Source organism: Argopecten irradians, chromosome 6 (genome assembly GCF_041381155.1).
Source record: "Argopecten irradians isolate NY chromosome 6, Ai_NY, whole genome shotgun sequence".
NCBI classification, from domain to species: Eukaryota; Metazoa; Mollusca; class Bivalvia; order Pectinida; family Pectinidae; genus Argopecten; species Argopecten irradians.
In genome coordinates this window covers 19,275,676-19,544,209 of record NC_091139.1, presented here as the reverse complement: position 1 = coordinate 19,544,209, position 268,534 = coordinate 19,275,676, and the positions used below count along the sequence as shown (strand labels likewise).

At 34.6% G+C, this 268,534-nt stretch overlaps 12 protein-coding genes and 1 long non-coding RNA gene across 14 annotated transcripts; 9 read left to right on the top strand and 4 right to left on the bottom strand.

Moving 5' to 3' along the window:
* Positions 1-46,439: 46,439 nt before the first annotated feature.
* LOC138325249 (homeobox protein TGIF2-like) lies at positions 46,440-49,304 on the top strand. Its single transcript, XM_069270762.1, has 2 exons — positions 46,440-46,599; positions 47,255-49,304. Exons 1-2 carry the CDS (start codon positions 46,572-46,574, stop codon positions 48,076-48,078), a joined length of 852 nt encoding a protein of 283 aa, XP_069126863.1. The 5' UTR covers positions 46,440-46,571; the 3' UTR covers positions 48,079-49,304.
* A 2,921-nt stretch (positions 49,305-52,225) lies between these two features.
* Positions 52,226-65,226, top strand: LOC138325251 (GPI ethanolamine phosphate transferase 2-like). The gene is made up of 12 exons (XM_069270765.1): positions 52,226-52,909; positions 53,720-53,929; positions 56,493-56,678; positions 57,670-57,799; positions 58,760-58,966; positions 59,619-59,836; positions 60,506-60,772; positions 61,306-61,781; positions 61,959-62,144; positions 62,668-62,980; positions 64,082-64,269; positions 65,090-65,226. The coding sequence occupies exons 1-11, from the start codon at positions 52,565-52,567 to the stop codon at positions 64,253-64,255; spliced, it is 2,712 nt and encodes a 903-aa protein (XP_069126866.1). The 5' UTR covers positions 52,226-52,564; the 3' UTR covers positions 64,256-64,269; positions 65,090-65,226.
* Positions 65,227-66,016: 790 nt separating this feature from the next.
* On the bottom strand, positions 66,017-83,194 carry LOC138326388 (ATPase ASNA1 homolog). Its single transcript, XM_069272498.1, has 7 exons — positions 83,047-83,194; positions 82,585-82,732; positions 81,028-81,085; positions 78,766-78,856; positions 74,555-74,705; positions 69,970-70,197; positions 66,017-69,485 (listed from the first exon to the last, which is right to left on the bottom strand). The coding sequence occupies exons 1-7, from the start codon at positions 83,181-83,183 to the stop codon at positions 69,357-69,359; spliced, it is 942 nt and encodes a 313-aa protein (XP_069128599.1). The 5' UTR covers positions 83,184-83,194; the 3' UTR covers positions 66,017-69,356.
* LOC138325250 (very-long-chain enoyl-CoA reductase-like) lies at positions 83,190-92,852 on the top strand. The gene is made up of 12 exons (XM_069270763.1): positions 83,190-83,329; positions 85,033-85,083; positions 85,802-85,853; positions 86,348-86,392; positions 86,957-87,060; positions 87,363-87,472; positions 87,815-87,920; positions 89,126-89,198; positions 89,468-89,511; positions 89,913-89,970; positions 90,815-90,949; positions 91,460-92,852. The coding sequence occupies exons 1-12, from the start codon at positions 83,324-83,326 to the stop codon at positions 91,585-91,587; spliced, it is 912 nt and encodes a 303-aa protein (XP_069126864.1). The 5' UTR covers positions 83,190-83,323; the 3' UTR covers positions 91,588-92,852.
* A 3,200-nt stretch (positions 92,853-96,052) lies between these two features.
* Positions 96,053-104,251, top strand: LOC138325248 (very long chain fatty acid elongase 4-like). The gene is made up of 8 exons (XM_069270761.1): positions 96,053-96,394; positions 96,595-96,655; positions 98,249-98,436; positions 98,799-98,879; positions 99,223-99,279; positions 101,670-101,784; positions 102,114-102,241; positions 102,678-104,251. Exons 2-8 carry the CDS (start codon positions 96,601-96,603, stop codon positions 102,837-102,839), a joined length of 786 nt encoding a protein of 261 aa, XP_069126862.1. The 5' UTR covers positions 96,053-96,394; positions 96,595-96,600; the 3' UTR covers positions 102,840-104,251.
* Positions 104,252-107,547: 3,296 nt separating this feature from the next.
* On the top strand, positions 107,548-115,028 carry LOC138325246 (very long chain fatty acid elongase 4-like). Its single transcript, XM_069270760.1, has 8 exons — positions 107,548-107,691; positions 108,756-108,856; positions 109,124-109,311; positions 109,893-109,973; positions 110,801-110,857; positions 111,853-111,967; positions 112,755-112,882; positions 113,347-115,028. Exons 2-8 carry the CDS (start codon positions 108,793-108,795, stop codon positions 113,524-113,526), a joined length of 813 nt encoding a protein of 270 aa, XP_069126861.1. The 5' UTR covers positions 107,548-107,691; positions 108,756-108,792; the 3' UTR covers positions 113,527-115,028.
* Positions 115,029-117,457: 2,429 nt separating this feature from the next.
* Positions 117,458-119,200, top strand: LOC138326387 (uncharacterized). Its single transcript, XM_069272497.1, has one exon. It carries the CDS (start codon positions 117,458-117,460, stop codon positions 119,198-119,200), a length of 1,743 nt encoding a protein of 580 aa, XP_069128598.1.
* Positions 119,201-124,161: 4,961 nt separating this feature from the next.
* LOC138325243 (tetratricopeptide repeat protein 39B-like) lies at positions 124,162-164,380 on the top strand. Its single transcript, XM_069270758.1, has 18 exons — positions 124,162-124,263; positions 132,316-132,347; positions 149,908-150,012; positions 151,056-151,131; positions 151,310-151,442; positions 151,908-152,040; positions 152,329-152,422; positions 152,714-152,779; positions 153,075-153,186; positions 153,513-153,580; positions 153,862-153,921; positions 154,322-154,413; positions 154,931-155,089; positions 155,691-155,808; positions 156,003-156,114; positions 156,769-156,886; positions 157,037-157,153; positions 157,479-164,380. Exons 1-18 carry the CDS (start codon positions 124,213-124,215, stop codon positions 157,726-157,728), a joined length of 1,896 nt encoding a protein of 631 aa, XP_069126859.1. The 5' UTR covers positions 124,162-124,212; the 3' UTR covers positions 157,729-164,380.
* Positions 164,381-166,462: 2,082 nt separating this feature from the next.
* LOC138325244 (adenosine 3'-phospho 5'-phosphosulfate transporter 2-like) lies at positions 166,463-173,516 on the bottom strand. The gene is made up of 10 exons (XM_069270759.1): positions 173,379-173,516; positions 171,569-171,888; positions 171,068-171,189; positions 170,416-170,570; positions 169,936-170,043; positions 169,544-169,641; positions 168,707-168,799; positions 168,160-168,271; positions 167,736-167,805; positions 166,463-167,163 (listed from the first exon to the last, which is right to left on the bottom strand). The coding sequence occupies exons 2-10, from the start codon at positions 171,854-171,856 to the stop codon at positions 166,995-166,997; spliced, it is 1,215 nt and encodes a 404-aa protein (XP_069126860.1). The 5' UTR covers positions 171,857-171,888; positions 173,379-173,516; the 3' UTR covers positions 166,463-166,994.
* Positions 173,516-178,776, top strand: LOC138325245 (uncharacterized). The gene is made up of 3 exons (XR_011208751.1): positions 173,516-173,598; positions 178,162-178,235; positions 178,710-178,776. It is a non-coding gene; the product is annotated as an uncharacterized lncRNA (long non-coding RNA).
* Positions 178,777-179,340: 564 nt separating this feature from the next.
* On the top strand, positions 179,341-191,494 carry LOC138325241 (THO complex subunit 1-like). The gene is made up of 15 exons (XM_069270756.1): positions 179,341-179,384; positions 180,250-180,298; positions 180,608-180,703; positions 181,343-181,413; positions 181,991-182,049; positions 182,650-182,752; positions 183,036-183,167; positions 183,650-183,750; positions 184,460-184,577; positions 185,151-185,248; positions 185,708-185,839; positions 186,267-186,350; positions 189,357-189,601; positions 190,140-190,321; positions 190,625-191,494. Exons 2-15 carry the CDS (start codon positions 180,289-180,291, stop codon positions 190,721-190,723), a joined length of 1,530 nt encoding a protein of 509 aa, XP_069126857.1. The 5' UTR covers positions 179,341-179,384; positions 180,250-180,288; the 3' UTR covers positions 190,724-191,494.
* A 2,246-nt stretch (positions 191,495-193,740) lies between these two features.
* On the bottom strand, positions 193,741-204,957 carry LOC138325242 (myosin heavy chain, clone 203-like). Of its 2 annotated transcripts, XR_011208750.1 has the most exons (12): positions 204,781-204,957; positions 204,001-204,058; positions 203,227-203,525; positions 202,393-202,474; positions 201,847-202,045; positions 200,094-200,161; positions 199,698-199,774; positions 199,207-199,310; positions 198,126-198,229; positions 197,738-197,899; positions 196,078-197,269; positions 193,741-195,758 (listed from the first exon to the last, which is right to left on the bottom strand). XR_011208750.1 is itself a non-coding variant. In XM_069270757.1 (11 exons), the coding sequence occupies exons 1-11, from the start codon at positions 204,856-204,858 to the stop codon at positions 197,196-197,198; spliced, it is 1,305 nt and encodes a 434-aa protein (XP_069126858.1). In that variant the 5' UTR covers positions 204,859-204,957; the 3' UTR covers positions 193,741-197,195. The 2 variants fall into 2 exon arrangements, 1 of the variants encoding a protein (XP_069126858.1); XM_069270757.1 differs by having other exon boundaries at positions 193,741-197,269.
* A 5,022-nt stretch (positions 204,958-209,979) lies between these two features.
* LOC138326300 (prostaglandin E2 receptor EP4 subtype-like) lies at positions 209,980-214,177 on the bottom strand. The gene is made up of 3 exons (XM_069272418.1): positions 214,129-214,177; positions 212,213-213,122; positions 209,980-211,435 (listed from the first exon to the last, which is right to left on the bottom strand). Exons 2-3 carry the CDS (start codon positions 213,119-213,121, stop codon positions 211,187-211,189), a joined length of 1,158 nt encoding a protein of 385 aa, XP_069128519.1. The 5' UTR covers position 213,122; positions 214,129-214,177; the 3' UTR covers positions 209,980-211,186.
* Positions 214,178-268,534: the final 54,357 nt, after the last annotated feature.

Genomic DNA, 268,534 nt, shown 5'->3' with positions numbered 1-268,534 from the left:
TAACATGTACTATTGTAATTCAATAGTGACGAGCGTTAAAAAAGACAAAATAGTTATAACATGTACTATTGTAATTCACTAGTGACGAGTGTTAGAAAGACAAAATAGTTATAACATGTACTATTGTAATTCACTAGTGACAAGCGTTAAAAAAGACAAAATAGTTAAAACATGTACTATTGTAATTCAATACTGACGAGTACTAGAAAAACAAAATAGTTATTACATGTACTATTGTAATTTACTAGTGAACGAGTACTAGGAAGACAAAATAGCTATAACATGTACTATTGTAATTCTTTAGTGACGGGAGATGCAGTCTTACATGTACTTTAATTACATGAATCATGCTTGAACTCTAGCTAACATCCGTTCGAGACATCACAAATTCGATAGTCATCTGACATCGTAGAAATCAATTACCGAAAGTAAATGTCTTGCCGACAATTTTTTCGATAACAATTTAATCACTGCCTTGCTTCACTAATAAGTAAGAGAAAATATTTATCTTTTTAGTCATACAAGTCAGACATAGATTTTTCATTCACGCATGAATTGTTTTAAACATTCTATAATACAAACATATATAAATATCTTCATATTTTCTTTCCATGGCAAAGAGTTAAAATACTGAAAAAACTGAATCTGATTTGGGGAAAGGATAAATTTAGCTTTCTAGGAATAGAATTTTGTGTAGATTTAAATGAAATCCCCAAGATGAATTTTGATAAAAAGATTGTGAAACTAAAATCACTTTTAAATGTATGGAGCAAGAGAAATTTGACACCACTTGGTAGAATTAACATAATAAAATCTTTATTAATTTCACAGCTTAACTACCTGTTCATTACTTTGCCTAATCCTCCTGAGAAATTTATTAACAAATTAAACTCTCTATTATATGATTTCCTGTGGAATAACAAACCACATAAAATAAAAAAAGTGTTATTATTCAAAATTACAGAGAAGGTGGGTTAAAAATGATTGATGTACGTTCTTTTATTGATTCACTAAAATTAGGCTGGGTAAGAAGAATATTTCAGTCTTCTAGTAAATGGAACCTGCTTCTGAATACTACTATAGACTTCAATAAATTACAAAATTGTAGCAAAGAATTCATTTGTGTCTGTGCCTCCTCATGCGAAAATAAGTTTTGGAAAGATGTTTTTAAAGCCTGGGTCAGAATGAATAACTCTATGTTTCTGAGAAATGTTACACAGGATTCTATCTTAAAAACACCGCTATGGTATAACAATGATATTCAAGTTGGAAATAATTATGTCTTTTATCCAAATTGGTTTAAGGCAGCAATTTTTGCAGTCAACGACCTTGTTAAACACTGATGATATGACCTTTTATTCATTTGATGAATTTCTTCAAAATTTCAGGATTAATACAAATTTCCTCCAGTATCATGGTGTAGTTACTGCGGTGAAACGCTTTCTTCAAAAGTATAATTTTCAAATGAAAAGGCTAGCCCAACCTTTCTTGCCACATCTATTAGAAATATTTTTTATGAATAAAAAGGGGTCTAAAGATTTCTACAAATGCTTAATTTCACCACCTCCCACTCCAAATGGTATCAAGAAATGGAATGAATATTTTGATTTTGAATTTGATAATGAAAAATGGCCAAAAAATACTTAAAATACCCTTTTCTGTCACAAAAAGTTCCAAACTGCAATGGTTTCAGGTTAGAATTATACACCATATTTTAATAACGAATACTTTTCTTTACAAAACAAAGTTGTATCCTAGCCCATTATGTTCACTCTGTAATAAGGAAAGAGAAACTATTATTCACTGTATATGGGAATGTTGTGAAGTACAAAAGCTATTACAGCAATTTGAAAATCTGTGTGACATTTTATTTATTCCTGTTGTTTTAAATAAAGAATCATTTCTTTTTGGAATATTGTCTCCGGTTGCTAACATTGTTGATAACGAAATTATAATCTTTATCAAACACTATATATATAAAAGTAGATGTCTACATAAACCCTTAAGTCTTGACACCCTCATCAATATTATTAAAGATCATTTCAATACTGTGAAATTCACCACATATTATAAAAATGAAAACATAAAAAGGAAATTTGACAATAATTGGAGAAAATGGAAACATTTTATTGAAATGTAGCTATAAAAATTTAACATGCATGTGTGAAACCAAAACTTTAATTTTAATTCCTGACTTTGCCTTTTTAGAAAAAATGTTTTTTTTTGCTAGTTTTTTTTTCTTCTTCTTCATCTTATAGCAGTTGTGGGATCTCTCTCTCTCTTTTTCTCTTTCTTCCCTCTTTTTCTCACCCCCTCTCCAAATTTAAGTGTTTGATGTTTAGTTAATTATAAAAATGAGGATTTCTTTCTTTTGTGTATGAGCTAAGAATGTGTGAAGGTATACAAGGGTGTGTAAGTGTGTGTGCTTATGTTAGGGTGTGTATGTATGTATGTATGTATGTATGTATGTATGTATATGTATGTATGTATGTATGTATGTATGTCATATATGTATATATCTTCAACACTATATATGTACCTGTGCATGTACGCTTTGTAAGTATGCTTGTATATGTATCTATGTATGCATGTAAGTATGTATCTTTATAAGGAAATATGTAACTACTATACATATGATTTACAATATATGTGTGTATGTATAAATCTATGTAATAGATGTATGAATGTATCTATGTACTTTATATGATTGCAGTTAATATACATGTATAGTGTATATGGTATGTCGGAGTGAATGTGTATGATTGTATTATGTTATGTACTATAAAATGCCTTGAAAAAATAAAAAAAATTATAAAAAAAAAAAGAAGCGACGTTACAAACGGCGACGCCATTTTTTCCTTTATGGGCTGATAAAGTAAATTTTTAAGCCAATGAAAATGCTCGTAACAAACAAAAATGAATTATATATATATATATATATATATATATATGTATACTGTTGGTTAAAAATTTTCGTGCCAGGTCCCTGTGGTATATAGGCACATCGCAGTTGGTCTCAGTAACAAATTACCTGGCTTTACTCAACATTTTATGCAGTGAGAGCATGGTAATAATCTTCGAAATGTTTGTGATTACGAAAAAAATAATCTGAAAAGTTACTTATATTTAGCCTTTAATGTTGAATGTAGTCAGCTGACGTAAATATCCATCAAATTCTGGCTATGGTTGTCGTATGTTAAGTCCAAAATGAAAAGTCTGCATGTTGTCTATTGCATACCGTACATATGTAAATCGGGATATTTTGGTGATAAATGTATGTTTATGTAATGTGATTGAGTAATTTTTACGAGAGTACCTGTATGTTCACATACGTAATGGATAAGCATGTAGAAATATGCTCCTTATATATAATAACAAATAAATACGTAGCCGAAAAAAAAAAGAAAAAAAAAAGAGTTAAAATATTATTATGGAAAAACAACAAAATGCAAGTACATTTTAATACTTAGGACGTTTTGTTGTCTTAATTTATCCCATTGTTCTGTACATCAGATTTGTAAACGTTACTGATGTTTTATGTTTTATTTCGAAGATTTATCTTTGTAAAAGAAAATAATTTATTGACTTTGAACAAATATGCACAACGATGAATATGAATATTATATTCAGGACTGTAATTTACTTGTACTTATATCTTTTTATATATAGCAGGTATTGCAATTATCCTCTATTATATAAAATGCAAAATCTGGATAAAAACAAAAACAGAACAATAAAACCGCTACATAAAGAGTACTACTAAAATGTGTCGGCTTACATGTTTTAGAATTTTCATTAAGTTTATTATAGAAATAATTGTTTCAAATGATATTTGCTTGTACTCTTTATTTCCTTTATAAGTCTATTTCAAAGTTATTTTTTTTATAGCGCTGATGATTAGAATACTTACGGTCCTTCAAGGTGACAATTAGAGTTGTAATGCATGTCATTGAGAATGAAAAATATCAATCAGCTATCAGATTTCAGAAATCGTTTATGAGAAATTCCTTCTGATACTTCGTTATTAATTTTCAATATCGATTACATGATTTTTTTTAATGAGGCGGTCTAGCGGGATAGTGCTAAAATAACAGTATTACAAAATCTTAATCCATTTTTATCGCGTTTTAAAGATCAAAGCTATAATGCAAGATAATTTTCGAAGTATTCTGATACCAAATAAGAACCGACCCAGGTGTTCCATAGGAATGAGCTTTATCTGTGTGATTGAAGACGAACACCAGACAGAATCGAAATTTCAGAAGAAATTTTGGTAATGACAACATAATTACACGGAGGTAATTTGCAATAGAGTTTTCAGATTTCGCGATGCTTATATCAGGGAATAACGGCAGCACGGAGGTGACATGAGATCTTTTTCTACCTAAGACGAAAAATGTATCTTTCATGTAGTGCAAAAAATGTGTTTCTCTTTTACGTGCTCACGTAAACGTTATTACATGCTCATGTTATAAGTTTCACGTTAGCATTTGATATTTTTCGTCTTACATTGATAAAAATATTTTTTCATCCTGTCCTACATTAACAAATAAATTTTTCGTGTCACCGCTGTGCCACCATAGTGAGTACTATATTTATCTTGTATAATTTATCACTTGAAAGACGCTTGCTGTGTCGGGGGTATCTTTCTTTTGTCGCTAATGCCCTATTGATTAGTCTATATCTGTATTTATCGCACGGTGCTCCATGTTTCACAACTACCAGTTGCAAGGTACTACGTGCCGCAGGTCGGTAGATTTTCACCAGGTACTCCAGCTTCTCTCGAATATCAAATCCTTTAATTACCATGGCCACAACCTAAACTTCTTATATCTATTAGAGTGACACGAGTACAACATTTAGAAATTAGTGTGGAAATAAGTGGGGAATAAATCCTACATCATCTAAGGTCCTTTACATTGGGTAATAAGTTAAATGTAGGGTGAAATAATATCAACAGTGAAAAAAACCCATAAAAAGTAACCGAGTGAAAAAAAATGGTTTTAGATTTTGCTTTCCATCAATCACTGATATTTGAGTAATGTGGTATTTTTTCTACAAATTGATTTTAGACTCCGGCAATTTACAACTTTTAAATGTAAAAGTGAAATGGTTTTGGCAGCCATTCAACCATGGAAATGATTATTTATTTAGATGCTACGACTCGCCGAACAAGAACACTGTGTGAACATTGATCTTTACAAACAGCAATCAAGGATATTGACATACCTGTTCGGTCTGGGGTAGCAAGCGTTTTGATACCATAGTCAGATTCATATTTCATAAAAAAAAATATATTCTGAATTTTATATCGCCAGAAGTTTGTATGATTCGGTTGCCTTTTAGGAATTTGAAATTGAAAGTTGTTTACTAAATTTCATAAGGATATGATTTTAAACTTTTAGCCTTGACAATTTTGTTATGACTGATCATTAGAGATAGAGACAAGGTGACCGGCACGGAGAGATTCAAACTATTGATGCTGATGACGTCTGTACAAGATGCATTTTTGTTTTAAGTCTAAGGATGAAAAATGTCCTTAGTGAACCGAAACTAATGTTTTAAAATTTAAAAAGCACAGACATACTTCAAATTAGCTGCTTTAATGGATTATAAGAAGGCGTGACTTTCTTTTTTTATTCTTTGCGAACTTCGTGGAGGATTCGGTCACCTTGCCAAAAAGACTGTGACACAATACATGGACACATTTGGGATTATTTAGTCGGATGATATGGATGGGAGAGGAAACAGCTCTTGGACAAAACGTCGGGACAGCGGAAGTGATGACCGCGATACGATAGAAACATATTACCTGGACATTGACCCCAAAGAAATGTTCGAGAGTCGATATACACCATTTCCAGGAAAAAATAATTGGATTTTGGCAAGATCACCAGATGAGCCACCAGCGGATTATGACACAAAGGTACGTCGTTTTTTTTAATTCTGATCTATTTATAAATATACCCAATATTTTCTTTTTTGATTTTACAATCTAACCCGTTTATTAGTTTAGGTCCGAACTAATAATAACTTTGCATCTCAGCATCACTGTCTGAAAGATGACACGGGTGTAAAGTAGTGTCAAATTAATTTTTATGTGATAATTAATCTAAAGGTCTTGATATGATGAATTTCAATGACGTTTTAATGCTAGGTCTTTTGCTGTTTTTTGTTTGTTTATATATGAATACCTTACTGTACAAGCGAGGCTGAAATGTACATTGTATATGCATATTTCATACATATCAAATTCATACATATCAAATTAATGGTAAATACTTATCGTATCGAAGTTGATGAAAAAAAATCTTGAAAAAATATAACTTTATCCAACAAAGATTGTGACATTAACAGTCTATTATATTTTCAATAATTTTGCGTAAGCCCAATTTATGGTGTTTTTTTTTCTAATCAAATAAAGATATATTAAAAGTAAGTCGCTATTGGTAAATACAACGATGATTTACCAATAGAACCTTTCTTGTAGTATGTATTTGCTACCATATAAAACTGATATACAATGGTAAGCATAACCCCCAAAGAAAACGTCAATCTAAATGTTATTATTATCGCACATTTTGGAACATTTGGAAAATACTTGTAGATGGGTTCACAATTTTTTTTAATACAAATAATTTTAAGTTTCGTTTTCTAATCACAATTACATTTATGGTAAAATTCTAATATAAAAATGTTATATCGTTTGATTGATAGAGAAAATGGTATAAATAAAACGTTTTAGATAACTAAGAACACTTTAGATCAAGTCAAACTTGCAGTGTTTCGCATAGATATTCTATAAATAAAAAGTATACAAAAAATGCTTATTTTGGCGTAATCATTTAGTGAAAAATATATTTTGAATAGTTTAGCGTAGTGACAAATATGAAATATACTACGGTAATTGGTTAATTTAGCTCAAAATACCGGGTGCGAAAAGTATCATTACCAATTTACCATGTAGGTTTAAAAAATGTGTTTTTAATACCATTATAACATTAATAGTACTCGCCATCAACTGCTGACTGCGATCTTACTGTAAACCAACTTTCTTTTACGTGTTATTTACTTTCGCGAATTTCGCGATCCAAGGAAATTCGCGAAAGTTTATCACCGCGATTTAGCATCTTCATCCTTTATATTGATAGGAATTCCCATTCAATTTTTAAACCCACGAAATTTGTTATGTTTTGAAAAAAATATCGCCAAATTAAGTATCCAAAAGAAAGTTGATTTACAGTATATAAAAGGAAAAAAATGACAATAGTGATGCGTTTCTTCCCCACTTTTATTCTAGGACTCCAGGCAGTAGCCTGAACAAACTTTCATTTCGGCCCTAACCAACTTCGCTCTCTTACTGAATACCCTTGGCTAGCGAAGTTGGCCCCTTAACCCCTGTCCATAGTGTTTTTGTTCAAATTATTCTGACTTTATATCAAAGACAAATTGAAAGAACGAGGGACCATTTCAATTTATCAGCACTGTGTACTAACATTATTGTAACAAATATGATAATTTGAACTACAATGTACATGTATCATATGCTGGTCAGCAGTGAAATTCTTGTATCATATTATATCGATTTTCTACCATACAACTACTTCTTTTTACTGCAAATTAATTTCGCGTTGTCATGTCTAACGTTTTTTTTCCTGACGATTTAATTTCATGATCTAAAGCTACCTGGGTTTTCTTCACCCATGTTAGAAACAATTTCGTAGCTATTAATGTTCGGAAGTTCTCATTTCTGGCGAAATATTCGAAATTAAAAAATAAGTTGGTTTCCAGTAATCTGAACGATACAGCCTTATAGGAGAACCGAAGCCGACAGAATACTCACTTTAGTCGGTGAGAGAAAGCCCAGTTATAATCAGAGTCACAAAGGCGATAAACCAGTTACTAACTAGATGTAAATTGTATCTGTCCTAAACTACGGTTTCAGATCTATGGTTAACCTTTCTGGAAAGCTTATTCCGTAACGCCCCTCAATTTTAAAGATCCTACACCGCTGACGAATGGAATTTGTCCTTTATCAAAAAACAAGAGTAAAAGAATTAGTATTCTATACAAAATTGCATGTACTACTATTGAAAAGTCCATGACACTATGCCCTATATGGAATGAAGTACTGATTGTGCATCCACCGAAAGCAACATTTACACGAGTTAACACGAATTACAATAATTGTTGTTAAAATGACAAGTAACCGTTTATGCTCTGTCGGCGGTGGAGCATCTTTATAAAGACCGTTTTCAATTTTTAAACCCAAGTAAAACCGTATAACCCTAGTATTTTCTCGAGATTCCTCTGGACATTGCCAAATTTCTGTTCGAGAAAATATGATATGTAAAATAGTAAGGAATTACAATACATTAATACTTTTAAATGTATTTTATATTAGCGCGTAGCCTGAAAACTTAATTAAAACATTGATGTTACTATTTAACTTCATCGAGTTATGAAATAAATTTTATTAGCAAATTTTTGTGAGAATCCGGTACGCAAATTCATACAGTTAGCAAACAAAATTTCTTTCATACCACGATGAAGTTAAAAAATATTGATATCAATGCTTAGATAAATTTAAAATTGATATACATAACATATATTATGTTGATGGTAAATATATACAAGAACAAATTTCTTAAAGCTAGGTACATTAATAAGCTCTTTATACAAGTTACTAATACCATCGATAGCTTAGTTCGACAGTATCATAAAATTATAGGGGTTTAGCTGACTTTTGACTTACCTGCAAAGACTTAGCAGCATGCTAAAAACCTATGATCAAATTGGCAATGTTGCCGCTGTGGCTGAGTGGTTAACATGTCCTGACATGTTACCTCATGTCGAATCCCATTTAGGGTAGTTGCCAGGTACTGACCGATGGTCGGAGCTTTTTCTACGGCTCCGGTTTTCCTCCGTCATCAATCCTGTCACGTCTTCACATAACCCTGGCTGTTAATAAGACGTAAAACTATACAAAATAAACCAAAGAACAAATCGGAAAAGGTACAAAGAACATATTTAAGTCGCCATTTAAGTACGGTGACCTCTCTGACCTCCAGAATAGGAGTAAATAAATTGAAAAAAAAGCGAAAACAGTAAAGGAATAAGTAAACGATGTTCTATTGTTACGTAATCAATAATTAAATGCATAACGAAAAGGTCTAGAAAATGGACATAAAATATCTAGTATGGTATCCGAAATAGCATATTGGTATAAGAAATAAATTAAATTTTGGCAAGTACCACTTGACAGCCTTCGAGTGTATGATGATCTGTTACTATACCCACACTAGTCCGCTAAACCTGCCTTCATTAATAGGCTTTTTAAATGCCTAATAAATATTTAAAGCTTAGGCAGGTTTAGCGCACATACGAACACCAGCAATTTCTCTAATTGAAAAATAAAAAATATGAGAAAATCACAGGCGTACAGAGAAAATGCTAAAAATCAAAAGAAAATTGATTTTTGTTATTATGTCAATCCATCATGTCTATTTTTTTTTCTACAAAAAACATTTTGAACAAACGTGACCTAAGTCATTAGCAACTAATATATGACGTCAGTATTCCATTTTGTAAGCAAATATTTATCGAAGCGAATCGAAATGTATATCAAAATGTTTCCTAGGATTTTCTTAATATTTGATTAACGAATTTCGCCAATATTATATATTTTAATATTCTAGATTCACAGAGAGGGGCGCATTACCGTTTTTTAGCTATTACAGAGAATGTATGAATGAAGCTATTGAAATGCAGATGTTGCACACATGTATCAAAAACTACTGTTGGACAGTTTGTGTGTCACAATCAAATATTAAATGAAAATAATTTGACGATTGCATTTAATCACGTGATACTGTATTGACTAATCAGAAACAATAATACTATTTGTCTAAATATGATCACGTTTTCGTACTAATAAATGATGAGAAAATTTTTGATATTATGATTAATATCACTGGGACTTGGGTTTAGTGCTTTTACAGAAAGTTATAGCTTAGAGTGCTGTTATTTCGCTAGAGTTTTCAGCATTTTCCCGCAGGTTGTATCCAAATGACAGAGATTTTGTAAGCTCTAGCATTTTAGCCTAACATTACGTAGGGGGTCTATAAACTCATTTACTATACGTCTATCAGGTTAATGAACAAAATTACTACCCCAAGGGAAACAAGACAGACGCTTACTGTAAAATGAAAAAGTAATATTATCCCAATTAATTCCTTTGTTATTGTTCCTATACTTACAATTTGTTTCTGATTAATATTTCAGGTACCTAATGATGCAAAGTCACATGAAACCAGACTTTCTGCGGTGGGACTACTTTCTGGATTTGCCGACCGAACGTCTATGGCAGGCGTTACATACATCCATACCTCCGTTCTATGCACGGCCAAGCTGATCTGGACAGTGTTGCTTCTAGCTGCAGTTGGTGCGATGGTCTTCCATCTTGTGTTTCTGTGTGAACAGTACTACTCATGGCCAAAACAGACAAAGATAACAATAGAGTTCAGTAATCTTCCGCCACCAGCAATCAGCATCTGCAACACGAATCCCATAAAACAATCAGAGCTGAACCTGGCTTCCAAGCAACTCAGGGATTTGATAAAGAGTATAAGCCCCAAGAAATACAAGTCTAAAGTGGAAAAGATCATATTCGGGAGAATAAATGCAGCTGATGGATCTGCCAATGAAACTCAAGACGAAAATGATTCAAACAGAAACAGTACAAAAAATAGGGAAGCAAATAATGAAACAGAAGACACTTCCGGAAATAATACCATAAATAGCAGAGGAAGCACTACTGTAAGTACTAATGGTGATGGTGTTACTCATACTACAAGTAGTACTGTAACTAACACGGGTGGAAGTAATATTACTGACAGTTCAGGACACGGTATAACAGAAAGCACAACAACAAAGAGAAGACGTGATGGAGGAAGCGGTGGCGGCGGTGGTGGTAGAGGCGGTAATGGTGGTGGTGCTGGCGTTACTGAGAGTACTGAAAGTGTTACTACACCAACTAGTTACGTGAGTACCGTAAGTCATAGTCAGGGAGAAAGTATGGGTAGTAGAAATAGAACAAGGGATAGAAATAAAAATGGAAACAATGGAAGAGGGAGTAACGGTTCTAATGGAGATGATACCGGGAATAGAGGCAAAAATCCTAGAGATGATTCAGGGGATAGTTCTACAAAAAAGCACTACAGGTAATGATATGACCAAAAGTTCAGAAAAGAAAATAACCAAGAGTAGTGCAGTAGGTACTGAAGGAGATACCACCACAATAAACCTTATTAATATTACAAGTAGTTTTACTTCATTAGACCTTAATGGAAAAAGTGTTGTAGAAACGACAGTAGAAAGTAGCACTACAAGTAACTCTAAGTTTAGGGGAGGTAAAGGAGGAAGTGGTGGGAAAGGCAATGGTTCTAAAGGAAATGGTTGTGGGAACGGAGGTAAAGGATCAGAAAGTAAGGCCAATGGATGCAAACACTGTCCTAACGGTACTGTTGCTAGTGGTTCTGTGGATATCGAAAGTGGTACTACCACTGTTTATCCTTCGGTTTATAAAACCAATGCTTCTGCAAGTCATCATGTGGTAACCAAAAATGGCACCAAAGCTAGCAGTTCTGTCGGTACAAAAACGGGCTCATCCACAAGAAGTCATACAAGTTTTAAAAGTGGTATCACCACAAGAAGTTTTGTGAACACCAAACGAAGAGATTTAGCTAGTAGCACCGTTGGAGCTAGTGGTACAGACACTACCATAAGTAGTACAACTGTAAGTAATACTCGGGGTCGAGGGGGGAAAGGCGGTTATGGAGGAAAAGGTGATAGGTCTGCAGGAGATGGTTCTAGAGGGAATAGAAAAGGTGCCGGGAAAGGAGGAAATGATTCTGGAAATAGAGGCCAAGGTTCTGGGTGCTAGAAATCAAACAAATGACACTACTACAACTCCTTCAGATATCGAGAATGTTAGCGGCAGTCCAGGGATTGACTCTACTGTAAATTTTGTAGAGAGTACTGCGGTAGGTACCTTTGCAAGTAATTTAGTAGAAACTGAAACAGATACTACCACAATTAGTCCGGTGAATGAGATAGGAAATTATTTAATAAGTAGTGTAGACCCTGACATCAACACTGGCAGACTTGTAGAAAACGAACTTGGCACCACAGAGAGTAAATATGAGACTGCCATTACAACTACTGCAAGTAATACCGGAGATAGGGAAGGTAAAGGCGGTAATGGTGGAAGAAATGGTGATGGTTCTGGTGTTGGGGAAAAGGTTCCGAGTCAGAAGGTAAGGGTTCCGGAAAAGGAGGCGAATGTTCTGAAAATGTACGAAATGGATCAAAGAATAGAAGTGGTTGCCATAATGGTACCGCCACAAGTGATACCACATCAACAACTAGTCCCGAGGTTACTAAAATTGGCAGCAGTACTAAAAGTCAGATAACAACCAGTAGTGGTACCAAAACTGGTAGTCTTGTCGGTGTTTCAAATGGTCAAGTGGATACCAAAAGTGGAATCACAACTGATAGTCATATGGATATCGAAAGTGGAACCACCACTGATAGTCATATGGATACCAATATTAGAACCACAACTGACAGTCATGTGGATACCAAAAGTGGAACCACAACTGATAGTCATATGAATACCAATATTGAAACCACAACTGATAGTCATGTGGATACCAATAGTGGAACCACAACTGATAGTCATGTGGAAACCAATAATGGAACCATCACCAATAGCGATTTGAAAACCAGAAATAGTCAAGAGGTTACCACAAGTAGTACTTCCACAATCTTTGTTACGGATATTATGGAGACAATGAATGACACGGACACCAGCGTGACTACTACTGTAAGTAATACCGGAAATAGGGGAGGTAAAGGTGGTAATGGTAGGAGAGGTGATGGCTCTGGCGGCGGAGGGAAAGGGTCCGGGTCAGGAGGTACAGTTTCAGGCGATGGAGGTAAATGTTCCGGAGTTGTAAGAAAAGGATCAAGGAATGAAGGTAAAGGCAATGGTTGTAACTATAACTCTCCCAATGGTACTGCTACAATTGGTCCCGTGAATACGAAAACCACCACTGGCAGACTTGTGAGTAAGGACAGCGGTACCATTACAAGTATTTCAATCGATATCAGAAGTAGTATTACCACAAATATCCCTGACGGTGCTCCCGAAAATAGTATCACCACAAGTTTACCCGTGGAAACAGTGATTGGTACATCTATATTGTATAGTCCTGAGTATATCGAAAGTGGTAGCATAACAGGTAGTCCTGTTGGTATCGGGAGTGGTATCATCACAAGTCTAAGTACGGATAAAGAAAGTAGCACAATCAAAAATAGTCATATGGATACCGAGAGTGATACTTCCACAAGTAGTCATAATGGTTCTGAAAGTGGTACTTCCACAAGCAGCCCTAATGGTTCTGAAAGTGGTACTTCCACAAGTAGCCCTAATGGCTCTGAAAGTGGTACTTCCACAAGTAGCCCTAATGGCTCTGAAAGTGGTACTTCCACAAGTAGCCCTAATGGCTCTGAAAGTGGTACTTCCACAAGTAGCCCTAATGGCTCTGAAAGTGGTACTTCCACATGTAGCTCTAATGGTTCTGAAAGTGGTACTTCCACAAGTAGTCCTAATTGTTCTGAAAGTGGTACTTCCACAAGTAGTCCTGAAGGCTCTGAAAAAGGTACTTTAACAAGTAGACTTGAGGGTTCTAAAAGTAATACTCACACAGGTGGACCTATGAGTTCCGACACTAGAACCAAAACAACTAGTTATCAGGTAACCAAAAATGATATTTATACAAGTTTTGCAATGAGTATCGAGGAGAGAAAGGACGATTCGAAAATAAGAACTACTAAGGACATTTCAGTAACGACAGTGACGGTAGTTCAACAGGAACTACGGTAATGACTACTACTGCAAGTAATGTCGGGTCAGGAGGTAAGGGTTCCGAAAAAGGAGGTAAATGTTCTGGAGTTAGAAGAAAAGGATCAATGAATGGAGACAATGGTTGTAGTGATTCTCTCAATGGTACTACCACGGGAGGCCCTATGGATACTGAAAGTAGTACTTCCACAAGCAAATCTGTTCATACCAAAATTGACACTTTCTCAAGTAGTCCTGCGGACACAGAAATTGGTACTTCTACAAAAAGTCTTATGGGTACCAAAATTGGCTTTTCCACAAATAGTCTCATAGATACCAATATAGACACTACCCCAAATAGTCTTTTAGTTACGGAAAGTGGTTCCATCAAAATTAGTCCGACGAATACCGAAAGAAGTAGCACGTTAAGTAGTCCGGTTGGTATAGAAGTTAGTCGTAGTTTTGATGGGGAGACAACCGGGGAAACCATCATTACTAACAGTGACATTAGTACAGTTCATTCTTTAGAGAAAGGATTAAGTGCTACGGAAACTACAATAACGAGTTCGACTATAGATATGACCGAAGGTAGAAACGGAAATGGTGGTAAAGGCGGAAAAGGTAAAGGAAGTGATGGCAAAGGTTCCGGTGGAAAAGAGAAAAGGCGCTGGAGGTGGCGTTAAAAGTCAAGAGTATTATAATACTACTCATATTGGTTCCGAAACTGACATAACGACAAAAACTTCTTAGGGTATCCATACATTATTTGATATCGAGGATACCGAAAGAGATACAACTAAAAGTAGCAATGTTATTTCACGAATGGATACCACCTTAAATAGACATTAAAGTAACGGAAGTGACACCACAACAAGTAGATAAATGACACTACTATAAGCAGCCCTGTCAGAACCGGAAGTGATACCACTATAAGAAGCCCAATAAGCAGTCCTGTCAGCAGTACCGGAAGTGTCAGTACCGGAAGTGACACCACTATAAGTATCCCTGTCAGTACCGGAAGTGATACCACTACAAGTAGAACTGTCATGATACCACTATAAGTTGTCCTGTCAGTACCGGAAGTGATACCATAATAAAAAGAACTGTCAGTACCGGAAGTGATACCACTATAAATAGTCCTGTCAGTGCCGGAAGTGATACCACAATAAGAAGAACTGTCAGTTCCGAAAGAGATATTACTATAAGAAGAACTGTCAATACCGTAAGTGATACCACTATAAGTAGCCCTGTCAGTACCGGAAGTAATAGTACTACAAGTAGTCCTAGTACTACAAGTAGTCCTGTTAGTACCGGAAGTGATACCACTATAAATAACCCTGTTAGTACTGGACATCAAACTACCATAGGTAGCCATGTAAACACAGAAATTGATATCACAACAATTTACCAGTGAATATAAAAAGTGATACCACAACCTTCCCGATGGATAGCCATGGTAACACCACCAGAAAAAGTCCTGTGGACGTAACACGAAGTACAGACAGAACCATAACTTCAAGTAGCTCCTTAGTTAACGGAAGTGATAAAGTAACTACAACAGGAAGTATTGATAATACAGGAGGTAAGGGAAGGAAAGGTGGTAGTGGGAAATCTGATGGTTCTAGAGGAGGTGGCTCCAAGAGTGATGATATTAGTGGTAAAGAGGGAAAGCCTGGCAAAGGAGGAAATGGTTCTGGGGGTGGTGGAAAAGACTCCGGGAATGGGTCTAGAAATCAATTTCTTAGCACACCAACAATGCATTCTTTTGATAACGAGGACGACATTGGTGTTGCTCGAAGCACGGAAAGTGGTTTCACGGCCAAAAATTCCGTATTTACCGACATTAACATTTCACCTGGTAATGCTTGGAATGGTGAAACAGAAAGTGATACTACCATTAGTAGTTATTTTGGTTCCAACGATGCTACTATCACAACGAGTTCTTAAGGTATTTGGGGTTTTATTAGTCCTATGGGTAATGAAGAAACTACTACCACAGCAAATCAAGATATTACTTCAACAAGTCGTGTGTCTACTGAAGATATTACTACCACAACCAGCCCTGTTACTACTGAAGACATTTCTACCACAATTAGTCACGTGAGTACCACAGATATTACTACCACAACTAGTCCTGTGGCTACTGAAGACATTACTTCCGCAACTAGCCTGTGAGTACTGAAGATATGACACCACAACTAGCCCTGTGAGTACTGAAGATATGACTACCACAACTAGCCTGTGTACTGAAGAATACTAGCCTGTGAGTACTGAAGATATACTACCACAACTAGCCCTGTGAGTACTGAAGATATCACTACCACAATTAGCCCTGTGAGTACTGAAGATATCACTACCACAACTAGTCCTGTGAGTACTGAAGATATCACTACCACAACTAGTCCTGTGAGTACTGAAGATATTACTACCACAACTAGTCCTGTGAGTACTGAAGATATTACTACCACAACTAGTCCTGTGAGTACTGAAGATATCACTACCACAACTAGTCCTGTGAGTACTGAAGATATCACAACCACACTAGCCTGTAGAAATATCACTGTGATACTGAAGATATCACACACAACTAGTCTGAGTACTGAGATATCACAACCACAACTAGTCCTGTGGATACTGAAGATATTACTACCATAACTAGTCCTGTGGATACTGAAGACAATACTTCCACAACTAGTCCCGTGAGTACTGCAGATAACACTACCATAACTAGTCCTGTGGCTACTAAAGACATTACTTCCGCAACTAGTCCTGTGAGTACTGAAGATATTTATCCCACGACTAGTCCCGTGGGTACTGAAGATATTTCTACCACACTACTTCAATAACTATGTTTGTGAGTATTGAAGATATCTCTACCAAAACTAGGCCTGTGAGTATTGAAGATATTGATTTCACAACTAGCCCTGTGGCTACTGAAGATATTACTGCCACATATAATTTCCTGTTGGTACTGAAAATATCATTGCTACAGCTAGCCCTGTGGGTACTGAAGACATTTCTACCACAACTAGCCCTGTGGCTACTGAAGATATTACTGCCACATATATTCCTGTTGGTACTGAAAATATCATTGCTACAGCTAGCCCTGTGAGTACTGAAGATATTTCTACCACAACTAGCCCTGTGGGTACTGAAGATATTTTTACCAAAACTAGGCCTGTGAGTATTGAAGATATTGATTTCACAACTAGCCCTGTGGCTACTGAAGATATTACTGCCACATATAATTTCCTGTTGGTACTGAAAATATCATTGCTACAGCTAGCCCTGTGGGTACTGAAGATATTATTACAAGAACTAGTCATGTGAGTACTGAAGATATTTCTACCACAACTAATTATGTGGATACTCAGGATATTACTAGCACAACTAGTCTCGCGAGTACAGAATATTTTACTACCACAACTAGTTATGTTGGTATTGAACGTACCTCTACCACAAATAAACATATGGATATCGAAAGTTAAGTTACCACACTTAATCCTTTTGGCATTAGACGTTCTACTACCACAACTAGTCCAGCAGGTATTGAAGGTACCACAACCACATATAATCTTGAGGACACTGAAAGTGTTAGTTCCAAAAGAAGTACAATGAGAAGAGATGACGACGTTGTTTATACAAGTAGTCCAGCAGATCACAAAAGAGACATTACCACATATGTGAGCACTGGAAACGATATTTAAACAACAACGGTATCGAAAATAGCAGTACTGTAGGTACTGGATCTGGAACTAATGTGGAGAGTTCTACTACAAGTAATACGGGGGGAAGAGGTGGAAAGGGTTCCGGATCAGCTGGTAAAAGTTCCGGTGGTAGAGGGAAAGGATCAGGGGTTGGAGGGAAAGGAAATCACAAAAATGACACTAATGCAACTGTGAGTAGCGAGAGCGTTGGTGATAGTTCTCAGAGTACGGAGTGGACTGCTAGGGGTACTTAAGATACAGCAACGAATGTTGGAGGTAGTATAACTATAATTGATAGCTTAGATACTGTGTGGAAAACCAGTGGCACCGGAGATAGCGTTACAAGTGGTCAAGTAGATAGTACATCGAGAATAAGTGACACCGGAACTACCAGTAATAGCTTATATGATGTAATGGAAACTAGTGGTACCGGAAGTAGTATAACAACAAGTAGCGCTCTAGATAATGCATAAGGAAGTACTGCCACTGGTAGTAGTAGTACTTCGAGTAAAAGTTCAGATAATGCTTGGGGGAGTAGCATCACAACAAGTGGTTCCAGCACCAGAACTTTAGATGTTACTATAACAACTAGTGCTGGGGATAGAGAGGGAAATGGTGGTAGTGACGGGAGAAATGGTGGTTCTAAAGAGGATGGTACTGGTGGGAGAAGTCCGGGAGGAAAAGTTCCGGTGGTAAAGGCTCTGGAGATGGTTCTAGAAATCGCACCAGGAGTAGCAAAGAAGGATCCGAGAATCACAACACTGGAGAGGCCAATCGAAGTTCTGTAGGTAGAATTCAAGTGGTGGAATTTGGTTAGATGTTTTGGGTTTGGTAGGGGATGCTTCTAATTCTTTTTTTATGGTTGTGGCTTTTGTTTTATTCTGTTTGATCGAAAGCTATGTGCTTTCTTATTCAGCCTTTAAAGTCAATACATTGTTACTTTCACATCAAGGATGCAACTTAACATATAATGGTTTATGATTTTATAAATCTTGGTGTTAAATTCTGCTAATTTTAATTAGGACTCTATATCGAGATCTACAACAAATCCTCCAACAGCAAATAATATGCTTGATACTATGTGAAGTCATATAAATGTATATCCCATAAACTGTCATCACTTGTCGATGGTAGCATTGGTACTGCAGCTAACCATAAGTATTTCGATATCGAAATATAGCACCAATTATCAGAAAGATAGAAATGTATGCTGTTTATTTGGTCCTACCTCGTCCATCGAAGTCGTTGGAATAGTCATTCGAGATATCCTCATTTCTGGAGCTGTCTTTCATTTCACTAGAAATTCAGTGCAAAACCAAAATCCTCTGAAATCTGGATAACATGGTCGGATTTATTTCGATGATTTTTAACCGTCTGGAGTTCATGATTACGAGATAGTGAACAAGGTATTCGAGTTATACGAAATAGCCTTTATGTTTTACATAATTGTTCCTTTCAGTCTCGAAAGCGAAGGTTTGTAGAAGACCTGGTGACCCTTAACCTTACTAACAGGGACGATAACCCTATAGATGTGGAGAACGGTGATGATCCCCTATCTGCCGTGATGACCACGTTCAGACAACTCTATATGAAAGAATCCAGGTTTGTACATTTTATCTTTATACTGTGAACTTTGTCTTATTGGACCACCTCAATATACGGATCACCTGCTTCAGTGCTTTTATGGGTCAAAATAGCCCTTCAACACAATTTGACCTGTGTGTAAAGAACACTTGGGTATAAAGTTTCTTTGTCTCTTGAACTGTACACTCAAATGCAATAGATGCACGGAAGTAGCATTTTAAGCATAAGTCTTCATATAAACAAATTCAACATAAACCAGTCAGTTTTATTTTGAATAAGCAGCATTAGATATGCATATTTTTTTTTTTTTTTTATTTATTTTTTTTTTTTGAGGGGGCGGTATTTTAGTTGAATAGTGAAAAGCTGACAATGTTCATCTGTAACAACATGAAAAGTCAGAGTAATGTACACAAGGAAGAAAAAATAATTTTCTATGTGTTGCCCATTTGGACATAAGCTACGTATCAGAGGATATTCGCAAATATCTTTCTTTCTTATACTGATTGCAAACCATCTTTGTGTTGTGTTAATGACTTGATGTGAGATACACTGTGTATTCTTCCAGCGATACTCGTTACCGAATGGGCCATCTACTCAGGACAATGTTGGTTCAATGTTCTGTAAGCGGCAGAAAATGTAAACCCCGGTAAGAATTATTACAGAGTTATCGATAGAGGATTCAACTTGAAATGCAATTCATCTGAACTTTAAATCTTTCTTTATTAGTTGAACATCATTTTTCTTGTCCTTAACATCATTTTCGGTTTATTTATTGTTTTTGGCATCTCTTGGTATTTAAATAAAAAGGGACTGATGTAAATAAAATTTGCTTTAGGCAATTTAGAAAATACGTTTTGGACTCCAAGATTCGATAGTGAATACTCATGCTTTCTATAAAAATGAATGTTTGATCATCCTAGTCCTTTGCTTCAATTGATTGATAACAACGAGACCGGATAATTGTATGAACATAGGGTTAGGAAAGGATTCAATTTTTAGTTTCATTGACCAGTTTTTGCAGATATTGAGTTGGAATGATTTTAATCTTTATCTTGAAGGCACTTCACACATTTTGCCTCTGAAAACTATGGAAATTGTTTCACGCTACAACTTAATGAGTCTGTGATAGACGAGCCGGGAGTAGCTAGTGGTAAGTATATTCATGAACACTTTGGAAAGCTTTGTTTTTGCAAGGTCGTTTTAGAATCCTTGGTAGAGACTATGGAATGTTTCTTTTTTGACTTCGACGCTGTGGAATGATTTTGTGTTTAAATTGACGCCATTGATTTGTTTATGTTAACGCCATAGAGATGTTTGTTTGTTTGTTTGTTTTTCTTTAAATTATTTATTGTTTTTGTTCTTTGAGATGAATGATTTTGATTACTAACTTAGTATGCGATTTGGTTTGTATAATTTAAAATGCTCTGTTCACGTATTGACGCTCTGGAATATTGAATTTTTCGCTTGGTGAACCTTTAGATTTGTATGCAACCGGGACATTGATTGCTTTGGAATTATTTTTGATTTGTTTTTCGCTTTGTAACCCCTTTAGATTTGTATGTATTAAGGCTATGGAATGTTTTTGTTGCTTTGTAATGCTTTGGAATTTTTCGCACTTTTTATTTTAGTCATTGTGGTGACGATTTGGTGTCTTTATCATTATTTACATTTATATTCACATTTTAACTTCAGTCCCACAATGTAACCTTACCATGCGCAGTTGGCATATAAATTATGAACTTCAATCGCTTATTATGACATCATTATCATTGTAACGTTACAATAGTGTCGTGCTAGCGATCACGGAAAACGGCGTTCCATCCTTGACGATAACGAATTGTTATTTCATTATAGATGCAAGATCCCTTGTTAATTCATTTTATTTATATATAAGTATTGAACGTCTTTCAGTTGGCATTCATAGCAAATATGAATGCCAACTAGGCAGAGGCAAATCCAACATGAAGCTGTTAGCCTCTGTCCAGTTCATAATGGCTATGAATGCCAACTGAAAGACGTTTAATGCTTAGTGTATTGTCGGTTTACCATGGTTTACTCTGTTATATTGACTTTGTAATGCTTATCTTTATCATTGTGTATAGATCATGTCGCTACTAACAGGTGAACAGGCTAAGAGGTGAATCATCGGTCTATTCCGAAACATTGTGGCAATTAAGGATGATATTAAAATGCGTTTCTATTGACACTTATCATATCAGTTCCTTTCCTGGTCAATGTTAGTTTATTTAGATGTGGATGACTTATTTGTACCAGTTTACTTTTAATGTCAGCGCTAAGCTAAAGGACAATCACACCTCAACTGAAACGAAATCAATGAGATGTTATTTGTTTCGCTACGATGTCTCCAATAAAATATATCGGTTAAAATAGCCCGAGGGTAACGTTTGAATTTATCAGGTGAATGGACCTAACACATAATTGTACCCGATATCATTTTAAAACTATGGGGAAAAGGGATGGTAAATGTACCTTATGACGATAGTTTCAGTAAATATTGATCAACATTCTAGTTGGACCTCTGAAATAATGTATTAAAAAGAAATACATTATTGAATCCTATTTTGTTTATTGTACTCTAAAAACATGTGGTCTTAATCTTGATATAATTACAGTATAGTGGAAGGTAAGGATAAAAAAATGGCAAAAATTGTGACGATGACCATTCAAAATGAGCCTATCAAGGAAACGTATTGTATGGTTTGTTAGGTATGAGGCTGTCAAGGAAACGTTTTGTATGGTTTGTTAGGTACGAGTCTATCAAGGAAACGTTTTGTATGGTTTGTTAGGTATGAGCCTATCAAGGAAACGTTTTGTATGGCTTGTTAGGTATGAGCCTATCATGGAAACGTTTTGTATGGTTTGTTAGGTATGAGTCTATCAAGGAAACGTTTTGTATGGTTTGTTAGGTATGAGCCTATCAAGGAAACGTTTTGTATGGTTTGTTAGGTATGAGTCTATCAAGGAAACGTTTTGTATGGTTTGTTAGGTATGAGTCTATCAAGGAAACGTTTTGTATGGTTTGTTAGGTATGAGCCTATCAAGGAAACGTTTTGTATGGTTTGTTAGGTATGAGGCTATCAAGGAAACGTTTTGTATGGTTTGTTAGGTATGAGGCTATCAAGGAAACGTTTTGTATGGTTTGTTAGGTATGAGTCTATCAAGGAAACGTTTTGTATGGTTTGTTAGGTATGAGTCTATCAAGGAAACGTTTTGTATGGTTTGTTAGGTATGAGTCTATCAAGGAAACGTTTTGTATGGTTTGTTAGGTATGAGTCTATCAAGGAAACGTTTTGTATGGTTTGTTAGGTATGAGTCTATCAAGGAAACGTTTTGTATGGTTTGTTAGGTATGAGTCTATCAAGGAAACGTTTTGTATGGTTTGTTAGGTATGAGGCTATCAAGGAAACGTTTTGTATGGTTTGTTAGGTATGAGGCTATCAAGGAAACGTTTTGTATGGTTTGTTAGGTGTGAGTCTATCAAGGAAACGTTTTGTTTGTTTTGTTAGGTATGATGCTATCAAGGAAACGTTTTGTATGGTTTGTTAGGTATGAGGCTATCAAGGAAACGTTTTGTATGGTTTGTTAGGTATGAGCCTATCTAGGAAACGTTTTGTATGGTTTGTTAGGTATGAGGCTATCAAGGAAACGTTTTGTATGGTTTGTTAGGTATGAGGCTGTCAAGGAAACGTTTTGTATGGTTTGTTAGGTACGAGTCTATCAAGGAAACGTTTTGTATGGTTTGTTAGGTATGAGCCTATCAAGGAAACGTTTTGTATGGCTTGTTAGGTATGAGCCTATCATGGAAACGTTTTGTATGGTTTGTTAGGTATGAGTCTATCAAGGAAACGTTTTGTATGGTTTGATAGGTATGAGCCTATCAAGGAAAAGTTTTGTATGGTTTGTTAGGTATGAGTCTATCAAGGAAACGTTTTGTATGGTTTGTTAGGTATTAGTCTATCAAGGAAACGTTTTGTATGGTTTGTTAGGTATGAGTCTATCAAGGAAACGTTTTGTATGGTTTGTTAGGTATGAGTCTATCAAGGAAACGTTTTGTATGGTTTGTTAGGTATGAGGCTATCAAGGAAACGTTTTGTATGGTTTGTTAGGTATGAGTCTATCAAGGAAACGTTTTGTATGGTTTGTTAGGTATGAGTCTATCAAGGAAACGTTTTGTATGGTTTGTTAGGTATGAGTCTATCAAGGAAACGTTTTGTATGGTTTGTTAGGTATGAGTCTATCAAGGAAACGTTTTGTTTGTTTTGTTAGGTATGATGCTATCAAGGAAACGTTTTGTATGGTTTGTTAGGTATGAGGCTATCAAGGAAACGTTTTGTATGGTTTGTTAGGTATGAGCCTATCTAGGAAACGTTTTGTATGGTTTGTTAGGTATGAGGCTATCAAGGAAACGTTTTGTATGGTTTGTTAGGTATGAGCCTATCAAGGAAACGTTTTGTATAGTTTGTAAGGTATGAGCCTATCAAGGAAACGTTTTGTATGGTTTGTTAGGTATGAGCCTATTAAGGAAACGTTTTGTATGGTTTGTTAGGTATGAGGCTGTCAAGGAAACGTTTTGTATGGTTTGTTAGGTATGAGCCTATCAAGGAAACGTTTTGTATGGTTTGTTAGGTATGAGCCTATCAAGGAAACGTTTTGTATGGTTTGTTAGGTATGAGCCTATCAAGGAAACGTTTTGTATGGTTTGTTAGGTATGAGTCTATCAAGGAAACGTTTTGTATGGTTTGTTAGGTATGAGCCTATCAAGGAAACGTTTTGTATGGTTTGTTAGGTATGAGTCTATCAAGGAAACGTTTTGTATGGTTTGTTAGGTATGAGTCTATCAAGGAAACGTTTTGTATGGTTTGTTAGGTATGAGTCTATCAAGGAAACGTTTTGTATGGTTTGTTAGGTATGAGTCTATCAAGGAAACGTTTTGTATGGTTTGTTAGGTATGAGTCTATCAAGGAAACGTTTTGTATGGTTTGTTAGGTATGAGTCTATCAAGGAAACGTTTTGTATGGTTTGTTAGGTATGAGTCTATCAAGGAAACGTTTTGTATGGTTTGTTAGGTATGAGTCTATCAAGGAAACGTTTTGTATGGTTTGTTAGGTATGAGTCTATCAAGGAAACGTTTTGTATGGTTTGTTAGGTATGAGTCTATCAAGGAAACGTTTTGTATGGTTTGTTAGGTATGAGTCTATCAAGGAAACGTTTTGTATGGTTTTGTTAGGTATGAGGCTATCAAGGAAACGTTTTGTATGGTTTGTTAGGTATGAGTCTATCAAGGAAACGTTTTGTTTGTTTTGTTAGGTATGATGCTATCAAGGAAACGTTTTGTATGGTTTGTTAGGTATGAGGCTATCAAGGAAACGTTTTGTATGGTTTGTTAGGTATGAGTCTATCAAGGAAACGTTTTGTATGGTTTGTTAGGTATGAGCCTATCAAGGAAACGTTTTGTATGGTTTGTTAGGTATGAGTCTATCAAGGAAACGTTTTGTATGGTTTGTTAGGTATGAGCCTATCAAGGAAACGTTTTGTATGGTTTGTTAGGTATGAGCCTATCAAGGAAACGTTTTGTATGGTTTGTTAGGTATGAGGCTATCAAGGAAACGTTTTGTATGGTTTGTTAGGTATGAGCCTATCAAGGAAACGTTTTGTATGGTTTGTTAGGTATGAGCCTATCAAGGAAACGTTTTGTATGGTTTGTTAGGTATGAGTCTATCAAGGAAACGTTTTGTATGGTTTGTTAGGTATGAGTCTATCAAGGAAACGTTTTGTATGGTTTGTTAGGTATGAGTCTATCAAGGAAACGTTTTGTATGGTTTGTTAGGTATGAGTCTATCAAGGAAACGTTTTGTATGGTTTGTTAGGTATGAGGCTATCAAGGAAACGTTTTGTATGGTTTGTTAGGTATGAGTCTATCAAGGAAACGTTTTGTATGGTTTGTTAGGTATGAGTCTATCAAGGAAACGTTTTGTATGGTTTGTTAGGTATGAGGCTATCAAGGAAACGTTTTGTATGGTTTGTTAGGTATGAGGCTATCAAGGAAACGTTTTTGTATGGTTTGTTAGGTATGAGTCTATCAAGGAAACGTTTTGTATGGTTTGTTAGGTATGAGTCTATCAAGGAAACGTTTTGTATGGTTTGTTAGGTATGAGTCTATCAAGGAAACGTTTTGTATGTTTTGTTAGGTATGATGCTATCAAGGAAACGTTTTGTATGGTTTGTTAGGTATGAGCCTATCAAGGAAACGTTTTGTATGGTTTGTTAGGTATGAGTCTATCAAGGAAACGTTTTGTATGGTTTGTTAGGTATGAGTCTATCAAGGAAACGTTTTGTATGGTTTTGTTAGGTATGAGCCTATCAAGGAAACGTTTTGTATGGTTTGTTAGGTATGAGCCTATCAAGGAAACGTTTTGTATGGTTTGTTAGGTATGAGCCTATCAAGGAAACGTTTTGTATGGTTTGTTAGGTATGAGCCTATCAAGGAAACGTTTTGTATGGTTTGTTAGGTATGAGCCTATCAAGGAAACGTTTTGTATGGTTTGTTAGGTATGAGCCTATCAAGGAAACGTTTTGTATGGCTTGTTAGGTATGAGCCTATCAAGGAAACGTTTTGTATGGTTTGTTAGGTATGAGTCTATCAAGGAAACGTTTTGTATGGTTTGTTAGGTATGAGTCTAACAAGGAAACGTTTTGTATGGTTTGTGAGGTATGAGTCGATCAAGGAAACGTTTTGTATGGTTTGTTAGGTATGTGTCTATCAAGGAAACTTTTTGTATGGTTTGTTAGGTATGAGTCTATCAAGGAAACGTTTTGTATGGTTTGTTAGGTACGTGTCTATCAAGGAAATGTTTTGTATGGAAACGTTTTGTATGGTTTGTTAGGTATGAGCCTATCAAGAAAACGTTTTGTTTGGTTTGTTAGGTATCCAGGTGATCCTTTTCCTAGACACCCAGGAGTATATCCATGGAATCACGGACGGTTATGGCGCCCGAGTGGTGATACACGAGCCAGGCACGATCCCAAATCCATCACAGGAAGGCTTCTTTGTACCTGCCGCCTTCGAAACCAGCATCGGACTAAAAATGGTAAAAAAATTTGTTTTCTCCCTACAGTACTGTTGCAATTGTTCGAACTGTTTTCAATAATTCAAATATATTCGATTTGATCTAAAACTTGAAGATTAAACCTGATTTTTTTTTAATTTGAATGGTATATACAATAATGTACGAGCCTCCATTTCTCAATATTTAAAATTTTCGATGATGGCAATATCCATTGAAATTGCAAAAATATCATTCCAGCGAAAATAACCGGATCTTCGGTATCTGGATAAATGATAATACAATACCAATATGTTATTGTTCTAATTCTTTACAACTTGAATCGTCGGTTACCCACTTATCAACCTACAATATGTTGCGGTCTGATATAAACGGAGCGTATTGGGGTTCAGACACTCGGTTTCCGAGAGTGAACTTCTTACCGGCAGATGATTGATGGAAATTTAGCTTTTTTTTCAATCACTCCCACTTCTTAATTAAAACGTAATAAATATTAGAGTTCTTTTTCCCCTTTTCATTTTACGTGAAAACGTATTTGCCTGGTAGCCATTTTACCGATCTTTCATGTATTATTCACAGGGGAACTTGATCATTCACCCACTCACCAGTGATTCCAATGGGATTTTAAACACTCTATGATCATATGAAAAATCTATTACTTTGCTCGTTTGTTTACCAAACTTGTGTTTTGATCAATACCACATGGGATATTGATGTACTACTTCGACAATTTATCGATATCGACCATTCATACCAAATAATCATCTGATAAGAAAAAGATAAACAAAAAGCATTTAAACATTTATCACTTTCCTTACCTCCAATATGATGGTATCCATACGATACTGTCATTAAAGTAATGTTACTTCTCAAACGACGGGGTACTTACAGCCTCATTTGCACTGTTAAAACATTTACTAGACTAATAGAGTATTTACAAGGTTAATGAGTCCATACATTATATTAAAATCAACTTTTCTTGGCTTCATTTACTACGTATGTAAATACTATGCCTGAACATGCGACGGAGGTAACAAACAAAACATGAACAGGTGATTTTAATCAGATAGTACATGGAATAAATCAATAATTAAAAAACATCAAGGTCTTTTATAAATCATTGAAAGAATATACATTGCACATGTCCAGATTCATGATCAAATACTCTGTTAATATTCAACTTCCATATACACTCTTCCTGATCCTCCTCCTTTCCAACATCCTCTTCCTCCTCCTTCTACTCCTCCCGTGGTATTCCCATGCGCCTTCACTTGTGATTGCCCCAACCTCTTTCTGCTGTTGCGACTGCCCCAACCTCTTTCTGCAGTGTCGACTGCCCCAAACTCTTTCTGCTGTTGCGACTTCACCAAACTCTTTCTGCTGTTGCGATTGCCCCACCTCTTTCTGCAGTTGCGCCTCCCAACCTCTTTCTGCTGTTGTGACTGCCCCAAACTCTTTCTGCTGTTGCGATTGCCCCACCTCTTTCTGCAGTTGCGCCTCCCAACCTCTTTCTGTTGTTGTGACTGCCCCAAACTCTTTCTGCTGTTTCGACTGCCCCAAACTCTTTCTGCTGTTGCGCCTGCCCCAACCTCTTTCTGCTGTTGCGCCTGCCCCAACCTCTTTCTGCTGTTGCGGCTGCCCCAACCTCTTTCTGCAGTTGCGACTGCCCCAACCTCTTTCTGCTGTTGCGACTGCCCCAAACTCTTTCTGCTGTTGCGATTGTCCCAACCACTTTCTGCTATTGCGATTGCCCCAACCTCTTTCTGCTGTTGCGACTGCCCCAAACTCTTTCTGCTATTGCGACTGCCCCAAACTCTTTCTGCTGTTGCGACTGCCCCAACCTCTTTCTGCAGTTGCGACCGCCCCAACCTCTTTCTGCTGTTGTGACTGCCCCAAACTCTTTCTGCTGTTTCGACTGCCCAAAACTCTTTCTGCTGTTGCGACTTTTTCTGCTGATGCGACTGCCCCAACCTCTTTCTGCTATTGCGACCATAAAGCTGTTTCCTGCTGCTCTTTCTTCTCTACATCTCTATTTGTTGCTTATTCTGCTATTCTAATTCTTGTTGTTCTTCTTCCTCTCCTAATATTTTTTCCGTTGTGTTTCTTCTTTGATTGCAAAGACAGCGACATCATGTAAACTGTAAAGTAATAATAATAATGGTATTTTCACAACACACGGATGTCGAGGAAAATTAATAGACAATTGGTTTGAATTTGCACTAGCCTGTAATTATATTATAATAACTTAAGTAAAAATTCTAATAAGGAATTTGAAATTAAGTGCTCAGCTTTTATAGCACACGTTCCTAGTTGTGTCAATTTCTTTTTCCATGTAGATTTCCGTGTCCAGACTAGGGAAGCCGTTCGGGACTTGTATGGATCAGGACAATTTCCTCCGAGAGTACGGAGTCAAATACACATTCCAGGTACTGACTTTGGTATTACGTCACAGAGACTTGTTGTAATGATGCAGTTTTCATATTTTGGACAGGATTCGTTTGATAATTTTTTTTATTGTTAGGACGTGACATTTGTAGTAATAACATTTTAGACTTGGTTCTCATTGTACACATTGTATTTACATAATATGTGCAGTTTTGGCGCTCTTTTTGTAAAGCCTTGATTTTCTCGTTCTCGTTGCTAGGATTTGTGTCATTTTTTATGTTATTTTTTACAATTGGTATAATCATGGTATTTGTTTAGACATGTCTGTGGATGTGTAAGGCGACATACATCATTGATGCCTGTGACTGTATAGCACCACGGACATATAACAAGATAGAGAAGACGCGAATATTTTCTGGCGTCAAACAATGTACAAGTAACAAAGGTAATTGTCAAACCGACAAAGGGAAGTGTTTTACTGACAAAGCCAAGTGTCTTATCGACAAAGATAAGTATGTTACGGAAATTGTCTTTATCATTTGGGACAACCCGCTTACCAACAAAGATACGTCTCTTACCAACAAAGATACGTCTCTTACCAACAAAGATACGTCTCTTACCAACAAAGATGTTTACCACCAGCGGCAAATTGCTACGGAGCCCCTGATGACATGCCTCACACTTACGTTATTTCGTTTAATCGAAATTAGATTTTTGTTTTAACGAAATGTTATTTCGTTTTATCTTAATGTTATTTAGTTTTAAACGAAACATTATTAAAAGTTGCCGTTTTGATAACTCTTTTCCTATTTTTTTCGAAAGCCCAAGTGTTCAGATAACACCAGGGAGAACTAAAAGGGCTGTAGAAAGTCAACAAGCTCAAACGCACGGAATAATTAAAGGTGCCATTAAGGTTAAAGACCGTGTTTAAACTAGTACATTACTGTATGCCTATATATCACTTAGGTATTCTTGAACATAACTTAGTCGATATAAAGTGAGTGTCTATGCAATCGTCCTAACCTAAGATATCACTGTTGACTCGTAGATTGTTGCGTTGTTTGTAAATTTTGGCAAAATATGCAAAAATTTGTATATTTTTGTTGCAAGTCCACAGGGTTCAATACATGTATATATTACAAATAGCCATGCCATCATGTTTACTAGTGTTTATAGCATGTAGTAGGAGCGCTGGTTTGACCGGATTTGACTTTACATAGGCATGCACGTCAAGTCCTTTTTGACCTTGTTAGGAAAATTTGATATCATCCGGGCTGAATATCATCTGTGTAGGCTTTATAATGATTGCATAATGTTACACAAAGTACATTTATTTATATGTGTTATACAACCTCATTGATCAGTCCTCGAGGTTTGATATAAGCTGTCAGCCCTTTGGCCCTCTGATTTATATATTTGACCCTCAATCTCATACATGTATGATACTAACATTGTTATGTAATAATACCTTACTATTATTTCGTTTAAATGGAATAACATTTCGATAAAACGAAATAAATAAGTGTGATGCATGTCAGTCAGGGGGCTCCGTAAATGGCAATGTCATCCCGTGGTTGCTATAGGAAAAGGCTTAAGATGATCTAACATGGGTCTGTCAAGTGGACATGATATCTCGGCCTGAACGGGAGATTGTCGAGTGTTGAGACAGCCAATGTTTTACAGGATGGTTACGATACGCCTGCCATTCTGATAGACTAATGTTTGATTACTTTCTCCCATACTTTTCTCCCAATTTTTTTTATGAAAAATAATGAAACTTCGGCTTCGTCAATAGAACTTTACCATTTTGTTTTTATTATTCTGACAAAATCCATATTGAGAAAGAAACTTGGTCTAATTCAAATAGATTGAAGACATTTTTGTAGATTTCGGGATTCAAGTATATATTCTTTCCTGGGTAAGATAAACATTTACTGTCTTAAAGACTATTTTCATGGATTCATTATAACAGAGAAGAACTGTGCAAGTAAGTTAGCCGAGAAGTTCCGACTGAAAAACTTGAAGTGTGACTGTCCCCAAGCATGCAAGTAAGATTTGTTCATTTGGAGGAAATAGTTAATATTGAATATTGACAGAAACATAATATATAATATACATATACGTGTATATCAGTTACATGGAGGTCTCTGAAAATATCATTTTATTGTACATGTATAATGTATTCGCATTATGGTAAACGGTAATTTGAACTAGAGAAAGCAATTTAAGATGGGAATACTTGTTATTTATTTTAAATCTCTTTATCTCGGGATTTGCACTTTTTGAAAATACAACTAATAATAAATATATATTTGATATTTAGGGAGAACAAGTACACAAAGTTCATAAGCAGTCACCAGTATCCCACCGATGACTACGCAGTAAGTATAACGAAGGGACGTAACTCTGACAAAGTGGAACGAAGAGTATCTCCAGGGGTTACTATCACCGTCATCATATCCATAATAAGAACACATGGAAGTCGAGAAGGGGGGGGGGGGTGCTATATAAGAACGTTTTAGGAATTAATTATCTACAATTTACATGTATATTCTGCATATTTTGGTACCATACTTTGAGTATCAATTAAGCGATAAAAACTTATGACTGTCATCCTCGATATCCAGGGATTACGATCACTTACGATCCCTAAGCTATACCCGTAGACATATATCATGCAGTTCAGGAGAAAAAAAGACCAATCACAGGCCTGTAGAGATTCCTTTGAAGATTTTTGGAAGATTTACAGAGGACCAACTGTCGCGAAAAGAACCCTCAGTTTTGCTATGACAGTGGTGTATGGATCGTAAGTGATCGTAACCTCTGGAAATCGAGGGTGCATGACTGTGTTAATCAAATTATTCCAAAAGTGATCATCATTACATGTTTTAGATAAACAATTGCTCAATATATAAGAATTCGATATCAATCTTAAATAAAAATTTTTTGCAATTACAGTACATGTTATTACAAGGTGTATGTCAAAACCACAAAGAGCGTTGTGTCCAATTAAAGGAGCAATTAGATGACCCACGCTTATTAAGGTATTGTATTTTTATCTTACAGTAAAACATGGTACTCGGACAAAGCGTGACAATATTCTTAATATCTCAGACAATAAGAAATTATGGTGGCAACCAGGGCCCTATTTTAACGTATCCTCAACTTTAAGGAATTACCTAACTTAATATTCTCCACAGAAAAGCATTGCAAAGTTAGGAAATAAAATTTTAAGTTAAAGAGCTTTCTATCAATTACTTTTGTGGGGCTTTCTTATAGAGGATGTGCAGTTAAGATATTCCATACAGTTAAAGATGCTCCACCGCTGACAAATGGTATTTTTCACTATCAAAAACAGGAGCAGACGATTTAGTATTTTTCTTCAGTTACAAAAGTTACTTTCTTTACACTATTACCACCATTGAAAAGGTTGAGCTTCTAATTTTACTTAAAGTTAAAAATATGAAAAATAATTAATTGCATCCCGAAAAAATTCCGTGGCACTATATTCTATATGGAATGAAGTACTGATTGCACATGCACAACAGGCGAAATAAATTATTTTATATTATTTTTGTGTTAATTAGGCATATTTATACACGATTTAACACCAATTATTGTTCAAATGATGAATATCATTTATACTCTGTCGGCGGTGGAGCATCTTTAAAGAATGTTGAAGAAACATGGTCCTTTCCATGTAAAATTAAAGATGGAATTAAATTCCGGGGTAACTGAACTTTACGAAAAGTGTTAAATCACTTTAAATGATGAAAAAATTACAAAGTCCACGAATAAAGATAAATACGTGCAATATTTATTTTTATTTCTTCTGACAGTCTTAACTTCCTAAAACTTGCTATCTACTACGAAGACCTGAACTATGAGCACATCAACGAAATGCCGGAAATCGAGGTCAGCATAAGAAATATTGAATCATGAGTTTCCATCGGGCTAGTTATCATTTTACGAAGATTATACAAATAAACTCCCTTCAACTTTTTACATTTTCGAAGTAATGGCAGATAGTTCAGATGTAATAATTCAGGAATTCGTTTCTATCATATACTGATTATGATTATTTCTAAACAGTACTATTGTATAAATAGAAAATCTGTCATGAGTTTCCCTTCATATTAGATTTATAATACAATACAAGTTTAGCATTTTTCAATTTTTGCGAGACTTTGGCCAGAAGACTTTTTAAATAGAATAAATACCAAAACGTCATAGTGGTCTATACGGTGTGCTGCTACTATACAGTAAAACTCATTTATTCCGTTCGATATACGAGTAGATTTGTTAAAACGAATTGAAATAAATGTTGCCTTAATTTCGTTTTTAATTCTTTTTTTTTTCAAACAACGAATCTGGCAGAAATGACGAGCGAATAAACTTACTTTTATTAATTAGAAATATAATAATATGCACCAAGTATAGTATCAAGAATACAATCTTATGGGAAAATCCAAGCAGTCATGTAGTTGATTAGAGATTCATAACGTAGGTGTAGAATGACTAAGAACATGATTTCGTTATAAACAAAAATAACACAAATGATACACAAATGATTATACATTACTACTGAGAAAGTGTTGCTGTCGGAAATGATATTTATTTTGTTATATACAAAAATTCGTACTAACCGACTTTGTTATATCGTAACTTTACTGTATATATGCATAAACAGTATTAGTATTACGATTACCTAGTATTTAATTTAATCAATTATGTTTAAATTGACATATTAAAATTAAAATGTTGCTAACACACATTAATCACTCACAATTATAGTAGTATCATGTAGCATAATAAAAGTCGTAGAGTTGTATTTTATTCTAATTTAAATTTGGAAGACAAAACCTATTATTTCATGCGTTTTTCCGTTTTTCCAGGACGCCCAGTTTCTGTCGGATATTGGAGGGGCTATTGGACTTTGGATTGGGCTGTCTCTTCTCAGTCTATTTGAGGTTCTACAGCTTATAGTAGAACTGGCTAGTCTGTTTCTAATGAAATTGTCTGGGGCAGGACCACAGAAACATCAACTTACTCGGATATAGTGGGTGGGACTGGGGAAGGGGGGTAGGAATGGTCGTATCGGTTACATATACGTTCTTGTATGAATGGGATCGGATTTTGTCTCTGTGTACTGTATCAATAGTATAGTTGGTGGTGAAATGTACACGGGGCAGGGGATGGGGAGGGCTTGGTGGTGATGGGGAGGGCTTGGTGGTGAATGTAAAGGGGACAGGGGATGGAGAGGGATTGGTGGTGAAATGTAAAGGGGACAGGGGATGGGGAGGGATTGGTGGAATCTTGGTGGTCGCGGTGAAGTATTTATACAATACGCCACTCAGTGTTCCAATTTACATACTGCATAGTGTTGAGAGTGTGTATTTGTTTATGAATTCATACCCAATTAAATAAAAGATACCATCTGTAAACGTTCAGCTTGTATCTAAACTACTATCAATGATATATACACGTTTAGGCAAATGTGCATGCCGGTGAAACCGAATCCCATTTGGGTGGAATCAGGTTGACGACATGATGACAATTATGCATCATGTACTTTTGTTTTATTTCATTTGGTGAATTAAAAAACTTGAACTTGAAACTTGAGGTTAGAGGCTTGACAAAAATTCTAAATCCAGAAATTGTATGATACATTGTACATTACAAAGTATGATATTAAGTAATCTAATTTTTATCGAGTCTCTTAACTAGTTAAAGTTGGTACGATTATTTCTATGTTTTACATTTTTTGCACATCAAATACACGGATTATTACGAAAGCCGATTGGGGTCATATTTACGTTAGGGAATTTTTTTTAATTTCTCGTTATTACGAGAAAAAAATCGTTATTACGAGTTTTAAAAATCGTTATTACGAGAAAAAAAGTCGTTATTACGAGAGAAAAAAAAAGTCGTTATTACGAGTTTTAAAAATCGTTATTACGAGTTTTCAAAGTCGTTATTACGAGAAAAAAAGTCGTTATTACGAGAATAAAGTCGTTATTACGAGTTTTAAAAGTCGTTATTACGAGCAAAAAACTTTTGAGAAAGTACATCTAGACGGTCATCTTGTAATTTAAGGCCCGGTCCCACTGAGAAGCGGATTAATTACGGATGAATTTAGTTTACAAATTTTGGCCGATCGTTGTCATCCGCAACAAAATTGGCTAAAAATAACAAATTTTCAAGTATAAATTACGGATATATTAATAACATTCTGCGAATTTATTACGAACAAATGCGGATATTTCACGAAAAAAAACGAATACGATAACGGATACTCTCCCGTAAGGGGAACAATCGGTCAAATTATCCAACAATGCGGATACGTAACAAACAATTACGAATATATAACGCATATATTGAGGAAACAGATCGGAAGTATTGCGATAGCTACGATTATATTACGAATCTATTAATAATGCATTGCGCAGATGTAGCGGAAAGAACGGTTGTATTGCGCATGTAGGGCATCTGAATTACGGTGGTAAAAGAATCGCGCTCGGGCCTTTCGGTATCGCTTTTCACAACAATACGACTGCAACAAAGATAAGCAAGCTGCAACTTTCATCCTACATCCTCCAGATATAAAGAAGGTTCAGTCTGTTTCAAATTCAAATCAAAGCAGAAAACTTTTTCTTTTCTGCCTTTGAAACAATTTCATGACTTGAACAATTTGATTGATATGTTGTTGGATACCATTGTTATGCTGCATCGGTATTATTGCCGAGGACCAATTATTACACCCGACTTTTCCACGGAATGGAAATAATAGACAAATATGTCGATTTTTGCCATATTTATACAGTTGTTTTGGTTTACGCAACACGTTTGTTGTACATTCGCAAATTATTCTCAAATTAAATGCAAAACAGACGCAATACAAACGCTGAACTCAATATGCATTCGCTACAAATTTATTTTAATTCGTGATGTCAACGTGATAGGTACGCTATATATTCGTTTTACACACTGTCCCAGTTCGCTCTAAAGCCGCAAACCCCTGTCAGTTGCGGATATCAACGAATAACAGCGGATATACAGCGCATATAATAAGCATGCATTGAGTATATATTGCGAACGAATAGCGTATCTAATGCGAATGATTTCCGCAATCAAAATTTTGTGCAGCTCAAAAATCCTGGGAACGGAAAAGCACGCCATTGCGGATAATTACGAACGTGTGCGGATGTTGGGCGACAGATACAAGTACGATTTACGAATATTGCGTATGTTCAGCGAATATCAGCCAATTTTATGCGCAATGCATTCGCAAATCTTCCTATACGCCAGTGGGACCGGGCCTTTAAGTCAAATGGATTTACATCCATGGTCATTAACCGATCGCCAGGTGTAAAATAACCACCCATTGTGCTCGAAAACGCACGTGTTTCTATTCAATGTCGGCGCAAACAACGTAGCATACACAATACAAAATGCAAAATCACGTGCGGTTTGATTGACAGCTGGTGATCCGTCAAATGTGCCTGAGAAACCAGAGTACCCGAAGCAAACGACTAACTTATGACCAGTACCTCGTAACAAATCCACATGGGATTCGATCTACATTCCACCGTGTGCCAACAAAATGACCAACAATCTACACGTACAGAGTGCATGTATAGAAGTGCAAATGTAAAGGGAAATTCAATAAAAAAAAATAAGTTTCCTACAGCAAAACATAACAAAGCAGATTTCGCTATTAAGACATGGAAACCCCTATTGAATAACTTTTTTAAAAGCAATATGATTTTTGTTTACTTTTAGGAATTTTCTTTGCTTACCAAATGACTTAAATATAAAGAGAATCCAACTTTCCTTAATCAAACATAGTCAAACTTTGATGCATGTATAATTGATAACTGAAAGTGGATAAGTAAAACATTAAGGTTATTTAAAAAGACTGGAGTTTGTATATAATCATAATAGTCCATAGACAATGTACGTTTAATCTCGCGGCAGATCAGAGTATTAATTAGACTGCAATTAACTATTGGTGTTAAATGATTCTAATCACCGGAGAAACAAAACCCCTCCATATAACGGGAGTATGGCAAGCCAAGTTACTTTATATTCCAATTTCCGATATCGGGAATTCTAATTGCCGATATCAGAAATTAAATTTCCGATATCAGAAATTCTAATTTCCGATATCAGAAATTCTAATTTCCGATATCGGGAAATCAATTTCCGATATCGGGAATTCATATTAATTTTTGATATCGGAAATTTAATTCTATCGGAAATTCTAATTTCGATATCGGAAATTCTAATTCCCATATCGGAAATAAGAAAACAAATTCTGATATGGGTAATTAAATTTCCGATATCGGTATTTCAATTTCCGATATCGAGAATTCAATTTCCGATATCGGAAATGAAGTATAATCTGCAATGCAAATAATGAGTAGAGAGAATTTCCGATATCGGGAATTGAATTTCCGATATCGGAAATTGAATTTCCCATATCGGAAATTGTTTTCTAATTCCCGATATCGGAATCAGAATTTTCGATATCGGAATTAGAATTTCCGATATCAGAATTAGAATTTCCGATATCAAGAATTTTTGTTCTAATTCCGATATCAGAATTAGAATTTCCGATATCGAGAATTAGAATTTCCGATATCGAGAATTCTAATTCCGATATATCGGAAATGAATTTCTGATATCGGAAATTCAATTCCGATATCGGAATAAAAGAATAAAAAGTAACTTGGCTTGCCATACGGGAGACACCTATATACATGTACGTAACATGTTATTATAATATTCCGCGCCTTAATAATGATTATTTTCTCTTAATAACGACTTTTTATTCTCGTAATAACGGCCTTTAAAACTCATAATAATACGACTTTTTTCCTCGTAATTACGACTTTTTTTTTCTTGTAATAACGACTTTTAAAAACTAGTAACAACGACTTTTTTTCTCGTAATAACCGACTTTTTTTTTTTCTCGTAATTTTTCCGTAATAACGCCTTTTTTTCTCTTTTTATAACGACTATTTTTTTACTATTTTTCTCGTAATTACGACTTTTTTCTCGTAATAACAACTTAATAATCGTAATAACGAGAAATTAAAAAAAATCCCAGACGTAAATATGACCCCAATCGGCTTTCGAAGATTACAGTAAACCGCTATTTTGTGTTTTTATTATACAACGAATGTACATTCTGACAACGCGCAAGGATCTTGTATCACAATTATCGGAACTTATTGTGACTTATAAGCATTTCTCCAACATAGTATGTTATAATGAATCTACATTGCATAGGCCGACACCGACGGTTTGCTGAACCATATGTAAGCTAGGATTTTTCACATTTTTGTAGCTCGCTCTCACTCGTAAAAAATTTCCCATAAGAAGGGGAATAACTCGTGGAAGCCTCTGCAGCATTGATGCTCCCTATTGATTGCGGGAGAGGTATACCAAGGAACATAACTCGTATCAACTTATTCAAGTCAATTCGCTTTGTTACGGTTGATTCGTGACCCTCTTTTATTTTGACGACGACGACGACGACGATGATGTCAGCTTGTTACTGCGTCAGCTTGACGATATCGACCATTCTATAAGTCCAACAATAGGAACTAAAAACGTTGAGGAGTAGAAGTCATTTCCATTTTCAATACAGTACAAGGTGTCCAGGTGTTGCACGTGCTATTGTTCCCGATTTCCAATGCGACAGCTTTCGGAAACAACAGCAGTACCACATCACCACGTGTTGGTGCATCCGACGGTTACTCAGCCGACAGGTTGGGCTCGAAGATGAATTTAGGTCAGCAAGTAATTTGTAGAAGATGGGAATCAACTGAAAATATTTCAGCTATAATATAATTGAATCACCTACGCGAAACATACAGAGTGCATATTCACAGAAATTTATATTCACAGAAACACACATATGCTTCTGATATTTATATTACAAACTATCCACCTTTAAAAAAAAATCTGACATCAAAAATATAAACTTAAGAATCTATATTATATGCCAAATGCCGAAAGCCTGTAAATAATTCTAATGGCCACTGTGCATGCTTGTGCATTATAGAATTTTGCTATCCTTGTCTACAAACTTCAAATGTTACTGTTCGCTTTAGGAAACTGTATTTTTTTTTACATAAGCAGACGTCTCAGAAACACTATGTTTAATGTGTTTAGTGTCTTCTAATTAAATATGAATGATGATTGATATGTCTACTCGAGTTGTCGAACGTCGCCGTCGAGTTGTCGTGTTGTCGCCGTCGAGCTGTCGCGATCTCGCGTTGTCGACCTAAGTTGACAGGGCGAGATTGCGATATTAGTAAATGGCACTAACGGGCCACCATAAATTACAGTATATTTCAACTATCTATTCAAGTGTTCTTGGAGATATAGTTCAGGCATTGTAATTGCAAAATAATTTATTTCTACTTTCGGTTTGTACAGAGTTCGGTGTATTTATACTATAGTATTGTCCAGCATTCTTCAATGGCGTCAAAATCGTTTTGTCCAAACCGCGGGTGAGTTTACCAGGTGAATAGGTGCAATATAATAACAAATAGAGGCTCAAATAGGATACAATGTCGTCTTTAGAAGCCTTTACTTAGTACTAGTTTCTGGTTTTATATATATCTTGAGTTGTTAAGCCCATCTCTCTTCTCATTACACGCACGCGCAACATTACCTCTGCTTGATATTTTTCATTTGAAATTATTTTTATGAAATACATCTCTAACATTTAGGTCCATCCAAGCTTTCTTAAATTGACGAATTTAGTTTTATTCAAACTGAATTTCAATCCACACGGATCAGAAAAAAATGTTATTATATTTGTTAAAAGTATGTGAGAGAAAATCATAGGCACAGGGACCCGGGGATACTGAGATTTCCTAGTACATTGTATAACATGTTTAACAGCAGAATATATAACTTTGAATCCACAGGGATATGAGAATTAGTTACAGTTTATATAATTATGGACCCACAACAGTGCATAGACCATTTTTAGACGTTTTAGGAGTCTAGATCAAAAGACCCTAAAACGTCTAAAAATGTTCGATGGACAGTCTGTTGGGTCCGTATTTATATAAACTATAACAATTCTCAGATTCCTGTGGTTGAATCGTATATGTCCTCTATCCTCTCTAACAACACCCCCCCCCCCCCCTCTAAAAAAACAAAAAAAAAACCAAAAAACATATAAAACCATTCCATGCTACATACGATATACCTTACAATCCACCCCAAATACACACAACCATTCCATAGTACATTGTTTGCTAATTATTCCAAGTCCCTTGTGACTTATCTGAAATATAATGCGTATGTATTAAAGCTATATCGTTGCTCAAACTAGAATTTTAAAAATAAAACCCCATCTGTATGGTTTGTTTAGGGCTTGTTATGTAACATGACGCGTCGCTGTCAATGTTATATGTAAATATTTACACTGCGCAAAGATTGGACACATTTTTAAATGCGAAGTTTTATTAAAAATAGATATCCGCCTAGCTTTACCTGTGACTAGCTAGGTAAGCTTCATTTTAGTGGTTAAATAAATACTTTTGTCAAGATTGACAAAATCATAATCTAACTGATACCTTGAACATCTTTAAAATACTCGATAATGTAATAGTTAAAAATGAACCTTAACGATTTTATAATTTAAAAGCTATATGCATAGGGGATTTAACAATGCACTTTAAATACCGGTCTGTATACGCCATGTAAAGATTTGGAGCATGTTTAGACAAACATAATTTCCATAAATGATTCAAACCTATATGTCACAATACACTGGTATATGTGGTAAGGCCTACAATCCACTCAAGTTCTCCCAGCTCGACAGGTGTCGACTTTGATCAGCTGAGCGAAGCCCTTAGTGATAGCATATCTAACATCTGTTACATTCCCTGCGTTAAAACATGTTCAGGTAGCGAAACCAACTGTCTTAAACTACACTGTTCTCAGAACTTATACCTTACTCACAGCTGTCTATGACAGCGACAAGATATGATTGGGCAGAGTTTAGTCTTCACAGGGTCAAAGTTCGAGTAGCAACGAGTGGCATAGAATTCAGTGATGATGTAAATTTCACGGTGACATGTTCATGCATAGTTTCGTTATGTAGATACAAGACATTTCTATCTTTAGCTCGTGTCGCTTCACGAAGAGGTTTTGACTATCTATGTCCACATGGTAATGAGCTTATTGTGACTAAGTACACGTACAAATCCCTGATAAAATTCTGCTCAAAACTTTGGTGAAGAAAAAGGAGATAAGTCAACTTTCTTGTACATGTAATTATCTTATACACCATGTCTTCGCTTCTTTTACAACTCTTTAAAAACAATATTTTACGTGTTTTTGATGTATATGCGTTTTGTTGTCGTTGGTATTGTTTAAAAAGTATTTACATGTACTTTGAGATATGTACATTCACTACATTGTATTTACCCCTCCTGGATTAATTCAGTTATTAATTTCTAATTAATTTAGTCAACTGATAACATACGAAATCAAATTTCTATAGGCAGATGCTATTAAAATTTGAATATTTTGTTTTGAATCTCTCTATCGTGTGATGTTTATGTTTACGCGAAAAAAAATCATACATAATATACTATTTGTATCTATGCCTAACAAGGAGTGTACATGTATATGTTATAACAAAATAAGGCATCCTAGCCTACGGATTATATATCAATTTATACTGAAAGAAAAACACGCAGCTATACCTCATTGGCTAAACAAATGTCACTAAATTATGCCAAGTAGTCTCATTTGAAAAAAAACTTCTTCCGTGGAAAAACAGCGAAGAATCGTTTTTAGTTCTTGGTATGCATGCTTCGTTTTATAACCAATGTTGTCATTGTTATAGATAAAAGAGTAACAAAAGATTGCCACAATTCAGGAAAAGCAATAAGATAACCTATCCCATATCCCCAGATTGATTATGATATCATGAGATGGCCATCCTACACTATCTTTATCTTCCATCCGAAGTGTCACCAGATCACAGGGACCTGGGAATACCGGTAAGCTACTGATAGGCATATAGTATCTCCAGACGTTGTATTAAAGGGTCTAGATCAAAATTCAGTACAAATCGTACCCCATACGTAGGAATTTTAATCTGGACTAATACAAAATTGGCTGAAAATGACCAATACAGACACTTGGATATACAAATATATCCATTATAAAAGGTGTAGAAAGCCTGAGTACCCAGAGAAAAATTCGACAAGACGTGGGGCTTTGAGCTTCCTACCAGTGGTAGAAAGTAGGGACATCTCGGCCACATGCACGATCCTCAGTTGTTATGGGAACGAAATTGTGATAAACAAATTAAGTTTCCACTTTACTGTCCCTATAGAGGTCGCAGATCGATGAATTTATTGAATATCTTATGTGTATTCAACCAAAGTATAATACTATTCAATGTAAATATGAATTAATTTACACCATAATGATTTATCATAAATGCAATACAAAAAAATATGACAAAAATGGTTTCTGATAATTATCACGTGAAATATTAATCTCGTTTAACAAATGGCTGGTCTATTGTTTACTACACAACAGTGGTGTCAATTTTGTTTCTAGAATAGTCAGCATTACTTTTTGTAACGATCGATAGACATACATGTATTTATTTGAACCTTTTTTAATTTTCATATTCGTTTAATGGGTGCTTTTTAGATATTTCTTTAAAAAATCGTTCAATGAAACTATGTATAAACACACAATGATACCATAACGAGACTGAGCTACAACTCTTGGTCATTTGCAAAATCGTTTGAATTGCGATTTTCGTATTAAAGTCCTAGCTAAGATCACAAGATTGTATCACTTTAGATTTTCATTTTCCTGTTATTGCGGTTGCCATATTGATCTCGTATCAACACGGATTTACATCACTAAATTAATCAAGTTAAGACAGACCATTTACGCAATGATAATTTTTACACATGATTAATTATATATGTATGCCCCGAACAACTGTTGCGGGATTTTATTGAATTACAATAGACTTTGAAAAAAAAATATATTAAACAAAATGACATGATAAGATACACAGATGTGACATTCATTTAATCAAACAAAAGATTTAAAGCAAATTTATGGAAACTCACGTTCGATGTTAGTTTAGATGTACAAGTATAGCTTTTTCTCTAGACGTAAACTATGTTTACAAACATTGATTTGAACCCTGGACCAGAAAACGAACCGACAAAACGTCTGACTTCTTATCTGTCTGATATATAGATTATCTCATTATCACTGGTGGTTTCCCGGGGCAGTTTATCGATCTAGTCCAGTCTTCTTCATATCACTTATATACAGCGATATAAGATAACGTCAAAGTAACTTATGTACAGTGTTACGTAGCGTCAAACCTGTTCATCTTCAAAGCGTCGCTTACAAGTGTCAAACCTGTTCTACGATGACATGAACAGATAGTCGAACTGTTCATCATATTCAATATATAAAATGTCTTTACAAAGTTTCAAATTATGCAAAAATACGGTTTTAAAACTGAAACTTTCTCATTTTTAAAATGATACTTACAAAGTGTCGAACTTGTGTACAAACATAAAATGTACGTTTTAATGTGTAGACATTATTTACAAAGTGTCGAAGTTGTACAAATATATGTTTAAACTATCATTATTGTCGAACCAGTATACGTTGGGAAAAAAAAATAAAATTAATATGTAGACATCCTTTACAAAGTGTTTAACCTGATCAATATCTCCAAAGAAGTTTCGACAATAATCTTTAAAACGCATACAAAGTTTTAAACTTGCGGGCATCCTCGATATTCGAGGGATTACTCTCACTGTCGGATTACTATCACAGTCGTGAACATAACGAAAGTGATACTAACCCCTGGAAGGATGGCTTGTAGTTGTTTAATTTTTAAGTTGTCTTTTAAAAAGTGTAACGTATTGCTGTTCTTTTTTTCCCTTTCATTGTTTAAGTTATAATATGTTTTTACACTACTGCAGGCATCCATTCTTGTTATTTATGTCGCTGACAAACCTCTTGGAAACGTATTTCATCTTTTACCTTGCGGTTTTTTTCAGAGGTTAAAATTACTACAAAAGTCCTCAACTGCACATTAAGAAACTCGAAATTCAAATATCATAGACTCTTTGAATTATTTTAGGCCCATGCTAGATAAAAATATTAACTAGTATCGTTGATTTATAATTTATAATACTGGTTTTAATACGTTGTAATTTTGGTATGAAGGCAAAGCTCAGTCGTAACTTTATACAACACAGGAAAAATTACCAAAAATAGAATATGTTTGTTGAAAACAAAAACAGCTCAAATTCCTTTTCATTTCTCCTGTAATTTGTAGAAAAGTCCCCGCGTCATCAGTTTCTGAACAGAGGGTTAGAACTTAAAATTATAACATGTTTTGTAAACTTAGTGTGTTTTCATATAAAGACACCAAGGCAATGAACTTACCGCACACTTCATTTGTTATATATCATGTGTTATATTGAAAGTCTGTAAATATCTTTCTTTCTGAGACTCGGTTAGGCCCAAACACATGTGTAATTCAACATCATTACTGAATGAATCAAAGATAAATTTGACTTAAGAATTTTAATTTAATTAAAAAAATAGAGATAAAATAATTCTATATTTACGTTCTATTTAAAGTCACTTTAATTTGTGTGATGTTTTATCAAAACTTTTTTTAAATAACTAAACATACAATAAATAAAAGGGACGAATTCTAAATTCAGCATTTTTAAATAACTAAACATACAATAAATAAAAGGGACGAATTCTAAATTCAGCATTTTTAAATAACTAAACATACAATAAATAAATAAAAGGGACGAATTCTAAATTCAGCATTTGGGCAACATGAGCTCCGCAATAACTTTTTTCCATGTTTGTGTATATTGTTTTTCTTCACTTTTCTGTTTGTAAAATGTATTTCAACCGGATAAGCTTTTTATGAATGAACAGCTTTCATAATCCCCTCCAGCCTGTCTGTATTTTAATGTCAATGTAATAATGGATTTCAGTTAATGAAATTAATATTAAGCGCATTCTGAGTACTTTTTTACTATTGTATATGTAGGTTTAATGTAGTGTCCCTGTGTTAATATTGTATTATCAATTTCTGACATGATAAATATTCAATCCAATTACCGACAATTGAGCATATTTTTAATGAATATGTAAAACACCTAGCGTTGTGTTATCAACATTACTCAAGATCGTTTGAGTTTTCGGCGACACTTCGTCTACATTACTCGCTAATTAAAGCAAACAAACAGGATCACTCATTCTTTATACTGTAGAAGAAACCACCTTATTCTCACGACCAGACTTATTTGCTTTTTTTCTCCAGGATGTTTGAGCAATGGTTAAATAAATAGGAGCTGTGTATGTAGCACAAGATTAACCAACACTTACATAAGCACAACAACTTATGTCTGCATGACGTCATCAAAACAATTGTTCTTAGGGGTGGGGCCAAGGCGTGTGTGAGTTGTGGTGTGGATTCCAACACCCCGGGGTGTGACCTTACACGGGACCATTCCGAGATATTTCCGGATATTTTTGTATCCACTCATAATTCTTTTATTCGAGAGTTTATCCCTGCGGGTTACATTCACACAAAACATAACATGAACCAATTATACCAAATAATAAAATACAGGTAACATTTTCAAAAATATAACAGAATTATGCACGTGGGAAAAAATAAATACGTGTAAAATTCGGTATTTTTTCCTCAATTTTTATTACAAACGTATATAATGGTGCTTGTATTAAATTGCGTTTTAATTAACTACCATATATTATGGATCGAAGGAAACTTTCTTTATAGTTCCATCATTAGATAAAGTTTATCTGCAATGCATTAATATACAAATTCATGAATTTGACGAATAATTAGATAATAATTTGATGGGACATTAATGAGACTCAAGAGCACGACTGTACGGTAGCTGATTTATGCCATTTCGTCTTTTCGCCCCTGAAAAACGAAAATTAATTATTTCTGTGTCTCGTGTTTTCCGGGCGAAAAGATGAAAATTAAAACAAGAAAAGACGAGAATCAAGATATTTAATTTTCATTTTTCCAGGGTGAAAAGACGAAATGGCATTAATCAGCCAACGTCCAGCTGTTAATTAATTATAATTAAATCCTAAGTGAATTATGTCACGTACGGATGAGTTATGTTCCTGACACTTTACCTGTCTAGCAAAATCTTTGTTATTGTTTAAAAAATAATTCAGAAAAGTAAATAGTGATCATTGTGGTGTTTGATAAAATTAGTTACTGTGTGACATGGTTTTTCGGCAATGGGTTGCAAATAAAGACAACAATAGGCATCTATCGATTGGCCTATAGTATTTTGTTTAATCATTTTGTTGTTTACCTTATTTACCTCCCTTAGTCACGTGGTTTACAATAAAGCGGGAGAGCCATAACAAAGAGAACGAAACCTATACGAATTTAATAACTGCTCTACTTTAATTCGGGGAAGAAATAACCTTTTTATGGTTTAGATATTTCCACATCTGAAATGTCCAGGTTGACAGCTGTCAAAATCACAACCGTGTGTATTCCTGATGATAAACAAATTTCAAAAATGACATTTCGTGCCAAGCACTGCAAATTGGCTCCAAATATCACGCTCAGACTGTAACCAATCAAATGTACGCTTTCATTTAAACAGCCAACCAGAGTGCGCGTTACTTCTATGGTAATTGCACACGTGGTACAGCGATTGTCAAATGCTCACCACGAGGTTGGCAGTTTACACCGCGTGGTTGGAGGGAAGTGTCAAGAATTTATGTTGAGGTGTATTTGCAGATTTTCTCGTTAATTCTCTATAATATCAACGCTTTTATTGAAAAATGACTGACGCAGGAAAAGTCAAGCGAGGTAAGTTACTCTTTAATGCATTTTGTTGAGTAAAACATGTTAATTTATCGGAGTTGCTACAGCTGTCAAATGTTTGACGTATCCGACGTTACGGACCACGTGCTCTGCTAACAAAGACTAGTCACATTCATTTGTTATTTGTTGATAATTTGAATTTTTTTATGTAAATATTTTAATGTATCCGAGTAACTGTATCATTAATGCTTCTAAATATATAATTTTGACTGGATATCACTATACCAATGAGGTTCTAGCGACTTAACCATGCTTGCCATATTGAAATCCAGCGCGATGGCCGATCCGGATGTCGGTCTATTTATTTACCTAGCGAGGAGATTTCCCGCGTTAGGTCAAAACATGGCTTCTTGATTTAAGGCTTTCACTGTTTGGCATTGTTAATTACTTAACATGAATTGTTTATTGTGTTCAAAGTGGAATGTTACGACGTTTGTGCAACGTTTACGTGCTATATTATTAGTCATAGCTATATTTATAGTGGGTCGAATTTGAAATGTCATCACAACTAGACATTTACTCGCCATACTAGAATACAAAGAAACTTCTGTTTTACTACATGCTTCATTTTCTTTTTTTAGGGAATATGTTTTAATAAGGCTGTTGAATAGTTTACTAAATTTTGTTAATTTGTTTACAGGACGCGACTTCAAATTCTCCCGTCCATGGGAACACTGCTTTGGATCTGATCAGGATGAACATGATCTCCACGAGAAAAAGAAAGATCCTCTAAGATCTCAGATTGACGCCAGAAAACGAAGGGGAAATTTGCCGAAAGAAGCAGTGAGGATTCTGAAAACTTGGCTCCACGAGCATCGATATAATGCTTATCCTTCTGATCAGGAGAAAGTGTCTCTGTCAAGTGCTACCAACTTGACAGTTCTTCAAGTGTGCAATTGGTTCATTAACGCAAGGAGGCGGATTCTACCTGAAATGATAAAGAAAGATGGCCAAGATCCACTCCAATATACCATCACCAGAAAACATAAACAATCCCTGCTGGACCGGGTTACATTCACTACTGGAGACGATGCTAACATGGAGAGTAGTTATGATGGCAGTGATGACATCTACAGGTCCCGAATGCCTTTTCTCATAGACACTGACGGCTATATGTCTGATTGTGAAGCATCTTCATCAAGTGACTTTAATTCTGAGTCGGAGTCTGTGTCCGATACAAGTGATGGTATGTCAAATAGGTTCCACGAGCATAGCTACACTCAGCGATTTGACCGTGTCCCAGCCCAGGATCATTCAACCATTTCCAATCATGAACTTGTCCGTAAGGATTCATACCCATCCGATGACAACACCCCTCCACCATCGCCCCCAGAGTCAACCCACACCCCAGAATCCTTCAATGCTTTCCTCATGCTTGTAGATGTTGCAATGAGTCAACTGGAAAAGCAAAAGTGTGAGGAAAAAGTGCGTGAATCTCCAAAAAAGTCATTCATGTCCTTGTGAAATCAAACACACTCTTGGGAAGTACATACTTTAATCTGCGATTGAAAAACACACAAAATCATGGACAGATGAAATGACATTTTGAGACACAAATAGTACTCTGAAAGTTTCATTTGTTGCAGCTAAAGGGGATATAATATGCAACTATTTTAAATGGACATGTAATTATTTACCTTGTTGACAAAATTGACATGTAGTGATTTCATTGTTTCTAACTGCCTCAGGACTTCATTCTTATCTCGATATCTACTGGATTAAGAAATATACATGGACAGCCTAAAGATACAATGTACACTGAAATGACAGTTGTTACATAATTGTGGAAAAAAATATATACTCCAGAAAGCTTAGCCTTTAGGGAGTTGATAACAAGGTACAATATATTAATTGGTATTAATTCAGATGTCTCGCATAATTATGTGAGGCTTCAAAATTCAGGAGAAAAAATATAAGAATTATAATTACAAATAATCAGGGACAGAATTTCTGTCAGACATGTTTTCATTGTTCTAGATTTACTAGGCAGCTAATTTAAACGCAGCTAGTTACTGTCCTGTTTGCTAAGTGTGGCCTTCCTGATTGAGACAGTACAGGTAGGCTATCTACCTTTGGTATGTTGGCCACATGGTAAACACAGACCCAGTCGATGTTTACAACCCATTTCCCGCGTCAGGTTTACTTTGACAGGCATTGTGTCATCGGCCGGCTATACTCTGCACTGATTGGCTGAGCTAGCCATGCCATGTGTATCGCTGGCGTGCTGTGTATAGTTTATCTAGAAACTATTACTATGTACAGACATTGAAAGATAGCGATCTTAATCCGGACTTGTAACATTTATAAGTGTTTTAATATTGTATACTTAGCGTTATTGTTACAAAAATCATTTATTTTTCGTGTTATATATAATACTTAAATCTGAATATACATGCTGTTTGCTGTTATCCCAAGACACGTGGTCTTGTCTATCATTAAAATACACTGCCGTGTTTGTTTCATATAACTTCCAAGATTTGTACATTTTAGCCAGATTTTTTATATGCCTGGCTGTTGCCATATTTATGCTTGAAACAAACTGCCAATTTATTATGCTCAATGAAATTTATATATTGGTATAATTCTCAACTTGATTACTGTTTGAAATCACATTTGTACTATAGATTGTATATTTTGAAACTGTTTGTATCAACAAAATGTGAAAAGAATAAAAATGAAATTCTTTATAATTGTTTTCTTTTCTCATAAGCAAGGATTTATAAGTGAAACTTATAAATCCTTGTTACAACAGAGACGAAGGTAGATTAAAACATTTAATTTATTCAGAAACATTTCATATATAGACTTCTTCAGTAGTTTTATATATTTGTGGTAGTGTTGCGAAGTCCTTGGCCATGATTATAACATGTTACGTTTTAACATTTTACATGCAGCGAAAATTAAATGAAAAGCTGTTAGGTCATTGTAAATAAACCGAACATGCGTCGGATATTACAAGTAAACCCTACCAGATCTAGACCTCGTGCTTATCTCTGAAGTTAGGTACATATATAAAACGGCCGGCAGATACGGCAATGATGTGGCCATTGACTTTGTTTACAGCCATGCGGTAAGGCTAAATGGGAGTTCAAGGCTAGTATACCGCTGATCACTCGAGCGTTCACGCAGATGTGTCGGAGCATTTGATTGGACGATTGTTGGCGGTAAAATAAGCGTCCAGGTAAACCAGCTAGACAATGTCGTTGTGGCCATTGATTATATACCTGTATCGAGTATCGATCTAGACAGCGCGCTGTGCTTTGTGATAGGTACAGTGCATTGCTAACAGCAAAGGTGTTCATATACTTTTCTATACAGCGCCTCTGGATTAATTCGCTGTTTGCCGACATAAAAGCCATGTTAAATCCAGCAGTGCTGAGCTATTTATAACAAGGCGGACGCGTTGTAAATTAAATCTAAGCACTAGGATTTGCCCAGAGACCTATTTAAAAATATAACTTTAATGATTGTCAGACATTATATAAAAACAAAGAGGCAAAAATAAACCGTTTGAAGGAAAATACAAAACGGCGATTATCTATCTTTATATATTATATTCATGCGAGGCTTACATCGTTGACTTGAATTCTTTGTTGTTTTTTTGTTTTAAATCATTTAATCTAAAATTGCTATCTAATAAATTATAATATCATAAACATACATGTTTCAGGAAAAAAATGTTTAAAGATATACCATAACCTATATATAGACAGAAAATCAAAATAACTATAAAACTGTCAGCTGGCCAGTGCACGTGCATGATTCGGGGTATCAGTGTCTGAAGCGGGTCTGTAATAATAATGGTTAGAGAAATAAAATTCGTTTTAGCTAATAGATTCAATCACGAAACCAAGAAGATATGCATTTTTAGGACATCATCAAATTACCTTCCGTCCGTTCATGAACAATGTTTATTACCGCTGTATCTGATCTCTTGAAGTACAAAACTGGGACCAGTCCCTCCAGTCCTGAATCCTATTTGCGCATATCATCTTTTTTTTGACCGACCAGACATGTATACAACAAGATGGCAAATACGCAAGAATAGTTTGACTTTATTTCATGACACTTTTGAGACAAGGTTGATTCAAAGAATCTACAATGTTTACAGCTGTTGATTCAAAGAATCTACAATGTTTACAGCTGTACATGTACATATGATAAAAGATCGTCACAACATATGTATTTAGTACATGTACATAAAGCATCGTTACAGACTTTATATCAAATCACATTGATCTTATAAAAGAAAAAAAAAAGTTTCCATCTAAAAGTGGTACAATCATAAATTTCATAATGCTTACAAATATGATAGCCTTAGATAAAATACAATCAAGTGCCCAATATACACGTATACCGATGTGAATAAAGATGAAATCGACATATTATATGCGAACATATAAGTTAAAACATTTAGTTAGGATGCTGCCATTTTTCGTAAAGGATTTCTAAATGGAACTCTGGAATTATTCTCTTTGGCCTCGGTTGTGTATAAACATCTTAATAATAAACCTGATTGCAATAACAATAATAACCAGTAATATAAGGCCATGATATTGTGTTTAAACTTAATATATATGCAAGAATAATCTGTTAGGAAAAACATACCCATAAACGGGGTCCCTCTAGATGATCTGCTGTCAATAAAGACAATGATGATTCTCCAATCTCTGTATGTATATGTGTCTGGTTTTGGTAAGAACTACAAACGTATTTCTATTTTCGGGAGAGAAAAAAACAACAAGAAGTTGTTAATATAAGTACGTTTTTATAGTTCTACAGACACTTAATCAATACAAATACATGTATCTGAATTAAATGGATAATTGTTAGTCCGAAGGTAATATATACCAATGACCAAGGACATTTACAGACTAAAAAATAATCCGACATTTTAAATAGAGATATCAGTATATGAAATAGAGATATCTGTGTTTGAATTAGAGATATCTGTATTTAAAATGAAGACATCTCTATATAAACAAAATTAAAGATATTTTTATTTAAAATAGAGATATCTTTAATTCAAATAGAGATATATATAATTGGACAATAATTAAAGATATATCTATTTAAAATAAAGATATCTCAAATGCGATGAAAGATATCTGTAATTCAAATAGAGATATCTGAATTTGAAATAGAGATATCTGTAATTAAAAAGAAGATATTTCTATTTTCAGTAGAAATTGAGATATCTGTATTTAAATATGACATATCTTTATTCAAATAGATATATCTTTATTTAAATTACAGATATCTTTAATTAAATAGAGATGTCTTCATTTTAAATAGAGATATCTTTAATTTAATAGAGATATCTTCATTTCAATAAGTAAAAACCCAAACGGCTTGCCATAGACAGCATGTGTTTGCAATAATATATTATAGAATTTTACCAAGACATACAGTATGTATTATAAAATCATGTGTAAGGGCGTCCAAGCAACCGGAGCTACCGAGGGGAGATAAATAATATGTGTAATGCCCGATGTCGTTCAGGTTGGGCGTCCAAGCTGGTTGACGAAATATTATCAGAACCTGATGAAATATATTATGTTGGAGGTCAATATCTGAAAATATCATGCGAATCCGTCAATATATGAAAGTATTGGTATGAGAATTTGTAAATCGCATAAATATACCACGAAAAAGAAATGTAAAAGCGAAAGTAAAAATTTCTAACATTGCACGTGGTCTTTTTCTTGATGGGACGTCCTCAACGTGCACGTGGTGGCGAGAAATAAAAACATGATTATCTCCCTTCCCGGAAGTTTACATTAGGAAAAATGTGGAAAGTTTGACATGTGTTGGAAGGAGGGAGCGGATAGGCCTATTGGGCGCTGAAACTTACCCCTCTACATGTGACTGACCATTCGAATAGTAGGCCTATATCATGTTTAGAGCATCTGCATATGATTGACCATAGTGCTTTTATTTATCAATTTAGATGGAGTCCCCTTATATTACATACAAATTCGTCTGCATTTTATTTGTTTACGCGGTATTTTTGAGAAGCTTTTTCCCAATACGAAATGGCTTACCGGGATTTTCTAGCCAATCCGATTTCTCACCAGAAATGTTTTCCAAAAATATTAATTCAGACATCAGGTCGCCTTTTAATCCTTATGTATTCGAGAAAATGGTATTTGTATTAATTGATGCTTTGAGGGCTGATTTTGTATTTGGCAAACAAACAACTATGACCAATTTACAAGATTTATGGGCGAAAGGGAAAGTGATCAGATACATTGCCCGAGTTCACCCTCCCACTGTCACCCTGCCAAGGATTAAGGTAGGTCCATACATAAACAAACACGTATTATTTTATGAAAGATCATGCATCAAGATATCTTGAACCTGTTTGACTTCCACAGTCTTTTATATAGGTGAAAGGAAGCCATACATTCATATTTCCCTCTACACCAGTACACAGCTAACTCACAATCTATGGTTAAAAGATATTAGCTCTACAAATGTTTGTCGTCAGAAATGACTTTTGCCATAGATGTTTATATTAGCACGCTTGTAAATATACCGTATTTGACACAATATTTTTATAAATGCCCTGAGCGCTTAAAAAATAAAGCAAATAAGGAGGCGCTTAATAGAAACGAATTTGGACTAGCCTTTCATAAAATTATTCTACAAAGTAAGCCATAAATCAATTTGCAAGTAAGGAACTAACACTGTTTTCACATTTGTAGCTTTCATTTAATTTGAAGTAAATTGGAGGGGCACTTACAGGGATGGGGGTGCACATGCTTATTGTGTCGATTACAGTAAGTCATAAGGCCCCAATACTAGACTGACTTACCAGTGTGCTTTAAACGCCTACATCTTTGCTGCTTATTATAGGCTTACATCATGCATGTGAACCATGTCAATGAATTCAAATTTGTACAACTCAAAGACCCTGTTTTATCTATGAAGTGTTTTTCAAATAGATTTAGGAAATTAAATGATCCCATTTAATTTATAATCTATTAATAAATCAAACAAACTTTGGATCATTATATTAACTATTGAACTAAAGTCTATCTTGCAATGTTAAAATAATTTGATGTATACAATTTACTGTAGGTGTTTATTTTTCCCTTTTTAGGCTTTGACAACAGGAAGTATTCCCGGGTTTGTGGATGTAGTACTGAACTTTGGCTCCACAGAACTACACGAGGACAACATCATTGAACAGATGATAAAAGCGAAGAAAAGTGTGAAGTTTTACGGTGATGACACCTGGATTAGATTATTTCCTCGTCATTTTGAAGATTCTGATGGTACCACTTCATTCATTGTTACTGACTATACTGAGGTAGGATGTCAGACATAAGTTAATGTTTTTGTCAAAACTAATCTAAAAGAAATTTACATTTATAATAAACCTACTTTTTTCTTGGTGCCTGAGATTCCTTCAAGTAATGTTTACTGTATTTGATTAAATATTCCACAGTGGCTCATAAAATATTTATTAATACTGGTATGAGATATTTTTGAATTACATAAGGGTTAAAGTAGTGACCAATAAATGGTTTATGACATTTTCCTCCACTGGCCATCAACACATGAAGACTCACCTCAATGGGTGACAGGTTGAATGCCTTTGGTTTGGGGTTTTGTTTTAGGTCCTTACTAATTAGAAACAACCAGGAATATTTCAGGACCTAGATTTAGATTTTGGAGGAAAGCTTAAGAAGTTCTCTAAGGAAAACCATCAACCCACAGTCAATTCCTGGTTACTGCATCTGCCAAGTGTGGGTTTCAAACTTACACCAAAAAGTGGCGGGCAAATTACCATGGTATGCCTATGTGTCAGAGTCAACCCAGTGATTCTTCGTCAGCTTTTCACCACCACTAAATCATAGCATGTGACGTCCATAGCCACAAAATTAATCTAACTCTTTTGTTTTAACTAATCGGAGGGGTCATAATAATTCAGCATACAGTGGAACTTGGTTAATACGAATTCGAAGGGACCGAGATAAAACTTTGAGTTATCCGAGTGTTCGAATTAAGCCAGTTCTCATGTCTACTGACTATCTCTTTACATGGTATTTATAGACTAGTTCCATGTCGTAAAACGATGTGAAAAAGAGAGATGTCAAAATTGTCAATTGTAGTTGGAAAATTAAAAGAAGAAAAACCCAGATAGATATTTTGAAATACCGTTCTACGGCAGATTTATGAAAAAGAAATCGGCATTTTTGGCGATCTTGTTGTCCAAAAAATCTCATTTCGAGTTATAAAAACGTTTTTATGTATGATTATTGTCATTCGGACACAAAATTTACTTCGTATTATCCAAGTTCTTTGATTTTTAGGTCACCTGACCATAGGTCACCGTGACCTATTGCGATAGCCTTTTGTCCGTTGTGCGTCGTCCATCGTGAGTCGTCCGTTAACTTTTTGTTGTGAACACGATAACTTGAGTAAATGTGAACCGAAATTGATGAAACTTTGTATGTAGCTTAATATTAAAAAGATCTCGGACGAGTTCGAGTTTCAGGGTTGCTGGGTCAAGTTCAAGGTCACTGCTACTATTTTTAGAAAATCCCTATCAGCACTCTTGCGGCTTCATTCTTGGGTGATTTTGATCACACTTCACACATAGACAAAGGATCATAATATCTCGGACAAGTTTGAGTGTGAAGATTGCCAGACTAAGGTCATGGTCACTGTTACTATTTTTAGATAATTTCTTTGTCAGCACTCTAGCGGCTTCATTCCTTGAGTAATTTTGATCAAACTGCACACAAATACAAAGGACTGAAAAAGTTTGAGTTTCAAGGTTGCAGGGTCAAGATCAAGGTCACCGTTAATATTTTTAGAAAATCCTTTTCAGTGCTCTAGCGGCTTCATTCCTTGAGTGACTTTGATCAAACTTCACACAAATTTAAAGGACCATAATATTTTCGACATGATACAGTTTCAGGATTGCCTGGTCAAGGTCAAGGTCACTGTTACTATTTTTAGGTCACCTGACCATACGTCATAGTGACCTACTGAAATAGCCTATTGTCCATCGTGCATTAACTTTACTTTGTGAACATAATGACTTGAGTAAATGTTAACCGAGGTTGATGAAACTTTGTATGTAGCCTTATATCAACAAGATTTCGTATGAGTTCAAAAATGGGAATTATTCGACAGTAATGTACAAGTTATTGCCCTTTGTTCTAATTTTATCATTGTGCTTGTGAACAAGATAACTTTGGTAAATGTGAACTGATTTTGATGAAACTCTGTATGTAGCCTTATATCAACAAGATCTAGGATGAGTTTGAAAAAGGGAATTTTCGACGGTAACTATATTATAGAGTTCATGTCCTTTGTAATAATGCTATTATTGGACCTTGTGTTCTAAAGATATTGTGGTGCTTTATCAGAATTGTGAATTTTATAACCCTTGGCCTCTTTGTTTGCCCCTGGGGAGGAGGCCAAGTTTGCTATAGTTTATATTAAATACTTCTTGGGTATATCTTGTTTATTTTCTACTGGAAATTGTTCAAACTTTTGATTCACATTATAACCACAAGAGGACATTTTGCTATTATGTCATTTTGACCCTGTCTCATCCCCAAAGGCTGAGGGGTGGAGCCCAGTGGGGTCCAAATGGCTTAAATTTTCAGGTGACCGTTAAGGCCCATGGGCGTCTTGTTTTCAAATGTGAATTATCCGAGTTCTTTAAACAGATATAAAGAGGGAATTCTGCCTGGACCATCAAAGTACTTCGTATTAAGCCGGGTTGTCGAATTATCCGAGTTTGTATCAACCAAGTTCCACTGTATATGTACCAATCACGATTTATTAACTTTCCTTAATATAAACCTTTTCTAGTTATGTTTTGACTGCAGATTGATGATCGATTTACTTTTTAGGTGGATGACAACGTCACTCGTCATGTGTCTCCGACGCTCACATCTGGTCAGTTTGATATTCTAATACTTCATTATCTTGGACTTGACCACATTGGTCATCTGGCTGGTCCTTCAAGCCCACTGATTCCGCCCAAACTTCAGGAGATGGACTCTATCATAAAGGATATTTACCACCATGTAGAGCAGGTTAATATGATAGTTAAAGTAATCTCTAAAATCTAACTAAGATTAACGTCAGAATTGTCTCCTCTTGAATCGTGAAAGTTAAAGCCACACTATACGTATCTATTAACAAAAATTCAAGTTAAATTCGACTTTGATATTGTTAGTATTTGTAGATGTAGTTGAAATTAAGATATATGAAAGAATATTTATAATGTTTTTTTAATAACTTTGGTACAGCAGTTGTTGAAAGTTGATACATGTACAGCAGTTGTTGAAAGTTGATACATGTAAACATGCCTTCATTTTAAACTAGTCGTCATAGAAGTTACGATTATTGCCGAACGGAAGTCAGAAAGTTCATGACCCGTTTTCGGAAGAGTTTGGACAGACGTTACGTAGTTACGGTACTCACATGACGTTCTTGGCAACGACGTTACAATTTTGGCTAACTTCGGCTTGTTTGACTAAGTGGGACCCACCTAGCGATGTTTAACATTTATTTTATTTTTATCAAAATATTCCAAATCATAATCGCTCATCTTGACTTCGATTTAGTCCTGTCTCTGCATGATTTACAAAAGGATTTTTTCAACATTTTTCGAAATCATGAAAAAATAAGAAAGATACGGATATTGGGCCTTTAATAAAACTATTGATTATCAGTTTTTTGTTTTTGGTAAAAATGTCACATTTTAATCTTGAAAGAAAAAAAAATATCACAAATGTATGGATATAAAAACGGCATAAATGTATGGATACAAGGACGAGTGTTAATAGATTATATTTATATGGTCTAGGGGAGATGATTTAACTATGGAGATGTATATAGGTTATTCCCCTTTACTTAAAAATCAGGTAGACATGGAACTGAACAGAGGTATTTGTGTCATCATTGAAGATAAAATGAGTTTCCCATTTTCTTCATACCTCTCAACTGCAGCATTACACCTCTGTTTTTAGCTATTGAGCCCAATATATAATCATGTTGATGTGATGTACCTATGTTTGCCAGGACACAAACACCCTTATAGTTGTCTGTGGGGACCACGGAATGAGTGACCAGGGAGGACACGGAGGAGCCACGCCCAGTGAGACCAGGGTCCCCCTTCTCTTTATCAGTCCTAAGTTTAACAGACACACAGGTAAGATATTGTTGATCTAGTGACACCAACACAGGTAAGGTATCACAATATTGTTAATCGTATCACAGGTAAGCATTATTAGTAGAATTTATTTAGGAAATTGATATTTTCTCATTGTTTTAATGTTCATTATTATGCTGAAAGTTTTGCTCTTATGAGCAGGTATCTTTAGTTATTTTTGGGTTGGTCATTCATGTATATATAAAGGCCCACTGCCTTTCCGAAACAGTTTTTGATTTTTAAAATGGGAATGTAAAAAGAGATTAATAATTTTGTCAAGTGGCAAAAGTTATTAACTTAACGTTAATACTACACTTATTATTAATTTCTAAACAATTTAATCAAAATCAATAAAATGTTAATTTTCATAACGCGGCCCGTCTTATGTTTTCCCCCCGTCGTCCTAAATACCGCGCGGTAGTTGACTATCACTGCGGCAGACGGTAAAACAGCGAGAATGACTCTCCATTGTTATCATGTATTACGCAGGAAATCTTGCATATGTTTGGTGTTGTAACCTCATCTTAGGCCATCGGTATATATTTTCTGAGGTAATTGATGTTTTTAAGAAATTTTTATATTTTGCTCCGGAAAGGTAGTGGGCCTTTAAACATACATTCATGTAATTGACTATTTTTGGCTAGGTACATGTAATTATATAGGTAAATTAATTTTCTTGTGCAAACTTTTGATGTAATAGTCAATATCTTTTTACAAAAGTATGGGTAGTTACCTAATTACTCCAAAATAACTCTCTTTTATTTCAGAGTTATCTACCCTTGAGAGGATAGTTACTGTTTGTTGCATCACTTTAAATGCAAACGTTACATTGTAATCTCAGAAAAATGATCAGAAAATCACCTATTTCCTAGAGCAAATACATGCAAAAGCAAAAATGATCAGAAAAACTTACAGGCTCAGATTTATATATTTAGTTACATAACTGACAGTTTGTTTCAGATGAGGAAATTATGGAAGTTGATCAGGTGGATGTGGCTCCTACACTCTCTGTAGTGTTTGGTTTACCTATTCCTAAGAACAACCTTGGTGTGGTCATTTACAATGCTTTGGAGGGACTATCAACAGAGGAAAAGCTGCTCGCCTTGTGGAAGAATGCATTACAGGTTTCACGCGTATTGGAATACAATCTTGGGGATTGGGAATTAGGTTTGTGTAACTGTTATATAATTAATTTTTATTTGTTTTCATACTATATCCGACTTTCTGATTGGCAGATCCTTTTTCTTCATATACCATGAAGAAAAAATCTGAGAATGGCGCGAAAACCCAACGTTATCATGATGTCACAATAGAGACGTCGACGTTGCGTATTGATTTATGAAAAATAATTCATTGGAAAATCAATGGAATCGTATGTTTAAACGTATTTTATATTATCAAATAGTGTGAGAAATCAATTTTAAGCATTGATGTAACTATTTTTTAACTTCATCGGGTTATGAAATAAATTTTGTTTGCAAACTGTGAATTTGCGTACATCAATGCTTAAATGATGTAAAAATAAATAGAGGATAGGATTGTTATAGTGTGTAACTTTGTTACTCAAGAACCAGCTCAGCTAATATGATAAGTACATATTTATTGGACTAAAAACTATCTTAATGTAAACACAATGATTTTTCGTAGATAGTGATAGGCAGTTAGTATTGGAATCAGCGCTGCAAAGTATTCAATTTTAACTCTGAAATGAAAAAAAATCTTTCAGTAAACAATTGTACTAGATCTCTACATGCTAAAAAGTAAAATGGTCTATGAGATTTAAGAAAATTATTTATAACATCTTTTTAACATAATGAAGATGAAGGCTATTTGGAGTTCCAAAGACTGGCAATGGTTCACCGTAATTGGTTGATGTCTGAGTCGGATGGGGTGCCTCGCTCTGATTGGCTGAAAGAGGGTGACAAGATCGGAATACGCTACACTCAAGCAATCAGGACCATGACGGAAAACATCTCATCCTCCTTAACACAATATGATATTTACAGCCTCACTGTTTCCGTGGCAACCCTTTGGCTGGTATGGTACACACATGATACCTTTATATCTTAAATATTTTAAACTACTGTGAACTGCTTTGTTTTTGAGAGATACAAATTTTGTGAATTTTGTAAATTATGTAATTTCGAGAGATAGCTAGAAAAAAATTCAAATACTTCACAAATAATTGTATATAACACATATATATATGAATGTACGATTATCTGTAAGAGTCCATTATAGTGAATATATGTATTCAGGACCTTGGCTTTGAATAGAGCATTATTGTTATAAACCAAACCAAAATGTATTCACAAATATGTTGAGAATGACAGAGATATGAAATATGGTTATATAACCATATAGGTTTTGTAATAGTTTTAAAAGTTAGCCTTCCATAGTAACTTCATCTATGAAGAATTTCTATAAACTATCGCTACGAAAATTGTGGTCTGGAGTGAACACTACAAGATTGATTTTAATAACCAAAATCTGGTAACTGTGACCTATTTTTATTAAAGACTGAGTAAAATGAGTAAACAATTATTGTCATTATCAGGTCACTCTGACCTATATTTGTGAAAAAATGTCATTGAACAGCAAAAGGCTGACAACTATTATCATTTTTTGTAATGGTCATATCTTTAGTTGTAGATCAATAATTAACTGATCAGGTCCTGTATGCCTCTTGTTATTTACACCTTACAGATATTGTTGACACTGTTGTTGAAGCTCTACCCATCTACAGCTGTTCAAGGTCAAGGTCAATCACAATCCATGATTCTGTACATCCCTTTTACCTTGACGATATTGTTTGGACATGTGATGGTCTGCACTTCCTCTCCCACTGGTCAGCTGTGTCGGACTGACCCATCTGGACTTTTATTACAGGCATTTCTCCTATTGGTTGTGTGTGGATCAGCAACAGAGCTAGTCATTGTGGTCAGCCATTTCTCATCCCTTAGAATGAGGAAGGTACTGTGGCCTTTTTTTCTTTCCAACAGATATTGGATCAAAAATGGAAAAGTTCAAAAGCAAAAATGTGCAGTGAAATGTGAAAATAGTATTTTCATGTCCCTAAAGGAGAATTGTAGAAAGAAGTTTGAAGTATTCTTATCTTTACATATTATTACAGTTATATTCATAAAGGTAGGTATCGATTGTCACATTATTCGATTTTGAAGGGAAATAAGTTTTTCTCTCAAGACCTACCTGTAACAGCAGATGACTCAGCAATATGAAATACAGAATAGAAAATTTTAAGTTGGAAAGATATCATAATCATTTCACTTCAAACCAATTGTCTAAATATGAATAAGAAAACAAGTAATCAAGTATTGTTAGACAGTGATGCAAACCTGTGAATAAGAAGGTTTTGAGTTGCATGGAATGGGCAACCAGATACCTGGTATCAAAATTAAAAGCGAATTTTGTTTTACTGGATTGATAGGAATTACATCATTTTCCAAAATGTTTATTTTAAATAATTTTGAACTGTTATGTTTCAGATTTGGTTTGTTGGTTCACTGAGTGTATCATCACTGTCCTGTCCCCTGGGTGTCAGTCTGACCCTGGGGACAATCTGCCACACCTTGAGTCTTCTGTCCAGCAGTTTTGTGGAGGAAGAACATCAGACATGGTATTTTTACACTATTACAGTACATCTGGGTCTGATAGTAATGGTAATTCAAAAATATGTGTCAGGTATTTATACCAAAACTAGGTGTCATTCAAAATTTGAACAGTACGGAGCATATGACCAACACGATGGCAGATACAATGTTACTGATGAAGATATGAAGCAGACGGTTAGAGAGATAGAACAAGAAAGTGAAGATCGGCCTAGTGAGAAGGAGACTGGTTTCCCTTGGCACCCGGTGATGGCAGCCATGTTGATTCTTGTTCTGTGTAGGGTTCTGAGGACATGGAATCAGACGGGAAACAAATGGCTAGATCAACCAGATGTCGGGGACTGGCTTGTCATGTATGTATGAATATCCTCAAGTTTTACTACATTTTGTGACCTTCAGGTATAATATCTCTATCCTTCATATCCAAATATGAAAGAGCCTTATACTATTACATCTACTTCTAAAGAAATTGACCGAGATAATAGACCCATTGGACCTTTAATTTTATAATATCTTCCTTCGTTTTCCAGACCCGAGAACAAGTTCCTGCTGTCTGTGACAATGGGTGTTGGCCTCATTGTTGTAGCTATGGTGAAGTGGGCAGGGCAGTCCTGTGTACAGAGAGGTGTGTTTGTCACGGGACTGATCTGTATTTATTGGTACAGAGTTACTACATCAGCTGTCAATGATCCCCTCCAGCTCCTCCGTGTAGAAAAGTAAGTCAGATTCTGGCGACTACGTCCTCTACCAACAGAACTATTTGGAGCTGAACTAAATTTTGAAAAATACATACAATTCAATTACCTATCTGCCTAACTTCTAGGTTAACTTAAGAAAATAGATAAAATATCTATATCTTGGCTTAAGTACACTTTATAGCTGGTTATTTTTGTAGGGTAATTTCCATAGTAAATTTTTATGATCAGGTAAAGCTGATCTGCAAAAAATTAATTAAGAAATAGATGATTTATATCTACCTTTATAGCCAAAGCACAACATTTTAAGTCTGCTAAAATTGAATTTTCTTGTCCAAATCGTAAAAACATTTTGACCTGCAAAAATAACTGGTTATTCAGTATCTACCTTGTTTCTAAGTTTGGTACATGATGATAACAATATAACATGTAGAAGATATCTCTCTCAACTATTCTTCTTCCTTGCATGAATGGTTTTACCCGTGTCTCTCCACATTCCGAATTTTATATTACATCACAAAAAGCTAATGTTGTATTCTTTCAGTGGGACGAGTGTAGCTCAGCTGGTGTTTCTGCTAGTAGGGGGTTGTATGATATACCCCCTTATGGTACATACCCACCGACGTTTACAAGGAGATAAAACCCCGGACGTGGCCAGTCTTTACTGCGGATCCCTCCAATATGGCTGTATTCTACTGTCTCTGTTGCTCAGTAAACCACATAATGTGGCCATGTTTGTAATGGTTGTTGTACAAGAACATTTAGTTGATCATGTTTTACTTCAACATGTCTCCCTGTCGACACCATCCATTACGCTTTACTACCTCTGGATGGGCATGGCTGCATTCTTCTACCAGGTAATTACAAACATACTTTTAGTTTTTAGACTCCGTTTAAACAGTGATTTTTGTATGCTTATACAGGTATATCACTTCTTAGGTGTAGTAGAATATAACTTAGTTGCTAAATAGTGTCTAATACGGTTTGCATCTGTCCTAACCTTAGATATTACTGTTGACTCGTAAATTGTTGTGTTGTTTGTAAATTTTGGCAAATCATCACTCCAACAATATGCAATAAACACTAGTACCGGCGGTAAACATAATGGCAAGGTTATTTAGTGACAGAAATATATACTGAACTCTGTGGACTTGCAGAACTGAAATGTACATTTTTCGGTATATTTTGCCAAAATTTACAAGCAACACAACAATCTACAAGTTAACAGTAATATGTAAGGTTAGGACGGATGCATAGACACTTTTTATCAAGTAAGTTATTTTCAAGTACACCTAAGAAGTGATATATAGTCATACAAAATTTCTCTAGTTTAAACAGGGTCTTGCACCTTAATACTTTCAATATAAAGCAACTGATTTTGTATTGGAAATATTTCAATCCATGACATATTGAAGTATTTTAAAATTGATGTCCTCTCATAAAATAAGGAGGAAGAGATGGGCAATTTAGTCTGTTAAATCATTGTCGTGTTTTGTTTGATACAGTCATCATCATCATCATACACATTATATTCAAAGTTTGTTGAGATAGTGATAAAGGGAGATAACTGATGTTTATGAAATTTTCAATTTAACTTTTATTTAGAGATGGTCCATTGAACATCTTGAGTTCTTTGCAACCAGCATTAGAACTTAAACTAATATCTATATAAATACTGATGAAGGGAGATAACCTGATATAAAAGGTATCTGTATACATGTAATAATATAATGTATACAAGTGTATTTCTGTATGAAGTTAATCTCTGTTGTCTAGAACATATTGTGTCAAACAAATGTTTGATTCTTCTATAAGGTATGAAGGTCATTTTGAGGTCTCAGTAAATATTTGTTATTGTCATCGATATGACAGAATAAATTATACTGTTTTGATATTGAAGGTTCATCTCTTGTGTGTTATATTTATTAGTAATAAACGTCTGATTTGATGTTTTCCAGGGTAATTCTAACAGTATATCCACAGTAGATGTTTCGGCCGGCTACACCGGACTAACTGACTACCAGCCTGTCTTAGTCGGCTGTCTGATCGCCTTGTCCACATACAGCGGTCCCGTTATTCTGGCTGGTCAGCCTAGTCAAACAGCAGGTCACTTCACTGGAGATCAGACATGAATACTTCTACACCACCAGGTAATGATCAGCAAAGAAAACATCCTCGATATTTCCAGGGGTTACTTTCACTATCATTTAATATATCATTGTTGGACGTTGAAAGTAATACCCCTTGATTTATTACGGAGTAACATGAAGCTGCGATGGGGAAGTTTGGAAAGTCACGCAGTATCTAAAAGTCATTGAAAAAAATTTCTTAATCGGCAACATTGGAGTGTTAGGTGTTCATAGGGGAATTAAATGTCAGAGATGGCATGTAGCAATATAAGAAACAGAAGCCACACTCGAACATGCTTTATCTGTTTGGGACTCGTTTGTATTCAACACATAATACAGTAACTACCAAAGTTATTTTCGCTTCAAAACTTCTGGCAAGACTACTTCCTTTTTGGTGCAACATTAAATCTCATGCTTGATTGCTTGACATACAAATAAGTATTTTCCTGGTCAAGCTAGGCAACAGACCACTTTATTGTTCGCTGTATCATTGAAAATGATCTGAAGATATTATATCTAACATAGGATTAATTTCAATTTCGTAGTCTTTATATTTCATTGGGCGAAACCTACCTTTAAGACTTGATGGCCCTTTTTAACTCTTTCACACCTAAAAATGCATTTAGAACCCTCTAAATCAAAGACTAGACCAGTCCATTACGAAATTTCAGGGGTTAATAAGTTAATAACAAGTTTGTGGGGGCTGAAATATTCAACCTAACTTGATTTTAATAACTCATGGTCCAATTGAATTTAAGTTAACAAAGTTTGGCTATTTACACCAACGAAAACATCTGATCATATTAAGTTTAAGTTGATGAACTTGATTTTATTTTAGATTAAAGAGTTCAATCCTCGAGATGTGTAGCACTCTGTGTTGGACGCGAGCCCTCCCTCTAGCCATGTACTCGGCTCTAGTAACCCTACAGAGACACCATCTGTTTGTGTGGACAGTATTCTCACCTAAACTTTTATACGAAGGAGCTCTCACTGTTCTCCTAGCACTGTTTTCTATACTTTGTTTAATGTTAGTAAAATTTAAACTTTAATCTTTATATGTTGTTTTTTTGTTATTTTGAATGCATTCATTAAAAGAAATATCCATCCATATGACATATGAAATTATCATTGATTTTGCTGGAAGCTGGAGTAATTTTTGTGAATATCAGCTTACCACAAAAGCAATAAACGTTAACTTTCTACACAATAAATGTTTCATATTATACAGCTTACATTATGAATTGTGATAAAAGTAGAAGCAAGGAAATAGAAAAGTTTTGACAAAGGACCCAAGTGCATTGCTAAGCACACTAGCCACAAACTATATACATGTACTTTATTGTGAAATGTTTGTAAATTCAAATTATGGAATTTTGAACTACTTTCTGGAAACTAAAGAAATGAGTATTGATGACAAAATATTTTATTAGTATAAATTGGGGAAATTGATACCAGTAATTACATAATTACATTTTCTATTGAACAAGTAAGTAACTGGAAGGGTGTCTAGGGTGCACATTTATGTACATAATTTGTATATAAATCATTGTCAGAGAATAATGGTGTAGTGGACGAAGCCCAAACTGTACAGATTACAGGTCTGCAGAATTCAGTCATTCAGAATTAAGTTCATATTTATTTTTCTTGGCAACAAGTTTTCAGGTCCATTTTGTAAGTATGAACCGGCCATACAACTCTTCAATGTCTCCAATCATATCCAACTTAAATCATTTGAAAATTTGTAAAATAAATTAATTGAAAGAAAACATGCTTTATAAATCATTAGATGACTTTATTTGCGCCAATATTTACAGTGTACAGATAAAAGTACATACTTAATAAACCAACTTGATAATTAAATACAAGAAATTTACAAACTGACTTTATTTCTATAAATTAACAAATATTGTAATAACAAATGATTTTTCGTTATAAAACCACAGGCAATTTCTTTATTATTTTTCAAATGTATGCAGAACTAAGGGAAGTAACTTTGAATTGACAGTAATATTCCTAGTGTCACACAAGTTGAACTGTAACACCAAATATAAGTAACTTAAACTAATAGTTTGAAAAAACACTACAATGCATCGGTTGTAATCAAAGCAATTCCTATTGATAGTGTCTTAAAACTAGTTGTTGTAATTTAATAAAGCTTAAGTGTTTTTCGACAGTCCTGTCAAAAACATCAAGCTATGGTCAGTGCCTGTTATTTATCCCACACACAACATAAGCAACCTAAAACTGATAGGCTAGTTGTGCTATATCAGCCACCTTAACCCCTATGCCACTACAGGCTCTAGATCTAGTCTGATGTATATTATAATAATTCAATTTTGCTTGTTACGAGCATTTTCATTGGCTTTAAAATTTACTTTATCAGCCCATAAAGGAAAAAATGGCGTCGCTGTTTGTAATGTTGCTTCTGAGATGACAGCGTAATGATTTCATAGACAAAAGAGTTCTAAAATGAATTTTGAATATTGAAGAGATTATCTTTGGTAAATTGAATTATAAACCTTTATTTAGAGTACACTCAAGATTTTTGTGTTATATAATTTGTATCTCCATAACATAAAAACTATATTCAAGTTAATCCTTAAACACTCCTACAGAAAACACTCCTTGACTGTTGACTAGTATAGTTGATAAATTTTTACAATTTACTGTTTGGAACTTGCGGGGGTTTATTTTTGTGGATTATCTTTGAAGCATTCGAAAGTGTTATTCATAAGATAGTGTGCAATATGTAAAACAATGATTTTGATTCCTTTTACATTTTGCAAGGTATATGTAAATTTAACGAATATGATGGATCCATGAAATTATAACCCCGCAAATATTAACAAGATGAAATGATTAGTCTGAAACAATGTCAGCAATATTGAAGGACTTTGTTTGAACACATATTAGAAGGCTAAGCTAAGGTCCATGATATGAAATGCCCAAGGAAAACACTATTACCACAAAGACGCCCCATTGGCCTGAACCACTAAATAAGCTATTCTTTTCCAAAATGATTTCATTTCCTTTACCTAGAGCTGGTTCATAATAATGATAATTCATTGACATTTTATAAGCGAGGATTTTAATTACCTAGGGAAAACCTATGATGACTTATCTCTTAACCGAACTAGGTGAATTCTTTGGAGTACGTGCAAATCTGGAGGAAAAAATTGCTTGTTGAAAGTCAGAAAACACTGTTACAATGACAATGTTATGTTAGAGAACCTAACATCAACAACACACACTTATCAAATGCATCTTGATCATTAAACAAATGTAATGATGAACAAAAATAGTGACTAAATACTGTAAACAGACAACGTCAGAATTAAGACCACCTCGCTATTAAGACCACTTTTACTCACACCACTGGGTGGTCTTAATAGAGAGGTTTTACTGTACTTATTTTAGCTAATTCATGTATAGAGCTAAATTTTGAATATTTTGTATTTCTGGTATTGAACCATTGATTTGCCTTAATTTATATCTGTGCAAATAAATCATAATTTACAGTTTTTCACATTTGCACTAAAATTTCAGTGTGCTAAAATAAGTCCGATTACAGTATCATTCAGTTTAATAGCTATGCCGATCATTTTGTGGGTTGATTTTTTTTATATTTTAGAATTTCTTATATCAGATTATTTAATACATCAGATTTAACCATGACCGTTACATGTAGTTATTTTTCTTCATAGATTAGATGTTTGTAATCTCAATAATATCTCCTGAAAATGTGAAAATTTCAGCCCCATGAAAATGGCCAACTATACAGTATCTTAGGGACCATATCCATCACAATAACTACCATATCATGTCCCTTTTAATTCTGGGTCAGTGTACAATAATTATGAGATACATATGTATGACACTTAAAATTAAATTAACATTGTTTATGTGCTATAAAAATTTATTCGTTGCTGGCAGTAAGATTAACAGGTGAATTACTATTGAAGCCTAAACAATTGATCAATTGTGTTTAAAATGACATTATGCCTTGTACTTCAAAACATGGATCAGTATATTGGTGTACATATATCAATATTTTGTTTATATTCTGTACAAATGATCAGATCACTGTTTTAGTGGGGTATATTGGGGGATTTAGTTAATGCATTTTCATTTATTTTATTGTACTCTCCAAAGAAAAATAGAAACATTATTATAGATTAGATACAAAAAATTTACATTACATGTATAAATGAGAGCATTCTAAATCTATGAATAACATTGCCTTTTCTGAATAACAGTCAAATTTGAGAAAAGAAAATTAATTTTATTACATGTATACACTGTTTGAACACAATTTCACAATGCCCAATGAATGAGTGGCTTATCTGCATGATATTAGTCTAATCGGAAGTCATAGTTTAATGCAGGCTTGTATCCAAATGATAAATTCAAACATTCTGTTGATTTTGTTATTTTGTTTTCCATTTGTTTTTTGGTGCAGATTGCTTTAGTCTAATAAATCAAAATTGTCTTGCTGTTTTGGATTTTAAAATTAAGATATTAGAATATGTTAATTAGGCACAAAAGGTTATGAAAAGATCATATTGGATATTGTGTATTGGATATTATATGGTCAGGTTTGATTTCCTTAAACCTATCCCTCCCTCGTTTTTTTTCCTCTCAACAATAAAAAGGTAATTTTCTACAATAAATTACACATCCCAGCAGGATATTGGCACTCACCTTAATTAAATCTATTTCATTATATGTATTTCCCGATGTGATATAGTGTAGCCCCACGTGAACATGTGTTCAGCTTAGCATTCAGCGCTTTATTTGATGCAGAAATAAATATTTCCTGGAGTTTTAGTTTGATATATACACCCAAGTGTTTTAAAAGATATATAAGGGTGGATGCTGGGTTTAATATTTCTTAATAATATGAATACATCTATATGCTGTGGGTGAGTCCAAAAATAAAGAATGACAAAGCCAGGAATTTTAGAAATTTTCCCTTCTGTAATTAATTTTCAGTAAAATAAGGATTATTTTAAATTCAGATGGAGAGACTCTTAACAATAGATGACAGACGAAGGTCGATTTACCGTACAAGTAATAAAAAAGGTTTGGACCAGACAAAATGTGGCTATGATTTTTCTACATCAAACGGTTCTAAGAGGTTCTTAGAAAAGTCTGTGATCTTTGTTGCACCTCTAACTTCCTCTTCCAGTAATGGTAGCTTTGTCACATTGAAGTCTTCATACAGATCAGCAATCTGAAACAGATGGAATTTTATAAACTCCTTGCTACAATATTATGTATTGTGTCAGAAAACACATTTCTGTAATATCATAACTCATTATATATTAGTAAATTGATATTAATCTAAGGCATCTACAACTCATTTACCCTATAATTTCATAATGAACTGCCCCAGCCATTGAACTGGAAGAGTTCAAATGCATGTACAGGGATGCATGATTTTATTTTGTTGAGCTTAAATCTTTGAAATACAAATTCCACAACTGTCTGCAAGATATATTGTACAACATTGTTCTGAATTCCAGTAGAGCTAGTGACAGGTAATAACTGGCTGATAGCCAGCCAATGTTAAGCCACGCCCCAAAGATTCAAGGGTAAGCCAATACAATTGGTAATATTGATACAAGTCGAGAACAAACGGGAATGGGGTGGGGGGAGGTGTTATTGGCTTATCTTGTTTGAAAACAATAATTGAATTTTATCACCAATATACATACCTGGTCTAAATACTTGGCCTGTATTTTGTGGCGTGCTCTACACATTTTGCATGGTTCCTGTCCCTTCTTCAGGAATAACAGTTGATTGACCACAACATTGTGAGTATCGATTCCGTACCGGGTCAACTCTTGTACCAGTCTTTCTGTTTCATATAGCGACAGAAATTCTGCTATACACACGCACACAAACGTTGTTTCATCCTGAAAGGGAAAGTAAATGATAGAGAATTATTTATGTGAAAAGTTTTGACTCTATCTAATACCTGCTCTTACTCTTTTTTCCCTGGCCTCACATTGTAATATATAGCCCCAGTATTTATGTATATTTTCAGGCTAGGCTTCACAGATCATAGTCTTTTTATTGTTAAAATTGTCTAGAGGGATATATAGAAGTCAACATGTGTGGAGATAGTTATTAGATTTTAAATCAATCAGTGCTTTTAATCATTGTCCGTATCTTTTTAACAGTTATTGTCATTTAAAGACCTTGCAAGTATTGGTTTGTAGAAAAGTTAAGATTCCTAGATTAAATAAAATAAATCACTAGTCTTAAATCAGTACATATAATAGACAACTCAACAAACCTGGAGAGATATACATGTAGTCGTAGAATACATAACACTAACAAAATTGTTACCAGTAGTCTAATGAGACAATTTGGTTGCCTTCAATTCAAGTGATTAATCCCTAGAAATGGATTACATGTGACCAATTAATTAATTACAAAAATTACTAATCATTTCAGTGCTAAATATATACAATGTAGTACTACAGTAAAACATGGTTATTACGAACCTCTGTGGACCAACAAAATCACTTTGTTATAAGCATAGTTTATTATACACCTGGCTATTACAAATATCTTATAGGAACAAACCATGATTGGGGAATGAAATTCACTATGTTATACCGGGTAACCACAAATTGGTTGTAAACGTGTTTGTTGTAAACATGTTTTACTGCATATTCCAAAATATAAAATAATTTGTTAATTTCCCATGAGAAAACCTATCTATAAGGATTTTCTGAAGTTTATGGCTATGATAGGGAAAAGGCAATTCACTGGTAAATCATTGAATATTTTAATATCTAAAGTTACCTCACATTATTTCATATTGTACAGATACCAAGATCTGATGTTTGGTATGTTTATTTACAGAACTACAACTGGAATGTTTTGTTTGGTCATATATACTGAAATTCAGCTCGGCTAGAATATCTGTCGGTAAATACCTGACTATAATTAGGGAGAAGGAAAAAAGACTGTGAAAGCCTGCATAATGATGAAATTTAGGAAAAAATTCTGCAGCTGAATTGCAAGATCACACATATTGGATATTGATGACCAGAAAGCGAAAAACTTTAAACATGTTATGATAACAAAGTCAGAGATTAATATGGAAAAGTAATTTCATCAACACACTACCTATGACACGCCAATGACCATGCACTAATGAAGCTGAACATGTAAAGAAGTGCTCACAGAGTTCATGACTTTATATACCTGTTTTTCAAAAACTCAACAACTGGAGATTACTACAAAATGGCAACTGCTGAAACTCTAAGTACCTTTCCGTGCCAAGGGTGTTACAACTTGTGTTCAGCACAAGCAGAAGCAACTGATTTTTTTCTGTGAAAAATGCCTGGAACCAATATGTGAGAAATGTCTCGCTTCTCTCCACAAAAGCCATCAAATTTGTGAGCTTAGTGAAATAACTGCTCAGAAGAAACAAGACATCAAAAACTTTATAGACAGAACAGAACAAAACGAACTAGTGAAAATTTGGAATTATATTATCTCTGCTGAAACACTTCTCGAAGATAATGATGCAACATTTGAGAAAGTGTCACATCAGCTGAAGATGCAAACAGACAAATTTAAACAGGAGCTTGACAATAGTTTAGTGCAGACACTTTCTCTATTTCGGAAAATGAAAGAGCTAGGACAATATACAACTAATCATACACTACAAACTGGATTTGGAGATATATGACAAACAACACAAAGAACAAATACAGGAATGTAAGGCAGCACTTCAACATGCTTCTCACATACAGATTTATGATTTATCTATTGAGATCTGTTCTCCTATTGGTCTCCCTGTTAAACCTGTCTTGGGTAATGCCATCTTTACTCCAAATAAAATTTCATTTGGTCATCTGGAACTGGCCATGGGAAATATTACAACTTCAGGTCAAGGTCAAGCATCAAGTGACCAAGAACAGGCATTCTCAAATGGTCAAAGGCAATACTCTACACAACAAGGGCCAGGAAATAAAAATGTGAAAGCAATGCCAAAGATTGTATTGCCTGCGATCAAAGTTTTTCGAATCCTCCACACAGCAGGGATTAGGAGAGAAAGGAATGAAAGCAACAAAGAACATACTATTGCCCAAAACAAAAGTTTTGGTAAAGAGGAAATTTCATGGATATGCATACTGCATATGTCCCAACTCTGACGGGACTGCTTGGACCAGTACTTTAAGTGACATAGTACATTTCCTGGACAGAACGGGCAGGGTGCTAAAGAAGGTCTTACACAGAACAAAGATTATACACATTAGTCTGTCACATGCAACAAAAAGTCTGGCTGTGTGTCAATGACAATGGCATCTTATCATTGGAATCAGGATAACTTAGATACAGATTTAGAGCCTGGAAGGAACCCAGGTGTATATGTGCTACTGATAGTTGTCATGTTATCGTGGGGATGGACAAATACATCGAAATATATACTTCAGAAGGTCAAACAGAAAGATTTTATCATAAACCATTTGGGGAAACCAGTGTACCACACAATATTGCAGAATGTCCTGTCACACACAATCTTGCAGTAATTGTTAGCAGATCTACTGCGAACAAGCCCCTTGCTGTAAAGCACATTGCTGTAACAGATTCTGACTTAAATAAGCGGTTTAAATATAAAGGTGCCGTTCCGAGTGAGAAAACACCATGAAGAATGGGGGAACAATTTGATCCCACAGATGTAGCATTTGACAGTGATGGGAACCTGATCATAGTAAATGACATATTTAAGGAGATGATATTGCTCAGTGGAGTTGGGGACTTTCTCAGAATCATACACACCGACAGCTACAAGATAAATGCTGTGGGTTTAGAAAGAGACCAAAGCATCTGGGTATTGATTGAAGGTGGGCTTGTAATTAAAGTACTACAGTACAGCAAGACGTGATGGCTGTGATAACATTACTACAGTATAGCAGATTGTGATATCTGACATAAAACTACTAGGGTACAGTCAGCAGGGTGTGATAGCTGTGATAAAACTTCTACAGTACAGCAGAGCGTGATAGCTGTGATAAAACTCCTACAGTACAGCAGAGCGTATAAAACTCACGTACAGATGTGAAATTCTACAGTACAGCAGAGCGTGATAGCTGTGATAAAAATTCTACAGTACAGCAGAGGTGATAGCTGTGATAAAATTTCTACAGTACAGCAGAGCTGATAGCTGTGATAAAATTTCTACAGTACAGCAGGTGCGATGATAGCTGTGATAAAATTTCTACAGTACAGCAGAGTGTGATAGCTGTGATAAAATTTCTACAGTACAGCAGAGCGTGATAGCTGTGATAAAATTTCTACAGTACAGCAGAGCATGATAGCTGTGATAAAATTTCTACAGTACAGCAGAGCGTGATAGCTGTGATAAAATTTCTACAGTACAGCAGGGTGTGATAGCTGTGATAAAACTTCTACAGTACAGCAGGGTGTGATAGCTGTGATAAAACCATTACAGTACAGCAGAGTGTGATAGCTGTGATAAAACCATTACAGTACAGCAGAGTGTGACAGTACAGCAGGGTGTGATAGCTGTGATAAAACTTCTACAGTACAGCAGGGTGTGATAGCTGTGATAAAACCATTACAGTACAGCAGAGTGTGAAACAGTACAGCAGGGTGTGATAGCTGTGATAAAACTACAGTACAGCAGAGTGTGATAGCTGTGATAAAACTACATTACAGTACAGCAGAGTGTGACAGTACAGCAGGGTGTGATAGCTGTGATAAAACTTACAGTACTACAGTACAGCAGGGTGTGATAGCTGTGATAAAACTACAGTACAGCAGAGTGTGTGCTGTGACAAATTGTAAAATAATTCAGTTATTAAAGTACTTACCGCGTTCGGAAACCAATGTATCCCTTCAGTGAATACAGGTTTGTTGATTAACTACTTACTGCGGTATTTTAAACTTCTATAGAGGCGTTGACATGTCTGAATGGTGGTTAACATGCATCCTGGAAGTTTTGTTGTCATGGTGTCATGTCCTGTTTTGTGTTGACATGCGTATTTACATAATCCTTAAAGTTGTTAATTCCAATCATACAATGACATCTGTAGGCAATCAAGGGTTTTTGAGACAATTACATGATAAGTTTATCATGAAATATAATTTTATCGTTTTAAAATCCAATAGATGGAGGAGGATTTTCTAACAATTTTAATCATACACACAAAAACGTCATTTTATTTTCTTTAACAGTGTATACAAAATCACATTTATTTTCTGATAGAAATACTGAAACCTTCTAATTTTAAGTGTTTTAGGTTGTACACTCACCTGAGATATAAATGGTCCCACTTGATTTTTGAGTCGGAGGATCTTGCCGAGTCCTTTCTCTATGACGGAGGGAAATGATAGGAGACGGAGTGTGTGGCCAGTTGGGGCTGTGTCAAATACTACACATGAAAAGTTCATTCCATTTACAAGTCTGAAAATAATGTACAATGATTAGCTGAGTTTGTGTTTTACAAAATAGCTATATACCTTAAAGCAAGTCAGTTCTACATGCTGTAAATTTCCTGATTTTTACTAAAAACAAGGAAATCAAGTTTACAAAAATAAAAAATTTCACTAACTGACAATTAGAATCTTTACTCATAACTTACTACTTTGCTGACCATATTTCCATGACCAAAGCCATATGAAATAGAAATGAGTAAATATCATCCCCGAGAATATTACGAGGTACATTGTACTGTACACTAACTCATTTTTGCGTGTATTTCATGGTTAGAACTTGCGAAGATTAATCGCTGTGAAAAGATTCAATGGGAATAATTCATATACCACATGATACCCGATAACGCTATTTTTACTATTGATGATGGAATGACGTCAAAAGATGATATCCTGCGCTAACGTCTTTTCAGCGTGAAGATTACAAATAGTTACGGTCCATGACCACTGGATATACTAGTCCCGCACAAACGTTATCGGGTATTGCATAATATGTGAATTAGTCCCATTACAAATACAGTATAGCATTTTTCCTATGAAAAATATAATAACATTGCTGTAAAATTTTGTTTGGCATGGAAATGCAAAGTAGCTGCAAGAAATAAGTTAGTTTCCAGTAATTTAAGGATGGGAAGAAAATTTGTAGTAGTTGAGGAAGGCCAGAGTTCCCATTAAGAATTTCACTGAAGTGGATTTGTCACCTGCACTGCAGTTTAAACATCACAATAATTAGTTATTTACAGTTGAAAATATTGTTAAAGATGCTCAATAGCTGACAAATGTTTTTTTTTTCACTATAAAAACTAGGAGAAGACGATATAGTATTTTTCTTCAGTTTCAACAGTTAGTTACTTTACACCATTACCACCACTGAAAAGTTTGAGTTTCTAATTTTAATTTTGTTTAAAATATAAGAATTAATTGCATCCCAAAAAAAAATTGTGGCACTTTATCCTATATGGAATAAAGTACTGATTGTGCATGCACCAAAGGCAAAATAAATTATTTCATATAATTTTTTGTGTTAATTAGACATATATATATATGCATAATTAAACACCAATTATTGTTCAAATGATGAATATCATTTATGCTCTGTCAGCGTGGAGCATTTTTAATAACTAAGTGAAGTTATGAAGTAAATCTTGCAAATAATGACAGATTTTGACCAGTATCAAACCCATATATTGATTTAATGTAATATACATAATTTGATTGAAATCGCATAATAAACACAAAAGTTATTGAGCAGTAACCAAGAAATTAGTTGATAATTTAAAAGTCCTGTAAATCTTGCAAATATCGACGGATTTTGACCAGTATCAAACCCATACGAGATCTCATTGAAATGAAACAATAAATAAAAATTTGGTTGATATCAAGCAATATACAACATTTGGTTAAAATCGGACAATATATATTAAAATTATCGCATGGAAACCAAGAAATTGTCTGTTTTAACGATTTTAAAGTCCTGTAACTCTTGTAAATATTACCAGATTTTGACCAGCATCAAACCAATCTGAGATCTCATTGATATGAAGCAATAAATCAATTTTGGTTGAAATCGAACAATAAACACTAATGTTATTGAGTGGAAACCATCAATTTATCTGTATCGACAATTTTAAAGTCCTGTTACTCTCGCAAATATTGACGGATTTTGACCAGTATCAAACCCATACGAGATCTCATTAATATAAAGAAAATAACAAATCTAGTTGAAATCAGACAATAAATACTAAAGTGTTTGAGCGAAAAACCATGGATTTATCTGTTTTGATGATTTCAAAGACCCTTAACTCTTGCAAATATTGACGGATTTTAACCAAAATCAAACTCATATGAGATCTCATTGATATAAAGCAATGTACCAAGTTTGGTTGAAATCGGACAATAGATCCTTTAAGTTTTCCAGACACCAACGCTGACGAAACCAACATAGTGATATCTATGTGTCGCACTTATGTTGCAGGCGACACAAAAATTAACTCCTGATTAACAGCTACTGTTTAAACATCAATCTAATACATGTGACCTCAAAGTGGACAGTAAATGGGGTTGTTGTCAGACGGCTTAGTCACTTCTCTAACTTCATACTTAAGCGCAATTATCAAAGGGCGATTCATTTATTTACAAATTATAGCTACCATATAGGGGAGTATTTTTGTGGGAAGGATACTTTCGGGATTTCCTTTGTAATATGATGGACCATCTTAATCACTCAGCTAATACAATCCCCAGAATTCAAGAAGTCGTATAAATCCGCAGTCCCCAGAAATCAAGAAGTCGTATAAATCCGCAGTCCCCAGAAATCAAGAAGTCATATAAATCTGCAGTCCCAAGAAATCAAGAAGTCGTATAAATCCGCAGTCCCCAGAAATCAAGAAGTCGTATAAATCCGCAGTCCCCAGAAATCAAGAAGTCGTATAAATCCGCAGTCCCCAGAAATCAAGAAGTCTATAAATCCGCAGTAATCAGAGAAGTCCCATATAAAAATCGCAGTCCCCAGAAATCAAGAAGTCGTATAAATCCGCAGTCCCCAGAAATCAAGAAGTCATATAAATCCGCAGTCCCAAGAAATCAAGAAGTCATATAAATCTGCAGTCCTCAGAAATCAAGAAGTCATATAAATCCGCAGTCCCCAGAAATCAAGAAGTCGTATAAATCCGCAGTCCCCAGAAATCAAGAAATCATATAAATCTTATGAATGTGAGTAGTATGCTTAACTGTAACCTTTTGATGTCTTAGAATAAAACTATCACTACCATATAAAACTAGAACACTGATCACAAGTCATGATCAGAAAAGATCCAGCTCAGCGTGCCTTAGGATTAGAAAATGACTGATGACAATATAGTACAAGAGATCCCAGAGGAATCTTAGCGGCCACCAAAGAATGATCTAGGGCTGACAATGGAAAAGGGATCTTTTTCCTGCTTTTTAAATTTTAGATAGCGAAATCCAAGTTGGCCATCTTGTTGATGGATGAGTCTAAAATGCTATATGCACAACTAGGGTCTTAGAGGAACCTTTATTACCTCTGAAATTTGAGAAAGATCCCTTCGGTACTTTCTGAGAAGTAGAGGTAACAATTTTCAACTACAAAAATCCAAGATGGTTGCCTGTCGTTCATCTTGGATCGGTCCCAAAATGCAATATGCACAATATGGACACTAGGGATACCTACATATGAAATTTGAGACAGATCCCTTGGTTACTTTGTGAGAGATAACGGTAACAATTTTCAACTGTCAAAATCTAAGATGGCTACCTGTCAGCCATCCTGTTGATCGATCGGTCCCAAAATATGATATGCACAACTAAGGCTCTACCGGAACCTATATATGGAATTTGAGACAGATTCCTTCAGTACATTTTGAGATATAGCAGTAAAAATATTTAACTACCAAAATCCAAGATGGCGACTTGTTGGCCCAACTTGTTGACTGATCGTTCCGTTAGTTCCCAAAATGCAATATACCCGGTACACAACTAGCTATAGGGCCCTATGAGAACCTTCATCTGAAATTTGAGACAGATTCTTTCAGTCCTTTCTGAGAAATAGCAGTAACAATCTTTAACTATCAAAATCCAAGATGGCGGCCTGGTGGCCATCTTGTTGACGAATTGGTCCCAAAATGCATTATGCACAATTAAGACCCTAGGCAAACCTACCTATGAAATATGAGATGAATAACTTCATTACCTATGAGAAATACCGGTAACAAACTTCTACTATCAAAATTCATGATGGCTGCCAGTCGGTCATCTTGTTGACCAATTAGTCCCAAATTGCAATATGCGGAAGTAGGATCCTAAGGGAACTTACATATGAAATTTGAGACAGATCCTTTTAGTACTTTTTGAAAAATAGAGGTAGCAAGAAAACCGGACAGGTGGACGGACGGAAGCCCTAATTACTATAGGGCACCAACATCTTGATGCGGGGCCCTAATTAGTGAAAGACAAATGTGCAATGTGCATTCTAATAGAGAAACATATTGGTTTTAATAATGTCCAGTTCTTACTTCATGACTTCAGCAAAACTCATAGCTTCGTCAATGCCAGGAAATGCACTCAGGAGTTCCCCAACCATGGCTTTACCCATGTTCATAGCATCTGAAATAGGGGTACAAAAGGTTATGTTTATTTCATTTCAGAATTTATAGCTGCAAAAAGTCAACAAATTAAAATGAAACGTAGCAGATCCTATAATACATCGTTTAATTAATACAGATTAAAATTTAAAAAAAATTTAGTTACTAGATTTCATCAAACCTACTGTTAATTTGGTAAAACATATTTAAAATCAGAATCACTTTAATTTCCTGTCCACTACATAATACAATGTAGCATAAAAAAGGGAATTGATGTTGACGAGTACAGATTACAAACGTTTCAATATTCCAATGCTAAACAATTAAGTGAATATTTAAAATTTGGAAAAGTTCCAGTAGATATAAAGCAGGAGGAATTCTTCCATGATGATCGAAACCTCAAATCCCAGTGTTTGTTTGTTTGATTTATTAACGTCCTATTAACAGCTATGGTCATGTAAGGACAGCCTCCCATATGTATGCGGTGTGTTGCGTGTATTTTGTGCGAGGTGTGTATTTTGAGAGACTGCGGTATATTTATGTTGTGTCTTCTTGTATAGTGGAGCTGTTGTCCTTTTTATAGTGCTATAACACTGAAGCATGCCGCCGAAGACACCAAGCAACACACCCCACGCAGTCACATTATACTGACAACGGGCGAAACAGTCGTCCCACTCCCGGTATGCTGAATGCTAAGCAGGAGCAGAAACTACCAATTTTATAGACTTTGGTGCGTCTCGGCCAGGGAACAGAACCCAGAGCCTACCTCACAGGGTCGAACGCTCAACTCAAGGCCAAAAGTGAGGCAGTGCCAAGGGAGGTATTAGGAAAGATAAAGTCAGTTAGGAAGAAGGGAAAAGATAAGATCATAAATTTAGTCGCCTTTTACGATCATGCAATAGGGGCAGCAGGTACAATTCTATAGCCCTACCTGCAGGGCATAAATCCCAATGTACCATATAGAATCTTTATATATAGTATTTACCAGATAAGCATCCATAACCCAAAAGATGTCCCTCCCTGCTAACTTCATTCTTATGAAATTTGTCCAAAATATCACAAAGCATGTTCCTGCTATAATGAGGTTATATATATGTACAGGTATGAAGGTATGAAAGATGCATGCCAACAATTATCAGTATTTGAAATATCTTCATACATTAAAATGTATTTAATGTTTTGTTTTACATTATTTTGCATTTGTTCAGACTACTGGTTCAGACTTTATGTTAATATACATAAACTGGTTTATGGTATATAAGAGCCCAATAAAACTCTTTCATTTGAAACAATCAGTCCCTTAGGAATAACTCTGAAATCAATACAATGATAAAACATCTCATTTTTCAGCACCATTTATTGGAAAAATTGCGGTAATCAATGAAATCTGTGTCTGAGATACAATCAAATGTTAACGATTTATAAACAAGAAAATACTAATTATTATGTTACCTTAATTATAAAGAATAAGATATTTTATCTCCCCATTTCCATTATTTATATCTTGCCATTGATTTTTACATGATCAAAGGGAGAGAAATCAGAAAATCTTTAAAATCTGTATAAGGCCAGAAAAATCACATTGTTTGTTTTCTACATATTTTGTTGTATTTTCTTAAATTAGTTTTGATTATTTCATTATAACTCATTCATTTCAGAGAAGTATTTTAAAGGGATATTTAAAAACAACAATTAATTCTCAAAATAAATAACTTGCCAAAGTTAACTCCCTTTTTCTGGCATGCAACAAGAATGTATAGATTTGCTTGGCCTTGAGCCAGTTATTTAGATCCTGGTAGATATATATGTTCTAACACAACAAAGGAAAACTGAGCCTTTTAAGATTTGTTTTTATGATAATGAGCATTAATTAATCATAAGCATGACACAGCTGCACATGAAAAGGGCAATCTCGGGAAATACTACTCGCTATTTGTCGTGATCTGTGAACAGTTATATATATATAGTACAACATTTTCTACAGAACAATGATAATATGTGTATGTCATTGAATACATATTATTTCGAACATATGTTCAGTCCAATTTGAATGACAACTTTTGAGTATTCAATGCACAACAACTGTTAAATACAACTCGAAACCTGAGCTGATATAATATATCACATTAAATTAATATTGGTTTGAATTTATAATATTATCTATTTTGAATTTATGTACTACAAAACACAAACCTTGCTGTTCAAAATATTCTTCTGGAAGTTCAGAGAAGCCCAAATTTGGATCTATTTCCTGTAAAATGTAAATCACAAGTTAGCTAATTAAGCTACATTATTACATTACTACATGTATATGTAAAGAAAACTATATGGGGCAAGGAAGTAATGCCAACCGTGTGGACAAAATAAAATTGTCAAATTATCGAGGCGATCCGACCCTTTATCAAGACATACAAAACCAACACGATTACATAATAGGATACGAACAGTAATGCGGGACAAAGTAGACAACATAATAGGATACGAACAGTAATGCGGGACAAAGTATTTTTTATTTTCAGACAATGCACAGAGACAACTATCAATGGATATACAGCAACATGTTTATCATAAACATGCTTACAGCAAATTCATAGATATAGCGTAATTCTTTTCATATCCTGTCAAAGGTTATGTAAGATGTACATGTATGTAGGTAATTTACATACCCATTTTCTGATGTTAGATCTAAGAGTATAGACACTTATTTCTATTTTCCTTTATACTATTTGTATATCAATTATATTGTCACATAGGTATATTTGAATATAGAAAGTTTAAACTAAACATTTTCACATAAAAATTTAATTTAATTGATATATCAAATATTTATTTGCACTTGCTATAGGCCTAACCAGGTATATACATGTAGCTCATAACGGGTATGATTAAGGTTTTATTGATTTTATTGACAATCATCTGCCTTAATTACACTGTAATAAAGTTAATCTTTTGGGGGTCAATTACAACCACTTTCTCTAAGAGGGTTTCATCAGCGTGCCCTCTTTTATCATGTACATATAATTTGCCTTTCTCTATTATTACTTGTCATCCATTCAGAGGTTTTTAAAAGGGGTAGGAATTTAAAGTCAAAGCACATGTATTCAACAATACAATTATGAGCAATATGTAAGGCAGCACTTTCTTTATGATTCTCCAATGATAAAATCTGGTCACTTCCCTGAAGGTACACATTTATGATTTTGGTTGAAACAAATTATTTACATTATAATAAACACTTCAAACAGTGAATTTTCCTGAAGTGTTACATGTAAATGTATAAACCTGATAGATGATGATTCATTTTTTTGCTGTTTTGAAGTACATGTATATATGTCTGGTTGTTTGACATTGTTTTGCCCTGGGCTACATATGTGGTAATGTTATGTACACATTTGGTAATACACCTATACAGTCCATCACTTCCTCCTGTGTTACTAATATCACTTATTGAGGAAGTTAACATTATTTTTCCATCATTATTGAAACTATTCAATAATTTGAAAATAAGATTTAAAAAGTAACATGATTAGATATTTGCCATTCTAACTTTTTCTTATTGTTTTCATTCAATAAGAAGATAATTATAAGCAAACAAACATTTAACTAATATTGCTTTCCTTTAGCATTAGGGTCTTTACATTTGCAATAAGGTGTTTCCCTATGATACATGGGTCGCTACTTTTAACAGAAATCAAACCTTTTATCACTATATCACAGTACATGCATATTTCACTAAACATATTTACATACCATAGCGTATAGGTTTGGAAAATTGTTGACGAGTGTTGGCACCTTTGAGAATTTCTGGTTGAAAGCATCAGAAATATTGTGAGCTGGATCTGTTGATATGATCAGTACTGTTTCGCGTACCTTGGCAAGTTGTACAGATAAAGAACAGCTGAAAAATAAAGAGAAAATGAACATTTACACGTTCTTTTTTATTTTTTTTTTATTTTACAGTTTTAATTTACCACAAATTATCATTACATTTTAACTCACAGAGTAACATGTAAGCTAAAACCCTACACGTTTCTTATTTAATTCGTTTATAAAAAGTCAGCCCTGTTGTGTCATAAACGTTTTTCTCAACGGTGTTTATAGATCTAGTAGATCTTGGTTGCAAATATTGATTCATCATGATGATCACTGAACAGCTGCCAGTGGCTTCTGCTATGACATCCACTGTCAATCCATATATTTTCACAAACTAACCTTGTTGTCGTCTTTCCAACACCTCCTTTTCCCCCAACAAAAATCCACTTTAAACTTGTCTGGTCCACGATATTTTTCAGTGATGGTTCCATTTCTTCCATTTCAACATCCACGGGTTCTGCTGAGGAGGCCGCCATTATGAAATGAATTTCGGAACTCCTTGGAAGTTTACCACTATCAACTATCAACTAAAACAGAGTTACCTCCCTTCTCTGTTTTGGAAACTGACGCCGGGCAGGTGCTTGTTTTGGCTTGTAGTCCAGAGAAGACCAAAATTATGGAGGTAACTAAACATATCTAAATTTCAATGTGTAGTAATTTTAAAATAATTTTTATGCAAATGTCATAGATGAATTGAAAAACTGATGAAATACATGCATTTACTCACGACAGCCGACCTTAGGTCTGAGACTGCGCTGGGGTCGAGGGCAAAGTTTCATAAGCTCAATGGTCAAAACCTAACGTACAATTTGCTGAAGGCGTTGGCTAAAAAAACAGTTGGTAAAAGTGAATCTTTAAAATTGACGACTGATAAAATAAGTAAATCTTTTACTATTATTTGTTCTGTTTTTTTTTTTATGTATATCGTAATGTGAATCTTGTATTCTAACAGTAGCTTAGCCTACTAGTAAGCCAACTCCTAATCTACAGAAACATTAACTATTTGACAAATGAAATACATCATATCATGGTATTTTTTCATTTTGCCCCATACAAACCCATAATAAAATATCGAAAATAATCAGACGATTAACAAGGTAAATATACATGTAAATGGATTTTTATATTTAATTATCCAACATTAATTTGACATTTTCTCAATCTGTAGATATTCTGATAAGTAGATATACCTAAAGCTTGGCCTAATTAATTTTAATCCACTGCATGAAAATTTAAGAATTTAGAATGAAGATATATAGACATGATAGTCAGAGCTAGACTAAGGGTTTAATTGTTTGCATAAGTCATAGAGAAATTGATGGTTTAATGGGAAAATAAAATAAAGAATGAAAAAACCTACATTTACAAATATATTGAACCATGATTAAGTTAGTAAATAAAAGGACTAATGTTAGGTCGTAAATCTCAAAAGCAGAGAGATTATAACAAATCAAGTACAATCTATAAAGTTATAATTATATCATCCTCCGATAATCTACGGGTTACTATTACTAAGGTTATATCCGCTCCTCAACTGCAGCTGTCTCTTAAAAAACTTGAGCAGCTCAAGAGAAGAAAAAAAGACTAATCACAGGCCTGCAGAGACTTCTTTGAAAATTACAGAGACAGAGAGCAACATCCAACTTCAAAGCAACACAGTCAACCATAGTAAAAAGATCAAGTTCCCTGTGTCTTCTGTTGTCTCTATAGTTATATTTTGAGATAGTCCAAAGTAGATATAATGTCAGTGATAGTAATCCCTTGAGTATCGAGGATTTATATAAGTATAAGTGTATACTGATATTTAGATTATTATCAAGTACATGCTTACAAGTTGGAGTTAAATAGTCTTTTGCCTAGCTGTATGATTTGAGTTAACAAGGTTCAGTTGTAGCAAAAAATTATCTTATTCAGTATAAATATTTATGGCTGCAGTTTATATATATAAGACATAATCTTATTTGAACATTTCATATTACATATGTATATATACATAAGTCTCTGCCAGGAATCAATATCTTAGAATTGAGGCTTTTACACTTTTGTATTTCAATAACCATGTTATTTTCAACCCTGAAACTTTCTCATTTAGGGTTTGGGTTTTATTACTTTAACGCCCTATGAAAAGCTAGGGTTATGTAATAATGTGCCAGGTTTATTAGTGGAGGAAAACTGGAGTCCCTGGAGCAAAACCACCAACCAGTGATCAGTACCTGGCAACTGTCACACACAGAATTCAAACTCGGCCACCACAGCCCCTCTCATTTAGGGTTGTAAATATTTTTAATAGCACAGATAATGAAATGTGTTTATTTTTTCTTTTAGGTAACAATACTTCATCCAAAGTCTGGAAAAACCCTGGCCACACTAACAAATGTGAGTATATTTATTATTTCATTTTACAGTTGAAAAAAGGAGCTTCTTACCTCTTTTGGAAAAAGTAGATAGGAATGTGTGTTACCATGTTTTGGTACAAGATATTAGATTTGTCATTAGATTTGTACTCTGTTGTAAGAGTATTTTCTGGCTGTAAATTAGTTTCTATCAGACGTAGGCCTACAAAAGGTCCTTGATAATTATAAGAATATGTAGATTTGTCATAGGAGCGGAACATGCACAACCAGATCAGGTTTGAAACCTCACCTTCGTAAACCACATTGTGAAATCATCAGACCACTGCCTGGTGCAGGCTCAGATTATGTGGGTAACAAACGATGCAGGGACCTCTCAGCTGGATGCTATATAGTTCTTCTTGATTCAAATCTGAAACTAATATTAGTGGATGCTTCAATATACTGTAGATAACTTAATCATAGGACATTTACATTTTATCAAAAATCTTCTTTTTTCTACAATTTGTGTTAAAGTTATATGTGACGTAACTCTTATTTGTACATGTAAAATTAAAACTTTTGCATTGAAAGCACTGTAATTTTCAAAAAGTTGGTAATTTTTGGTGCTGAATAACTTATTAAAAGCTCATCTTGATTCGTGAGTATGAAAAATATGGCACATAAAATCTTTTTTCTACAATAACTTTAAGAGCCCTCATTTGTAATAATGGAGACTCACTGATTTTTGTATTATGTTGTAGATCTCCACAGGGTCCAGTATTGCAGATGTAAAAAGGGAATATCAGAAGAAATGTGAGTTAGGTTTTAATCATACCAATGTTACCTAAAATGGCATATAGTACTGTAAACATACTTATAGTGGTACAAACAAATTTTAATCTTAAACATATCATATTGTAGTGTAGTAAAAGCCCTAAAATAACTTAGATTACCGCTAAAAATGTATGTTTACCATATACAATACATACTGTTTTTTGCCATTCCTCTATGGAAATCTAATATAAAAAAAAACCCAGTGCTTAAAAGATGTTCAACTTTGTATCACGAAACTGGTGTACATTATAAGTACTTGTGCCTTATACGTGTAACCAGAGTACCATCATCATATGTATACAACTTTCAGAGTTAGAATTACTTTCAATTTAATGGATTGCAATTTTATTGAGGGCTTCTTTTTCTTGGAACCACATTGTATCACATTCATATTGGTACTTGTAGAATTACTGTATCATCTTTACTATTTTTGTCGGCTGTTGTGTAAGATCATGTTGACTTTTCTTTTGCAGTTCCTAAGTATTACCCCACACGACAGGCATTTAAAAGTGATCCTAGTAAGTCTACTCTTCAAAATTTTCCACAACAATAACAAGTACACTAATACCTGTTGACATTAAATTCTTAGTGACAAAACACTTACTACATCAAATCAACAACTAATTAATGAGATTATGAGTTTAGCTATTAAGTAAGAATGAGTAGAAATGAAAGACAACATTTGGGGTATTTTGAGAAAAGAATTAATTTTTCATGAAATGTTTACTTTCAGAACTAAAGAACTATAAGCTCTACACAATTTGTAATTATCAAATTAACAATGTCTTGGATAACAGTTAGACTAATAATTGTACAAAGATTAAAAAAATAATTGGAAAATAAAACAACTACTTATTCCCCCATTCCTCAATGTTCTTAAGCCTAAACCAGCCTTTTGTAGCCACCGGTGTATGAAGACCATCTGTTTCAAATGGCCATTAAAATACTTTATGACCTGTGTATAAAGACCACTTGTCGATAGAGACCACTGTCCCCTGGGTGGTCTTTATATACAGGTTTGACTGTATATACTTTAATGACTTTGAAGACTCTCCAAGTTTAGTATAACTATAATGTTACAGAGGGAAAGACACTTAAAGATGAAGTTACATTGGAAAATGTAGAATTCACAAAGCAAAGGACCCTGTACTTCAAGGATCTCGGACCTCAGGTTGGATGGACCACAGTGAGTACAACATTCCAAACTATGTGATATCTTACAAGCATTTTCATTGGCTACACAGTTATAGTCTTGTAACATTGTTTTTAATTGGCTAATAATTACAGTACACTGTACAAAGATTTAGAAATGAATGAAATATCATACTGTTGTATATTTCTATCATAAGACTGCTTTCTCAGCCATAGGAAAAAATAACTAAAGCTGTCTGTAAAATGTTTACACTTTGTCAATCTAATTAGTAGTTTACTACTATGTTACCTGAAGGGAACGAAATGACTGATGCCAACATTTTGTATGTTCTATAGGTGTTTCTCACAGAATACTCTGGCCCTCTCATAGCCTACCTTATCTTCTACGCCCGCCCAGCCATCATATACGGAGCAGCGGCCTCTGAACCCAGGTCATGGGTTGTCAAGTAAGTAGGGTATAACTTAATAAGGTATAATCTGAATTCACCTTTGATTTATATGGCACCAAACTTACAGCTTAATAAAAATGATAATGACAGTCATCAGCAAGGAAACCTTATTATCATAAAAACACTGGAAAGGGCTTAAATTGGTGTAGCCTGATGCCCAATTCATTTGATTTATATAAAATAAATAAAATCTTGTTGAAATTGAATCTTTAATCACTAATAATTACCATCAGTAACAAAACTACGTGTATTATTATCGTCACATTTCATAATTGTTATGAATAAATCAGATATGTCTGGACAACTGAATCTAATGTTTCTTTATCATTTATCTTTCAGCCTAGCTGCAGCCTGTTTCTCCTTTCACTATGTAAAACGACTTCTTGAGACCGTATTTGTTCATCGGTTTTCAAACGCCACTATGCCTATCATGAATATTTTCAAGGTAAAATTAAACTTACTATTAAAGTACTCTGCGTAATCAGTGCTCATTAAAATACTTAAAAGTGATAGGGGTTTCAGAAAATGAATACTACCAGTTTTAAGTAAGGTCAGTACACTGTCACTGATATAAGACAGATTATTATGGTCTTAAGGATTAAGCTGATGAAAATACATAGAGAATATACAGTTAGTATCTTACAATATGGCATAACCTCTTCATCTCGGCTTTCCTAAGTCTCTCACCAAAATAAACCTTGTATTGTAAGATACTAACCGTGTTTTCTGTTTATCCTGCAACCATTATGACATTTAAAAAAAAGGCAAATTGCCACTTATTTACATGGTTTCATTTGAAATAAGAAGTTTCTTTAATGGGCAGGAAAAGATTAATTCACTAAACTGAATGAGAGTGTACCCTTTTTACTACCATGGGAAATATATAAGCGTATTTACAAACAGTAACAGTAATTCTATTCAGTGATTAATATCACTGAAACAATATGAAAATACTCAAAAACAATAATTACTCTTCAAAGATTTACTTTACAATACATACCTTTGCCATGAGCCAAGAAAAAGACAACTCCGCCATACAAGATTTACGATATCATAAAAATGATGTCATTGCCGTGAATGTGACGTCACTTTTTAGCGGGATTGAATGAGGTTTCATTCACCTAAAGTTTAAAGTTCTAGGTCAAGTTAGAAAAAGTTCCATCAGATGTGGAACAAAGTCCTGTAATTGTTTTGACAAATAAAGCATTTTGCATTGACAGATAAAGCACAAGTTTATCTGACTGTAGTTATCCATCAGTATGTGGGGCAGTTGCAGGATAAAGAACCTTATTATCAGTATGGTTGATAAGAGGATGAAAAAAACATATTATTAGGGGTCACATTCTGGTGACCTTTGGAAATAACCAATCAAAATGTTTTCACTCGAATCTTCACAGTGAATTTCAGGGGACCAAATACTTTGAAAAAGCTCTCGGGGATATTTTTGTGTATATAGTCATTTCACCCAAAGATCTGTATTTTAATCAGATTGCTTAAGAATATAAATTTGAACTGAAAATGAGGTCAAGTTAAAAGAAACTGTCCATTTCAGGTCAGATGTTTTGAAATGTTACTGAATTCACATGTAGATATTTTGCCTATGTGAACTGTGTGATATTTGTTTAGTATGTATCAATTCTGGTTTTACAGAACAGCACCTATTACTGGGGATTTGCAGCCATGATCAGCTACTTCATCAATCATCCACTGTATAGCCTACCAAGTAAGTCATCAGTACCACAATTATGTCATTTCATTCATTAAAATAATTTTAAAAGCATTCAGGAGACTTTCCATTCAATTGATTTAGAAAATGAAATAAAAAGAAAAAATAGGAGGCTTTTCAAGAGTGTTTTTTTTGCCATTATTGTTCTGACTATGAAAAATATATTCTGCGGATTACAATGGATATCACTACATTTATGTTATGTGTTATATGATGAGATTATCCCAATGTTGATTCACCTCCCCTACAAACACTTTGTATTCCAGCTTATGGTACTACTCAGGTGTATGCTGGACTGGCTGGGTTTGTTGTAAGTATGTTAGGGAATCTGTCAAACATTATTATCAATATTTAAACTTGTATTCATTAAGAAAATCATTCACACACTAGATTGATTTGTCTCTTCAGTTTGTCAGAAACATAATTAGATTTGGCAGGGTAATACATAGATCCCAGCCTCTAGATCAGTAAAATGACAGGAGTTATATCCCTTTAGAGCAAATACATTCCATGTGATCGAAATAAAATGCTACTATTAATGAAACAAAATATGTACCTGACAGGTAAGGTATAGGATACCCTTGATCAGCTTTAATTTAAACACACTTGCTAATTTCTGAATGCAAATTTTATTTTATTTTTTATATTCATTTCAAAGTGTTCAAAAGTCAAACTTTTCTATATTTTGATTGTGTATTGATTTGTTTACAGTTTGGTGAGCTTGGAAACTTCTCTATACATATTGCATTCAGAAACCTCAGACCACCAGGTAAGTGAAAAACATTATAATCTACCAAAGTTTAGATAAAACATGTACCGAATATGGATTTAGTTCAGATGTACCTTAAACATCATTAAAACCAAAATAATCATTTACAGATGTGCTATATTTTTTAGATGGAAAAAACCAGAGTACACAGAGTGCTTAAATAAGAAACACCGAACTGCAATCTAATTAAAATTAGACTGGCTATTCCGCTCCACTATGATGCTCTACAATACCCTCCAATACAATATCTAATAACTCCCCGTTTGGGGTCACCTCAGCAACCCCTATGGTTAGCCAATCAGAGTGTCGCCTACAATCGGTGTGGTTGAATCTCTCAGAATTGTAAATGGCTATGAGTATGTCCCGAGATGTTCCGATTCTAGGCCAGGGGTCATACTGAGGTGACCCCGAACCGGGAGCTCTTAGATCTAGTATTGAAATGTATTGTAGTAGAGCGGAATTACAAGTCTAATTTTATTTAGATTGCACTGAACTGCAACCACTATCTGGCATTTGCCATGACTGGACATCAACTTGCATTATTCAGATGGACAGAGAGTGAACAAAATAGAAGACACTTGTAAATTGATATACTTACTGGTTTATCATTTCTATGTCTCTGCTTTTGCTGTGTGGTTGATGGACTATAAAGCAAAATGAAAATCTATAATTAAGAGTTGATCAAGGGATTTTCTGGGAGAGGGCGTATAAAAAGTAGCCTTAGTCTGTTACCCAACCCTATTGTAATCAACAGAACTGATTCAAAGGGAAAAAAACAACAGATTTTGAATTTACTCTTGACATTTATATTACAACCAGTAAATAATTTTCTCGGTTGTTATAGGAACCAAAGAGAGGCGAATTCCCCGGCCGACCTCTGACCCCTTCACATCAATGTTTAACTTTGTGTCCTGTCCAAACTACACCTATGAAGTGATGTCATGGATCAGTTTCAGTGTGATGACCCAGTGTTTGCCTGGTAAGTATACTGAGGTGTTTATAATTAATTAAGATTGATTTTGGTTGGTAGAAGATCGATTTAACAATACACTCTCCTATTTGTGTCCTCTGTAAAGGCTCTTCAAACCAGATAAAATAATCATATTATGATCTTTCTGCTTCTTGTTTCTGACGTAGTCACCACAATATACATACTGGCACCTCTCCTTTTGTAAAAGAAAGATCGAATGATCAAAGAAAAGTAAGAACAGAAATGACCCATTATCAGCAGGGTTTGTGTTTACATTATCCCCATATCCTTTTCAAGTATAGAAAATCATAAGGTCCCCATTTTTTTCTGAAAACCCATTCCAATTACAATACTAGGGGGAATCCATTTTATCTGAGAAGGAACACCCAGTACAAACCCTGATCAGTAGTTAAGATTTCCTATCCTACACATTGTGTACGATTTACAATGATGTAATGATTCTGTATTTACCTGATGGTTTCATACCTCTTGTTTATGATGTATTTTTTTACGTTCCAGCCTTGTTGTTCACCACATGTGGTTTTTATCAGATGGCTGTCTGGGCGTTGGGTAAACACAGGAATTACAAGAAAGAGTTTAAAGACTACCCGAGGAACAGGAAGAGCATCGTACCATTCCTTCTCTAAACAATGAAGATGTTTATTGCTCAGACAATTACAAGTTTCCATACTGTATAACATGTAATGTTTGTTGTGTTTAGATATTGATATGCATTTTGTCAATTTCATGGTTACTAAGGAATGCTACAACAACTTTTGTTGTATGTGATATTGTTATTATTGTTTCTAGGGATAACCATCTACATATATATTGCATGAAATTATTTTGATGTTGCTAAATATTTACAAACACACAAACATTTCATGTTATACATGAAATACTTTAAATCCATGTCATTTCTATTTCTTGTTCTATATCTCTGTTGTCTTCATCACTGAAACAATGTCATTGTTAAATTCTTGATGTGTTATTTCATATCATCATGTGAAGATATTGAATGAACTTTGTTGAAGTCTTTTTATCATTATTACCATATGATTTCAATGAACATGCTCTGTGTTAAATTAATTATATTGTCTCAATGCCATTTTCACTCCTTCTGAAATCAGTATTTATATTCTGTTTTGCATATTACAGAGTTATCTGCCCTTACGGGTAGGTGTTGATTGTGATGTCATGTGTTTGTGAGCGTAACATGATACTTTTAGCAGAAAACAAAATAATGATGTAACAATCGATACCTACCCTCAAGGGAGCAAACTCTGTAATATGCAAAGTCGGAATACAAATGGGTGAAGACAAACTTTAAGCAATACTGTTCTATTGTAAAGAAATGTACAGGGTATGACAGTTTGTGAGGCATATCCATGCTGCTTATCACCGGTATTCAATGTATGACAGTTTTGGCAAACATAAGGGATTTATTAATAGCACTTCATACATGTATGTGTTTTGAGTCATTGAATTTTGAAGATGTTAATGTTTCTTATGGATGGTTCATAATACATTTAGGTAAAGAAAGACTTGGGTCAAGTCAGATTTTTTAAAATTTGAAAATAATTTTAAAAAGATGCATTTCTTTGTAATTTTATAAAAACAAAAAAACAATACATTTTTAGTGATTTTTAATTTCATTGATTTTTATTTGTTTGCACGAAGAAAGAAAAAAAGATAGATTATTTACCTTTATTTTTATCTTATTTTCTGTACATTTACATGTATTAAGAAACGTGTAACATGCATGAACATTTTGTTTAACTAGAATGTGAGTTCTTGTTTTGTATACTATGAACATTTTAAGGCAAATCAGTTTTATGTATCACTATTTGTATTAATTTAATTCTATTTACAACAGTAATAAACATGTTTATGCAGAAAAAATGAGGTTGATAAGTTATTCATTTAATAGCTTCAGTGTTTAAAAATTGGATAGTATTATCTTAATCCCCATTCTTCATTAGAAACAATATACAAAACATTGACTGCTAAAAAACAAAACCCATTCCAACTGTCTATTACAGTAAATGATTCATAATATAAATTCTAGCAAAAGAGCTTTTGAAATCGGTTAAATCATTGACAAGGCCATTTAACATATTAAAAATTATATAAGGAAAAGTTACATGTACTACAACTGGGAGAAAGATAATATATTGGATATTATAGAAAAGATCATCAAACATGCCACCATAAAGAAAGGTCATTCTAATATATGACCTTACAGGAAAGGTCATTGTGACATGACCTTACAGGAAAGGTCATTGTAATTCATGAAAAGGTCATTGTAACATGACCTTACAGGAAAGGTCATTCTAATAGGGAAAGGTCATTGTAACATGTGACCTTTTACATGAAGGGTCATTGTAATGTGTTACCTTACAGAAAAGGTCATCATAACATGTGACCTTACAGGAAAGGTCATTGTAGTGTGATTTTACAGGAAAATTCAATGTAATGTATTACCTTATAGGAAAAGTTAATTGAAATGCGTGACTTTACAAGGAAGGTAATTGCAACGTATGGTGATACAGGAAAGGTTATTGTAATTTTGTGGTGATACCAGAAAGGTCATTGTAATGTGAGGTGATACAAGAAAGGTCATTGTAACGTGAGGTGATACAAGAAAGGTCATTGTAACGTGTGGTGATACAGGAAAGGTCATTGTAACGTGAGGTGATACAAGAAAGGTCATTGTAACGTGTGGTGATACAGGAAAGGTCATTGTAACGTGTGGTGATACAAGAAAGGTCATTGTAACGTGAGGTGTACAAGAAAGGTCATTGTAACGTGTGGTGATACAGGAAAGGTCATTGTAACGTGGGTGATACAGGAAAGGTCATTGTAACGTGATATACAGAAAGGTCATTGTAACGTGTGATACAGGAAAGGTCATTGTAACGTGGGTGATACAGAAAGGTCATTGTAACGTGAGGTGATACAGAAAGGTCATTGTAACGTGAGGTGATACAGAAAGGTCATTGTAACGTGTGGTGATACAGAAAGGTCATTGTAACGTGGGTGATACAGAAAGGTCATTGTAACGTGTGGTGATACAGGAAAGGTCATTGTAACGTGAGGTGATACAAGAAAGGTCATTGTAACGTGTGGTGATACAGGAAAGGTCATTGTAACGTGTGGTGATACAGGAAAGGTCATTGTAACGTGAAATGATACAAGCAAAAGGTCATTGTAACGTGTAGTGATACAGGAAAGGTCATTGTAACGAGTGGTGATACAAGAAAGGTCATTGTAACGTGAGGTGATACAAGAAAGGTCATTGTAACGTGAGGTGATACAGGAAAGGTCATTGTAACGTGTGGTGATACAGGAAAGGTCATTGTAACGTGAGGTGATACAAGAAAGGTCATTGTAACGTGAGGTGATACAGGAAAGGTCATTGTAATGTGTGGTGATACAGGAAAGGTCATTGTAACGTGTGGTGATACAGGAAAGGTCATTGTAACGTGTTCTGATGTAGTTAAGGTCATCGTAATGTGTATTAATACAGGAAAGGTCATTGTAACGTGAGGTGATACAGAAAAGGTCATTGTAACGTGAGGTGATACAGGAAAGGTCATTGTAACGTGTGGTGATACAGGAAAGGTCATTGTAACGTGTGGTGATACAGGAAAGGTCATTGTAACGTGAGGTGATACAAGAAAGGTCATTGTAACGTGAGGTGATACAAGAAAGGTCATTGTAACGTGAGGTGATACAGGAAAGGTCATTGTAACGTGAGGTGATACAGGAAAGGTCATTGTAACGTGTGGTGATACAGGAAAGGTCATTGTAACGTGAGGTGATACAAGAAAGGTCATTGTAACGTGAGGTGATACAGGAAAGGTCATTGTAACGTGAGGTGATACAGGAAAGGTCATTGTAACGTGAGGTGATACAGGAAAGGTCATTGTAACATGTGGTGATACAGGAAAGGTAATTGTAACGTGAGGTGATACAAGAAATGTCATTGTAACGTGAGGTGATACAAGAAAGGTCATTGTAATGTGTGGTGATACAGGATAGGTCATTGTAACGTGAGGTGATACAGGAAAGGTCATTGTAACGTGAGGTGATACAGGAAAGGTCATTGTAACGTGAGGTGATACAGGAAAGGTCATTGTAACGTGAGGTGATACAGGAAAGGTCATTGTAACGTGAGGTGATACAGGAAAGGTCATTGTAACGTGAGGTGATACAGGAAAGGTCATTGTAATGTGTGGTGATACAGGAAAGGTCATTGTAACGTGTGGTGATACAGAAAAGGTCATTGTAATGTGTGGTGATACAGGAAAGGTCATTGTAACGTGAGGTGATACAGGAAAGGTCATTGTAATGTGTAGTGATACAGGAAAGGTCATTGTAACGTTAGGTGATACAGGAAAGGTCATTGTAATGTGTGGTGATACAGGAAAGGTCATTGTAATGTGTGACCTTACAGAAAAGGTCATTGTAACGTTTGGTGATACAGGAAATGTCATTGTCGTGTGATAATACAGGAAAGGTCATTGTAACGAATGGTGATCCAGGAAAGGTCATTATAACATGTGGTGATACCAGAAAGGTCATTGTAATGTGAGGTGATACATGAAAGGTCATTGTAATGTGTGGAGATAGGTACTGGAAATTGTGTGATTATAAAAGAAAGTTATAGAAAAAAACTGGTTTAATAAAACATAAAAAATAAAATACAATTATTGCCTTAGCTCAGGACATTGACCGTTCTACCGCTCCTTACAGTATTTGTTTTGTTAGAATTTCTTACAAATCTCTCATATGTATTTGATACCAGTGGAGTTCAATTTGTTGTTTGTGGCGTAACCTTTGTGTAAATGTTATTTTATAGAGCCATGGAATTCTCCAACAAATTACGGGTATTCACCATATGTGTATCCGTCGTATGTTGACGGGCGGTTCTTTGGGAACCAATGTTTGGTTAAAGGTCTGTGTTAAAGGCCATGACAGCAAACCTGTAATTTCTATAGAATCTTGTATAGACACATATGTGTAGTTAAATAGTGCTAATCGGGTCGGTGGAAATGTGTACATTACAAAGCGGGTACACGTGTACCTGCTATGGTGTTATACAACAAATAAAGCCTACACATGTGTGTCTTTTGTATCGACTGGCGTGTTTAGAAATGCCATGTTTTAAAGTCCTACTTATATATGCATGATAATGCGTTCTAGTTATTTCCTATGTCCAGTTTACGTTAAAAACCATTGTATATCGGGTAATTACACACAATTGCTATTCGTGACCAGTAGACACAGTTGATATAGACACTATCGGATTAGTGGTGTACATCGGTCGTAAGTCAGGGTGACCCTTCAGCACGTGGAGACGGCCACGACGTAATCAACGGTTGCAGCTATATAAGGCAGTGATAGTGACGTCACTGGTGTGTGAAAGCTGCAGGAACACAATACAGACAGGTAAGGCAGGTGTGGTATTAGCATCAATTGTTATAATGTACTTCAATGGCTAACGGATAAATTATATAGACAATGTTAGTGTGCTAGTTTAGGGTGTTGAGGGGGAGGGGGACTTAAAGGTTTTGTGAGGAGCTTCTAGACCATGAATTTGTTACCGGCGTCGCCGACACTTCAAAAAGATGTTATTTTTATGTTTTAAGGACACCATGGATATTTTACACAGATTCAATGAGGGGTACAACTGGATGTTATCGAAAGGAGGTAAGTAAATAATTAACTTCTTAATCAATCCATACACTGCTAATGTTACAATGTCACACGCGATAGTTATAGATCTCCAACTTTTAACACCTAGACCCACAGAAGATATATGTTTACTAGTGCTGTAATTATATTATTGGTACCTCACGGTAATATCAGGTTGATATAAATGACAGTTCAAACAAAATAATCCTATATTTATAGCTAAAATGCACGACCGGGATTAGAACCAGGGACCCTCCGAACAGTAGCCGGAGTTCTCTATCAAATAAACTGGTCGCCAACGATCATCCCCATCCATTACCATTGCATAAATTTCTTGTGAACTTTGCAAATTATATCCATTGTCGTTTGTGCCAAACTTTCCAAAAATGACATTATATCAGGCAGATCGACTTCGCTAGTCAAGAGTATTCAGTACACGTGACTAGCTATAAGTTGCAGGCAAAATACACAGCATCAAAACTATTGATTATCTCATGGAAGAATAAATAATTCATTAACGTTGGTAATTATTGTCGATTACCCTTCATAGACACTGTTAATTATAGATGGCTACAGCTCATTGATGCTGGCTATAGGATTGGGGCAATCGCAACATCTTGGAAAACTGTGTACAGTGTAAAGGATTTATTTTGAGTTTGTGTTTGTATCAAACCATGAACCTATAGCTAATCCAGAATTGTTTATATTTAATTATTCACTCATCTGTATTGTACTGTAATATGCATCCTCGATACCCCAGGGGTTCCGATCACTTACGATCTCTACACCCCTGGACTATCTCATAGTGAAATTGAAGGCAGCTCAGCTGAAAATGTTTGACCAATCACTGGCTAGCAAACATTTCCTTTGAAGATTACAGAGAGAGCGACGCCTAACATCAAAGCCACACAGTCAACCACAGTGTACCGTTATACGGCTCTTTTGATGTACATCAAAGGACTAAATTACCTGTTAGATAGTCCAGGGGTGTAGAGATCGTAAGTGATCGGAACCCCTGGGGTATCGAGGATGTGTAATATGATAATTTCACTCATCTGTATTGTTAAAGTACTGTAATATTGTAATTTCTGTTACTATGTATCATTTTTACATTATAAATATGACATATTGTAATACACTTGTGTGTCTGAGGGGATCGATAAACCTTGAGCATTAAGAAATTTCCGACAATCTTCGAAAATATAACTTGGAATTTCTCTGAAATGTTGCGATTGAGGAAGGGTTAATGAATCACATTTTAATGTGTAATGTGTTGAACTGACTTGTACGTCAATATGGTTCACAAACAGAAACTTTGATGTGATCTTACCCACATTATCGTTTTATTCCGCCGTTTTGACAACAAAAAATAACTGTACTGGTCCACCGTTTTATTCTTCAAGAAAAGCACAGTGTACCGTTGTACGATTCTATGGTGTAGATGATATACATCAAAGGACTAAAATACCTGTTCCGTTGACTCCAGTTTTACTATGAGATAGTCTAGGGGTGGATATATCGCCAGTAATAGTAACCCCTGGAGTGTCATGTTTAAATAGTGCAGCCTATACTTAAATTATGATCACTCATCTCTATATTTATTTCCAGACCCCCGGGTCCAGTCCTGGCCCCTGATGGAGACCCCGGTGCCTTTACTCACTCTCCTTGTACTCTACCTGGTGATGGTGTACCAAGGCCCCCGGGCAATGGCCCCACACAAGCCCCTCCCTCTAACGTCCGTCCTAGTCGCATACAACCTGGCACTGGTCTGTCTGTCTGCCTACATGTTCTACGAGGTAAGATGGCTTGAGGAAGATAAGTGATGTTTTGACTTTGTTTTGTTCTATTACCAAGGATCGAAATTGAAGACTATATTAACGTTCCTGCAGATGCATCGGTTGTTATCTTATGAAAGTATATACAACTTAATGTATTACAATGCTTGTACATGGGTACCAGGGAACTCTACCGCCCAGTTTTATCAACATTCTTTAACCTCAAGAAATTACTTAACTTAGGGTGCTGCATAGGAAAACTTTACAGAATTTAAGGAAAACTCCGAACCTCTTCTTTACTTCTATAACAATTTCCTATGGAGAATTTTAAGTTGAGGATATTTCTTCGGGAACTAATCATTTTCAAATTAATCCATTTTCAGTTTCTTGTGACCAGTATACTTTCCGGGTACAGTTTTAAGTGTCAGCCAGTCGACTACTCTAACGACCCTCTAGCTATACGGGTAAGGAACCTATATAAAAAAACATTATGTGTTTAAAATCTATGCTGTTAAATGATAAAAATGATGGAAATGCTTCTCTACTCAAATTTGGAATGAAACATGAGGTACATATATACTTTATACATCTATCTTGTTTTTTAGTGTTTATTTTGTATATATTTGGTCACGGTTTTGATGAATTTGCCGAGTAGAGAGTGTTTTGTAATGTTTAATTAAGATTAATTGAGGATTTGTCCTGTATACTGATGACAATGTTACTCTACCTTAAATTGATTTGATAAAGTACAAAGATATATTTTCATTGGTTAATAAGCCGCTTTTATTTGTGCGTTTCTTTTTACAGATGGCAAATGTCTGCTGGTGGTATTTCTTCTCCAAAATAATAGAATTTTTAGATACAGTAAGTACAAAGCATGGATATCATAAAAATAACTGCATACTTCAACCATATTCCTGTTTCTGATCGGTATGCCTTTGGTTTGTAATAGACATATGGTATTATTGACTCAAATCAAGAAATAGATTTTGATAATTTGTAAGGAGTAAGTTTATATCAGCACAACAAATTATGCAGTTGTTATAACTGATTTATTACCATTTAATAATAATAATAATAATAATAGACTTTATTTAGAGTCGATAACACTTTGAGTCAGAGACTCGTCTTCCAAGTGGTCGACATGAAAATATACAATATTTACAACATGGAATATATCATAGACAATACATATTACAGCGTTGCATGTATTATTATAATGGATATCACAGTCAGATTATCACAGAAAATAGTAAAAATTAAAAAGGCACTCATAAAGCTCAAGGTGCATAAATATATGGAAAAATAAAAACACATCTTAATGAATTAGTGTCTAATATACATATATGCCAATATGACAAAAGAATAAAAATTGACAGAATATATGCTATTATAGCATGTATTAAAATTGATTTTGTTTGATTAATTAACGATAGTTTATTAAGACGATAAAAGAACAAAAAGTGCTGGGTTTACTAAAAATAGGAATTAAGAGGCAAATGAAACAGTGATTATTGGGATACATGTAGGAAGTGTTTTTTACATTCGTATTTGAATTTGGAGAGTTTTGTATTTTTAGAAACACTCTCTGGTAGATCATTCCATAGTGATGGTCCACTATACTTAAATGAGCTCTTAAATTTTTCTGTTTTAAATCTAGGTAATAAGTATTTCCCTGAAGTGGCTGATCTAGTCTTCTTTTCATGAATATTGGATACTAAATTGTTACAATCTAAATAATTAGGACATAATTTGTTAATAACTTTAAACATAAGAATACACTCATTATATTTTACTCTTTTGCTAAAAGGTAGCCATTTTAATTTACAAAGAAGTTCCTCACCTGATACGGTATAATCTTCGTCTAAAATAATACGAAGTATTCTCTTTTGCATTCGTTCAAGTTTGCTTATGTACAGCTGGCTACAATGGCCCCAAACATTTGAACAATAATCAAGGTAAGGTAAAATGAAACAATTAAAAAACGTAATTCTAGAAGAAATTGGGGAAAATTTCTGTGTACGACATAATTGATGAATTTTAAAATTGACCTTTTTTTTATAACATCTTGGGCATGTTTATCCCAAGTAAGGGTATCATCAATGCAAACACCAAGTAATTTTTCATGTTTGACATTTTCTAACTTAATGTTGTTGTCAGATACATCACATAATATATTAATCTCATTTGAAACCCTTTGTTTTTTCTGTTTACTTCCTATTAAGATAACTTTAGTTTTTTCAGTGTTAATGACCATTTTGTTAGTTTCACACCAACTTTTAACATTTACGAAGTCCGATTGTAGACAAGACTCAATAACACCAGTTTTCTTGTCTGCTACTTGCATGGATGTGTCATCAGCATACATAAAAACTTCACATTGTTTACAATGGAGAGGCATATCGTTTACATAAAATAAAAACATCAGGGGGCCAATAATCGAACCCTGTGGTACGCCAGTTAAAATTTCACATGGGTCGCTAAGCGATGATTCAAAACATACAGGCTGAAAACGATTGGACAGGTACGATGTAAAAAAAACTTGGTAGTACTGTCTGAACAACCGTGTATTTTCAATTTCTTTAGTAATATACTGTGGTTAACAAGTTCGAAAGCCTTTCTAAAATCAATATACATAACACCAATGAGGTTTCCTTTATCAATTTCCTCCTACCATCTATTAGTTAATGCTGTAAGAGCAGTTTGACATGAATGTTTACTCCTAAATCCAGACTGGTTTTCAATAATAAGGTTGAATTTTGTTAAAAAATCATAGAAGGTAGAGTGATGGGTAAATTTCCCCTCAAGGAATGAATCCCCCTTTTGCTTAAAATTCCCCTGAAGATTTAAAAATTCCCCATTTGAAGCTAAAAAATGACCGTTTTTGTAACACAATTTCCTCTGTGACGTATTTTAATTAATTTTTATAGACTTTTGTTTGCAAATTTCTTTGCATATTTATCATACAGCTACTGCATATTTTATGATAAACTCAATTTTCTCTTTATGGAGCTTAAAATCTTGCTTTATTAAATGAAAAAATAAAATTAGTTGTTTTACAGTTTTTTTCGTCAAAATGAATATAATTTTGGACCAAAATAAGAAGATTCAAATTCCCCTATATTACGCCAAACTTTTCCCCTATTTTGAAAAAGGGTAGTTTCCCCCAAAACCTTGTTTGATGGGCGTCAAGGATGGAGGATTTTTGATGGTTGATGTCGAAATAATACAGTAATTTTTTTATTCTGTTTCAGGCATTTTTTATTCTAAGAAAGAAGAACAATCAAGTAACGTTTCTGCATGTGTACCATCACTGTACAATGCCTATCAATTGGTGGCTAGGGGTCAAGTATGTGGCTGGAGGTCAAGGTTAGTATCGAAATGTCAAGGTTGGCTAATGTTTTTAGAAATCTTTTTGAAATGAAGTTACAAAACATTTTGTTTGCTTTGTTGAAAATTAGAAAATACATATTCTTAAGCTTTGTCTGCTTTTGTTATAAATAGCCATGCAAACTATTCACAAGTCGTTACCAATAGAAACCAATGTCTATATTTTAAACAAACTGGCATTACTTTTCTACCTCAAAATATTTCAGAGTCACGGTTCATTCACCAGAATGTTGAATGTTGAATGAAAATGGTGATGAGTTCCGGTTGTAATACTTTGGACAATCCCAAATCTTCCTTTTTCTTTCCAGTTTTTGTCATGACAATCCTAAATTGTTTCGTCCATATCGTGATGTATAGCTATTATGGGTTATCTGCCCTTGGTCCACACATGAAGAAATATTTATGGTGGAAACGTTACCTCACAGTACTTCAGCTGGTATGTTTAACTTTTATGAACTTTGATTTGCACTCATGAATGACATTATTTATTACAATGAGTTAGGCTCATTTTATTTTTTTTCAAGGGGGACATATAAAATTAAATTATTACAAATAAATATAAGGAAATCCGTTAATAAGACTATTAAAATGAATAGATTAATAATAGACTCTGTCGTTGAGTGACATTATTAGTTGTTTTGATTAAAATGAAACGTTTATAATATGTTATTGGTATATTTGTGAAAAACACATTTTATTATATTTCATGGTCAGTGTACCGACAACCTCGATAGACTTCTGCATACATTAACTCTAAATCTATACCGCCAAAGGATTAAAGAATTTATATAGGATTTGCATGGTATTAAATCCTTTTGACTATAACATCTGCAAATGAAATTATTATTATTGACGTTTTGTTTATTTTTCAGAGCCAGTTTTTTGCTGTAATTGTCCATACCGGTTACAATATGACAACCAACTGTAGTTTCCCAACCGGGTTTAACTATGCAGTCTTTATATACGCTATAACGCTAGTGTTGTTATTCTCTAACTTCTTCAAAAACACCTACAGCAAGTCAAAAGAGGATTAATAAATTACTCAAACGTAAAGACCTATAATTAAACCAATCAAATCCGACCCCCAAGGCCCAGTTTCATGACCATTCCTTACTTTAAGGAATCCCTTAACTTAATCAATTAAATTTCCCCATAGACAAGCATTACAAAACTTAAGGATAGAGTCTTCCTTAAAATCTTTAATGTTTTCCTATAAAAAAATTAAAGGCAAGGGATTCCTTAAATTCAAATAATGATCATGAAATTGGGTCCAGATATGTGAGATATGTTAGAAAACATATACCTTCAATCAGTGTTTCAATGTTACAACGTAGCCGATCACAACGTTAATCAACACATATGTAACTTCGTGGTCGGAAATAGTGGAACTTGAACAAGTTTTATATTAAATGTATTCAGACATGTAATACCTGTCTATTATGGATGAGGTTGATGAGTTTGTCCTTTATAGACAGATGTCCTTTTAGAGAGGTATCCTTTACAGAAGACTTGACTGGAACATGCGAACGGTGATCAGTGATGCAGCTTTCTTCTCAGAAAATGTTGATGTAATTACCTAGTGATAGACCGGTTCCCATGTTTTTTGTGTGATTGAATTGAAGCTTTATATATTATGAGTTATATTACGTGGTATTTTTTTTTTAATTTTCATTACATTTTATTTTTTACAGATTTACAACAAGTAAGACTTGTGATAACAAACTTAATTTAAGATTTCTATGAATAGTATCCATAAACACCAATTTTATGTCGGTTGCAATTTCATTACATCGAAGTATTAAAGCAGCATGTGAAAGAATATGTATATTTAGACTATTGTTATTACATATATACATTATCGATAAAAATAATTGAGCATACATAGTTGAGTTACTGGGTTTTATAAGGGTGCAGCCTTTCATGTCCGAATGCACGAAGTGCGAATTACTTCTAAGGTAACACATACAAATGTACATGAAAATATAAGAAGAAAATTCATGCTACTTCCACCTTCCAATGTAATCTGTTGACCAAAACGGAAATAAAATTTCTTTCTTTTCAAATGGGTGTTTGGGACGAGGATAGAGTGTGAATATGAACAAACAATAAACAGAAAATTCTGCTCTGTTATTTCCATAAATAGCACTATTTAACATTGCATAACTAATGGTTAGTGAAACATCTCTGGCTGCGCCCTTTAAGGTCTTGCCTTCAGTCATGTTCACTTTATAACTTGTTTTAAACATTTTATAGTAACTTTGCCATATACATTATATATCAAAAGTTTGATGAGATTTACTGATTGTGATAATTACAATACCTTTATTCACAAACCATGACAATCGTATTCAATCTATTGTACTTGTATTTATGTTTTATATGGTTGTCAAATGCCGCAGTATTAAGACTTGTAGTCGATGAAAATAAAGTATATGTAATAAAAGAATACTTTGCGCTTTCTCTTTTAATGTAAATAGTTCTTTTAGTAGAATAATGCAATGACTGCCTTTTTACGCAATATTTACCTACATTTCATGAGGTGAAAAGGAATAATTCAATAAACTTTAATTTATTATATAGAATAAATAAAAAATAATAATCGCACTTAAGCATGCTCTCCTATTCTCGGAAAAGTTTTAGATTTGTTGTTATTTACTTAGTGTAAACCAACTGACTATGATGGCGATTTGATTTTTCGACCCCTGGAAAAATTTCTACGATTTAGAATGGCTGAGATGAGTTTTACGATGCATTTTGATAATTTACGAGCGCCGAAGGCGCGAGATTTTGATGATTTGGGGGTCCGGGGGTCTCCCCCGGAGAAAAAAATACGATTTAGAATGGCTGAGATGAGTTTTAAGATGTATTTTAATAATTTTAAAGCGTTCTTACCATGGTAATTTTTAGATTTAGAGTAACTTGCATTTAGAAATGATAATTATGATAATTGTGTCGTCATATCATTGTCACAAGTGCAACCCTGCTCGATCTGAACATACCGGCTTCACACCATCGGCACATTGTTTTGTAACTCAAAATTGTCTTGCTAAGACATATAAACCAAGTAATCTTTTAAGAGACATTTTTAGCTCACCTGGTCCGTAGGACCGAGGTGAGCTTATGGGATACCGCAGCGTCCGGCGTCCGTCGTCCGTCGTCCGTCAACAATCGACTTCTTCTCCATAACCGCTGGTCGGATTTTAACAAAATTTGACTGGTAGCATCCTTATGGGCTACTAACTGAAAATTGTACAAATGATGGGGCTGATCCCCCGGGGGCCTGAGGGGCGGGGCCAAAAGGGGTCAATTTGGCTATTTCCATATAAACGACTTCTTCTCTGAAACCAAGCATGGGATAGCACCCATAATGCAATGGTAGCATCCTTATAGGGTGGGGATTCAAAATTGTACAAATGATGGGGCTGACCCCCTTTGGGCCTGAGGGGCGGGGTCAAAAGGGGTCAATTTGGCTATTTCCATATAAACGACTTCGTCTCTGAAACTAAGCATGGAATAGCACTCATAATGCAATGGTAGTATCGTTATAGGGTGGGGATTCAAAATTGTACAAATGATGGGACTGACCCCGGGGGGCCTGAGGGGCGGAGTCAAAAGGGGTCAATTTGGCCATTTCCATATAAACGACTTCTTCTCTGAAAACAAGCATAGGATAGCACCCATAATGCAATGGTACCATCCTTATAGGGTGGGGAGTCAAAATTGTGCAAATGATGGGGCTGACCCCCCCCCCCCCCCCCGGGGGCCTGAGGGGCGGGGTCAAAAGGGGCCAATTTGGCTATTTCCATATAAACGACTTCTTCTCTGAAACTAAGCATGGTATAGCACCCATAATGCAATAGTACTATCCTTATAGGGTGGGGATTCAAAATTGTGCAAATGATAGGGCTGACCCCCCCCCCCCCCCGGGGGGCTTGAGGGGCGGGGTCAAAAGGGGTCAATTTGGCTTTTTCCATATAAATGACTTCTTCTCTGCAACTAAGCGTGGTATAGCACCCATAATGCAATGGTAGCATCCTTATAGGGTGGGGATTCCAAATTGTGCAAATGATGGGGCTGACCCCCCGGGGGCCTGAGGGGCGGGGTCAAAAGGGGCCAATTTGGCTATTTCCATATAAACGACTTCTTCTCTGAAACTAAGCATGGTATAGCACCCATAGTACAATGGTAGCATCCTTATAGTGTGGGGATTCAAAATTGTGCAAATGATAGGGCTGACCCCCCGGGGGCCTGAGGGGCGGGGTCAAAAGGGGTCAATTTGGCTATTTCCATATAAATGACTTCTTCTCTGCAACTAAGCATGGTATAGCACCCATGATACAATGGTAGCATCCTTATAGGGTGGGGATTCCAAATTGTGCAAATGATAGGGCTGACCCCCGGGGGCCTGAGGGGCGGGGTCAAAAGTGGTCAATTTCCATATAAATGACTTTTTCTCTGCAACTTAACATGGGATTACGCTCATAATGCAATGGTTACATCCTTATAGGGTTTGGATTCAAAATTTTGCAAATGATGGGGCTGACCCCCCGGGGGCCTGAAGGGTGGGGTCAAAAGGGGTTAATTTAGCTATTTCCATATAAACGACTTCTTCTCTGCAACTAAGAATGGAAGGCACTTATAATGCAATGGTAGCATCCTTATAGGGTTGGGATTTGAAATTGTACAAATGATAGGGCTGACCCCCGGGGCCTTAGACGGCAATAGATGCGAGGTCAAAAAGGTCAATTAGGCTACTACTTTCATATAAATTACTTTGTCTCTGAACCTATGTATTGGATAGCATATTTGTATGGTATCAATAGCATCATTGTATGGTTGTGATTCAAAATTAAACTTTGGGAGTCAATTTTGCTTATTTTTCTAATTGTCAGAGTCTTGTGATAATTACTAACAAAAAACCAGGTGAGCGATACAGGCCCTCTGGGCCTCTTGTTTGAAATACAAATGTAGTATGTAGAATCCCATAATGGACATTTTTAGTGTAGTTCATGTGTATTGAATTTCTACTATTAAAGATTTGAGCATTATGTGCTTGAACGTTTTAGGAAATGCGCCGCGCAGCGGAATTTTTTTAGAATGAAGTACGAAAAATGGGCAGGAGGACCCTTTTTTCTTTCAAATATGCATTTTTAGAACATTTCAGTCGACGAAAATGGGGGAGGGGGAGACATGTTTGCCCCCCCCCGTCCTGGGGGCCCACCCGCTTCCTACGCCCCTGAGAGACACAACAAGAATATACCGCAGCTTCCCAAAACAAGCCCCCGCACTACATACATCTACACACCACATAATGGGAGATCGTCCGTAAACGACCCGCTTTTAACATAACGTTGATTTTAGCAAACAATCAAAGAAAGGTTACACCGTACATAACACTGTCGGTAAGAGGCTACTTATCCTCAAGGGTTACTATCACTTACAATGACGATTATAGTAACCCCTGGAGTATCGATGTCAAGATGGGTATATCCTTACTTAATATTCATGAATGGCAAGCCAATTTAACATTTATTGGAGGAGCGAGGTATATCCCGTATTTAATCGAATGAAATAAGATATCTGATATAATTATATAAGATATCTTATATATACAGGATATTTCATATCTATATAAATTACACCTCGCTGCGAGGCTCTTATCAAAATAGGCCTGGCTACGCGGTGTTGTCAAACAATGTCTCGGACTTTGAACTTCAGGAGTTACTTCCCTTCGACCGACAACAACGACCTCGCTAGAGTAGCCTGCAGTCAAACAGACGAACTTTTGGTTGTCTTGCTAAAGTTTGTAACGCATCGATCAGCATTATCATCTGGTTTCGGACTGCTAATATCAGATTGAATGTCATCTATGTTTCTGTGATTCAGGTAGGTGAACAGGGTTTTTTATGACGGTTAAATGGTCAGGAAAATACCTGAACAGGTGCAAGGGGGTGTGACATACTAAATATCAACGTGGTAGAAGTTACACGTTTTCCGGATTTGTTCATAGTGGTGAGAAATAAATGGTATGAAGGAAAGGTAATTGAATTTCAAACTAAAATTACGTATTTGTGGTCGAAATATTTGATTTTAACCCAACATGTATTTCATCTGTATCTTTTGACAAATTGTATCAGATCTACTAAAATTAATTACCATTTATAAATCATAGTATCTTCAATTCTTTCAATTTAACATCAATTCATGCACATTCTGTGTATCTATATTTCAATTTAAATTTTATAATGAAATAAAATCAAAATTAACCTTTCTCATGTCTTTAATACTTCTCACTAGAACAATTTCTATTTTAAAATTGTAAAAAGTTCGGGGTATATTACAAAATGTAAAAAAAAAACTTTGATATTATTATGTTGACGCCAGCTTCAAGAAAGTCGAGCCGTATTTTCTACGAAAATTTGCCTTGCAGAGAAAATATTTTGAAATGATATAGGCGAATATACGTGGTACAACTAGGAAACTCAACGGTAATTAATTAATTATCAACACAACGGCTTTGCTCCTAGTGACGTTATACACGGTTCGCGCCATTATTAAACGGATAATTCATTTGAGAGAGTGAATTATATTATATGCACCACAGTGTATAAAAGACAAAAAAAATCTACAAATCATATAACTGCATCACATTGCATACAACGAATTAAAATTAATTAATTTGTGTAATTCATCAGAACTGCATTGCAATTTTGAAATTCTTTATACCAAAATTGTGCATTGTATAATACAATGTCCTGTTTCTCAAAACAAAATGAATGAAATTTACGTTTTGTGCGAAATAAAATAAAATCGCTAATACGTATACACTGCTCTGTACTGTATAAATCTTCATTTCAGGTTGAAACTACTAATACAATGTTATATATATATGTAAAAATATTATCAGGTTGGAATTACTAATACAAGTTATATAAAAAATTTCATTTCAGGTTGAAATAATTCTTTTTATTTGATTTGAGAGACAAGATGGCAGAAGAAACAATCATGGAGCAAGTCCAGGACTTTTACAACGCGTCAATGGCAAGGGGAGGTAATTCACTAATAATGCAGGAGATTTACGAAAGATATTGAAGGTCATATATTGATTAAAGGAAAACATATTGAATTGTCCAATAATGTAATTACCCGAAAATGCAGAGTTCTTTACGAGATTTTATAAGGTTCTCTAAGAATGATTATAACATTGTCATTGCTTTCAAAAGATGAAAATAAATTACAAAACTTTCGTATAACATTAACCTATCGCAATGATCAACACTTGTCTTTACCTGTATTTTCTGTTTTACCTGTTTTACAGACAAGAGAGTGGAGAACTGGTTGCTGATGGCAAATCCAGCCATTATTTCCATCATATTCTTTTCTTATCTCGTTGTTGTCCTCACTGGTCCTGCCGTGATGAAAAACAAAGAACCCGTCCCCCTCAAATGGGTCCTACTTCCGTACAACTTTTTCTGTGTGTGTCTAGCATCTTACATGTTTTATGAGGTAACTAAATCTAGAAAAAAAATGAAATAAATAAAATGCAAAAAAAAAAAAAAAAAAAATGAAATAAATAAAAAAAAAAAAAAAAAAAAAATGAAATAAATAAAATGCAAAAAGATGTTGTTTGCATATCACCCTTAGATGGGATTATAACCTAGTCTAAACGGTGTTGTTAAAGGCATGCAAAAAAACCCGATGATGAAAAAAAAAAACCCAAATAACCAACCTTAATAATTACATAAGACCGACGTTGGGACTATCTCAGTTATTAACTTGGAATCATCTGTGACCCATCTAAAAATACAAAAAATACATATAATTGAATATGTTGATGGAGCCTCAGTCCAGTGTATATGGTTCATTAACCACTGTCACGACATTCAAGGTCTGGTCACGGTCTTGGTTCCTTTGGTCACGGTCTTGGTTCCTTATCTGTTGTCACATCCATAATGATGGTCTGGATACAGTTTTGTTCCTTGCATAATTGCGTGAAATGCTTGGACTTGGTTTAAACGAACATTTGTCCAAACGGGAAATATAACTTTAATTTTCTGTGATAAATATTATGTCTCCTTCTATTGCAGTTTCTTGTTACCTCACTCTTGTCTAACTACAGCTATCTGTGCCAGCCTGTGGACTACAGTAACAGCCCTCTTGCCTTACGGGTAAGTATGTCATGAATAAAGTCAGACGATATTTTGATCATCTCTGGGTGTATAGTGTAATAGGTTTATACCTCCGCCTATCGCTAGGTCTGTCGACTTGATAAAATGAAGCCCCGAATACTATTGCCTTTCTTTAGTGCCAAAACCGAACATGTTCTCAAGTGGCCTTGACTGTTGATGAGACGTCCAAAACAACGTTACAACGGTTATTGAATTTCCCACTTGAGATTCCAGTGCCAAACAACAAAAACTTCATCAACATCACTAGTCAGGCGAAGGTTTATCTTAATTTGACTGTGATATTTAGACTGTAAGTTATAATAAACTCAAACTAACAGAGGCGTTGTATATGTAGAGCAAGCTATCTTCCACTTTCGTTTGAGGCTCGGTAATTTGTCTGTCCGAGTAAATTTACATTACCATCACACTTGCCGACCGACTTTTTCGGGGTGTGTTTCTATGGGGTCGTGCTACAAAACAAGCATATCATAATTGCTTGGACCACATTTACTCGGTCATCAGTCCCATAAATCGCTTTGAAGGTCTTGTAGAAAAGAATATAAGCATCGATATAAAACAAAACATAACCACATTCATGCAACAAAATCTTTAATTACATATTGTAGGCAAATTTATTTCAAAATGGCGATTACCATCAAAATATCGTGTCAGCTAGCAAAGGGAAAATAAGGAAATACTGATAATAATTTGTAAAGTATCTATTTTTAGATTTGAAATAAAGAAAGCGACAAAAACATATGCCATTGAAAAGATCGTTTTATCTTCATGAGGACATGTATTACAATACCTATTGGTTTTTTTTTCAGATGGCTAATGTGTGTTGGTGGTTTTTCTTCTCCAAAGTAATCGAACTTTTAGACACTGTAAGTATTACCAACCCACGTTGTATGTAATTTTCGTTGTCTTTCAATTCATTACTCCTGTCTTGTTTCTAATCTCAGTCAGCCAGTCACCACTTATTTCATGTTCCTTTTTAGTCAGAGACCACCGACGATGAAGACAATACGAAGGGCACTGTAATTTGGTTTCTTTAAATTCTGTACAATGTAACAAATATACTAATAATGTACATCTGTATTTCAAAGCGTTGGTAGCAAACATTTTTACGTTTTCAGCAATATCACATGTCTTTATTTTAGACAAAATCACGAAACTTTTAGGTTTTATTTGATTAAAGAGGTTTTATTTTGCTTCTAACCGCCAAGCATATGTTATTTCGAAACCAATCACTGTCGTATTTCAAAGTTAAAATTGAATAGATTTAAACATATTTTATTACATTAATCAATAGCTATAGGATCTAGAACAAGTAATCACAACATTATCAAAGCCCTGTCCCAAAACAAGTACAATATACAATACATTATATATAGCAAAGAAAAGTAAATGTCAATAAAAAATATTCTAATTGTGGCAGCATTGTTCTCCGAGTTAAACTACCAATATTTGCAATTTTTTTAGTACGGATATTAAAATCTATTGCTGGTCTTAATGAAAAAATGAATATTTTCTGAAAATTACAATATTAAAATCTATAGGCAGATTTTCATCACCAAAAAGAGGTAAATTAATATCAATGTTTAAATCTAAATCACTGAGACTGTCAAAAACTAAACGCCTCTCAAGATAAAAACGAGTGCAGTCAAAGAAAAAAATGGAATGCATTTTCACAAGGGTTGCCACGTAAACATTCGGGGGATTTTACAAGATTAACCCGAAATAAATGATATCTCAGCGATCTATTTTGGTGGATCAGCTTTATATATATAATATTCGTCGAATAACATTTTCCTTCATCATTTGAGCTATTGTTTTCATGTTTAGTCTTTAATGTAACTAATGTCACGGATAATTGCAGGTGTTTTTCATCATGAGAAAGAAGTTTGATCAAGTCTCATTCTTGCATGTGTATCACCATTGCACAATGATAATAAATTGGTGGATGGGGGTCAAGTACATCGCTGGGGGTCAAGGTGAGTTGAGGGTCAAGATGAGCTGGGGTCAAGGTAATTTTGAGGACAGGTAAAAAAAGTCAATAAAACAAACAGAAAGCTGTTTGATATTATTTATGTTAGGCAATAATAGGACAATTGAATGTTTAAAGTCTAGGGAAATTTCAAAAATGCTTTTATCGAGAGCAAAGTGGGTCAAGATAATTTTATAATGAAAAGAAACAATTTCGTTGATATCACCACTATATTTTTAAATGCTTTAAAGACCCACAAGCTTTCCGAAACGGCTTTTAATTTTTTAAATGGGAATGTAAAACGAGATTGATAATTTTATAGAGTGGCAAAAGTTATTTATTTATACATTTATTATCATCTCCTAAACAATTTAATAAAAATAAATAAAATGATAATTTTCATGGCACGTTAGTTGATTATCACTGCGCCAGACGGCAAAACAGCAAAAATGAATTTTCTATATAAACATAGATTGCGCAGGAAAACTTGCATTTTTTTGGTGTTGTAACCTTATCTTAAGCTGTCGATATACAATTTCTTTTAACAGTTTTTAAGAAACCTTTATTTTTTGCTTCGGAAAAGTAGTGAGCTTTTAAAACACCATAAAGAAGAAGAAACATAGATTAAATTCCGACTATCGTGTTTACCATAATGTGGCCAATCGATCGCCATCAAAAATGATCAGAACACTTCCGACTATGAAAATTGATGTTCTTGCTCATACAACAATTAGATACTCTTCAAACTGTTATTAAATCTTTTTAAACGTCAATCAATTTTCTTTTCTGAACAGCATTTTTCATCGGGATGTTGAACTCGTTCGTACACATCATCATGTACTCCTACTACTTCCTGTCCGGTATTGGACCACACATGCAGAAGTACCTCTGGTGGAAACGCTACCTCACACGGCTACAGTTGGTGGGTAATCTAAGAATCTATAGATTTAGTGATGGATGACTGTACTATGTTGGAACTTAAAGACGTCCTTGCAATATTTCCATTCTAAATGCCCAAATATTTTTTAAACTTTTGCAACATTGTTCTCCATAGGATATGACCACAAAAGTAATGGACTTTCCTCCATACATATATGTAATGCTTTCCTATGAGGAATTTCGCTAAGTTAATTAAGGAACTTTGATTGATTTCAAGATTGTATATGATTCCAAAAATGCGAAACATTCTGAGGTGCAGTAACTAATAAAAGTAAGCATACAATACAACATAATTTTATTCTCCATTCTTATTGTAAAATCATGTTTATATAGGGTTAAATATAGCCATTTTTTGAAGGTATTCAGATATCAAGAACAGATAAACTATGTACTATACAATATGATATAATCTAGATTTGCTCAGATAAGATCATTTGTATGTTATAGACCCAATTCGTCGCCTTCGTCATACATACGGGATACAACCTGGTAATTGATTGTGACTTTCCTCAGGGATTCAACATCGCCGTTTTCTTCTACTCCATCTCTCTCATCGTTCTGTTTGGTAACTTCTACTACCGCGCCTACCTCCTTAAACAAAGGGAACAAAAGAAGAAATTATATTGATTACTGTGTGTACTAAGCTCCCAAAAGTCAAAACAGTCATAAAATACATTGTCAATGAATGGAAATTCAGAGAAACTGCTTCTCACACAAATGTTCATGCTTGGTGACTATTTGCTAAGTAATGAATATTGATGAAAATGTTCAACAAATAATGAATATGTATGATATGTTTTATCGAAAGAATGAAAATTTATTGCAGTGATATGGACCAAATTATGAAAATAAATTGAAACTAATCCACACTCATTTAAATAGTTTGCAAAGTAAAAAAAATAGTGAAAGAATGAGAATTGTTTAATCAGCCAAAGAATCCTGATCCATTTAAATTCCTTGTCCTATTCTGAAAATTGTGCCATACAGATTTTAACGGAAGAATGAGGCTGATAACCAAAGAATTAACACCCGATAAAATGATTTGTAAATTGTCACGTATTGCATTTTCATGTTGAGAGTAATTGAACAAAGAATGCGAAAATACAAGCTTAAGAATGACAGTCTATTAAAATTTGCCCGTTGAAGAATGGACAACTGGAAAACTATGTGTGAGATAATTTTTGTGTGCTAGTCAGGGAAGCAAGAACTACTAGATGACCAAAGGTATTTTGTTATAATGTATGGTCTGTGAATATTGTTTTACAAAGATGGGCTCGTACTCAAAACATTTGTTTGAGAATCAGGAGAGCAATAGAAGATTTGATGAATCCAGCTGTATGCTATGAGCGTTGAGTTTTGGTCATTAACGAAATTGATTGCCCAAAAGTGCAGCTTTAATGAAGATGTGAGAGTCAAATAAATTTACTGTCGATATCAACAGATATGAATATGGAATTTCGATATCCAAAAGAAGTTGAGTAGAACGGATGTATCTTGCAAAAAAGAAGTATTTCTGGTAATAGCCAATGTTTTGCCAGAAGAACAAGGAAACATATCTCATATAATTGTAGAGCTCATCATTCTTTTACAAGTTTATCATCAATGTATATTTAGTTATGCATATAACAGCTAGCTGTTTATTGTTTTATTTTGTGTTCGTTTGGTATGTCTTGATAAAGGGACAGATCGCCTCGAAAATTTGACTTTTTTGTCCACACGGTTTGAATTATTTCCTTGTCCAATATTTACCATTTGAAGGAACTCGAATCCAACAGACTTACGTTTGATTGGATCCCGTGTCATCTAGAAAATCCTCTTGATATTACTTCTTTGACCCTTATTATACATCTAGTTATAGTCCATCACTATGTCCATCACTATTACATTGTATACATACAGTACATTCTCTTATTAATTAACAATTAAAAATCGAAACTAATATTAATTTGCCATTAATTGTTATGCTTTCCATTTTCATTAGTTTTCCCTGGATTATATTTTGATTTATTTTTTTTCATTCTGATATTCACATTTGTGGTATTTTTAAAGGATATATATGTTGTCTTTTTAAGTTTTAATCGAATACATGAACGAATCAGATACTGTATGAAAATAAATATTACAATGTCGTTGAAAAGTTTGTTTTTTTATAATGTTTCAGTTAAAGAATATCATAAGAAAGATACATACATTTTGTATCCTAAAAAGAGGTATTTTAGGCCCACTACCTTTCCGGAGCAAAATTTAAAGGTTTCTTAAAAACATTATTAACAAAAGAAAATACATATCGATGGCTTAAGATGAGGTAGCAACACCAAACATATGCAAGATTACCTGTCTAATATACGATAACAATGGAGATTCATTTCGCTGTTTTGCCGTCTGGCGCAGTGATAGTCAACTACCGCGCGGCATTTAGGACGACGGCGGGAAAGATAAAACGACCCGCGTTATGAAAATTAACATTTTATTTATTCTAATTAAACAGTTCTGAATGTGATGATAAGTGTGCTAGTAAACGTATGGTTAATAACCTTTGCGACTCTACAAAATTATTGATATCGTTTTACATTCCTATTTTAAAAATTAAAAGCCGTTTCGGAAAGGTAGTGGCCCTTTAACATTCAGCGTTGATTTAAACTAATAATATTCATGAATTTTACATCTTAATTAAAGGCACGTTCCTAAACCGAAACGGCTTTTAAATATTTAAATGGGAATGTAAAATGTGAGATTGATAATTTTGTAGACTCGCAAAAGTTTACCGTTAATGCTACACTTATCACCACCTTCTGGACATTTTATTTTAAAAAACTATATGTTAGTTTTCAGGACGCCGTCGTTCTCACTACCGCTCGTTATTTGTGACTAGCACTGACGGCAAAAAGTGAAATGAATCTTCATTGTTAACATAGATTACGCAGGGAACATTGCATCTTGGGCAATTGATATAAATTTCTTATGTTATTTTTGTTTTTTAAGAAACTTTTTGTGTTTGTTTCGAAAACGTAGTGGGTCTTTTATACCTTTATCTGTTGTGATGATTTGATAACAAGGGTCACCTTGAATCAGGAAGTCTTTTTTAAATGACATTCTTTTAACGAGAAACTGTCAAATTGCATGGAAAGCCGTTCAAGATCCGCGTTGTTTCTTTTTTCAATACCAGTCTAAAAAGAAAAGAAAAAAAAGAACTCGCTAAAACTAAAGAAACCTACACTGTAGAACATTATGGGAGCAGCTTAGTCAATATTCCTAATCTATAAAGAATTAAGGAGCTAATCTATATAAATGAACCTGGGCTATGGAAACATGAATATCATTATTTTCTTGAACTTAGTTTATGCAACCAATATCCATCAAGAGAACAAATTAGTAGAAGTGTACAACGGCATCCTTGAAATTATAGAGGTTATTATCACTGTCGTGGATATAACGACAGTGTTAGTAACCCCTGCAGTATAAAGGATGATACTACGGCCTCATGCGAATGACTGTGATCCACAGTACTCAATCTATGAAATTAAGGATATTTCCACAAACGATTTCTCTTCTCTACACACGCACTAACATCTCTTTATCTACTATTACATGATGAAATATACTCGACGTCAACAAGAAAAAGAAATGTTCAGTAGACCATAGACTGCACAATAACAAAGCATCCAGTGACTGAATTAGCACATTTTGATATATGGTGTATTGTGAATTGTGCTGTAGCGTGTATCACATATGGTCGACGGGTTCATATGATAGATAAACAAAGAGTTGACAGGGCAAGTATATTGTATCATCTTATCAAAACTGTCGAATAATATTTTTTGTTTTAATTTTGGATGACATGAAAATAGTCTACTACTTGTGCACGCCATGACACAATCGCCCACATCAAAATCGGGCTATTTTCCATTGTTAATGCAAAGTGCATCCGGATGTTACAACGTCTGACTTGTTACGCATATATACAATAGCTGGTACGGGTAACATTCGCGAGCACACGCAATGCTCCAGTGAGTTCGGGTGTAAAGTATACATGGATGGCAAAACGATATCCAGGAAGTATAAATCTCCACAATGTTAAAGTTAAAAATAGCCACTTGTCTGTTGGGGTAACTTAATATTGTTGTTCGTCAAGCCATGTGTATGACAACTAAAGGTGTTTACCACCTGGCTGGGTAATATTACCACGACAGCAGCCATGTTTCAGATGGAGGTTTATTATAATATAATTTTAGTAATGATCGTGTTTTAAACTACAGATTTAATGAAGTCAAGGATCTTGCGTGGATATTTAATAACGGTTTTACCAAAGCTGAGTCCTTATTCCGAATATATGACTGATCGTATTGTGTAAAGTCAGCCGGGAAGTATCATAAATATAAACTTTCAAAGGGACATTGATGCAAAGAGGAAGTTGCGCATTTCAAAAAGGGTTAAACATATGGGACACACGGTGTACATGCTTTCTTTGGATTCATTAGAATTAATGGAAAGATATCGATAGGACAGAAGTGGAATCGAAAAATAATTTTCGATTTTTTTTTATCTTTCTTCAATCGCCATGGCAGAGAAAGCTTCTTACACCCATTTTGAACGTCTCGAGTTTCCAAAGAAAGAGCAGACGACATGCAGACACCACCGGGAGAGACAACTCGAATTTTACTGCAGAAAATGTGACGACCTTTGCTGTGATGAATGTTTATCGACATATCATGAGTCTCACTCAGTGCGCAATCTCAGTGATATAATACCTGAGAAGAAAAGAGGTATTCAAAGCCTCATTGAAAGAATAGAGAAAACGGACCTGGTGTTAATTCATGACTACATTTCCTCAACTGAGACGCAGCTATTGGACAATGCAACTTATTTTGATAAACTCGCCACTGAGTTGGAAAGCCAGACGAGAAAATTAAAAGAAGAGTTAGATCTGCTCTCAGCGCAGACACTCTCCGTGTATAGCCAAATGAAGGAAGACAACACAAGACGCTTGCAACTCTACAAACAGGATCTTGAAATCTATGAGGAACAACTAAAACAGCAACTTCGAGATAGTGAGAGTTTGCTTCACAGTGGAACGCCCCTGGAGATTTATTATAAGGGATGCAAATCTCACTACGATGAAGTCTTCCCGTTTAAGCCGACTCTTCGTACTGCCAGTTTCAAAGCCAATGGTAATTACATGTTCTATCTGCAACAGGCTCTCGGTAACGTGACCACGGAACAAAAGAATACTTCAAATGAGCCGAAACAGGCTTCGAGTGAAGCAAACACGTTTGAGGACAAAAGCGTTGCCGAAAAGGACACCGAATCAGAATCGCCATATGGCTACGCGTCTCGCGTAAGGAATGAATCGGAAGGGCTCACTTTTGAGGACAGAAGTGTTGACGAACAGGACACCGTATCAAATTCGGCATATGACTACGCGCTTCGTGTAAGGCGTGAATCTGAAGGGTCCGACTCAAATGTGGATCTACCACAACCAGTTGTGTCGTCACAGATCCACGTGCTGAAGGCTTTCCAGTCTCCCCGTATGATATCTTCGATTTGTCATACCTCCGACTGCAAGGTGTGGACCAGCTATTTCAACAGTAGGTCCGTAGCTCTGATGGACAAAGATGGCCATATGGCAGGAGTCATGAGACACAATGTCAACATTAAAGACATCAGTGTAGCGCCTTCAAACGACGCCCTTTGGACATGCCATACTCAAGACAGAAAAGTCATGGAGCTGGTGTCAGATAAACTGGAGAAGAGATTCGAGACCAAGAAAGAGCCAACGTGTTTGTGTGTTACTGCTAGTAACCATGTGATCGTGGGGATGGTAAAAAATGTCACCAAGTTCACAAAAAAAGGTAAAGTGGTGCTTACCGCATTGGTACCTGGTACCAAAAAGCCATTGGTATATACACCACTGAGGATTTGTGAGTGTCCTGTTACTCATAACATCGCAGTGATCGACGAAGACTTCAAAGAACATGGCGGGATAGGAAAACGAAACATCGTTGTCATGGACACTGAATTCCGGGGGCTGTATCGTTATAGGGGGGAGACACCGGGTCTTTATGTACATGGTGCAGAGCCAGAAACACATACATTTGTTTGCTACGGCATTGTGTATGACAGTCAAGGAAATCTAATCGTTAGCGATCACAACAACAAGAGAATTGTTCTCGTCAACAGTCGTGGCGAATTTGTCAAGATCCTGCACAAAGACCGTCACCTCGCGTGGGCTGTTGGTGTAAGTAAAGAAGGCGTTGTTTTCGGTGTGTTCAACCGTGACAGAGTTAGGTTAATCAAATACTAGAAAACTTCGATATGTCAATCTGTATTCGTTTATGTCGGTTGTGTCGAGTCGTTCAAAAGGAATGGACATTCATACCGATATCATGTTAGACTTATTGTGCGATTCAAGTGGAAATTTATCCTTTCAAACGTTGGCATGTTTACTTTAGTGCAGTATCCGTCAAGCAGTGTATAGACAAATGTTATATAAACATTTATATGCGTAAAGGTATGGACTATTTTGTTATGGTCGTTCCAGTTAAACAGAGGAAATGTTAATAACTTAATTAGTGACCTTGTAAATGTTATATGAGAATAAATCTAAGTGAACTCGGTAATAGTGTTTTAGCTTTTCTATCAGGCTACGAGATTGCGGTTATGTGACGTCTGTCGTCTAACCCCTCCATAACACTACAGCAGAAGATGTCTAAATTGGATTCTGGACAATGACATTCATTATAGCAAAGGTCAAATGTCGATAACCGGTAGACGTTATCAAATATGGTCAAACTGGACTTTCTTTAAGCATTGAACGTCTTTCAGTTTGCATTCATAGCCAATATGAATGCCAACTGGACGGAGGCAAATTCAATGAAGCGCGCTATATATTGTGAATGTTCGGCCATGTCGCATTGTCACAGTGGCAGCCCACCAATGTGACAACACGACATAGGCGAAATCAATCACTATAGGAAGTAATTCATCCAAATCTATATCTAAAAAGTAATTTGTCTTTTGACAATTTTCATGAAAATCAGCTGTAGACGCTGTTGGCACTTGACTTTTTACAACAGTGTTGTGCGCAGTAGTCTCTCCCTCTACAGATTTGTTTGGTTTTGTCTGTTTTCAGAAATAGAAGTTAACCCTACCCCCATTTGAAACTCTAGAATTATACATGTAAGATGTAGTAGAGAACCAAATTTTAGTGACGTTTTAAATATTAAAAAAAAAACAGACTGGTGGCCAGTCTGGGTCTGAGTAATTGTTCCTCAGGTCTGTGGCGCCAGGTCAAAGATTTTACTGAACCAATGAAAAAGTTCTAAAATAGATCAAAACCAAAGAACACAAAAATAGTCTCAAATGTTGTAACAACATTTTGTTATATTCATTGTTTTGAGAAGAATCCAATCAATATCATTTGCTGATTTCATTATTTTTGTTGAAACAGGTAAACACTTTTTGTCGTTTTCACTTGAAGTAGTTTAATAGTTTCCAAATCTCTATTCGCTCACAAAATACTAAGTTCAGAGACACATATTGACTATATATATAATAGTATTTTACACACAGCTCTTTTTAAACTCTAGGCGTTATTTCCGGAAGATCTTAGGCTATTTCTTTGAAGACAAATGGTACAAACGGACTGTATTTTCCTCTGGTTTGGTATCCTAGCTCCATCATAGTTTGCTGCAATATCATAGCTTTTAAGACTTTTCAATGGATATTGCGTTCGACCGAAACATGCAGTAAGTCGGGTACGTTAGACTCGTTTTCATTTGAAGTTTGATCTATCTCACTCACAAGTCTTAGAGCGGCAATACTGTCGCCCAGTATCTATCTCACTCACAAGTCTTAGAGCGGCAATACTGTCGCCCAGTATCTATCTCACTCACAAGTCTTAGAGCGGCAATACTGTCGCCCAGTATCTATCTCACTCACAAGTCTTAGAGCGGCAATACTGTCGCCCAGTATCTATCTCACTCACAAGTCTTAGAGCGGCAATACTGTCGCCCAGTATCTATCTCACTCACAAGTCTTAGAGCGGCAATACTGTCGCCCAGTATCTATCTCACTCACAAGTCTTAGAGCGGCAATACTGTCGCCCAGTATCTATCTCACTCACAAGTCTTAGAGCGGCAAATACTGTCGCCCACACACTTTAACCTTCGCACCATGCATGTAAAGACTATAGACTGCAATGGCGTGCTGAAAAAAACCCAGTTTAATTAAAGATGCTCCACCGCTGACAAATGGTATTTTTTCACTATAAAAAACAGGAGCAGACGATTTAGTATTTTTATTCAGTTACAAAAGTTACTTACTTTACACCATTACCACCATTGAAAAGTTTGAGCTTCTAATTTTACTTCAAGCTAAAAATATGAAAAATAATTAATTGCATCCCGAAAAAATTCCGTGACACTATATCTTATATGGAATGAAGTACTGATTGCGCATGCACCAAAGGCGAAATAAATTATTTTGAATTATTTTTTGTGTTAATTAGGCATATATATATACACGATTAAACACCAATTATTGTTCAAATGATTAACATCATTTATGCTCTGTCGGCGGTGGAGTACTTTAGGTTTGGTATATAATTAAATAAAAAGCTAAAACTGTAGGAATTAAGGCCTACCAGCGGTAATTCGTTATGATTGTGTCAGAGATACTCACAGCAGAAGGATTGGCTATTCCAATATTGGAAACTCCGATAGTTTTAGACTCGACTGAGGTACCCATGTCAGAAGACTGTTTTAAGATTAAATGGTAAATTGATGGCTTTCAGCCTTTTCCGCTAATGTGCATGTTTTCTCCATATAGAAGCGATTGATTTTATCTGTCTTCGTTAAACTTGCTCTATGTTCCTGAAGGTATATAACAGAATCGCTTTTTTTATTATTGAAATATCTGTTATTCTTATAGCATTAAATTGTCTTTTTTTATGAAATTTGTAGTCTATATATTTTAAGCATTGATGTCACTATTTTTTAATTTTATCGGGTTATGAACAAAAAATTGTTTGCAAACTGTGTGAATCCGCGTAGCGGATTCTCACAAAAGTTTGCAAACAATTTTTTTTTCATACCCCGATAAAATTAAAAAAGGCAGTGGCGTAGGAAGATGAAACGTAATGGGGGGGGGGGCAATGGTCCTCAATATTTCGTAACACCCCCCCCCCCCCCCCCCCCCCCCTCGCGCGCTCCGCACCCACAGGAGTTATACTTTTTCATGTATAATTACATATAATCCTTGTACACATCTAATAGACAGTGGCTGCGCTACCTGGAAATAATGAATACACAAATTAGCGTGCGAGTTTGGGGGGTCTGGGGTATCCCCTGGAAAAACATTACGATTTAGAATGACTGAGATGAGTTTTACCATGTATTTTGATGCTTTTTCGAGCGCCGAATGCGCGAGATTTTGGAATTTTGGGGGTCCGGGGTCTCCCCCGGGAATTTTTTTGACAATTTAGAACGGCTGAGATGAGTTTTACGTTGCATTTTGTTGAATTTGCGTGCGCCGTAGGCGCGAGATTTTGGTGGGTTTTTTTGTGGGGTACGGGGGTCTCCCCCTGAGAAAAAATATTACGATTTTGTATTTTGACGATTTTAAAGCATTCTTAACACGGCAATTTTTCGATTTAAAGTTACCTTTCGGTTTTTGTGGGGTACGGGGGTCTCCCCCTGAGAGAAAAAAAATACGAATTTGTATTTTGATGATTTTAAAGCATTCTTAACACGGCAATTTTTCGATTTAAAGTTACCTGCATTTAGAAATGATTATTGTAAATGTCGTCATATCATTATGCAACCCAGCTCGATCTGAACATACCGGATCCACACCATCGGCACATTGTTGTGTAACTCAAAATAATAATGATTTGATTGTCTTGCCAAGATATATAAAGAAATTCATCTTTTATTATTTTTTGAAATAGTATAATCCCTTAATGGACGTTTTGAGTCTAGTTCGAGTGTATTGAATTTTCATTATTAAAGGTTTGAACATTACGCGCTTGAACATTTTAGGAATAGCGCCGCGCAGTGGAAAATTTTCAAAAATGAAGTATAAAAATGTGCAGGAGGACCCTTTTTTTCTTTCAAATGTGCAATTTTAGAAAATTTCACTCAGCGAAAATGGGGGGGGGGGGGGGGGGGGGGGGGGGGGGGGCAAAAAGACATGTTTGCCCCCCCCCATTCTGCGGAACGGGGGGGGGGGGGGGGGGGGCAATTGCCCCCTGCCCCCCCCCCCCGCTTCCTACGCCCCTGAAAGGTTTTTGCAACATTTTGTGATCCCGAGGGTAGAAGGGTTTTGCAACATTTTGTGATCCCGAGGGAAGAATATCCCTATCCTTCATATCCACTTATGAAAGAGTATTTTACTTTCATACCTCGACGTTTATTGCAGTTTTTCAACTATAAATCTCGCCATTTTGAAATAAATTCGAAGAAATCCACGGCTGAAAGCCAATTTTTCATACAAAAAAAATATGTGATATTTTCAACAACAATTCCGTTGTTTGCATCTTTTATTGTAAAACCAGTTAATTTTGTGAAAAAAATGTTAAAATTTTTCCGAGGAAATAGAAATTTTGTTGATGCCGTGACGTCACGAGGCTTTATTGCATGAGTAGCCATGCAAATTCATCCTCAGGAGGCATGAGTGTATTGCCCTAGACCACTAGGACCAGCCAGTATTACACCCGTAGGTATGAAAGAAATATATAAAAATAACCATGCTTTCTGGTATTATCATTATCAGTGTAAAATGACAGTAGAACACGTGCGGCGATTCTGTTGTAAAGACAATCGATCAGGGGGAGGTAACTCGATATAAAAATTCGGAAATCAGTTTATGAAACATAAAATATGTTGCTAAAGACACTAAAGCATTGTTAAAACATTTGACTGATTTTGGCAATTATACATTTTCGCCGGGCAACATAAACTACAATTGCTCTATTATCATTGTACCATCATAACCTCAACATATAAAAATATATTCCTTATATGCTGCAGTAGTGTATATTTTTGGGGATATAAGTAATTATGTTCAGAAGTGGAACACACTTACCCTCTGAAATGAAATGAACATTTTTTTCGCATATTCTATCAAAATTTACAAGATACACAACAGTTTTGCGAGTCAACAGTAGACATCTAATATGCAGATGTGCATATGTCTACAGTACATATAGCCACAACAGGCCTAGTTTGATCCGGTCCATTCCGGGATGTGAGGCTACTCACGATCGGTTGAGAATCCGGATGCTAGTGCTAGCCCCTCACAACCGGGAAAAGCAATATGGCGTCGAATGTTGTTGGTTCGGGGACATCGGTTGAAGAAGACGACGAGGTAATATAAGCTTTATGAACTTTTGTTAATTGTTGGTTTAGTGTCAGTCTTTTCCCATTATATCATGCAGATGACTACAGATAATTTGTAGACCTACTTAAATGTAGACTTTCTTGGAAAACATGAAAGCGAGAGGAAGTGAGTGTGTTGTTGACATTTTGCCAGTTGACCAGGTGACAGCTTGTTGTTTGGAAGTCTATTGACTTTTGTGTTTATTTATACTGTATTGGCTCTTTTATATCTTGTTGACATGTTTTGCATGATAAACTCTGTTGCGACCTCTTTTACATTATTGGAATATCAAAATGATGATTATGAATGTTCAGATGCTCCTACAACTGTACTGTATTTCCTTTTCTCCAAGTCCCAGTCACACCAAAATAAATTCAGTCATGCCAAATAAAATTGACGTCTCGACCATCTATAACCCTCTTCATCCTCCCGAATGATTAGGGTAACTTCTTTCCCCTTTATACATTGATATTAATACAATCCCCTTCAGCTCATCCTCGATACTCAAGGGGTTATTATCACTGAAGTTATATCCACCCCTGGGGCTATCTCATAGTAAAACTGGAGGCAGTTCATCCAGACCAATCACAGGTCTGTACAGATTTCCTTTGAAGATTACCGAGAAAGTGACACCCAACTTCAAAGCGACACATGGTCAACCATAGTGTACCTTATACATTTCCTTTGATATCAAAGATTAAAATACCTGTTTCTTCCAGTGCCTTCAATTTTACTATGAAATAATCGAAGAATGAATATAATGTCACCACCCCACCAATCAAATTACACACATCCTCCTCACCCCACCACCCTACCAATCAAATTACTCATATCCTCCTCACCCCAACTCCTCACCAATCAAATTACACACATCCTCCTCACGACACAACCCACCAATCAAATTACACACTTCTTTCTCACTCCAACACCCGACCAATCAAATTACACACATCCTCCTCACCCCACCACCCAACCAATTAAATTACACACATCTTCCTTACTCCACCATCCCACCAAACAAAATTACACACATCCTCCTCACCCCACTAATCAAATTACACACATCCTCCTCACTCCACCACCCCACCAATCAAATTACACACATCTTCCTCACCCCACCATCCCACCAATCAAATTACACACATCTTCCTCACTCCACCACCCCACAATCAAATTACACACATCTTCCTCACTCCACCACCCCACCAATAAAATTACACACATCCTCCTCACTCCACCACCCCACCAATCAAATTACACACATCCTCCTCACTCCACCACCCCAACACCCCACCAATCAAATTACACACATCTTCCTCACTCCACCACCCCACCAATCAAATTACACACATCCTCCTCACTCCACCACCCCACCAATCAAATTACACACATCCTCCTCACTCCACCACCCGACCAATCAAATCACACACATCCTCCTCACTCCACCACTCCATCACCCCAACACCCCACCAATCAAATTACACACATCCTCCTCACCCCACTAATCAAATTACACACATCCTCCTCACTCCACCACCCCACCAATCAAAATTACACATATCCTCCTCACTCCACCACCCCACCAATCAAATTACACACATCCTCCTCACCCCACTAATCAAATTACACACATCCTCCTCACTCCACCACCCCAACAATCAAATTACACACATCCTCCTCACCCCACCACCCCACCAATCAAATTACACACATCCTCCTCACCCCACCACCCCACCAATCAAATTACACACATCCTCCTCACCCCACCAATCAAATTAAACACATCCTCCTCATCCCACAACCCCACCAATCAAATTACAAACATCCTCCTCCTCACTCCACCACCCGACCAATCAAATCACACACATCCTCCTCACTCCACCACTCCATCACCCCAACACCCCACCAATCAAATTACACACATCCTCCTCACCCCACCAATCAAATTACACACATCCTCCTCACCTCACCACCCCACCAATCAAATTACATACATCCTCCTCATCCCACCACCCCACCAATCAAATTATACACATCCTCCTCACCCCACAACCCCACCAATCAAATTACACACATCCTCCTCACCCCACCACCCCATTAATCAAATTACATACATTCTCCTCACCCCATCAATCAAATTACACACATTATCTTTACCCCACCACCCCACCAATTAAATTACACACATCCTCCTCACCCCACCACCTCACCAATCAAATTACACACATCCACCTCACCCTACCACCCCACCAATTAAATTACACACATCCTCCTCACTCTACAACCCATCAATCAAATTACACACATCCTCCTCACCCCACAACCCCACCAATCAAATTACACACATCCTCCTCACCCCACCACCCCACCAATCAAATTACACACATCCTCCTCACCCCACCACCCCACCAATCAAATTACACACATCCTCCTCACCCCACCACCCCACCAATCAAATTACACACATCCTCCTCACCCCACCACCCCACCAATCAAATTACACACATCCACCTCATCCCACCACCCCACCAATCAAATTACACACATCCTCCTCACCCCACCACCCCATTAATCAAATTACACACATCCTCCTCACCCCACCACCCCATCAATCAAATTACACACATCCTCCTCATCCCACAACCTACCAATCAAATTACACACATCATCTTCCTCACCACACCACCCCACCAATCAAATTACACACATCCTCCTCACCCCACCACCCCACCAATCAAATTGCAAACATCCTCCTCACCCCCACCAATCAAATTACAACACATCCTCCTCACCCCACCACCCCACCAATCAAATTACACACATCCTCCTCACCCCACCACCCCACCAATCAAATTACACACATCCTCCTCACCCCACCAATCAAAATACACACATCCTCCTCACTCCACAACCCACCAATCAAATTACACACATCTTCTTCACCCAACCACCCCACCAATCAAATTACACACACATCTTCCTCACCCCACCACCCACCATCAAATTACACACATCTTCACAATCAAATTACACACATCCTCCACACCCCACCATCCCACCAATCAAATTACACACATCCACCTCACCCCACCAACCCCACCAATTAAATTACAACACATCCTCCTCACTCTACAACCCACCAATCAAATTACACACATCCTCCCATCCGACAACCTACCAATTAAATTACACACATCCTCCTCACCCCACCACCCCATTAATCAAATTACACACATCCTCCTCACCCCACTATCCCACCAATCAAATTACACACATCCTCCTCACCTCACCATCCCACCAATCAAATTACACACATCCTCCTCACCTCACCACTCCACCAATCAAATTACACACATCCTCCTCATCCCCAACCCCACCAATTAAATTACACACTTCCTCCTCATCCCACAACCTACCAATCAAATTACACACATCTTCCTCACCACACCACCCCACCAATCAAATTACAAACATCCTCCTCACCCCCACCAATCAAATTACACACATCCTCCTCACCCCACCCCCCACCAATCAAATTACACACATCCTCCTCAACCCAACCACCCCACCAATCAAATTACACACATCCTCCTCACCCCACCACCCCACCAATCAAATTACACACATCCTCCTCACTCCACAACCCACCCCAAATCAAATTACACACATCCTCCTCACCCCACCACCCACCAATCAAATTACACACATCTTCCTCACCCACACCACCCCACCAATCAAATTACACACATCACATCCAAATTACACACATCACCCATCCACCCCAACCACAAATTACACACATCCTCCACACCCCACCACCCCACCAATCAAATAACACACATCCTTCACCCCACAATCACACACAATCATATTACACACCCTCCACCAACCCCACCAATCAAATTACACACATCCTCCTCACCCCACCAACCCACCAATCAAATTACACACATCCCTCATCTCACCCACCAACCCCACCAATCAAATTACACACATCTCCTCACCCAAATCCCACATACTCATCCACCAATCAAATTACACACATCCTCCTCACCTCCACCACCCCCAATCAATTAAATTACACACACATCCTCCTCACTCCACAACCCACCAATCAAATTACACACATCCTCCTCACCCCACCAACCCTCCAAATCAAATTACACACATCCCTCCTCCACAACCCACCAATCAAATTACACACAACATTCTCCTCACCCCACCAATAAAAAATTAACACACATCACTCCTCACCCCACCACCCACCAATCAAATTACACACATCACTCAATTCACCCCACCCCCAACACCCAATCAAATTACACACATCCTCCTCACCCCCACCAACCCACACCAATCAACATTACACACATCCTCCACAACCCACCACCACCCCACCAATCAAATTACACACATCCTCCTCACTCCACCACCAATCAAATCCATCACTCCCACATCAAATAATTACACACATCCTCCTCACTCCAAACCCCACCAATCAAATTACACACATCTCCTCACTCCACCAACCCCACCAATCAAATTACACACATCCTCAATCCTCACCCCACCACCCCACCAATCAAATTACACACATCCTCCTCAATTCCCCAACCCACAATCAAAATAACACACATCCTCCTCACTCACAACCCCGCCAATCAAATTACCCACATCCTCCTCAATCAAATTTGTAAAATACACATCCTCCTCACCCTCCACCCCACCAATCAATTACACACAAATCCTCCTCCTCACCCCACCACCCCACCAATCAAATTACACACATCCTCCTCACCCCACCACCCCACCAATCAAATTACACACATCCTCCTCACTCCACAACCCACCAATCAAATTACACACATCTTCCTCACCCCACCACCCCACCAATCAAATTACACACATCCTCCTCACACCACCACCCCACCATCAAATACACACATCCTCCTCACTCCACCACCCCACCAATCAAATTACTCACATCATCCTCACCCCACCACCCCACCAATCAAATTACACACATCTTCCTCACTCCACCACCCCACCAATCAAATTACACACATCCTCCTCACCCCACAACCCCACCAATCAAATTACACACATCCTCCTCACTCCACCAACCCACCAATCAAATTACACACATCCTCCTCACTCCACAACCCACCAATCAAATTACACACATCCTCACCCAACCACCCCACCAATCAAATTACACACATCCTCCTCACCACACCCAATCAAATTACACACATCCTCCTCACCCACAACCCCCACCAATCAAATTACACACATCCTCCTCACCCCCACCCCACCAATCAAATTACACACATCCTCCTCACCCCACCAATCCAATTAAAATTACACACACATCCTCCTCACCCACCACCCCACCAATCAAATTACACACATCCTCCTCACCCACACCAATCAATACACACCCACCCACCACCATCAAATTTACACACATCCTCCTCACCCCACCACCCCACCAATCAAATTACACACATCCTCCTCACCCCACCAAATCAAATACCAAAACACACATCCTCCTCACCCACCACCCCACCAATAAATTTACACACATCCTCCTCACCCATCACCCCACCAATCAAATTACACACATTCTCTTCACCCCACAATCAAATTACAACATCCTCCTCACCCCACCAATCAAATTACAAACATCCTCCTCACCCCACCACCCCACCAATTGAATTACACACGTCCTCCTCACCCCAACACCCAACCAATCAAATTTCACACATCCTTCCTCACCCCACCAATCAAATCACACACATTCTCTTCACCCCACCAATCAAATTACACACATCTTCCTCACTCCACCACCCCACCAATCAAATTACACACATCCTCCTCACCCCACCATCAAATTACAAACATCCTCCTCACCCACCACCCCACCAATCAAATTACACACATTCACTCCTCACCCCAACACCCAACCAATCAAATTACACACATCCTCCTCACTCACCCCACCACCCCCTTCACACCAATCAAATTACACACGTCCTCCTCACCCCCAACACCCAACCAATCAAATTACACACGTTACCCCACACCCATCCACACATCCTCACCCCACCACCCCACCAATCAAATTACACACATCTCTTCACCCCACCCACCCCATCAATCAAATTACACACAATCCTCCTCACCCACCAATCAAATTACACACATCCTCCTCACTCCAACTCCCCCCCCCCCTAATCAAATTACTATAATCTTCCTCTTGTTCATTTCCTTCAACTATAGAAGACAACCATAGTGCATTCTGACTTTATTTTTAGTTATTATTATTAATGAAATACATTCATACTCACAGTCACACACACACACACAAAGCACATTGCATAGAGGAGAGGCCGTCCTTTTATGACCTGTTAAATACTATAGTACCGGTATGTTTAATCCAACCGACCAGTGACAATGCACTAACCTTCCTTCTTTTGTTTGATTTTAATGATAATTAAGTAACATTTTCCATTTGCAGTGCAATGTTCTTAGTTTCTCTAGAAACATGCTACATTGAATATGTCTGTATCCCATTGCGTTCATACCACCTTTAACGCAATCAAAACACTGTTCAATCTCTATATAATTGCAATGTTAATCAAATGAAATATGTATGTTAGACAATGCAACCAGTATATTTCTTCAAAATTAATAGTATCCGTATCGTTAAAATACCGGTATCGTTTCATTGATATCAGTATGGTATTGTACCGTTCTTAACAGTATTCAACTCTGCATGAGGCTGTATAATGCATGCAGACTCGGGCGACATGAGTATATTGCACTAGACCAGCCAGTATTACACCTGAGGGAAAAACCCATTAGTCACAATGTATACATTTCCTCCTCTCAGATTCTATTTTTTGTCTCTTCTTAAAGGGACAATTCAGTCTAAGAGAACATTTAAATTTGTACATATATCGGAAAAACCAGTTCTTATGGAAATTAAATCATCATTCGGTTTTACTGTGATATGCCTGAAAAGCCCATGGCTGTGACATGTGTGTAGATGTTCAAACTCGCTTGCTGTCCGCCATTACACATTGTGGTCGAACTTCTTGTATGCTGAACCCTGTCCCTTGCTCGTAGAGTAATGCAACTTTTGTCTGGAACTGCTCAAATCGCTCAAACAGTAGTGTGTTTACCTTATTAGGTGACTTGTCTTGCCTAAAAATCATTTTATCACCTTCTCAGTGGTTATGTAGTTTATTTGTTTAACGTGCGTGACTTTGGCTCGGGTATGGGTACAGCGTCCATATTGTACCTGCTTAATTGTATTGATCAACGATTTGATATTTCAACGATATTAATTAAAATACTTAACAATGACGTGGAATTTGTCAATATTTTATGTTATATGTTTCATAAGAAATGTAAAACAATACATTTATGCTATATTTTGCTTCTTGGTTGTGTAAAAGAATTAGCCAGAGCGAATTGTCCCTTTAAGTTCTAATTGTACCTCTGTCTCCCCTACTCCAAACCCTCTCTACCAACATGTAAATATTCAAGTGTTAATGTAATTAGTTGTCAGTATCATCAAAGGATTCAGTCTTATACAGCTGCTACATATTTCACTTAAACATCTTTCAATCATAAGTGTTTTTGTCTCTTAGACCCCCCCAAAAAAATGTCGGTTTAGGGTTACATTGGCAAAAAAATTAGGGTCGGTAAGTCGGGAGTTTTTTTTTTTTTTTTTTTATAGTGTCTTTCACTCTAAAATAATGGTCGGAACTGGAATCTGAGATCATATCATGACTTTAATTTTTTTTTTTGTAGTGGGAAAAAAAATTAGGGTCGGTCAAGTAACCCTAAAGAGACATATTTTTTTTTTGGCCTTATATGGAAATACCTGTTATAGTATTCTTTCTAAAAGACAAAAAAAAGAATGAAATACTGGTAACGGTAACTACTATAAATACTCAAGTTATTCTAAATCCAGTGTATGAGTTCCCATCTGTAGTTAGTTTATAATTGATATACTTTCTCTTTGTCTAGGAATTTGAAGATGCTCTTGAGGTGGTGCAAAGGTAAGTACACTTGTGTCAGTTTTGCTTCTAAAAGCATGCTGTGTTTCTGAGTGAAGTATTCAAAAGACAAGATCGTCTCCTGGAAAGTGTTAGGAAAGATAAAAAAGTGAAATGAGAAACAAATTGCTTAAAACACTTTAGTGATAGGAGCTTTTTGTACGACACAGTAAAACACGGTTATAACAAACCTCTGGGGACCAATGAAATCACTTCATTATAAGCATAGTTCTGTATACACATATTACAGATAATAGGAACCTTGATGGGGAATGAAAATTGCTACGTTATAACCATAAATTCATTATTACAATATATAAGTGTGTTGTAGATTTAGTTTTCAGTTAGTTTATAAAAAAATAGCATAATACTCTGGTCTTCAATTAAAGCCACACTATACATAACTATCAACAAAAATTTGAGTTAAATTTGACTTCAGTATTATTAGTATTTGTAGATGTAGTTAAAATTAAGATATATTAAAGAATATTTATAATGTTTTTTAATAACTTTGGTACAGCAGTTGTTGAAAGTCGATACATATATATAACATGTCTTCCTTTTAAACTGGTTGCCATAGAAGTTACAAGTACTGCCGAACGGAAGTCGGAAAGTTCATGACCCGTTTTCGGAAGAGTTCGGACAGATGTTATGTAGTTACGGTAGTCACATGACCTTCATTGGCAACAGCGTTACAATGTCGACTACCGTATATTCTGGAGTATCTGCCGCGACTTTTTTCCCTGAAAATCAGGAGTGCGGCTTATACACCAGCGCGGCTTAATTGTGGACGAAAACCAAAATCTGACAATGTTTTTGCATTATTACGTTGTGATTTACATGTGAAAATCATAAGTTTTAATTGCCAGTTTTGTATAATTATACATCGAAAGTGTTTAGACGATATCGATATAATATGTGATGAAAATATCATAAAGATGAAAATAACAAGAGGCCCAGAGGGCCTGTATCGCTCACCTGGTTTTTTGTTAGTAATTATCACAAGACTCTGACAATTAGAAAAATAAGCAAAATTGACTCCCAAAGTTTAATTTTAAATCACAACCATGCAATGATGCTATTGATACCATACAAATATGCTATTCAATACATAGGTTCAGAGACAAAGTAATTTATATGAAAATAGTAGCCTAATTGACCTTTTTGACCTCGCATCTATTGCCGTTTAAGGCCCCGGGGGTCAGCCCTATCATTTGTACAATTTCAAATCCCAACCCTATTAGGATGCTACCATTGCATTATAAGTGCTCTTCCATTCTTAGTTGCAGACAAGAAGTCGTTTATATGGAAATAGCCAAATTGACCCCTTTTGACCCCACCCATCAGGCCCCCGGGGGGTCAGCCCCATCATTTGCAAAATTTTTGAATCCAAACCCTATAAGGATGTAACCATTGCATTATGAGCGCAATCCCATGTTAAGTTGCAGAGAAAAAGTCATTTATATGGAAATTGACCACTTTTGACCCCGCCCCTCAGGCCCCCAGGGGTCAGCCCTATCATTTGCTCAATTTGGAATCCCCAGCCTACAAGAATGCTACCATTGCATTATGGGTGCTATACCATGCTTAGTTGCAGAGAAGAAGTCATTTATATGGAAATAGCCAAAATGACCCCTTTTGACCCCGCCCCTCAGGCCCCCGGGGGGTCAGCCCTATCATTTGCACAATTTTGAATCCCCACACTATAAGGATGCTACTATTGCATTATGGGTGCTATACCATGCTTAGTTTCAGAGAAGTCGTTTATATGGAAATAGCCAAATTGACCCCTTTTGACCCCGCCCCTCAGGGCCCCCGGGGGGTCAGCCCCATCATTTCCACAATTTGGAATCCCCAGCCTACAAGAATGCTACCATTGCATTATGGGTGCTGCTATACCATGCTTAGTTGCAGAGAAGAAGTCATTTATATGGAAATAGCCAAAATGACCCCTTTTGACCCCGCCCCTCAGGCCCCCGGGGGGTCAGCCCTATCATTTGCAAAATTTTGAATCCCCACACTATAAGGATGCTACCATTGCATTATGGGTGCTATACCATGCTTAGTTTCAGAGAAGAAGTCGTTTATATGGAAATAGCCAAATTGACCCCTTTTGACCCCGCCCCTCAGGGCCCCCGGGGGGTCAGCCCCATCATTTCCACAATTTTGGAATCCCCACCCTATAAGGATGCTACCATTGCATTATGGGTGCTATACCATGCTTAGTTTTAGAGGAGAAGTCATTTATATGAAAATAGCCAAATTAACCCCTTTTGACCCCGCCCCTCAGGCCCCGGGGGGTCAGCCCTATCATTTGCACAATTTTGAATCCCCATCTTTTAAGGATGCTACCATTGCATTATGGGTGCTATACCATGCTTAGTTTCAGAGAAGAAGTCGTTTATATGGAAATAGCCCAATTGGCCCCTTTTGACCCCGCCCCTCAGGCCCCTGGGGGGTCAGCCCCATTATTTGTACAATTTGGAATCCCCACCCTATTAGGATGCTACCATTGCATAATGGGTGCTATACCACGCTTAGTTTTAGAGGAGAAGTCATTTATATGAAAATAGCCAAATTAACCCCTTTTGACCCCGCCCCTCAGGCCCCGGGGGGTCAGCCCTATCATTTGCACAATTTTGAATCCCCACCCTTTAAGGATGCTACCATTGCATTATGGGTGCTATACCATGCTTAGTTTCAGAGAAGAAGTCGTTTATATGGAAATAGCCCAATTGGCCCCTTTTGACCCCGCCCCTCAGGCCCCCGGGGGGTCAGCCCCATTATTTGTACAATTTGGAATCCCCACCCTATAAGGATGCTACCATTGCATTATGGGTGCTATCCCATGCTTGGTTTCAGAGAAGAAGTTGTTTATATGGAAATAGCCAAATTGACCCCTTTTGACCCCGCCCCTCAGGCCCCCCGGGGGTCAGCCCCATCATTTGTACAATTTTGAATCCCCACCCTATAACGATACTACAATTGCATTATGAGTGCTATCTCATGCTTAGAGTCAGAGAAGAAGTCGTTTATATGGAAATAGCCAAATTGACCCCATTTGACCCCGCCCCTCAGGCCCCCGGGGGATCAGCCCCATCATTTGTACAATTTTGAATCCCCACCCTATAAGGATGCTACCATTGCATTATGGGTGCTATCCCATACTTGGGTTCAGAGAAGAAGTCGTTTATATGGAAATAGCCAAATTGACCCCTTTTGGCCCCGCATCTCAGGCCCCCGGGGGGTCAGCCCCATCATTTGTACAATTTTTCAGTTAGTAGCCCATAAGGATGCTACCAGTCAAATTTTGTTGAAATCCGACCAGCGGTTATGGAGAAGAAGTCGATTGTTGACGGACGCCGGACGACGGACAACGGACGCCGGACGCTGCGGTATCCCATAAGCTCACCTCGGTCCTTTGGACCAGGTGAGCTAATAACCTAGCAGATACATGTTCAATCGTAAAAATTCTTTAATTCATGGAAAATCTGCCGACTGAAGCGTGGTTGTTTACAGTCACAACACAATGGCGGACTGATTTCACTATCGATTTGCTGCAGGTTTGTTACCAAGAAAATAATAACTAAAAAGTAAAAAAAAATCAAATATCAAACGATAAGTTAAATATATTATTTAAATATTATGTATGTGCAAGAAATGTCTGCAGTTAGCAAGAAAACGATCTTCTGAATGACTGCTAACTTGCACACGTGTTACACACGGTCAACATGTGTATTTCTCGGAATCCTGTCGCTGTGATTTCAATGAAATAATCAGCAATCAAGTTTATTTGCGTGTTTTATATGTTATATAGAACATTATAGCGATGTTATAAGCATCAAACAGTCTATAGAACATCATTTAATCGATCTCTACAGCGGCAAACACCACAAGGTCATAATCCGGAAGTTTACAAAATAAGGCTTCGGTGAATTGCATCATGCGATATCTAGTTAACAAATAGGCCTAGTGGAAGAACACTCTAAACGAAGTCAACTCTTTACACAAAGATGTATTTAATACACAAACTATATCAAAAAAGAAATATAATCCATTCCTATGCATACTGAAGAAAGTATAAAGCTTCGGTGAATTGCATCATGGGATGGCAAGTTGACAGAGAACACTCTAAACGAAGTCAATTTTAGGTTAATGATGCAAGTCTTGATAATACAGTTATCCTTTACACATCAATAGAATTAATACGCGAAATAATATTTACAATACAAGTTTACAGACAGTTTTCATGATTCTAATCGATCGATAAGCATTACCGTACTTCATTAGAGATCAATTGTATACACAGATGGTTACATAGGTGCATGGGCCTAACTGTTCGGTGAGGCTTATATAACGCTGCGTCTTATACGTGTACAAAACCTGAAAAATCATAAAAAAAAGGCCTCTGCGGCTTATACACAGGTGTGGCTTATTGTCCGAAAAATACGGTAACTTCGGCTTGTTTGACTAAGTGGGACCCACCTAGCGATGTTTAATATTAATTTGATTTTTATCAAAATATTCCGAAACATTATCGCTCATCTTGACTTTGAATTTGTCCTGTATCTGCATGATTTACAACAGGATTTTTTTTCAACATTCATCTAAGCCATGAAAAAAAAAGGAGAAAGATACGGATATTGGGCCTTTAACTATAAGGACGCACATGTTGGAACAGTTATCTGACAATATTTACAGTTTCCACTGACATGGACTCAATGACCATGCTTTCTAGTATTATCATTATCAGTGTATAATGTTGGCACAACACGCGCTGCGATTCTATTGTTATGTAAATACCGGGTAGTTGATGGCATAGCAACGTTGGAGCATGACCCCACTTTTGGCGGGAACATATGAATGATTCGATTCGAATCAGCTGTTCAATCAAATTTGTTGACGAGGACGGAAGAGAAAAAAAAATGTATATTTTAATAAAAAAATATGAAACTGCCGCGGGAATTAATAATATTCATATACTTGAAAAACTGTAAATATAAGGAATAGATGTTTATTTTGTTGAGGTTATGAGGGTATAATGATAATGGAGCCCGTGTAAATTTTATGTAACCGGCTTAATAAAAGGATTAGTTACACAAACCTGCAGTTTGAACTATCCACTTGCAACATCTGATCAGTAAGCTTGTCTGTATCATAAATAGAAGGGCTTTATCATGATTGATGACTTTTTGTCAATACAATGTACTGGCTCTATATATTCATGTATGTCATTTATCGTGAGCTGTTTCCTAAAATTTCATCCAAAACCATGAATCAACTGAAGAAAATTTGCAATTGTTAGGCTGAAATCTGATGTAAACAGCTTGTATACTATATATATATATAGTTACCACATGCATTTTCATGATTTTTGTCCAATATGTGTACATATAGTGGTTTAATATGATTACTATGAATTCATGAGATTATTCCAATGAAACTTACTAAGTTTTACAGCTACCACGAAAATAGAAGTAACCAGTACTAGTACTAGTAGAGATGTAATTACAAAGGTTTACCTTTCAAATACCATATTAACTGTAATTACCGCCCAGGGCGCTTAAAGATGCTTCTTAGTTCATGTAACAATGCTGATGTTAGAGGCATCACATAAAACATTGTTAAATCCATGGGATGGGAGCATTTATACAACCTCAATTCCTTCTCCAGAAAATGGGAATGGTGCTTATATGGGGAGGGGTGATAATTATGGCGAATACGGTATGTAGTTTAAATCATGCCTTTTCAAATTTTGCATTAGTATATAAATATTGTTTGTCATTTTGGCTCTAGTACTATCAAAGACATGCTTCTTGTCTTTATCATGCTTTAGCAGAATGTTTATAGTCATCAAAGACAAGAGGCTAGGGTAATTCTCTAGTAGATACATTGTAGGGGCATCATGGATGGTTATAATGTTTAATATATCAATGAAGAACATTCTGCTTTGAAACCTTACTTAGTCTTAGCCATTGAGTGAATTATTACCATATTGATGTTATACATACTTTGTGTGGATTGGAAAACAATCACAAGACAATGTAAATAAGGCTTGTCTGTTGATCCTTGGGGAAATACAAGTGGGAGTGAGAAATTAGAATGTCATTAAACAACTACACTCTGCTTTACTTCCCTCAATAGTCAAGATAGCTTGTACAGTAAAACACAATTTAACGAACATGCTTACAACAAATTCATGATTATAACATAGTATTTTCCAGTCCCCTTCAATGTCCATAAAGATGATTGTAATATGTTTATAACAAACTATGTTTTTAACAAAGTAATTTCGTAGGTCCCTAGATGTTCATTTTTAGCCCACCATCATCAGATGGTGGGCTATTCAAATCACCTTTCGTCTGTGGTCCGTCCGTCCGTCTGTCCGTTAACAAGCTTGTTACTGATATTTCTCAGAAAGTGCTAAAGGGATCTTTCTCAAATTTCATATGTAGGTTCCCCTAGGAACCGAGTTGTGCATATTGCATTTTGGGACCAATCGGTCAACAAGATGGCCACCAGGCAGCCATTTTGGATTTTGATAATTAAAGTTTGTTACCACTATTTCTCCGAAAGTGCTGAAGGTATCTTTCTCAAATTTTATATGCAGGTTCCCCTAAGTTATGCATATTGCATTTTGGGACCGATCAGTGAACAAGATGGCCCACATCTTGGATTTTGGTAGTTGAAGTTTGTTACTGCTATTTCTCAGAAAGTACGGAAGGGACCTGTCTCAAATTTTATTTGTATGTTACCAGAGGGCCCTAGCTGTGCATATTGCATTTTGGGACTGATCGGTGAACTAGATGGCCAACAGGCCACCATCTTGGATTTTGATAATTGAAGTTTGTTACCCCTTTTTTTCAGGAAGTACTGAAGCGATCTGTCTCTTATTTTATATGTAGAATGTTTGAAAAAAATTGAAAAGCAGAGAAAAGATCCTTCTTTCCATTGTCACATGTAGATCATTCTTTGGTGGGCCAAAGATCCCTTTGGAATCTCTTGTTACTGTATTGGACTGGTTTCCCATGTGTAGTATTCCTACCAGATTAGTTAAAAAAATTATTGACCTTGATTTTCATTCAAGGTCACAAAGCCAAGGTCAAGTGATAAAATGCTAAAATTCCTAAAACAATTGTATGATTTTTAGCTCATCTGGCCAGAAGGCCCGGTGAGCTTATGTCATGGCGCGGCATCCGGCGTCCGTCCGTCCGTCCGTCCGTCCGTCCGTCCGTCCCTCAACATTTGCTTTAAACTGCTACTAGTCATAGAGTTCTGCCTGGATTGTGACCAAATTTGGCCACAAACATCCTTTGGGGAAGGGAAACAGAGCTCGTAGAAAGTTTGGCTTCGACCCCCTGGGGCAGGAGGGGCGGACCCCAATAGTGGAATTTGAGGTAAATCCTATAAATCACTACTTATCCTAGAGTTCAGCATGGATTGTGACCAAATTTGGCCACAAACATCCTTGGGTGGAGGGGAACAGAACTTGTATAAATTTTGGCTCTGACCCCTCGGGGGCAGGAGGGGTGGGGCCCAATAGGGAAATTAGAGGTAAATATTCAAATTTCTTCAGATAAGAAACAATGAACCTGTATTCAGAACATTACTTGGCATTATAAACCAGGTGAGCGATACAGGCCCTCTGGGCCTCTTGTTCTAAATCAAAAGACAGAGGCATCTGATATTTTGTTTTGCCTTTACCTTGGCCATGGGTATCTGGAGAAGACTCAAAACAGTCTTGATTTGTATTGAAAGAAATTAAATGAAGGAAAAAGATCATGTAAAAGATTTACGGGGTTCTTTAAAACAAATCATGAAAAGCTGGAAAAATGAGAAAGTAGACAAACAGAAATGTTTATACTCCTCTACAAAGGGGAGTCCATTATATATTACTAATGAAAATAACGTTTTAGGACTTACAAATAGTTGTATCTGTGGATTGTTTTTTTATTAAAAAGAAAAAAAAAGGGTTTAGGGAAAAGACATAAGACCGACCACGTGTTATGGACTGAGAGATAACAGAAAACCATAGCTAACATACTAAACAGAGGAATGAATTGAACATAGCCCATACAGAGCACTTGACAATCAATAACGATGGGATGTAGCTTTAGATAGAGCTGCGGGGCACTATCTGATCGGCTACATTCACATTTTCTGATCCACTGCATTTGGGTAGGGAGATGTCTGCCTCTTGTATGATAATTATGATTGAGAACATTCAGTGAGGATTAACGTTCTTCCCTGATTTTATTCCATGGATTATTCATCTCTGCTCAATTTTTCTGTGTTATTCTTGGAGTTCTGTGTAAACATGGAGTTGACAGTGTAACCCTGACACCATGGCCACTTCTCAGTCCCACACAGGTCCCAGGTAACGATTTATATTCTATCAACTTCTATAGAGGCAGGCTCTAACACTATGTTTTTATGGATTTGTTAAAGTTTCATTGTAATGTGTGATTAAAGAGCCAAATGTAGAGGACACATTTGAAGTGAAAGATTGATAGCACAAATGCCAAATATAAGGTCATTAGATATATTAGAGGCATGCCATGAAGAAAATTAATATATATTCCCATAAAGAGATCTAGAAGGATAGCTAATTTAGAGGTAAAATGTGTGATAGAGAAGGTTGGATAAAGGTCAGAGGTGAAATACCAGATGATGAAATGAAGGATAAGAAGTTTAAAAACAAATGTCAAATGTCAAGGTCATTTATATGATTGCTGTGTACTTGTTTGTTAGCTTGTTTTTTAATGTGCTATAAATATGTAGCCATGGTCTTTTAGGGATTTGCCCAGTTTTATGGGTGTAGAGTAGAAATTGAAGAGAAAAATCATCTACCTACAGTCAGTAACTGGCAACTGTCCTGTGTAGGATTCAAACTCACGACCCATAGATGAAGGACTTGTAGTGATATGTCGAGACATCTTTACCAATCGACCACCACAACTACCCAAAAGTACTTGGAGAATAGCCATCTATACTTCCTACTGTCAACACCTACAACTGTCCCATGTGGGATTCTTACTCACGACCCATAGATGAAGGACTTGTGGTAATATGTCGAGACATCTTTACCACTCGGCCACCACGACCCCAAAAGTACTTAGAGAATAGCCATCTATACTTCCTACTGTCAACACCTACAACTGTCCCTGTGTGGGATTCTAACTCACGACCCATAGATAAAGGACTTGTGGTAATATGTCGAGACATCTTTACCACTCGGCCACCACGACCCCAAAAGTACTTAGAGAATAGCCATCTATACTTCCTACTGTCAACACCTACAACTGTCCTGTGTGGGATTCAAACACAGAAAGTGGAAGGTGGTATGGTGGAAGTCTCGTGGTAATTTACCAGTATATACCTGTATATACAGGTATGTGGGAACACCTTAACAACCTGGCCACTGCTGCTGTACAAATGTTTGACTTATTGGCTGTTTAAAAAACTGTCAGAGTGATGGTCAATAGTTTGGTTCGGTCAGAGTGATGGTCAATAGTTTGGTTTGGTCAGAGTGATGGTCAATTGTTCGGTGTGGTCAGAGTGATGGTCAATGGTTTGGTTTGGTCATCAGAGTGATGGTCAATGGTTTGGTTTGGTCAGAGTGATGGTCAATAATTCCTTAGGTTGGTTTGATCAGAGTGATGTGTCAATGGTTGGTTTGGTCAGAGTGATGGTCAATGGTTTGGTTTGGGATGTCAGAGTGATGGTCAATGGTTTGTTTGGTCAGAGTGATGGTCAATGGTTTGTTTTGGTCAGAGTGATGGTCAATAGTTTGGTTCGGTCAGAGTGATGGTCAATGGTTTGGGTTCGGTCAGAGTGATGGTCAATGGTTTGGTCAGAGTGATGGTCAATGAGCTTGGTTTGGTCAGAGTGATGGTCAATAGTTTGGTCAGAGTGATGGTCAGTTAGCTTGGTTTGGTCAGAGTGATGGTCAATAGTTTGGTTTGGTTAGAGTGATGGTCAATGGTTTGGTCAGAGTGATGGTCAATGGTATGGTCAGAGTGATGGTCAATGGTTTGGTCAGAGTGATAGTAGTGGTTATTTGCCAAGTTTGGATAGATGATTCTCTATACCAATGAAATTATTGAGTGTATAATGTGTATATTTTTCATATTTTGATAAAACACATATAATTTGTAAATATATCAGTTCTCAGAAGTCCTAGTTGAGCATAACATTTGATAGATTGCCTAATGTCTAGATGTGAAGATTTCTAATTCTGTTTGGAATATCAAAGGTTAACTTGCCTAATCATGTAACATTGATTTCTCCAGCTACTGATGATTGATGTTATTCATGAGAGTTAAAGTCATGTATTCATACACAGTACACCTTAATGATTTGATTGTCCATATGCCAATGTCAATCAAAATATTGGTTTCTAAACATACAATTGAGTTTGTCAATCAAAATACCAGTACTAGTTTCTACATACAGTTGAGTTTTGGCTTCGTGACTGCACACATTTCATCAAAATAGATAGATAATAGAGAAAAATGTATGCTTTTATTGTTTTGTCCATGCATACCAATTAAAGTTTAAAGTCATTAGCAATATAGAAATAAGATATTCAAAAGATAGACCATTCAAATAATAAGTAACAAGTTTATGTACAATTTCTTGACGAGATGTTATAGTGTAGCAGGATTGGGCTGGTTCAATCATCAGTGACCAAGTAGCTGATGTCAATAGAGCATCTGGCTAGTGTTCAGAGGTCTTGGGTTCGAACCGGGGCTGACTGAATTATTTTCTGCTTTCGTTAGTCTGTTACAGTAGATTAGCAGTGACTTGCTGAAGTTGGTGTTGGTAATTATAAGATGGCTTTATGGGCAAGTGACGTATATAAGATCTAAGATGTAAGGGCATTTCAACTGGAAAGGTGAACATCAACTCCTTATTACTGCTGTTCACTACAGAACACTCCAGTATCTGGAGAATACTTAATATATCATTGTCCTGATAACATGCTGGTATAATTTATCAAAAAATGTCAAAGGATGTAATTTAGTGTCACCTGTGACATTTCTTCACAGAAAGCCTTAAAAGTAAGCAAAAATTAATGTACTTTTGTAGTAGTTAATGTGTCATTGACATTATTCTATGAGAGACATCTCCCGAGTTCCTGGTATTATAAGCTAGCTGGTTATTTTGATTTGTACATGCATGCACTAGTGTTGGGAATCAGTTGAAATTTCATGGTCGATCATTAGTTTTGTTTAACCAATCAATGATCGATTAAAATCACTTACGATAGCGAGGCCTCTCTGTGCTGTCATGTTTTCATGTCGCTTATTTTCTTCACAAATCATGCTCATCTGAACGTTTACATTACTAAGTAGTGCTTATGCACTCTTCAATTCATTTAGACGCTTGAAAATTGAAATGATATGATTTTACAAGTTAGCTGTGATTTTTTGCATGTTTTACTGAACAGCTGACTTTATACTTTGGTTTGTCAGGAAAATTTCGATGAAACTTGATTACCATTTCTCACTCGAATAATTGATCTAACACCTCAAATCAACGATACTCGACAAACTTGATAACAGATTTCTTACTCGATTAATTGATCAAACACCTCAAACCAACGATACTCACAAACTTGATTACAGGTTTCTTACTCGATTAATTGATCAAACACCTCAAACCAACGTTACTCGACAAACTTGATTACAGGTTTCTTACTTGATTAATTGATCAAACACCTTAAACCAACGATACTAGACAAACTTGATTAATCGGAACACCACTAGCATGTATACTATCAAAAGGTGAGGACAATCACAACAGATTCAGAGTGTGGTTGGATTTTAGGTATTAAGTATTTTCCATCGACTGATTTCGCCTGTTTCTTGAATGAAACACAAATCATTTTTAAACTTGATATCTGTATTTCTAGCTGTTTCTAATTTCGACAAGACAGCACTATTATGCCCTTTGAACTGCAATAATTTTACTGGATGTTGGTTGGTGGTTTTACTTCGGGGACTTCAGTTTTTCAATTTCTACCACTAAACCTAAGTAAACCCACAATAAACTTAGTTGTTGGGGGATATGGAACACCAACTAAACCAAGCAGAGCAAATAGAGTTAATACCCTGGAATATACCTAGAAAAAATTGCCATACAAATGCTGATCTCTAAAGTGTATTTAATGGTATCCAGAATAATCCTGATAAGTTCGTCAAATTAGTGGTCTATTTAATTATGTTTTGGTCAACCTTAAGTTGTTTTCCTTCAGCATTAATGTATACAATAGGGTATTTCTTTGGCTTAATCATTTGCTTTTAACACCTATGTACTATGCCCTATTAACCTGAATGGACTCTTCTATCCTTTGATATAGAGCTGTCCACTTAGGTCTGTAGGGTGAATAAGATTACAGTAACTCTGCTCCAAGTCAGCCAGCCAGCATTTCCTGTCAGCATTGATTAGATTTCTGTCCCAAGTGTTGTTGATCACAAAATGGATTTTCTGTATTTCTGTTCATATAGGCAAGCCCGTTTATGGCTCAGTCAAACCATCCATAGAGTTGTGGATAAAAATGAGATGAAATAATTTTTTGTTTTGGTTTTACATTACAATATTGCGTTTTCCACCGAGATCAATCAAAGTTTAGATTCAGAAACTCTTAAATTAGATTTCTGTCTGCAGGCTTCTCTCACACTATTCTATTAAAGGAAATGCATTTGTTGGAAGTCTTCTTGGGTGATTTTTATGGTTTCTTACATTATTCATCTATTTTTAGCAAGGTTGCTCAGCTTAGTAGATAAGCGTTAAATCTACATGTTACTCACATAGAGCTGTTTGCATGGTATTGAGAAATAGTTGTGCAAAATATAAAATATTTGAGAATTTTATTGTCAAAGTTCAGTTTTAAAAATTGAATTTGTTTTTATGAATATAACAATCAGGAATAGCATCCTTTTCTAATTTAGCATTATAGAGTACATTCATAGCACCCAATTAGGGACAAGGCAAAAGTGGTCTTTATCGCCAATTGGTCTATATATGCAGGGTCAAATTGTGTTGTAAATGGTCATCTGGGGCCCTAATATATTGGTCTAATTAAGCAGGTGGTCTTTTAAAAGAGGTGGTTGCTAAGACAAGTTTCACTGCACTTTTATTGAACTTCAATTTTCTAAGGCCAAAACACCTAGAGAGAAATTGTTCATTATACGCTTGGTATATATTTGGCCAGCAGCACAATGTAAAAATAAGCTTGACATGCTTTCAAGGTCACTGGTGTCAAAATCTTTAACAAGGGATGACCGAAATGATTATTAAAGAAGAACCCATTTCTGGAGTTTGTAATATTAGCCTTTTATGATGTTGACCCGAAGTCTTTGAATTGTACCTCTGAGAAATTTACAACAAACCGACAGAATATTCTCAAGAAAGCATTATTGGAGAAGCTAGCTTTGATGTATTTGCCAGACATATGCTAAAGAGCTATATGTCAAGCTTTGGTCTGGCTACCGGATATCACATCAATAAGACAATGTCTCCCAAGGGACATAACTCTCCACACAAATGTTATTTTTATTACTTTTGGCAGTTGGATAGAATTGATCCAAAACCCAGAGAATATAGGACAAGAGAAGGTTGGTTTGCATTGTCAATGTGTAATAGGGGATGAATCATGTGTAGAGTTTTTTTCCTAGATGTTTATATACTGGTATATCAACATTGGAAAATGATCTGTCATACACAATATGTATAATATACATACACATAGGTTTGTCTAATATAGATGACAGTCAGTTTAAAAAATCATATTTAAAAAAATATTATATGTCATATTTTATACACACCTTTCAATCAAATTAAACTTTTTAAACATCTCTGTGTTTTTGTACGCATAGAATTGGTAAAAGGAGCAGGTTGGTGTTGTTTGTACATGGTGTTAAATTGGTCTTTGTCAGTCAGCTGATGGAGCATGCTTCTTTGGCTCTGTCACGATTGGTAGAGCGGTAGTTTTTCACACTGGCGACCTGGGTTCAATTTCTTGTTGGCGCACTTGAGAGGAATCATGGAATCATGTATATTTTTCCCTGTTCTTCTACAAACTTATAATTCTTTGATTGATCCAATGAAAATGTGTTTATGCTGTAGGTTGTAAAGTTTACAGAGAACTCACAATGCTATTTTGTTCAAGTATTCTGAAATCGAACTCACAAAGAATTAAAACATTATTTATAATATAATAGATAAAAGAAATCAGTATTTACCTGGCGAATAATATACATGTAACATATTATTAAGAGAAAATCTAATTGTGTCTATACCTCCTTTTAGATAATGTTCTATTAAGTAATAATTCAGGTCCTGTTCTGAATAGAGAAACAGACATTAACCCAGGTCACTATATACTAAGCATACCAAACACAGAGCAGTTACAGCCCACACGCCCAAACTTCTATATTTGGATAAGATAATTACTTTCTATTCACATCACTGTGTACACTCAGAAGGAAAAAAGAAGAGTTAGCATGAAACTTTTATACTTGGGATTTGGAAATTGTCCAAAAACTTGTTGTAGTAGAGAAAAAAGCCCTTAAATAAGTAATACTTGGAATGTACATTTTTGGAAGTCCATGCAAAGATCTACCAGAGGTACTGTAGTCAATAGGATTTTTAGGTCATCTGACCCCTATAGTCGTCATGTTTCAACCGTCGTCGTGCGCCGTCCACCGTTCGCTGTGCGTTAACTTTTCACATTTTGAACTTCTTCTCAAGTTCTACCAGTGCGATTTAGCTGAAACTTACATGAAATGATCCTGACATGGTCCCGACAAAGTGTTGTTATTTTTCGGGTCGATCCGAAATCCAAGATGGCCGCCACAGCCGCCATCTTGAAAACACATTTTGAACTTCTTCTCAAGTTCTACTGGTGCGATTTGGCTGAAACTTTCATGAAATGATCCTGACATGGTCCCAACAAAGTGTTGTTATTTTTCGGGTCGATCCGAAGTCCAAGATGGCCGCCACAGCCGCCATCTTGAAAACACATTTTGAACTTCTTCTCAAGTTCTACCGTAGGGATTTGGCTGAAACTTGCATGAAATGATCCTAACATGGTCCCGACAAAGTATTGTTACATTTCTGGTTGATCCCAAATCGAAGATGACTACCATGACACTGTATGTAATTAATTTCCTATATGTTAAGGCCCTTGGGCCTCTTGTTTGAAATAAAATTTGTTGAGAGAAATTAAAAATGATCCTGACATGATCCTGACAAAGTGACACCATATATAATTAATTTTACTATTGTCAAGGTAGGCAGATGACCGTTAAGGCCCTTTGGGCCTCTTGTTAATAGATAAGAAGTGATTAGTTGAGATGTAACCTGATTTTCTATATTATATTAATTGATCTTGAGTGACTTCATTCTCAGTAATCTGATCACTCTTTCATCTTAATGATGGGAGTTTGACTCCATTCATTGTAATGTAAGAAATCATGGGCTCCCACCTTTTGTATATGTGTGACAGTATATTAAAGAAAACTCCATAGCCAAATAATACTACAATAATACAGAAGCCACACAGGCATTAAAAGTTAAGACCCTTCAAACACTAACAATGGCTTTAGCAGTTAGCTTGCAATTGGTTATTCTGCATATACAATATTACAGAGTTATCTGCCCTTGCGCGCAGGTATTGATTGTGAGGTCATACACGTATGTTGGAGAGTGTAACTTCATACTTTTTTGACAAAATGAAATAATTTTGCTTACAAAGCAATGATGTCCCATTCAATACTAGTCCGCAAGGGAGATAACTCTGTAATGTGCAAAGACAGAATAGGGGTTTCGGTTTTAATAATTTAACGTCCTATTAACAGCCAGGATCATGTAAAGATGTGCCAGGTTTGTTGGTGGAAGAAAGCTGGAGTACTTGGAGAAAAACCATTAAGCATTGGTCAGTACCTGGCAACTGCCCCACATGGGATTTGAACTCATGACCCAGAGGTGGAGGGCTTATGATGATATGTGGAGACATCTTTACCAATCCGCCACCACGACCCCTGACAGAATAGCTGTAAGGGTACCTGGTCAATTTTGAACAATTGCCCTGTCCAATGCTGTTACATATGTATTTATATCAATACTGATCACACTGACAACATAAAATTTACCCATATGATACCTGTTTTGCCTGGATATTCAATTTGCCTTCTAGGAGATTTCTTTTGAATAGATATACCACTTTTCCGGTAAAGAACACCCTCTTTTCCATGATTCTCCGGATCCTATTTTCCTGTATACTTCTATTCCTGGATTCTCCTTTTTCCTTTTTTGCAAGCTCGTTTATATACTGATGTTAATTTTTTTTTACCAATCACAGAAACATTGGAGTGAGTGAAAATGTTTCTTGTTGCTATATGGCTTAATTTCCCAGCCGTTGCTTTCTGTGTTAATGAGAGATTTTCTGTTGAATTAATTATGTCGTTAACTGATATTGTATGGCTTCAGGAAGCAGTCTATAACGATACCAGTTACAAATGTCTAGGCATAGTGTATAATTGGAAAAGTGATCTTTATATATCTGTACTGTATCAGGAACACTGGCGATTAGGAAAAAAATATGTTTTCAATATTGAAAAGCTGTGTTAGTTTTGATACATTGGTTAAAGTTAATGACCAGGATCGATATTGACGTACATTTTGTGATTTGTTACAATGAAATATCATAAAAGTTTACAATAATATTGTTTATCATTATATTCTGCACACTAGGAAAATATCAATTCTAGGATATAATGCTTTTAATGGACACAATTAATCAGAAGTTAGATCATGTGATTGGATAACTTGATGATTAAAGGGTTACAAAGAGATATGAAAATAAATTGGACTGCAGCAGAGAACTGAAACGCTTGCATGACCAACTTGAATTTAACTTCAAGTGTGACACATCAATCGATAAAATCAATGTTGGTTGTCAAAGTGGTTTTGCATTCTATGAGATCCTTGAGTGGTATTAGGAAAATGAAAATGAAATCAAATTTTTGTAGGTTTATGTACATGTAATTAATTTACTACATGAATAAATAATTATATAAATATTATATATAGCATTATTAATTGTTTTTTAAATCTACAAATGGCCAAATATCAGATATAGATACAATATTCGCCATAATTAACACTTCAACATAACAAAGATTATTAGGAAACCAAAAACCTCAAATGTCAGTGAGTTATATTTGAACTTTTTCTGTACTGATGGCACATTCGTCTGTCATAGTAAACATGCATATGCCTTCTTTCTTTTGAGGAACACTATTACGCCATGGTTCACTTCTGAAAGTTCATATACCGTAATATGTGATACATTGCCAATGTTGTAAGCATCATACAGTTATAAAACATTGTTGAATATATGGAATGAGGGGAGGAGGGGCATTTATATTACTACAACTCCTCGAGCAGATGGAAAGGGTGCTTAATTATAGGAGGTGGGGCACTTGCTATGGCAAATATGGTATCAATTTCTATTTACTCATGAGAGAATCATTTGTGACTTTGTATTTTGCAGGCCAACCCCACAGGACCTGGCATCTTGTGTGGAACAAGCAAACCTTGCACTTACTTTGTTTTTCAACAACAAGTTTACTGAAGCCAGGGAACTACTTCAGCCATGGTAAGTTAAGGGAGACAACTCATTCACATGGTATATATCTTCTACAATATAAAGTGTCCGGGGGGGGGGGGGGGCTCCTTTTATGATAGTAGATTTATGTTGTTCATATTAGTGGAGTTTTCTCTTGCTCTTGTGGTTCCGTTTAGTTGAGTGAAAGTATGTGTAAAAATTAAAAAAGCTCACTAACTTACAATCATAACTTTGCAACTTGCCCCTCTTTGAATTCAGACTTACATCCCAGATGTGGAAAGCTATTTGTATAATGTTCTGGTAAATCTGAAAGATAATTTCTACATTTGGTAGAATCAGATGCATTTACTCTAGATTAAAGAATCTTAGGTTCTTACAATAATGAATTTTATGACAATTAGTTCTCAGGATTTCCTTCGAAGTGGGGGTCAGTTTTACTACAGTCATGTATATTTGATGTGGCGAAAACATATTTATATGTGTTATGTTGATTTCCTATAGGAATGATGAAAGGGGTCAAACTATGTTTCAGCTATGAGGAGGAAGATAGCAGTTAAACATTATTGACGACGTATTCCTAACTGACCCTTGAGACTAGAGGATCTCTCAGATAACTGCCTGATACTGATACTTATTATTACAATGCATGATGGAATTGGTCCTTATATTTACTGATGATATCCAGGGGCCATAAAGAGTCAACACTCAATATATCATTGTTAGGCCTTTGGGCCTCAAGTTTTATAGTTAACTAGTTCCATTGAATTACCTTCTGTTTAGTTTAGTAGGTTACATGGGGAGGTAACTCTTTATGTATTGGTATATCAGGGGAAGTAACTCATTGGTTTTTGGTATAACTGTTTCTAGTCTGTTGTGGTAGTGAAGGGAATAACGTCTGTGAGTGTATGCCAAGGGAAGTAACTCCTTGGGTTTGCTTTGTTATTCAGGGAGCTGGGCTTTAAAACTAATTGCTTCTCTTATAAAGGGCTTAAAGGAACCCTGTTTTGGGGGATTCAGGAGAGGTATGAACTCTAGACTTTACCTCTTCAATATAATTGGCTGTTGTTTTACAGTGTCGACTGGAGTATGTACCATTCCCTTGGCTATGGTACCATCATGTATCTACAAGCTATCATGACCTTTGACATGGTAAGTTTAAATAGGTGTGGAAACATTTTGATTGGTGTGCTGAACACATTCTTACATGCCTACTAAATCATTATAATCATTTATAAGATACATATATATATACATAACATAAATTGGTTAAAATTTATCCAGTTTTTGTGCCCAGTGTATATGTGTTTTTTTGTGTTCTTCCACTCAGAATGACATTGAGGTCGCCATTCAGACTATCAAATCATCGTTGGTGGTGTGCAATAAGTATCGACGGAAAGTGTCCATGTTGGAGGCAATCACACGCAGCTCTAGTCGTAATAACTACAATGATCTCTCAGAAGGCAAGTAATGACACCGATGTAAAGACTCCTCAGAAGGAATGAATGGCTAAAAAAGTCAACCATGTACATGTAGTTAAACACAGATCAATAAGATTATAAAATGTGAATATATTAATGAATTAAGTCACACAGTATGTTTGCTGTATAAACAGTGTTTATCAGCTTAATCAGTTTTATATTATATCATTAGAGTGGCCACCAGATCCTATTTTTTTTTATAAGACTTTCTCAGCAGAGTTATAATACTAGATTATCTCCCCCTAGTTTGAAACAAGAATCAGACATGTAGAAGAGACAATAATATTAAGGCCAAATTTTAGTGATGCTTTAAATATTCAAGAGACTGGTGGCCATTCTCTGATATTACATTTATTATAACTTTGATAACGTCCCCGGAAAGCTGGACATGAACAGTACAATGCTTTATGATATACTTGTATGTAACTGACCACAATTTTTTTCCAGTTGAGATCCATGCAGAACTTTGCTATGCAGAATGTCTGATGATCAGGGCACTCCTAACATTTGTACAGGACGAAAATCTCATCAGCTTTGTGAAAGGTGGACTCAAAATTAGAGAATGTTACAAGGTCTACAAGTAAGTTATCTCCCCTGATTCAACTCTCGATATGTTATTTAGATGGTTTGAAAAAACATGTAGATTCAAGTTAAAAAAAACCCAAACGTGTCTTCAATTATGCTTACCAGTATAGTCTCAAAATTAGTAGTTTTGATAATAATTTTGATTTTATGCACGGTATTTGGACAAGTGTAGCAACTCAACTGTTTTAAATGTGTAACTAAGCATTAATTTTCACATACCATGTACTTTCTGGCTAAACTTTAACCATATCGTATTCCAAATCTTTAAATTTCCATCTTTCAGAGAATGCAACAAAATGCTCAAACACAGAACATTCAAAGAGGAGAAAATACACTTTGAAAGTGGAGTGAGAATGGGTGTTGGTGGTTTTAATTTGGTAAGTGTTTTAGGAGCACTTCATAATGATTCCAAAACATCTGACATAGAAATAAAAATCTATATCCATCAAAATAATCTATAATTACATTAGTTAATAAAATCAAATTTATAATCAAACATTTATATACTGTAACAATAAATAGAGGATAGTTCTTCAAAGTTAAAATCTCACAGATGTCAAATGTAGACAAAATGGTAATCCTTAAAACTTTGTGATCACTTGATTGATAGAAAGAGACTAGATCTTGTTGGCATGATGACAAAATCTTATTTTCATTTTACTTTTCAGATGATCTCTTTGCTTCCGGGAAAAGTACTAAAACTACTAGAATTTGTAGGGTTCTCTGGCAATAAGGTAAATAATAAAGTAATGGGCCATGTTTTCCATGAAATTGTATCTAAATGAAAACAGTCAAATGACCTGGATCTAAATAATGAAAACATAAATGCTGATTTTTATGAATCGACCAATCAATTTTGCATCTTCAACCCGTACTGATCCAAATGTCTTTTATCCCTGAATATTTGTTATAACCATATTTTGTTGTAAAAAGTACATTTAAGTATTGAAAGGCATGTTTCATTGATTGTAGAATAATGAACGGTATAGGCTGTGGAATTCTTTTATGTTATGATATTTAACATTTCAGAAAGTAGGATTACGGGAACTACAAAAGGGGACAGAGGTGTTGTCAAGTCTACGAGGGCCGCTATGTTCTGTAGTGCTTATAGCCTACCATACTGTAGTCTGTTTTGTATTAGGTCAGTATCTTCTGTATTAGGTCATTATCTTTTTTATTAGGTCTGTATATTTTGTATTATGTCAGTATCTTTTGTATGAGGTATGTATATTTTGTATTAAGTCTGTATTCTCAAATCTACCCTGGTTTTCAGTTGTGCAAATATAGTTAAACCTGCCTTAGTGACCACCTCTGTATAAAGACCATCTGTTTAATAATTGCATTTTTATAAGGTCGCAAATTCAACCTGCCTATAAAGACTAATTTCCCTCTATTCATTGTTCTCAAAATAAAAAATAAAAAAAAAACCACAAAAAATAATTTCAAAAACTATTGATTTTGTTTCAGGATTAGCTGATGGAGATGTTAGTCTTGCAGATGATCTTTTACAAAATTGTTTAAAACGATTTCCAAAAGTGAGTTTCTATTGCAATTCTGAAAGTAAATGTAGGTCTATATATCGGTATGTTAAAAAATTGACCTAAATATTTGACTGAAAAATAAAATGCAGACACAATCTAATTATTATAGGCTTGTGGTTGTAAAACAAAATTAAAAACATTACAAAAAAAAACAAAAAAAAATGTAGAAAATCTATGTATATCCAAATTTTTGTATGAAGAGTGTTTCTAATACTCTGACCTGAGTACTTTGTTTACATTTTCTTTTGTTGTCATTATATCGTTATCTTTTTCAGGGTGCTTTGTTTTTGTTTTTTGCTGGGCGTATAGCTGAAGTTAGAGGAAATATTGATAGTGTAAGTGTGCCAAATTGTGTTATTATCGTACTGATTTATAAAGATATCACTACAGTGTTAAAATATATCAGATGACTAATGATACCATCACTGATTAAAAGTACATTGGACCCTTGATCATCTGAACATATGCGTCCCCAGCCAAAGCTGTCCAGATTAGGTATGAATTTCGCTGACTGCTGAATTTTGTTTACATATTAGACCATGATCAAATCTGTTCCCTGTTCCTGAGATTTCAGTATCAGCGTCTGGATCCATGACATATATTTCTCTGAATAGATAATTTTAGTAATAATTCAAATATTTTAAGTTTAACTCTATTTCCAAGTACATTTATTTGATCAATTTCAGTTCTCTTCATAATTTTCAATCCATGATTTCATTCCTTGTCTTCACATAGGCAATAAGTAAATTTGAGGAGTCTATAGAATGCCAGCAGGAATGGAGACAGTTCCACCATCTGTGTTTCTGGGAACTCATGTGGTGTTACTGGTAGGTACAGTTTGGATGTTTAGATCTAATTACATGTATACAAGGACAATTTTGTTTTGATCATTCTATGCTATGATTCGATTTCAAAAACTTTTGGGGAAAAATTGATGCCACCATGTTGTAAATGATATTGTTTCTTTTGGACCAAGTGTCAAAATACATGTTCAGTTAAACTGTCTGTAGATGAACAGCCTTGATAATGGCTTGAAGTACCTAATTTGGCCCGGTGTTTTAAAATTTGAACAAAAAAGGGTACTTTTAAGGAATACCAATTTCAAGTATAAATGATGATATTGGTTTCATTTACTTTGTTACTGTGATATTACATTGTGATATTACATAAGGTCTCTTTTTTATTTTGAATTTATTTGCAAATTTATTATTATATGAGTATCATTCCCCAATGGCCAATACTTAAATGAGATCATTGTTTTGCCTGCTATATATGTTTGTTAAATATTTTGAATGAATGTTTCCTGTGAAAAGTATGGTCATTGATATAGTGTTTGATTTTCAGTTTCAAATCCGATTGGTTGATGGCCATGAAATATGCGGAGAAGTTATGCAAGGAGAGTCGTTGGAGCAAGGCTACATATACATACCTGAAGGCTTGCTTCCTATTGATGTGTGAGGATCGCTCTCAGGAGACACAGGATCATCTCAACTATTTGTTTGGGTAGGAAACTTACACCAATCAGACAGTCAATTAAGGAATTTATCTCAAAGAAAGAGTTTTACTAATCAATATTATAGCTATGAGTTTATCTTATATAACAAGATATTTAAAGGGAGGTACTGAAACTAAAACAGAAAATTAAAGATTGTTTTTCACATAATTCACTGTTTTGTCACTGGTTTTAATTGGCCATGAGGGTATGACAGATTGGGCGCTAACGTTTTAAACCGAAAGTTGTGTCAAAATAATTTCATGACATCATGAATTCATTTGGCATATCTGTAGCATTCATTTTCGATATCATCAATTTTGACATGCTGTCGACATTTGACGTGTCACTGTAAGAATGCTTCTTTTTATTTGGAGACATTGTCTCATACTTTTCTTTTGTATGTTGAGATAAATAACCTTTCCCTATCAAGATGGTATCACAACAAAATTTCAACCTGCGGGGAATAAAGAAATATCGAACCGTAACCCTCTGCAAGCCATTGGTTGTATTTTCATGTATTATATATATACCTCTTGGGTGTGATATCATTCCACAACCTCAAGGTAGGGAAACATAATTTATTAATCTAATATGCCAAAATATTTACAGGGAGGTGCCAAAACTTAAACAAAGGATTGCAGGCAAGTCCATTCCATTGGAAAAATTTGCTGTTCACAAAGCCAAACGATTCCAAGAGGAAGGGAACCAGCTTCTTCTCCCAGCCCTGGTAAGGTTTCCTCATTGTCTTGAATTTCACTGATGTTCTATTAGAATTTGCATATTTCAGTGAAAATGCTAATAAAGCAAAAATACCCACCTGCAAAATTTACCCACTGTACAGATACTCACTATTCTATAATTTCCAATAAATTTAAATGATATTAAGACAAAGATAGAAATGAATTGCTAAGTTTCTTTTAGGAAATGGTGTACCTGTTGAATGGTTTCAACATCCTCAGTAAAAATGATCCCCTGTTGGAGCCGTTCCTGTTGATCACAGAGAGGACAATCAATGAGATTGTGGAGACCAAAGGTAAATATTCAGTATACTAAATTAAGATTTATCTCTGAGTCTATCGTTTCTTACATCTGGCCCCAAGATCATGAAACTTTCTTAGACTAATAAGTTTTTGCTTACCAATAAAAAAAATGTTACATTTTTAACATCATCTGTGATTGGCTAAGTCTAAACTTAAGATTGTGTCCTGTTGTCAAAAAGTTAATTGCCATCATGGTAACCAGTCCTCCGATCACGTCAAGTTTTCTCTTTAGAAAAAATGTCTGAACATCGCGTATCTGCTTGTTGATATGTATAACAATTAAGTAGTACTCTACCAGGCCGTTAGGTGTCATGACGATATATCTATACATTGATGTTCATTATTATTGGTTTGCTTTGGTGACCAAATGTGTATGTACACAAATTTATGTGGATTAACTTTTAGATTATTCATAACAATACCGCTAATTATTTAATAAACATATTTGAAAAGAATGGTTACAAAAGTTGGAGTTAGCTATATTTTTACAGATATAGTTTTTCCTAAGTTGTTGTCCAAAGTTTGATACTGTTACAAATTGTACATTAATTTTAGTTTTCTACCTTAATTTCCCATTGATCATGACATTCTAACTGATTGTGATTCCTTAATGCCATCTTAATGTAGACTTATGATTTGACCACCAGCTTCCCGGCCCTGTTTCATGGATGACTACTGTCTCGCACTACTGTTGAAGGGTGTGTGTCTCAAACACAGATCTCAGAACTTCCAGGCACGACAATGCTTTACAGAAATTGTTGAAAAGTAAGTGTATCCATGGTGACGTTAAGGTGGTTTAGCTAGGGGAAAAGACCATAATTTGCCTTTTGATTTTTTGACTCTATATATAAAATAAATTGATCTTTTGACATTACTTTTTGTTTCACCTGTGTTCAACTTTGACCTCTGTGACAGTGAGAAGAACATTAAGAAAGACACGTTTCTGGTGCCCTATGCAGTAGTTGAGCTGGCCATCCTGAATCTATCAGAGGAGAATTGGAATGAAGTCAAAGTTCTTCTGGAGAAGGCAAAGTATGTGTGATTCTGTTAGATTTTGTATACATATAGTGCTACTGAAAGAATACCAATGTATACTTGACCTTGACAGGTATCTGGCATTACGTTAGGAAAATTTTCCTTAAATGATAATCTTTACACTCCTGGGATTGGTTGCCTATTTTGTAAATGACAATGACAAGTGTTTTATTCACCTAAACATACAAACAGTAGTGTAGAGTGTGTGAGTAGTGCTTTCGCTTTGCTTAAATCATTGTAACAATAAAACTTGGCATGTCTTGAGTAACCCTGGCTATGGGACACAACCATTTAAATCCTAACAAACTTGTTTGTTTTGCAGGAACAAGTACAAAGGCTATTTGTTAGAGTCAAGACTACATTTCCGTGTTCACGCCGTCCGACTGTCCATGTCCAATCTGACAAACAGTAACAATAGTAATGATGCAGGTGACATTGATGAACTCGAGTCTCCCCTTGGTTCACCACAACCAGGGGCGACAGGCAAGGGAGGTAATCACAACAGCTGGACTTCTGGACAAGATAGTCTAGATTCTGGACTGACAGAAGAAAACCATACGACTCACTTTTAATGTACAGGAAGTATTTAGTGTATAATGACAGGTAGATATATGTAGTAGAATGAAATTATGAACAGATTATTAAAAATTCAATTTTCAAATATATTGTTGACAAAAAAATGTTAAATGTCAATGAGATTGGACTTCGGGCTCCAAGATCATGGAACAGTCTTAAGTCTAAAACAGTCTGAAGTTCAGACTTAGCCAATCACAGATCACGTTACAAAAAGTCATTTTGATTAGCTAAACAAAAACTTCAATCTAAGACTATTTTATGATCATTGGTCCATACTCAGGTTTAGCCTATCTTAGAGTCCTCTCTTTAGATTATTTGAATTAATGAATTAATGATATTTCTTTCTAATCTTAGATAATATTTAATATACAGATGGAATACAAATTTAAAATGGCTGCCAAATTGGCAGAATATGTTTTATTATGTTTTTGTTGATTTTTTTTATATTGAATATCAGATATGAAATGTGTAATTTACTAACAGAGAACACATCTGTGATTTCAAATCATTCCTATTTATTAGTTAAGGACACTGTCATTCTTTTGATTTATATCAATTTAAAATATGGAGAATGTACATGTTAAGAAAACTTTTTAAAAATTTTACAAGCTTTGTGAGCAAAAAACTTGGAAAAAGAAAGCTTTGATTCAGAATGTTGTATGTATTTGCTGCAAAGTCAACCTTGTAAGATTTGTACTATGTAAAAGGATGAATTCTAGCTTAATTAGTAAGATATTGATATGAATATAGACATCCAGAAAAACAAAAATATCATAGTAATATTTAATGTAAGTTATGTTTTGTTTACTTCACAAGAACCCTGTAAAAAGCGATGTGTCGCACATTGTATATAGAAAAGGAATGGTACAACATTTTTGTGATAATCAATTGAAGTATGTTGATTTTCATGTTACTTTATGCGTGAAATGTTTACATAAAGTGTTGACTATTAGATATCACGTTTATCTGCAATATGAGGCTGTTGAAGCAGTTATTTTTGAGGGGACGGAATTGGTCATGATCAGGAAAATAAATTGGACTTGGGAAATAACCAGACATGGATATTGATCTGGAATATAAGGATATTTTCTTATACTAGATATATATGTTCTTCTTTTCACTCTTCTTATTGGAAAATGCATTGATACATGGAAGATGATATTTATTATAAATCATTATTATGAATGTCAATTGACTCGCCAACTTCAGTCAGTACTGTGTACATTTGGGTATAATTTCTCAATATACATTCCTCTACTCATTTTTTACCATCATGAAGTAAAAATTCTGATAGTAGGTTTCATTAATAATAAAAATAGATTACGTTACTTCAAAATAGAATATGTGGTAAACAGTAAAACCCAATTCAAGCAGAGCACATAACATAAAGTATAAACTTAGGGCATCATATTTGAGTTTAGTGTGTATAGTAATCAAAATTTCAGGAATATTTATAACATTATATGTGGCCTGAACTTTGGATATCAAACTTGGTCTGGGTTGTTCATTGATCTCAGTACATCTCCTGTATTACTAGTCTGAATTATTTTGTGATATATGAAAGATTTCTTCGCATTAACATGTATATGTATAATGATCATGGCTGGAGATACATGTAGCTAGAAAATTGGATTCTTGACGTGATATACAAGTGGAAATTATGTTATGAAATTTTGTTCCTATAATCAAATAATTCTATATATATATATATATGTATTCCTAGGACCCATATCCTTTTGATATTAACAATATCTCTTTAGTATAACTATGACAGAGCTCTGAAAGAGAAAATAACCATTGGTTTCAGAGCTTTGGCTCAGTCCCTGGCAAACTTATAGACATAATAATTTTTCTTTGGATATAATATTGAAACCTGGAAAATATTCTCAAAATAACTGGTACTCATTCCTTGGAATCTCAACCCTTGAACATTAAAGAAGAAAAAAAACCATAATTACATCTGTATTAGAGTAATGTACATGTACAAATGTATTTGAATTCGTAGTTTAAATGCCAGGCCGAAAATAGGATAAACTTTTTCTCAGGTGCAGTATCTTTTTGGACCTACATTTTGTATATCAGGGTTATTTAGTTTAGGGTACATATCAGTATTAATTATCATTTAATTTGAAGTTACAGGTAATGTCATAATCATCAGGATATTCAGTAAAATATTAGGGTTATGTAGTATATCCCATGGTTCTAAAATTCATTGTCATAATTAAATACCATTATAATTAGTGCATGTATCAGGGAAACTAATCAATCTTTTTTTCTTTCAGTTTTAAATCAGGTCAATATTTTTCTGTGCTATTGTTGTTTTATATTTCTAATGAAATTACAAGCACAATTTTAAGTGTTCACCTTTTTATATCTAAGCAATAATTCATTCATATTTATTTAATATTTAGATTCATTTTGACCTTGCATCTCTTAGAAGAACTTGATTTTGATTTGATATGACATTTTTCTAGGTATCAAGCAACACTCTAAGATATTACACCCCTGTCATAGGGGCATATGGTGGCCCCAAAGGTGAAATCGATGAGGGGAGGGACAGTATGTTGGATGCATTGGTCCTATCCTACCTTTTCTCGTCTTTTTAGCCTTCCATCATCAGATGTAGGTTCCTCTAGGGCCCTAGTCGTGCATATTGCATTTTGGAACCGATCGATCAACAAGATGGCCGACAGGCCACCATTTTTGATTTCGACAATTGAAGTGTGTTATCGCTATTTCTCAAAAAGTACTGAAGGGAGCTGTCTCAAAAATACATGTGCATGGTCCCCTAGGTCCCTGGTTATGCATATTGCATTTTGGTATCAATCGGTGAACAAGATGGCTGACAGGACACCATCATGGATTTTGACAATTGAAGTTTGTTACCGTTATTTCTCAGAGAGTACTGAAGTGATCTGTCTCAAATTGCATGTACAGGTCCCCCTAGGGGTCTAGCGGTGCATATTGCATTTGGGGACCAATAGATGAAGAAGATGGCAGACAGGCTGCCATCTTGGATTTTGATAGTTGAAGCTTGTTACCACTTTTTCTCAGAAAGTGCTTAAGTGATCTGTCTCAAATTTTATGTAAGTTCCCAAAGGACCTTAGTTGTGCATATTGCATTTGCGGACTAATTGGTCAAAAAAATGGCCGACAGGTAGCCATCTTGGATTTTGATAATTGAAGTTAGTTACTGTTATATATCTCAGAAAGTACTGAAGGGATCTGTCTCAAATTTCATATGAAGTAATATGTAGTAAAAGTTTAAAAAGCAGAGAAAAGATCCCTCTTTTGTTTGTCAGACATAGATCATTCTTTGGTGGACACCAAGATCCCTCTCGGATCTCTTGTCTTTATTCCAGATGGAGGTTAGAGGATGAGCATTGATGTCCCAGTAGTTTTGTTTACTAGTATTTAAATCATTTGTTTTTGCATTTTTAATTACCTGGTATTTTGCCTGCCTCTTTGTACCATGTTAAGTCTTATGAATCAGTATTATCTAAAGTACAAGACACATTTATTTTGTAAGTAGTGCTGTTTACTGACGACAGAATTTGATCTCTAGTTTAAAATTAACATATACACATAGAAAACTCCACTATTTTGATAGATTTCAGTTTGTTTGCCATCTTTCAAGCCATTTTCATGAAAATGTTCCTTATTGTTTATTGATAACACCTGTATACTCAATGATTAGTGATCGAATTTGAGGTAAATTGTTTAAAAAAATATTACATTTGGGCCAATCAGAATATGTGGGTCATTTGATCAAAGTAAATTTTGGACGGTTAGAATATGTGGATGGTTTGATTATGTTTAATGCACACGGTCAGGTTTGTGAAATGTTAGCAGCAGGACCAATCACAGTAGATACCATTCTCAGATCTTATTGAAATTTACAACTTCTCTGTGAGCAAAGCAGTTAATTTATCTGTGGCCAAGTGGTTAGATGTCCGGCAGACCTCCACCTATGGGTCGCGAGTTGGATTCCCATGTGGGGCAGCTTCCAGGTACTGATCGTAGGTCAGTGGTTTTCTCTAGGTACTCCAGCTTTGCTCCCCCATCTAAATTTGACATGTCCGTATATGCAGGATTCATACTGGGTATAAAACATGCCTTTTAGATGGATATGGAGTAGACATTGTGGCATACAACTGACGGCGTAAATGTGTTAATATTGAAATATACAATGTATCGGAATACAATGTATAAGCATGCCTCCATTCCTTTTTAAATGCATTTAGGTAACTATTTGATTTTGTTCAAAGTTTTCTGTTTATTTATTTGAGTTTATTTATACTGTATTCAAATATATGTGTATGTTTAAAACATTTTTCTTGTTTTGTTGATGGTGCCGTATTACATTGTGAAAAGAAATTAACAACATTGTTTAATTATGTGATATAAAATCAATGTTGTAATAAAAATTTTGAAATTAGATCAGTTACTGTTTCGTAACAGTGTCAGTATTATTACAATCATATTGTTCATAGATGTACATGTATAATCTAAAAGTATAACAGATATTACTCTTCATTCAAATTTCAACATTTTGACTGGTTTTAATGCAATTATAGAAGTGACTAAAAGATTTGTAGTTGTAGCTTTATATAGTAGATCTAATGAAATAAACACAAGCACTGTAAGATTACTATAAAGATATTTCAGTGGACACTAAAGCAGCTAAGATTGGTACAAATTAATGCAATTATATTTCTTAAATTATATTTTATCTACCTTTCGTGGATAATACAAAAAATTCATGACCTTTTGTTCAGTCAATATAGAATTACACCTACCTTGGATCTCAGGTTTTGCTCTTATTTGTTACTTGATTCTAACAGGCGAGTACAATATCATATTGACCTCAATAAAGGTCAATAATTGATAAATATGTAAATCTTGTCGTCGTACAACAATAAAATTACGTTTACTTAGCAATTTTTGACAAATTGCATGGAAGATGCCCTACAGGTATACCAGCTATATCTATAAAGATCCCCCATATTAATTAGATCAATTAATCGTAGATTTTAATTATCATAGACTTAGAACATTTGGTGTTACTGTTTGATGGTTATATGCAATATGATCTGGCCTCATAAAATAAAGTTGAATTCTTTTTGCATTTATTTTGATATGAAGTAAAACTCCAGGCGGACCAAATTTCAGTGTAGGCGATGTTATTGTAATAATAAGTAGACTAGAGACACTTAATAGAATCTTGTGTGTTAAAGTTTGTAAAATAAACTAAGTCCTATAGCAGAACTAGGGCACTTATATATAATTAATTGCTGGATTAAATACACTACCAGATATCTATTATCTATTTATGTACAAATTACTTAGGTAGCAAATTGCCCAGGTACATTGTATGAAAAGACTTTGAATTCCACCCACAGGGGTTTGATACAACCTAGTGCTTATCATACTTCAATAGACCAACATATAATGATGGGTTACATTTGGAAGAATTTGTGTCTAGCCCCTGTGCTCAACCCCAGATATTCAAAGTCTTTGACAGAATTGTCTGCCAGGTAATACTAACAATTTCATTCTTACCTATCCATTATTTTATCTCAATAATGCTATAATTGTGTTTTATTGAAGAGTGAAAGTTTAAGATCTCTTACACTGTTATCTTTATGTGTTCACTGTACTTTGCTTGTTTTAATTTATTTAGTACATTGTTGATTTTTAATATATATAGAAAGAGTGTCCAGAAGTACATTGAATAGAATTGATTTATTTGAATGATTACATTTTGTAATATGAAGAGATTCCTTTCCAAGCAGCCTTCCCGGTTTTGGAAGTTGAGGAAAGCACTTTCACTTTATTTGCACGCTTCATGCCTCAAAGTGAAAAGATGGAGAGATTTCCACTTCTATGTCTGTGATATGTGAAGAAATTTTCTATCACAAATTTGTGATTTCCACATACTGATCTTCGTGAAGTGAAGTGATTTTTACTCACGTTTGTGATATGGGGTTACAGTATTTAAATCATGATAATTTGAAGATATATGTGATAGGTGGAGAGATTTTCACTTGTCTGTCCATCTTTGTGATATGAAGAGATTTTCAATGAATGTAACAGGGAATGAGATGACAGCTTCAAATGCAAAATTTTGCTTTGGTGGTCTTCATTGATAAAACTTTGGTTAAAATATAGCCAGTTATTTTCGTGGAGATGATATTTTCGAGATTTCATAACACATGAATAATATTGCAAAACTTTGATCCATGAATTACTGTATTGAGAACCGGTTACCGTGTTCAACCCAATAAGCAACCCTCCTTTTTCAGACATCAATTTCAATTGCCTGGGTATAAACAAAGACCAAAACTGCACAAAACTGTATAGATTTGCAATAATTTTGTCTTATTAGCACCTTTTCATTTTTAAATTTAATGCCCTGGGCTCTTATTGGGTCGAATATTGTAAATCAGATTTATACCCTGAAAACCAGATTGTAACTATTCAAAACTCCATAAATTTAATTTGATCTCTCTGCACACATGTAACCTGCAGACATATGAACAATCTAACACTCCGGTCAAAGAAACACCTATTGTAGACATTTTTATTCATTGATGTTAGATTCAATATTCATTACAGAGATAAATAAATAAAATGATCTCTTATTTCTATTGTTGTGTTGTGATAATTTATAAGTGAAACTGTACATCATGTTTCAAGTACCTCAGCAGTGTAAGAGAATCAGAGGTCGAGAGCTAATGGTAGGATGTTTGGATATGTGCACCTTAACCACTCAGCCACTGTATCCCAGAGGTTGAGGGCTAGTGGTAGAATGTTTAGATATGTGCACCTTAACCACTCAACCATTGTATCCCAGAGGTTGAGGGCTAGTGGTAGAATATTTAGATATGTGCACTTTAACCACCAAGCCACTGTATCCTAGATGTTGAGGACTAGTGGTAGAATGCCTAGACACCTTAACCACTCAGCCTCTGTGACACAGATGTGGAGAGCTTGTGGTAGAATGTCAGACACCTTAACCACTCATCCACTGTATCCCAGAGGTGGAGAGCTAATGGTAGAATGTCTAGACAACTTAACCACTCAGCCAATGTGATCCAGAGAACCAGAGGTGGTGGATTAGAGTTAGAATGTCAAACACCTTAACCATTCAGCCACTGTGAAACAGAAGTGGAGAGCATGTGGTAGAATGTCGGGCAACTTGACCCCTCATACAGTGTTACCCAGAGGCATATAGAGCTAGTGGTAGGATGTCAGACACCTTAACCACTCAGCCAGTGTAATCCAGAGGTAGAGAGCTAGTGGTAGGATGTCAGACACCTTAACCACTCAGCTAGTGTTACCCAGATTAAACACCAAGTATTGTTCAAATGATGAATATCGTTTGTGCTCTGTCGGCGGTGGAGCATCTTTGACCCCTCAGCCACGGTGATCCAGAGGTAGAGAGCTAGTGGTAGGATGTTGGACACTTAAACCACGTTTCCATTATAAGGCTTTGTTTCCATGCAGCAGCTGAAGACTGGCAGTCTTACTGAATAGAACTTTGCACAACCTTTCTTACAATCATCAAAATATATAGATAATGTTCCTTGCTCAGACACAACTGAAACTATTCTGGCCATTTTGTGTTTCAGCTTGGCAAAAATTATAAATAAGAGAAGTGTGCAGGATTGTGTATTCAAGATTCCATGAGATTGATGGATTGTCGTCAATACTAAATGCAAATGTCTATGTTAACAGAAAAGCAAATTTACTTTAGATATTTTTTTAATATATTTATTAACTTGTTTGTCATATAGTTAATGAATCACAATTTTAATAAATAAATACTGATATAACATTCCATAAAATACCACATTAAGATTAACAAAATGATGCCAAACTTGAAATATTACAATGTACAAAATGATGCCAAACTTGAGATATTACAATGTACTTGGTATACACCAGTAAAACTGATTTCAAGCTTCAAAGCTAATTGCCTGCATAATTTTGTAGTTTGTCACTATTGATACAAATTAATTACTGTACAATTTAATCATTGTATTTACCTAGGAATATGTTGATAAATGGAAGCAATCGGGACAATCTACATTTTATTGTTCAGCTATAAGCTGACTCGTACTTTGTGTTCAGTTTATCTTCTACAACCCTGAACATATAACCAACTATATGATATATTTGTATCCCTAACAGCATATCCATAGCAAATTCATTTCCTTATTTATTTACATACTGTATTAAATGTATTTTTATAGACCAAATGCACCTATATTTTAGAACCCTGGGCATGTAATATGTACTAAGGAAATGCCCCTAACATCATCCATAAATACCTGTAGATACATTTTCACAAAAAAAAAAAAAAAAAAAAAAAAAATGATGTATTTCCATTCATGGAAAAAGCATTCATGATGTAAAGCAATTGGTGCATATTATGTAAAGAAATTAATCATTAAAGATGCTCCACCGCTGACAAGTGGTTTTTTTTTCACTATCAAACAGTAGCAGACGATTTGGTATTTTTCTTCAGTTACAAAAGTTACTTACTTTATATCATTACCACCATTGAAAAGTTTGAGCTTCTGATTTTACTTCAAGTTAAAAATATAAAAAAAATAATTAATTGCATCCCGAAAAAATTCCGTGTCACTATATCTTATATGGAATGAAGTACTGATTGCGCATGCACCAAAAGCAAAATGAATGATCTTATATTATTTTTTGTGTAAAGAAATTAATCATTACACACGATTAAACACCAATTATTGTTTAAGTGATGAATATCATTTATGCACTGTCGGCGGTGGAGCATCTTTAACATTATAGTAAATTCATTGACAAAAATTTGAAAAAAATGTATTTCAATAGATACATGTATGATATGTTTTGTCTTCACTATAATATAGTCATACAGAAATTTTGTAGGAAGCATCTAATTATGGTGTACAATATACATAGTTAAAAAGAAATGGCTCACTGGAGCAAGGATCTAGACTGAGCAGTACTACATGTACTTGCATGCAGACCAAGGAATCCTGGAGCATGGCTAAGAGCATTGCTATGACAAGTCTGTTTCGCACAGCCGGTTTAACACAAGATATGTATAAGCAGGACTGGTAAAGAAGCGAGAACAGGTTTAATTCCTCAGCAGGTCATGATCATTGCACACAGACCATCAGGGTGAACACCAGGTAAACAACCAGTAGACTGAGAGAGATTCTTTGATCCCAGTTTAAATTTTCCACTATTATCCATTCCATTAAACTTCTGTTAAGACACTAGCATAAGGTTTGTATGATTTTTTCACTTTGAACTTGGTTAGTAGACAATCACAGACACTGGACATTAAAGCGTCTATTTTCACTTTGTTTTTACTGTACACATTTAAATATATTCCGATGATTACAATTAGTCCCGACCAAATGTATCTGGAAAAGAAGACAAGAAGAATTACCATTTATATTCACCAAATTAACAACTGCAAAACAGTCGGAGCAAATCTCTTTCATAAGTGACCTACATTGTATGATGTGAAAAATATTTCCTCCATCAAAGTAAAACCAGTATCTACATTTAATTATTTAAAATACATTTTTATATCTGTTTGGCTTATTTAAATTATTCAAAATCAACTACATTCATGTGCATCAATGACAACAAACTAGTTTTTAGAATCAGAAAACTAATCCTGCAATGTGTATACCCGGCACATGTTGAAAATTCATATCATTATTCCTACTGTTAGAAAAAGATGACATCCTATCAAACAGTCATTTTCTGATCAACCTCAGTTGGACACTAGGTTTGCCTACATGATGATGTTGCTTGCAGTTTTAAAGGTGCAAAAAGACTTCTGGCCCATTTTTACGTGAAAACTTTCACTTTCAAGATACAGTAAATCATCAATTTGATTGGCCAATGCAAACATCCCCCATATCTTCATGTTTACAATACAGTATTTCTAGTCTAATGTAGGGGTTCTCTGAGATCTAATACTTACTGATAGGTAAATGGTTTGGTGAAAAATATGAACGATAAAATAATGGTCACCGCTTTCCTACAGGTAGTTACTGTAATAGAGATAACACACATTGTGGTAAGTTTGGTGGAAAATTTAAAAGCATATACTGTACTCTTAAAATGATTCAATAGTAATTTCAATTTGATTTCAAAATAATCAATATAACTATTTTTCTACTTTAATTCAAATCATAGATTAATTCACAAAACATTAACTTTGATATAACAATATTTTTTCCCCAAATTTTCCATCTTAAATAATCAAATGAAAATTTATCAGACTTTAATCAAAACATCACAGATTTTGTGTTAAAAATACAGACGTTAAAAAAAGAAAAAAAATTATGGTAAGAAAACAGAATGTTGGTATTACATTAAGGAAATATGAATTTCTTAATATTGACCTGTAACAGCTATCAAGGCCCCAAACGTTTTCACCAGGCTGAGAACTACATTCACCCCTAGGTATCCAAACACAGAAAATATCACAGCATACCCATACGTTTCTTTAGGATACTGAAAGGAGAAAAGATAAACATTCATAATGATAAGATATTGTGTGTACATGTTTTCATGTGCCATATAGGTGACGTTATAAATGGAAACTAGAAAATAATAAAGTTAAATAGAATTAGCATATTACCACGTACAATTACATCTTCACAAATCATTATACCGGTAATATTACCTTTTGAAACCCTTGGTGATACTTAAATTCATGTCCCAGAGCAATTTATTCTAATATGTTAAAGTCATTTTTTGTGACAGTGTAAATAATTTCCACACTTTTAATATAGGTTTTAATATTTTGGGGGATTCAATGGAATCAGTCACTGAATACTCTAACAAAATCCTGTCATCATTGATGTATACATGTATAGGTAAATAAAGCATGGTTACAGCATTTCAAACACCCTTACATAGTTATAAAGAGCTGAACACTATACTTACATTTTTACAGAACTCGTAGGCTGGTAGTAAGGACTGAGAGAGAACTAGTCCCACTAGTATATACAAGAATCCTATAGAGTATGAATACAGGACCTGGAAAATAATTAAAAGGAAGAAATCAGCCAATGACATTAATTATTCATCTCCATGTGCTACAAAGCTATTTTCTAGATAATAGTATCTCCCTTCTGTGGTTATCTCCCTTACCAAGTCATTTTCAGGTCAAGTTATTTCCCTTAACAGATTATCTCCCTTCCTAGGTTGTTTCCCTCATAACTATATTATTGTTTCCTTGAATCATATACAGCCAATGGTAATATGTGTAATACATTTGATATAATACAAAGCTTTTTATCATATTATTTGTGAGAATTTCTTTTAACGTTTATAATTACTGCTCTATCATTTTCTATCATATTCAAGATTGTGTGTTAAAGGGCCACTACCTTTCCGAAACGGCTTTTAATTTTTAAAATGGGAATATACTTGACTTATCATCGCCTTCCGAATAATTTAATTCAAATAAATAAAATGCTAATTTTCATAACGTGGGTCGTCACGTTTCCCGCTGTCGCCCTAAATACCACACGGTAGATGACTTTCACTGCACCCGAAGGCAAAACAGCGAAATGAATCTCCACTGTTATCATATATTACGTAGGAAATTTTGCATACATTTGGTGTTATAACCTCATCTTAGGCCATCAATGTATATTTTCATATGCTATTAACGTTTTTAGAAACCTTTTAACTTTGCTCCAGAAAGGTGTTTTAAGCATTTATTTGTGCCTCTCCTATCTCCTAACTATACTGTCTACAGGCTGGGTATGAACTTACCATTTCTGAATTGCTGCTACCATATTGCTTCAATGCTTTTTCCTGAACATTCCCTATAGCCCCATCAGCGCATAGTGCTAGTGAGATTAAAATTACACCTAAAAAGAAATTACATTCATAATTATTTAAGTAGGGAATGTTTATGAAACTGATCCCTTATAAATCACTAAAACACCACACACTGACTTTTCCAGGTAAACCCATTAAGTTCTAGAAGATAGAGCCCAAAAAAAGTCTTTTCTATGTTGATGATCCAATTTAGTGAAAATGTACGTAGGTCATGGCAAGTTAATTTTAGTATCTACATGTCACATTGCCTTACCATGGATGAAGGGACACAGTGAAAGCTATACCATCCCTCCTCCAGTAACCTCAAGGGAAATACAACTTACCATAGGTATTAAATGATGGAGAGACACTGCTGTCAGCCAGGGTGAACAGAATCAGCCCCACACACATACAAAGGACTGCAGCCACATCAATACAGCTATAGCGTTTACCTGTAAATAAACCATGTACAATTATTTGTATTATGCAAATTATAGAGTTATCTGCCCCTGTGGGTAGGTACGGATTGTCATGTCATGCTTTTGTTCATCCTAATATTTTTTCAGAGAAAACAATGTAACTTATCACACAAAGTAATGAATCACAATTAATACCTACAAGTAAGGGAGATAACTCTTTAAAATAAAAAGATGGAATAGTGTATCGGTAATTTGTATATATTTTTTTATTATTTTAATCCTCTAACATTATGACTGTTTCGTTTAATATCAATTTTCTGAAGAATGATGAATTACAATATTTATCATCCAGAATTATTATTGTGTAAACATGTATTAATACTACATGGATGATAAAGAACTTACGCTGGATGATAACTCCACCCAACATGACTGGTATAAGTTTGCAACATTTGAAGATGACTTGTGTTGGATAGTTGAGGTAGCCGACAGATGTGTTTGACAGGCCCATGGTGGCTACCGTCAAAAAGGCTAGAACCCCATACATCTTCAGTGGAATTCTGGAAGGGAAAGTGAAAAAGAAATTTACTAGCAATGTTTATAAACACAGCTCACTAGTCTTGTTACTCTGTGTTTTCAACAAAGATGACAGATGTTCATTTTCATTATAAGAAAAAAATTATTTATAAATTCAAAGTCAGAAGAACTATCATTAATGTATTTATAGTATTCAGAACTTGGTGCTTTTGGAAATATGATAATTATGTAGTTTTGAAAAAGTTTGTTACACATACTGCATAACATAAAATTTTCATGTACAGTTGTAATCATGTTTTAGATATTAAAATAATTTTGTGTCCATAGAAATATTCGTGGTAAGAATAGTGATTCCAATAATGAATAATATCAGGTTTTCTTGTTTTTATAATTATAGTTCTACACAACAAATATTTCATAATATGTATACATATAGAAGGTCTACCAGGAATATTTTTATATTATTGAAATTGGATTCAAGGAATCAAGTAATATTAATAAAAAACAACTTTATATAAACCTTCTAGTTTTGTCTTCTTTAAATTGCAGTTCTATTACTCCGAATATTGTGTAAAATGCAAACTGGACCAGAGTCAGATACCATCCAAATGGCCGAAATCCATCCAGGCGAAATATTAATTCCTACAATAAAGATATATAGAGTGTGCATGTATAAAGGGAGGTAATGTAATAAAGTAAAATTTGTATGCACCAGGTGTCCATTAATTTAATTTGAAATTCATGAGAATGTATATTTTTATTGATTGTCATTTGTGATAGAAATCTTAACCAGGACACTTACTTAATAGAAACAATATATTTTTTGACAACCTAATAAAATTAATGAATTAAAATATCAATGAATACGAATTGCTAAATTTCAATTCAAGCAAAAGATTTTGTGAGTGACGATACTGAATGACCTACAAAAATTATAAAGTTTAACAAGTTATATTCAATACTGATACCAGACTTATAATTCATAACAACATTTGGTAATTCTTATTTACATATGTTTTACCTGTATGTAGCCATAAACAAGATAAAATCCAAACGCAGCCACAGTCAGTAAAGTAAACTGTACAACAGGAGGAAGGTGGGAGATGTTTATGTAAAGCAATTTAACTTCCGGTCGATTTAGACTTTGGTTTGGATCAAAGGACTGGTCTAATTTTGAAACATCCAATACAACTCGGTCATCTCCAGATCTTTGACCAGGGGATGCTCCAACCATGGTGTTCAGGGAAGTATTGCTTGGGGTTTTTTGACGCAAAACATTGTTTGAGAAAGTATTTGGATATCTAGACATCCTCAAATTTTATCTGAAGTTCATGCCAGTTTCTGTAAACAAAAACATATACCCCTGTATTAAAAGAAAAACAATAAATTAACCTGTCAATGGATAACTGCAGTCATATTAATATATAAATAAATAGCTACTGCCTACATGCCTGATATCAATTATGTATTTGATGACATTACATGTACTCTAACACTGTTAGAGGTATATATAGCATGATGAGACACTTTTGAAACTTTATGTCATGTTGACAGTCAGTACAATTATATCTGATAAGAAATATGGGCTGACTAGTTGACTCTCATGTTATGGGATCCCTGACAGTGTTCTCCCTTCAGGATTTTGCTCTACTAAGAACCTACTGACCATGAAATTTACTGGTCCTCACTGAAAGTTACTGGTCCTTACAAAGTTACAATTCATCCTGATTTTTAACCATTCTACAATTCTACTGCAATTTTTTTGTTTTGTGTATCCTCTATTTGGACCAAAAATCTATAAAATCGACAGACAAGTGTTAATTTTGAATGCTGCGTTAATTTTGAATGCTGATCCCAGAGTAACATCGGTCACCGAGTTAAACATAAACAAGATCCATCGGGTATTTACATGTGTACTGTACTATACACAGCTGGAGTAGTAGAACCAGCATGTACACAAGAATATGGAGGTTTTAATAAAGCCTTTAAATTAAAAGCCTAGCACAGCAAGGATAATTTTATTTGGAAGGAGCCTTTTGGTAGTGAATCCCTGCTTTTCAGCCCAATGCTTCTTCTTTCAATATCACCAGACCTTCTTGACAAAGAAGATTACCTGGAGTGCGTGGGGGGACGTAGAATTTAAAACTTATTTCTTTTTGTTATTTTTAAATATAGATGTAAAACTGAATACAAGGTAGGAAGTTAGTAGTGGAGAGATGTGAGAACAGCTGGTGTCAGCTGATCTCGGAATGAATCTACAGTAGGAGTGTCAACAATGGAAGCAGGAAGGGCGTTCCATTGGATTATAGTGTGTGGAAAGAAAGACCATTTGAGAATGTCAGTAGAAGTAGATATCAGGGGAAAATTTTGGTTGTTTGCTTTGCATGTGTTGCTGATGATAGGGACGCGAGTGTTGATGGTAGGAACTGCTAAGTGACAGTGGATGATTTTGTAGAAAACTACTAGGCGAGATTTTAGACGCCTTTGTGACAGTAGTGGCCAGTTGAGAGTATTTATCATGTTTGTTACACTGTCCGTTTTTCTATAGTTGTTTATGATATACCTTGCTGCTCGTCTTTTTCTATATATGTTTTGTTGTGTGTAGGAGTCCCATACACAACTACACATGCTTCATATTTTTTTGTAACATGTAAGTGTATTGGAGACATATGTGAATATGTAGTCGTGGAACAACTTCAGTAGGCCTCACGTGTACAGTAATGCAGAAACTGAATGACCAGCTGATGACAGTGATCAGTGCATGGGTTGAATAACTTGTTACATTTGAATGGAAAGATGAACAACAAAAATGTACCAATATATATCCTTACATTCACAAACTTAATATTTAACTCAAAAAGGCCTGGTTAGCAGCAATTCTTCATGTGGGATCTAAAAACTTCAGTCACTGATCATGGTCCTGCTATCCTGCTACGTTTCAGTTGCTAACATTAACCGGAAGTGGGTACTACGTCATTGCTTTTGTGATAAAACACAAAAATGGCAGCTTCCATGATGTTTGAGTTCGGGAAAGCAAGAAATGATTTTAAGGTAGTATTTGGTTGAAATTGAAAGCGTCAATGTTTGTTAAAAGTTAAAAAAGACAAGTTCATCCATAATGATAGATTTAAATAATTTCCTCAGTTGCTAAACCACATTTCTGCCTCAAATTACTTCTTTTTGTCGGGAGCACCTGCAAAATTTCTGAAAATTTACATTGTTTTGATTTACAATCAGTTTTGGGATGCACATTATAAGACTTAAAGAACCTTTTAAAATCCACTTCCTAGTGTATCGTATTGGTTGGGTTATTTGATATACTTACCATAATATGGGGGGCCCGGTTCACACAGTAATTCGGTAAATCCACAGCTGATCCCAAACTCGTGCAGCTGATCGATCGATGGCAGACTTACACGTTGAAACATCGAAAATGTTTTAAAAACCTAACGACAACAGAAGATATTTTATTTGTCATACTATAATGCATCTATGTACAAAATTTCATTAAGATTGGAAAAAAATGAAGACTTTATACCTGTTTTAATGTTACGAGATCGGCGACTGGTCAGGTTTACTACCGACAACAGATCGACGACTCACACACGCCTGTACACGCCTGTACACGCGTGTGTACGAGTGCATAGGGTCTCGATACTGTTTGTCTAAGCCATTATTGTGTAAACATCATTATAGTCGGTGTAGAACTCTAGGCCATACTCAATACACGAACACTTTTGAAGATAATTGTAAAAAATTTTCTTACATGTGGTTGAATCCAGATTTTTTCCTTAACATTCCACAAATAGATGCTTTTATTAATAATTTCATGATTTGTTTACTTGTCAGCCCTGTGTTTCAGCAGATTTGAGTACCCAAAATGGAACACCTCCTAAATAATTAAAGTGTTTGATTAATAAATGTCCAGGCATGAAAAAAAATGTTTGAATTCATTTAAAGAAAGTTCTAACATATTTTAGTTTATTCAGGGCACATGTCTTTCAAAAATATTCCATTCAGCATTTATTTTCTCATTTTAAAATATATGGTGTTTTAAGGGGTGTCGCACGACGTCGTTTCCCGGAGTTTTTCAAAATTTCATTATTTTTAAACACAGATAATAAGCAACTGGAAAGAAAATTTGTCACAAAATAGTCAGCACCTTACTTTTTGTTCAGGACTGTTATTGTTAGTTTAGATTGCAAACTGAAAATTCTGTATCACATATTTTTAAAAGTGTTTCATTTTGGGTAGCGTTCCAAATTGGGTAGCGTCACGTTAGTTTTTTTTGTGTGTGTGTATTTTTAGCTGCGTAAATATTTTTATATTAATTCACTTTTTTTTATTAACGCGGTAACTTTATTTAATATGTTTTATTTGGAAGATTAAGTTTTAAATATCTTGAATCCCGTCTTGCGGGCACACAAGATTTTGCTTGCGTATCGTAAGTTTTAATTTCGGGAAGCTTACAAATATTACGTTTATTTAACACTTTTTATTACTGAACTTACACATTTTATTTATTGAATGATTTTTACTGACACATACATACGTGTAATTCATTTGAAAAGTATTAGAAGGTCAACAAATTTTAACTGTTACAACATCTTGAATCCCGTCTTGCGGGCACACAAGATATTTCGCAAACATATCGTAAAATGTCCAACTGATAATTTCGCAACTTATCGTTTAAAGTCTAACTGTTTAAGAGAAACACAATCCTTAAATATCTTGAACCCCGTTTTTCCTGCGGGCACACAAGATTTCGCTAAGACATTTTTTCTGTTTAGACGGACCGTGCGATTCTGTTTCATTTCCAATCACATGACACGTTTTCGTGTATCCGGTTTTTTTCGCGATGGCTGATGTTTTTGTAATAGTTAGCATTCCATTAGTGGAAGATATAAGTTCCTTTTTCTGCTTCACAAAGTTTCAAAAACTTGTGCACGTTCCGTTGTCGTTGTCTTTGTCCTTTGGCAGTGTTCTCCAAAATACTGAAATCTTATTTTTAAATGTTGCGCATGCGGAGCTAATTCGTACTCTCCTATTCCGTGACGCGATCTGCGCACGTGTGTTGTACTTCGTGTTTTGTATGTGCTCTAATCTTGTTTTTTTCGAAATTTTCCAGTCACCAACAAGCTTTAATGATGTCATACATTGATTCGCAATTTGTTGTTTTTCCAGCCATTGGGTATATGGGGGCATCGTACTCGGGCAGGCCTCAACCACCCTGCACCGGATAGTTGGTAAAGTTTTTTTTCAGACCAATATGTACCCATTACGTTCACCATACATATTGTCGATTTTTGCTTGATACTGAATCAAATTCTTTGATTAGTATCCAAATTGATCAGTCCATCCTCCAGCCAAAGATAGACGACATTATCGGCGCTTTTTCTTTGTCGTTCATTCATGCTCCCGAAAATATACGCAAATATTTTTATACAAAAATGTACAATAAAAAAAAAACATATAATAATGTATTTCTTAAGATAACATATGGGAAGTATATATACACACCATATGTTTTCATAACAATAAATACAATCGCGAACTGTAATCACTGATAATATACACACGTGTGTGTGCTTCTTCTATGTATACTGTATGCAAGCCGTCGTAGACGTTTTCAATGACCATTACTCATTCAAATCTTCATCAATAGTCATTACAATTGACATGAATTATTCTTTCTTAGATATAGGTTACATATATTATTATTTGCGGTAACATTACTGCGTAATTTCGTAAAATAATTTGTGTTGTCGGGTCGGATCTAGATCTCTACATGTAAGCTTGACTTACACACATGTATACACTCTGCGTCTCTTCATATTTGAAATCGTCATTACTCCGGTATTTTTACTCAAAATCTTAATGAATTTTTGTACAGAGATGCATTATGGTATGACAAACAACATATCTTATGTTGTCGTTAGGTTTTTGTACTAATTTTTTTAATGCTATGATGTGATGTCGGTAATACTGAAACATACACACTCGCGATATAAATCTGACCAGTCGCCGATCTCGTAAAATTAAAACAGGTATAAAGTCTTCATTTTTATTCCAATCTTAATGAAATTTTGTACATAGATGCATTATAGTATGACAAATAACATATCTTCTGTTGTCGTTAGGTTTTTAAAACATTTTCGATGTTACAATGTGTTGTCGGTATACCGTCACGGCAAACCTCTTGTCACTCGATTTATCGTTGACCAGCGGCCGATTTCAGAATATTAAAATCGCTCTAATTCCTTCATTTTTGCACCAATCTTCATAAAACTTGGTAGAAATATTCATTTTAATGTACTGAATAACATATCTTGTGTTGTCACTAACTTTTCCTTGTATTTAACGTGTTGTCGTTTGTTGTCGTTTCTTGTCGTTTGTTGTCGTTATTAAGTGTGACCGTCTGCTACCTGATCCCAAACTCGTGCAGCTGATCGATCGATGGCAGACTTAGAGTTATACTAACGTTTTTTGGAAATGGAGACCACCGGTCTCCCTAAAGAAGGAAAATAAGGGCCCTGGTAAATTTATTTGGGCACAAAATCTGGATAGCCAAGTAAGCCAACTAATATGAATCTGATTGGGTTTTTTTCAAAGAACATATTTCAAACAAAAGTTGTGTTTTTTTAAACAAATAAATGAAAACAAACGATAATTTCACAGGAGTTTGACGTTCTGTCAATAATACATAGTATAAATATATAAAAAAATACTCTTATATACTATATAAAAACATTTTTGTTTTTATATAGTATATATATGGAGTATTTTTTATATATTTATACTTTATATTATTGACAGAACATCAAACTCCTGTGATCTATTACAGCAAAATCATAAAAATTATATACACAGAAAGAAAATCAGTCACCCAGTGGGCTCTCTTTGATCTGCAACACAAATTCAGGGGCCCGTCAAAATCATTAGGGGCCTCGGGTCCCCGGTCTTACATTATTGTTGATAGCTGGATGGTGACAGGTCATTTCTGTATATGGTTAAAGATGCTCCACTGCTGACAAATGGTATCTTTTCACTATCAAAAACAGGAGCAGACGATTTAGTATTTTTCTTCAGTTACAAAAGTTACTTACTTTACACCATTAACACCATTTAAATGTTTGAGCTTCTAATTTTACTTCATGTTAAAAAAAATGAAAAATAATTAATTGCATCCCAAAAAAAATTCGTGTCACTATATCCTATATGGAATAAAGTACTGATTGTGCATGCACCAAAGGCGAAATAAATTATTTTATATCATTTTTGTGTTAATTAGACATATATATATACACGATTAAACACCAATTATGTTCAAGTGATGAATATCATTTATACTCTGTCTGCGATGGAGCATCTTTAAATCGGCCTTCAGATACCCTGAATTATTTGACCCAGAGTTAATTTGCCCCAAATGTATGTGTGTATTGTGTTGTGTGTTATTTCTTCTGTAGATTTTGATGTGATATTGAGATATCTTTGTCTTTCTTATTTAATCCGATATATTAGATGCACTGAACAATCTATTTAGAGTTCACATTTTCTAATTTTTTAATATTGTTTTATGCATAATTATATTTAATTCATGTATTGTACTTCCAGGTTCTTGTGGAGAAGTCTATAAAAAACAGAACAGCAGATAAATATGTGTCAGAGTTCCGTTCATATAATGGCGGGTAAGTGTTAACATAGTAGGCATTTACATTATATAACTCAGATTCTTGTTTCTAACTTGCAGAAATTTCATTTACATGATAGGAAACTTAACCTTTATTCAAAGTAAACTTATTACATCCTGGGTCTGGTTATATTCAAAGGATGATTAGCTTAATTACTTGGTAAGTGATTTTTTCAATTTCAATTGCTGCAAAAGCAAATGTTATTACTTGAGTATCTTGATTGGAAAATTGTTGTTAAACTATGATTAAATAAGATAATCACTCTTTGAACAATCAGACCCTTGTATTTAATAAATCAAGTCGTCATGGTTACTATACAAATAGAAATGAAATATGTAATGCAGGTATGTTTTTAGATAAAGGAAAATCTGTTAAGCTACAACAGTAGCTATTTACTTCGGTATGTATCAAATTCAATGTAGGGTTGTAACTTTAACACAGTAGCTATTTATGATTTTGATTTTTATACAGTGATACAGAAAAGAAGTTGGCAATGGACCAAGCCTTGAGGGATGTGATGCATGCTTCTGTAGTAAGTTGGATGTGATTGAAACTTAACCTATCTTATTAAAAAAATATTAATCTTTATTCTCATTCTGTTTCATAGAGGATGTAACAACATTCCATTAACATTAAATCCCTCAACCTCATCCTTGTGTGTAATCACTTAAATGTTTCGTCGACAAAATAAAATTTCAACGCAAGTGAAAAGAAATCCGAACAATAAACCGTCCACATATCTCCACGTATATTCATCGTACTCGATGCACTCAACTGACCATATACACGTGACTACGTACGTACCTGACCCGAACGAGCGACAACTATCCAGGACACACGTGTCGATGTACATGTACGTGAAAAACCTAGTGTATATTGAAGTGTTTTAATTAGTTCGTATTGGACATATGTTGGAATATAACTGACAACGCATTCATCTATTACTTCAATGAAATATTGTCAGGGTGAGTGCAGTGTTTATTTTCAATTTGACAGTTGTCATTTACAATATCAGTGCGCATGTGTATCTGAGACAAGACATGTTGAGAATGACACACGTTGTGTCAAGTGTCCCGTGCTTTATATAGGGGGTCTCGTGAGGAACTCTTCTGTCTCGTGGAGGACAGATTAAGTACCTGGAAGTCGGTAAGTCTGAGGAACTTAACTTCTGTCTCGTGGAGGACAGATTAAGTACCTGGAAGTCGGTAAGTCTGAGGAACTCTTCTGTCTCGTGGAGGACAGATTAAGTCCTGGAAGTCGGTAAGTCTGAGGAACTCTTCTGTCTCGTGGAGGACAGATTAAGTACCTGGAAGTCGGTAAGTCTAAGTCTGAGGAACTCTTCTGTCTCGTGGAGGACAGATTAAGTACCTGGAAGTCGGTAAGTCTGAGGAACTCTTCTGTCTCGTGGAGGACAGATTAAGTACCTGGAAGTCGGTAAGTCTGAGGAACTCTTCTGTCTCGTGGAGGACAGATTAAGTACCTGGAAGTCGGTAAGTCTGAGGAACTCTTCTGTCTCGTGGAGGACAGATTAAGTACCTGGAAGTCGGTAAGTCTGAGGAACTCTTCTGTCTCGTGGAGGACAGATTAAGTACCTGGAAGTCGGTAAGTTTGAGGAACTCTTCTGTCTCGTGGAGGACAGATTAAGTACCTGGAAGTCGGTAAGTCTTAGGAACTCTTCTGTTTTTTGGAGGACAAATTAAGTACTTGAAAGCCGGTAAGTCTGAGGAACTCTTCTGTCTCATGGAGGACAGATAAGTATAAGGAAGTTGGTATGTGTCTGAAATTAAGTCAATAGCCGGAAGTGTGGAGAACTTCTATCTTCTGAAAGACAGAGAAAGTACTATTTTTTATATTGTTTTGTACATTGTACAGGTTGGTAAATTTATATATCAAACTTTCATTGAATTCTTTAAAACAAGGTCAAAATGCAACCTATTTTGTACAATGTCTAAGAATGTTACGTTGTATTAAATGATGAAATTGACTAAATTTCTGTGCCTCTTTTTTGCAGGACACATTTTACTCAGCTGGCAAAAATTATTTACTAAGGATGTGTAATGGTAAGAAGCAAAACATACTTTAAAACTGAGTATTAATTTAATTTTCATTATTGAATTAAGTACAATATTAAACAAAGATACAATAATATTTTTGCAAATTTATTTTGTAACAGTAACTGGTTTTACTTTGACACAGGTAATAATAACCAAAGTATTGATTATCTTGTTTATAAAGCAGTTTTAAAAATTGTGGAAATATTTGAAGAAAAACACAAAATAGTTTATTTCTATTCAAAAATAGAATATTATTTTTCTGTTATTTGTACACAATACATTTAATAATGAAGATAAAACTTTTTTTTGCTACAGATCTTCTCCGCAGACTGTCTAAATCCCAGAATACTGTGTTTTGTGGACGTATACAGCTGTTTCTTTCCCGACTGTTTCCATTATCAGAAAAATCAGGTGAAAAAATTGAATATTGTAATCTATCAAAAAATAATTCAGATATTGCCTACTACTCAGCAGGGTACATTTAGGACAAGGAAACAAAATCTGACAAGTGACATACAATTTCATAGTTTTATGATTAATTTGATGAATTAAGGGATTGACATAATTCATTCGGTATAATGATAGAAGTTTCTCTGTTGCATAAGTAATAATATTAACTTTATCATATAACTGCATGGTATATATAATACTTGATAGCACAATTTATTAAAGATGCTCCACCGCCGACAGAGCATAAATGATATTCATTATTTGAACAATAATTGGTGTTCAATCGTGTGTATGTAAGTCTAATTAACACAAAAAATAATATATATTTTTTCATTTTGGCTTTGGTGCATGCGCAATCAGTACTTCATTCCATATAGGATATAGTGCGTCGGAATTTTTTCGGGATGCAATTAATTATTTTCTATATTTTTAACTTGACGTAGAATTAGAAGCTCAAACTTTTCAATGGTGGTAATGGTGTAAAGTAAGTAATTTTTGTAACTGAAGAAAAATGCTAAATCGTCTGCTCCTGTTTTTGATAGTGAAAAAATACTATTTGTCGGCGGTGGAGCATCTTTAAAGTGACACTATTTGTTTCAGCGTTAAATCTGATGAGTCAGTTTAACTTGGAGAATGTCACGACTTACACTACAAAGGCAGACAGGTTTGAGGTAAGAGGGTGGCTACTTGTGGTCACCACTGTTTTATACTGTAAAGCGACATTTTTTTCGGCACGATTTACTTTTAAGGATTTCTTAATCCAAATAAATTTGTGAAAGTTTATCTCCATGAATTAATACCTAAATTTAATAATTATATTGGTAGGAACTTCAATATTTAAATCTGTGAATGTTTATATTCACAAACTTGTTTTGAAATGGAAATCATAGAATGAAGTAGCCATGGAAATAAGTTGGTTCTCAGTACACCATACAAACATTGTAAAGTGAGTTGTATTTAATGATTAGCTCACTGGAATGTCACGAAAAAAATTAAGGAATCAAATAGTTCTTATTTTATGTTCATTATGAAATTCTGGAAAATTACATTTCTTTGGGTACATGGGTGTTTAAATGAAATATACACACTTGTTTATGCATGATCATTTAGCACAATTTCTCAAATTCTGAATGATGATACCCACTCATCATTTTATTTTTCATTGCTTTTCTGAATCTTCCTGTGGGGATGTTTTGCATGAAGGAAATGAAATATTTGTATTAATAAGTTGTTTGTATGCTATGGAAGACGGGGCTGAAGGGAGATGGAATGGAAGTCGAGGAGGGAGAAACAGATGACCATCCAAAGTAAGGTTTTATTTTGATGATAATCTATCTCCTGTAATTATATCAATCATTGTGATTACAATTCTGATTATACTGAGTCATTCGTTCAATTTATGAATTAAAGAACTTAGAATCATATAGTCAGTATGAGAAAATGTTTAGAAATATTTATATAATTCATATCCACTCAACCATGTCATATAAAGCATTATAGTCTACAGCCAGACAGAGTGTGAACAAAGGGAATGAACTCTGGTAGATCAGAATGTATTAGATACGACGGCATATGGTTTTACCTATGATCATCCTATCCCACTTCGATTAAATTTCTTTTAAAGAATCTTTTATTTTCCATTATGATTTTATACCTGGATATGTATTCAAGGTTTAATTTGTCTATAAATGTAATGTTTTGTAATCTTGAAAGTAGCTTCATGTACTATCTTTTGGAGGTTAATGTCATATTTCCTACCATCAAATGATCTACCCATCAGTGCCTGTAACCATGAACAGATAAAGATGAAATATGAAAAATTTGTACACAATAAGGTCTATCATGGCATATCATGATAGAAAAACTCGAATGAACTGTGTTTAATATGCTTGAATCTCTTTCTTAAGGCCTGTTGACTACAACTTATACAGAAGATTCTGGGCATTACAAGATTTCTTCAGAAAACCGACACAGTGCTATGAGAAAGTTCCTTGGAAAATGTTTCAAATGGTAACAACACACATTTAATTTACGGGTTACTTGAGAATGAGAACAATTGTTACACAATTATGTGATTACGTCTATCACAAAACTACAGTAATATTAATCTGTGACTTGACTAAGATTTGTTTGTGATATATTGGCAGTTTTTCTTAAAAGATTTGGATTTTCTATTTATAAACAATTAGTGGTGCATTCAGGATATTCTATTAATTTTTACATTTTCTTCAAATATGTGACTTGTTTCGAGGCTATAGTTTTAAATATTCATGTTTTACGTTATTTTTTGCAGAATTCTGATGAAGTATTGAATGCTTTCAATAGTGCTAAGCTTGATGATATGAAGTCCTCACGGAAGAAACTTAAGATGCCACGGCCCGCTGACACAACTGCCTTTTTTGCCAAATATCTGACCAGTGAAAAGGTATGACCATGTTACGTAATCTAAGGTTATTTTCTCCTTGGAGAAGGAAGTTATTATAGCCCCAATTCTTCAAGTATGAAAATGATAAAATAGATTGATCGCAGTAATGAAGAATGTTTCTCTGATAGAAAATCTCATCAGATCAAAAGTAAATAACATTAGAAAATAATGAAAGGAGTAAAATCAAATTATTTAATGATAAACGTTTACATAGTAAAAGTCCTCATGATACTGTTCATATCATTTCACTTTTATTGTTTTGGAAATAAGATAAAACAAAAATGTAAATGTAAAGCAGAAATGAGATTGAATATTGTATTCTTTGTGCTTGATTCAGGTCTTATAACCATGTTTTAAAGGTAAATTCTTATACAACCATATTGCAAATGATCAGATTTTCTTAAAATTCATATGATGTGAAGTGATATCGACTGCGAGTCTGTTGAAAGAAAATGTTAAAAGTTTTTTGTTTTGTTTACTAGTTGTTGGATCTGCAGCTGAATGACAGTAACTTCAGGAGATATGTGCTTGTCCAATTTCTCATCCTTTTCCAGTACCTCAACTCTCAGGTGAAATTCAAAGGGTAAGTTACCTAAACTTCAATGCCATTAAGTTGTAAAGGAAGCTGCAGTGACCGAGTGGTTAAGATGCCCTGACATATTACTACAAGCCCTAACCTTTTGGCGATGAGTTTGAATACTATGTAAAACAGCTGTTAGGTATTGACCTCTGGTTGGTGGTTTCTCTCTGGGTACTCTGGTTTTCCTCTGCCATCAAGCCTGACATGTCCTTAATGACCCTGGCAGTCAACAGGATGTAAAACTAAGTAAACAAAACCAAACTAAGGTTATATAGAGACATAAAATTATCCTGGTTTCTTGTGGCATGCTTTTAAAAATGGTTTATAGACATACATACATAATGAAAATTGATATCTGATTATGAGTAGAACAAGGTAAACTTTTAGTTTTAAACTTAAACAATGTCACTGTGACATACTTTTTTCCAAAATTATTATATGATTTTAAAAATGATAACAAGCTAACATTTTACAAAATGAGGTTGGACACAATAATGAATTTTGTGTGTGCATATTTTGAGAAGTGAAGCTGAATTAAATTTTTGTAAAATAAAGTGAATGAAACATACTTTCTTTTCATGATCATATTAAATTATGATTGCATAATGGAATCTGAAATGAAAGAAATGCTTGACCATCTTTTCTTAAAATAATTTACAGTTATATGTGAAATCCTGTTTGGATGATGAGTCTGGCTTATTTGTTGTTATAGTGGTAATCAGACTTTGACAGATGAACAGAATCAGTGGGTGAAGGGTACACAAGACAAGGTGTATCAACTGATCAGAGAAACTCCTCCAGAGGGGGAACAGTTTGCTCGCAATGTGGAGGTGAGTTCTCATTTATACACCTTTCTATATTGTGTGTTGTAAAGTTTTTATCAGTTGCTAAGTGTTCCTTTTCCAATTTTGCTTATTGCTAAACATTTAAAAGTGAAGAAACTGTTGTTCAGGATTTAGCTTGCAAACCATTATTCTCAATTATTTCTACCTCCATAAACATGACTGACATTGCAAAATCAATTTGAATTCCTGAACGTGATCCTAATACTATAAACTACTTTCTTTCCTTGAAATACAAATTTTTACATAATTTCATGATAACTCGAAGGAATTCAAATGTTACGCGAGTAATGGTATGACTTGTATAAATGCATGCTCGATTGTCAGTAAGTGACCTTGATCGTGAATTTATATATTCACAAATATGTGAAATATTGTATACATGAAAATAATTTGAAAGGGGTTTACAGTATGAAGAATTTCTGATGTAAAGGACTAATTCCTCTGGATCATTCCATATTGTTATAGGGCAGTATCATATAGTTACTGTTTTGCACGAAATTTATTGTCACTGCTGTAGTTACAATAGTTGAAGCTATTTTCCTTCTTCATCCATTGCAGCACATACTGTCCAGGGAGGAATATTGGAATGAATGGAAAAACGATGGATGTCCTAGTTATGAGAGAGAGAAAGGCACTGATGGCAAGCAAAGAACAAAGTAAATATCTCATTATTTACAACCATATATGAAAAACTAATCTCTTGTAGTGCTCATTATATTCTTGTTCATTGACATCCATACGTACCAAAGGATGTTTGATAGCAAATGAAAGAACATATCAATACTGTTACTAACAGTTAACTGAATAGCATAAGATATTCATCATTTTTGTGTTTGTCTCTGTCCCACAAATATATAAAACTTCAGGCCTTTGTTAATTTCTGCAGGTCATCCAAGATTTATTTTGAAAAATATTGCATTAAAAACATGAAGAATTTAAAAACAGGCTAAAATTACTACATGAATTTTATGATTCATAGGGTTAACCATCTGAATTGATAAATCTTTTGTTAAATGATACAATATGCAATCATTTAGAGAGCGTCTATACATTTTGCTTCTCTCCACTTTTAAGTGTTAATGTAAAAGTGTAAATGCACATGTTTTATCTTTTAGGGCGAAGAGACGATGGGTTGGTGACGACTTGCAAGCCAGTAGTGGAAAGATTATCAAGATGGGCAGCTCCGAACTTACACGTTTATGGAATATCAACCCAGACAACATGGGCGCATGTCGGGCCGAGAAAAGGTATGTAGTGTTGCATCTGAAGACAGGAAAAGTTGACATTTTCTCTTTGTGATCATTCAAAAAATTAGAAACAACTTTTCTAAAGTGACCTTAAACTATACTTGCAACAAATTTCTTTTGGAGAAGGGGGTACGGTGTTTGTAGAGCTTTTCTTTACATCTTCAAAAACCTTTTCGGTAAGGATATTTGATTTACCATATAGAACTTAAAACTAATTTTTTTTTAACTTCCTTCTCTTATTTCAGTCATATTTTAAATAAGATTATGTTATTTTCCTGTACAAAAACATTTTATTTAACTACAGAAGCATACCAACTTCAGTAAAACACACATTTTTGATCAATGGAAAAAAGATGTTTTAAATATAAGAATAGATTTAAATATTTGAATGCAAGTAAATTAAATCTGATGTGAATATTGCTTTCAGAATCTTTTTACCAACACTAGAGGATTATTTTGCTGAGGCGATGGAACAGGCTGACCCAGAGGCTATGGTAGAAGATGAATATAAGTAAGGTTTCCAGGTTTTAATTCCAGGTTGCTTAATAAGACTAGTAATCACTTACATCTTTTATCTAAAGAATTTACTTATTTATCTATTATTTTGCCAAAACTAATCTATTGTTTCTTTGTACCATTGCCAAGTTTGAATGAATATAATATGTTTTAGATAAATAGTCTATCATTATTATATCAAATTACTCAGAAAATAAAATAATTGTTTTTTATTGAAGATGAACTACACATTAAATATTGTCAGAAATTAACATTTTTTTCAATATTTATTTTTTTGTATTTTTGTAGTCAGGATGACTGAGCAACATTATAAAACATAAAACTTGCATTTTATTTCAAAAGGTTACAAATGCTTCAGATAGGCCCACCCACAGAAGGGATTTTATTGAAACGCCACCCTGGTACAGAAGTGATTTTATTTTGAACCCACCATGGCACATACTATTTTTTAAAGTGCCTTCCCTGGGTGCCATATATGTTTTGCTGGAACAGCCCTTACATCTTTTATCTAAAGAATTTACTTATTTATTAATAAGTAAATGAGTTAGAAAAATATTGAATATTATTTTCCTTTACGATGAATATTGATAAAGAAATGTATTTTAGCAAAAAGTTTCAATTATGTATACATTTATTTTGTCTTTGCTATTTATTTTAATTTTGATATGAACAATGATTTAATGTGTTCCAAATATTTAGGGCTTTTCACTTTTTGGTGAAAAGACCTATTGTTTTCGTTAAGTTTCTTATTCTTATTCTTATTATTATTATTCTTCTTCCTGTTTTTGTGACCGCTCTATATTCGGTCAAACGGTAAGACATAAAATAAAAATGATTTCAGTAGGTTTAAACCAAACATCTGAAGGTGTTCCATGAACAAAATTAAGTAGGTCAAAAAATCCAATATGGCCGCCATGACGGAAAACCTTAAAACACAAAAACTGCTCAAACTCAAAAAGTATGACAGCTATTTCAAATCTGAAGGTATTTTATTGTAGGGAATGAACATATCTAACTTTTACCCATGACATGTTTCCACAAAATATGTCTCGTTAAAAAGCTCGCTAGAGGTCAAAGTTTACCAAAAGTGACTATTTTTAGATTTTTTTTTATTATTCCTTTTTTCCCCAGCTTTTTTTAATACATCGATTCAGTATGTCATTCTAAAGGTTTGGATGTCTTCAAAAATAAAATTGGTCCACTAATTAATTTTTTATGACGTAATTAATATTTAACTAAGATTTTTTTGCAAATTTCGACAATTATATTTTAAACATCTCCTCTGATTCCACCAGTCCGATCAAGCCCAAACTCACACAAGATATTCCACTTATTACCGTGACTAATTCTTGTTAATATGGTGTTGATTCAAATTCAAATATGGCCGCAATGACGTCACTTCCGGTTTAACCTAGACAGCCATAATTCGTTAACCACTAAGCCAATTTCTTTCATTTTTTGATATGTTATGTAGAATATCATATGGAGAAACTTTGTAATTGTGCAATTTTCTCTAAAATGTCAACTTCCGGTTGATCATTGACTCATAGTGCAAAATCGCCGTTTTAGGTGAAAATCACGAAAAAATCTACTTGTCAAGTTCTACATGGTATAGAGGCTTCATGTTTTGCATGAAGTAAGCTTAGGTAGTTGACTATCGGGTTTGAAAAAATAAACGAGCTTGACCTTCATCCAAGGTCACAGAGTGCGTGTGATTGTAGAGTTATGAAAATAATCCTGTGAAAATTCAGCTCATTGAGACAGCCGTAGCTCATTAACCACAAAGCCAATTAGTTTCATTTTTGGATATGTTATGTAGAATAAAAAATGAAACAATTGATTTAGTTACAACTTTTCTGTAAAATGTCAACTTCCGGTTGGAAATAAGGGACAAAGTTCAAAAATGCAATTTTTCGACAAAATCATTAAAAAATCTTCTTCTCAATTTCTAGAAGGCCTAGAGACCTAATATTAAGCATGAAGCATGCTGACATAAATGCCTACCAAGTTTGTTAATGTGATTGACCTTGACCTATATCAAAGGGCACTCGGGCTAACAATCCTAAAATCTTCAAATGACTTATTGTAAAGTTCTGAAAGGCCTACGACCTGGTATTGGACTTTTGGTACGTTGAAACTAAGCGCTACCAAGTGTGTTATGAATGACCATGAACGAAGTAGCCTTTAGGTGAAAAGCCCGTCAAATTGTCCCGGTGACAATTTCCAAATATTTCAATATATTTTTACAGACATATTTTGAAATAAAAGATTATAAAAGAAAATTCTGGGGAGTTGACTTGTAAGGTCAAGTACTCATATTTTATGTATACACACCCTTTAAACTAAACATAGATTAGTGATTATGAAAGGACTAAGTATGATAAGGGTCTTTTGTGGCCCCCAAATCCGCTATTTTTCAACGTCTGTTATTTTAAGATGTTAATCTTGCATTTCAAATATTAACTACATACCTGACATATTTGATAGTGCTATTAGGTAATATAGCAGTTCTTGTTGCCATGGCAATCGTTTTTATTCTACATAAATTATGCAAAATGTGAAAATTTCATCAAAATGTTTTTTTTTTCCATCTAGTTAACATAGAGCGCATTCTAGAACAAACTTTATATTTCTCAAAATGATGTAATCTTCTTGTCTGGTAATTCCTTTAAAATATAAAAAAAAATTAGGTTGTACTCTATTGCTTTTAAAATAAAAACTATAAAAAATATGCCAAAATTGACCAAATTTTCAAATTTGCATAATTTATGCAAAGTTACCATGGTTATATAGCAAAAACATACTTTCTGTCAATAAAAATATCCTGAAGTTTTTATCAGGGGCGTATTCAATATTTCAAATGCAGAAACTTAATTTCTAAATACTTTATTTGAAATTTGGTAGATTTAGGGGCCAAAAAGAGCCATTACCATATCTAGTCCTTTAATTCATACTTGTTTGATGATAAACACTTGAACATGCTTCCACCTTTGCTTTCCAGAATGATCAATGAGCAGATTTTTCAATGGAAATCTCTGCGCCTGTTAGCCAGACGTAGTCCTCACTTCTTCACTCACACCAACAAACCAGCCATCCCCCTCGCCCAGTATCTAGAGGCCATGCTCAACAGAATCGCCAAGGAAATCCCACAAACAGCCAACAATGAGGAAATGAAGACCGAGATAGGAGAGGAGGAGGAGGCGATTCAGGAACGTCAGGAGATGGAAGAACAAAATGATGAACAAGGTAACATAGCAGTCAGAAACTGAGAGATACTGTGGAATTTTAATTTATTATTTTGGTGCATAAAATAATTAGCACATTATTGATTTGATCAAGGTAGTGTAATGATTAAGCCACACTTTATAATGATTTGAATAGGAACAATTATCTTATAGACAGATATTTGGCTAAATGCAATAAAATAAGATAAATGTTCAATTGGTAGTGGTGGACTTAGTTCATTGCTTTGCTTTCTTGTATTACATTTAGGTATCGTTTTTAAGCATGGGAGATAATTGCATGAAAATTCAAATTTGATGATGTTTGTTGAATTTCAACTGCTAATTCACTGTGCTAATGTTATTATAAACATTTTACTTAGAGATAATTTAGACATACTACTGCAGTTAGTAAAAATCTAATTTTACCAAATATTAGAATATGTGAACAGAAGGAATTATAAACAATACAATTTAGTTGCAAACCAATTTCAGTTTAAAATATCTTGTATATTTTGTTGCTTTTGATTGCCAGTTTAATTTAGATTTGACAATGATTATAGGTAAAGAAAACACAGAAGACAATTTGACACCGCCCATGCTGGACGAGTTGGCGGCCATACTGAAGGGGGAGTGGAAAAAACTAGCGACAGAACTCAACTTCCCAGAGGATGACATCGCATCCTTTGAGACAGAAGCAAGTGATGAAAAAGAGCAAGCTTTAAAGATGCTTACGGTGTGGCATGTAAGTGTAAAAATATATCCTTTTTTTAGGCAGAGATTTAGATATAACTAAATTCTTGGCCATTGTTTGAGAAGAGATATTGGAAAATTATTTCCCTTACTAATACTTTGAACAGAGAATTTGTAAACTTCTTGAACTTATAAGACATATGAACAGCCTAACCATGGATTCTCATGGCAATAATACCATGATATCATAATGAAAATTTAGTTCTACCCAAACAAAAAGGATCTAGGATATTTCATCAAACAAAAAGGATCTAGGATATTTCATCTAAATGTTCTAACTTCCTGTTTGTTACAGAGTAATGAAGGAGAACGAGCGACAGTCGGGACACTGAAGATCGCGCTGAAGGAGGTCGGACTCACAGATGCTATACAGTCAGTGTTTGGCAAATCATGACATCACATTTTACTGTAGAGTATATAGACGGATGATAGTGGCCGGTCTTCTGACTAGAACAAGACTATAAGGACAATTTTTAGTCAGACACCAAGAAATTTGTGATGTTCTTGGATGATCTGAGAAAGGCAACTAAATTTTAGAAAATTTCTGAAACAATTTACAACTGTAGTTGAAATCCTAAAGGGCTCCAGCAGATGAATTTTCCATATTTTTTAAAAATTCTGAAAAAGTGAATTTAGAAAATTCCAGTTCTAATCACTTGTACAAAGAAGCTGGTATTGCCCATTGTCTGGATTTCTTAATTAACGCATCAAATTTTGCAGGAGATCATGGAAGTTTCAGCAATATGATTTTGTTCAGGGTGTAAGAATGCTTGTTTTGTTACTTGATCAGACTGTTTATGTATGTATGGTTCAGGTGTGTGTAGTTTAAATGGTTTCAAGTTCGTATTCTGTTCAAGGCTTCAATATATGCAAATGCTTCATGTTGAGACTAGATGTCATTTGAAGAATTGTTTCCGATGTTAATGCAAATGAAAGGTTAAATGAATCTTTCCTGGAAATACTTTTGTAGACCAGATCATGAATGATAGTTGTGAATACATAAGGTGATGTTTTGTTGTTCAGTGCTAAAAGACAGACGCCATGTTACCTAAGAAGCATCTTACATTTCCGACTCTTTGTAGCAATTATCATTTAACTTTCATGTGTTCATTTTATCATGACTCAATAACATCAGTCTTAGAAAATGAAAAGATCTTTTTAGAAATCAAGCTTTCTTGTTATTTGTTTCTGGATACTTTTGACTATTGGCACGGAAAATTTGCTGAAAACCTTTTCCAAAAGATAAATGAATCCTATAATCTCTTCCTCTCATACAGGGTGTCCCATAAATAATGTTACACTTTCAAAGTTCAATATTTTCTTTAATACAGCAGATAAAACACCAGGATTTCATCTCCAAAAAGCCTGCAATCATGCATTTCATATTTTCATTGACAAACAGCTTAACAAACAAATCTAGGTAATCTTAGCAACGATTTTCACAAAAGACACATTTTTGAAAAATGTGTTAGAAACGACGTTACCCGTGATATTTGAGCAATCTTTGAAGAGTAGCATTGAAGATTTGTTCCTATTTTTTAATGCCTATTAAATGCATTGGACAATATTTGAGTTGTTGAGAACTTGGGCATTACATGACCAAAAAAAACAGTTTTACAAAGTATAAAACATTTTACTGTGTCTGTATAATGTCCTCTTGACGTGGCAATACAGTGGAACTTGGTTGATACGAACTGGGATAATTCGACAACCTGGCTTAATACGAAGTACTTTGACGGTCCCGACCGAATTCCCTCTTTATCTTTGTTTAAAGAACTCGGATAATTCGAATTCGGAAAACTCGAAGAACTCGGATAATACGAAGTAAATTTTGGGCCCGAATGACAAAAATCATACATAAAATGTTCTTATAATTCGAAATGAGATTTTTTGGACAACAAGATCGCCAAAAATGCTGATATATTTTTCATAAATCTGCCGTAGAACGGTATTTAAAAATATATATCTAGGTTTTCTTGTTATAATTTTGCAATTACCATCGGCTATTTTGACATCTCTCTTTTTTCAGATCGTTTTACGTCATGGAACTGGTCTATATATACCGAATAAAGAGATAGTCAGTAGACATGAGAACTCGCTTAATTCGAACACTCGGATAACTCGAAATTTTGTCCTGGTCCCTTCGAGTTCGTATTAACTGAGTTCCACTGTATCTTAAAAGAGATGACGTCATTATGACGTCAATGGTTTTCAGCAGAATCAAATTATTATTTTATTTTGTGCATACAATAAATTTTGAAAGTGTAACCTGATTTATGTTACACCCTGTACTACTGAGGACCTGTGATAACCCTGTCAGAGAAGTAGTTCAGTATTCTGTCAACCAACTGATTTTTGAGTGCAATATTTTGTGTATTTTGCAGGCAATAGAAAATCACAAACACAAATTGATGTGAATAGTATTTCAAACACTGATAAAGTAGAACCATACTGGCAGTCGACCAGTTCTCTCCCAGTACCAATTCTGGCAATCACATGTGTACTTGTATGATCACACACAAATTTTCAAAAAACTTTTTGTGGAAATCAGCATGGTAGTGTCTTAATATATCAGAGAATACCCTTTTTGATGTTATTTGAATGCATGTGGTAATCATACAGCTACAGATGTGACGGCGAGAATTGGTACTTTGTGAGAACTGGTCACCTGCCAGTATAGAGATTGTGAAATTAAATCGCTTTAAAAAAGTTCTTATGCATGAAATCACTACATTGTAATTAAAAAATAAAGAAATAAGTTGGTTTGCAGATAGCACCTGATGGAGATCTGAGGAGTATGCTGGGCAGGTCTGCACATGACATTGTGCCTTTCAAAATGTTTTAAGACTCTGCTGGGACCATTATTTTGGAATTTCAAAGAAACTTTTATGTACTGAAATTGGTCAAAACTGCAAAATTAGATACTGTAGCTCTCCAAGCATTTAAATGACCATGACTGAATTAATTTTGTAGAGCAGATTTCCTTGGAAAAATTTTTCGTATCTGAAAATGCCTAAAAAATGATACTATGGTCAATTTCTTTTGCAACTTTGACAGAAGATGCATAACATTTTAATTTGTTATTTGATGAAACAAACATAAAGGATATTGAACAATGGGAAAAGATTGTGGAAAATTGTTATTGATCTCAAGATGTTGAAAGAGAGATTTTTCAGTAAGATTTGAAATATTGCAATCAGATCTAAGAATTTAAGAATATCAAACAATCTTTCAAAAACAATGGGTTACAATCACAATCTCATAATCACTGGAGATCAAGAATGTAATTCTTATGGAAAAAATAAGTTTGCTTATAGGAAAACAAGGTGGAAATTGAAATCCTTGAATTAGCAAATGATATAGAAAACATCTGCAGGTATTTAAGAAAATAACAGAAAGCATGTTTATGAATATCAATATATATATATTTATTGTATAAATAACTTGCATATATATGTATCACATTGTGCATAGAAGACATCACTCACAACATAAAAGTAACCACCCTATAAAACAAGCCACTTCAAATCTTGTGATGTCAACAGAACAAATGAGGAAATCGCAATAATGACAATGACTGCCTCCCCTGGATTTCAGCAACCCATCTTAATGTCAGATTTTTTTCTTCAAAATGTTACATTACAAAAAGTATCTGAAATTTTAGGATTTTTTTCATACCAGATTTTATGAAGTCTGGAAATCTCATCAAAGCTTGCAAAAATAAAAACTTCTACAATAAAAACTTTCGCAGTTGACTGGTTCGCTTTATGATACCTATTTTATGAAATATTGTTTGCAAGTGTAACATGAATACTCATTTATGTGTAAGATCGATCTAAACCTCCATTATCCTGTACATTTTGTACATATTAAGATTTTGTTGTGTTCCTACCAAACATTTTATTGTTCTGTCTACATCACTGAAGAGTGTAGCTTGTCTATCATTTTTACACATTAACATTTAAGTGCAGTTTTGACATTGTGCTTCAGTAATTTGAGCATGACTTTATACAATATATAGTTGTAGTGGAATCCTAAACCATTCAACTATAGCACCATGAAACTTTTTGACAGACTGATCTTAAATCTTGTATCTAATGAGATACTGAACATATAACAATTAACTGACCTTCGGTCAACTACCGTTAATAATTATAAAAAAAATGTTAAATATGGATACACAATCAGGAGAAATATATACATGGCATCTCTTAAATCCAACAAAATTAAACTGATTATGATTTTGATTTCTAGTTACTTGAGCTACAAAATATTAAATCACAGGTCCCAGATGGATTAGTTTGGCTAATACTGTTTTTTCTCTCAACAATTTTCATACTAGAGATCACATTTTTTATGTAGGTCAAAATAAAGATAAGTGTTTTCATTGTTAATTAGGTAATTAGGTAAGTTTTAATATACATGTATAATATGAAAGTTGAAACAATTTGTCAAGACCAACTAATTACTTCAATTTAGACTCTAAACAGGGCCATATATGTAATTTCAAGTTAATGGGGGTTACATTACTTGGGTAATAAATGTGGTAAATTTTCTTAATAAGATACTTTGCTATACATACCATACATGTATGTTACTAGTAAAATATGAAAACAAATCAAGACTAGTGAACTCTTGCAGTGTTTTCTAGTGGAACAAATATAAACTATTTTATTAGCTTTTACCTGAATATTATTGGATTTTGGCTGCGCCTAGCTTTTTCTGAATTAATTGGGATAAAAATAAATGATTAACAATCATCTAAATATTTCTAAATTTTGTTATTAGTTAACTTTTATATACTAATAATCTCATAAATAAAACAGATAATTCTAAAATGTTAATTATTTTATGTGTATAAAATCATTATAATAATTCAATTATTACATCACTGTAACAAGGGGCCGCATCCTCGATATTCCAGGGGTTCCGATTACTTACGATCTCTACACCCCTGGACTATCTCATAGTAAAACTGGAGGCAACAGAATAGAACAGGTAATTTAGTCATTTGATGTACATCAAAAGAACCGTATAACGGTACACTGTGGTTGACTGTGTGGCTTTGATGTTAGGCGTCGCTCTCTCTGTAGTCTTCAAAGGAAATCTTTGCTGGCCTGTGATTGGTCAAATGTTTTCAGCTGAGCTGCCTTCAATTTCACTATGAGATAGTCCAGGGGTGTAGAGATCGTAAGTGATCGGAACCCCTGGAGTATCGAGGATGCAAGGGGCCATGTTAAAAGTTTGATTTCTATTTTATGGTCACTTCAAAGTCCTTTGATTCTATAAAATGATAGATATATGTACACCTCATTTGTATGTGTACTACAGGGGAAGAGGTAACTGTTTATCTGTAGAGTCAAAATCCTGTGGTCACTCATTGTGCTCCAGGAAAAAGTAAGATCATGCACAGTGCCAAGTTGGAAGACCTGTGAAGCAAGATTGTATGGAGTCGCATAAATCTGGAATAATATGTCAAGTTGGTCAATGAAGATGCTGTATTTTTTCTGCAACAAGATAAATGTGATTCAACCCACAAGTACTAATGATACATCAGTATAACATTCTTAAAGTAAATTCAACAAAATTATTTTTGGCAAAGAGTATTCTCTATCTGCAAATTACAGAGTTATCTGCCCTTGCAAGTAGGTATTGATTGTGACGAAATGTTTGCGATCATAATGTCCTACTTTTTTAAGAAAACGATGTGAATTTGTATGATGTCAACATCAATATCCAGGTACTTACCAGCAAGGGAGGTCACTCTGTAATCTGCTATGACGGAATACAAACACAAAAAATATCAAACAAACAGGACATGACCTTCAAAGGTCAGTTATCGCTGGTCCACACATCTTGAGTAAAATGCCATGTCCTTGTGAAGGAGTAAGGTCACAACCAACAATATAATCAAGACACATTTTTCCAAATACATGTACACCTAATGGAAAAAAAATCACACATTTTTACAAATAAGAAACAACATCAAGAGATCAACATTTTATACAGTAATATTTACTTTAAATGTAAGTTTTAAAATGGTAATTCAAATTTTAATTGTGGAGCTGAGAGTGTGTGTGGATGGGTGATGGTCACAGCAAAGCTTAAATATCATTTTAAAACGCATCACATTTCCTAAAGAATGATTGCTACTGTAACAAAATACATCACATATACTTGTACATAAAATTGCACCATTTAAAATTTTACTGATTTAATACCTGTTAAATGGTAAAAAGGCCAAAAAAAAAAAAAAAAAAAAAATGGCTTTACTGGGATATATAAAGACAATGCTAATACATTCAAATTTGTACATGGTACTAAACAATGTTAACCTTTTTAAGAGCTTTATTTGAATGTTTAATAAAAAGTTAAAAAACAGTTTTAATCATATGTAGATTAATGTGGAAAAAACAAAAAAGAAAATTGATAGAAAAGTAGTTTTGGCAAATCGAAAAATCAACAAAACTTCCAATCATATCAAAGTTACTTTGAAATAGAGAAAACATCCTATAATTTTAATAATCTATTATCTATTAACTGAATTAAATAATTTTAAAGTACACAATATGTCATTTATATCTGAAAAAAACCCTTTAAATTTAAGATTTTCTGGACAAACTTGATTGTTCGAATATTTGCAATTTTATTTTGGCAAAAAATAACATTTCTTGTGGCAATATGAAATCTGACTTGTATGAATACATATTGGTGTCTTTGTATTTTTGTTGAACATAATATTATTTTGGCAATGATAAACATGTTTGCTATTTCTTGAAAGTATTTCACTAGACTGGCCTTGGTTGGCTCGGACAGAGTTTGGCAGTTGTACTGAGATGAGATTCTCCTGGCCGCTGTCATCAATATCAGAAGTGATGCGAGTCTAATGATACTGTATCCTCATCACTGAGATCTAAATCATCCAAGTCTAAATCTTCATCTGTAAAGTGAAAAATGGACTCTATAGATAACAGACAATCAAGATTTTTGACCTATGTACATATATCTCAGAGGTATGTGGATGATGTTGCTTTAAAATAAACCCAAAATGTAGGGCAGAGAAAATTTTATTACATATTCATTAACCCGTAAACTTTATATTTACATAAACTTTGCTTATTTCACATCAATTGCAAAATAATTTTTGATGCAACGTTTATAAATTAATTTTAATGGCCAAGATGTATACATATTTAGGTTGCTTCTAAGTACTAGGGGTACGTCCAAATTCAAGACTCTGTTACATGTATATTGAAAATTTATTTATAATGGATTCGGAGAATTGCTAGAGCATGTTCTTTGCTGGTCTCCTAAAAAAGTTCTATTGACTTTAATTTCTTTTTGTTTTTAAAGACATCTATATTTTAAGAACAATAATTATTGCTCTAATTAATCCACTTATAATTACCTGAGTCCAGAACAAGATTATCAGGGTCTGAAGTTTTTGAAGTTTTCTTCTGTTTGGTTGGTCCTTCTCCAAAAGTTTCTAGACTAGTTTCATCGTCATCATCATCACTTAAATTGAGTTCCTCTAGGTCCATAACACTTGTGTTGTCTGAGCCCCGATATCCTGTACAAATGACACCAATTAACATTTCCTTCTCATAAAACCAAATAACACAGCAATTTGACATAACAGAATTTGTTGAATAAAACTTTCTTCATCTGAAAAAACTTCAGAAATAACTCTTTCACCCCAGAACTTTCTCAATGGACTGGTCTGTTCTTTGATTTAGAAGAGTCTGAATGTGTCTGTAGGGGTGGATGAGTTGAAGTATCTTTAAATCATTGCTTACCATTTGTCTGTGTGTATGGTCTGTTTCCACCAGATAATGTGACATCTCGATGAATGGATGCCTCCATATTGTCAACTTTATTTTGTAATGTAGCAATGGTGGACCTGTGGAAAATAGGTTTAGAACAATATATCACATGCAATACTGTTTTTAAATTCAAATAATTTGAACAAAATAAATTGACTATGCAAATACTGGTAAAGACTATATCATTTTATGTATCAAATAAGAGCTTCTAAATTGACATGTTCTGACTTGTAAGTTAATCATTATAAGCTTATTTGACATGTTCTGACTTGTAAGTTAATCATTATAAGCTTATTTGAGTTCTGACAAGTGACATAGTTTATATGTTTATCTAAGTTCTGACTTTTTATTATCTGATATATTAAGCAATACGTTCTAGATGGATTTTTTTCCCTACCATTGAATGTTCTATAATTTGTGAGTGTAATCAATATATTTCAAAAATAAACTTCTGATAATTGCTTCTTTCTAGCAATTGAACTAGTGGTAGCTATAAATGTTTTAGATAGGCACAGTCTAGTAATTTCTGTCCACCATCAAGTTGTAAGGTTGTAAAAATATGCGCTGTGAAATGTAAAATGTTTGATAAAAAGAAAGGTTGAGTTTTGAGTTATGATTACTGGAGTTCTTACGATTGAAATATCCTCCATATTTAACTGAGTTCTGACATATGAAGTTTAAGTTAGGATTACCTGAGTTCTGACATGTGAAGTTTGAGTTAAAATTACCCAAGTTCTGACATGTGAAGTTTGAGTTATGATTACCTGAGCTCTGACATGTGAAGTTTAAGTTAGGATTACCTGAGTTCTGACATGTGAGGTTAGAATTATGATTACCTGAGCTCTGACATGTGAAGTTGGAGTTAGGATTACCTGAGTTCTGACATGTGAAGTTTGAGTTAAAATTACCCGAGTTCTGACATGTGAAGTTTGAATTATGATTACCTGAGCTCTGACATATGAAGTTTAAGTAAGGATTACCTGAGTTCTGACATGTGAGGTTTGAGTTAAAATTTACCTGAGATCTGACATGTGATGTTTGAGTTAAAATTTACCTGAGTTCTGACATGTGAAGTTTGTCTGATGTTGTAGAAGCATGACCAGGTGACCAGTATGGAGTGGACGGGGTCTTGGTAGGGGATGATAAATCATGCATGGTCTGTCAAGTAAACAGTTTTAAACTTTAATATACAATGCAGTTATTAAATGGTATTTCCGAACTACAAAACCTGAAGACAAAAAAGGTTTAGTTTAAAAGTACTTCCTCTTTTATTTGTATTTTCATTTCAATTTGGAGAACTTATAATTATGGTAGTAATTACAGTATATAAGTGTATGTTATACATGTACATATACTTTCTCATCAGTTCCTCATCAATCCAACATCATTGGAAAGTAAAAAAAAAAAAAAAAAAAAAAGGCTTGTAGTGATATATACTGATCACTTATTTTAGTCATGATGAAAATGAAATAATGAAAGGAGAACATGTCAGCCATGTCAGATGTTACTGATGATCTTGAACTACATGTAAGTAAGTTTTCTTACCCTATCAATTCTGTCTTGACGGCGTTCAATATCTTTACGGTTGGAATAAACATCAGACATGTCCATTTCTATTTTCACTTTAAAAAGAAACATATTGTGCATGAAAATTAACATGTTCAAAACAACAATATAATAACCAAATCAGTATAATCAGCTGATTGCTAAGCTGTGATATTAAACTGGTGACTTTTTCTTTTGTATATTTCTTTGAAATAAGGTATGTTAATTAAGTCAAATTAACAATCAGGATATTTATTCTATTTTTATACAGAAATGAAATTGGAAAAAAGTATATTGTTAAAAATTACCACATCTGCAAGCTACTTTTATAAATAAAACTTGTTATACTCTTAATAAACAATCAAAAGTACATTTTAACTAACTGTTAATACTTACTGAGTCGACTCTTCAGCACTTCCACATCTCTCCTTACAGTATCCATTTCTTCACGCAAGGTGTGCTTCCTAGTATATTGAAACAAAATAAAATCTAAGAAATTGTAGATCAATCTTGATTCAACAATGTATATCAATCAATAGTCAATATTTGCTGTAACCTTAAACTTAAAGATGCTCCACCGCCAACAGAGCATTACCAATACTAATCATTTTAACAATAATTGGTGTTTAATCGTGTATATGTATGTCAAATTAACACAAAACATATATTAAATAGTATATTTTGCTTTTGGTGCATGTGCAATCAGTACTTCATTCCGTATAGGACACAGTGCCACAGAATTTTTTTGGGATGCAATTAATTATTTTTAATATTTCTTAGAAGCTCAAACTTTTCAATGGCGGTAATGTTGTAAAGAAGGTAACTTTTGTAACTGAAGAAAATTACTAAATCGTCTGCTCTTGTTTTTGATAGGGAAAACATACTAATTGTCAGCGGTGAGCATCTTTAAAGATGCTCCACCGCCGACAGAGCATAAATGATATTCATCATTTGAACAATAATTGGTGTTTATTCGTATAGATATATGTCTAATTAACACAAAAATAATCTAAAATGATTTGTTTCGCTTTTGGTGCAAGCACAATCAGTACTTCATTCTACATAGGATATAGTGACACAGAATTTTTTCGGGATGCAATTAATTATTTTTCATATTTTTAACTTGAAGTAAAATTAGAAGCTCTAACTTTTCATTGGTGGTAATGGTGTTAAGTAAGTAACTTTTGTAACTCAAGAAAAATACTAAATCGTCTGCTTCTGTTTTTGATAGTGAAAAAATATCATTTGTCAGCGGTGGAGCATCTTTAAATATAAATGGAAATATTAGAAATAATGTGTGCATAAAGCAAAAACTTAATTGGGGAATGACAGGTATCTATTAATATATATACTTGTAGGTTTAATCATATTCGATCCAATAAGTGCTCAGGGCCCAGGGGCGCTGAATAGAACCAAAATAAGACTAACCTTTTACAAAATTACTGTACAAAGTTAACCATTAATCAATTTCATAAGAAATCAATTAGAAAAACTTACACAGATTCCATAATTGCAGTCTGCATTTGAATTGAGGCGAGTGAAATTGTGGCCTCAAAAAGGGGGAGGCGCACTTAAATGGACAGGGACATTTATTGGGTCAAAAAAGGTAGTCTCTAAGGATCTGGTTATTGTGTTTGATAATTCTTAATAAACTCACATTCCAGGGTTTAAAGGCTAATGGTAGAATATCAACCACCTTAACCACTCAGTTCTTTCTATATGAAAGTTCTTTCTGTATGTAGCATGTAATGTGTCTCTATTTTGTTTTTATTGAGACTTAATTACATATCACATTACTTACTCTTACCTTTATGATTTTATCTTACATTATTTTGTTATTCTCTACCTATTTTCATTCTTTTCAATGTTTGCTCCCACATATTTTAATAATTCAATATGAAGAAAAATCATAAAGACAGTGGTTAAGTGGTTTTTAAGCGACCTTACATATAAACCTGTTTAAAAGAATATCAAATCAATTGAATTATTCTAAATACATTTAAAACTTGCAATGAAGGACACCTGTTCATAAAGGACAGACACATCAGTCCCATTAACCATTTGGTGTGATTTACTACATGTATTTATTTGAGTGTCTATAAATAACAATTTTGTTAAATAACAAGACTTTTAACAACTGAATACTTACATATCCTGCATGTCTCTACTGAGCGTTGTGACTTGAATGTCTGGCACTGAATTGTCCCCCTTGTTTCGGTACATTTGCACCTGATTTTGTAGTACATGTATTTCAGATAACATTTCACGCTTCACCTGTTCCATACGACGCTCCATTGTGTTGTCTGAATTTTTGTCATACATCTTACCACCCAATGACTTTATCTCTCCTAAAAAAATACAAGGGGAGGTAACTCCATAAAATAATCAATCAAAAACTAAAACCCGGTACATGTTTCTTGATCGTATGATTGATTTTGAAAACACTAACAATTTCTGACCGTTATCTATTCATGTATCTGCGAAGCTCCAAATTGCGTTTGACATACTTAATCTATCAATAAATAAAGTTGAGTAACCTTTTGTCGAAATCAACAGAGTTTATACTATCCATTCACTAGTACTGCTAACTGTAAATATAGACCAATAATCCACAAATATTTCTCTCTTGATATAAAATACATCAAATACTACATTTTTAATGTGTTCAGTTTCCACAATTATTTCCTTGCATTACCTCTGATATCCCGGATCTGCTCCCCATAATTGTTCCGTTCACTCTCCAGTTTGTGAACCATTTGCATCAACTGATCTATAAGCTATAAATAAATACCAAACAGAGTAATGTGGTAAGCTTTTTGAGTCCATTAGTTATTAAAAATATATTGATATAATTGTTACAAATTTTTGTAATTTTTAGTTCAAGCACAAAGTACAAATGTGTAGAAAATATATGCCTTCTATGTCAAGTTATTCAAAAGGTGAACAGGGGCTAATTTATCACATTTTAACAACATTTTAACTAAACATTTCAGTATTATAGAAATGGTGCAAATCATACAGAATAAAGAAATCAAGTAACTATAATCTAAACTTTCAAGTATTATAGAAAATGGTGCAAATCATACAGAATAAAGAAATCAAGTCGTATGTTTAATCACTTGAAAATTAGAAGGACTTGACTGCACACATGACCATTTACATGCAGTTTGAAATAATATTACATAGATGCATACTTTGTACATGATTTAGATATTAATCAAAAGCATAGTTAATCTTCTGATTATCTTAAAAGATCACCAGTTAGTGTAGCAAAATGTATACAGTAAAACCTGTGTTAGCAACAACCTCTTCATCAAAGACCACCAGGTACCGGCTCAATAAGACCGCTTAGAAATAATAACCAAATTCAACCCAATTCAGCCTGTGTATAAAGACCACTTGTCTCTAAAGACAATTTTTCTCTGTTCCTTCAATGGTCATTATAGACAGGTTTGAAAGTAAATTTTCAAAAAACACAAATGACCTTTCAATTATAATTTTGTAAATATATTCTCTAATAGGTCTTCACCTTATTTTGTTGGTCCAGTTTTTCCTGTAATGACTGTGTGAACATTGGCGGGGCACCACCTGTGGTTCCTGTGTAGGTGGTACCTTGAGCTCCCATTGTGGCTCCTGTATAGGCTGTTGCTTGTGTATAGTTTTTAGCATCGAAGGATTCATAAGAATTATCTGGGATTGTACTGAGTTGTGTCCCTTGGCGGAGTGATGATGTACCCCCCGGGTAACCCCCCGGGTACTGGGAGGTACGTGGTGGGGATATGTCGGACATTGAAGAGTACTTTCTCATTGTAGGAGAAGAACTGGAATCTAAAGATGAATATATAATCCTTGCTTATTGTACATTAAATTATGTTTCAAGCAAAAGTAGATTCAACATCAACAATTTTTTACAAAACATGTTTTGGTTAATAAAAAAAATTCATCTTATACAAATGTACTTAATTGTACATTTACATAAAAATCCTTTCTGCACAGTTTCCTTTTCCAATCGTTTTTCTTGTCTTCTATCTCTCAAAGTTTATGCATTTATAGCAATATTCATAAAAATAATTAATATTCAATTTTTAATACAAAAAAGGGAGAAGTTTTGTTGAACTGTTCCCCCATTGTGGTGTTTTTCTCAAGATTTTAGTGTAATATTATGTATATTAATTTAAATGTGTGTATATTCTGTGTAAATTACAGCATTACTTATATGAAGATGATGTCAAACTATATTGACTCTGTGTAGTATTGCATTTTCTGTTTGAATATCTAGTCTTTGTATTAAAGCTAAACTTACACCGTCTATATTTCCAGTCATTGTATCCACGTAGGCCTGTGCCATCACCAACTCTTTTCTAGAAAAATAAAATATTTTAATAATGAATAGGATATATCTCATCAGTTCAACAACAATTAAAGTCATCATTGAATTGACTTGTAGAAACATACAGGGCTATTTACATAAAAAGTTAAAAGTATGCTTGTGTGATTGTATTCACATATATGTACACAGACGTACTGGGTTGCTAGTTAAGATTTCCTTAAAGTGATTCTTCCAGTGTTTATTCAATCAGTGTTTAAAGAATAAAACAATATCTGTGTTGAGGAGAGGGCATTCCATGTCTGATGGAACCATTCTGTTACTGAATACATTTTTTGACGTATTAAGATGGGATGGTTTCATAAAAGCTTTTTGTCTTCTAGATCTAATGTGCCTTATTGGGGTATAGATATTCTCTTTGTAGACAATGCCTATAGTATATAGGGGTATATATATATATATATACTATATATTATTGACAGAACGTCAAACTCCTGTGATTCAGCTGACATTTACACATTGCATTATTTTTATTAACGAATAAATCATAATAAGACTCATTTAAGTTAATCGTCAGGAATCATTTTATCATGACACCTGCAGTCCTTTATATACAATATAAAGTTATATTCACTATTCTTGAAAGTTTCACTTGTCAATATAAGCTGAATATTCTTTTGTTTTCGACACATCTGGTGGAACATGAATGGACCGGTGCCAACAACAAGAAGTATTCGATTTGCGAAAAGAACAAACCTTCATCCGGGACAAATTTGATTGCGTTTCACGCAGAAGGGACGAAACCTTGCCCTCCCAGTCAGTTTTGATGTTCATATTTCCCTAAAGTGTGTCTTTCCGTGGTTACAATTTTGACATTTTACGGTTGATTGCGTTGCCCAGAAGCTAAACGTCTTACTGACCACGATCAAGGAGACTACTAATTTGGAAAACGGAGTCGGATATCGATGAATCCGGAATTCGTCTATTGTACTTCTCTATTACTATTTGTATGCGCTATTTAATCCGTTTTGAAGTAGGAAATTAGGACAAGGAAATTTCCTTATATTTATCATCGATGTTCGTCTTTCACAGAACATTGAGGGGAGATTATCCACTTTGTTATACTTTTTTAGGTGTTTTGCCCTTGTTGTCTATGGCCATGAAGAAATCAATCAACGATAACCTTTAAATCTCAAGTTTGATTGATATAGTGACATCAGCGGATTAAATTTAAAGTGTTGGGTAAAACAGCAACTATATTTTTCCCATACTGAAGGGATTTAAAGTGAAAACGATTCTTTAGACACAAGAGTCAGTAGAAAATGTTGCTAGACCAGAACAGGAAGAAACGATTAACGTATGAAAATGATAACAAAAATGTCTGAAACACTCGTACACTTTCAGTAAGACAGAAAGATACCATTTGGAAGACATAGCAATGGATCTAAGCACAGGCGTCTGCTTCTGTTTCGATAAAAATATAATAACCTACCCCTACTGTTCATATAGTATGGGTAGGATATTGTATTTTTCCAAAAGCAGTTGCAGACGCCTGTGATCTAGTTACATGTAAGTACAGCACATTTTTGAAGTGTATATAAATTACATGAGCGGAGACCTTACCGCAGATGCCTGTGATCTAGTTACATGTACATGTAAGTACAGCACATTTTTGAAGTGTATAAATTACATGAGCAGAGACCTTACTGGTATGGATTCGTGGAGGATGGAGAAACGATCACTACACGATGATAGTTCTAAAGACATAAACAGCAATTAATAACGATGTTTTTCTTTTTTCCAAAATCCCAAACAAGGGTGCTAACAGAGGAACCTATATCAACTGTGTTTAGAATCGAACAATCTGTGCCAATCTGATCAAAACCAGCTATTTGATACTCATTCTCCACTACAAACGGAGCCCGAAGTAAGCGGAGTATCAAGTAGCTGGTTTTGATCAGATTGAGAATCGAGAGACAGTGCCACATATACTACGTTATTAATCACGACGAAAGTTTATACTTTTAAAAGCCAACAACAGATTAGGAGAAGCAAAGTTAAACTTTGAAAGAATGACATCCGCTAAAATATCGTTCAGTAGTTGGTAATTAAATTTTATATGCTTTCATACTAAATCTGACTTTGTGATTGGCAGATTATTTTTCTTCATTTAAGCATTTAAGCATTGGTGTCACTATTTTTTAACTACATCGGGGTATGAAAGAAATTTTGTTTGTAAACTGTTTGAATCCGCGTATTCTCACAAAAGTTTGCAAACACAATGTATTTCATATCCTGATAAAGTTAATAAAAATAGTGACACCAAAGCTTCATAGGATGAGAATGAAAACTGCAGTTAAACCTGGATAGAAGTCACGAAAAAAAAGTTTTTGCTTTCTTGTATAACTTTTCTCGTTGTTCAATACGACATAGAAGAAAATAATTAAAGTTATACAAGAAAGCAAAACTTCTTTAAAGTACCCATACCTCCTATCTGACTTCATTAAACTATTTTTAAAATGTGCTTTTGTTTCACTTTTTATTACCAAAAGAGTTGACTTGTGATAAGCGTGAAAAGTGCGCCGTTGGAGTCACATGTAGAGGGTTCCCTAGCCTTATAGTCATTGCATGTTGGTTCTATCCACTGTGACTTGTAACTAATTGAACACCAATACATATACACTGGAGGGCAAGTAGTGGTTCCTGGTCGAAAGATCTGATCTTGCATCTTTGGTTTTCATATAAAAAGATGGCTTGTAAGGGATAAAATAGATGATTCGTAAGAGATATTTAGTCTTGGATATGATTTTTCATGGATAATTAGTCTTGGATATGATTTTTCATGGATAATTAGTCTTGGATATGATTTATCATGGATAATTCTTCAATCTTATTTAGGGTCTTTATAAAATGTTATGTATCAGATGCAGTCTTTAATACATCGAATTTAGATCATTAATGTGTGGGACACTGGTCTTTTCATGATATTCATAGTCATTGCTTCTGAAAATGTTATGACGTAACTAAATCAGCTTTTGAATTGTCAGTTTCTTAGTTTTCATGTAAAGCCTTTTGGGGTAAAGAGATATTTCTTTGTAGACAATGCCTAAGTAGAGTACAAATTTATGAAAAAAGAATCACTAAAGCGTTGAGAAAGCGTTTGAAACTATATGTCTAATCAGTTATGAACAACTGACGTGACAAATCGATAAAATTTTGTAGAGTCCCTTATAAATTATTAGAATTACCGTTAATACTACATTTATCATTACTTGGGTTAAATTTAGCTGCGACCATAAGATCATTGTTGATAATGGGATGCAGTCCTTTATATACAATATAAAGTTATATATTTCAAGAATTCTTGAAAGTCACTTGTCAATGATAAGCTGAATATTCTTTTGTTTTCACACATCTGGTGAACATTGAAAGTTAATTGTTAAAGTAAACCTGAAAGTAGCTGACACGTTTTTTAGAAAATTTCAAATCTTCATGGGAACATTTGTAATTAAGTTACAGCAGAAGGGACGAAACCTTGCCCTGTGTTTGAACATCTGAGTTTTGAATGCAGTTCATCATTTATCAAATTTATTTAATGTGTGTCAGTTAAGTGTTACAATTTTGACAAAACGGTTGATTTGCGTTGCCCAGAAGTAATAACGTGTTACTGATAAGGGAAGCGGTAAAGGAGATCCTACTAATATTTGGATTAACTCTTTTACCAGTCGGATCGGATATTTGAAATCCGGAATTTCTATTGACATTTTCTCTCTTTACTATTAATTTTATGCGAATAGACATTAATCCGTTATCAAAGTAGGTTCTATTAGTCTGCTAACTTCATTTATTTATCATCGATGTATTAATTTCACAGAACATTGAGGAGGAGATTTCCACTTTGTTATACCTTTTTTAGTAAGGCATATTTTTTGCCCTTTTGTATCCGCGTATTCTCACAAAAGTTTGCAAACACAATGTATTTCACATCCTGATAAAGTTAATAAAAATAGTGACACCAAAGCTTCATAGGATGAGAATGAAAACTGCAGTTAAACCTGGATAGAAGTCACGAAAAAAAAAGTTTTTGCTTTCTTGTATAACTTTTCTCGTTGTTCAATACGACATAGAAGAAAATAATTAAAGTTATACAAGAAAGCAAAACTTCTTTAAAGTACCCATACCTCCTATCTGACTTCATTAAACTATTTTTAAAATGTGCTTTTGTTTCACTTTTTATTACCAGAAGAGTTGACTTGTGATAAGCGTGAAAAGTGCGCCGTTGGAGTCACATGTAGAGGGTTCCCTAGCCTTATACAGTGAAATGCGTTCAAGCGTCCGGAATTGCCTTTCGGATCGTTCAAACCACAAATAACGTGAATAGTTTCAACCAGTCGTATGCGCGTTTATCGGCTCTGAATAGCGTCAGTCAAACTGTGGGCGGAGTTTAGTAACAGCGATAATCTAACCACAGGGCCTCGTTACTAATGATTATATATATAAGATAGGTCACGTCTATTTACATACATTACACAGGCCCTGTGATCTAACTGAGGGCGGAGTTCACCTGTTATAGTTGTTACATATTCAAAAACTTACGCAATTTCAATCATTAATACCGCAACAATTTGGTATACAAAATCGTAAAATAAAAGCACAATTACATGCATGTATATCATCATGATCTACATGTACATATAGCCATAGTCACAGCTAGATTAAAGTGAGTAGAAATTTGGTATTTGGTATCTTAACTTTACAATACTACACGTATCTTATTTGAAATCACAGGAGCCAGAGAGTCGTTACAAATGTACCTTATACATGTACATATATACATGTATATATATGCATTCCAAACGTCAAATTATGCTTTCTTGAACTACAATAAGAGTGTTTTTAGTACAACTTATCATAGGTTTGAATACATATTTACAAGCACACTTTTAAACATTACTGTTACAATTCATACAGCTAACAATGCATAATTAGTGGTGAGATGTCTTCTTCCGGATGAAACATCTTCATTAGGCCAAAAAAAGTCTGTTTAGGGTTACCCGAACGACCCTATTTTTTTGTACCTAAAAGGATACTCCTATTAATAGTTTAACTCTATGCCAATCTGAGCTGTTACATGTAATACTTCTTTCTTACTCTGTCAAATCTCCAATTATTCATATTGTTAAATAAAGAGTCAAGAGTGAAAGACACTGATGTTTAATAATTTTATTAATAAATAGGAGCCACATGTGTTTAGTAAACAGCTCGCTATTGCATCTGAACGGTTTTGACCATCTGAACTTGACAAAAAATATTTATATAAAAAGAACCCTGCCTACCGGCCGTATTTTTTGACAATGTAACCCTAAACAGATATATTTTGGTCTTATACATGTACATACAATGTATACAGCTACATGTACAACCGTGTATTTTCCAGGGAACGTTTTACGAAGCTGTCAAGATACAGTGTTGTTGTCTTTGATGATCATATATGGTACGAAACATGTTTGAAACCTTTTTATCTAGAAATGTATGCTAACAAATCTTTGGTACAAAGATGTGACCAAGTCAAATCAGTAGACCCCTTTGAAGTCAACATTGTTTGGGCTACACCACATGGAGTCCAACCAATCGAGGCAACTTTCCAGAGTTTTCATTTGCTAACAAAATGTTACAACATTTGAGGGAGGAGTCTAATCCGGACGCTTGAACGCAGTTCACTGTAGTCATTGGATGTTGGTTCTATCCACTGTGACTTGTAACTAATTGAACACCAATACATATACACTGGAGGGCAAGTAGTGGTTCCTGGTCGAAAGATCTGATCTTGCATCTTTGGTTTTCATATAAAAAGATGGCTTGTAAGGGATAAAATAGATAATTCGTAAGAGATATTTAGTCTTGGATATGATTTTTCATGGATAATTAGTCTTGGATATGATTTTTCATGGATAATTAGTCTTGGATATGATTTTTCATTGATAATTCTTCAATCTTATTTAGGCACTGGTCTTTATAAAATGTTATGTAAAAGTGAAATTGATATAACTGAGGTTCAGATGCAGTCTTTAATACATCGAATTAAGATCATGTAATGGTGGGACATCAAAGGTTTCTCTCAGATACTAGTACCAAGTTGTCTTCTTGATGGCTAGCGATTTGGAATGTACTATTTTGACATAATCTATTTACTCTTTATAGTTATCATTCATGTGTCAGTTTCATGATATTCATAGTCATTGCTTCTGAGCTTTAAATTACCCTGGCTGTTGATATGACGTAAGTGTAATAAACCATACATTGTCTATGATTTTAAAAGTTATCCATATCATAGCGTGATCAGTAAAATATCAATTCCCAAGACTAATCTTCCATATCGCACACATTTCTTACATATTTTGATTATAATCTCGGCAATAGAATGCATATCAATTTATATACATATGATTATATGGTATTTGATGAAATGCTTTGATAAACACTACTATTTATTCTTTATAGACATATCTATTGTGTAACTGGAGATCGATATTACAAAACAATATACTGTAAACATTAACCACATTAACAATGACATCCATATGGTTTTATAGTATTGATATAGAAATGGAATAGGTTGAAAAAAAATTGTATGATATAAGTCAAACATTTTCATTTTCGGGGAAACGAACCCACGATATACATGTATATATAATTGTTATAGATCAAAGAATTTAACAAACAAACTACTCCTTTTAAAGCTGAAGACCAAGCTTAAAGATATTGCACCAGATTAACACAAACATATACTACAATGGTATGTAATTGGTAAGGTTATCATAACAAGGATAATATGTTTGATTTTTATTCATAAAAATGCAACATGATGACATCTATTTTCATATTACTCATATTTAAAATCAATCTTTTGCATATGGTCATGGCTTAAACTTTCATTGTACATGTATGTGAAAATTAAACCGTAAAAATATAAAACACATAATTGTAAGTACATACGAATTTTGTAAATCTTCTAAAACAAGCAGGGGAAAAATACATTTCAGGACTCGCACGGGTCGAACTTTGATATGTTTACACGAACAGTTTTGAGTCAGCTGCCCATTGCGGGTAACTTGACAGGTATGCCATTAATCTATATTTTCCCTCCGATCAATCTCAAATTTCAAACAGTACTTAAACTAGTTCTGCCTGACCCACTTGGGATATTATTCTCTGAATATGTACGTCGTTTAAAAGCCTCTTTGTTCAGAAGTCGCTTTCCTATTCTTATAATCATAGCTATGGAATCCTTCCGCAAGATAATGTAGATCCATGGATCGAGGATTTGATTGGTCAGAGCAAGTCTCATGACCATCAGGTCACCGACACGATCGATACTGCCGAGCGCTGATTGGTTAATTAATATCCGCACCTGTAACACAATAATTTAAATAAAATACCATTGACGTCTTTGGAAATATACTGCTGATTGATATTATAGAAATTTTTCTATTGGTGAAAATGGAAGAAGATTCATTTGGGAAAAGGGCATCTTAATCACCACATGTATGCCGTCACATTTACTTTGCTTTATTCGAGTGTGCAACTCGAAATATTTCATGTGAGGTAGGCTATATTGAATGAAAAGAAAATGAAGTTGACTTATGTATTGGTTAACTTGTATACAAAACATTGGCGAACACATGAAGTGGGATCGCTGATTAAAAATGGATTCGTCTTATGTATTGGTTAAATTGTATACAAAATACACAAAACATTTGCGAACACATGAAGTGGATCGATGTTAACTTTCGATTATTTGTTCCTGTTTACACAATATGAATTAAATATTTGTGAGCCTCGAGAAAAATAATATCTTGACAATAATTTCCGCAAATATTCAATGTGCTTTAAACTATTGTTGAAGCTGAGCAATATACAGCCTTGATAGTTAGATATCCATATGTCTACTGATGCAGTTATGAAGATGTTCTGTCAAGAGTTATTTATTGGTACTATCCCTAATGCTTTGTTCATACTTTTTGACATATACATTTATAGGTGCAGGCGAGTCCAAACTTCGTTAATTTGAAGACATGTTTAAATTTTTCTGAAATATTTTTTTTATTCTGCAAACATTTGGTCTTTTGCGTCTACAAACATTTCCGGTTACTCTGCGATCGACATGTGATAAAATAGTGCTACTTACCATAAGCGGGAGCCAGCAGATTGTAAAAACTAACATAAGGACCACCAAGAATATAACGTTGTATATGTCATTGACTCGCCGTGTGTCAGAACCACCTTCTTGTTGAGTTCTTAACCCCCTCCGTTTGGCCAGAACCACAATCACCAGAGTGTTCAGAACAAGCATCATCACAACCATTCCCATCCCCAGAGTGGCGTAGAAGTACGAAAAGAACTTATCATCCGCCTCGGTCGAAAATTGATTGAAGAAACACCAAGTTCCTGGAAACTGATGAACATTTGCGTTGATACCCATCAATGGCAGACAAGCCAAGAGGAATGCAAAAGAGCATATACCCGCCATTGTGAGGTTAACCCGGCGATTTCCTAATCGGTGGGTGTAGAAGAATGGAAACCAGACGGCGAGGAAACGGTCCAAGGACATGGTGGCAGCCAGCATTGCTGATGTCATTCCAGCAAATATGAACGAAAAAGACATGAAGTCACAGACTGGTTGTCCTCCCATCCATTTTTTGTTATTGACGTAAGCGGTAATGGAAACTGGAAGTGGACCAACAAGACCAAAAAAGTCTGATAAAGCCAGGGCCATCACAAGTCGATAGAAAGTTCGCCATTTGTGTTTTCTGGATGTGTAGATTAGAAGAATTAAAGCTAAAATATTTCCTGTGCCACCAAACAAAAGCATCATAACTACAGGGAGAACTGGGAGGTTTTGACCAGGCTTTTCTGTGGTACTGACGGGGTTCCAAGTTGTTACATTGACGTCATCTGCTGTTGCTAACTTTGTGGAGTGTCCGAATGCCATTGGATTGAAAGTGGTACTGAAGGGGCTCAGATGTTCCAGGGTAGCGCCATTATCATTTGCTAAGGTTGTAGAGTACCCGGATGCGATGGTAACATTTCCTTCCATTCTAAAAATAAATTCTTACATGATAAACGCATTGACACGTTCAACTTCTAGAAAGAAAATTCAAAGTATTTTATAAGTTTAAACAAATAAATACAAATGTAGTTTAAAATAGGATAAATTGATTAGTAACAAAGTGAGAATTGTCGCAGTTCAAAGATCCTTTTTGATCGGCGATGCTTGTGTTCCTTCTTTAAGGTTATAAATACAATACCGTATAAATGCCTATGTTCGCGATTTCGTGGGACATTGCTAAAATTTAATCTACATTATATTGAGTAATGGTTGGATCTCATATACCTTTAAAGCAAAATCGTTAAAATTTAAAACAGCTAAAATATTTTGTTTTTGTTATTTCAAATTGCAAAATTTTTTATTTGCGTTATTAACCGGCTACATTTTGTAATAGTTAGTTGTTTTTTAAGCAAATATCGCTTCATACTGAAACATTAACATTCCATAATTTATATAAAATAATAATTATATTACTACTATTTGTATCGCAACATCATCCTATATTACATATATTTGAAAATTAGCACATGCCTGATAGTCAGTACTGATGCTTGAATATTGATATATTAATGATTATGTTCAAACACAAAACTATTCCATATTTTTGTCAATATAGACGATTATGTTGCAAAATAAATCACAAACGAAAAATATTACTGGCTTAGTCTTAGTTATTACTTTGGAATTATGGTATTCGTCACCATTGAATTTTCATTTCCTTTCTAAAATATCGATATTAATTACAATGCTAATGTATAAGAATAGGCGAGTCAAGAATTAGACCACTTTTGAGGATAACTTTAAAATTTAAGAACTGCATCAATGAACAAAGTTTTCCCGGGCTAAACAAATGACTTATATGGTTGTCAGTTTACGTAATCTTAGCACTCCCTTAATGACAATAGCTGTTGATAACATACTGATATTAATTACTAATAATCCATTATTTTGGGAATATTTTGTAATCTGAATAGCGCTGATAAATAAATACGTACCTATTCAGGTAGCAACAGCCAAGAATGAATGGTTTCTTTTATTAATTTATAAAACAAGATATAAGTGGAAAAGGAAGTATTTATGAACGCGGACAGGTTAAATACAGTAGCAGGAAATCACGTAAAAATAGATGTCAATAATCTGTGAAAAAACTCATGCATAAAATACAAAAGATTCACAAAAATTAGAAAGGCTAATACCACATTTAAGTATGGATGGAATACCTGGTAATTTACCTCCTGTAGTGGAAAAAATGAATTGATTTGCTTCCTCCTTCCTGTGGTACGGGGACAGTTGTAAGGGGATCTATTTGCCTCTCGTTGCCACAGACGAAGAGCTGGTTTTATCCTACATAATATAGGCTTGAAATCCGAGAGGTTGCATGACATGCATGGTTAAACATACAATACAACCGCATGATGTGAAACAATGACATTATGTCACAACGTTAAATAAATTGCTGTCTTCCTGGCAAAATTTAAAAGTCATTTTCAAAACCAAGACTGATCACTGTTAATGTCTGAATAAATGGGAGTTCATTGATATGTAAACATTATTACACAAAAACTAACACAACAACGATATACAGGATAAAGTGTTCTTTTTTGTCACTATCAGCCGTCATATGAATACATGTATGAACTGTTTTACACCTGGAGATATTTTTATATAAATTTCCAGTCGTATTTTAACAACTTTCAACATACTATTAACATCTCCACATTAAATGTTAACTTTCTGTTTCTCGACTACTATGTTGTCACATGGAGATATTTTTGAAAAATAATCTGCCAAAAGTTGTCGGTCACCCCATTGTTTTTTACTATAAATTTCATGTATTTTGACCAATTTTAGGGGTTCGTTTCTTAACGACTTTTCATTACATTTCATATGAAAAGTATTTTAGATTTCTAAGATAATTTGTATAAATTTCATATTACTTTTTATATTCCTCTAGTGGAATTATAAAGTAAGAATAAAGAAAACAACGACATCATTGTTTTCTAACACTGCATGTAATCGTCTTTTTTTTCCAGCAGCGAAACGAAACAAAGTAGTAATATTTTAGAAGCATTTGGGAAAAATGCAAATAATTATCTTCAAACTTTTTAAATTTCAAGAATATATGGTCAAAATTAAATCATACGAGTGAATTAAAAATTTAACAAAATATGAAAATATGATGCGATACAAAAAAAAAGAAGAGATATTGTAAATCATTTTAAATTTCAAATTTGTGCATAATTCTAACCATTGTGTTTTACATACAAATGTATATTGTATATCCTGAATGGTGTTTAGATATAATAAAGCGTTATGAAGAGGATGCAAAATAAGTCCCAAACAGAGATAAGTCACATTTGTTTCAAGATCCCGATAAAAACAAGACCAAGCGAATTAAATTTTATAATACAATACTAAAAAACCACCATTGCGGACCGCAATGAACCTTGGGAGAAATTGTTCTTGTAGCTGAAACATTTTCGGGGTGATTTATTTTTGCGGATTCAAATCGTTCGCTAAGTACGCGAAATGTAATCGCACGCGAATATCACTTGGTTTACATTAGTAGGTGAAGAAAAGTAGCGTTTTATCGTATTCATGAAGACCTTACGTGGTACATATATAACAGATATTTCAATTTATTTGAAAAGTTTACCGAAATGAAATAGGTTATTAATGGTATTTTTATCAATGGTCATTTTGTTGACAACTAGTATTGTGCTTCTTTCAATAGTTTAAAAACATTGTTTCAAGATCCCGATAAAAACAAGACCAAGCGAATTTAATTTTATAATACAAAACTAAAAAACCACCATTGCGGACCGCAATGAACCTTGGGAGAAATTGTTCTTGTAGCTGAAACATTTTCGGGGTGATTTATTTTTGCGGATTCAAATCGTTCGCTAAGTACGCGAAATGTAATCGCACGCGAATATCAGTTGGTTTACATTAGTAGGTGACGAAAAGTAGCGTTTTATCGTATTCATGAAGACCTTACGTGGTACATATATAACAGATATTTCAATTTATTTGAAAGAAATCTTTATGAAAAGTTTACCGAAATGAAATAGGTTATTAATGGTATTTTTATCAATGGTCGTTTTGTTGACAACTAGTATTGTGCTTCTCTCAATAGTTTAAAAACATTGACACTTTGTATAACAAACCATACAATGCCTGACGTTTTTGAAAATATTGGTAATATTACGATGTTGACGTGCCGCAAAGTTCACAAGATAGTCGATATACATATATAACACGGAGGCTACCAACCAATAAAGATTGTGTGTCAGTGTTACCCCATTGGCGATCCAAAATTATTGTTTTTGTGACTGTACACTTGTTATTTCCCATGAGTGACTAAACGTGTGCATGTAACTATAATGGCACGTTAGACAATAATCTAGGAAAGCTTCCACTGTTTCAGTGCTGGCTGACATGAAAGTCCACTTTCTTTAAACGTAGTAGCACCATATTACTTAATCCTTAATACTTAAAGCTTACCTTGATTTACAGCCAAATTGTTTAACATATCATTTAAGTTTGGGGATATAAAATGTGAAGTTTGATATCTTTCTTGGGAGCCATTTAAAACAGATTAATTTAACTTAGTCTCATTATCTTTATACTCGCTAGTACATATCATCAAAACTTAAAGGTCCACCACGTTTCCGAAGCGACTTTTAGTTTTTAAATAGGAACGTGAAACGAGTTTGATTATTTTGTAGAGTCACAAAAGGTGCTATTACTGTTAATACTTCACCACCTTCTGAACGATTTAAAAAATTATATAAAATGTTTTCAAAATGGAGGTTGTTTTATGTTTCCCGTCGTCGTTCTAATCACCGCGTATTAGTTGACTATTATTGCGTCAGACGTTAAAAACGGCGAAATAAATCTTCCATGTTAATAGAGATAATGCAGAAAATCTTGCATTTGGTTTAAAGAAACTTTAAATTTTTGTTTCAGAATGGTGGTGGGACTTAAATGTCGGATAAATAATCCAAAGAGAATAGTGAGAAAAACTGGTGAATTTTGACAATTTGCATTTCGGTGTTATCAAATTACATATCGAAATTAAGCCATCTTGTACTCCCTTTTTTTACTAGTTAGTACATAAAACACGTAAATTTCTTTTTATAGAGTATAGCACAAGAATAAGCCAAGCGACGTCAATAGCTACTCCCTATCAGAGGAAGCAGACACCATTGACAACTCTGCTATAAGAGGACTATCGACTGCACCCAACAGATTTATATGCTAAGTATACTAGCGATTTCTGTTAACAAAATTATTTTAGTGTGCGATTTGATTTCGCGAGTGATTATAATTACCGAAAAAAATCAGTTTTCAAATTGTAAATTACCATGAAAAACACATAAAAAAGGCATGGCATGGAGACGCAAAAACAAGTTACCGCGAAAATGATTTGGCTTACAGTATATGATATAGCATTATGTTGTGATTTGTGTACAGTTAGGAAAATTGAATATTATCAAACATACAAATGACTGAATCTACTTGAATCAATTTACCAATGAAAATCAATACAAGTTTACACAACGGCTTGTCTTTGTATGTGTTGAGGACTTCAACAGCAATTAATATAGGAAAGCTGAGAAGGAGAAAGGAATGATAAGAGGGGTGTCACGTGACTGGAAGAATGTGCATATTTTGAAGGTTCTATTGAAGCTTACACTACTGAGAAAAATTACACCCGATCTACAAGGAGAAACTAGACGGTAATGAGCTCCTTGGGAAAATTTGGTCTTAATGACACGAAAATACCATGTTTTAGAGGACCGCTAGAGGGCGCTGCTAAGACCTCTTCCTATGACGGCTTGTTTTCGTGCAGAATAATTTGAGTTGGTAAGATTGGAGTCATTAGTAGCCTGGACCTCGGTATACCATACTCGGAGTGTCTCTGAATCGATGACACAGTTATCAGATACGAAAGTATGTCGGTATCTTCATTAGCGGAAAACATAAAATGTGGAAGAAGTGACCCCATGGCCCTTTGATATCATTTATTTGTCAAGATCCCTCTCACCAATCAATGCCTCTCTTAACGATGTCTCACGGCGATAGTTTACCCCGGCGAAAAAAATCACCATTGGAACCCGAGACTGCTTGCTCTGCTTTCTTAATGAATAGATAAATTCTAAGTTTCACTTTCTATTGAAGCGAAGTAAAATGATTGGTATCCATGAAAACCGATGGAATAATATACACTTGGATCAACATTTATTGGTTTCCATGCCAACCGACGAGATTTGATTTTATAGTACATGCTGCCGATATATATCTACCTTAGAGTTTAAAGCAAATATCTAAGAGATGCTGCCGTTTATAGTTTACGAGTAAAATCGTTGTTAATATTAAGAACTCCAACAGAATCAAGTAGGTTTGTAAAACCTAGAACCAACGTTTTATGGTAGATACAAAATGTACATGAAATCGATTACACTGTACATTGCTGTGCATGGTAAGATATCTATAAAATTTAAGATTTGTTAGAACCCATGAGCACAACTTAGTAAATTCAATATGTTTTGTCAGTGTCGTAATAACTACAGCCTGTATGTTGTTGAGACTGTAGGCTTAACATACAGTCGTTCTGTCTTAAACTCGTTCGTGCAAATACATGATGCTAAGGAAGTGTTGAATGGTACCTGTACAACCAGAGTAGTTACTTTATCCTCATTTTTTATGAAAACAAAAAATGAGATGGTTTTAGTGCTAGATCTACCTCCCACTGTTTTGAAACGTTTATAATTAGACACATTGTAATGGTCAAAATTATAAGATATTTATGATATTCTATTGACATTGCTAGGGCCATTCTAAACTTCCTGAAACTCCATTAATTCGTATTCGTATATTCGGAACCATGTCTGTGTTGATGGCTGGTGTGTAGGTTATGTATTGATTGGTTGATGGATAGATCACAAGTATTATGTGGAATGATACGACATGGAAAAGAAACAAGAAAGATAGCTCCGAAAAAATCTGCTTCGTCGAACATGCAATGAAAATTTATTTCGAATCAGGGCCAATATACTGTCTTAAATGAAAACCAAAAGAGTTACAAGGTAAGGTAAAATGTACCAAACACGCTTGGCACCACAAGAAAGCATAATATTATCAATCGTGTGATCGACCATTGTACTTTCCCATTACATTCATCTTTTTAAATTTCTCGAATCCTTTTGTCATTCATGTCTTCCCCAGAAGTGCGGATTGTCTTTAAAAAGAATTGATATATAATCTCACATCAAGGCCATTAATTTTTATGCAAACATGTGTGTAAGTGTTCTTTTTACTTTTTAATGTATGTGCATTTAGCAAGACTAACGATCATGATAGGACACATAAAGCAGAGTTATTTTTGTATTTTTTGCCCTTGATGCTAATTCAAAACGTCTTATTGATAAAAGAAAACGTATCCGGGGCAACGGGGGGGCAACATAATCAATTAAAGTGCACCAAAACTGGACGAGAAGACGCGAAATATTTGAAGTTATATACATTAATACTTTTTTAACTCGAAGTTGACAGAACAATAGCTAACGGTTACCGAGTATACGAATTAAGTGTTTTTGTAGTTAAAAACTTTGTTAGGAAAGAAAAAAAATACTAAGTATTATGCTGCCAATTTTGATTAAACAGGATCATCATCTATCTAATAATGATTTTTAGAATGATCATTTTTTATATTATCAAGTACCAAATACATGTAAATGCATGATCTTTTATGAGTGTCCTACACGAATTGATGTATACATTAGAAGTTAGTCATACATTATAAGATAAATGATCTTCATGGAAATATATTTCGTTTTTAACATTTGTTAGAACTGAATATGCTGCCATGGGTATGTCATTTATGCCCAATGCATAACTATCTGAATACTTATGCATTGCCGATAAAAGTATACATTTCTTACAAATTCTGTCAAAGAAATTGCTGATGAAACACTCTAATCTAATTTACAATTACAAAACTTTTCTTCAAGATTAAATGCATGATCTTTCTAGATAGAATATCATGTCTAATTAAGCCGTGACGTCATCGGTTTTAGATGTTCATCAATCTGTTTAAAACGTCAGTTTGTTGAATCATCTTTGTCCATGAAACGCTTGATAATACAACAAATATAGCAAGCTTAAATTGTGGCCAAGGAAACACGACAGAAAGCCAACATATTCGTATTTATTGTCAAATTGCACGCAAATTTCCGGGAAATGGCTGTTCTATTTGACTGACGCCCTCCTGCGTTCTGTTGCTTCCGCCCTCATTTCCACTCAGTGCCAGACTCTGAATTATTCAACATGTTTTTAGCGAACGTTGATTGGTGAACTGTGTCTCGGACCAGGCGACTGGATTTAATGATACATTGTGAATAGAATGTATCTGAAAACTTAGCTTTCAACAATTACATCTATACCAGAATGCGACCAGATAAATATTCATATCAATATATTTTAATCATAAATCTGATCATTTACCTTATACGTAGCTAAAATAACCAACTAATTAGATGATGAGCTGTTATGATAAAACGAAAAATATAGAAATATTGATACCGGCCAAACTTCGTTTCGGTTTTTTTTTTCGTATTTGATACAACGAGGAAAATAAAACTGAAACTGAAAATAAATTAATATTAAGTTCGGTTGAAATTGACGAGATATCATACAAGATATATAAATTGAACTTTTGAAAAAATAGATAAGATTATTTATATTTTTCAAATTCGACGAGAGCATAAATAAAAATGAGAACGTAATCTGAAGCTCAGTGCAGATAATTACACTGTAAACCAACTTTTTTTCGAGGCTGCTAAATTTCGCGGTTTCCATATCAAAACAGATTGGCGAAGATATGCATTCGCCAATTTGAAAAAGTAAAGGAAAATTCTTATCAATAAAAAAATGTTGAAAATATCAATTCGCGGAGATTTTTTTCCGAGAATTAACTTGGATTCAAACTGTAAAAGGAAACAACAAGGGATTGAATACAACTATTTTAATACGCAAGTCCAATTAATGTTGATTCGTAATAAAATAAAAGAAAATTATATACATGTATTAGTTTTACCAGTTAATGAACTACCATTGATTACTTATAATACAGATCACAATATATTCAATAATTGATTTTTATCCGCAATTGTATCGTGCAAGTTTTCATCTGAAACAAATTAAATGTCTATAATATTATATTCTTTTTGCTTTTTTTATGATAATAAACACCAATTCTATGAAAGTCCATACTATTGTCATGTTATCAAAGTAAATGTCTTAGAAATAATAATAATAATAGAAAATAATTTACTATTTTAACAAATTCAATGCGACATGTTCATGTTGATATCTGCTTATCAATATTTATATGAAATCAAATTGTTGATAAATGGCTATATATATATTAATCGCACAGAGGAAATATATATTTGTCACTTATTTTATATGTACCATGATAAAACACGGGAACCGTGGTAGAATGTTTGTTTTATGATATGCATAGTCGACTATGGTTAGTGAAAATAAGTTTTAGAGATTTCTAATAAAAAACAAAGCAGCCACTTTTTGTGCTATATACTTTGCAATTGGATTTCACTATAACCATTCTACTAAAAAGATAATGCTTCAAATAAATAGCTTTCACTTTGATAATTATCTTAGCAAACGTTTAATGACGATTTTACATTGAATACTATACTAATTATTTTAACCAATCATACGTCCCGACAGCATTTTCTGCTCTGCCAAATTCCTATCTGCAGTGACATAGTGGAGTGTTACGCCGGGGCCAAGAAGGTGACGTTATTTTAGTGCGGAAGGAACATTTCCCTAATGAAGACGAACGGTAGGTATTGATCGAAAATGGTACAGAGATATAAAATAAACCACATTTGTAGCTCTGACAAATCATCTCGGTATCAAACAGCCAATTTAATCAATTCCGGGATGATAGGGAATGGATAGAAATCAAATAAAGGCTTATATCAACACGGGAAAGAAATGGGAGCGATACATCTCAATTCGAGGACAGTTATGAACTAAACAAATAAAATGACTGTGGTAAAAATCAAGGACAAATTGTGTGTTGTCTTATGTTGATTGAAATTGATTCAGAAGAATTGTTCTCTTAAACTAGTCAGAGCTTTACATAAAATATACTTAAATTGTACATAGTATTCTGTATATAATCCATAAGACAAATGAAAAAAAATCTCTATGAACCTTTTCATTAATGTTTTGCAATATCTGATAATTTCTTACAATTAATTGTCTATGGATTTATTTAATTATTCAATACACATTGAAATAAATAAAATAGTGTTATAATGTGAAAACTAAAATGACAGAGGAGTTTTCCGAACATTTCCTACACAGATGATAAGTATCTTAATTTAATTGTATTAACTTCATGTTTTGATAATATGTTTATTATGTTTAAGAGTTATATACTTGGGAGATACTTGATCTATTGTATTTCAGATCCAGTTAACAACACCTGTTGTCTTTTAAGAAAGGTTTTTTTTTATGATTTTTAAGGTAAGCATGAATTTCCCCCCGAGAAATAATGCAGATTTCCCGCCAAGTATTATGTCTAATTAACTGCATCAAACTATATATAACTCGCGACACTAATGACAGTGGAAAATTAGTTAAAATCTAAGTACATGTACATCTATGTAAAGAAATGTGTATTACTACTAATAACTAATTTTTATGATTATGCGTCTTCAATATTAACAACGAACTTTCTTAATTAGAAAGGTTTTAATCTTGACTATCAAATACTAACACATGAAAAGTTAATAGATTTCTAATAATAATAATAATAAGTTAATAGTCTTCTTTTGCTTTCAAAATTAATATTTCAAATAAAAATTGAAAACGATACACCAATGATATAATAAAGGAAACCAAATACACAAAAAATTCAAGTCTATTATTTAACGATTATTATGTATCAATTGTTGAATATCAAATATCGAGTACAGGTAGGAGAGTTATACATCATTACAGCGGTAGTTGCTATGGTAACCATCCTAAATATGCAAAAATAATTTTTGCAAGTTTTTCATTTTGAAACAATAGAGTGCATCCTTGAACAAACTTTTTATTTCTCCTGAAGATGTATCTGAGGTACCAACATATTTGAATAAATGTTAAGTTTGTTCAAGATTGCGTTATATTGTTTCTTAGAAAAAAATATAAGAAAATAGGGAATAATGACAATATTTTCAAATTTCGTAAATTTAAGTATCTTTCGAATGGTAACCATGGCAACTTAAAGCTGCAAAATTACAAAACTTTTATTACATTTAAATCAAGAGGAATGTACTAAATATTTCGAATTCAACGAATTTCATTTCTTGATATTTAAGTTTAAAAAATCGATGGATTTGGGGACCAAAAAGGGCCCAAACCATACATAGTTCCTTTTTATAAAAAATAGACATGGTAGAAAAGAAATAATGATTCTAAAAGCTAAAATGAAACCAATGCTTAGAGAATGTCATATAATATCAATGTAGCGTTTTAATACAAATAAAATAGGTTTTAACTCAGAAACTGCAAGCAAAATAATATGTAAACCTTGCATTCCAAAATCTTATAAAGATGCTTAAGTTATTGGCTTGCAACCACTATTTACATTTCAATTTACTTCTAACATGAAATATAAGTCAAATATGAAAAAAAAACTATGAAATAGTTTTATAAAATATACTACAGACGTTTCAGATAGGTGTCAACGCCTTAAACAATAGCAATTCATCACTTCCGTTCTGTATTGGAGAATCGTTACATATTACGGACATTAAATTGTTCAATCTTTCCGTTTTGAATGTTTCTTTTACACTTTCGGCATTATTGGCAGTTTTATTGAAAAGGTAGTAATTTTTATAATTATACTATTATATTTATGCAGTGGCAGTTATTATGTCCTTTCTGGGTTTTTTTGAAATTTATTTAACATGTTCCAGGTTTTCGACAGGCTTTTCCTATCCAGTAACCATTAAGATACCAATTTTAGCTCAAAATGTGTCTATGAAAGTAAATTATCTTAATAAGAAAAAACTATCCGATTTAAAAACAGAAAATAATGAATTTCCGTTATAAATACATGTTATTGAAATGTTATTATCTTCTTTTCTTTTCTAATTAATTTCATTGCATTTCATTCTCGACATTTTTGTTATTATTTTTTGAAATGTTTTTAAAGATATATTTGATAATAGTTTGTTATGAAAAGTCAAGCATAACGATTAAGACACAAGTGGTACTTTATCAACTTTTAAAGTTGAAATGTGATTTTAACGAGTATAGAGCAGTAAGTATTTATTATACCCCCGGTTCGGTTGGAAAATCGAAATGAAGATCAGAGAGCTTTGTAATTAATGTGAGCAAAGCGAGAGAAGAAATACCAAGAGTGTTAACTTCAAATCTGACCATGCAAATGCATCATTTTTCAAACTTAATCGATATTGGTTCAGAACTGGTTTTATTTATTAAACAATATCTGTCCACTGTTATGATGTTTTATTCATTCGACACAAGAAATTAAGTAAAGAATATCGTCAAAGATTTTTATCAAATTAGTGAATTACTTTCAGCATGTAAGAAGGTAAACAATCAAGAGGAACTTTGAAGTTGAATATCAGAGGGAAATATGGCATGGGATTGGTTCAGTATTGAAAAAGAAAATGGCAAGGGGATGGATAATGAGAGAACTTCAGGGGTATTATTTCTCCTGCAGTATTAATGTAATTACGCCCTAAACAATTACTGGGTGTTAATCAACATAAACACGAGATACAGTCATGCATTTCACGTGCACAACTCTCAGTGGTTTCCAGTGCATCATCGTACGCGGTACAATATATTTTTGAACCCAAATGGGCAAAGTGTATGGTATTGCTGTTTGCAATATGTTATTCCCAAGTAAAACGATTGAAGCGAGAAAATTTATTATTATAGAAATCGGAATCAATTATCAAAATATTGATTTATATCAAAATATCTTATAACAACATTGAGATAGCAATATATACATGGCAATGCTCTTAATTAGAAAACAATATATCAAACTCATATTGATTGTACTTTAAGATGATTTAAATACTAGCCATCTGAATAAGTCAAAAGTTAATATTTTTCCAATACTCTTATCATAGATATTTACAAAATTAAAATGACAGCACTAAAAAGGATACGATTTGAAACAAGAACAATTGAATAATACTATTGTATATATTTGTATCTTGAATATATATCAATAATTCATTTACTTTACGGCCCACTGCTTAAACAAATTGTCAACCGTTTAAGTAAAAAATTCACACGTGATAAAACAGTAATATTGAGTTTCATGTGTTGCTAATTGGATTGTTTGCATTGTGTCTTGTTTGTATCTCCTTTGTTAAGATTATATCATTTTATTTCCCATATTGTCATTTTCATTTTTTAGTTTAAACTTTATAATATGGGGTTCTTAAGCAGAAACAATTTTTTTATATAAAATTGTCATTTAGTAAGTCATTTATTGCCGTCAAATTAAAATTTACAAGTTTTATAACTAAATTTAATAAATTGTAAAATTCTTAATGAATGATTCAATATATGCAATGATTAACTGTTGATATTAATCTTATTAATTATAAAACAATATATCAATGACAATAATATCAATTACCAAATTAAATCACGCATGACAAAAAAATATTCCAATAAATTGTTCTTGTAACATTAATCATTGCGTTATTAATCAATTAAAATGAACAAATGTTGTGAAATTATTAAATAATGAGATTTTGTAGTGGCGGAGAAATAACTAAACGCTCACCTGTTGGCTGACGCCGATTTGTAACAAAGACACCCATTGGCTGGACAGACTAACAAGTTGTGATTGACACACGCATATAGTGACAAATATGAGTAAATCAAATCTGTCGAGACATGACCACACCGGAAACTAATCGAGCGAGATTCTTATATTGATTTAGATATCAAAGTTAAGTAGACACAGGCTACTTGGTACAAGATAATTAATTGTTATTTTCTCCTCGCACGAATACAATCGCATGTGGCAAGGTATAAAGTGTACACGAACCAAGAATGGAAAACAGTGTTAGTAGTTGTTACGTAAACCAAAGTCAGGGAGGTCGAGAAAAGAGGCTTGTAATTGGGGAGGGGGAGAGTGAGGGGATAAAGGTATCATTAGTAGATGAGGATGTTCGCTATTGTTATTAGATTTTATTGTTGGGTGTAACCTTTCTTGGATCTTTGTAATATCTCTTTGAAGCAGATGAAATATATGTTATATTCTTTGCACTAAAATTCTTTACAGAATAGTACTAATCACGACATTTAGGAATCCAATTTAAACAGTGTAGCGTTATCAAATCTTGTCATGTAAGGAAGTCTGGCATTTTACATTATAATATTTTGTGTTGTTGCTTTTGTTCAATGACGTCATCATTTTCAGGGCTGTCCAAAAACGTTCACATGTAATAAAATAGACAATGGCTTTGATGACAGCATGTATCGGTACTCATTGTCAAAAATACATATACATTGTATCTACAAGGAACTGACATGGCATCAAAATGGAAGTCATGAAACGGAAACTCAGTTTATGATAACATAACGTCGACTTCGCCATCACAATTCCAAAATATCTCTTCAACAATTGTGGCCATATATACCACTTCATCATTGGATAGGCGGCGTAACCTAACAGCACGTGCATTCTGGTCATTTAAACAAGAATTAGATCAATAAATTCCTAATTAATCATTTGCAGTCGAGGTCACTTGTCAGGTAGGTCATGGTATCATAGACCACAGTTAGTGCTTTGAACTCCTCCTTCTGTAAAACCTCATTCAGGTAGTACGTTATAGTAAAGCAGACGGCAGAGCAATAAAGAAGCGTGTGTAGCAATCGTTTCATTACCACAATTAGGTTATCTCCCTTTCCCGAGGGAACTCTTCTGAGTGTAGTCTTGGGAGACTTATAATTTCCTCTGCTGACCGATATGATTGCAAGCATCCCATAACCAATCTAGTACACTTCCTCCCGCCAATGTGAAATGGATATTTATTAAACAAACCAGCGTGAATGTTATTAAAACTGCTTAATTGCTTATTGCAATCAGGTGCAAACATTAAACGTGTCTCTAATCATACAATTGATCCCAGAGGGATCTTTACGCTCGCCATGGAATGTACTTTACTAGTCATATGAAAGACTGATCTCTCCTTTTCCCGTCTACATACTTTCTGAGAAATAGCGTTAACAGTCTTATTTGTTGACAATTAAGATGGCCTTCTGTAGGTGTGTAATTTGCAGATAATTCCAGAACTATCAGACAAACTGTGATTTGAATCACCCATCAGCTGGTAATATACCGGCTAACATTGAGATGATATGTTTTAGCTGGTTCATTTTCCTCGAGTGTTTACAGATATTGATTCCTGTCGATCAATTATTACGTCCGAATCGAAACATTGGCAGTTTTCCGATCTGATGCATGCATATCTGCATGATCTAATCATGTATTCTGGAGTATTCAGGTGTGGCATATTGAAAACGAAACGGCGTGCCAAATGTTTTTTTTCTTTTCAATAAAAGTATCACCAAAAAGTGGGGTCAAGAGCACAATGGGACTATATCGTAAAAATTAAATTTTATATAAAAGCTTTGTAACGTGTTGTATAGGTTTTCCTTAATTTGGATGGTGAGGTTAAACATCCTTACAAAAGGTATTTGTGGAGCAAGCGCAGCCACACTTACACAGTTCATATTAACATTATATTGCATTCGCGGTGATTCGTTTAGTTTTACCAATCTTCTATTCAGAAAACTGAAATTCAACCACCGTGAACAGTGATCAGATGATTGAAATTGCAATTAATCATTGCATTAATCTAGTAAGGTATGATATAGTATTTCCTGTTCTCAAATAATTAGCATAATCAATCATGGTCATTGATCACTAACATGATAATTAAAGATAATCACAGCTATCATGTTAACCTTTGTAATGTTATATCATAATGTCGGAGGTGTTATGTTAAATGGACTGATCGTTTTATATCGATTAAGTATGACTTCAGCAACCTTCTATATGAAGTTCTTTGTATGCAGTTTCTTTTCTGAATAGTTATTTTAGTCATTACATAACCAACTTACTCCACTTTATGTAAATTTTATGACCTTATACACATCGTACACATTCATTAGATTGTACCAATATTAATCACAAAACTTATAGTATTACCTTGGAAAATTATGTGTTGAATGTGCAACTAGTATGCAAACAGTTTGAAACATACCCGGAAATAAAAGTACCGTTAAATATATATATACATTTACAGTAAAGTAATGTTTATTGGACTGATACATTTGTATCGATTAAGTATGGCTTCAGCACCCTTATGTTTCTATATGAAGTATTTTATATACTGTTTTCCTTTGCCTAAATAATTGTTTAAGTGATTGCATAACGAACATTCTTCTTGTTATACATATTTTTTATGGCCGAATAATAAACATTCATTAGTGTACCAATATTTATCACAGATATTGCCTTAAGGAATTATGTGTTGAACGTGAAGCTAGCCCAAGCATTAAAAAAAATTCTCGAAAATAAAAGTACCTCCAAAATTTATGTATATACATTTACAGTAAAGTATGTGAATCAAATGGGATAACATGAACTGGCTATATCTCCAAATAAACATATAAGTAATAGTCTGGTGAGGAAAAGTGATATAACATGGACATGTATTACATTACACTGTATATTTTAGTTAACTATACACAGAGATTTAAATAGTATTTTAAATCTCTGCTATACATTAAAGGGCAAAGAACAACACGTTGAAAAAGATTTCCTTCCTTTTTCGCCGACCCAATGAATTGGCCATTTCACTACGTTCAAACGACTGATTTTTATTTAGCATGTAGGGAATCTTAAAAGCCATAAATTTCTCCTGGCCTAATGATTGACATTATCTGTTTGATGTAAACTCTGGGGCTAATATAAATCAACGTTAGGTCCAGATAACCATTTAATGGCTGACTTAATCACTACATCTCGCGTACTATTTCGTCAAGACGTTGAGTAATTTTACCCGAAGTCTGGTTCAAATCTTTGATTTAGCATGGCGATTACAGGACAATTCGTTTCAGACGGACATCCAAATCCCTTATCGGCTGTAAACTGGCAAATTAGTCTATGTGTTGTTGAGCTCTTAGCTTTCCTGATATTCTTTTACCTGCCATAAGGTGCGTTGGCTGAATGACATAAACTCGTAAATCTTCACAAGATGTTGAGAATGTTACTACAGTTTTATTTTTACTGAAGTCTCACAACAACGGATGATCTATCCGGATCAATGAAACGCTTGATGTGTTAAACACTGAAACGCCATTGGTGTTAAACATCAAAGTGACTATAGAATGCAGTGGTATTCTTGTCAAGGTTATTCAAATGGTAGCCAAGCGCAATACGAAAACATGTACAAGCCTTTCTTCATTTTGATGGTGGGAACAGGTCAAAGCATGTTTTTCCTCAATCAATTAATCAAGCATGTTAAACACCATTTAAAATTACCTCTCGCTGATTCGCTTTGCAAAATGATACGGATACCTTTATATCTATAATGTTTTTAAATAAGCTTATTCTTTATTCTCCCATAACTTAATGGAACCCGATGTTATGATAAGGGCACTATTTAAGAGCGTACACAAGTCTTACCGAACTGTTTTGGAAATATCTAATAACAAGTGTTGTCAAATTAATCTCAGAATGAAAATAAGTTACATACGTTTTTCATCTAAATCAAATGATTTACTTAAATGTATTTCATCGATTATCTTGATCCAGAATCTTTGATTTAAAAGAGAAAAGAAAAAAGATGAAATATTTTCTAGTTAAAACCTAAGCTACCAACGCCTGCCATTCATCAGCTTCTTTCATTGTCCATATTCATTTCATAGTTTTTTTTCATTATTGTTCTTTGACATTTCATAATATAATTTTTAGTAGAATTTTAAAAGTGTTTGTCTGTCTCCTATTTCAACGTTTAGTTTTAGATATTTTCCCCGAGATTCATTTCATATTGCTATCAAAGTTTGTTGATCATAAGAAGCAAACGAAACCGAAATGATTTACATTCGAATTTGAACATAGAAATTTTATGATATTTTAGAATGTTAACAACCGAGAATTCAATTGAAATGGGTTTTTTAATTGTGAAAAGTGGAAAGATTTCTCTTGTCGACATATTTTCTTCATTGCCTGAATATGCATAATCGCTGGAAATTCTTGGTACAACAACATAAGTGAAATTATGAGAGAACTTTGAAAAAGAAGAATGTTTTGCAAGTGTACATTGTGCGGTTCTGAGATATCTGATTCAATTGTTGACTAAATTTCTTATTTTTCGGGTTTATTCATTCATTTAGTTCGGATTTAGCGTCATACACAGTTATGTGTCCCTCTACAGTCAATCCTAAGTCTATTTTCAAGCAACACAATTCTTTATGTGATTATAGATGGAAAACATCATAGATGGTTGGTATTGTTTATTTATTTCACCAGTAAATGGTCTTCATCTTTTCAAGACATATAGTCAAAATATTCTGATTTTTTTTATCTCATTTTGATTTACTACTGTTTTTTTAAATGTTTTATATGATATCATGATAAACCCGATAAAATCTTGGTATTTCAATGTCTTGTGTTTGATTTCCTGAAAATGTGCTATTGCTGAAACAATGATATCCAACGTGTGTATAGTATGACTTTATAATGCATGTTATAATTTTTGTACAACAAGATTACATGTAGTTTAATGATTGTTTTCTGAAATGGGGTAAACACAAAGTTCGATACTTCTTTACTGAAATGTATCGTTATATCATTAGGAATAAAGAAAATAAATGCTTACTAAATGCCATGGGTTAGTTTTATTCTAGGTTCTAGAAGTTGACAAAAGATCCCATGATGGATGACAACCAGACTCTGAATAAGGACCAGCGTCGTGGTGTTCAAGCGAATTACATGTTTAGACATATCAACTTTAGTCCTTCACCCCTGGATAGCGAGTTCGAGTTCAACGTATAAGTGGTCAGGTATCTACCATAGGTTGACGGGTTTCTTTTACGTATTCCCAGATATTCTCTGCCTCTTAATTGTAGCACGTATGACCCTGGCTGTTAATAGCTATCTTGCATTTGTTGAAGCAAAACATCAACTCGCGAAACAGAGGAAGAGCGATCGATGTGCTTATGCCAGATACACGTGAAAAGTCGAAATCATTTCAAAAAATATATCTGTACAATGGTCTAAAACGATTTTGATGGGGAAAAACGCAGATGTTTGTAATTCCGGGTATCAGTATTTACAAATGAATAAATCATTGGGTAACTTCTTCGCTTTAGGTATTTAAGAAAGAGTCATACCCAGTATACCTGTATATTGATTTAAGGTAGTTCATCGTTTATTTGAAACTAATACGTTATTACTAAAAATACCTTTTACTTTGTTCAAGAAAGGACTGGTTTATTTGAAAGAGATTTTAAATTCATATTATTGAGGCTAGGTGAACTGATATTTTAGATGAACCACCATATTAAATGAAAATAAAATAGTCATATCAATGCGTTTCTGCGGAATTTTAGAACTGTAAAATGAAAACGAATTCAGATCATTATAATTTGAATCATAAAAATGTTCTTAAAGAGATTTAGACTACGATGGATATCTGTGCTGATTAATGTTGTTGTCTGGTATGAAGAAATCTTTTCCGCTATCACAGCAAAATGTAGTGACAACCACGCATTTAATTCTCTCTCTTATGCTGAGTGGTAAAATTTGATACCTGAAATGTCTTTTTCACCTGGCTGTGCTTTATTGTTAACTAGCCATCGATACGTAGTTAGACATCAGGGCCTGTCGTTTAGTCGTGTCACATTTCACCAAGAACGTGTATCGTGGAATAATTAGCTCCCCATGGAAACGCGCAGATGCACCCACTCTAGAACAATACGATCATCTGGTAAAAGAAACAGTACATGGAGCTAACAAGGTTTTGTCAGGTTTGAGCATGTAAAGCTACCTACGACAAATAAGAGTAATGTCCTATATGGAAGTTTCTTGTAGAATAATATAATGTTTAACGTTGGGTGATTATGGTTTTTAAAATTAGCATATCAAAGAATAGGACATATCTTTTATTCGTTGACGCATTTAAGTACCGTGATATTACATGTTTCTTAATCTTGAAATTGTAGGAGCAAAAAAATGGAGTTCAAATTCGGCAAAAGGATATAACAGTTTTAAAGTACTAATGAATATTGACACTATCGCATGAAGCCACTTTCAGAGGCGCTGAAATCGTGATTTCTTTCTGCTTATTATTTTGTCATATGCCTTAAACGCGATACCAAATGTCTCTTTAAATGAATATAAGCTGACTGGTTGGGTATGCCATATTGTAAGGAAGTACAATTTTCATATCTAAACTAAACAGAACAAAGCAATGCTTGTAATCCACATTAATTTATCAATTTAAAGTTGTTATGACGTTACAAAAACAATAAGGTCTCAATTAGCGGGCTTGTTGCACCTGCTCCACACGGAACAATATCATTAAGCCAATGGTATTTATATAATAGGCTGTGATTAGACAGTAAATGTCAAATAAAAACAAGACAAACGCACTCAGTGACGTCATATCTGATCACCGTAACGAGTAGGCTTTGATGGGCTGGTTCAAAGGAAAATTAGCGACATCATGATGATAAGTATATATATAGCACTCAAAGTTTTCAGAATAAGAAAAATACACAATAATTTATTTTGATATAACTCAACGTTGTTTACTTTTATACTCAAATTCCAGTTTTGTCTGAAAATATTTGCATATCTTTAAAACGAATTCCTTTTCTCAAAACTTTGCATTTAAAGTCCGCTAAATCTAATGCAAGCCTTTTTATTAGACTTAATGTATTTTTGTTTTGCAAATACGTCAATGGCATGATATAGGATAGACATATGACATCGTATTCCTTAAAATAACATGGCTTGCGGGATCATAGAGTTTCACATTGTAGCATTGTATTACACTTTTGTATATTTCAGAGTTATCTCCTTGAGCGAATTTCACGTCCTTTTCTGTGGCAAATATGACGTTATGCGCACAAACACACGACACAATCAATACATATCCATAAGGTTAGATAATTTAAAATATGCAAAGACAGATTTCATTGTAAGATGAATAGTTGTTCCTCAATTTTCCTTTTTCCGAGTTATCATTTCCGTAAGCGACATTCGCATAACATAAGCGGCATATCACGTGACACTTGAACTAAATTTAAAAACACGGATGCGGACAACATGTCATCTGTCAACAACCGATACAATACGATGGTATTGCACCTCTCATATAATACCTGTAAATCTGACATTCAGCGATGAATAATGCGATGCAGGACACCTCATTCACTGCTAAACTAAGATAGGATTATGACGGATGTGTATGCCTGTACTAAGGACTTTGAGGAATAAAACACGATGGAATATCCTGACATTCTACCCTTAGTTGGTTAAACTTGAAATTTGAACATGTGCCATTAATGTGTAGAGGATTAAATTGTACACTTTTACAAAACTATCTGTAACCGTCTGAAATCCTCATTCGATTTATAAACTTTTTGATTTTGCGATCATAGTCTGACCTTCTGTGAATGAAAAAATGAAAATGTCATAGTTTTAAACACATGTATAATGAACAAATGAAACAACATCCCCCCCCCCCAAAAAAAAAAAAAAAAAAAAAAAAAAAAAAAAAAAAAACAAAAAAACACTCGCCACACTAGTTGGTTCTATATAAAACATAGAACCAAAGCCATAACCTATTCTCTGATAGTAGAACATTGTTATATGAAGGCCGATTTCTTCGCCTATCCATTATTCGGCTATCTTCGGCTTAGTCGATCTTACTAACTGGGCCTTACTATACCCCGTAACATATTAATCTCACAACTGATGGTAGAACTTTCATTAGATTTAAATATGCAGTCATCATCACTTTTGTTTACATTTCTCGTACTATGCGACTTTGAATATGACGTGCAATGAATAATGTCCAAGTGTCAGGTGACATAGAAACGTAAACAATATGGTGGATGCATACAAATAAAAAAAAATTATAGATGTTAACGTGCACGATGACCTTAAGGTAACTTGCGGTGAAAGTTTCGCTTGTTTTCCATGAGTATTGTTTATTGTTGAAAATAGCAACAAATCTAAATTTAGATACAATTTGAAAGATATGAATAATCATGGCATGTAATGAAGCATTCATACTTACGATATCTCCAACTGTCTATCGCTAATGGAAATACACAAATAGACCATAAGTAAGATTAGGAGGCTGAAAAAATAATCTCTTCCATTAGACTGTTTACATACAGCAGCGCAGAAATAAAATAATATTGGAATTTCTGTCAGCCATTTACCACTGCACAAGATCTATGGAGTTTTGTCTTGACAGAAGGAGAACATAAAACCAATTTGTTTTTGACATTCACGATCTTTCCCAACCTAGCAGTTGTGACATCACTGACATTTTGTGGATGGTATCGTTGCTCATTTTTCTCCCACGAACTGATTTTCATTCCGGTGCCTATAAAAGTCGTATAAATGCTTATCATTATATATACTGAGATATTGTTTATATTTATATTTTCTGCTTGTTGACTTAGCTGGAATTTACATGAACATTACTACCGGATGACAGTGTGATTCTAAAAGCTAGAATAGGGGAAAAAGACTTCTGTTCGTCAAAATTTGGTACCTGACTTTAAGGAATTCTTAAATTTAAAATGTTCCGTCCCCCTTTTATAGAGTGATAAAACAAAAATACTTTTTCAAAGAATTCAAAAATATTATATAAAATGGTGTACTTTGCCGCGATAAAAATTTAAAACTTACTTTTTTTTATTAAGATAAATGACGCTTTGATCTAGAATTTAACGTTTTTCACCAATGAAATATCACCAATTGTCATGTTTCTTCAATTACCAACCCAATTTTCCATAATTCAACATAATAAACATTTAAACTATCAGATATTCTACATACTCTTTATAAGTATAAAATAATCGGAACAAACTACCCTTAATTAACTCTCAACAGTCTCCTCTTCTGTTTGAAATAGCAAAGCCATATATCAGATTGTTCGCAAATTTGCTCTCTTCGATAAATGTATTTCACACAGCGTAGCGATAAACTGTTGTTGGGACTAAGCAGCGCCTTTCCGCCTTTCCAGAGAAAACTGAAAAATGAGGTTGCCAGTCTATACCTAGATCTGCTTTAGTTCTCTACGTCTCCCTCTCTAATTAGAAAGGATAATACTCTCTTTTGCATTCATTATAAACCATTTCCCCAATTCCTATCTCCTGCAGATTCCTAGTCAAAGATGCCATATATATCACTGCTTGAACGCTCGGATTGACCACTCATTTAAAGCTACAATAGCCCCCCTTGATTTCGTCTCAAAGGAACACAGGGGTCGCTACAAGTCGTTAATAGCTCTTATTTGTTCCACGTTCACAAACGATGCACATTGTTTGATAAATCGTCACCTTCGGATAATTGTTCCCAATGGATGCTGGTTGGTTAGGTGTCCAGCCACTGCGTTTTTCTATGGATCCCTGTCCCAGTGTATCGATTGGGAAAGGTCCCTGGTTGCAGAGGTACATCCTTGGAATCCCAGAGCGTAGGATATTGATGTTCGCTGTACTTTGAATAGATGTATCGGAGATAATGATGATGTATAAATGGATCCAAGAAAAATGACACAAAATCAGTTGCTGCTATGAATAATAGCGATAGATCTCGCGGCAAAAGAGCAGTACGGAAGACTCACGTGCGCGCGAGATTACGCTCTTAAGGTCAGTCGTGACGTCATATCTTCTAGACTTGTCTATCAATCTCATCTTCATCTCCCTATTTGTCGTTGTCGTCTTCCTACACCCAGTCATTTTCCTTTAAGTCTTTCATAATTTCTAAATGTTTTGAAGGAATTTAAATAAACAGTTGGGTTTAACATATCTCAAGCATTATATCACTAATTCTAAAATAGATCAGATCCTTTGGGTTCTTGCGTACATCAATACTTGCCATTGGAAATACTTCGTTGAAATCTTTGAAAAGCACAATAATATTTCAGTGGAAACATATAGAACGTGTTTACAGAATGACTCAGCGGAACTGTTTCAAACAAGCGTTGCTAATGCAAGGTTTTCCAACTGTACACAAAAAGATAGATACTTTGCCATATTTAGTAATATCAGCGGCCGATTGGTTTCATCGAGTTATCTCAATAACCTTATCTTTATACACTCATGCTGGCAGATCGCGAAAATCTAACCTGCTTAAACTTAATTGGGTCGTGGGAAATAATTTTGAAATAACATTTTTTATCAAATTAATGAGAAAAAATTGAGAACTTCGATTCATAAAATTTCGATTCATACATGAGTTTGTTAGTAATGTTATATGGTTAAGAAATTCGAGACCATGCAAAAAGTCCGAAACAGCGAACAATTCGATTCATCGGAGTTCGAATCATCGAAGTTTGACTGTAATATCGATGGCCAGAGATGTCTTTAATTTGCTTTATGAAAGGTCATATAAAATACCAAAAAAGCAAGGTAAAAGAAGGCGTTAATGATTTTGAAAGATAACAATGTATTTATAAAGTTGATAAAAATGATAAAACAAAATATTTATGATACCAGCTAACGTCATCTCATGAATTCAACTGACCAGAAATCATGATATGTATATACATAGACTGAGAGGAACTGATTAATTGCATTATATCTACATCGACCTTACAAGACTCGTCGATTCATTTCAGAAGCCATTTGCATGTGATTTGTCATATCTGACATGAGAAGAGAAAAAGATAGCTGAAGAAGTCGAAAATTCATGTCCAAGAATCAGACAGATATGACGAGATCGATATAAAAATTCGATGTCTAGCTCTGGTGATGATGAGGCCAATCAGCTTGAAGAAAAACATATATTTATTTCCTTGACTTCATCTTTAAAATATCAAATCAGAAATGTTCCTTGTCATAAATGTCCGATTTCGAATAGAAGACGTGGGTGTTGTTGTCTTAAGCGCCATTATATTTGTATTAGAATGTCTTAGATTTATCATACACAAATATTTGTTCAAGCTTATGGGTGGCAGAAAACAAATCCTTGATGAAAAATGCTATGATCATCTATCACTTAGCTTTTTCTTTATTCTCCCATAACTTAATGGAACCCGATGTTATGATAAGGGCACTATTTAAGAGCGTACACAAGTCTTACCGAACTGTTTTGGAAATATCAAATAACAAGTGTTGTCAAATTAATCTCAGAATGAAAATAAGTTACATGCGTTTTTTCATCTAAATCAAATGATTTACTTAAATGTATTTCATCGATTCTCTTGATCCAGAATCTTTGATTTAAAAGAGAAAAAAAGAAAAAAGATGAAATATTTTCTAGTTAAAACCTAAGCTACCAACGCCTGCCATTCATCAGCTTCTTTCATTGTCCATATTCATTTCATAGTTTTTTTTCATTATTGTTCTTTGACATTTCATAATATAATTTTTAATAGAATTTTAAAAAGCGTTTGTCTGTCTCCTATTTCAACGTTTAGTTTTAGATATTTTCCCCGAGATTCATTTCATATTGCTATCAAAATTTGTTGATCATAAGAAGCAAACGAAACCGAAATGATTTACATTCGAATTTGAACATAGAAATTTTATGATATTTTAGAATGTTAACAACCGAGAATTCAATTGAAATGGGTTTTTTAATTGTGAAAAGTGGAAAGATTTCTCTTGTCGACATATTTTCTTCATTGCCTGAATATGCATAATCGCTGGAAATTCTTGGTACAACAACATAAGTGAAATTATGAGAGAACTTTGAAAAAGAAGAAGAATGTTTTGCAAGTGTACATTGTGCGGTTCTGAGATATCTGATTCAATTGTTGACTAAATTTCTTATTTTTCGGGTTTATTCATTCATTTAGTTCGGATTTAGCGTCATACACAGTTATGTGTCCCTCTACAGTCAATCCTAAGTCTATTTTCAAGCAACACAATTCTTTATGTGATTATACACGGAAAACATCATAGATGGTTGGTATTGTTTATTTATTTCACCAGTAAATGGTCTTCATCTTTTCAAGACATATAGTCAAAATATTCTGATTTTTTTATCTCATTTTGATTTACTACTGTTTTTTTTAAATGTTTTATATGATATCATGATAAACCCGATAAAATCTTGGTATTTCAATGTCTTGTGTTTGATTTCCTGAAAATGTGCTATTGCTGAAACAATGATATCCAACGTTTGTATAGTATGACTTTATAATGCATGTTATATTTTTTGTACAAGATTACATGTAGTTTAATGATTGTTTTCTGAAATGGGGTAAACACAAAGTTCGATACTTCTTTACTGAAATGTATCGTTATATCATTAGGAATAAAGAAAAAAAAATGCTTACAAATGCCATGGGTTAGTTTTATTCTAGGTTCTAGAAGTTGACAAAAAATCCCATGATGGATGACAACCAGACTCTGAATAAGGACCAGCGTCGTGGTGTTCAAGCGAATTTCATATTTAGACATATCAACTCTAGTCCTTCACCCCTGGATAGCGAGTTCGAGTTCAACGTATAACAAGTGGTCAGGTATCTACCATAGGTTGACGGGTTTCTTTTACGTATTCCCAGATATTCTCTGCCTCTTAATTGTAGCACGTATGACCCTGGCTGTTAATAGCTATCTTGCATTTGTTGAAGCAAAACATCAACTCGCGAAACAGAGGAAGAGCGATCGATGTACTTATGCCAGATACACGTGAAAAGTCGAAATCATTTCAAAAAATATATCTGTACAATGGTCTAAAACGATTTTGATGGGGAAAAACGCAGATGTTTTGTAATTCCGGGTATCAGTATTTACAAATGAATAAATCATTGGGTAACTTCTTCGCTTTAGGTATTTAAAGAAAGAGTCATACCCAGTATACCTGTATATTGATTTAAGGTAGTTCATCGTTTATTTGAAACTAATACGTTATTACTAAAAATACCTTTTACTTTGTTCAAGAAAGGACTGGTTTATTTGAAAGAGATTTTAAATTCATATTATTGAGGCTAGGTGAACTGATATTTTAGATGAACCACCATATTAAATGAAAATAAAAATAGTCATATCAATGCGTTTCTGCGGAATTTTAGAACTGTGAAATGAAAACGAATTCAGATCATTATAATTTGAATCATAAAAATGTTCTTAAAGAGATTTAGACTACGATGGATATCTGTGCTGATTAATGTTGTTGTCTGGTATGAAGAAATCTTTTCCGCTATCACAGCAAAATGTAGTGACAACCACGCATTTAATTCTCTCTCTTATGCTGAGTGGTAAAATTTGATACCTGAAATGTCTTTTTCACCTGGCTGTGCTTTATTGTTAACTAGCCATCGATACGTAGTTAGACATCAGGGCCTGTCGTTTAGTCGTGTCACATTTCACCAAGAACGTGTATCGTGGAATAATTAGCTCCCATGGAAACGCAGATGCACCCACTCTAGAACAATACGATCATCTGGTAAAAGAAACAGTACATGGAGCTAACAAGGTTTTGTCATGGTTTGAGCATGTAAAGCTACCTACGACAAATAAGAGTAATGTCCTATATGGAAGTTTCTTGTAGAATAAATATAATGTTTAACGTTGGGTGATTATGGTTTTTAAAATTAGCATATCAAAGAATAGGACATATCTTTTATTCGTTGACGCATTTAAGTACCGTGATATTACATGTTTCTTAATCTTGAAATTGTAGGAGCAAAAAAATGGAGTTCAAATTCGGCAAAAGGATATAACAGTTTTAAAGTACTAATGAATATTGACACTATCGCATGAAGCCACTTTCAGAGGCGCTGAAATCGTGATTTCTTTCTGCTTATTATTTTGTCATATGCCTTAAACGCGATACCAAATGTCTCTTTAAATGAATATAAGCTGACTGGTTGGGTATGCCATATTGTAAGGAAGTACAATTTTCATATCTAAACTAAACAGAACAAAGCAATGCTTGTAATCCACATTAATTTATCAATTTAAAGTTGTTATGACGTTACAAAAACAATAAGGTCTCAATTAGCGGGCTTGTTGCACCTGCTCCACACGGAACAATATCATTAAGCCAATGGTATTTATATAATGGGCTGTGATTAGACAGTAAATGTCAAATAAAAACAAGACAAACGCACTCAGTGACGTCATATCTGATCACCGTAACGAGTAGGCTTTGATGGGCTGGTTCAAAGGAAAATTAGCGACATCATGATGATAAGTATAAATATAGCACTCAAAGTTTTCAGAATAAGAAAAATACACAATAATTTATTTTGATATAACTCAACGTTGTTTACTTTTATACTCAAATTCCAGTTTTGTCTGAAAATATTTGCATATCTTTAAAACGACTTCCTTTTCTCAAAACTTTGCATTTAAAGTCCGCTAAATCTAATGCAAGCCTTTTTATTAGACTTAATGTATTTTTGTTTTGCAAATACGTCAATGGCATGATATAGGATAGACATATGACATCGTATTCCTTAAAATAACATGGCTTGCGGGATCATAGAGTTTCACATTGTAGCATTGTATTACACTTTTGTATATTTCAGAGTTATCTCCCTTGAGCGAATTTCACGTCCTTTTCTGTGGCAAATATGACGTTATGCGCACAAACACACGACACAATCAATACATATCCATAAGGTTAGATAATTTAAAATATGCAAAGACAGATTTCATTGTAAGATGAATAGTTGTTCCTCAATTTTCCTTTTTCCGAGTTATCATTTCCGTAAGCGACATTCGCATAACATAAGCGGCATATCACGTGACACTTGAACTAAATTTAAAAACACGGATGCGGACAACATGTCATCTGTCAACAACCGATACAATACGATGGTATTGCACCTCTCATATAATACCTGTAAATCTGACATTCAGCGATGAATAATGCGATGCAGGACACCTCATTCACTGCTAAACTAAGATAGGATTATGACGGATGTGTATGCCTGTACTAAGGACTTTGAGGAATAAAACACGATGGAATACCCTGACATTCTACCCTTAGTTGGTTAAACTTGAAATTTGAACATGTGCCATTAATGTGTAGAGGATTAAATTGTACACTTTTTACAAAACTATCTGTAACCGTCTGAAATCCTCATTCGATTTATAAACTTTTTGATTTTGCGATCATAGTCTGACCTTCTGTGAATGAAAAAATGAAAATGTCATATTTTTAAACACAATGTATAATGAACAAATGAAACAACATCCCCCCCCCCCCAAAAAAAAAAAAAAAAAAAAAAAAAAAAACAAAAAAAAAAAAAAAAACGCCACACTAGTTGGTTCTATATAAAACATAGAACCAAAGCCATAACCTATTCTCTGATAGTAGAACATTGTTATATGAAGGCCGATTTCTTCGCCTATCCATTATTCGGCTATCTTCGGCTTAGTCGATCTTACTAACTGGGCCTTACTATACCCCGTAACATATATTAATCTCACAACTGATGGTAGAACTTTCATTAGATTTAAATATGCAGTCATCATCACTTTTGTTTACATTTCTCGTACTATGCGACTTTGAATATGACGTGCAATGAATATTGTCCAAGTGTCAGGTGACATAGAAACGTAAACAATATGGCTTATGCATACAAATAAAAAAAAAATTATAGATGTTAACGTGCACGATGACCTTAAGGTAACTTGCGGTGAAAGTTTCGTTTGTTTTCCATGAGTATTGTTTATTGTTTGAAAATAGCAACAAATCTAAATTTAGATACAATTTGAAAGATATGAATAATCATGGCATGTAATGAAGCATTCATACTTACGATATCTCCAACTGTCTATCGCTAATGGAAATACACAAATAGACCATAAGTAAGATTAGGAGGCTGAAAAAATAATCTCTTCCATTAGACTGTTTACATACAGCAGCGCAGAAATAAAATAATATTGGAATTTCTGTCAGCCATTTACCACTGCACAAGATCTATGGAGTTTTGTCTTGACAGAAGGAGAACATAAAACCAATTTGTTTTTGACATTCACGATCTTTCCCAACCTAGCAGTTGTGACATCACTGACATTTTGTGGATGGTATCGTTGCTCATTTTTCTCCCACGAACTGATTTTCATTCCGGTGCCTATAAAAGTCGTATAAATGCTTATCATTATATATACTGAGATATTGTTTATATTTATATTTTCTGCTTGTTGACTTAGCTGGAATTTACATGAACATTACTACCGGATGACAGTGTGATTCTAAAAGCTAGAATAGGGGAAAAAGACTTCTGTTCGTCAAAATTTGGTACCTGACTTTAAGGAATTCTTAAATTTAAAATGTTCCGTCCCCCTTTTATAGAGTGATAAAACAAAAATACTTTTTCAAAGAATTCAAAAATATTATATAAAATGGTGTACTTTGCCGCGATAAAAAATTTAAAACTTACTTTTTTTTTATTAAGATAAATGACGCTTTGATCTAGAATTTAACGTTTTTTCACCAATGAAATATCACCAATTGTCATGTTTCTTCAATTACCAACCCAATTTTCCATAATTCAACATAATAAACATTTAAACTATCAGATATTCTACATACTCTTTATAAGTATAAAATAATCGGAACAAACTACCCTTAATTAACTCTCAACAGTCTCCTCTTCTGTTTGAAATAGCAAAGCCATATATCAGATTGTTCGCAAATTTGCTCTCTTCGATAAATGTATTTCACACAGCGTAGCGATAAACTGTTGTTGGGACTAAGCAGCGCCTTTCCGCCTTTCCAGAGAAAACTGAAAAATGAGGTTGCCAGTCTATACCTAGATCTGCTTTAGTTCTCTACGTCTCCCTCTCTAATTAGAAAGGATAATACTCTCTTTTGCATTCATTATAAACCATTTCCCCGATTCCTATCTCCTGCAGATTCCTAGTCAAAGATGCCATATATATCACTGCTTGAACGCTCGGATTGACCACTCATTTAAAGCTACAATAGCCCCCCTTGATTTCGTCTCAAAGGAACACAGGGGTCGCTACAAGTCGTTAATAGCTCTTATTTGTTCCACGTTCACAAACGATGCACATTGTTTGATAAATCGTCACCTTCGGATAATTGTTCCCAATGGATGCTGGTTGGTTAGGTGTCCAGCCACTGCGTTTTTCTATGGATCCCTGTCCCAGTGTATCGATTGGGAAAGGTCCCTGGTTGCAGAGGTACATCCTTGGAATCCCAGAGCGTAGGATATTGATGTTCGCTGTACTTTGAATAGATGTATCGGAGAATAATGATGATGTATAAATGGATCCAAGAAAAATGACACAAAATCAGTTGCTGCTATGAATAATAGCGATAGATCTCGCGGCAAAAGAGCAGTACGGAAGACTCACGTGCGCGCGAGATTACGCTCTTAAGGTCAGTCGTGACGTCATATCTTCTAGACTTGTCTATCAATCTCATCTTCATCTCCCTATTTGTCGTTGTCGTCTTCCTACACCCAGTCATTTTCCTTTAAGTCTTTCATAATTTCTAAATGTTTTGAAGGAATTTAAATAAACAGTTGGGTTTAACATATCTCAAGCATTATATCACTAATTCTAAAATAGATCAGATCCTTTGGGTTCTTGCGTACATCAATACTTGCCATTGGAAATACTTCGTTGAAATCTTTGAAAAGCACAATAATATTTCAGTGGGAACATATGGAACGTGTTTACAGAATGACTCAGCGGAACTGTTTCAAACAAGCGTTGCTAATGCAAGGTTTTCCAACTGTACACAAAAAGATAGATACTTTGCCATATTTAGTAATATCAGCGGCCGATTGGTTTCATCGAGTTATCTCAATAACCTTATCTTTATACACTCATGCTGGCAGATCGCGAAAATCTAACCTGCTTAAACTTAATTGGGTCGTGGGAAATAATTTTGAAATAACATTTTTTATCAAATTAATGAGAAAAAATTGAGAACTTCGATTCATAAAATTTCGATTCATACATGAGTTTGTTAGTAATGTTATATGGTTAAGAAATTCGAGACCATGCAAAAAGTTCGAAACAGCGAACAATTCGATTCATCGGAGTTCGAATCATCGAAGTTTGACTGTAATATCGATGGCCAGAGATGTCTTTAATTTGCTTTATGAAAGGTCATATAAAAATACCAAAAAAGCAAGGTAGAAGAAGGCGTTAATGATTTTGAAAGATAACAATGTATTTATAAAGTTGATAAAAATGATAAAACAAAATATTTATGATACCAGCTAACGTCATCTCATGAATTCAACTGACCAGAAATCATGATATGTATATACATAGACTGAGAGGAACTGATTAATTGCATTATATCTACATCGACCTTACAAGACTCGTCGATTCATTTCAGAAGCCATTTGCATGTGATTTGTCATATCTGACATGAGAAGAGAAAAAGATAGCTGAAGAAGTCGAAAATTCATGTCCAAGAATCAGACAGATATGACGAGATCGATATAAAAATTCGATGTCTAGCTCTGGTGATGATGAGGCCAATCAGCTTGAAGAAAAACATATATTTATTTCCTTGACTTCATCTTTAAAATATCAAATCAGAAATGTTCCTTGTCATAAATGTCCGATTTCGAATAGAAGACGTGGGTGTTGTTGTCTTAAGCGCCATTATATTTGTATTAGAATGTCTTAGATTTATCATACACAAATATTTGTTCAAGCTTATGGGTGGCAGAAAACAAATCCTTGATGAAAAATGCTATGATCATCTATCACACCCTTCTGTCGTTAAGAGGAAAGGTCATAGCGAGGATGCCTAGCAAGACGCTACCGGGAACGCTCAATCAACAAGCGGTCAGCTTGGACAATGAAGGGATGGAACGTCAATTTAGGAACCCGTCCGTCCGCATGAGGCCCGTATTAATTGGTTTCGTGTTGGGATTCTTGCTCGTGCTGTCTTTGCTTCTTACATGTTTTATTAGCGGTTTATGCTTTGATGGACATAAGGCATTCATGTAAATCGTCCTCTATAAAGGCGCTGACAGAACCTGTTTTTCACTTATATAGTACAGCTATGAATTCTGAGGGACCAGACATATCATGGCGTCGAGGTCTCTTCGATGATGTGCTGCCTTTTCCGGAATACCCACTGTCATGGTGATTCCTTAGCTTTTGTCAATATATGTTGTCAGATACCAGTAAATTAGGTATAAAATCAGAAATAGATGACGCCAATTCTGCTTTTTGCTATAAGTTACCGAAAATAATGCCCAACAAGGATAATTATGTTAGATCGATCGAAGTTTTATTCATTACTAATGATTTTGGTGATGTTCTGTATATTACGCAAGCTGCTATAATATAGATGAAATTATATCTTTTAATGTCAAATTAGTTTTTGTATCAAAAAGTGTCAAGTTACTATTGTTCTTACTAAGGCCAAATTTACTGCTATTTGAAGAAGAAACCCGAATGCCGACATTTCCTCCTAAAATTCGTGAAGAGAAAAAAAAGAGTCTTTCGTAAGGGAAGATGTCTTTTGCATCCTGTGGTATGAAAATTGCTGTCGAATCCATGCTTGGTTGTCATAGAAACGTTGGCTTCCATTATTAATGTTTGGATACATTATCAGGCCTGGATAAGTGTTTCGTCATCTCGGCACTGCATCAAACGTTGACCATCTGATGGTGTTCTTTTGACATTCACCTTTACGGCATATTGGCACTTGGTGTCTTAACAGTCATCTAACTTCATGTTACCAATGCCACGAATGATTTTTCTGCCTCTTGTAGAGTGACAACCGGTCTCTACAATGTTAAAATATCACTTAAAATTTTGTCTCTGCGAGATATCTGATTCTTGGCTTAATTTCAAACTATAATAAGATAATCTAGTATAGTAATCTCAGCAGAATTCTTATCAATAACTTAGGGTCTGGTGGCCAGTTTACGGCACTTGATGTATTGTGATTGTCGAAATAATACAAATTTCAAAATTAGATTTTGCACGCAAATTTGGTGTCCCATTCAAACGTTGTTAATGTCCTTGTTACGTATTGATATCGTGTCTTTTATCACTCTAAATGATACCGTGGTTTTTGTGATATCAATGTCCTTGGTAAACCACCTTTTAGTGGTGACGTAATGATAAATTCAGAGAACATTTCATATAATTTAAGACCTTCTCCATCTGTGCAAAGATCAAACTATCCCTTAATGTAGTTTTGGTTTTAGTACTGCATGTGCATCATGTAAACCGAAACTTCTGTGTGGTATTGTTTGACATGTGCAAATGACCGTCCATTAAACACGCCAACACAATTATCAACGTCTCAATTTGAATCTGACCAATCAGATCAACTGTAACAAAAAATATCAGAAGGGAATTTTGTAACGACGATTTTAATAGGTTGGTCATGAGATGGGTGGTGTTTATTTTTGTCAAAAAATATTTATCATTTTTTTATCATTACGATTTAAAATGTGTGTAGGAATTAGACAAAGAATGCAGACAATTTATCACTTGTTTTTAGTCAGCAGAGCCCGTTACTGATTCAATAGCAACAAATCTCTGCCTGGATGTTAACGATCAGTACACATGCGAGACTCTGTAGGAGATCACATCTCATACCAACGCTGATCACAGATTGTCGTATAGCTCCAAGCCAAAGACTGCCAATACTCTGAGGAGACGGAGGGTGGGGTTGAAGGAAGGGGTAGATGGGAATATAATGTTTTTGTTTTTTAAACAATAACTAGGGCAAAACAAAATATATGTCGAATTGAAATTTTGCAAGATTTTCAAAAGGTTATTTTTGTATGATTTTCGGAATTGATTTTTTGTGAGATTTTGAATAGTAAATTTTTAAAAAGATTTGTAAAGGAAGATAAAGAAAGAAAGTTGGAAAGAAAAATAAGGGAAAAATAATTTTGGGATAACGTCATGACAAATATTTTTATTACAAAAAAAGACGGAAATTATATTGAGATATGTAAAAATAACATAGAAAGAAGAGAAATAAGAAATGATTACATGCATTTGATTAAACGCAATTAGTAATTAAGTACTACTTAATAGAAATTTCACGGTTACAACGAAAAACAATGACAACCTTTGAAACTCTGTGTAAGTTCACAATCCGCTTAAAATTACTCGTAAGTTAATTAGCCAGAAATGATATTTCATTCCACGCCAATAAAACCTAAGTACTGATTACATCAAGCTGTATCATGATCAGTCGTTGGCAGTTACGCACATACCACGTAGGTTAGGCGAGTAGCCTGCAGCTAATTGACGAGTCGGAGGAGGAGCCGGAGAATTAATCCCGCCACTACAATCTACCCTAGAGGTATAGCTCAGTCGTGTTTCTACGTAAAATTAATAATTAAATCCCATTTATCAGCTCAGGCCTTGCAATCGCTTTACTGGGCTTAATCACGAAAACCCGTATATGGAGCTATAAAAGACATTTCTAGGAATTTCAAAGGCAGTTCTTGCATTCTGCACGAAACATTTTCTCTTAAAACATAGCAAACTTTTAATATCATTCTTTTATGTGTTTCTATAAAAAGTGGGACTTCTCCATTCTGCTAATGACTAGCGATGAACAAGCTGACTGTAATGGTGGTTTAGATACTTGGGTGATATACGGTCCGTGGCAGGCCGGACATGGGATACATAGCTATGTGGCAGTGCCATCGAACATTCGATTTATACGGCAAGATTTTATCAACAAATTAGTTTTTCCATCGATAGGTAACGTTTTCTTGTTGTTGAACAAGAAAGGAAGCGCGCGTGTGCGTGATGTATGGTATCTACGCAGGCTCGAGCGAGCTCAGATTTTTTAAAATCCAGACATCCTTTGGTTATGTAAATTAGGCACGTGATTTACAAACTCTTGTTGATTTGATGGCGTTAAATATCAAGTTTTTTCCTGTCACGTGATTAAATATAATTCGGAGTATAATGGAAACAATATCTCTAGATATGAAGCTTCTATAACATCAACACGGATTGTCTCCCTTCTCATGGGTTTGAAAATATATTAAGGAATTTAAAATAATTTTTGTGGTATATATATTCTGATTGCGTATAACAATTTTCGTAATGAGAAAATGAAAATGGTTCAAATGTAAACAGCCATTGCAAGCCACGCGATGTTATGCTGAAATCAACTATTGGTTCAGTAAATCTCTCCTTCAAAACAGAAAAGATAAAAAGATCAACGTCCTTTTCAAAGTAGAATAGTCTTTTAGTAAGTAAAAGGAGGTGTTTTAAAGTTTTTAGAAGGACAAAAAGATAAATTGTGGATTTCAGCCTCTTCCTCATTTCAAAGCAGTAATACCATGCCATTTTGCAGTTATTTTACAGTGATATCTCAGGACAAAACTATAGTAAATATGCCTACACAAAACAGCGGAAAGAAAATTATATAGATTCTGTATATATATGTGTGTGTTTAATAATATATTTTAGCCACAATGAGAGACGGCTTGACATTTTTGCCTCTTCTTCATTTTCCAAAGGATATTGGCGTATACTAAAAAACGCATATCTACAGGACATTTTTATGGCATGCGATGGAGACTATGGGCTTTGTTTCTTCTACTACTTTCTAAAAATTCAATTCACTCCATGGATCGATAAAGATGAACATAATGTATTTTTACACAAGAAAGTTCAATTTAGGGTAAAATATAAATAAACACCAGGTGTTTTCTTAAGTGCTAATATACCAAATATTTAGTTATATAACTACACATCTATAGTGGTCTTTATAATATTATTTATTCTGATCAGACATATAAAGGAGCTCATTCGTAAAAAAAATACATACATCGAACTAGTTTATGGTCATTTTGAAGGAACAATGCAGATTGGTGAACGCTATTGGAAAGTTTCACGGTCGACATCGCGGCGATTTAGCCTGAAAAAATTTCAATTAACGAGCATATGAGATGAAACAACATATATACTTATTTAGATGTTGGAGTTTGTGATCTACCATTGGTTTGTACTTCATATGTTATCAAATTAAATGTAAACAAATTGTGTTGCAAATTGATTTGGCATCAGGCAAAACCTATTTTAGCCACCTCTAGAAACATAATTGTATTAAACCAGTACGATATGACGTTGCGCGACAATCACAGTTTCGAAAATCAAGGCAATTACTTGAAAAAAAGAATACAAGTGAAATAATTTATTCGTAAAAGTGCTTTATGTTATGTTCTGATACTAAATGTCCTTTAAGCACTAAATATTTATTTTCATTAACGAAACTTTAAAAAAACTGAGACCAATTTTCCCTGTGTTGATGAATGGCTAACTAACCTGTTTACTTCAATTCGTTGTGGTTTTGTATCACTCCGCGGCGAGAACAAAATGGGTCAAATGATCCTATCGATTTAATGAAATAAATAGCAGAATGGTGAAAACTTCATTAAACAGAGGTGAAAGGGACAGATTTAACTTGATGTCAAATTGAAAAACCGTTTTCAGTTGAGCCCCAAGAGAATAAATCCAGTCTGATTCTATCTTTCAGAATTTCATTACAGTTCAAATTAATCGGCAATTTATTTATTACAGTTTTTACACAAAACCTCTAAATTCACTTTCTTTTCCGATAATGGGAATGTTGCGTGGTTTGAGAAAAATCTATTTCATGTCAACTGGTGGATTAGCGATGCTACCAATAAGTGACAAATTAGATTGAGCAGTGGGATAAAAGCTGCAGCCATTCGAATTGGCGGAATACACCGGGGTAAAGTAAACAGAAAATGACGTTTTAAATTCAATATTGGAACCCGTAATGTAGCTTCAACCTCGAGTATTATGGGATGGCACAGCAAGTGCTGATGGTTTGGTTAATGATAGAAAATAAAATACAAACAACTAGAGTTTGTTATACTCGTATAACGCGCCCCTCAGTGACATCACATCCACTTAGAGTGAAACTGAGAGAAGACAGTATTTAATGTGGTGGTTTCCTACAGGAACTCGTGATTCAGTGACAGTCTCGGTGTTTGACATAACGACTGTAAGAAATACACTTACGTTAATATCACATATATTCTATTAGGTAATGCACCATGCAGAGACGTTGCGTTGAAGGAGTCTCTGTTTTATAAAAAAACTAACCCCACCAGCTCTTTGAATTGGATAAAACTGTACTATATTGCTATTTGGAAACATATCAAAATACCACTATAGTCATGGATGTAACGGAATGACACAATATAGGTGAAATGGTGCAAAATAGTCATCACATTTCACAAATACACGGAACTCAATGTTATGTATCTTCATAAGAACATCTAGTATATTTCACAATAGAAGATGCTGCGGGAACCATAGTTGATGCTTGACCTTTTTGTGCTGGAATTACCAAATTTATGTTGTCTATATTCGGACTACTCTTTAATTTAGATTTGGTTCCTGTTCTGTACTACTGTATTTTTCTGTGTCAGGTAAAAATGTCAATACCTCGTCAAAACATCACATCATCCGACACAAAATATTCTATCACTGCATTATATTACTGTAAACAAACTTATTCTCGTGTTCAATTAAATCTCGCGTATTTTTTTGCGAACGATAAGAAATAGCGAAGTTAAACTGCTATGAAAATATTTCAAATTCAAGGAAAGTGAAAGTGAAAGTAAATAGCTGTGAAAAGTTATAATATATTAGGATGCGAAATTCTATCGCTATCAAAATAGGTTGGTTAACAGCAATGCATTCAAGCACAGTTAGTCCTATCTACACTGCGATTTTCAACAGAATTGAGCTCTAGAATCATGGAAATTGTACAAACATGATTTATTGCTATATTGAATAGGTATTAACAAACCTTGAGAGTGGAGCCAAATAATTAAATGATGTTTCTTATCGCAACGTCATTTTATTTACATTGGCAGATTTTATATACCGCTATTGTTAAGAAGATAGGTTTAGATGATATTTTTATGATAACTAATTGGTTTACAAGCATTACGTATACGGAATCTCTGTCCGATCGCTGTTTTTGTAATTAGTAAGTACTTTGCCACGACATGTTTATTTTAATAAGAAAACGCCGTCATGGCGAAACGTACAATAATGAGAACTGATCGGTATTACTTGTGGTACCACATCACGCCATAGCATTCCTTAAGACTCTGTTATTTTATACCCCTTGTTTCTTGGGTATGCGAATACCATTGCAGAGTTCTGCATAGTAACGCATTCTTAAGAGGGAGTCGCTGTTTTCAGAAGGTATATGAAGTCTCGCCAAATTACCAAATTACACAAGATGCTGACTTATTTTCCGCCTGGAGCTGGTCCACGATCAACAAGCTACGTCTGTTTCACATAAAGCGTCACCAGGGTTGTTAGGGGTATGAGTGAGAGAGAGTGAAATTTATTGTCCATGCCATGTGGTCCTGCGTTACTATTCCAGATAAAGAACCAATACACATCAAACTTCATCTGACAACAGATCATCCCTAAATAGATCCGGCCCTAAAGGGGCTGTAAACCCGTCAGGGAGCCTTTGAGAAGCTCACCAAGGGCCCTAAATGAACTAGTTGGAGTAACTTAAACTGTTAACAGCTGTCACGTCAGAATTCGAGTCCGTAGACTCCGAACATTTGTGGACAAGATTTGGTCGAGGTTAACGTCATAACCGTGAGGAGAGGTTTCCAATCCTATTCAAAATCAGCGTCCAGGTGACACGTTTCAGCAGTTTAATGTCGGGAAAGGGTTTCTGACAAAAACATTGTAAACAATTTTAACTTTTGCTGAAAGTTTATTGTCTAAACGAACTTCATTAAATGAATATTGCCTTTGATTCCGTCACACATTGCGAATGTTAACTTAATGTAATCTACAATTTACAATTGATAGTAAGTAATAAAGAAGGATTTAATCTATAAACTGTTTTACAAGTCCATCTTAGTAATTTTATAGTGTAAATAAAACGCGACAATCATGTTCTTTGAAAACATACTTATCGTTCATGGACTAGGTTTTCAACTCAAACTTTATTATAGCTCTTTACCAACTATTGATTTGTCATCATTGTGGCAATAAAATCACTAACTTTTATGTTGAAGATGTTTTTGAATATTTAAAAATAACAACTTTAGTGCCAGTAGTACTGTCCACAACCTCACAAGAGCCACGAAAGCTTGTCACTAGATGTGTGCTAGATCGGGCACAAGACCCCAAGATTGTGTCAGTTAACTTGATAATCTTCCATTGTTTGAAGCTAGAGTCGAACATGTCTAGATACAAAAATAATCTAACAAAATTTTAGTAACAATTTAAATATTCCAGAGACTGATATCTAGTCTAGGATCAATGAAAAGTTATTGCTCAGATTCTGTAGGAAAACGGAAATTAGGACTATGTTTTTCTCATTAATTAATCATAATTATTTATATTTCCATGAAGTATTCACGTGATCCTTTCCAACGTAAGTAAAATCCCGCATTGTTTATGCTGAATACTATAAGACTCTTTCATATGTGGATATGAAAGATAGGGATATTCTACCCGAGGGTCACAAAATGTAGTAAAACCCGAGGCTTGCCGAGGGTTTTGCAACATTTTGTGATCCCGAGGGTAGAACATCTCTATCCTTCATATCCACTTATGAAAGAGTATTTTTCTTTCATACCTCGACGTTTTATTGAAATTTTACAACTATAATATCCAGCCATTTTGAAATAAATTCGAAGAAATCCACGACTGGAAATCAATTTTCCATACATGAAATTTTATGTGATATTTTCAACACAAATTTCATCGTGTGCATCTTTTATAGTAAAACCAGTCATATTTGTGAAAAAAATGTTTAAATTTTACCGAGGAAATAGAGATTTTGTTGACGCCGTGACGTCACGAGGCTTTATTGCATGGGTAGTCATGCAATACAGCCGCAGGCGACATGAGTGTATTGCCCTGGACCAGCCAGTATTACACCTGTAGGTATGAAAGAAACTTTTTTCTTTCATACCTGACGAGTGTAATACTGGCTGGTCCAGGGCAATACACTCATGTCTCCTGAGGCTGTATTGTATGGCTACCCATGCAATAAAGCCTCGTGACGTCACGGCGTCAACAAAATCTCTATTTCACCGGTAAAATTAAAAAAACAATTCACGAATATGACTGGGTTTACTATAAAGGATGCAAACAACGGAATTTGGTATGAAAATATCATGTATGAAAAATTGACTTCCAGTCGTCGATTTCTTTGAATTTATTTCAAAATAGCGGGATATTATAGCTTTAAAACTGCAATAAAACATCGAGGTATGAAAGAAAAATACTATTTAATAAGTGGGTATGAAGGATAGGGATATTCTACCATCGGGGTCAAAAAATGTTGCAAAACCCTCGGCAAAAGCCTCGGGTTTTACTACATTTTGTGACCCTCGGGTAGAATATCTCTATCCTTCATATCCACATATGACAGAGTCTTATAACGGATTGGACAGGACCATGAAGCAATTCTTGTTATCCGAATATTAGTATTAATTAACCTAACTGGAAACGTGATTAATGGCAACCATAATACCTAGATTTAAACATGGTTTTCGGTTTATTTAAGTATGAGTTAAAAATGTTCAACTGTATATTGTTACTGTAGTCAAGGATGTGGCTATAAGTTTTCTTAACAATCAAACATCCAAATTTAACATTGATATAGATAAAGATGGTAAATCTCTCCTACATTTGGTATTTTGCCCAATGGAGTCCTTTCTCATGCTAATTAGTAAAAGTTTATTGATATAACAAACCAATAATTCTTGTTTTATCTTTCCTAAATGTGACGTTACATGTCGTTATCTGAGTGAAATATTTACAAATCTACGTTTATACCCAGCATATAGGGAGACATCATGTCGACATCGTTAATTGTTGTTTAATGTAGAAAACCAATTTATTGAAGCAGCATCCCTGCTGTATAAAACCTACGCAGAAATAATGAATTTGAAATGAATTTTCTATACCGTGATTTTGACATTTAGTCTCCGGAGACAAGCGCGGAGTTACTGGAATTATTGGCAACTTGAACACAGAGTTTTTGATAGTTTATTGGTATAGAGCGTGTATAGTATACGCTGGCGCTATCTGAGACAGAGGTATTGACAGAATATCATAGGTTGTTTCTAATGATTTTGAGAATATTGCATATCTCAACTGATATTTTCAGCACTGATTTTGTAAACTTAAAATGAAGTACACATCATGTTTGCGTTGTGTACTTATAAGTTTTTTTTATTTTAACTGAATTATAATGTGCATTATTTAAAGACTAGACTCGTAATGGCGTGTACAGGTCTTTATTTTAATTTACTAAACATAAAAGTACAATATTTACTGCTTTTACCTAACAAGAGAGTACAACATTAATACGTTAGTACCTTATATGTTTCATTTTTTCATCGATATGTGCTGACAAAGCCAGTAATACTTTTAAATTATATAGCGTTTGTATTAAAAATGAGGTAGAATGTTATATGTCTACTGAATATATTGCACTTATGGGACACCTAAATTGAAAACGAACTTATTTTAGGGCAATTAAATTTTAACGCAAAATCAATTCTGAGCAAGCTAGCACATGATGAATTCGAGCAATAGCAATAATATGTTAACCTTCAGTAAGTCTATTAAAACATGTCTCAGCTTAAAGTTTCCAGCGTGAAAAGCTCTAATAAAACAACAACTTATTACAATGTATGTACGTTTATGGTAAACTGTTTAAAGGTTCCACTAAAATGAGGATTTTGTATTATATCTATAGTCACAGCAATATTATAAGGTCTATAGGAGGAAAACTGTCACCCAACTAATTTTCATGGCGTTTTCATATCAAACGGCTTATTCGCGGCTACTTCACTTCGTGATTTAGACTAAATAATTTATTATTCTGTACTGTTCCTGTATTGAAACATTTTCGCAGCAATTTATCTTCGTAATTTTTCATCACTGCAAATCAACTTTTTGCGTGCGATTCAATTTCGCGAATATCGTGATCCTTGTAGAATCGCAAAAACTATCTCTGCGAATTAATATTTTCATTATTTATATTGAGAGAAAGGCATTCATTTTTTAAATCCGCGAATATTAATATTCGCAAAGTTATTGCAATATGGATTTCGCGAAATTCAGTAGCGGCGAAAAAGATAATTGTTTACAGTACTCGCGAAATATGTGAAAGTTAATCGCACGCGAGAATAAGTTGGTTTCCAGTAAGCTTTATTACGTGTTTGACTTCTATTATCGAATAATTATGTTATTGAACGGTTGGTAATGAAAACATAACTAGTTTGTTGTCAGTACCATTAAAAGGGGATATTCTAATAAACGAGATCTTCTGATACTATCTTCTCCGTTAAAACAATGTATTACGGAGGGTGAATAACCAGAGCGACTCTCAGTTGTATCGGAATCAATATAAACAAATCCAGTAATCACACGTTACACGTTACAGAAAACTGACAGTCCTACATCCGCGATCCCACTAATACTATGTTCTATTTCAATCAGTTTCACATCTGCGGGAATGAAATAGACGCTGATTTATCGATCGATGTTAATTTCTAGGCGGCGGAGGACAATAAATTGTCAATCATTTCAACGATGATATTGACATACTAATTTATGGTTTAACACATTTCCCTCTACTGATATGTCAAAAAAGGTTATTTTCTTGCCAAACACAACCTGCTACATCCAGATCGATTTTGCGTTATTGATGTCACTGTTAGTGCTAGACGGCCTTGGTGCAGATTATGAATAACACATTCCGAATTTTATGCTATAAACGACTGAAATTAGTATGTAATTGCATAGTAGTTATATAAATGTCATTTTTAGTTAAAGATGCCTTTCGTTAAAGAAATAAAAATCAATTGATTATCCAAATTTAACTGGGCCAAGTATAGAGAAAATCATCTGAAGATTATTTCGGAAAGCGAAAGTAATATCTGTACCGAGAAAAAGGGTCGTCAACATTTTGTGACTTCAGTAATATTGTTTGATCTGTTTTGACTGTATAGCACAATTGTTAATTAATACATTTAATACAAAACAAATCATGCAATATACCTCAGCATATCACTACCATTATTTACCTACATGTGTTGTTTCGATGAAACTGATATAGTCATTTAGGGCAATTTTGTCTACATATTTCAAAATTGAAAGTTTCCGCAACTTTAAATACACGTTGAATAAGAATGAAGCTGGAATCAGATGTAAAGTCATATGGAATGCGTCTTTGAGATAAAATCACGAGAACCTTCAATTTGAAAGTTTTAAAGACACTAAATGAGAAAATCCGTACTTTATGTATAATTATTTCTTTTCCGTCGCTCATATCTTTAAACAAACAATTCAGATAAATAATTTTATAATTAGATGACCCGCGTAACGTTTTTCACGATGAATAACATAGATTTAATAGCTACGTATGGTTTGAGGATGAAATTGATCAAAGTTTAAAGTTGAAGAATCGCATACTTTGTAGTAGTAATATAGACTGGCCACCAGACCCTAAGTTGTTGATTAGACTTTCTCAGAAGAGTTCTTTCCTAGTTTATCTCCCCCTAGTTTAAAACTTAGAATCAGGCATGTAGTTGAGACAGAAATGATCAAGCCAAATTTTAGTGTTTTTTTAATATTCTAGAGACTGGTGGCCAGTCTAGTAGTAATACAGTGTCCAAAATTACTATGGGAAGCAACAGCTGCTAATACTCATTTATTTCACATTTAAATAGAATTGATTTCTTTTTCGAAATATTTCTAAAGGAATATCAAGCACATTGTACTCTTGCCAAGTTGAAAAATGTAAAATTCACGAGTCGAAAACAAACCACATTAATTTTTTCATTTAAAATCAACGACCAGAACGTTTATATTAAACACACACACGAGCCCGTCATTAATAGTGTGGATGTGGGAGACGTAAAGGATGATTTGAATGACCTTTAGGGGTCAGTTCCTGTGGCGCGTACGGACAGATCCAGCTCCTACATTTGGTTTCGATAACGCGAATCGATAAAGTTTGTCTCAAGTAGGAACCGACAGAAAAAAGAGTGACAGGCGCTCGCCATCTAGCGCCGGTGATAGATGGTCAGGGTAGGATTTCGGATATGATAGATTATTAGGAATATGAGTATAGACCATCAAAACCATGATATACAGTCATCCCGAGGTAAATAATATAGATAAACAAACGAGCGCTGATAGATTCATACGTGGTATAAATGACAAGCGAATGTGTTCAGTTTAACGTATCTGTTTCGGGAGATCCTCTTATCCAGCACCATCATCCACAAAGTCATTGTATCTGTCATCTATCGCTAATGATTTAAGACAAGCCAGACAGCACAAAAAGACGCAGCATTTTGACATGTTTGCAAAGCTAGCTCGTCACTAATGACCAACGATTAATGAAATATCAGGAATGTGATGGATCCATTTTTGATTTGAAATTGTTGCTATCTCTTCTCTGGCTTGTTTAATCGTTCAGATATCTGCCAGACATTAGATTGACGGTTTCTCAGGGAGATTCAACGGAATGTGTGGTCTCTTTGAAATTTTGTTCCTGTAAGAGGGGCAACTCAGCCTCCAAATATTGACATTTTAGACTTGAGTGATTGACATCACAGATAAACAATTTCATCTAAATTATCTTAATGGGTAAATAAAAATAACCTTATTCTATGATGCACTTGTTAACGGAGAACTTAACTTTGATTTCAAATCTCGAAATAGTCATGACCAGTTTTGTAATCATTGCTATTTTGATACACTATGTATTCATATACAAGTTTATAAAATATAGGTATGTATACATTTCTTATACGATTCTTTCTTTTGTAGCTATTCCGTCTTCACATGTTACAGAGTTAGCTCCCTTGCGGGTAGGTATCGATTGTTTCTTCATTATTTTGTGAGCGTAATTTACGTCATTTTCTCCGAAAAGTATGACGTTACGCTCGAAAACACATGACGTCACAATCAATACCTACCCGCAAGGGCAGATAACTCTGTAATATGCAAATACGGAATTGGTAGCATGTCACTAATATCCCCGTGACGAGCGCTTGCCATAGTTTGCTTGCTTATCACAAAATGTTTATATTAACAGCTATATGATCATCGTTATGTTTTTCGTAAATGTCAGACTCATTAACAACTTGGCCGGCTCAGTTCCTAGTTGGAAAATGAATTTTTGTACCTATGTTGTTACGATATGGATATAATAACAATTTGATTGGTTCATTTTAAATTATACGCTTTTACAAGAAATTACTAATTATAGGTTTTGTCTCTACGACGACTAATAGTGATACAATAACAAACATCTGAAAGTATAAAATGCTAGGTTTTTTTAACTGTACCTATGGCCTTGCGTAAACTTGTGTTATTTATTTTCCATTCTACTACAGTTTCAGTTCGAAGGCTAATAAACAATGATCGAAAAATGCACTGTCAACATATGGAAAATTAAAATGATTTTAACTATGTTTACATTTCTTTTCATTCCTATAAAATGATCTTTTTCAAATATTGATATTGTGTTATAGTATTTATTAATGTGATGAATATTATTTACAACCTTTAACCGAAAATCACCAGAAAGTTCACTTCAAAAAGTCAAAATAAGACTTTGCTTGATATAAACGTATCGGAAACTTAAAAAATATATAATAAAATGTCAAATTTAAATACCGACCTAAAGAAGGGTTTCGTCGTGTAATTCTGTTATATCTCCCACAGTTAACAGTAAGTAACCCTGGTAACCTCTTCGCAGGTGGTCTTCCGCTCCATGACACGTGCGTTATGGAAATGTAATCCTCGTGTACTTGATATGAGAGAATGAGAACGTCGTTGACGTGCAGTATTTACCGGTATTCACGTTTAAAATGTTGGATACATAATACTGCCCAATCACAACCGTAACGAAATATACATACTCTGTTTTCCGCTTAAAGGAGATAACCTTTTTACTGACAGGTCGCTCTGTTTGCACAGTTGCTACTGGCGTGTTCATTTTGTTTAAACAGTTATTATTAAGATATTTCACAAGGTTAAAAGCCAAAAATAAAAGATTTTCAATGATCACAATTCACGAAAAGTGCGAATATACATGTAGACGCATAATCAATATTACTTAATAGACTTCATCTACAAAACATCATGTCGATAGCAATATGAATTGGTCTATTACATTAAGGTTGTGGCTGAAGAACTCATGTGAGTGATATTTGAATTAAAGGTTAAATAAATAAATAAATATTGTTATTAAATATGAATTATGGCAAAGACATTGAACTACTTGAATACATGTAAATCTCAGGTTTTATCATATAGATCGTTACCATAGCCAGTTAGTTCAACTGTTTTAGTCTAATCAGCTATGCGAGAAAAAGAACTAAAAATGGAGAAATCCAGAAAAAATCTTTTCACACAAACATTATCAAATCTAGAAAGGAATATTAACAATATTGGTTACCATTTTGTATTGCTTTGTTACTTTATATTTCCATTTTTGTTTGTATATACATTTTAAATGCTATTTTATGCTTAAGAGTTAACCGTAATGTCAATAAAATTATAAATTCTGGATGTGATAAAACGTTTTCAGAAATGGAATTGTTTTACATTATTCGCAACATCTGTATAATTCTCAGTTTATTCGGTATATTGTCTATTGGCGGCAGTTCAACATCATCATGACGCTAAATAATCATCAAAGCTATTAGCAGGATGGTATAATGATCAAACAAATAATTGATAATAATTATCGATAAGAATAGAAGATACACTAAATGACATGCACTATTTATTTTTTGTGTACTTTTTCTTTATTTCTTATCAAAGATTCCCTAAAAGCGACAAATGTTTTACTCGATCTTTCAAAACGCGTGGCTGATTCATTATTGAAGCGCTCGGGAATTACAAAGATAGCTTTAAGTGGAGAAGGGCGTACTATCTTAAATCAAGCACGGTAAATATTTTAACCATAGGCACACGTACGTGTTATAATTTCCTAGATAAAAGCATTAAACTGATTATATATAGAAATTGTATCAGATTGTCTTTGCTTATTAAGGAAATCAATATTTTAGTCCAACATTTGATGTAAACAAGTACATCGTTTGTTAAACTCCTTCGGGAAAGCTGACAAAAACAGAGCCCAATTGATATGATTAATACCCAAATCTTTCCAGTTTAGCTGTTATCAATCGATTTTTGAATGGCAAAGCATAGTCAATGGCTGATTGATATGTTAAAAGCGATCGTATCATCCTTGCTCTAATGGAAGAGGTAGGTTTTCCGTGGAGAGTTTAAGCTAGACCTTCATTGGCACAATGTTGATGGCGAAAACAGTAATCCGGACTATTTACCACAAATATTAGACAGGATTGTAAAATCTCACACATAACGGGGTGACCCTGCAGGTAGGGCGTTAGAATTGTACCTGCTGCCCCTGTTACATGATCGCAAAAGGCGACTATTTAGGACCTTATTTTTTCTTCCTTATCTACTCTCTTCTTCCTAACGTCTCCCTTGACACCACCTCACTTTTGGCCTTTGCTTGAGTGATCGCCTCTGTTAGGTAGGCTCTGGGTTCTGTCCCCTAGCCGAGACACACCAAAGTCTATAAAAGTAGTAGTTTCTGCATACCGGGAGTGGAACGATTGGTTCGCCCGTTGGCAATATAATGTTATCTAGTGGGGTGTGTTGCTTGGTGTTTTCCGCGGCATGCTTCAGTGATATAGCACTTTAAAAAGGGCAACAGTTCCACTATACAAGAAGACACTACATGAATATACCGCAGTCTCAAAAAACAAGCACCTCACACTACATACACGCAACACACAACATACATGGGAGGCCGTCTTTACATGACACTGACTGTTAATAGAACGTAAGCTAATCAAACAAACAAACAAGCCTAACGAATCATTTCGTCCCTATTTGCGATATGCTTAATTGCCTAATTAGGTTTTTGTTTGATCTTCTTTAACGTCAGATAATTAGCCGAAGCATTCCCCATACTCTTGATAGAGATATATGATGGTATGTTGTGTGTTTTAAGAGACTGTGGTATAATAGTGTTTATCTCATTGTGATAGGAACAACAACTGCATACGTTATAGTGTTATCTCACTGAAACATACTGCCAAAGACATCGAACCGGACACCCAATATGACAACAGTTTACACGTGCATCGAACATATTAATATTTTATTAACAAGAGAAAAAATCATTGTAAAAGTCGATTTGATTTTTTTAGCAACAGAACATCACCTTTTATATTTGTTTCGATAAAAGCAACCATGCAGGGGTTAAACCAGTGGCTAACTAATCTCAGGAAATAAATACAATCAAAAGTTTTGTTTGTAGGGACAATTCTGAAATAATTCTCGTAGGGACAATATGTGCAATCATTACCCTAGATATGTTTATGACGGTAGTAGAGGACGACCGACAGAGGACGTGAAATAGTCGGCAACAACATTTATTTTCTTTTACGATGCCTTAAATTTCAATTTTAGCAAATTTTATTTCAAATATTATTTGAAAAGGGATTAAACAACGGGCATAGCCTATACAACTTATAATGGAACGATGGGTTCCGGGAAGTAAGCGTTCTCGGTTTACCGCCGACAATCTGCGTAAATGTATGTAATAAAATTTGTATGGTGTTACAATCTGAATCGAGTACCATGACATTATCTATGTGATACGTTTGTACTTTTAGCCGTTAATGTTGATTATCCTCATTTCATTATCTGCCACGCGATGATTCCAGTCCAGAATTTCCCTGTAGCCTATCCCTTAACGACGTGCATATATGTGATCTTACGTACGGTCGGTCGCCAGACAAATCAAACCAGCAGATCTAAATTGAGGATTTCTATCAAATAAATATATCAGTTTATGTCACGGCAAGGAAAAGCCCGAAATATCGAACAGAGAATTTCTACTCCTCTTATCTATTCATGTTGGGAAATTCACGCATGCATCACACTCATCATAGCTTCACAGTTCGACACGTCATTTTATGCTTAATGTTAACGGTTTTATAGCTGGTGATTTTAAGATCTAATGATGCGCAAATGAGTTCGGTATTTAATTGTTTCATTTTTTAATGTTATGTGGTGGATAATTAAAACGTTCAAGAGTAACTAATGTATGTACTGTTTTTTATATCTAAGTGTTGTGCTAAATTATCCCGTAGGAACGCTGTGTTCTTTGTTTACGGCACGACTGTTGTTGTGATTGTTGTTGTTCTTCAGTATCAGTTAATAGTTTTAACATTAAATGATGTTAATATGCAATGGTTATCCTTATTAATTGGGAAGGAACGTGTTCTTCTCAAATCAATCTAGTTACAAAAGTATCTTGTTTGGTATATAGAATGTTTTAGCTCATGGATCTGTTAAACAGTTCCGTTACTTGTCGTTTTATGGTTTTTAATATCACATGGATTTGTTAAAGTTTTCAGTTTGTAACGGTTTCGCATGTATCGGTGGTGCTAAAGCATACGGAACAGGTGTATGTACTTCTAATTGGTTCAGATCTAATGATTATCTTAACATACCAGCTTCTTTGACGGTCCAGTGGTAGGAATTACATCTTTTAAGCATTATTGCGTTCATTTAGTTCCTAATGGACGGTTTTGCTAGATGAATTGCACATACGAAAAATATCGTTTGAGTGGTAAGCAGACATCGTGTGGAATCATCCTTACGTTTGCTTTGAGTGTTGTAGTTTTTCTTATACGATAAATGTTTATATATTTAGTTGTAATGATATTTTACCGCATTTTTAACCAGAAAAGTTGCGTTAAAATATGGTTGCGTTATACACATGGTTTCAAGACTTTGATACAGCAATTATCGTGAATGCACGCATTCATCATTGCGCTAAAATTAGTTTTGCGATAAAATTTGATCGCGACAAAGTAAGCCGATAGTCTTTGTGTTACCGATTACTGACTGATTTATCACATTTATTCTTATCAATATGGTTATTTTTCGAAAAAAATGAATATGCAATCTATGAGATCTTTGTCAAAGCAATTAAGTTTCAGTTTGTGAGAGAATACAAAGGATAGATCAATATGACACTATCGCCAGCAGAATTTCCAACAATTTCAGAGAAGAAGAAACTAACATAACAAGGTCAAGTCCAGAGATGCAGAATTAGAAAAAAAAAAAAAAACGAAAAAAAAAAAAAAAAAACCGTGTCAACTACCGATTTTTTAAAACTTTTTATAAGGTGTGAAAACAAAGACAATTTATTGCAATGTGTTTTTGTCTACAATATCCTTGGACACACTACAGCTTGAAAACTGTACTTATTTAAATTGGAGAAGTTGAGTTAATATCAACTTTGGTACCTATCTTAAGTTAAACTAACAAAACTTATCACCGCACGTGCTTAACACGCGATCTACGAAGAGGAATATGAACTAATCAAGGCTAGCACGCACATCGCTAATTAGACAGCCCCCGCGGTGTTAGGGTAGCGGAACTTTAGTTAGTATTGTATCAGTCTGTCCATCCGTCTGTCTGTTCGCTTGTGTTCCGCTAGAGGGCGCTAGTGTCGTGACGTCCCTAGATCGCGTGTGATAGCTACCCGGTTTATTTGGATATGGAACATGACATTTTTTAATATCAAAACCTGATGATGACGTGTAGGGGTCTTAAAACTGAAATGATAAAAACTATAGAGAAAATTACACTATTAGTTGATGGAACAATCTAGTAGATTAAGTCACGATATTGCTTTTATTGTTTTCTCTATCACTCTTAAGTACAGCCTTGTTTTTGTAAGACTGATATAGTCGTGATTCTGGTAAATGACACGATGTCTTATACAAATTATATGCAGAAATATTTGAGAAGTATTTGTGTATACCTGAGGTAAGAGTTCATATTCGGAACTTACAAATGGTCGCCTTTATCACTATATTAGATGAAAAAGATGGCTCATAAAACACCATTGACACTCCTGCAAACGACTTCCAAAAGTAAAATGTTTACTATTTACAACATAATGTAGGTCTATCTGATTACATTTTTTAATGTCTTCCCAAAATCAATTTTTTAAGGATTTAGACAAACTGAAATCCCTAGCATTGGCCAATCTTGTTTAGATTCCGGCAATGTTTGTCGCCATAAAAATCTCGTGTCATCAAACAAATCTGACGTTGAAAACACTGGAAAAACCAAGCCTTTCGAAAATGTCTGTTATTTTCATACATTGTACAATCAAGTTTGGAATTGCGAAAACAGGGAAATGAACATGTAATTCGGAGGATTTATATTTTAGTAATTAAAATTTAAGGTAGCGTTGAGTTATTAGAAGTATTATGTGATAAGAAGAAATATACCAATATCGATTCTCTTATAATTTGCTTTACTGTAAATTGAATTGACAATTATAATTGGAAACCAATAAGAATATCTTCATATATCGCTATAGAAATAAACTCAAAATTGTATAATAAGATGATGGTATATATGTGCATAACAAATATTATATAATTAATCTATTTTAAAATTAAACGAATACACCACAAACAGTAAATGTGCACCTTGTGATTATGTTGGTATTTTTATTTGCATTTGCCACAGTTGCTAAACTGATTCCCATTGTATTGAACAAAAAACTATTCTCCATCGCCGGAGAATCCCCGTGTGCATTATGTAATCTTCTAGAGATTGATGCAATTCCACAAGCTCGGACAGTCAGATGAGACGCATGGAATCTGTAATAGGGAGCCGCCTTGGACAGTATGTGTCGATCTAACTACAAACCATAGAGACCGGGGCATGTTGTCTTTAATACAAGTCGGCGGCGCAGGGCTAATTCAATCAAACTACAAGGGCAGTCGGACCTACGCATAGCGAGTTAGCAGGGACTTTGACAACAATAGCTTTATTTTCACAAGCGATTCCGTTTCCTTGGAGGCTGATATGGACACAGATTAAAGCCGACATGTCAGTAATTTGCCTATTGTGGTCCAAAGAAGGACATCCTGGCATCATCCTCGTGGCAAACGTCTGACTCATGTATTCTCTGCTTTCTCCGTCATATTGTACAGATCGCCTTCAGGCTAGGCATGGCTTTCCTTCCACGTCCCTTTTCGATATGTTACACCGCCCAAATTTTTGTTTAGATTCGCCTTCTGAAGCTTTGAGTCCAGTTTTGCCTTGACAGTCAATTACAGGAAGTATTGGTAGTGTCTTTGACAACTAGATATTAAGTGTCACTGGACTGTATTTCCCCTGGACACAAGCTGTCAAGGACGAACAGCGTTTTGATTATTCTTTGTCCTGTTAATAAAATTGTTCAAACGTATTATCGACAGCAACACGTGTAAAGCTGTTTCTTTATGGAATATTTCAATATTACAAACTTGATTAGCTTCTAAATGTTTTTTTTTGCCATGAAATATTTATGCCTTAGCACTGTATTTAATCTTAATTGTATGTATTTTAGGACCCCTTGCAAGTTTAATTACGGGTCATTGAAAGTTTTTCATAAGCAATGCAACGATAAGTATTGGTACTCCAAAAGAAGCTTATTATCTGCATTGAAATCGATGTTAACTAAAGAATGTGTATAATGATAGTATGTGTTTCATGTATAAAAACACTACCTTATATAATTGTTTTGCAATGTTTCATATCATCAAAATTTAAGACAATAGTTATCAATTATCTTGGGAAAACTACACGGTAATTACTGGTATTGTTTTCGTACTTAAACTAAAGATTTTATTTCAAAATTCACAAACAAATAGACCAAAGCATTAAATATAATTTCAATGCAGCTAATAAGCTACTTTTGGAGTATAATACTGTTACAGACATAATTATTTCAATATGCGATACGCCTTTACTTTATAATGAAGGGAAAAAAACAAGTTTTATTTGTCTCATTCTTGTCGGGAAAACATCACATGTTTTTGCTATGGGAGTTTAACTTCGTTACATTCATAAGCACATTGGTACAAAGATATAATTGGTAAAAACTGTTAAGATATGCCACTTAAAATTAGTACAACGAGCATTAATTGCCTACAGCACTAGTTGGGCGATTTTATACGCCAATTTACATTGTAGAATTCTCTTAATAGTCCAGGTTTATTAGCAGAAATAAATCAGTTTCTGAAACGACTTCCGGCTATTAGGTGAATATTTCATTTGTATAAAGTCTGCGTCGTAACAAGAAAAGATAAAAGAAGCTTAATTCTACGTACAAAGTGAATTACATACATTGTATGCACTGCTGACAAAGCTAAATAAACAATACCTATTGTATGTCTTGTTTTTGAGCCAATTCTCCTGATGCGGTCCCAGTTTGGGAAATTAACATAGCAAGTTTTGCTAGGTTATACCCTTGTTACTTCAACACATGATAGTACATCAGACAATCGGGAATATGACTTTCGTTATGGGTACTCTATGAACAAAAGCATATGACATATGTGCAAAAATAAAATGGAAAGGAGTGAAAGAGGACTTTCAGTGGAAGGTCAAAAATCATTTTATCTATTTGACTTTACCTTCTATGACGATTTCCACCTTTATATATTACAGTCTTATCTCCTTTGATGGTATATGTCTATTGTGACGTCATTATTTTGTGAGTGAAATTCACGTTGTTTTTTTCTGAAAAAAATGACGTTATTCTCACAAGCTGATAACGTCACAATCAATATGATACCCAACCATAAGGGCAGACAACTCTGCAATAACATATACATAATTGTTAAGTGAATACTATGTAACATCATGCAAAACATAGAAAAGAATGGCATGCAACAAGCCAGTTGGTGTGTCAGTAACTGTAGCGACTAAACCAGTTCTCGATAGAATCTACGTATATATCTACCTTCCAACATGTTTTGTCCCGATGGTATTTATTTTGATATTTCAGTAATCAAAACTGCTTCAATGAAATTATCAACACTAAAATGCTCTTGGCAAATTGCTTTTTGTCATATTCATATCTTTTATAAAAACCTGTGTTCTTTTTTTCTTTTTAACATTTTTTTCTCTTGATCATTTCTTTTTTACACCAGAAGGTATTATACAAATATCAGTATGTCCAAGAAACTCTTGTTAAACATTTAAAGGCGTTACATAAAAATAGGACAAAATACTTAAGTTCAATTTCATCACAATGACAAAAATATTCCTCATACTAAATAAAAAATGGATTTCAGGGAAAGGGGACAAGTAACGGAAACAAAAGATGCTAAGTGCTTTATTTTCCGTAAATTCGGTTTGTGTTATTCTGACAGGGGCTGCCAAGTACATCATTTTGTCCATGTGCTGATGTAATTATGGTCTAAGAGCCACACACAGCGAAGGGCTGTTACCACATATCGCGTAAAAACATACCTTTTTGTAAGAAATGTTATATAACATGTTGATTTGTATTTGTTATCTGAAAAAGAGAAGTAAAAAAGATCACAAATTAATGTTTCATATGCACAAATGATTTTGAGTCATTGTGCCGAACAACTGCTAATGCAATTAGCGGTAAATAAGTTTCTTTTTTTAAGCACAGAAATCGTTTGATGTTGATAATTATTAAATTTTGCTCGAGGGAATGTGAGTTATTGAAATCTAATTGCATACTGTAGTTTCCCGATTTGATTTAACGGAATCACATTTAAGAATAAAACAGGAAAATCCAATTTGTTTGTAAATGTGTGCATTGTACTCTCTGAATCACATGGTGGATGCCAAGTAAACGTTCAACAAAAACGTATTCATTTTAGTTTTTCAGGTCAGACTATTAAATTACATATATGCACAGATAATCTATGTTTTTTCCTAAGCGAAAGCAAGTAGACAATAAACAAGAATCTTTCGTTACTTTGCTCTTGTGCTCCTACTTATGAAGAACGAAGGAATCGGGGTATGGATGTTTGTGACGGAGATTATGACGTCAAGGGTCACGGTACGAGATACGACGGTCAGGGAACGAAAATACAACGGTCAAGGAACGAATCTTGGAGGATACAGGGAACAAAGAAGAGTCAGAGAACAAGATACCTCGGTACGAGAACACAACTTTACAAAGTCTATTGAGAATACAGGTATCAACTGGCCGAAGTAAGAACGACATAT

Coding starts and splice junctions, on each gene's coding strand:
- LOC138325249 (XM_069270762.1), top strand. CDS start 46,572: ATGACTGACGCAGGAAAAGTCAAGCGAG. Junction 46,600..47,254: donor CGCAGGAAAAGTCAAGCGAG/GTAAGTTACTCT, acceptor ATTTGTTTACAG/GACGCGACTTCAAATTCTCC.
- LOC138325251 (XM_069270765.1), top strand. CDS start 52,565: ATGGAGTCCCCTTATATTACATACAAATTCGTCTGCATTTTATTTGTT. Junction 53,930..56,492: donor TTGTTACTGACTATACTGAG/GTAGGATGTCAG, acceptor TTTACTTTTTAG/GTGGATGACAACGTCACTCG. Junction 62,981..64,081: donor TGGCTGCATTCTTCTACCAG/GTAATTACAAAC, acceptor GATGTTTTCCAG/GGTAATTCTAACAGTATATC.
- LOC138326388 (XM_069272498.1), bottom strand. CDS start 83,183: ATGGCGGCCTCCTCAGCAGAACCCGTGGATGTTGAAATGGAAGAAATG. Junction 78,857..81,027: donor AGAATATTTTGAACAGCAAG/GTTTGTGTTTTG, acceptor CCCCTATTTCAG/ATGCTATGAACATGGGTAAA. Junction 74,706..78,765: donor AGTTTTGCTGAAGTCATGAA/GTAAGAACTGGA, acceptor CATTATTTTCAG/ACTTGTAAATGGAATGAACT.
- LOC138325250 (XM_069270763.1), top strand. Junction 85,084..85,801: donor CCCTGGCCACACTAACAAAT/GTGAGTATATTT, acceptor ATTATGTTGTAG/ATCTCCACAGGGTCCAGTAT. Junction 89,512..89,912: donor CTGGACTGGCTGGGTTTGTT/GTAAGTATGTTA, acceptor ATTTGTTTACAG/TTTGGTGAGCTTGGAAACTT.
- LOC138325248 (XM_069270761.1), top strand. CDS start 96,601: ATGGATATTTTACACAGATTCAATGAGGGGTACAACTGGATGTTATCG. Junction 98,880..99,222: donor ACGACCCTCTAGCTATACGG/GTAAGGAACCTA, acceptor TTCTTTTTACAG/ATGGCAAATGTCTGCTGGTG. Junction 99,280..101,669: donor TAATAGAATTTTTAGATACA/GTAAGTACAAAG, acceptor ATTCTGTTTCAG/GCATTTTTTATTCTAAGAAA.
- LOC138325246 (XM_069270760.1), top strand. CDS start 108,793: ATGGCAGAAGAAACAATCATGGAGCAAGTCCAGGACTTTTACAACGCG. Junction 111,968..112,754: donor GTACATCGCTGGGGGTCAAG/GTGAGTTGAGGG, acceptor TTTTCTGAACAG/CATTTTTCATCGGGATGTTG. Junction 112,883..113,346: donor ACCTCACACGGCTACAGTTG/GTGGGTAATCTA, acceptor TGTATGTTATAG/ACCCAATTCGTCGCCTTCGT.
- LOC138326387 (XM_069272497.1), top strand. CDS start 117,458: ATGGCAGAGAAAGCTTCTTACACCCATTTTGAACGTCTCGAGTTTCCA.
- LOC138325243 (XM_069270758.1), top strand. CDS start 124,213: ATGGCGTCGAATGTTGTTGGTTCGGGGACATCGGTTGAAGAAGACGAC. Junction 152,780..153,074: donor TAGGGTTCTCTGGCAATAAG/GTAAATAATAAA, acceptor TTAACATTTCAG/AAAGTAGGATTACGGGAACT. Junction 156,887..157,036: donor TTTACAGAAATTGTTGAAAA/GTAAGTGTATCC, acceptor CCTCTGTGACAG/TGAGAAGAACATTAAGAAAG.
- LOC138325244 (XM_069270759.1), bottom strand. CDS start 171,856: ATGTCTAGATATCCAAATACTTTCTCAAACAATGTTTTGCGTCAAAAA. Junction 169,642..169,935: donor TCCATCATTTAATACCTATG/GTAAGTTGTATT, acceptor ATTTCTTTTTAG/GTGTAATTTTAATCTCACTA. Junction 167,164..167,735: donor ACCAAACCATTTACCTATCA/GTAAGTATTAGA, acceptor CTTCTTTTCCAG/ATACATTTGGTCGGGACTAA.
- LOC138325241 (XM_069270756.1), top strand. Junction 185,840..186,266: donor GCATGTCGGGCCGAGAAAAG/GTATGTAGTGTT, acceptor TATTGCTTTCAG/AATCTTTTTACCAACACTAG. Junction 189,602..190,139: donor AGAACAAAATGATGAACAAG/GTAACATAGCAG, acceptor CAATGATTATAG/GTAAAGAAAACACAGAAGAC.
- LOC138325242 (XM_069270757.1), bottom strand. CDS start 204,858: ATGAACATCAAAACTGACTGGGAGGGCAAGGTTTCGTCCCTTCTGCGT. Junction 199,775..200,093: donor AGTGCTGAAGAGTCGACTCA/GTAAGTATTAAC, acceptor TTCTTTTTAAAG/TGAAAATAGAAATGGACATG. Junction 199,311..199,697: donor GTCAAGACAGAATTGATAGG/GTAAGAAAACTT, acceptor TTTACTTGACAG/ACCATGCATGATTTATCATC.
- LOC138326300 (XM_069272418.1), bottom strand. CDS start 213,121: ATGGAAGGAAATGTTACCATCGCATCCGGGTACTCTACAACCTTAGCA. Junction 211,436..212,212: donor TCTGCTGGCTCCCGCTTATG/GTAAGTAGCACT, acceptor ATTGTGTTACAG/GTGCGGATATTAATTAACCA.